General features: G+C 36.3%; 1 protein-coding gene across 5 annotated transcripts; it reads left to right on the forward strand.

Annotated features, from left to right (window-relative positions):
• The first annotated feature begins 32,550 nt into the window (after nt 1–32,550).
• On the forward strand, nt 32,551–203,798 carry KCNC2 (potassium voltage-gated channel subfamily C member 2). Of its 5 annotated transcripts, none has more exons than XM_081127688.1 (5): nt 32,711–33,210; nt 34,312–35,017; nt 192,540–193,467; nt 201,506–201,600; nt 202,426–203,798. In XM_081127688.1, exons 2-4 carry the CDS (start codon nt 34,331–34,333, stop codon nt 201,565–201,567), a joined length of 1,677 nt encoding a protein of 558 aa, XP_080983814.1. In that variant the 5' UTR covers nt 32,711–33,210; nt 34,312–34,330; the 3' UTR covers nt 201,568–201,600; nt 202,426–203,798. The 5 variants fall into 5 exon arrangements, with proteins under 5 accessions (XP_080983815.1, XP_080983816.1, XP_080983814.1 ...); XM_081127686.1 differs by adding an exon at nt 195,549–195,713 and having other exon boundaries at nt 200,653–203,794; XM_081127689.1 differs by having other exon boundaries at nt 32,551–33,210; nt 201,506–203,790.
• The last annotated feature ends 84,560 nt before the right edge of the window (nt 203,799–288,358 follow it).

A 288,358-nucleotide genomic window follows, 5' to 3' on the forward strand; every position in this document is an offset into this window, starting at 1 on the left:
AGGGGAAGCTCCCGCCACAGCCTCCTATCTTTATGGTTATACAAACGTCTAAGAAAAACGTATTTATTGGATGGCTTCATATATGAAGAATAAGCGCCCACATTAGGCCCGCTGCTCATCTGATTATTCGTTCCTCTTCCTAGGTCATTCATGCTGCGCAGCTCTGCCCGCCCGTGGCCCGGGCTCGGAGACTGGGATTGTCTCAGGCTCACAAGGCCCACTCACTCTCAAGGCCTTTGACTTATTTCTTTCGAATCGGCCCCCTTCACTGTTCTCACGTTTCCGCCTCTGCCCAAGCTCTCAGCACCTCTCCGGAGTGTCAACCCCTCACCCGCGGCCTCCCCAGCCCTGCTCCAGCCCCTTCACACGTGGCTCTCGCAGTCATCTTTCCAAAACATATGCTACTTCCACGACTAAAATTCTCCTGCGGTTTCTCTTATCTTTCAGAAAAGTTTAAACTCCTTACGTTAACACACAAAGTCTAGATGATCTCACTTCCCTGAGTTTATCTTGCTGGACTCAGGTAAACTTTTCAGGCACAGGGGTGGCTGGAAGGCCCAAGGACACGCTGCTGGGGCTCCACCGAGCCTGCAGAGCAGGGTGCCTAACCTCTGCCTCCCTGCTGACACGCTCTCGGTTAATGTAAACCTCTGCCTCCCTGCTGACACGCTCTCGGTTAATGTAAACCTCTGCCTCCCTGCTAACACGCTCGTGGTTAATAAACCTCGAAATGTGTGGGGGAGCGTGGTCTGAAATTTATATAATTGGATAGTGAGGTTAGGAGAAGCAGCGAGCTCTCACCTACCTTAAAGATTTTAGTGGGGGATCACAATTAATCACCATAAAGAACCTATTACTTTTGCACAATTAAATTACTCCTACTTTAGTTGTCAGTTCAAGCTGCAGTTCCCTGTCAGACACTGCAGTCGTCCTCACAGACGCCAAAACGGTATGGTACCGTGCCTAAAGGAGATTAAAAAATTCAGACACCCCTAGTCCTTGATGGGTATAACGCAGGCATAAACGAGGCGCAGTGGGACATGGAAGGACTGTATCATCCCAGGGGAATAATAACTCACCATTCTGAAAACATATGATTTATTAAAGTATTATTGGGATGGCAGTTAAAGTGTTCTACATAAAAACTGAAAATAGCAAAGATTTTGGAGATTCAATTGTATAGATTGTAGGAATGTACTAATTGAAACACATTTTCAGATTCCTCTCTTTAATGACACATATATGAGCTGATTTGTATCATTTTTGGATATCCAAATAAAGTAAAGTTATTTGGAAGGATTTGAGTCACAAAATTACCTATCTGGCGACAAATTTTATTCAAGGAGGAAACAAGGTCCCTGTTGTGTTAAGCATTCTTTTTATCAAGTTAGAATGGCATTTCTGAGCCATGGCTGAATGAGTATAGATATAAATGAAAAGATTCCCACCTCTGCAATTGTGTTGAGTTTCCTGAGATTTTCTGATGATGAGAAAACCAATGTGAAACAAATGACTGCAATTCAAGACTCACTGTGTGTCGCTTATGAAAGCTGCATACTTATCTAGTATTTGAAAAGACTCTTATTGAAGATATTTTAAGAAAATGGATGTTGTCCAGGAAAAGTAATTTTGAGAAAGTATTCAGATGACTACTCCAGCAAGAAAAAGTATGTACTTATAGTAATATTTTAATATAAATGATGTTGTGGAAAGAGCATAAGCTTTAAAGTCACTGAATACTGATTCCAGTCTTGACCTCTGCTACAAATTAGCTCTATGACTTTGGAAAACTACTTAATGCCATTGAGTCTCTACTTCATCCGAAGATTGATATGAGGACTGAATATAGATATGGATACTTTTAGAGATGGAGATGTAGGCATACATCTAGATATATAGTACGTATCACAGTCTAACAGACAAATGTAACTCAGTAAACATTTATCTCCTTTGTATTAATGAAAAGTTTTAAAGAAATTAATAAAAAGATTAATGAAAACTTTTTCTTATTTTTTTCTTGATTAATCTCGAATGGCAACAGGAAGAGTCATTCTTTTAAAGAGATAGAATTTAATGGGTAGGAATAATTTGTATGTCACTATTTTCTCCTGAATCTAATAAACTTATTATTAACAATTCTCTTCCTTCATCAGAACCCATGAAGGAAAATCAAAATCTTGTGTTAAGGCTAGCATCTCTCTTCTCCTTCAAAGCATATAGTAAAGTGACGGGCGAAAAAGGTGGCTGGTGATAAAATTTATTGTTACCGAAATTAATCGGAAGATGATACATGTGGAAGACTAATTTTATATCTGTAGAGACTTTAGGCAATGTTCCTAATATTTTTGGTGTATACACCAAAACAATGGATGCCTTGAATCCTGCATGATATTTTGCAAAGATGGTTGCAACAGTAGCTCTCATCCCAAATAGTAATGTCCTTACTTAGTCAACTTGACTTCACATGGAGAGGTGGGGGTCCATGTGCCCTCTGCTTGGATTGGGTGCCTTGTTACTTGTTTGTAACAACAGATTGTGGCTGCAGCAATGCTGTGTTACATCTCAGACTAGGCCACAAAAAGGCTCCTCTGCCTTGTTTGTTGGAATACTTGAACCATCAAGTTAAAGGTCAGACTACTGTATGTGGGACTTGCAAACTGGAAATGCTCTGTGCAGGTGCTCTGGTTAATAGCAGACAGGAGCTCTGGCTGATAGCTACTATCATTTATCGACTGGGTGAGTGAGTCATCTTGGGTTGATTGCAGCCCCAGCCAACATCTCAGTATAGTCACATGACCACATGACGGGATGCAAGTGAGAAGCACCCAGCTGAGTCCTTTCATATTTAAATATATATATATATATTTTTATTGATTTCAGAGAGAGGAAGGTAGAGGAGAGACAGAAACATCAATGATGAGAGAAAACTATTGATCGGCTGCCTTCTGCATGCCCTCTACCGGGGATCAAGCCCACAACCGGGGCATGTGCCCTGACCTGGAACTAACTGTGACCTCCTGGTTCATTGATCTATGCTCAACCACTGAGCAACACCAGCTCGCTCTTTTTTGTTTTAATTTCAGATTTATTAAGGTATAATTGACCCATAACTTTGTGAGCAAAATTAAATGGTTGCTTTAAGCTGCTAAGTTTGGGGGTTATTTTTTATACAAAAATAGTAAGTAGAACAATTCCTTAATTAGAATTCTAATAAAGCAAGGATATTACAAATATTTTGTTAAATATTCAGGGTATTAAATTAATATAGCCCACAATTATGAGATTTTTTGACACATTTTGAGAGAAAATAGGCAGATAAATCTATGGAATCTCAGGTGTGTGGAGAAAAACAATCTGATGCCACGTGTGATACACAGAGTCCAAAAGGTCATACTTTAATAGAAGTGCACTGAATTGAACTGTGACATCAAGGTGAAGTTTTGCAGAACCTATGTTTACCACTGCAACAGTTACTCATTACATTGTATTAATTCTGGCAATTGGTGAGTGTATTTATTACTGTGTTAGGTTAAGTATTATATAATTTTCTTCCTGTTGAAAAATTTGCCCGTACTACATATGGCAAGATAATTCATAGAGGTAATAATTTGTTTGGTTCTTATTGCTATAAGTCACAGAAAAGAGTAAAAGAGATCCCTTCAAACCCATTTCAAGAACACAAGCAAGTTTTTGTTTTTATTGGCCCAGGGTTGGAAACAGAAATGCCAAGAACTCAATTCAGGATCTGAACTTCCCTTTATCTTTGAGTGTGTGTGTGTGTGTGTGTGTGTGTGTGTGTGTGTTAGATGAGTTTGCATTATAGATTATAATGGATATTGGCCCACCTGCAATGGAAGAGGGAACTTTGAGAGTTTCTGCTGAGACAGAGAGGAAAGAGTTTTCCTGGTGGTGCAAAGTAGAACAGACATGCTTTCTGTTCTCAAGAAGCTTTATGGGTCCTGGAGACTGCAGATCGAGAAATCAGTGACTCATAAGTGAGATAAGCCTTGGGCAGCATGGATAGATGTCTCAATGATCACAATGAGTGTGTATATTTGTACCTGTGTCATGAAAATAAGGGAAGAGACAGGGAAAGTGATACTTCAGCAAGTTTGAATGGAGTTATCTAAGGCAAGGAAGGCTCGAAGGCAGAGTATTAGTCAGAATATAAGTATTCTATTTCTAAAATTTCTTGTAAACAACCTAAAACATAATTTCAGGTCTCATCTGTAATGCCAGAAACATTAAGACTCCTTATACCCTCCTTAGCCTCTGTGAGTCCTTTATATCGCTTTGCCATTTACATTTGTATCAATTCTTACTTGAGAGGCAGTTGGTGTTTCTTCATCACTGTATTCTCTGTGTCTAGTGCAGATCCTGGCTTTGTGTCTGGCACATAAATATACAATAAATATTTGTTGACTGATATAATACATAAAATTGTGTCTGCCTCAACAATCCCAATGCTTTTAAATTATTTTTATATCAGATATTTTATGTTTTTTAATCTTTTATGTTTCTATCCTGTCACATTCTTTATGATTTCTGTATGAAGAGCTGACACTTAAAGTATTATTTTGTTCCAAAAATTATTGGAATTATTTAAAATCCACACCAACGTCTCCTTCTGGGTGTTTGTATTTTACCCTTTTAATGATCATTCTTTTATCTTTTCTGCCTTTATATTATTTATGTATGACTAGAGTGAATGGTTTGTTCATAAAACACTTGAAGATTTTATCTTGAGTTTTCCTATAGTCCTTTAGTTATTGATGTTCTCAGTACAATACTCTATTGTTCTCTGAAGAAAAAGACATAAGTAGAAATAATGTTTCGAGCTGGCCTATCTTAGAATAATCCTGTGGCCTCCAGGCAATAGGACCACTGAGAACATAGCCAGCTTGAGTCACATGCTTTCTCTTTAAGTAAGACTTTTGAAGATGTCACTGCACTGTCTTTGGCACTCTGAAGCACTGCTCTGAAATTTGGTTTCCTGATAGAAATCTGTTTACTTTCCTTCCACTTTTGAAATTTGGAGATTCTTTACATTTTTTCTTTTTTTAAAAATATATATATATCTTTATTGACTTCAGAGAGAGGAAGGGAAAGGGAGCGAGAGAGATAAAAACATCGATCTCCTGGTTCCTGGTTCCTAGATCAACGCTCAATTGCTGAGCCACACCCGGCCCAGCTACATTTTTTCTTGAACTTTACATCTACTATCATGACATATCACAGTATTGACTTCAGCTTGTTCATTTGATATCAGACATTTTCTACCTTTTCTGTTTCTCATCTTTGCTATTTTTGATTTCAGAATTTTCAATTAACCTTGATTATCAATTTTGCTCTATTAATCAGATGTTTATTCCATATAGTTTAGGATCCTATTTCCGTGGAATAACAGCCATATCTAATTCTGTGTTCTCCTATATAACATTTTTGCTGTTCTCCATATATATATATTTTAAATATATATTTTTATTGATTTCAGAGAGAGGGATAGAAACATCAACGATGAGTCATTGATAAGCCGCCTCCTGCACACCCCCCACTGGCCATCAAGCCCGCAACCCAGGCCTGTGCCCTGACCGGGAATCAAACCGCCATCTCCTGGACCCTAGGTCGATGCTCAACCGCTGAGCCACGGCCGGCCGGGCTTTCTTGAATCTCTATCTTCTATTTTATGAATGGCATGCTTATGTATCATTATATTCTTTTATTACATTAAAGATCTTTCTTTCTCATTGAAGTCAGATAAATGTTTCCCCGTTTTCTTCTGTTACTTGCAAGCCCTCCTCTCTCAACTTCAAGTTAGGACCCAACAATTGCATCTCCCGACCAGCTTTTCCTCAGAGCCCAGTGGGAAGTCAGTGTCTTTCAGAGACACAGAGCCCTGGCCGGGTGGCCCAGACGGCCGGGCATCGCCCTGTGCACTGAAACGCTGCCAGCTGATCCCCGATCGTGGGCATGCAGGAGGCAGCCAATTGATGTTTCACTCTCGTAGTGATGTTTCGCTGTCTCTCGCCCTCTCTCTCCCTCTCTTAAAATAAAAATCAGTAAGAAAAGAAAAACGGGACCTAAGAATATGTGTGTCTGTGTATGCATGCACACAACATTTATTTTGTACAGTCCCTGCTTCAGCGTTATTTTCCAATTAAATTACTGAATTTTAGTTTCTTCATTAAGAGCCTCAATGGTATTCCTTACGGTTGGATCATTCTGAAGCTACATATAAACACTAATTTTAATTGAGAGCATTTAGCCTAATTGCTTTTTACCCTTAAACGAGCTCATGGTTCTACTCCTTTGTCCTTTCCTTCAACAAATATATGTTGAGTACTTACTACATGTCAGGCGCTGCTAGACATTGAGAATACAAGCACGAACCCCATCGTCTCTACACCCATGCGACCATTTGCCTAATGTGGGAAACAGCCATAATATAAAAATATAAGCCAAAGTTTAAAATATAGAGGACTGTTCATGTGTGCCATGGGAAGAAGCCTGGGTTTTATGCCGAAGGAGAGTGGTCCCTAATCTTTTGCCAATGCCCCACTTGAAAGTGTACTTCACAGGCTCCCTGAGCCCATTCTACCAGCTGCATGAGCTGTGCTTGTGTTTGGGTGGCAAGGGATAGGGTCCTAATCTTAGTACTGAGTCAGCTCCCTACTCTTAGGACCACGCAATTCACACTTTTCTTTATGGGTTTGTTGAAAGCAAAACTAGGAACCATAGCTACACAATAAACAGGAGGCGACTGATTACTCAGTGAAAAGTTCCTGCAGTTATTTTGACAAAACTACAAAACATCAGCCAAGATGGTTCCTGGCAGTGGGGCTCACGAGGCTTTCCTCCGGTGCATTCTGCACCCTCTTCTTGGCACAGATACAGGGGCGTCCGCGGCCTAGACCCCTTCTACTGAAGGCACACAGGGAAGGAAGTTAAGAGGCTGGTGAGCACATATGAAGGTGGCAAATGAATGTTAGGTCAAATTTAAATCTAGGGAAAGCTGAAAGTCTGTTACTTAAAATGACAGCCAGGTGTTTGCTCACTGAATGGTATAGACAGGAGATGGGACTCCTCCAAATGCCGGGCGTGGGACTGAAGTCAGCTCTTGGGCACATTTCAGGCATCAGCATAAATCCATGTTAGTTTCTGTCATTTGCTACATTCGTTTCAATTCACCTGGCAGACTGCAGTGTCCTGGTCTAGGATGATATCACTGGATTAGAAGGATAGCCACTAGGGGATTTAAATTCTTATTATACCTTGAAGGTTGAGCAAAAGGATAGTCTAATGCTACAAATGATACGTGGCATTACACATTGCTCTCAGATCGTATGTACGCTTATGATGTTGTCCAGTGTTTTAGAAGTGTCAACACCTAGCTACTGAGCCCTTCCAGTTAAACTTGACAGATTGACCATCCTGGTCCATCAGCTCTTCCTCCAAAAAGTTTATTAAAATATCAGTGAAGAATTAAAAAGCTATTAACCATGAGGACAAAAAGAACATTAGAGACAATAGTGGATGAAAAATTGCAAAAAAATGTTTACACAATAAACTGATGGAGAGTTAATCCAGTACCTGTGCGAAATGGGATACCTATAAAAACTGATCTAATTTCCTTTACAGAATGTCCATAACATAGGGTGAGGTAGGATTGGAAACATGATCGGTTGAAAATCTATATACCAGTTGGTCGAAATTGCCAGGTCTCCTGCATTTCCCTGAGCGTTCAGGAAACTGCCCTACCCACATCCATCTAGGTAGCAATTGACTCAGGCTGGAGAAACTGAGCCAAGGAGCCTCAGGGTTCAGAGACAAAGATACAGGATAAGGTAGGGGTAAGTATAGGAGCTAAGAATAGTAGGATTATGAAAAAATCTGCATATTGAAGTGCAGGACCAGCAAGCAGGCGGCTTTTCCTGCCCTGGTCGTAGAATCCTGAGAGCCAGGTTCATAAACTTCAATGCGCTTCTTCCAGTAAGCTGCTGATTTTAACATATTAAGAGACAGTGGGCAATCGCTAGACATTTGAGAAAAGATAACATAGGAGACAGACAGGAACAAACAGGAAAAAAACGGAACAAAAACAATCAATGGAATAGAAGAAACAAAAAGAAGTCAGTATCATCAAGGATATAAGAAAAGGTAAAATGCCTATAAAACAGACTTGTTCATACGAAAAAATAAAAATCAGAACAATTTTTAATTTGGGAAATTCAAAATATGATGAACAAAATGAGGTTTCAGCCTCTGCTGGTGGCGTGGCATGGCCCCAGAGCGACTGAGAGGCCAGCAGTCCGCTGGACGAGGTGCTGCCAGCAGGAGGCGCGGGCCCGGGCGTGGGCCGTGGCAGGAAGCTGGGCCAGGGGGCTGAGGGGGGTGGCAGTGGCGGTGGAGGGCTGGATGACTGCTGGGGGCACTGCTGAGCTGGCGGGCTCCCGAGCCGTGAAAGAGTCCATCATGTTCCTCTATGCTCAGCTCTCTCTAGGGAGCCCCTGCATCTCCCGCCTAGTGAAGGATCTGGGAGCGTAGGTCTTGGCAGCCTGGAGTGAGTGCACCTATTCGAGTTGTTGAAACCTTATCTGAAATATGAACAGAAATTCTAATCCCAATTTTAAAACGGCTCAGTTTGATGAAGGCTACCTTTGAGAACAAGAATATTTTGTGTTAAGACAGAGAAATGTCAAAATCTAAGGGATTTAACCAACTTTTTTGTCTGGGGGAGCTTGCACGTAAACTTTTATCCCAGAATATTTAATCCTAAAATATTTTATCTAAATATTTTAGACAGGGCCTTGACTTTTATGAAGGTGAAACCTAAAATTCTTCTTGCATTGGAGTCTGTTGTTTTTGCTGGCTTCCAGAATAGTTGAAGAATGCAATGTTTCATCCACTCATGAAATAATCCAGGTTCTTCAATGTAAATGCACTGACCCTGACAGAAAAACAGAAAGAAAAAATTCTTCAGGAAAAAAATCCAAACTATGAATGAAACACGCTGTCTCATAATTTTTTTTTTTGCTTATGTAAGGCATTAATTTTATATTTAAAAAAGAGAAGAAATATTGAACCCTGATAAACTGGAAGGTTAGCTGAAAGCCTAAAATTTTCTACAGTCTTTTCAAAAGCAAAGCCATCTGTGTTAGCTTTGTGCTTTCTCAATTAGGAAATAGAAACCTAATTCATTGAACTATTGCGAGTTCTCCTGCTTGTTAAAAATGTTCACAGATTAACCACACTTGTGTTCTTTTACTGGAGGGAGGTAGTTCCTAAATGACTGGCTGAATATTTTCTCTTGAATGTTGCAAAAAGTTGGTTCGGATTGTTTCTAGGTGCAGAACCCAACTCTCCAAGACGGCAACTATACAGCATTCCTGAGTTGTCAGTAATAAACACGTGTAGCCATCTCCATGAAAGTGAGGGCTGGAAGATGCGAGCTCTAGAGAATGAAGTCTCAGCAGCTCTCTCTCTGACACCGTGATCAAAGATGCACTGCCAACTTGAAAGTGGCACAGTCTTTGTACTTTCCATTTTAGAAATGCCATTGTACTGTGTCAGAATTTAAAGCATGGGTATAATTTATAAACAATAAATGAGGGAGTAGGTAGTATTTTTGTCCAACTCCCATTTAGGCAGGAATACATAGGCTGGAACACCTGTTGTCTATAATTATTCAGACCAGGTTGGGTCTATTTCTATATTCTAAGCTACCAAATGAGTGAGGGCTCTCTAATGATTGAAAAGAGTTTAAATATCGGCACTTTGTTTTTCTCTGGATAAAAATGTTTTCAGCTGCTTATTCATATAGATAATAGATTTTTATGGGTGTGGCTGTAGGAAGTTGAAGGAGAGAAGCTTTGTTTTTTGGATGAATATGAAGTAAAAGATTAAAATTTGCAGAGAATAAAAGAGTAGAGTGATTTGAGGGGAGTGGTGCAGGTTCTGCATGGGTTTTGAGGGAAATTTTGGAAGAAACTAATCAAGGACAGGTAAGGGCACTGAGGTCCTAGCCAGGGTTGGAAACCATAAATTTATAGTGGTGCAAATCAAAGAATTAGGGGCTTTTTAGCCAATATTCTCAGAGAATTAAAGAGTAGAGTCTGAGTGGAGATTTGGGGGGAGTGGTGCAGGTTCTGCATGGGTTTTTGAGGGAAATTTTGGAGGAAACTAATCAAGGACAAGTAAGGGCACTGAGGTCCTAGCAAGGGTTGGAAACCATAAATTTATAGCAGTGCAAAATCAAAGAATTAGGGGCTTTTTAGCCAATATTCTCAACTACCAAAATGTAGAAACAAAAAAAGGTTATTTGTTACTGCTCAGACATTTGTGTTTTGCAGATTGCTGGTGATGTTGAACTTCAGATGAACAATCTTGAATTCCAAGCTAAGTAAGGAAGGAAGGTAACCTAAGAACAGAACTAATAAATTCAAAGAAAATAGGGAATCCAGGGATTGTAGGGTTGGTTGAAATTGTTATACAAATTTGGTGGGAAGGAAAGTATGAGAGAGGTGGGGGAAAAAAAGAATTTGTTTACAAAGTTTTGAATATGGAAATCTGAAATTTCTGAACGACCTGTTAAAGGTGTGTTCCTTGGAGGAGGGCTGTAGTGCAGAGAAGGAAAGGTTAATGTGAGAGCAATCTGGGGAATTTGAAATTAGGATGTGATCTTTTGTCTACACAAACACTGAAATCTCCTAGAATTATGGCAGAAAAAGACTGTGAGCCAGGTCTGAAAGTCTACATTGAATGAAGTGAGCGCAACAAGGATGACACAAGATAAAAAGCCTTCAATGAGAGTGGACTTTTACAGCCATATGGAAGAGTAAAGATCTGGAAGCAGAACTGGAGGAGCAGTGGAATATCACCTCCACTGTCTCTCAATAAACACACTTTCTTGTGGATGTGGGTTAAAGAATAGCTTCCAGTAGAGAGGCTTATGGGAGTAGTGAAAGCCATAATTAATCAAGGTGTATCTTTCCCTAGCACCCGTTTCCATACATGCTAAACGATTTCATACATCTTAGATTAATACAAACTCAGGTATTTTGAAGTAGGGTAAAAAATGCACGTACATGTTAATGATAAAAAAACAAATGCCAAACAAAATTTACAGTTATGAAATGCTCCTTTGGCCTAATTCTCTGATTCCTTCAGAAGACTGCCTTTCCACTGTTCTCCGTATGAAAATACTTTAAAATTATCTAAGAGGTAAGAGGAGGTGAAGAGGCCCTGAAAGGAAGGTTGGGACATAGGGCAGCTCATTTATCCACAGAAAGGGGACTTGCCTGGTGATAGATAAGAGGAGCTGGGGTGGTTGAGTGGTTCAGTAGAGAGAAAAGTCAGGAAGAGAAGTCTGAGAATAGTAATGGTACAGGTGCCCTAAAAAAGAAAAGAGAGTGGACTCTGATGGATGTTGACATTTTTCAGTGATTAGGAAAAATGGGAATGAGGATTGTTCACAGGTGAGAACCCTGAGAAAGCAGACACCTACCAAAAGGGCTCCTGGTGGCTAACTGGGCTCAAATTAAAAACAAACAAAAACCAGAACGTAGTAGCCATTTCTACACAAGGGCCTCGCATGCAAACTGCACTTTAGGGAGCACATGCACTGAACTGCTCCCCCACACTGCTTCTGCCATCTGAGCCACCCTTACAGAGGAGCTCCTGGAGTCCTGTTCCATCCAGCAGGACTGCCCCTTTCCTCATCTAAGGGAGCTGCACAGCTCCAACAGACCAGAGTGGCTCTATTCTGACCAATCAGGACAGTGACTTTTGGACCAATCAAACTTCGAGGATTTGGAGTCCTCATTTGCATGAGAACAGGCCAACCAGGGTCCAGGGGCAGGGACTTCTGTTCATATAAGCCAGCTCTTCTCCTGCTTTGAGAGTCACTTTCCCTTTTCACTGAAGGTCGGAGGTTGTATCTCCCAGGTTGAGCTGAAACAGGGTCAATGTCTCCAGGGAGTGGATCAGACCAGGGCAGGCCAGTGCAGGCCAGTGCAGGCCAGGGCAGACTGGCACAGATCCAAGCAACCAAAGCACAGTGGGGCAGAGCAGGGCAGCCTGGAGCAGAGCTGTCTAGCAGGGGAGGGGTCTGGCCCCAGGGCCTCCTGGCCCAAGGCTGCCTCATAGTTGTCCTGTATCACAATTGAACTGCTTTGTACTGAATAGCTTCCTTCACCGCACCCCAAGTTGGGGACTCCTATTGGTGTTGAATGGGTGCCAAGGAGCATGGGTTGGCCCTGGTGATTGTCCTCAGGTATCTCCCATTCTAAGTTTCGCATGAGTCATTGTTTTGTGCTGGAAGTACTGTTCCTTGCTGTCTGAGGGAGATGGTAAGACTGTGTGAGGAAAAGTTTTCCTGCGAATATCAAACATTCTGATACATTCAGGGCTTTTTCACATTGTGAGAGGCAGTGATGAGTCATTACTTTAAGTCCCTTGGTGCAGCCCTCCCTGTGTCTTATAATTCATTCAGGTGGTGACAGGATGACTTGCTCAACAGCTCTTTCCTGCCAGGTGAGAGACAACCAATGAAGACTGAGAAACGGGATTTTACTTATTTATTTATTAGGTTTCTACGATGCTTGTCTCTTCAACCTCTTTCAAACAGTTAAGTATGTGCAAACTGATGAACAACACTGAGTTCCTCAGTAAACTTAATTTTAAGTTCCCAAATACCATATATTTTGGCATTCCACTTAGTGTCTTAATCCTGGTTCTTGGGACTATTTACTTTTATCAACAATTACTGCAACACTGGTTTTCCTCCCATAAAGGCTGTTTCTTCCTCATAAGAGATCTCTAAAAATGCATCAGATTAAAGATATGTTTCAGAACCCTTGAAGCTCTTTTCCTCCATTTATATTGAAATATAAAAGTATAATGAAATAAAATATAACAAAAATATAATAAAAACCACATTTAGAGGATGAAAATTATGTCATTATGATTTAAAGTTGCATTCCTATGATTACTAAAGTAATTTACCATTTTTTTATGTATTTCTATTTTAATTTATTATTTGAAAAATAGGTTTTTTCTTAATTTTTTACTAGGGTAGTGTCTTTTCCATATTAATTCCCTAAATTTCATTAGATAGTTAACATTTTGACTCTGTTTTACCTGTTGCAATTTTGTTTTGTTTGTTTTAAAACTATTTATTTTTAGTGCAGATAATTTTCATAACGTTTAAAATGAGCTATAACTTACCTACAGTGAAATGTACAGATATTAAGATACTATGATGAATTGGCAAATAATAAATCCATGTGACCAACATCCAGTTATTGTGTAGTTCAATTCTGTCACCAGAGAAAGTTCCTTTTACTCTCATCCAGCTGATTACCTCTCCCTTGCTTCCTGCTTACCACTATTTTCCTGATTTCTAGCAATGTAGGTAGTTTTCTGTGTTCTAGAAATGCATATAAAGTCATACTGTGTCTACTCTGACTATACAGTATCTACTCTGAACTTTGTCTGACTCCATGAACTCAACATGGTATCTATGAAATTCTTCCATGTTTTTGTGTATATCAAGAGTCTGATTCCTTTTATTGCTGAATAGCATTTTAATGAATAAATTTATCATAATTTGATTATCCATTTGGATTGTCTTATGGTTTTGGGCTACTGTGAATAATTGTTTTTGATAATTTTTTGTTAAAGATTTTTAGTCCCATCCTGAAACTGAATTTTTTAAATGTAAAGAGAATTTTAATTAATCAATTGACCAACTCAGAAATTGCAGATGAAGGAATTAGCAGATAAAGACATTAAAATAGCTATTTTAATTATGATCCATATGGACAAGAAGGTAGAGAAAAACATGATCATAAAAGGGAGATACTTGGAAGATATTAAAAAAAAAGACTTAGATTAAACTTTTTGAGACAAAAATATAATGTTTAAGTGAAAAATAAAATAGATGATACAAATATACTGAATGTCTATGTTCCTCTCTCCCAAATTCATATATTAAAACCTAATCCCCAGTTGTTCTGGACAGTGCAGCTCCATTGATTGGGCATCTTTGGGTGCAACAAAAGGTTGCTGGTTCAATTCCAGATCAGGGCACATGCCCTGGTCCTTGGTAGGGGGTGTGCAGGAGGCAGCAGATCTATGTTCTGCTCTCACATGGATGCTTCTCTCTCTCCCTCTCCCTTCCTCTCTATCTAAAAATAATAATAAAAGAAAATCTATACCTCCCCACCTCCCCAAAAAACCTAATCCCCAAATTAACAGCATTTGGAGGTGGGGCCATTAGGAGGTGATTAGATCACGAGGGTGGGGCCCTCATGAGTGAAATTAGCAACCGTATGAAAGGGCCCCTGAGAGCTCCCTCCCCTCTTCCACCGTGAGAAGACAGAGTGAGTATTATGAATCAGGAAGTGAGCCCTCAGTAGACTTTGAATTCATCAATATGTTGATCTTGGACTTCCTAGCCTCCAGAACTGTGAAAAATAAATATCTTTTTCTTAGGCCAATAAGGCTATGGTGTTTTTGTTATAGCAGCTTGAACAGACTGAGACAACATTCATGTTAAATTAGACACAGTAGGAAAAAAGGAGAGAAGAGAGAGAAACTGTGAGAGAGAGAAAATTTGAATAAATAAAAGCTGGCAATTTCCAAGTTTGAGAAAAACTATAAACTTATAGATCCAAGAATCGCAACAAACTCCAAGCAGAGTAAAGCTTATGAAAACTACACTAAAGTATATCTTAATCAAATTACTGAAAACCAGAGGTAAAGAGAATATATTAAAAGCAGTCAGGGAAAATAAAGACAGGAGACTTTACTGTGGTATAATTTAGATGAATACAATATTTCTAGCTTGGTAGTATTTAATTGACTTAACACTTTAAACACAGATTATAATAAAAGTATAAAATATTCATTATCACTTTTTAAGCCTATACCATTCATCTATCATAAAATCTTCATTACATTACCAAGGGATGTAATAATAGTGAAAAAAAATTAACAATGAAAGTTTGAAAAGAGTGTGGTTCTGTTTCAAAGATTTGAGGAATCTACCAGCTATAGCGGAGGTGAGACTGTGTTGGGAAGCCATGTCATCCCATAACTCACTGAATATAAAACTGTAGCCCATTTGAGAAAGAATCAAACAACCACTACCCAATTTAATTTATTTTTTACCTCAAACTTTTTTTTTAATTGATCTTTATTGTTGAAAGTATTACAGGGAATCCCTGAAAATTATGTGATATCTCTGCAGAAATCTTGTGGGCAAGGAGATTGAGTGATCCCATAATGGGATATGTGTATATACATGGAGTATTGCAAGCATTATATACACATATTTTCTAATTCTGTCAGCTGAGGAAGGCTAGGAGCAATGATATCCAAGTAGCAATGAGCACACCCACCATGGTTTCAAATATTATTCTCCAATAAAAGAAACCAGGCCACCGTGAAGGGAATAACTCATTTTCTAGGGCAGAAAATATTTAAGATAGCCTGGGGCATCTTGTAGAACCAGAAAAACTATAGAAAGTTAGGATTTCAGAAGTGCTCAAACACTAAACAAAAGAACCCCTACAATGATGCCAAAGCCAGAACAAGTTGAGCAACAAAATAAATATTAGGTTATAACCCAAACTATGAAATAAATATCCATGAGTCCATACAGATATAAATAAATGATTGAATAAATACATAAATGGGAGAATAAACCACTCTTTCAAGCAGAAGAACTCCTGGTGGCTTTTGTAGATACTCTGCCCTCAAAGAGTTGGGATGTAATTCCCCACTTCTTAACAGTGAGCTTCACATAGTGACTTCCAAAGAATACAGTATGGAAATGTGAGGAAAAGAGTAACTGTAGCCCTGGCCGGTGTTCTCAGTGGTTAGAACATCACCCTGCACATTGAAGGGTCTCGGGTTTGATCCCTGGGATCGCTGGTCCTGGTCTGGGCTTGTGTCGGAGGCAACCAATTGAAGTGTCTCTCTCACATCAATGTTTCTCTCTCTCTCTCCCCCCTCCCCTCTCCCCTCCGTTCTGCTGTCTCTTAAAAAAAAATTCAATGGAAAAAAATATCCTCAGGTGAGGATTAACAACAAAAAAGAGTAACTTTACAATGAAAATAATCTGACAAATACTACCTCTGCCAAGTGTAATCAACAGCAATAAGACATGTTGATCATATGTACCACTGATATGATGGAATGAGACTAGGACGATATCTCTGTGGTCTCTCTCCCCAAACCCATAACTTCCACCTATTCAGAAAAAAATCAGAGGAACTCAAATTGAGGGACATTTTACAAAATATTTGATCAACACTTCTTGGAACTGGCAAGGTCACCAAAAATAAGAAAAGCCTGAAAAAATGTCTCCGTCAAGAGCAATCTAAGTGGACATGAGTTAAATATAATGTGGTATCCTGGAGATCCTGCAACAGAAAAAAAGTGATGTTAGGCTAAAAACTAAGAAAACATGGACTTTGGTTAACAATGGTGGTCAATATTGGTTCATTAATTGTGACAATTATACCATAACTATGTATGGTGTTTAAGGGCTGTGGGTATATAAAAACTCTCTTTACTACCTTCTCAATTTTTTTTGTGTATTTAAAACTGTTCCAAACTAAAATATTCACTTAAAAAATTTGTTGTGGGAGTAAATTTTTTTGTTTTTTTTCTCGTGATAAAATGGTTTCTTTGATCTGTAATTCTATCATGCATGTCATTTAGATAGTCGCCTAAAATAGAAAAACCACTAAGACAGACTCTTACTAATGTAGTCTGTAACTGAGTATGCCTGAAAGAAAAAGATCAATGGGAGAAAGCGTGTCCTTGTGATATTATGGTCAGAGATCCTGCAGAAAACCACAAAATTCTTGAGAAGTTGCCCCATAGAGAGAGCACAGAGAATCTCATTACCCTGAATAGCTGGGAATGGGGCCTTAAGTTCACCTTTTTGGTGAAGTGCAAAAGCGCTGTCCATAAACTCTCTTTCATCTCTATCTCTCCTGTACAGTCTTTTAGTGAAAGGCTGCTGTACAATCTAACTGAACCATAATCAACTCTTAATTCTCCATCTTGTCTTAGAGGTTTCTTTAATAGACCTTGCCTAGATCCACAAACTATATTCCCCTGACCTGGATGCTCGGGGTGTAGGAATGACTACGGCATACACGCTTTTCATCCTGATAGAGCTTTCCGTGTGGCGAGAAAGAAATACGAAACACGTAATTTTCAAGGCAAGTAACCAACTGTAAAGGCGCTAAGTGCAATGAAAGAAGCACTAAGGATATAGCAGGGGGATCTGTGCGGAGAAGGGGTGCCAGGGAAGGATTCCATAAGGAAGTAATGTTGACTCTGAGACATTAAGGATGAATTGAGTTAGCTAGATTAAAGTTGGGGGCTTCAAGAGAGTGTCAATCGAGAGTAAGAGGTTTATAGGCAGAGGGAAGAGCACTGCGGAGTTCTGTGCGGGAAAACCCAATGGAGGCTATCATAGTGGACAGAATGAAAGTTGAGGATTGAGTTATCCATTCAGCAAAAATTGACTGGGTTTCTTTATGTGCCAGGTTTTTGTGGAGAGGGAGCCCTCTATGGTTGGAACGTAGAGCACAACGAGAGAAGGAAAAATATGTCAGTGTTAAGTCACTTGTCACTAGTAAACATACTATTTCTTAAAAATTGCAATTTTATTTCATAAAGTTCATAAATTTCATTATAACCTGTTCCAGGACTGTTATTCAGAGAGAATAGTCTTCAGGATTTTTCACTTTGTTTCTACCTTTTTGGATATTAGAGAGACACTGGATTCTCTCTAGGCTTCTGGTACTCTTGTCTCCACTGGAATTTCTCTCAAGGGTTAATGCCCATCATACATCCTTCAGCAAAACCCTGTGCGAATCATTTTTTCACTCGTGGGATAATTCGCCTGGCTTAAGAGAACTGACCTTATTTTGAGATGTTATTGTGTTTCTTTAAGTGTTTTATGCTCTGGCTTTTGACTTTTCTCTTCGTAGTGTGTTTATTCTGTTCTTCAACTACAGTCATCCACCTTGCAGCATGGAAATGCAAAATGTTTCATTTTCTTCTTGAACATTTACTCAAGCTGCCCCTTCTTTGGTTGTCTCTTTGCTCCAAAAGGGAGAGAAAGGTTGCTTTGGCTGTCTTTAATGTTTTTGTAATTTTAAATGCACTGTGAACAAAACTTCCTGAAAACATTCTTAAGTGCCAGTATTTTATCACTGTAACTACTTTCTCTTTTTAAATTGAGTGTATCAGAAAGCTCTCTCTGTGGAAATATCAGCCTTATTGTTTTTGCCCCCAATTTTTTCTCATCAGTACCTTTTCCATGATCATGTAGGCGGAATTACATTTTGTGGAGCATTTTGATGTCTTCCTCTTAGGTTCTTTTTTTTTTAAAAAATATATCTTTATTGATTTCAGAGAGAGGAAAGGAGAGGGAGAGAGAGATTGAAACATCAATGATGAGAGAGTCATTGATCGAGCCCACACCCCGGGCATGTGCCCTGACAGGGAATCGAACCCGGATCGCCTGGATCCTAGGTCAATGCTCAACCGCTGAGCCACACCCGGCTAGGCTCACTATGTTCTTAAATGAACTAATTAATACTTCCTTCAAAACTTAGAGAATATTGTCTGAATGGACCCCACATTTTCTTTTGTTGCTATTTTAAAACCTTAAGGTAGCATTGCTTCCTGTCTCCAAGGTTCATGTCACTTCTGCTTTACCAACTCATTTTTCCTCTTCGGTCATGAATAAGTTCAGAGTAGCGATTTTCCAAGTTGCTTCACCACCTTTTAAGAGTCAGAAATGTCAATAGAAACAATTTAGTTACTAACTGTTTTGACAGTGCAGGGCACTCCTAGCAGTTTAGTGGCTTGACAACATTTTTTTGTAGTAGAAATATTATGACAGTTAACTTAGCTATAGTATAGCACCATAACTCGTATTGTATGCTATTTTTAAAAAGTTACAGAATAAAGATGAGTTGTTCTTACTATAGCCCACAAGGATCTGCTTGATCCAGACTCTGTGTTTCTCTCTAACTTTAGCTCATACTAATCTCCTGCGCACACATCTAGGCCATGATCTGCTAACACGGTAAGATTTTTCCTTCCTTCAGTCATTTGTTTATTTACTCCCGCTGCCTGGGCACTGTTTTCCCAGTACTCTGCACAGGCAGTTTGTTTTTAATTTTTAGGCTGCAGCTTAACATTTACTTTTCTATAACAACCTGCTGTTTATTCCCATCAGACCACTTATTATAATCTGAACTTGTTATACTTATGTATGTGTTTGCTTATTATATTACACCCATGAGAAAGTAAATGCGGTAGGAAATTTTTGTGTCTTTTCATTATTGTATAGTAAACCCTCAATAAATTAGATAGGTGAATAAAAGTTATTCTGAAACATATTCTTTCAAAAAATGAATTAAATAAAATTATTGATTAATCCTTTGTTGTACATAATTACTAAGTCAGAATAGCAAATACTCAATGCTTCTATTGAGTAACTTTTAGGAAAGGTCACAGAGAAGTGACTGGTAATAGGAGGCAAAAATATGCAGGTTATCTAGAATATCCAGAAAAAAATGGACAGAATATAGAAATAAAATTGCTTCAAGGCATAAAAATTAACAAGGTAGTAAAGAATTATGAGGCAAAGATTCAAGAATAGAAACAAACTCAGAAAAGTGATCCTAACATTTGGGACAGCACTCACTGGGGATAACCAAAGAGAAAGGGGTGTCTGGGTGTGAGATGAGCAGAGCTTTAAATAGTCTTATAGAACAATAGGGGAAAATTGGTATCCAGAATATACCAAGAAGAAATAGCATTGGCAAATCTCCCACCTTTAGGTTACAATTTGAAAAATCACACCCTAGAAAGAGATTGAAGTATGAGTAGAAAACCCTTTAAGAACCTGGGTGTTGTCCAGCACAGGACAGACTTTTATAAAAATATACATATAACAAAATGTGGATGTTCCTTTGGACTTGCATAATTTTATATTTTCATAATTTCTGGATTGCAAAAATTCAGGTAAAAAGCAAAGTATTTAAAAATATAGACCTTATTAGTGATGAATATTTATTGGTAAGTTTGTTTGCAACCCTAGGACTTTCCCAGGTGAAATCTGAAACTGCCTCACCCCCTGCCTCCTGACCTCCAAACACAGAGGGCAAGGAGAGACAGAACAAAAAAGTAGGTCACTCTAGATGGGTAGGTGACAGGTTTACCAAGCAAGGGAATTTGCACACAAGGCTTGTCTTGGGCAGCAGACGCAATAGGAAGAGATCTTTGCACCCTTTGACCCCCCAGAAACTTAAAAGTTTATATGGAGGCCTTCATTGGGTTCAGACATATATCCATAGTCCAGATGGCCTCCAGAACACATTGCTGTCTCAAGGCTCCGGCATTTAAAAAGGCTCCCACTTTAGGAATGATGGACAGAACATACATTTCAAGGACAGGGAGAAGGGTGAGAGGCCTCCCATCGTCTGGGTCAACCAGTGGTAATGTTTTATCCAAGACCTCCTCCAACATGGTAACAATCTCTATGCCCATATTTTATTTCTTTTATATTTCATTTATTGTTTACAAAAACACCACGAGTGCCCGGGCAGGCTTGGCTTAGTTGGTTGGGGATCCTCTCATGCGCCAAAAGGGTACTGATTTGATTCCCTCCCCCTCAGGGTACAAGCCTGGGTTTGGGCTGGGTCCCCTGTAGGGGGCCTGCAGGAGGCAGCCAATCGATGCCGTCCTCTCACATAGAAGTTTCTCTTTCTCCCTCTCCCTTCTTCTCTCTCTAAAAATCAATAAAAATATTTTTAAAAATTAAAAAACCCCACCACCAGCAAGTACTAATATTATCCTGGCTTAATAGGTGGAGAGATTAATAATTAGAGTGGTCAAGTAACTTTTTCAAGACTATACAATTAAAGAATAAAAAGGACGGGATTGAAACAAGTATACCACATATGAACCAAGAACATGTTCTAATCACTAGGCTACATTTTCTTTAATACTTTTTAAAATTGTTTTTTATTTGTTTGTTTGTTTTTACCTCTTGTTTGTTCTTTTATCCCTGGCTTCATTAATCGAGTATTTAAGAAAATATTTTTCCATTTTTCTTTCTATTAACATTTATTTAAAAATCCCTATTATTATCTAGGGTTACTTAGAAGAGATTACAATATGCAACTTTAATTTATATATAAATTAGCACTTCTTGTCATATGTGAAACATCTAAAAGACATTAGAACATATAAATTCCATATATTCCCCATATTTCATGGTATTTTTGTTTTTAATTCTATATACATTTTAGACAATATACAATGTTATTAGTTTATAAAATCAACATCCAATTAGATTTAGTTACATATTTAGCTGTCTCATTGTCCCATATTTATTTTTCTATTCCCATGTTTCCATCTGGGACCACTTTACTTATTCCCAAATGACTTTCATTATTTCTTTCAGGTGGACCTGCTATTAACAAATTCTCTCAGGTGTGTGTGTACATGTGTGTGAAAACATATTTCTTCCATCTTCATTTTTGGAGGATACTTTTGTTGTACATATTAATTCTAGGTTGGCAATTATTTTCTTTTAATTTTGGAATTTGTTCTATTTTATTTTTATAGCATCTGTTGCTTCTTTTTGTAATTTAGCTTTCAATATTATTATTGGTCATTTTAAGAGACTGTCTTTTTTGGGCTACATTTAGCTATTTTCTTTGTCTCTTCTCTTTAGCAATTTTACCTCGATGTGCCAAGATATATTTATTATTTTACTAATCCTGCTTGAGGTATATGAGTACTTCTAGAATCTCTGGCTTAGTTGTTTTTTTGTTTGTTTGTTTTTTAGTTTTGGATTATTGTCAAACCACTATATATTCCAATATTGCTTCTGCCCATTATTTTTCTCATTTGTGTCAACGATTTTAACATTCATATTAGGCCTTACATAGTGTCTCATATATTTCCTATATTCTTCATTTTTCCTGTATGTGTTTTAACTTTGATATTTTCTCTTAGCTAATCTGCCTCACTAGTCATTCATCAACTGTATCTAATGTCCCATTATACTGTAATAATTTCTTAATTTCAGTAATTATGTATTTGATTTCTAGAATTTCTCATGTTGCAGCAACTAATACAATAATTAATTCAGACAAAGATTATCAAGGAAATGTTGGAGAAAAGAATTTTCATGTGAGCTTAAAGAGTCATCCCACAGATTACGTACTAATTACAATAGTTAAAATGTACCTTCACTTGATTACCAAGTGACCAACTTAGCATCATCAACTGAACTGCCTCTGCATGTCTTCAGATGTGATGCGGTAAAAAAATACGTATATGATCTATGTAGTATTCTTTCCACAAATCTTCAATGGAATCTAATAATGAGAGAACAAAAGGACAAATTCAGAATATGGGACACCCTGCAAGACAAATGTCCTGGACTTTTCGAAAAAATCCTGACAAAGGAAGGGCACCGCACTCAAGATGAAAAGAGATAAAAGAGCCGTAATGAACACATGCAAAGGTGTGAACGTTCGTTAGCTACTGGGTTGGGAAAAATTCAATATGGAATGTTTATTAGACAGTATTGAATCATTGTTAATTTTCTTAGGTATTATAGATATATAGGAGGGTGTCTTTATTTATAGAAAATGCATACTAAATTATTCAGAGATGAAGTGTCAGGTCTTCTATGGCTTACTGTCAATTGATTCAGCAATATTCACACATATGTCCACATGTGTGTATATATGTATAACATAATGTTAATGTGTATGCATATAAATGTAGTTAAATATATACATATTTAATGAGTGAGTTAAGTTCACCAGTAATGAAACAAATGTACAATAATCAAGTAATAATAAAGCATTTTACCCTTATCTCAATACAGAGGATAAATTATGCTTCTTACACACCATTTACTAAGGCAGAAAACATGGAATACATGCTAGGTATCTTTCCTTAAAATATTAAAAAGTTAATGTTTGAAATCTAAAGGAATAACTGCTACCTACCTTGACAATGTGAAGAACCAGAACATTTACCAGCTATCCTAGATATCAGAAACAAAATCTTAAGGTTTTTATATGTTAAGTGAGAGCTGCTTCTTTTTTCCTGGAAGTAAAGTGTCTGACGCTGTGGGATCTCAACTCTTCCAGGGTAGGATATGTGTAGTGGACGTTATAGTATCATTTAGAAACATATTTCCAGTTGCAAGTATTTTTGCTCCAACAAAGTAATTTTGTCTTTTTAAAAAATATATACCTTTATTGATTTCAAAGAGAGGAAGGGAGAGGGAGAGAGAGATAGAAACATCAATGATGAGAGATTTGTCACTGATCAGCTGCCTCCTTCATGCCCCCTACTGGGGATCGAGCCCCCAACCCGGGCATGTGCCCTGAGCGGGATTGGAACCGCAGTCTCCTGGCTCCGAGGTTGATGCTCAACCGCTGAGCCTCGCCCGGCAGGGCAGTAATTTCGTCTTTACAGGAAGAGCTTCAAGACTTTCGTTTTGCTAGCCTGAGAATGGGGCTGCCGGGTACTCTTTCTTGATAGGTTGTGCAAGCTACCAGCCTTGCCTGTTGTTGTTGTTGTTTTCAGTTCAGCAATGGTACGAAGATATTTCTGTATTGCTTTTTTTTTTCAGTGTGTAATAGATTCTAGTATGATTCCCATGAGTTAGTAGAATCTGTGGAAACAGTTTTCTTTGTAAGAAAAATGCTTGTGAAATCAACCTGCTTCTAAATCCTGGTGGATGTGATGAAACTGGATGTTTAATGATGCTCCATTGTGATTTGGAGTGCACATTTCTAAGACTGGGACAAGACTACAATTAAATTTATAGTTTCTTTTATTGCTTGGGGGGAGAGTTCATCCAAGCTGATCCAGGTGTTGCTTTCTAATAATTTCTTTCGCATCTGCTGTCACGACACAACACATTTTATTCTCTTACAACCATCAACGTCAGAACTTTCTCCCTATGTCTAACATAAATTCCTAAGCTTGCAATTTCATTTTGGTGTTTTATTGTTCAGATGAGAAATGATTACAGTTTAAGAGATATATTTGAAAGAATAAAAATGCATAAGCATTTGTTTTATACTGAACACTTTCTCTGTTTTCTATATATTGTTGGTGTTGCTCAGGTGTTGGGAGTAAAATATAAGGAAGATGGTGATTGATAGACTTGGATGGGAGCAAAGTTGAGGAGTTTTAGGGCTGAAGATTCTGCTCTATAGTCTCCACTTTTTAAAGCCTGGATTCTCACTTATTTCTTCTATTTATATTTACACCTTTCCCAAACTTACAGGCAAAGGACAAGAAAAACAAGACGTATATGATTAGATTGTGTATAACTTTGCTTTCAAAAAGCCATAGAGATTCAAGGATGGAAAAAATAAAGTTGTAAGTATTTGCAGTATCTCACCATCTGCAGAAGAGGGTCCCTTTTTTCCTTTTGACCTCTCCACTGCACACCTCCATCTCCTTAAGAAAAGTGACGTGCCTTCCAGGACTCTGGGTGGCTGATGCAAGAGGTAACTATGTCAAGACAATTGCTATGCAACAATGACTCTGAGCAGGGACTTGAATGATGTAAAGGGCAATCCAGGAAAAAAATCCATGCTTATAGCAATTCAGGGAAAAGAAACAGTAAGGTAGGAACTAGTTCAGCACATTAGTGAATAGAAATGAGACTACAGGGACTGGAGGTTGAAGTTAGGTTTTCAATATCACAGGGTTCTTTGTAGTGACCACCACGATCTATTGGATTTCTTGTCTTTGAAGCCTTGAGCTTCAATGTATAGTGTCCGACTCCCCTGGTATCCCTTGGGCTGACTGCTGGAGAAGTGCCGTGGAGACGTCCTGTAGGAAGATCCTGAGACTATACGGATGGCAAATCCTCCGACTCAGCTGGCCCAGTCCACAGGTTTTTCTTTGTGAAGCCACAGATAGAAGAAAGAAATGACCCAGATGAGATGGACAGAGATATATTGAGGAACTTGGATTTACCCTGAGTGCAAGAGATAGGCACTGACAGGTAATAAGAAGGTCAGGGGCACCTTGAGTATCTTTATCATCTGAAAGACCGTTTTGATGGCAGTACATAGAAGATATTTTTGTATCAGTATTGAAGGCAGAGAGCTCTGTCAGGGAGCTGTGGGTGTCACGGAGGTAAAAGATGTTGACTGCTTGGGGAGTTAAGAATGGAAAGAAGTGAACAGACTTGAAAGATACTTAGGGGAGAGGATTTTCTGTACTTGGTTAAGAGAGTTGATCTTGGATTTGGGATAGAAGAAGGACTGAGTCTTGAATGTTTTCCAAGTTTTTAGTTTGCGCATATCGATACCAGCCTTAAATCCAGAAGGTTGTTGGAAAGGCTGAATTGGAGATTGAAGATAATGGATTATGAGTTTGGTTCTAGGTATTCTGTTTGCTATGCCTTTGGGACAATTTATTTTTTTAGTTATAGTCCTTGATTATGCTTTCTAACTCAGTTCTATGGTCCAATATTTTTTGTGTGGTCATTGCCTAAAGGGGAACAAAATAATTGAAATAATTAGTAGTAAAAGCAGGAAGTACTGTCTTTAGGATTAGGGAAGAGTGTGTATTATTGTGAGTACTGTTCTTATATTACATTATTAAATTGTGCCACCCATCACAGTAATGAAATAAAATCAAGGAAAGTTGCTCTTAAATCTGTTTAACAAAATGTACAAATTTAAGTATGCCAATAAAAAGATTCAGGATATCCAAGGAATACTGGACTTTTAGAGATTATGTATCTAAATATGGAATTGAAATAGATTTTTTTTTTCCTGACAGAAATTCAAAAAGTGTTTTATGTCTCTTGGAAACAATTAACTGTGTTTTGGCATGTGGCTTAACATTTTCTTTAATTCATACTGAGTTTTAAATTATTTTTCATTTCTGTCCCATAAATTGCATGGTAGTCTAATCTATCTCATAGTTTTATTTCTTTCTTATTCTTTTAATCTTCACAGGAGGATATGTTTATTGATTTGAGAGAGAGGGTAAGGGGGGAGAGAGAGAGAGAGAGAGAGAAACATTGATGTGAGAGAGAACACTGATTGGTTGTCCTCTGTACCTGTCCTGACTGGGGATGGAACCTGTAACCTGGGTACGTGCCTTGACTCGGAATTGAACCCAAAACCTTGTGGTATACAGGATGATGCTCCAACCAACTGAACCACACTGGCCAGGGCTCCATAGTTTTTAAAAAAAATAAATTGAAAAGCAGGTTTCCGTGGTCTGGTTAAAGGAGGAGAATTTCAATAATGTTTGCCTCTGTCTGGTTCCTCTTTAGAACTGCTTCTTTGCTCTGACATTATTTTTACTTCCCTCAATTCTGTTTGAAACCTGCATATAGTAGCTTTACAGAAGCCTGCTTTTCCACCTGTCTAGATGTCTTTCTAAATAATGAAGCTAAACTGGTGTGCTTATATCTGCTTTACTTTTATTACAGGTCTCTTTCAACTTTCTCATTCCTTGTGCTCTTACTTTTATTTCCTGGGGAAACCAACCTGATTATTTTCAACCTTTTGCAGAAAAATCCTTGTGACTCATGGTTTCCATCTTTTTTTCTCTCTGTATTAAAGAAATCGAAACATGGTCCTTTTAAAAAACCTGCTTTACTTACCTACTTTGATTAGTGCTTTTATCATATGCCGTTTACTAAACAGGAGAAGATCTAGCTCTGAGATATTTTGATAGTTGGCTTTCCATTCACTAAACAATTGGTATACTTCAAGTATGGTATTTATCTTTTTGTCACGTTATTATCTTCTATTTTCTGTTCAAATCATGGTTCTATATATATTCAAAGAATAGTTCTTCCATTTACTCTCTGACTAGGACGCAGGCCTTGGAATTAAACACTTGTGGGTGTGAATGTTACCAGCTGTCCCTTACTAGATGTGTGATATTGGGCAAGTTATTTTAAAATTTCAATGTCTCAGTCTCCTCACCAGTAAAATACTGGTAAAATCATAGTTTGAACATCAAATGAGTTAAATCTAAACCTCTTGGTATTTTATTTTGTACTGAAGTCCTTAAAAAGGTTTTGACTACTGGAATTACTAATAATTCTTTTTCCTTAATCACTCTGACAATCCCTTGCCTAATATGAAGAAAGTGAGAATCTCAGTACTTGCTTGTTCTGCTGCTTGTCATGAACAATAAAGTAATATATATAAATATGGAGCCTAAAGCTTGTCCTTAATAAATATTAGGTCTCTTCCTGCCCCACTCCTTTAATATGGTCTGTAGATGCAAAGTTCAGCTAATTTCTTGTCATAGTTTTATAAACATTCACTTCTTATGAATGTTTCATAAAGTGTAAGATGCTTTTTAAAAACATAGATTTCAAATTGCAGAAATTGGTGCACACCAAATCAACTGAATCAGAAACTCAGGGTGGGGCCTTTTGCATTTTAAAAAGCTTCACTGGAGAGTCTAATGCACCTCTAAGCATAGAACTCTGTATAGCTGAGAGGTCATAAAAACAATGTAAAGAGAAGGAATCTATAAACATATATAATGTAATATAGTAAGTCATACACGTATGGAATCATTAGCTGTAGAAGACAGGAAAGTACTAACAATACAGATTATAAAATTTTAATGAAATGTTTTATCTAGCATCCATGATCTATTATGGAACAAGAACACTAGAGAGTAAAGTACACTTTATTGATATCTGTCAATAATTTACCCTTAGAGATAGAGAAGTTACCTTGGAAGAACTCCTGCAGATGCCCCCTTTTCAAGTAATAATGACTTCAAGTAATATGATAGATAACCATTTACTATCTATCTATCATCTATCATCTATCTATCTATCTATCTATCTATCTATCTATCTATCTATCTATCTATCATCTATCTATCATCTATCTATATCTATCTATCTATCTATCATCTATCTATCTATCTATCATTTATCTATCTATCTATCATCTATCATCTATCTATCTATCATCTATCTATCTATCTATCTATCATCTATCTATCATCTATCTATCATCTATCTATCTATCTATCTATCTATCTATCATCATCTATCTAATCTATCATCTATCATCATCATCTATCTATCTATCTATCTATCTATCTATCTATCTATCTATCTATCATCTATCTATCTATCATCTATCATCTATCTATCTATCTATCTATCTATCTATCTATCTATCTATCTATCGATCTATCGATCTATCGATCTATCGATCTATCTATCTATCATCTATCATCATCATCATCATCATCTACCACCTATCATCTATTTAACTGAATGACTGGTGAAGAAGGCTGTGACCCAGACTTTTTCATAAAGAGGTTATTTTCAACTCTTGCTTTTAATGCTCATCAGTCAACATCATCCTATATTCATCGAGAAATGTCCTCTTCCTTCAACCTAGAATGCCTTTCCTCAGCACATTAATTTTCTAAGTATATAGTAAGCTCAAATTGGCTAAATGTCTGTTATTATGTTGAATATTTAAGCAAAACCTCTGGCTCTTGGCAACCAAGGCAAATTATGTATTTCTTACAAACTAAATGACCAAGTTGTAAAATTAGTAATCCATGAATTTTTCATATGTAGATCTATCTTATAATTGTCACAAATAAATATGTTGGGTAGTAAGAAAAGCACATTCCATAAAATAGGTCATTAAAAGATGGTTAATACATATATTTTTAAATTTAAAAAGTTTGGGACTTATTGCAAGGATTCTAGAGTTTTGATTTCATTATATCTCTATGGCATATCCAATATTTGAGCTAGTGTTGACTTCTGTACAAGGCAGTATGGAATAACAGATAGGATTCAAGATTGCCTTCAAAGGGTATGGGTTATGGCCTGCTTCTGCCAAGTATTAACTGTGATTTTGGGCTGAAAGTTTTTCTTCATTTGGCAATACAAGTTACTATGAGTAGATGCCTAAAATGCGCCATTAATGTCAAGTGTTCTATTGGCCTATGTCACCGAATCCTCATAGTAACTATACTGTCATCATCCCCATTCTATAGCTGAGAAAATTGAAGCTCAAGGAGTTGTGCAATTTTTTACTGGTCAGACACCTCTTGAATGATACTTAGAAGATGAACTCCATTTTATCTCCCTCCAAGGCCTGTGGAATTTGCAATTAACTACTGTAAAATACTCCCTCTCAAAAATTTATGAAAGTAGAAAATATATATCATATGTTAATTTTCTTTTAGGATTCACAATACATAATATAAATGTTAGTTTTTGTTAAGAAGGCAGGTAACTAGGCTCATATTTTTTACTTTTCAGATGAAGGAAACAGAGGATGAACCAATTTGTATAAACGATTCCAAAGCATAACCTAAATATATATATTTTTTATTTAGCTCATGATTCTGTGGCTCAGTGCATGTGGACTAGGTTCAGCTGGACAGTTCTTCTGGATCATGCACGAGATCAAGACAATTCCACATTTGGGGATTATCTGGCTATCGGAGAAGAGATGAGAAGTATTAGCTGTTGGGAAACATTTTCTTTTTTAAAATCGTTGTTCTATTGTGCTGACTTGTTTCCTAATCCTTTTCTCTTTGTACCAAAGAGGTATGTGTGTGTGTATGAGAGAGAAATGAGAGAGAGAGAAGAGAGAGCTAAGGCTTGTTCTCGTAGGACCAGGGCCGGTTTCCAAGAAAAAATGAGAGAGCGGAAGCCTGCAGGACGTTCTAATGTTGAGGTTTTGAACTGTACAACATCACTTCACTTCATTTTATTGGCCAGAGTAAGTTATACAGCTGGTACAGATTCGAGGGCTGGAGAAACAGACTTGATGGGAGAAGGTGCAGAGTCACATTGTAAAGGGTCATACCTACAGGGAAGGACAGGAAATTGTGGCCATTTTTAAGTCTACTGCAGAGAAATTTTGTCTATAAATAGTGTTTTGCTTTTTGAGGGTGAAGAATATTTTAAAAATCCTCATACTGGACTTTAAAAGAGTTAAATTGTTCAAATGCTAAACTTACAAGTATGTCATTCTGACATTCACAATGTGGCTGCATGAGACCAAGCCACACTTCTGGTGGGGATGTGGTGCTAGGTTTCCGTAGCCTTCTATGGTGCCCACTCAAGGATGGAAAGGAAGCAGCATTTCAGCATTTCTCTGCAAGGGGTAATGTCTGTATGGTCTTTTAAATCCGTGCTCCATACAGACCAACAAAGGAAATCACAACTGTTTTTCCCCCCTCAGCTTTCCATTGCCATTGTTTAAAGATTTGCTTTTTTTTTTCACTTTTGTCTTTTACAGCAAGATCAGTGGAGTTAGCTGGAGGGGTTTTCTGTACTCTCCTGTCTTATATAATAAAGCCTGGATATTTGTCTTAGAATCTCCCCCTCTTATATTGATCAGAAAACCTCCCACCAAAACAAAGATGATTTCATTCATTGCTTTATCAATTCTCCAGTGAAATGCACTCTCATCCTTTTATTTCTCACATTCTTATTTTCAAACTTATCTGACATGTTCTCTAATTTCACATCTAATCTTTTATGAATCTCAAGAAAAGTTCCGACTTCTTCTAAAAGATGATCTCCTTGTCAATGTGATTATTTCTAGATAGCTTAAATAAGCTTAGACTCAAATTGATTCATTACATCTTTTTCTCATTTTCCCCCATGAGTCCTTTGTATCCCACCTCCCTTTGGTTTCTCTATAGATTCCTCATACTACAAAGGTGATATTATCAAACTGAAAGTTTTCATTATTGGTTCCTGCCATCTATATGGCTTATCTTTCTAGAAGTCTTGTAATTTAATGTGAGTATTTCCTCCATTTACATTAAAAAGGAGTAATTTATGTAAAGCATTTTACACATAGTAAGATCTCAGTAAATGTTATCTATTATTATAAATGCTTCTGTTACTGCATTTACTATTGCTAGTTTATTTTAAAGCAAACCATATGCCTTTTTCTCCCTACTGCACTTACAACATTAAGCTATATAAGGAACCATCTAGATACTATGAAGAAGCATGTTAGAATTTGAATATAATTTTCCTTTGTAAAATTTCTGGCAATTGAAACGACCTATTACTGTTATTTTTAGAAATTCCTCAGTGATTGATAACACTGCAAAAATAGAATCACTCCCTCAGTATTTAAGCTTTACACATTTTTGCATGTGTTAGTAGAGGAAATTTGTATGTTCACAAAGCTGTTCCTTAGGTTATTACTACAGACATTTACTGTCATATTGTTAGTAAATTTTTTATAAATGTATACATACCATATTTTCTTACATTAGTTTCTTAGACATCAATGACCCTTTAAAGACCTTTCAGTTCTTCACCTTGTTTAATCATTTACTGTCATAACAGATAGGTATTTCCTTTAGTAAACTGTTTATCTTTTACTGCTCACCTTGCAGTCCTCTATAATACTAAAACTTTATTAGTAATTCACAACTCTTGCGCTTTTCAGGTGATAGTGTCAATATCAACAACTGTTTTTCAAAGAGATTTCCTCCTAGGTACAACCTGGTGTTTTACCTACTCTGTGGACTTCAATCCTATCAAAACATACCTGTGGAATCGACACTCGCCTCCTCCTTTATCCCTCCCCTTCCCTTCCTAGAAATAGACACACAGACTCAGAAACACACACTCTTTTTGGTGGTGAGGTGAGTTAAGGGTTGAATTATCTTCCAGCCCTCACCCCCTACCTCCAAAGAGAGATGTTGAAGCCCTAACCTCCAGCACCCCAGAATATGACCTTATTTGGAGACAGGGTCATTACAGATGTTAAAGTGATGTTAAAGATCAAGCTAAAATGAAGTCATTAAAGTGGCTCCTAATCATTAGGCCTAGTGTTTTTACATAATGGGGAAATTTGGACACAGACACAGTCTGCATAAAGAGGATATGAAGAGGCACAGGGAGAAGATGGCCATCTATAAGCCAAGAAGAGAGGCCTGGAATAGATCCATTTCGCACAGCCCTCAGAAGGAACCAACCCCCACAACACCTTAATTTCAACCTTTAGCCTCCAGAACGGTGAGATAATACATTTCTGCTGTAAACAATGCAGTTTGTCATACTTCATTCTGGCAACCCTAGCAAACTAATACAGGGCACAATGCAAAGTTAAGAAGGGGAGAAGTAGGCTAATTAGATACTTGCTTTGGTACTTGGATATCTGTAGTTTGTCTTTTCCATTTCTGATAAAGAAACCTGAATTTTTACTTGCTAGAGCATTATGTTTCTGGGATAAACTTTCAAAACTTCTTTTGTTTTATATAACCATGATGTGGTGCCTGGAGACCTACATTTGACTGAAAGGAGCAAGCCAGAGCCATGAATAAGACACTAGAAACAAGACTCACTTGTCACCTGTAAGTAGACCTCTCCCCCCCATCAGCAGTCATTAAGGAAAATAAAAAGGCAATTGGTCTTAGCTGCTCTCTCACTTGTTGGGAGGGGTGGGGCAGCGGGAAGGGAAAGGGTGTGGAGAGCTGGGTGTAAATAAGGCTGGCAGAAGCTCCAGAGAGGGTGGGGAGAGAGTTTCCTTAAAGAAAAATAGGTGGACCTGGTTGGTACAACATAGCTTCCCCAGGCCCCCCCTCCCCCAGCCTTCCCTGAGCTCTGGGCTCCGGCGGCGCGGTTATGGCGAGTGGTGCGGAAGGGGCAGTTGCAGCAGCTGCTGCTTTCGGGGGAGAAACCAAATCTGCAGGTCGAAATGGGAGCAGGGTGACTGCACCTTGCAGGGGGTGAGCTCCCTGACCTCCCGGCTAGCTCCGCTCAGCCCCGGCCGGCCGCCTGCCCGCGCGCCGCGGGGTCGCGGAGCGCCGGCTGGACCCGCCCCGAGCTCCATGGTTTGCCCAGCCCCGCGCGATGGTGACTCGGGGCGCGGAGGCTGGCGCGGGGCGAGCCCGCCGCTCGCACAATGAAGGCGGGGAGCGCGGCCGCCGGCCGCCGGGGGCTGTCTCCGCGACCCCAGCGCCCAGATTAGCGGCCCAGCCGCCTGAACCCGGAAAACGCCAACAAGTAGTTTCTGGTTGGAGAAGGGCTGGGTGTCGGGACTCAGTCCGGCTGCCCCGAGAAGCTCGTCCACGCGGGAATCAAAGCAGAACCACTTTTATCTCGGTCTCGTTAAGGTATCTGGGGACGTGGTGGGGAAGGGGGAGATTTGCCGGGAAGGGCACGCTGACCCCGCAGGCAGGCACCCCCTCCCGTTCCGCAATGGGAATGGGTGGGTGAAGCCCTGGGGAGAGGCGGCTGGGAGCCGGGAGACCGGGACGCAGCCCGGACGCCCCGCGCAGGGGGTGTGCCTCCGGCGGCTTCTCCCGGGGCCTCGCCCCTCCTAGGAAGCCGCCCTCAACCCCCATCCCCGAGGCGTTTGTTTTTCCTGGGAAGGGGGGATGGGGTGGGATGCATTGATCACAGCTGTTCGCAGAAATGGATCCTAGTTAGTCTTGTCCTTTCCCAAGTCATAATCTTAGTAACAACAACAATAAGGTGAGAAGGAAATTGGATCAGGAAATTGGTGAGAGGGCTCCTTGGTGAAAGGCAACATCAGGGAGATTTGGGGCTCTGACTTCTGCGCCCCGCCTTTGTGCCTGGTCCGCGGGGGAGAGCGGAGGTGAGCCGAGAACAGGTCGCTCAAAGGGCGCGCCCTGGGCGCGGGCGAGCGAGGGCAAGCGCGCCGGGGGCTGCGGCCGCTCCGGGGGGTCTCAGCCCGCGCCGCCGAGTTGCAACAGCCGAGGGAACTCCCCGCCCGAGGGAATGGCCTCAGGCTTGGGGAGGGGGAGACACTAGGAGAGCGGAAGAGAGGGACCTGGGCGGGGGGAGAGGAAAGGGCAAGACGGGGGAGAAAGGAGGGGGAGAGCCTGGCGGGGGCGGGAGGAACGGGGGCTGGGAGCGGGTCAGGCTTGGGAGGGGACGGAGGGGAGGAAGGGGACGGGCGAAAAGATGAAGGTGCAAAGGGAGAAAGGCGTGAAGCGGGGGAAAGGGTGTCATGGAAGGTCAAGGAAGACTCGCACGGCTCCCTCCTTGAGTCTCTGGACACCTGGGAAGGGTGTGAGGCTTGAGTGGGGAACAGACTGGGCGCGGATGCTCCAGGGAGGGTGGTTCGCCGTTTGCTCATCCCCGAGCCGTGCGTCTCGGGACTCGGGGTGGGAGTGCGAGTGGGGGTCACGGTGCAGCTCTGACCGCCGAGATCTTTAACTTGGCGCTGTGTTCGCCTCCCCCCCCCCCAGTCATGTCTGAGCCACAGAGATGGGCAAGATCGAGAACAACGAGAGGGTGATCCTCAACGTCGGGGGCACCCGGCATGAAACCTACCGCAGCACCCTCAAGACCCTGCCCGGTACGCGCCTGGCCCTCCTCGCCTCCTCCGAACCCCAGGGCGACTGCCTGACGGCGGCGGGCGACCAGCTGCAGCCGTCGCCCCCTCCGCGCTCGCCGCCGCCGCCGCCGCGACCCCCCCCACTGTCCCCCGGGCCCGGCGGCTGCTTCGAGGGCGGCGCGGGCAACTGCAGTTCCCGGGGCGGCGGCGACCACCCCGGGGGCGGCTGCGAGTTCTTCTTCGACCGGCACCCGGGCGTCTTTGCCTACGTGCTCAACTACTACCGCACGGGCAAGCTGCACTGCCCCGCCGACGTGTGCGGGCCGCTCTTCGAGGAGGAGCTGGCCTTCTGGGGCATCGACGAGACGGACGTGGAGCCCTGCTGCTGGATGACCTACCGGCAGCACCGCGACGCCGAGGAGGCGCTCGACATCTTCGAGACCCCCGACCTCATGGGCGGCGACCCTGGCGACGACGAGGACCTGGCGGCCAAGAGGTTGGGCATCGAGGACGCCGCGGGCCTGGGGGGCCCCGACGGCAAGTCCGGCCGCTGGAGGAGGCTGCAGCCCCGCATGTGGGCCCTCTTCGAGGACCCCTACTCGTCCAGAGCCGCCAGGGTAAGGCCCGAACCTTCCCCTTCCTGCTGCTCCAGCTTCTCCCGACTCCCTCCCCGACTTGCTGTTCTGGGGCCTCTGGGATGGGGAGTGGGGGAGGGGAGAAGGGCGCAGAGTTCCCTCGGGTGAGATGAAAGGCCCACCTGTGGACAGGTAAACTCGGGGGCCCTGGCCCCCCCCTCCTCTTCCCCTCCATCTCTGTCCTGTCCTCAACTCACACGGAGATTGACTTTAGCAGGTGGGACCTAGCGGACGTATGTGGACTGCTCTGTGCAAGTCTGTCTGGAACCTTGTCTTGAAACCAGGATCATGTTTCATCTTGAGTTTGTTTTGTTTGTTTGTTTTTTCTTGACTCTTTTGTCCCAACTTTTCCTTTAGCTCGGATGTCTCTTCGGGCCTCTGGTCATCACGATTTGACATTGTCAGTGAGGCGGGACACTCCTTCACATCTGACTCACCCAGAGCAGTGGCTGCAATTAGGCATCTAATCTGAGGACAGAGGAAGGGGAAATGGAATCTGTGTTGGAGCCTGGTGTGGGGGAGGGTGTGCCAGGAGGTTCATTTTGGGAAAAGAATCTCTTTCCAAGGCACAAGAGTGCTGGGATTGCTTGTCCCAGTGCGTTGACCAGAGAGCCCCCCTGCACACTGAATTTTGGAGGCTGGTGTCTCCCTTTGGGCTGTATCTATGATTTTTACAGGCCGAACATGAATTAGTCTCTTTGGTGATCCAAGTTTCATTCGATTTTCTAAGTCTGGGTAATTTAGATTGTAGCGAACTTTATTTTACTCTTTAGATTGAGATCCCATCCTTAATTTTTCTTTTCAGTTTCTAGCTTGAGTGACAGCTTAAATTTGGTTCTTGACATTCCCAATTAACTCTTCAAAATCTCGTGAAGGGACTATAAAAGTAACCAATAATAGTTTCTCCAGTTTAAAGGAAACAAAAGAAATATAAATAACCAAAAATTATATAGTATGTGAATGGTTTTTAATTATATGTGAGAACAGAGTACTGTATTTTGTTAAATCTTTGCAACTGCAAGTGTCTGGTTTGCTTCTGACACCCAGAAAAGATACCCCCTGGGCAGAGTGGGAATTCTCCCAGATTCACTTTGGCTCCATTCTCATTGTTGCCTTTGCATGTCAGAACTCTTTGCCTCTGAGATTGTGCATCTGTCTCTCAAACAACTTGTCAGAAGATGTGCTTCTGATACCACTTTAGAAGTCTGAAGATACGTTTTGTTTTCAGTGTGAAATAGCATATAAAAGAGATAATTTAAAGCATTGCTACTCTATTGGATCTGGAATTTAAATGCATACATAAATCGTAGTAGTTTTGCATTTTCATATTTGAATATCAAATTCAAAACTTCAACTCTGAAATCTTACTTTTAAGACCATTCTATAAATTTAACAAAAGTTGACATTCAGAAAAAAAAGTACATATTTATTTAAATTAAATCACTCACTCATGACCATAGCATTCCCCCTCCCCCCCATGGAGTGCCATAATGTTCTTTCCACTTGGTAGCTAAAATGATAACCTGAATTTGTTTTCAGACATATCATGTGATATTTTTTCCAGATCGTGTGCTATAAAAAAAGAAAGAATATGTTTCTTTTCTTTTCCTCATGATCATATAATACGTTTTATTGTAGGACAGATTACATAGCAAAAACTGAATAAGAACGTGTTCAATTTTTATTATTGTTATGGAAATTGATTCAATTGATTATTGGTTAAAGTGTAGACTATTAAACTGAAAATAGTTTTTTAAAAACTTTACTAAGGTTTCATTATGTTATTAAGAATTAGGCTTGCATCCATTTTAGGTGAGGAAAGAACACAGATTAGAGATTAACACAAAGTCAGAGAGCCATTAGAAACGGAATCGTACGCATGGGAAATTTCTTTGAGATCACATTGTGAAGACCTTTTATTTTGTAGATGTGGAAAATGAAGACTGCAGATGCTAAGTGATGGCCAAGGTCATACAGCAAGTTAACAGAGGCAGAGCCAAAATTATCTGGAGGTCTCATGACATCCTCCCCAGGCCCTTTCCACCACAACCACTGATTATAACTGACTGGTTTGTGAAATCTCCGCAGATCATGTTGCTCTTGAGAGTTAATGCAGCATAAGACATTCACTAGCATTCTAACTCTGAAAGGCCATCTGTGGCTTTTTAAAATATATGTATTCCTGGACTTTGGCTGGTAGAGATTTTGCCCTGCACCACCCAGCATTTGAGTAAAAATACGGGATTGAAATTAACTTCTTTAAATGAGCCCTGTTTGAACTTCCATTTTTATTCACCAGTTGATAGGTAACTTTTTGCTTTCTTTCAGATTGGCTAACATTTGTTAGACTTGTCTTTAAGAAAATCCCTTTTCAAATTACTAGGGTTGCCTAAAAAAGAGTAATCAGAAGTCACCCACCATTCTATTTAAATGAGTTATGAACACTTTTAGTTCAGGTGATGGACTGACTTAATGTTATCTGACTAGATTGATAAATAGAATTACATTGGAAGACCACTGGATGAAATTACATTTTTTACGGACATGATTCTAGGAGACATATATCAATTATCAGGTGATTTGTTTCAGCTGTGTTCTTACTGCCACAAGTCTCATTTTTAATAGAAGTTAAGTATTTAACTTTTGTGAACGCTCATTTTTTTAAAATATTAGTTCATTTTTTATTGATATATTTGAGATGAACAATTTAACTGTCTGAATTCTTTTTTCAATTTGTCATACCTGTTTCATCATTTTTTTATCCTTTCCAATATTGAAGAGATTAGCTCAGTTATATAATAGATGTGTTTTATTTCTAACTGTTTTGATTGAACTGGCCGACTGAAACAATACTAATAAGAACTGGATAATTAATTGAATTTTACAGCATTGTATTTTTTTTTGGTTGGCATTTCCTCTGTATTGCTTTTAATTTATGATTTAAGTACATATTTAAGAGGTCTAAATTGTTCAAGATAATTTGGTAAATGAGTTTATATTTTATGCTTATGAAGTCTTATCCTTAAGAATAGTATTCAAAAATAGAAATTTATAAAAAATCAAAAATAAGTTGTCATGGAGATCTTTTGTGGAGAAAATGAGATTGAGAGAGATTATTCTATTGCTGCTATTGAGCAATATTTACAAATAGTGAAAAGCTAGGATGCATAGTTGCACTTGTGAAAATGTTATGTACTGTGTATTTTCAATGTAATATCTAAGCTTTTAGAAGGAAACAAAGCTTTATGTACTTTCCTCTGAAGACATTATATCATAGGTAAGTGGAAAGAAACCAGGAAGAAATTCTTTGATAGAATGTCTAGATTGTTACAGGTTTTAAAAAGATAATACATAGGCAGAATACTAGAATCAAAAATATTTTACACAATTTGTTCCCTGTATTAAAGAGCTGAGAGCAGCTGCAAGTTTCTCCTTCTTCCTCTTTTCACTTTTTTTGTGGGGGGAGGTGGAAGGTGATTATCAAATTGGGTTCTGTTTTAGAGTGTGGCTCTCCTTTGGCAACATGATCTTTGATTACTTGATAGGCCACTTTTTACTTTGAAAGGACATTTTAGAAAAAACACACACAAATGAACTGCTGTGGGATTGCATTAAGATGTTGGTTTTTTGGTGGGGGTCTAGATCATCTCATGCTTGTTCTCCAGACCTTGGGTAATAACCATTATGTGCAGATCATCCTGAACTATAGACATGGATTAGGATAGTGAACGTAATTTTTTTGATTGTGAAAATACTCACTTTATTAGCATTTTAAATTATTTTATTTCCACAATTTTAGTCCTTAAAACCACTAAGATTAATTTTCAAGCTCTGGAATTGGATTCAGAATTGCATGTATTTCATTTACTTTTTACGGGCCCTTTTTCCCCCTCTTCCTCAAACCACAACAGAGCAAAACAAAAAAACAGAAGGGAAATGACCTACATACTGTAAATATTTGTGACCTCTAAATGTAACATTTAATTAAAAATATAATAAGGTAGGGAAAATTTGAGTCAAAAATTAAGATTAAAGAAGGAAAATATATTATTTCTTGTTTCGTAAACATTCCCCCAGTTAAAAGAATTAATGGCTAAATATGCCTTGTTCATAAAATATTGTCAGTTATTAAAATTTTTAGAACATTTATTTATTCAGTGAGTATTGGTTATACAGTCACTCTAGACCAAAAGCTATGCAAGGTGCTGGGAATGCATGGAGAAGATATAGTCCTTGGCCCTCAATAAGCTCAGCACTATATTTATAATAAAACATTTCCTAAAGACATTATCTATTGAATTTAAAAAAATACAACAAAATAACAGTGAATAAAATCCTGGAGATATTAAAAAGTTTTCCTCAAAAAAGCTCACATGAAAATATTGCCTGACACATCTATTTAGAAATGATGGTTTTAAGGTATTGTTACTCTTTATTTTATTATGAAAATGTTAGGCTGTTTTAATCTCGATTGTTCTGCCTTCAAAGTGACTTATAAACTGCCTCTTCATAATATTATTAGAGAAGATGATGAAGGCTGTACTAATGGCAAACAACTGGATTTTTGGGGGTGTGGTTCAAGTGTCTTCATCCCTTGCATATTAATGAAAAGTCATGGCCAACCATATAACAATGCAAACCCAACCTTCAGAACCCTGAAAAGAATCTGCTGTAACAGTCTGGTGTGTTTACATTTGCCATGTAAGCATCTAAGTGTCTTTTGACCTTTTCCAGGCCACTGTTTTAAAGTTCACAGAATATATACTTATATTGTCAGCATTGGATAGCACCAGAGATTACCTAATTCAATACATCGTTAAAAGAACCAAGTAACTTCAATAGTCAATTGTATTTTCAGGAGTATTTTTGATCACAAACTAGATGATCTGAGCATTAGGTTGGGCTTTAGGCATGCCAAGGTGAATGTAGTTGGACAGATTAGGTATGATTTTTTGGGTAATATTTTTCTAAGAGCTCATTTATAGGCTTGAGCTGACAAAACTAAGTAAGAGTCAAGGAAATTTCTCTGTCAAGAAGCACATTCTCAGAGCAACTGAAAACAAGATGTGTGGGTTTATATAAAAATGCAGGCTGGCCTTTCCCATTTGAAAATGTATGTCATCAACATTTATATTTACTACTCCAAAGAAAGTAAATGTAGTTTTCAGGTCTCATATTTTTTGAACTTCTGAGTCATATATCCTTTTTATTATGGTAACCTTTAAAAAGATGTCTAAGTGAAATAGTAAAGGGCATTAAAGGACTGAAAAATCAACACCCGTCTCCAGAGGGAAATATATAGTGGCAACGTAGTCTAAACAGTAATCATCAATATATTATAGAAACTTAATTCAATTCTGCTTGAAGTATGAAGGGCTTTCTTTCTTTCTAAAATCTTTAGTCAAGATTTTTTAAAAAAAATTATTGATTTGAGAGAGAGAGAGGAAGAGAGAGGGAGGGAAGGAGACAGAGAGAGATCAGTAGTTTGTTGTTCCACTTACTGATACATTCCTTGGTGGTTTCTTGTATGTGCCCTGACTGGGGATCAAACCCACATCATTGGTGTATCAGGACAGTGCTTTAATCAACTGAGCTACCGGGCCAGGTCCAAGATTTTTTTTTAAATGAGAATAGCACTGCTTTTTACTTCTTTTATAGGTGAAAAAAGTGGTAATTAATTGTAATACCCTGCAGTCAATATTTTTACAGAAAGTGACTAAAGTGTGGGTATTGGAAGTAGAAGAGATCAGGAGTAGAGAATATATGGAAACAGCACTGGAAAAATGCCTGGACTGGGATTTATGAGACCTCTGCATTAACCCTGATTTTACCACTGGATGTGTAGACTTTGGAGAATTCACTTCATCTTTCTGAGTCTTGATTTTCTTTGCTTTATCCTGAAAAAAATAATGGGGATGACACATTGGACCAGACAGTAGCTAAACTTCTTTCCAGCTCCAACATTTTGAGGTTTGGTAGAAAAAGATCCCTGGGGTTGGTGGTGCAGACACAACACGTCTGCACCAATTTTGATTGTGCTGTAAGGAACAGCACACTGATAAGATAAACCAGCATCAGTCTTGTTTGTTCATTATTTGCATTTATAACTTTCTGCCCTTTTTTCCCCCTACAGCTGTTGGGTAGCTGCTGCTCTGGTTACCATAGAAACAGGTTAGCTCCTAGCTTCCTGTTTCCATTGAAAACTGCTTTCTCTCAACCCATATTTGATCTCAGGAAATCTTTTGCTGTGGCTCGGTCATGAAACCCATAAAGATGATCGGCTCTGTCATTTCCTAAGTCTAAGATTCAGTGCAGGTGTAAATCCATTTACGCACAAGGATAACTGATTAGAAAATTTCAGTTTATTTCCATTTGAAAAGTGCCTTGTCGAAGACACCATTCTTTCCCCCTTCCTGTATCTTATATAGATGGGAAAATCTTACTCACTTGAAGATTTACAGATATGCCTGACACATTTAAGTGTTTACAAAATAGTGTCAAACTACTCAGTTCTAGCTCTTTCATAACCCACTCTGTCAGAATAAACATGGAGAATATAATGCTGTCTAGCACAGTTCATATTTTAATATACTCAATGCATAATATTTCAAGATAAATATACATATATATTATGTAGTGCTCCATGTTTCTCTTGAGAAAATCATTTTTCTGTTTCAAGATATACATATTTACATAAAAAGAAGATATATTCACTGTCATAACATAGAGAGATACTCAAGGGATATATTTATAAAATTTTTATATGGGTAAAAAAATGGAAGAGACGTAGGGATATGGTTTAAAGTTTTGATCGAGAACATTTGTGTGTGTAGACATGAATGTGCATTACATGTATTCAAAATATATATTATTTTAATAGGATTGGTGACTGATACATACGACAGACTTCTGGTGTTCAGGAGACATAGAGTTGGAAGGAAACTGACCATCATCTGGCACAATGGCCTCAATTCACAAATTGAAGTTTGGTCGAAAAAGGCAGCTGCGTTTTTTATAGCTATGGCTAGTTAGTGACAGCGGCAGGACTAGAATTTAGATCTGATTTTTGATGCTCTTCCCGTTCAATCTTGATAGCCTAGACTGGACTGTTTTTAACATTAGATGCACAAATTGTAGCCCTGGGAAGCAGCGAGGATGTCAGGGATAGTTAGAGTAAGGCCTGCCCCCTTCCATGCTCTGTTGTTCAACAGCAGCAGGGGATTGTCACTGTTTCGGGGATTCGCTTTATTTCCAGGTCCCTCTGCAGACGCAGCCTTCCATTGCTGCCTTCTCTGCCGGTTCCACATCTTACTGCCCTGCTACCTTTAAAACCTCAAAGCTAACCTGCCTGTGCACTTACCTCCTATTTTTTCCTTCGGTTCACAATCTCCATGAGAAGATTTACAGAAGCCTTAGCTGCCGAACTGAGCCATGTATGATGGGCTTCAGGAAGAGATTTAGATAATTAAGAAATAATATCTATATTCCCCTTTATCCCGTTGTGTGTGTGTGTGTGTGTGTGTGTCTTTTGTAATATGTTTTTCGACTCTTGTTTGATTTACAGTGTTTGGAATTTGTAAATGCAACTCTGGTTCAACCTACTGATGATGGTCGATGTGTTTTATAGAGCATTTTTTTCTCACATCTGTTAACGTGATCAGGGCGGGTTTACACAGGGATAACTAGTGAATTAGAGGAGTGAAAGATGTTTAGAACTGTTGATAAGATCTGCAAATGAGATGGGATGCTGTTGTGAGGTCAGAAATACAGGGCAGAAAAACTTTTCCTTGAACCTTTCTTTAATGGATGGTTGGCCAAAGTTTGTGTTTACTGCACTGTGATGCAATGCAAAGCGACATTATAATTTAGGGATGTTTGAGAGAATGCATTTTATAGGAATCAAACAGAAGAACTTGGGCCAAAGTGTTGCTGGCAATATCGGAAGAAAAAGAACTCCATAATTGCTACAGTCCCTCGACTGCTCTTTTCTTCTGACAGTTGGTAATAATGACATCTGTGTATTCTGACATTTCCTCAGTGTTCCATCTATTAAGAAAATCCTATGCAGACAATCCAGTAGTGTCTTTTTCATTTTCTGTTTGAAGACCCAGGTGGGTTTGCTGTCAGATCTTAGAGCTTTGCCATCCTTTGTGTATCTGACAACATTGTTGACATGTTTAAAAACGGGAGCAAAGGTCAAGATATAGTCATTCTTGGCAGTTGTTCTCTGATTTAGTCTCATCCGTGAAAGATATATATATTTTTTGGTTTAATTTTATTAATTTTATTTTATTTCTTAAATATATCTTTATTGATTTCAGAGAGAGGAAGGGAGAGGGAGAGAGAGAGGTAGAAACATCAATGATGAGAGAGTCATTGATCGGCTGCAGCCCGCAACTGGGGCATGTGGTCTGACCGGGAATTGAACCCCGATCTCCTGGATGCTCAACCACTGAGCCACGCCCGGCTGGGCTTAATTTTATTTTTTAAATTTATCTTTATTGTTGAAAGTCTTACAAATGTCCCCCTTTTCCCTCATTGATCTCTTCCCCTTCCCCAGGCCTTCACCACACTATTGTCTGTGTCCATGGCTTTTGCATATATGCGTATGTTTTTGGGTTATTCTCTCCCCACCCACCCTCCCACCCCTGGCTTCCCTCTGAGATTCGTCAGTCTTTCCATGCTGGAAGGTATTTTCTTTTGAGTTTTTCCATGGAGAGAGTGTGAGAGATGAAATTATGCCACTATTGGCCAGCGACTTTCTCTTGTACTTTGCCCATAATTTTTAAGTTGTTCACTAAATGATAAAATGCAGAAGATTTTCTAAGTATAAAATTAGGTGATTTAAAATAATATTTTCACTATATCCAAACCGTATTGTTAATTCTAAATTTTATACACGATTATGAGTTTTTTAAGCAAAAACTATTTGGACCAACATAAAGTTATCTGTTGAGTAGTTTGTTAGATTGGGTTTGATGAAAGAGCCAGACATTGTTCAGAATTTAAGTAAAATTTGTGTCTGTGTTTGCAAGTTGTACAACAGAAATTCAGATATGAGGTTGCTTACTTTGGTTTATATATGTTTATTGATTTAGGATAAAATGCTATTTGCTAAAACTGATTACTGTATAATAATTAAATTGGAAACAATAACAAAGTAATCATAGAAAAAATAAGCATTCTCACTATTTTGACATTAATTTGGGTAAAATTAATACTTAGGGAAATAGAACAATACAGTTATTATAGTTTGATTTATTTTTAAATTGTCTTGTTTCTCTCTTGGGCTGGGCAATGAGAAGGCAATTATGAAAGTTAATTAAAATATTCTTAATGAAACCTGCCTTTCATGTAAATTGGGTAAGAAATGGACAGAATAGAGCCTTAACTGGTACTTTTCTATGCAAACAGAATCTAAAGTAGCAGGTAGTCTTTTTCTTTTTTAAGCCATTGAAAATTTATTATCTACCAGGCCTGAACACACCTTTCTCAGTCCTATAAAATGATTAGTGGGTGCATCAAGTTGAACAATTATCATGTTTGTATCATCATGGGTAAACATTTGTGAGCTGACGCTTAATTCCTAGGTTCTTAATGGTGTTGACCATGCTTTGATATTTAGAGTACAATGTTAGAAATACAGAATTCAAGCAAATAAATGAAATCGAACATTTTAATGCACCAATAGGCTACAATGACATTCAAAATTGATTCATCTTAGTGTCAAAATAGGGCTATTGAATTATTTCAATTTCTCCTATGAGTCCATTGCACAATTTTTAGTTGTGCATGCTATTAGCTCTTTAGTTTTTTTAAATTTAGTGATCGTTTTAAAAATCTGTTTTTATTTGTTAATCATTGATTTAACTCACCTCTAATTTTCCTGTCTTAGGTGGCTTCTTGGTAACAGTTGTTTTCTAGAATTAAGTGTAGTCATCAGAGTACTTGACTTTGTGCTTCAGCGCTAGGCTTATCAACAGCCTTGTGTGTTTCCTCCACTGTGGCTTGCATTGATGGGTTGCTATGTGTTGTCACCAGGCATTAGTGTATTTCTTTCTTAGCTAAAGAAGCTGGAAGATAACCAAGCATCAAACATAAAGGCTTTTAAATGGCTTGGAATCCCTCAACTAATAGTTATTGAGCTTCAACTATTGACCAGGACTACATTAGTATTGAGCAGGCAAGAAGGATTAAAATTTGGCATTTACCATCAAGACACTTGAATTCTGTTGGAAAAGAACTGTACATCCATAGTTATAGTAGAATGCATTAAACGCTATGGTGAGATATTGGTACAGAGCGGACACACAGACTAGGGAGGAACCCACTCTCCTATACAGAGAAGATGACATTTGAGTCAACTCCCAAAAGATAAGTGTTTTCCAGCAATCAAGGGGAAGGCCAACCGAGAAGTGTGCAAACATAGAAGACTGACAGAGAAAACCATGCCATGCAATACGGGCTAATAAAAGGATCAGAAGGCAGAAGAACAGACTTGAGAGGTAGGGAGGACTGAAGCTGAGAATGAAGAAACCTCTGGGTTTATAAGTGAGATTCCCTAATGAGATGTAGGATGCTCAGCCCAGGGCAGGACTGAACACTATTATTTCAGTTTATTCAAAAATAGTGGCTCTGAAACTCAGATGTGCCTAGGAATAACAGTATGATGACTAAAAATTTCAATTCCCAGGTCTCTCACTCCAAAGAGTCTAATTCACTAGGATTTGATTAAGATTCAGATCAAGTGAACATCTTTGGGGTTGTAGTTGGTTACTGCGCCAGTACATGTTAGTGCTGAGATGTGGCTGCTCCAAAAGCAAATACTATTTAACGATGACGAACTAGGAGAATAATCACGTTTAGATCAGCATTTCCCAAAATGCATTTTATAGATCTACAGTTCTTCACGGTGCAAATAGGTATCGCCCCTTAAAGGAGTTCCATGGAGAGATGAACTTGGGAACCATTTAAAACAAAGTTAACTAGGTTTTTAGTTTTAAAATTTATTTATTATTATTTTTTAGCTCCAAATATTTTTAGGGTCTAAGAAATGAAAGACTGGCTGCCTGCCTAACAGTTGGCTTGGAGGTGGAAGTGAAGTAATGCTAAGGGCTGCACTGAGTTGGCCGGGTTTTAATTCTGTTCCACCACTTGCTTGTTGTATAACTTTCACCAAGTTGCTTCTCTATACCTCCTTCTTTTCATCTGGACTGGGGAGGTATTAATAGTATCTGATTCAAAGAATTGTTATGAGAGTGGACTGAGCATATTCATGTGAAGAATCCAGCGTAGTGCCTGGTTCTGTAATGTCTCATCATCATCATCATCATCATCCCCCCTTAGGGCAAGCATTAGTTATTTCAGAAGATGGTGTAGTTACACTAGGCTACCTTAAGGAAGCTTTCTAGCATTTAGAAGGTTCATGAAAAAGTAAAGTCTCTCCCTGAGGTTTTTCCTGTGACTACTGGGTAACTGTTGGAAAATTTGTAAAAGTAATTCTACACCGCATGAATAAATAATGATTAATTAGAACAATTTCTAATATGCACGTATTATATACCAGGCATTTTGCAAGTGGCAAGGTCAAGGCATAACTCCTGCCTTTAAGAAGTTTGTGATCTCCTGGAAGAGAGGAATAAGAGGGAAACAGTGCAGTGTCATGAGATCTCCAGTAGAAGTAAGCACAGGGTGCTTTGGAGGTTAACATAGTCTTTCCAAAGTCAGAAAAAACTACCTGGGGGAAATATGTCACTGCTGGTACCAGAGGATGAAGAGGAAATAGCCAGACTTTTGAGATGGAGGGAAAAGCCTAAACACAGTCCTAAAAGGGAAGGAAAGCATGGCCCGTGCAACATACTGCAAGTAATCGAGTACAGCTGCAGCACTGGGAGGGATGGGGAGATGTGGAGCTAAGATGTGGAGACAGAAGCTAAGACTGGATTGAGAGCTTTTGAAGGATTTTAATCAGAACAATGGCACTCAGATTTATAATTGGGAATATTCTGAGTCTTTTTTTACTTAAAGCGAGGATTGGGCTGGGAGAATGAGTACAAGTTTGTCAGGAGGACTACAGTTTAGCATGTGTTGACCTTAAAAATAAAAGTCAGTTATTTTACCAACAGAAAACGGGTTTATTCGGGAATAGCAAAGGATTGCAACTCAGGATAAGCAAGCCATAGGTAAGTTCAACAAAAGAGAAGAAGGTTATTTTATGGAGTAAAAGGAGGAAGTTGGGGGAGAAAAGCAAGAGATCAGGGAGATGCCGGTTTCTCATTGGCTGAGTTGCTGGGTCCTCGATTTCTTGTAGGAGATGCAATGTACATCTTTTCCTGTTGGGGCCTGTCGCTGATGATTCTTTGCTGTCAAGGAGTGATCTTTCTGTTGTGGTCTGTAATTGACAATTCCTCCTGTATTTGACATTGAGTGTGAGAGCTTTCCCCTCTAGCCTCCCTGTTCCATTTTAGTGAAGTTTCCCTTTATTAATTTTCACACATGTTAGAGATTCTGGTGACCTGCATTAAGACAGTGGCCAGAGGGATGAAGTAAAATGGACATAGTTACATAAAATGGAATTGTTGATTGATTAGGTGCAGTGAAAGAAGCAGAAAGAAAAGTCAAGAATATTCCCCTGGTTTCTGTTTGCTCAATGGGACAGGAAAACCTTTATACCTTTTTTTCTAATTCAAGATTCAGCGATTATATGATTTGAGAACCTGGTTTATTAGTAGTTATTTCTCATGGGATTTAACAGTGTAATATTTTGTATTATGTTTTGTGATTTTTCTTTTATATTTCTAGTTCATAGATAGCAATTTCATAAATTTTATCATTATAAAATTAGATGCAAAATATACCCCCTAAATTTCTTGGTTACAGTAATTCACCACCATGAAAAGGTGGTGAGGGATAAGAAGTCTTCTCCACAAGAAACGCCAGCTTTGCATTGTTATTGTTTTCATTTAAAGCCCAAGGAAATAATATTAATTTTTGTATAACTTCTGTGGAACGGACTATTCGATGTAGTAGCTCATGTGGACTCCAAAGCTAGACGCTTAAATTGAATGGATCTTTCAATTTAAATTGAAAAAATTCTAAGAGTCTATGGCTCTAAACACTCTTTAGAAAATTCCTTTAAATCAATACATATTTCCTGTAGATAAAAGTTCAGGCAAGAGCAAAGGTAGTGGGGGAGGAATAAAACATGAAAACAGGCATCCCAGGAGTTAAACCGGGAAGAAGATGATGACTTCAGATCCACGGCGATTTAATTCCTTCTAAAGCATAAATGTACCATGTCGTTTTCTTCCTTGAAATCTCATCTCTTTCCGTCTGGCTGCTACACATTAAGATACTTTTCCCTAGCCTGGTTCCCCCAAACCTGCCCACCACCTATGCTCCTAACAGTACCTCTTAAACTCCACTAGTAAAAATGCTGCCGAAGTCAGGCCACGTTTCAGCCGTTCCTGAATATGAATGGTGTGTTCACATAGTTGTACATTTACATGCACTGTTATCACAGCATGGGACACACCTCTCCTGGATTTAACAGGTTGATTCAGTCATCTTTCAATACTGTATATAATTATCAAGTCTTACTTGACACCTTCGATGTTCTCTCAAAAGCAGTTAGTTTCCTTCTCTGAGTTTCCGTATCACTTTGTAGACAGTAATATAGCACTTACCTGACTGTAGTAGTTCCCCAGAGCTGCTGGAACAAATTACCTTACCCTGGATGTCTTGAAACAACAGAAATTTATTCTCTTACAGTCCCGGAGGCTAAAAGTGTGATATCCAGGTGTCAGGGTTGGTTTCCTTTGGAGGTTCTGAGGGAGAATCTGTTCTGTGGCTTTCTCCCAGCTTCTGGTGGTTGCTGGCCATCTTCGGTGTTTCTTGGCTTGTAGATGCGTCACCCCAATCTCTGCCTCGGTTTTCACATGCTAATCTTCCCTGTGTGTCATTGTGTCTCAGTTTTCTCTTCTTATAAAGACACCAGTGGTTGGGTTATAGCCCATAATAATCTAGTGTAACAACATCTTTTTAAATTTTTTTTATTCAAAATATTACAGATGTTCCCCTTTATACCCATTGACCCCCCTCCACCCCGCACCCACTCCCTGCCCCGGGCCTCCACCACACAATTGTCTGTGTCCATGAGTTTGGTTAATCTCTCCCCACCCACCCACCTACCCCCAGCTTCCCTCTGAGATTCATCAGTCTGTTCCATGCTTCTATGTTACTGAATCTATTTTGTTCATCAATTTATTATGTTCCTTAGATTCCACATATGAGTGAGATCATGTGATATTTGTCTTTCTCTGCCTGGCTTATTTCACTTAGCATAATAATATTCTTGAGGTCCATCCATACTGTCCCAAAGGGTATGAGATCCTTCTTTACAGCTGCGTAGTATTCCATGGTGTAAATGTCCCACAGCTGTTTTACCCACTCATCTACTGATGGGCACTTGGGCTGTTTCCAGATCTTAGCGATTATAAACTGCACTGCTATGAACACAGGGGTGCATATATTCTTTCTGATTAGAGTTTCAGGATTCTTAGGATATATTTAGCTAATTACCTCTGCAAGGACTCTAGTTCAAAATAGGTCACATTTTGAAGTTTGAGGTTGTCATGGAGTTTGGGGGAGGTACTGTTCAACCTAGCACGTTGACTTTTCCCTTTTGGCAACATGTTAGTAATATCCAATACATTTTTTATTTTCTGATTTCTCCTTTTTGATATCAGTGTTCTCATTTAATGGATGCAGCGTCTTCATGTGTCTTTCTGAAGATACTAGTTAGGCAATTTTTAAAGTTCTTTTTCATTTCTGGTATTAACTCTGGTTCCTTTATGGATATTTTTTCTATTTTTACTACTGATTTTCTTCAGATATCTTTTCCTTTGAAAGATGATGGGCGTGATTGCAATGTTATGTAGGTAGATAGTCAGGATCATGCAGAAAGACAGGATTCCCTTCAGGGTGGGTGGGTAGCTGCAGGTGGGCAAACCGGGAACACTCTTGATGTCCAAGAAAGGAAGCTTCATTTGGAGACAGGACCTCAGTGTATTTCAGTTAATGACCAGCAACCTTTCCCTCATCTTTTTCTTTTTTTCTTTTTAGTGCCCTTTGAGGAGATCTGAGGTGGTAAGAAGCTCATTTCACTTTCCTCTGTCACACCAACACATCTATTTAGGAACTGCCTTCCTTTTGATTCTCTACTTAATTTAGAAAGCTGATCTTACTGGCTGTATCCTGGGGGCAAATTCTGTAGGAAGTAGGGGAACCCCAGGAAGTTGCACCATGGCCTGCTGCCTCTGAGTTTGGCTGTTCTGGATTCTGGATCACTTTGGGAAGCATTGGACCAGTTCCAAAAAATGCCGTCTCCTGTGGTTCTTCCCTACAAAGCCCATGTTTCTTCCTACTTTCTTTGAGCCCTTCTTTACCTTTTTATCTATTCTGAGCCCCATTATATAATTCTATTGGAGAAATTCAAAGCCTATATATAGTGTGTGATTTTATCATTATTATAAGATGCTTGTTAGACTAACATTAATACAGAATGCTAGGAAATTATCACTTGAAGAACAGTGATACTTTAATTTGTCAACTGCCCACTGAGAATACATTTGTAAGAACATGAACTTTGATAGTTTAACAGATGTTTGTGGTACTTAAAGTCCCCAAATAAAGTAACAGCATTAAGTTGAAATAATGTTTACATATTAATGTGCCTTAATTTTTTATGTAGAGACATTGCCAGTGGGACCAAATGCCTAGTCCCTATTATGTAGCGAAGCATCTGGCTGACGATAATAGATGGCGCTGATTGTCTTGTTAATTACATGGAAACAAGGCCTTCACTGAAGGATGCTGTGTCCTAAGAAAAGATGCTGAAGAATGAGTGTTGCAGCAGCAAGGAAATTAGACAAGGAGAGCAGGGAAAGAAAAGATTCCTATTCATCACAGTATTGTTATCTCATTTCACTTTATAAAATATAAATACCCCAAGGTGAATTTCCCCCCATGCTATCTAGAATGCACTTTATCAAACCAATGCAGCAATAAGATCAGCACATTTAAAACCTAATTATGTCCAGATATTCCCTCTGAGAGGTGACTAATAGAATGACTGAGAAAGACATTTAATGAAATATGTATACAAATAAAAGGAATGAGAAAAGCCTTCATTTATACAAACATATTACATACATTGTAGAGATCATGTGAAACTGTATTATTTTAGAAAAAAAATTGGAGATAAAATAAAAATTATAAAATATTGTAATATTAGAACAAGTTGATATATTTAAGATGGTCATTATAGTTTATTTGTTTTTAAAATAAAAAGTGTTCTTAAATAATAAAAGTAAATGTTTATATTATGATAAATTGGGGAGGTATAGAATGTATCAAAGAAGAAAACAGCCTTATTCATTTATTTATTTTTCTTTATTTTTATTGTTGACACTATTACAGATGTCCCCATTTCCTCCCACCCCTTGCCTCCTGCCACCCAGCCCCCAACCGCCTTCCCTCTGGCCATCACCTCACCATTGTCTGTGTCTATGGGTGATGCATATATGTTCTTTGGCTAATCCCTTCACCTTCTTTCATCCAGTCCCCTCTCCTCTCCCCCCCACAGCTGTGAAACTGTTCCATGTATCCATGCCTCTGTTTCTATTTTGTTTGTCAGTTTATTTTGTTCTTTAGATTCCATTTTATCTCCCAAAGACTTAAAAATTGAGTATAATTATTTCATTTTTATTTTCTCTAAGATAATTCTAATCATAAGGTATAGAGAATTTTTTTAATCTAATATTTAATCTTTGTAATCAGGAACACTGTATCATTCATTTCACTCAAATCTGGTTTAGATCTCAAAAAAATAATTTCACTGTTTACTTCTTATATATGTCCTACATGTTTCTTTCAAATGTTATTACTACTTATTTTATATTTAGTTGGCATTGTGAATAGTATCTGTCTTGCTCTCCATTATATTTTAACTAGTTACTGATGATGTATGAAAAAGCTACAGCTTTTAGTGTATTAATTAATCACGTATGGTTATCTTATTGAATCTTTTTTTTTTTTTTTAATATACCTTTATTGATTTCAGAGAGAGGAAAGGAGAGGGAGAGCGAGATAGAAACATCAATGATGAGAGAGTAATTGATCGAGCCCACAACCCAGGCATGTGCCCTGACCGGGAATCGAACCCCGATCACTTGGATCCCAGGTCGATGCTCAACCACTGAGCCACGCCCGGCCGGGCTCTTATTGAATCTTTATTGATGGAAATAGTACTTCAGTATATTGTTTTAGGTTTTGTGGATATGCCCTTTGGTAAATGATAATTCACTTTATAAGTTTTTTTAAAAAAATATATCTTTATTGATTTCAGAGAGAGGAAAGGAGAGGGAGAGAGAGAGAGAAACATCAATGATGAGAGAGTCATTGATCAGCTGCCTCCTGCACGCCCCCTACTGGGGATCGAGCCTGCAACCAGGGCATGTGCCCTGACCCGGAATCAAACCTTGATCACCTGGATCCTAGGTCGATGCTCAACCACTGAGCCACGCCCGACCGAACTCACTTTATAATTTCTGATAGTTATGACTAGTATACATCTTATCTCTTTTACTTTTGTTATATGTATATAATTTACAACCATATTTATGGTCATAATTTAAAGACATATTTGTACCTGTTTAACAAATTACCATTATCCCTTTCCTGTCATTACTTTCTTACTCTTGAGTTAATCTGGAAAAACATCTTTCAGATATGCTGTATATTTTAAAATGTATTTTTCAGGAATGACTTGAGTATGATTTATTTTTGTGGGTCTTCATATATCTGAGGATATCTTTCAGTTGCATTCACATACAATAGTTCTCTTGGCTCAGTATAGAATTTTTTGATACATGATCTTGTTTACTAAAGTTTGCAGTTTTCTGTCTGATATTTAGAAATAATAAAATGTAGAAGAAAAAGAGGATAGGGAAAGTCCTATGTGTTGTAAACTCAGGCAGGAAACCTAAGCAGATCTTAGCCCCAAGAAAGACATGAGCTAAAATATAAAGAAAGATTGTGATTTAGCCAAAAGAGAGAAACAAGTATTTAAGAAATAGAAACTTAACAGGATGAAAGGCCTACTAGAGATAAGGGAGCAAATGGAAAGGAAGAACTGAAAGAAGATGTGTGTGACAAGGGGGTGGAGGGCCAGGGAGGAGCGATGGAAAGAGGGAGCAATCAAGGAGGACGTCATGAGCCATATGAAGCTTCTGTTTTCACATTTTTTTTTCTTTTTAAACAAATCTACCTATATTTATAGGTTCACTCTCCCTTTCTCTATTTTATTTGTTATATTTCATCACTTTTGTGTTTTCCCTTATTTTGCATTCTTGAAAAATTCCTAAGGTAGTTTACAGTTATGGTTATCTCAATTTTTTGCAGTATATTCAAAAGAATATATTTTAATTTTAATATATTTAATATATTTTACATATTTTAATTTTCTACCATGTTCCTTATCTTTGTATATTCTTTCATTAAATTGCCTGGTTCTTTTCTCATTTAGATCAGTTCTCATTTTTTCTGTTTTTAAAAAAATTTTTCATTCTCTTTTTTGCTTTTGTTTTGTTGAATCAGTAGCTATGTTTTAAGGCAAACTTGAAGGAGGTAGTTTACAGGAAGAATGTCACTCTCAGACATCAGAATGATTTTTCACTTGTCTCTTGTTGCAGATTCTACTTCTCTTTCCAACCTTACCCTTCAGTGCTCTCGTTACTCTCCCACTCCCAAGATTCCCCATCCCACCTACAGAGATGGATCTGTACCTAGTGTTGGAATGCAGCCAAGACAGAATTGTCCTGAATTTCCTCATGATCCACTTGTATTCTAGCATAATCTCCCTTTCAGAGGCAACATGCTGTGATGGCTAGGACTAAACACCTAGGCATCAGACAGATCTGGATTTGGATTGACTTCTTTAAGTTTCTATTTCATTATGTGTAAAAGAACCTCCTCAAAAAATGGCTATTATGGGGATTAAATGATGTGAAAACTAAATGAGATAATGCATTTAATGTATGCAACAGAATACCTAACAAAGTAAGCTGTCTACAAATTTTGATATTATTATTATTATTATTATTATTATTATTATTATTTGAAACTTAAGGCAGGCTGATGTGCAGGATCTTTAATAATTGGTGGCATCTATCAAATGATTATTGTATGTCAGTATCTGGGGACAGGAGAGTGTCTTTTCATTGGATCATAGGTATAAAACCCAGGAAGCTGTGGTAGAGAGTTTTAAAGATTACTTGTATTTTTGTCAGGAGATTGTGGAGTATAGCAGACAACTTTCTGTCTTGCCTTGACCATAACTGCACTGTTTTTGTACTCTGCAGTGAAATGAAGTAAAATAACATTTCTGCTACTATTGCCTAGTTCTCTGAATTAGGTGAAGGTGGTGAATGATCAGGAGGCACAGGGAAGCCCTGGTCTGTGTGGCTCTGTTGGTGGGAGTAAGGGCTCGTGCACCAAAAGTTCTTGGGTTCGACACCTGTACCCAGGTTGTGGGTTTGATCCCCAGGGGATGTGGTCCAGACCCATGTGGAAGTCAACCCATTGATGTTTCTCTCATTGATGTTTCTCTCTCTCTCTCTTTCTAAGAAAAAAAAAGATGCACAAGGGAGACAGATCCCTTTTGTTTAATGAATGATCATTGCCTAGGACATACTGGTCTGGGACACAGTAGGTACTTAAAGATGTGTTTCCTGACAGACTGGCCAACTGACTATTTCTTAAGCGGAGAGGTGTACCTCCTAGCATGCCACACTCCAAAGGTTTCCATTGCTTTGACCTACAGATGCATTCTTGAAGGAAACAACTCTAAGCCTCCTTCTTCCCTTAGCTCAGTGGCTCCTTGAAATGGTTGTCAGACAATGAGGAACAAGGCGCAGGAGTACCCCTGACGACTGTTCTATTGCTGGTATGGAGAACACGACCACACTGGCAACTCTCTCCACGTCCTGAATGAAAAGAGTAACAGCTAAGGACAAATATTGTTGCAGAACTAGACTTCTTCTCTCTTATTAAGTAGTTTCCATTCCTCAAAAGATTATTGGTGGGCTGATTCTTCGGTAATGTGGTTTTCCTAGTTAGAGGTAAAGCCTTCCCCAGCTATAACTTTTAAATTCAGTAGAGTTTTCAGATTTCTCTAATCCTGGTCTACAGTTCCTCCCCACCTTTTCAAGAGTTTGAGTACAAGTTGCTATGAACATTGATTCTTAACTATTCTCACCAATACATATTTCATTTTTTTCTTTCCCTTTCTTTCTGTTTTTTGTTTCACCACCCACCAAGATGTATTTCAATTTACGAACTCTTCATGTATTCCAGCACGTTGTTAATTTCTGTCCTTAATTTTCTGGGCTATTGTAATGTGTTATCATTATTATATGTTTTTATGGCTGTAGGGTTGCCAGATAAAATTCAACACCTACTTAACATTCAGTTACAGAGAAACAACAAATGCTTTTTTTTTGCTTGTTTGTTTTGTTTTTAATATTTTTATTGATTTCAGAGAGAGGCAGGGAGAGAGAGAGAGAAACATCAATGATGAGAGAGAGTTGTTGATCAGATGCCTCCTGCATGCCCCCTGCTGGGGATCAAGCTCACAATCGGGCATGTTCTCTGATGGGGAATCAAACCTCAATCTCCTGGATCATAGGTCAATGCTCAACCTCTGAGCTACACCGCCTGGGCAAAATGCATGATTTTAGTATAAATATGTGAACTAAATTATGACTCAGACTTATCCTAAAAATCTGATGTTCAAAGTTAAGTAATTCTTGTGTTTTTATATGCTAAATCTGGCAACCCTCCATTGGTTTTTAACAAGAAATCAGAAGGAAATTTTTGGTGCTCTCATTTTGCAGTCTTCCTCCCTGTTTTAGCATTAGTGCTTACCCAGATTTTCTGACTGAGCATATTCATGGTGTGCTATACAGTGTCAACTGTAGCTCTAGTGCTAATATTTGAAACCGTTAATGCTCAAATATAGGTAGATAACTCTTCAAGCCGCCCAGTGACAGCACTGCCAGAACAACAACAAAGATGCTGGTGTCCTTATCAGAGGGGATTTCTGTGGCCCTAGAGCTGGAGAAGGGGTAAAATTTAATATAATTTTCATTCAAATGTTATTGGACCAACATACTTTAAATTACCTTGTATTTTTTTCCCTCTTATTGTTGGCTTTAATGCAAATTCGGTCTGTGCATTAATAACCTCTTCTTAGACTATTTTACTCAAAAAAGGTGTGACTGCTGCAGAAAAGAGGGCTTTTAATTTTTACTCAATAATTGTACACAAAGGCAGTGTTATTTGAGGAAAACTCAGTAAGTACCATATAGAAATTCATCTTTTTAAAAGATGTGGGTATATGCATTCTTAACTTCTGACAATATGAGTTCTCATAATTTTCATTTGTAGTCCTCAGGTTCTTATATTTATATTATTAATTGTGGCATTTTCAGACAGGGAATATTCAGTGGGCAATTAAATGAAGCAGTCTGCTCCGTGATATACTCTTGGCAAGGTCGCTTTTTGCCTCTGCCTTCAGTTTGGTTCCACAGCCATTCCCTTTGGCTTCATTGCGTGTCTTCTGCAAACAGCTGTCCTCCCAGCAGTGCCCGCACACCTCACCGTGAAGCCCCGTAATTCAGTGAGAAGCGAGCAGGTGAAGGGTGCAGCTGAGGATGTGAGGACAAAGGAGGAGGTCGGGACAAAAGAGCGCGTCCTATGACTCTCATTCAGTCCGACTGATTTCCCAGCGTTGCATAAACGGTCTGTTGAAATCAGTTCCAACAGAGGACCTCTAAAAATGTTTAAGCAAACACAATGTCATGCTAAGGGCAAAAGCTCCCCAAGCAAAAGTGTGTTCTTTGGTGTACACAAGTCCTTTGAGACGCTGCATCATAAAAAACAAAGTCTATTTGAGAAATGAGTCACACGCTACCTCCACGTATTGATTCACAGCGCACATGGTGTATTAAGCCTCTGAGAAATCCCATTGAAAACAAAAAGGAAAATTGCTATCATCCAATTCTTTTTACAACAGCAACCAGTTTTATGGAATATTTTTTGTAAAATACCGTCCTTAGCACACTTTTTAAAAGGAGGAGATCGTATTATTGCTTATCTGCATTTTCATTTGTGTGTTTTTGAAGTCATTGCTGTGGAGTCATGAATTATAGTAAAGGTGTTAAAATGGCTCATGAGAGGAAAATGACACTGGTGATTCATGTACCTAAATGAAACCACAGGACTGGGTGGGAAGACACCAATTTCGTGAAATGAGGATTTAGCTCAGGTCTGTGTGTCTTTGAGTTTGGCCACCATTCAAGACAGCATTTGAGGGTTTTGATCCTGTGATTCCGTAATAGAGTAAGGAATCAAGAACTAAAAAATGAAAGTAAAATGTTAAGAGTCTCTTGATGCAAATTAACAGCATCTCTTCTATCAATCATGGAAATGACTGGTGAAATGCTGCTAGCTTCATAAAGAGGCAAAATTGTTTCTCAATCTAGTAGTCTTGCTTTTAGGAATTAGTTATGAGAAAGTGTATTAGGTATGAGGAAACTAATTTTTGCACAAAAGTATTTCTTGAATAATTGTTTTATAGTAGTGAAATTTTGAAGTATCTTTATCTAACAAAAGGAGATAGGAGATATATGTAAATTATAGTAATCCACAATATGGAACATTATTCTACTGTGAAAAATAATTTTATGAAAAAGAATCTTAACAATATGGAAAAATATTCTAAAATATTACCATAGCAGGTTTAAATTTTACTTATTTGGTATATTATTAATAACTTAAATGAATATGTGCTGAATAAATGCTGAGAACTAGTAAAAAGTTATAACATAGAATTGAATTATAGCCTTGGCTGATGTGGCTCAGTTGGTTGAGCTTCATCCCATGTGCCAAGAGGTCTCCTGTTTGATTCCTGGTCAGGGCATGTGCAGGGGTTGCAGGCTTGAACCCCAGTAGGGTTCCTTCAGGAGGAGGCAGCCAATCGTTTCTCTCTCTTCAGTGTTTCTGTGTCTCGCTCTCCCTTCCTCTCTTTCTAAAATCAATAAAAAATTAAAATTTAAAAAATAAAAAGTAAAATTGAATTATAGATATTTGAGATCATTTACTTTTTTATCCTAAAAATATGTATAACTTTTGTTCAGTGTTCACTTATCAACTTTCTAAAAATATGAATGTAACAGCTTTAAAAAGCATGTTTGTAAGGTGTAGCAGCATAACAAATGAAGCTCGTAGCGCTGAAGATGGAGCAGATTGGGAATTCCATAAGTCTTTTTGCTTTAAAGGGGTTAGTGAAATGAAAAAAAAAAAAAAAATCTCACCTCTATAATGTTTCAACTCTAGTAAGAGCACACCACAGAGAGAAATTATCAGTGAGAAAAATTAAGTAGCCAAATCAATTTTCATTTATTTATTCATCATATTTACTGAGCTTCATGCCCACTTATTGCTATCACTTTGGAGATTATATCTAGCCTGAAGAATCATACAGTATAGCTGGGGTTTGGGAGTGCAGCAAACAAGTAACCAGACAATTACACAGTTTGATAAATTCATAAGAACAGAATGTCTTAAGAACCCATGGAACGAGTATCTAACCCAGATTTAGCAGTCCAGACAATTTCCTTGAGGAGGCAATACATGAGGCTTAAATGATAGGATCAATGCAGATAGGTCAGGAGTAAGAAGAAAGATGTTCCTGGGAGAGGGAAAGCCTCAGGTTTGAGGGCAGCCACCAGTCAGTCATTTTGGTGTGAGTAGTGTGCAGAGGCACAGAAGGAGTGGTGACGAAGGACCCAAGTTTTTCTTCAAAATGCACTAGATGGTTCTGGAATTCTAAGAAGTGTTAAAGAGGCCTAAAGAAATTTTCAGAAACACAGAATGTGTAGACTCTTTTGTACTGTAGACTCTTTTGGCCTCCACTGAAAGTACATCCTTTATTTTCTTGTTTGGCATTACAACAAAATTGAAATCAGTAAATAAAAGTAACATTTATAGGACACTATGATAGTACATTTATTTATTAGACTGCAAATTTTATAGTATTGTTTTCAGAAATACACAGAAATTGAATAAGTATGCAAACTATTAAGTCACATAAACTTAGTTTTTCATAATTCCATTCTCTATTATCTGAGTAGATACGGCAGGTGCTACCATTCTTCTTTTTTTTTAATTCTCATCCAAGGATATGTTCATTGAGTTTTTTAGAGAGAAAGGGAGAGATAGAGATAGAGGTAGCGAGAGAGAGAAAGAGAAAGAGAGAGAGAAAGAGAGAGAGAGAGAGAGAGAAACATCAAAACATCAATGTGAGAAACATCGACCTGTTGTCTCCTGCACACGTCCCAACTAGGATTGAACCTGCAACCTAGGTATGGTGACCTGACCCGGATTCAAACCCACAACCTTTGGGTGTTTGGGATGATGCTCCAACCAACTGAGCCACCCTGCCAGGGCTGTTACCATTCCCATTAAGGTTGCCTGTTATCCTTTTTGTAACTTTTCATTACTCCATTTCTGTGAAAAAATTCAATGGATCTTAAATCATTTCAGATGTAGAACCTGCTCTTACTGATCCAGGTTTGTTCTTTGTATCCTTCCGGCTCTACACACCTCTGCTCCTTTAGGACAGAGCCTGCATTCACATGCCCACTATTGAACATTTACATACGAAAATTTCTCATGAGAATATTGCCTGTCACAGCCATGTTCAGCCCTGGTTCTGAATACTGAGGATGTGGCATGTAACCATCACAAGCATTTAAATCTCTGTGGATGCACGTATTATTTCACAAACAGGCACTTAGTTAGATACATGACTGACTCTTCAATCAATGCATCCTATAGGACTGGGTGAATAATTTTAATATAATCTTTCCCAGGTGCAACGAAATAACTAAAAGGGATCACTGTGCCTGGTGACCAACACATTTAATATTCAGGAAAGAAATCGTGTGTGGCAGCACATTATCTGAGGTGCAGTGTAAGGCAGTGAAAAGAAGACATGCCTGATGGAATTAGACCTGGGTTCACATCCCAGCTCTGCCAGTTAAGTTGTTGACTTCCAGGAAATGACCTCCCTTTCCTTGCTGAAAAGGGAGCTGTAGTAAGGGTTAAGTGATAAAAATATATAAATTTGCATAGAAGGCACTCATCTAATAGTTGATACCCTTATTAATGTTTAAAACCAGTGGTAGTAATCCAGGTTTTCTTAGCCTGGCCCATCAATACCTATGGAGACTCTTAAACTAGATAATTAAGTTGGCACTATAAATATCTGCTCTTGAGTAGTATGAAGACTGTCCAGATCCTACAAAGGCATGCATGGTTGGTAAAATTATTCATTCTCTGTGTTTCTGCACAGTGGAATACTGTGTCAGTTAAAGGGGCTATAGAAGATACTTCACAAATCTTTATAGAATTTCCATCTAAAAAAGCTGAGCTAATTATTACAATCCAATATAATGCCTTATAATAGGAGGTATACAAGGAACATAGAAAGTGGATCTAACAAAGCCCAGGTGATCAGAAAAAAACCTAGAGGAATTGACATTTATGTAGATTCTTGAAGGAAGAGTGTGGATTTGGAGAAGTGGGTGTGAACGGGTGTGTGTGAGCTGTGAGATGAAGGGTGTCAGGTGGACAAGTGGTGAGTGTGATACTCTTGAGGAAGATAATGACAGTGAATAAGGCTGGAGCTCTGAGAACCTGAGGGAGGAACGGACAGAGGGTGGTGAGGTTGCAAAGGTGGATGGGAATTGTGGAGAGCCTGTAAGCCAGCTAAAGGAGTTCAGGCTTATCCTAAGAGCCACTAGAAGCTGGTGAGGGATTTGCAGCAAGTGAGTGACAAAATCCACTTTCAGTTTTAGAAACATCATCACTACAGTTGGAGAATGGACAGAAGAACAAGAATGGAATGAGAGCAACCAGTTAAAGAGGCATCACACGAATCTAGGCAAGATTTTTTTCTGTTTGAACATCTTAGCATACCTTCCTTCATGTCTGATTGTCATACAGTTTTTACCTGCATCAAAGTGAACACAAGGGGATAGAAAACTTGAATAACTGCAGGTCTCTTAAAAACAAAAATGATGTTTTACAGGACAATCTGGACTTGATATATTTTTTTTAACTGGGAAAAATAGTAGCAACTTCACTTCTTTTGATCAATAAAATATTTTAAGGCAAGAACATTATTTAATTTACTTTAAAATTCCAGGGTAAAACATTTCTGTAATTAAGGTTGTGGGAGCATCTTGGGGGAGACGATATTTCATACTCTTACATCCCTTTTATGGTAAGAAGACGAGATATCACTCAGTTGGACTTGAAAAAAAGCATGTGATTCTGCTAAAATTCCTAACATATATAGATATTATTTCAAAGACATGATAAAGCCTTACAGAAATTTCAAATGTAGTATGCTTTTATCTTTAGGGTCTTGCCATATTTGGGTCTTTCCAGTAACTGGTTATTTCATTCCTAAATATGACTGATAATTTTGGTGCATTAAGCAGTGGGTTTTGTATTTTTTTATTCTTTGGATTGAGCACTGAAAAGGAAGCTTAAGATTTTTATTATAGTGGATATCTTCTGTAACAGACTACAGTTTGTTTTAGAAATTATCATGGTTATAGAAGCTCCTTCTTGCTTCCCACGAAGGGTTTGTCAAATTCAGATTTTGTGCAGTATGAGTAGGTCGTCTGTTTGTAGGTAGCTGAGAGGGAGCAAAATCTCTGCACCGTGTTACTTTGCTAGAATGCCAAAAGAACTTCCTTTCAATTAATGCACTGTGATTTCTGAATGTCCCTGTTAATGTGTAAATGTTTTCTGAGAGGAGTAACCAACCCACTGGGTTCTTCTCAGCCACAAACACTGCCATGAATTAATGATCCAATTGCTAAATGAGCCATCAGTGAGGATCTGGAGGATGCAAGGAGGCGAGAACAATGTTTTGGGATGGAAGGTGGGGATAATAATGTATTCATTCTGCCTGTACTGCTCTGTTGTTAGGTCTCCTGTTCCTAGCACCCAGTAGAGTGCTTGGTATGAAATAGCCCACAATCTCTTGTCCTCAATTCCAAAATCCAAAAAGCTCTGGAAGCAGAACATTTTTTAGTAACCGATTGACAGTAAAGCTTGTCCTGAAGTGAGTGAGGCTATGTATAGTCTTCTTTATTTATCCCACTTAGTGTGAATGTTTTGATTGCTGCAGAAATATTAATGTGCTTGATTATGGGGGTGCTGCCCCAGAACCTGCTGGAGGTGTTATAGAACACCTGTTAAAGGTACTATAAATTGAAAATATAAAAATTTGGAATTCTGAAGCACATGGATTTTAAGTAAGAGATTTTAAGTGAGAGACTGAAGATCTTAGAGAGTACCACGTATTCATTGCTTCCCATGAGTCAGGCAGGGTGCTCTGCACTTACACACATCGCCTTGTTAGTGTGTGTGAGAAGCAGCCTTTGCAGAGTGGAAGGAAGGAGCAGACGACCTGGGTTGGGATTGCAGCTTTATCGTTTAACCACCTGTGTGCCTCTGGGTAGGATGCTTTTCCTTCCTTTCACTTCCATTTTCTCATCTAAAATAGAGAAAATAACATTTCCCTTATAGACTTATAATGGGGATTAAATGACTTAAGAGATGCAAGGCACTTTGAACTCTGCCTTCACAGAATTATTATTATTAATCATTTTGCTAAAACTGTGATATTGGCACAATGATCCCCATTTTATAGATGGAAAAACTGAGCTTTGAGGAGGTTAACTAACCTGCCTGTGTTCACGGAGCTGGAAAGTCATTGAGAAGGGTTTGAATCTGAGAGGTCACCAAATCGCTACTTTTTGCCATTGGACTCTACTGTTCTCTGCAAAAGGAGGAGCTTTCATAAACTGAATTGAAAAGGCTGAGAGAATGAGAGGTTGTTTGGGGAAGGTAGGTGGTAGGCCCTCTATTGGGGAGCCCTCAGCAGCTGTGAAGAGTGGGAGGAGGAGGAAACCTAGGGCTGAGATAGAAGTATTCAATATAACTTAGTTACTCTACAGTATTATTTAGGATTGGCCACATCTGTGTTGCTGTAGATGTGCAGCTATGACTTTTCACATAGAACTTGTAATATTAGAAGGAAAAAATGAGTGTGATACTAGATATATGTAATATTGTTTAAAAATAGGGTAAATATGTGCCAAAATATTAATATACAAAATTTTGAGTAACATTTTTATACATCTGTATTTAAAAATTTCTTTATTGATAATAGAGAAAAAGTAAGAAAAATGTAATAAGATTTTGGAGGTATTAAGTTAATGTCTTAAATATCGTTTTCTATTTTTGTGAGCAGAAAATCTGCAAATAGATAATATTCCAAAAATGCTTTTTGTGGATGATGATTAAGAGACAATGCAGTTAGTGGCTTTAGAGTTCTTATGGAAATGCTACATTAAAGAAACTGTGTTATGGAAATAGTAGTAGAAATATGCTTTGAAAAAGCAACAGTTCATGTATTTTTCAATGACAATTTTAATAAAAACTATTGTTTATATAATACATATGGACACCTTTAGTCTATAGCTTTGCTTCTATGAAAACATGGATACTTATATGTGTAAACTAGCCAAAATATATCAGTAGGTCTAGGGGGAAAAAACATGTGGACTTTAAATCTTTTTTTTTTCCATACAATTGGAATTGATATCCAGTTGTGGGTTTTTTTTAAGATTTTGCAAGTTTCTTCTTGTTCTCTGATTTAAAATGTGTTTAGGACGTAATCTTAACATGATGTTGAAGTGATTGTATGCAGAGGGTGAAAGAGAGTCACAGGACTCCCCGGTTTTGTTCTGAGTGACAGGTGTGTTTAAATGAGATCCAGATTATGAGAGAAAGATGATAAATACAGTTTAGGCATGTTGAATTTGAGGTGTTTGTGGGACATGCATCTGGACGTGTTCATCAGGCATTTGAATTTATGCCTGAAGTGCAGATGAGATGAAGGGTTGGTGTGTGTTAGGTGGCCTAAGGCAAGCATGTAGAGTGATGAGAATAGTGTACCCCAAGTATAGAACTCTAGGAAATAGCAAAATGTAAAGAGCTTCAGAGAAGGAGCCACAAAGTCACTTGAGAAATAATGTAGGTAAGAAATAATCATAGACGATATGGCCAACCATAAAACTATGGTAGCAAAACATTTATAAAGGGTCCAAACAAAGGCCAAAGTGCCATGTATAGTCTAGAAGTCCAATAATATAAGCCTGAAAAGTACTTATCCAATTTGTCAGCATGGTAATTATTGACAGCTTTTGGATGAGCAGTTTCTGTGTGGGAAGTTTCCATATTCCAGTGAGCTGAAGTGTCAGTGGGACAAGAGGAAATAGAAAAAATATTATTTTAAGAAATTTGCCTAAGAAGGGAAAGTGAAAAGGAGGGCTCTAGTATCAAGGTGTTGCAGGTTTAAAGAATTGTGGATTTGAATTCAAGGGAGGATATTGTTTGAGTTTGGATATGACTTGAACATATTCAGAACCAGGAGAGAGCAAGAAATTGAAAAAAAAAAAAAAGGAAATAGTTTTTGAAATGGGTCAAGGAAAGGGCAGAAAATGAAATGATTCATACTAGACTCTCAATTAGTATTTCCTAAATGAATGAATGAGTGCATATAGGTGAAAGGATTAATGAACAGCACAAGAGTTGCCCATCCTCTGAGCATAAAGATAATTAGATAGTGTTAGGTTTACATGTCAGGTAAAATTCTAAATGGGCCAAGAGATGAGCCATTTCATGTCTGAGTTCTTGGTTTTTATGATGAAGTAGGAAATGAGAAGTTGAATAGGATGTTTGAGAAGCTATGAAAGGCTTATAACATTAAATTACAGAGAAAAAGAGAACTTATCAGGAGAAAAGATTGCTACACAATTATTATAATATTGTCTGCGCTTGAAGAGTTTTGTCAATGAAGAGAGATGAGTGAGGACAAGGGTGGAGAAGGAGAGCAGGGAAAGCTTTCGATACTTACCTTTCTCACCAAGATGACAGCTAATGGAATTTGCTATGGTATATAGGATGTTGTATTCTTTTTCTTTAGTATATAGAATTGTTACCAATTTTTGTGTTTTTTGGGGGGAGGGGAGAGAAAGAGAGAGAGAAACATTGATGCGAGAGAGAACATCTATTGGATGCCTTCCACGTGTGCGTCGACCGGGGCTCGAACCCGAAACCTAGGTTATGTGCCCTGACTGGGAACTGAACCTGAAATCTTTTGGTGTACGGGATGGCGCTCCAACCAACTGAGCCACCCAACCGGGGCTTAAATGAGGGTATTTTAATTGGAAGCTGCAAAGAGTGTGAATTAGTTTATCTTTTTTTTTTTTTTTTTATTGTGGTAAAGTATACATAATGTAAAATTTACCATTTTAATAATTTTTAAGTGTAGAGTTTTATGGCTTTAAGTACAGTTACATTGTTGTGCGACTATCACCGCCATCCATCTCCAGAACATTTCCATCTTCCCCAACTGAAACTCTGTACCCATTAAACACTAACATCTCATTTCCCTTTTCCCTAGCCCCTGGTAACCATCATTTTACTTTCTGTCTCTATGAATTTGGCTACTCTAGGAATCTCATATAAGAGGAGTAATAAAACATTTGTCCTCTTGTGACTGGCTTAGTTCACTTAGCGTAAAATCCTGAAGTTTCATTCATGTTCTTGAACATGTCAAAATTTTCTTCCTGTTTTAGGCAGAATAATATTCATTAGGTGCATGCACCACATATTATTTATCCATTCATCTGTGATGGGCACTTGGGTTGCTTCCGTATTTTTCTACTGTGAATAATGCTGCTATAAACATAAGTGTACAGATATCTGTTAAAATCCTTGCTCTCAGTTCTTTTGGTTCTATACCCAGAAGTGGAATCTCTGGATCCTGTGGTAATTCTGTGTTTACTTTTTCGAAGAATCACCATAACATCTTCCACAGCAGGTGCACCGTTTAACTTTCCCACCAGTAATGCACATGATTTCCAATTTTTCTACATTCTTGCCAACACTTACTTATTTTTCTTTCAAGGGCCATTTTAAATGCCGGTGAAGTCATGTCTCATTGTAGTTCTGATCTGCACTTCTCCAGTGTCTATAGTGATGTGGAGCATCTTTTCATGTGATTTTTGGCCATTTGTATTTCTTCCTTAGAGAAATATCTATTCAAGTCTTTTGCTGATTTTTTTGATTAGTTTTTTTATTGCTGACTTGTGGGAGTACTTTATATATTCCGGATATCATTCCCATGTCAGATATATGATTGAAAGTGTTTTCCTTCATTGTGTGGGTGGGTTTTTCACTCTGTTGACAGTGTCCTTTCATGCACAAAAGGTTTTAATTTTGATGAAGTCCAACTTATCTATTTTTTTCTTTTGTTTCCTTTGCTTTTTGCTGTCATATCAAAGAAATCATTGCCATATTCAACATCATGAAGATTTTTTCTATATTTTTTTCTTAATGATAAACCATCACAAGGATTACTTTTTAACATTCCTGTGGTCACTATGTTGAAACACATTATAGGGAGCAAGGGCTGAATAAGAGTGGGTGGCTATGTAAGGGTATAGTCACGAGATGGTGGCTCTCACCAGGGAGACGACCATGGCAGTGACTTACAGCCCGAGCCAGCCGTCTGGCCCCACTCCAGCGCATGTGAGAGAGGGGCCTGGAGCGGATGAAAACGCTCAGGGCCGACAGAGAACCAGGAGAGTAGTACCAAGTGGGAAAGCCTGCGAAATATGAATGTAAGGGCACCTGCCATTCCAGGTACACGGTGCTCTGATCTTTGAACATTTTTCTGTACCTGTGGCCTTTGGCCCTTTGCTTGAGCATTTGCTAATTTTTTCTACACGTCAAAATTTTATTAATCATTAAACTTTGTGTCAGATACCACCGTCAAATTTAGCAAGTAAAAACATAGGAGGTCCAATTAAATTTGTATTTCAGATAAACAGTGAGTACTTTTTAGTATAAGTATGTCCCAAACACTGCAGGGAACATAGTTGTACTAATTCTTGTATTGTTTATTGAAATTCAGCTTCAACTGGGAGTTACGAATTTTATCTGGCAATGCTGCTCTTAAACTGTTCTTGAGCACTTAAGGTTGATGCCGTTTTAGTCAGAATAGGTTATGTTATGCCACAATAAAATGAAATCTCAGATTCTTAGAGACTTTAGACAACAAAGTTTTATTTCTTGCTCATACTACATGTATTTTGCGGGGCCGCAGGAAAGGCCTATTAATTGTAGCTCTTCAAGATTACCATTTCAAAGTTGTTCCTCACTATGCCAGAGGGGAAGAAAGAGAGCTGTGCAGTCTCACATTAGCAATTAAATGCTGTGGCCTGGAAGTAGCAAACATCACTCCCACTTGCTACTTACTGGCCAGAAACAGTCCCTTGGGCCCATCAGCAAAAGAGGAACAGGACATTCAATCCTACCATGTCCAGGGAAAGACTGGAACTGGGTAGAGTTTATATCAATGAACTGTGTACAGTTTCTCAGAGGTGGAATCTCTTTCTTGAGTCCCATAGGAATTTATTTGTAATTCTCTAATGATATGCATCTTATTTTAACTTACAGTTTAATAATTTTTTACTCATTTAATCCTTTTGGGATAGGCAGTTATTTGAGAGGCAGATATTAGAATTATGTTGACAGAGAGTAGACCTTCAATGCATGTATGCTGAATTGATTTTATATTTTGTGCTTGAGGTGAGTCCCTCGCTTCACTAGGCCCAGCCCTCTGTAAAGGTGTGATTTGCTACAGGGCTCCTGTTGAGATGTCCAGTGTTGTCTTCATTGGCCTTCCGGTACACAGGCTTTCCTCTGCTTCCCATTTGCCTGGGTGTCCCCTCTCGCTGTTTTCCTGGAGGTTCTATCTGACAGACGGGAGCAGAGGAATCTATAGCTTCTCTGCTTTTTGTACCTCTTTGTTACACCTGTTTCCAGCTTGGAGTTAGCCTGGTGTTAATTTGTTTTTCTTAACCTTTTACTTTTCTGCTATCCTTTCAGCCAGGTCAGATAAATAGATGATCACACAGATAAGCACCTGTGTAGAAAACCACAGTTAATTCAAAAGAACGTATAGTGAAATATGTTGACTGTTTAAATGACAGACTTCTTTTTTAATCCATTTAGATAAATAATCAAAATTTGGTGGGTTTCTATCAGGAATAGACTTCATTTTCTAACAACTGAGAAGATACATTCCATAAATATCAAGACTTGGGGAATGGAAGGAATTTGAGGGATTTAAACTCCAAGTGAAGACTGGCTTTAAAGGATCTCTTTATTTACATTTACTAGGGGAATTCATATGTCATAGCATCAAGAGTGATTAATATGATCATCCAATTATTATATTGAAGAACATTTGAAAAATTAGTTTTATATGTTAGTACCCATTTTATGACAATTTAGCCATGTGTTTATAATATTTAAAAATTATAATCAAGTTTAATTGATCTAGAATATTTAAGTTTGCTGTTGTTTGGTAACTTGATTAAATTAAGGAAACTGGTTGGAGAAATGTTAGCACTATGAGGGAGAAGAATATTTAACCACAATAGTGCAATGAAGACCTGGAGTGGGGGGTACAGGGTGGAGGGGGGTCAATGAAGGAAAAAAGGGACATCTGTAAAACTTTCAACAATAAAGATAAATTTAAAAAATTAGTAAGAATATTAACCAAAACTTCATCAAAATCTATATTAAATAAATCACTCCCTTTACATTTTTTTGGGGGGGAAAGATTAAGTATATACTAAAGATTAATAAAATGAAACTCAGAAGATGAAGAAATGAAAGTACTCTGAAACTGACTCTATTGGTTAAAATTCATTCCAAGTTTTTTACCTTGATGTTCCATGAAGAGAAAGTACAAATGAAGTTTGATTGGTTAAAACAGAATTATATATATATTTCTTGATTTCATGAATTTTAAAAGAATTTATTTTGCACCCTAAATGTTATTATCTTATTGCTAATAACAGAACATTATTGAAGATCTTGTTATAAATTTTAAATAAGTTTTGCTGCTTTATTAATTATTATTAATTCAACCAGTTTTTCAGAGTTGTTGCAGCTTATATCTATTTTGTGATAGTCAATGATTCATCTATTTATTCAAAACTATTTTGTTCAGTGCTCATTATGTGTCAGGCACTGTGCTATGGGTTAGGACAGAGATTTACCTGAGAAAGACTATCAAGCCCTCAAAGTTCCAACTAGCTTTATGATTGAAAGAGGTTTTTAATTATTATGATTTATTTATGACTGCATTGATCTCTGGGTTTCAAAAAAGGAAGCTACATGTAGTAAATTAATTACCCGGTAGAGAGAGAACTTTGACAAAAATGTTTGCTCTTTCCTTTTTGGCATCTATCTCAAGGGAAGATTGATTAAAAATATCATCTACTTGACTTTTGCAAAGGGAAGTCTCTCTGTCAGTCTTATTATTTAAATTGTATTTGTGAGAAAGTCTTTACAAATAGTTATAGCTATGACCTAATGCAAATTAAGAAAAACTGTAAATGAAGATTGTGTAAACTTTGCTTCCAAAATACTGAAACAGATTTTTGATATTTATTTTGGCTGAATTAGATTTTTGATATTTATTTTGGCTGAATTAAATACATTTGAACAGATTCCAGTTTCTAGCCAATCATAAACTGATACATTATTTACAGCCTCTACTGATTAGAAAATTACTTTGGGATAAGTTTGATGAGGGGATGAATTTTATTTTTTATAATATTTGAGCAATTATCTTCCTTCTGACAATATGATTTTAGTTAGAAACAGAAAATACAATTGTCAAAAGAAAAGAAAATCAAAAGATTATATTTATCATTTGTGATTCTGAAAACAGTTGTATTTTGTTTCATTTTTACTTAACTTATTTTCTTAATAAGTTTATATGAAATTTATTGGTGTATGGAAACCATGTAATTGATAATTATAGGGCAGAACAGTTAGACTAACTCTCTGGGTCTGCAGCCTGGCATCACCACTTTTGAGCTGCTGCTGCTTCTTTTTTTAATACTCACCCAAAGTTATGTGTTTTTTTAAAATTGATTTTAGAGAGAGAGGAAGGTAGTGAGAGAGAAACATTGATCATGAAGGAGAAACATTGATCGTTGCCTCCCATCTGGTGCCCCTAGCTCGGGTTGACCCTGAAGCCTAGGTATGTGGCCTGACGGGGAATCGAACCTCAACCTTTTGGTGTACAACCCATTGAGCCACCTGGCCAGGGCACTTTAGCTTCTTTATGATGTTGGGCCATCGGCTTCTCTGATGTAGTTCTGTATTTTGCAAAACAGGGCTGGTGATACGTGTTCACTTCTATTTTGCTTTAGTAAAGGACTGAACACAATACCTGGCAAATAGACAATGCTTGATTGATAATGCATTATTATTATGTTCTTCTAGAATATATTTACTATGTACATCTACTAGATTGACAAACAGGACATACTCAGATTTAAAAGTCACTATAGAATTTTTTTTCTCCAATGCTTGATTGCTTTACTCAAACTATTTACTATTAAAAGAAAAAGCTGTATTCATTTTTGTCAGTTACAGAAGGGTGAATGATGAACAGCAAGGAGAGATTAGATTTTTGGAGAGAGTAATTCCAGATTATGTGTATATGGAGCTCACTTTGGCCTTTTTCAATCTCATATTATACATTTTTAACAAAGAGTTGTCATTCTAATATGGGAGATAAAATGCAGAGATTAAAGTAAAATTGGAAATGATAATTGAGGATTTAACATAACCTTTTTATGTATTATAGATTAAAGGCCATCAGGGAGTCAGAAAATCTTGAGATACTGTCATATATACAACCATGATTAAATTCTATTATAAAATAAGAGATACATGAAAAGAGGATTTTAATGAAAATAATTAAAAATTTATTCAATAGACTGAATGATTTAATACCTCACTTTTTCTCAGCTGTACTTTTTAGAGAGCCAAAGGCATAAAGTCATTTAAATACAATATTTCAGTTACAACTCAGATTGGTGGAAGAAAGACCACTCTGCTAAAGCAACTCTAGTTATCAACCTTTATTATTTATTTTAAAATTCATGCATCTTTACATATCTTAACCTCTAGGTTATTTTCTTTGTGCAGTTTCCTCAGTGTGTCAGTTTGCATTTACCTATGATTTTTAATGCATTCTATTTATGAATAATTCCTAGCTTGCAATTATTATATATAAAGAGAAAAGTGTGACCCATAAGGAACTTTTATATTTTTGAGAAAAGTGACAGATTATTTTTAATAAATCAATTTACTTTTTGTGGTATTTATTAAGTGAATTTTATTTTACGGCAGAAAAACAAGTATTTCATGTTTGTTGTTAAGGAGAAACAAAAGGAGAAAATAAAAATACAGATAATAGAGTAAAAATTCACCTATAACCTTATGCCTGCTGATAACCACCATTACTATTTGGATATACACTTTTATATTTTTCATGTGTTCACACATCTTTGTCACACATATACATGAATGTACATACCACAGCATTTTTATTTACAAAAATTAAATTAAATTATAATGCGGTCTTGTTCTTTTTTACTTAACCATATACACATACTGTCATTTTATATGCCTGAATAACAATCTACATGGTACTCATGATGGTAACATAATACATACTATTCCATCATTTATTTAACCAGTTCCCCTTTTGAACACTTAGAATATGTATGAAAGGCAGCACTGGATGTGTAATGCGTAAGAGCATGGTTCCTAGATCTAGATTTTTTGATTTCTGTGGTTCAGATATCAGCTCCGCCACTAATTGATGAGTGATTTGAGGAACTTTTCTTTTAAAAAAAGTAAAAAAAAAAACCTTTTTAAAGAGAGATTAATCAAAAAACTTACATGTTTATAAGCGTAACCCGTGGACACAGACATTGGTCTGGGGAAAGCCTGGGGGTGGGATGGATGCGGGGTGGGGGGGATCAATTCAATGGGGGTAAAAAGGGGACATCTGTAATATTTTCAACAGTAAAGATAAAGAAACGTAAAAAAATAAAAAAATAAAAGCAGTGCCCCAGTTGAAAAAAAATTTAAAAAAAATAATATAATTATTGAATTACGAAAGAATAAGCCAAAAACGCAACAAGAATGTCTAATGTTGAAAATAAGGCACACTTTGTTGTCTCTCTTGGACTTCAGTGGTGATCTTGTACCACAGAAAGTCAAAGACTTCCACAGTTTTTCAGATATAGACAGATTGAGATGAGAAACTTTCTCTCCAAATAGTGGGCGCTGTGGAGAGCCCAGTCCTTCACCTGCTTGTGCTAAGTATGGCTGTATTTTATAGACCCTGTTTTGTCATTGCTCTTTAAAAGATACTGCCACATACAGGCCCTCCAGCTCCATGCAGCGTGCACCGGAAAATTGAGGCTATTATTTCTCCAACTAGTAAGCGATAATTATGATTGCTTTGGGAAGGTCTATAGCCTTCTTATTTCTCTTGTACTGCTTATGTGTGTACAATTTCCCCATTCTTTAAAAAGAAAAAAAGCTTAAATAACACATAATGGGTGATAGAGGGCATCGTTCGGATCCCCCTTCAGTCCTGAGCTGCTGAGCTGCTGGAAATGCTGCTTCTGACAGACTTCGCTGAGTTATTTTGAAACTGAAGAGAGCAGCTACTGGCAAAGGAGCAGAAATCCGACTGGTTTGTAGGAACTGGCATTTTCCAGTTAGTGTACCCTGTGATATGTATTAGATATGTGTGGGGCTGAGGGTACAGTTTGACATGCGACACCTCATGATTTTTATATGATAATATAACCAGAGTTGTTGTCCTCAGAATGGATTCCCTTTTATTGTGAACAAAATGAAGAGAGTTAAATTCAGTTTTATGATGGTGGTGTGTCGGGCTGGGCTGAGTGAACATAGGGCCAGCACATACACTTGAAAGTCACATCAACTCCAAGCCATTTCCGCCACTGAAAGCATACAGGAAAAAATACAACAGCAGCATAAATATGAGCCTAACGATGTTCAGATGCTGGGTCTGCATTTTCCTCAAAGGAGAAGCTAGTCATATAACAGGGAGTTTAAGTCATGAGTTAAAGGTCATCCTTTAAAGAGAGTTTTCAGAGTTCCTGAGTCCAGATACCATTCTCTTTCCCTTCTTTCATTTTGTTCTTGCTAATTCCAAAAAGGGAATGTGATTTTCCTCACTTCACACACACTTTAAGATACCATAGTAATATACCATGAAGAGAAGAGTAAGACCATTCCTAGTAAGAAAATTTAGAATAAAAATGTTTCCCTAGTTAGAAAGTGTTGCAGAACTCCAGGTGGCTGCAATTCATATTCACGCCCATGTTAATGACATTCTCCAGAATTGGGCAGTGGCCAATCTGAGGAACTGTATGTGGGCAATTTAGATTCTTAAACTCACCAGACCATAAGTTTTACCAACTCAATTAGAAGTAATAATTTTTTTTCTTTACATTGCTGGAGGAGAATATGGCAATAGCCCCCTTCACTCAGTAGAAACTGGAACACCTCAGCTCCATGCTGTTAAATTCCTCAGAACTTTACTATATAAAAGACCCTGATGTTGGATGAAGCAGATTTTTTGTTTAAAAGACATCAGAGTGCTCCATTTGACAGACTGTTTCCATGTCTTTGAACTCTGCATGTTTGTACTACTGCTTGAAAGTAGGTTCCCATTTAGCTTTGGGTAAAATTAGTTTCTACATGAGTAGATGTCATTTACATTTTTAAAGTGTATTTGTATAAAATAAATTCATAGATGTCTACAAAAATATTTTAGATTTTATACTTTGACTTAATTCTGAAGATATAAAGTTCTACATAATATTTATTTTTGTTGCCATTGTGACTCTTTTTGGAAGCAAAAGCAATCCTGAGTTTATACTTCAGGATATCTAAGTGTCCATTGATCTCTGTAAGAGGAGACCTAACTTATGGAAGTGCCTACCACCTTCAATGATAGGGGTTCATTAATACCCAAACATACAGGTTTGCTACCTCGCATACCCAGTAATGAATGGGAATGAAACTTACTTGGTTTTAGTTTATTCTTATTTTATTGTAATTTCTGTTTAAGAAATAGACACAAAACGCATATCTTGTTAAATTTGTTTTCGTCTCACTTGCTTTTCAAGGTAGATGCAAAATTTTCAAATCTGTAATACACTTGAAAATTGTGTTACATGTTTTAAAACTCTCTCTTCTGGTTATTATGGCCCACCATGCCTATCACTTTGAAACTGTGATAATGCATTTAACTGAGATGTTAACTGCTTGCTTCCTTTTAGATCTTAATAAAGCTTTTAGTATTTTTATCTCATGATGAGAAAATGGGGCTCTGAATACAGAAGATATCAATGTACATTTAACAGTGTTATCAGAAAAAATGCTGTTTCTAAACAAGTAATCTTTATCTTTTTATGGATTGGATTCTGTTTTAGAAGCAAGTTATAATTCTAAGTTTATTACTAGAAGGGGCACTTTCCAGTGTTATGGTATAGTGGGTAAATTATTTGAGTTATAATTACAAAGCCTGTTGAACCTGTATTCAAACCCTGCCTAGAACCGAACTTGGATTCCTGGCAATGTGGTCTTGGGTGAGGCATTACATTCTTTGGCTCATGTTGTAATAATTATCATAATAAGTGTAAAACATTCTTTGTCAGTTTATAGCAAATTGTAATATGGCTTTGGTTTTTTTCTTGGTAAATTTATTAGTTTGCTAGGGTTTCCATAACAAAATGCCACAGACTGGGTGGCTTAAAGGACAGAAATTTACTTTTTTTCAGTTTTGGAAGCCAGAAGTCCAAGATCAAGGTGTCAGTAGGTGTGGTTTCTTCTGAGGCCTCTCTCCTTGGCTTGCACACAGTTACCTTCTTGCTGTGTTTTTTCTTATGTGTGGGCACATCTCTGGTATCTCACTGTGTGTCCTAATTTCCTCCTTATATAAGAACACCAGTCATGGACTAGAGTCCACTCTAACAATTTTATTTTGACTTAATTACTTCTTTAAAGGCTTTATCTTCAAATATAATCACATTCTGAGGTACTGGAGCATTGAGGGTTCAACATGTGAATTTGGGTGGAGGGGGCACAATTAAGCCCATAACAATAACTAAGAATGTTTTTATCATCTGTTCATTCATCTACATATTTTTTATTTAACATTCACGTATAAAGAATCTATTCTGGGGCAGGTACCTGTGCTAGGCACAAGGGATTCAAAAATGCTTCATCACTGTCCCTGCCCTCAATTAACTCATAGTAAAGTTGCAGTGGTTTGCAAACTTGGCTGCACAACACTGTAACCTGAAGGACTTTAAAATATTCAGACTTCTGAGTAGGTGGGGATCTCCCGGAGTGGCCTGTGAATATGTTGTTGTAAAAAACTCTCTGGGACATGTAAGGGTTTGGCTACCACAAATCAATCGGGAAATAATTAGTATGTATATAAACTGCTTTGTAGGTGGTGGAGCCTTTTTGTGATCCTCCATAGTCCAGTGAGGTTAGAAATTGAGTTTAAGAAAATCTCAAGTGCTTTGCCCAAGATTACACATCTGGTTTGAGTAAGAGGTTGGGCTGAGCCTCCTTCATTTCCCCAACACAAATATATAATTATTTCATGAGATAATCATAAACCCAACCTTAGGGTTTTGTGTGCAACTCCAGTTATACTATTATTCCTAAGGCCATCAGTGGAATGTCTCTTACATTTTACTAGAACTTAAGGAAGTGTTATTGGGAGAAAAACAAAAACTGAAAACAAGACCCACATTGTTTTGCAACTTAAGAGTTCAGATATTTCTTAAGTGTGTTGCCCAAATCTTTAGCTCTCCCTCAGCCCTTACCAGGGTCACATTTTCACCCCATACCTCAAGTCTTTCAAGAACAAAATGATTGCCCTTCCTGTTGTATCTCTTAGTTCTGATTAGACAAGACCAAATTAAATTTTGCTCAGTGTTGACTCTATAACTTGATTAAATTAAAAGTCTCAAGGGACTAAAATTAAATCTGTAGAGGAAGATAAAACTGCTGGTAATGAAAAGCCTCTTAGATGGCCTTGCCTTTGACTTTTTCAGGTAAAACTTGTCAGAAGGGTTTTGGGCCCAAAAAATCAAAGTAACTTTGTTGACTAAAGGCTCGTTATGGTTTCCTCATTTCACAAGACCTTCCAGTGCTTGAAAAGACAGATTGATTTTTTTTTTGAGTAAATTTCATGGGAAATGTCATAACCATGAAAATCCTTGTTTTGGATTTTAAAGTACCAGGCCCTCTTGGTAGGAAATAACCAAAATTATAGCCAATGTACAGATAAGAGGATACAGGCTGTTACTTTGTTTTCATTATTAACTAAAAATGTGTGACTGCTTCCTTTCTTCTCTTTGAAGCATCTAAAAACATAATCTTCACTGATTTAATGAATGATTTCCAAATATATGTATGCTTTTGTTCTTATTAAAGGTGGTCAGCAAAGTTGTTCGGAAAAGTGTTTTCCCATTTTCAATTAAGGTTAGGAGTTAGATTCCATTAGTTCAGAAAATTAAAACTACAGTTTTTGGTTTACAAAGCAATGTTATTTATTTTGTTACTGTTCTATTTCACAGCTTGAGTTTTGGATAATAAATTAATAACCTGTAAGATTGGTAAAATTTATGTATCCATTACTAAACACTGAGAAAATGTAAATAAGTCTCCTACTGACTTGTATTGACTTCAAGTGTAAATTGTGTAAATAATGTCCAAGGGAATCGATTTATGACAAAAACTGGGCAAATTCAAATGTTACTTGAACCAGTGACTGGCCTGAGAGAGGTGTGACTTAAATGACTTTGACATCAGTAAAGCCTCTCTGTTATTTAATCTGGTCTTTGTAAAAGAGAAAGTTCCCAGAGAGTGGGTGAACCAAAGGTTTATGAAGTTTGAAGTTTCCAATTAAAAATGTCTTTAAGTGATAATGTAATTGTAGTGCTGATTTGCAGCACAGAATTCAAGCTCCCAAATCAGAGATTCTGTCAGTTAAGATTGTCATTATCAGTAGTCAGCTGGCAAGAAATCTTATTCAAAGTTCAGCATTTCAAATTCCTTTTCTCCAAGGAATGACACACCCTATTTCTTTATCTTTTTTCATCACTTTTGATGATTGGTGCTCATTGATTACTTGGGCATGAATGATAAGAAACATAGTACTGAAAGCCTTAGCCACAGCGATCAGACACGAAGAAGAAATAAAGTCACCCAAATTTGAAAAGAAGAAGTAAAACTGTCCTTATTTGCAGATGACATGATATTGTGTATAGAAAACCCTAAAGACTCCACCAAAAAACTATTAGAACTGAGAAATGAATTCAGTAAAGTAGCAGGATACAAAATATATATCTAGAAATCAGTTGTATTTTTATACACCAATTATGAATTATCAGAAAGGGAAACTAAAAAAACATCCCATTTACAATTGCATCAAAAAAATAAAATACCTAGGAGTAAATTTAACCAAGGATGTAAAAGACCTGTACTCAGAAAATTATATAATTTTATTAACCAGTGAATGTCTCCCCAATAAAATCAATAAAAATAAAAAAAGAAACTGATTAAAATTTCTAAATATAGTCTTGATGTTTGGGTACTTGGGCCCAAAGAAGCATTTGGATCAAATAACTTTTTGATGGTAGATATGCTAGTTAAGATTGGATCTGGCTACAAGAAACAGAAACCAAAAGACAAATTAAAGTCTTTTATTTTTCTGATTTATAAGAATTCTTGTGGTAAATCATTGCTGGTTCATTAGTCAAAGCTAGGTTTCGGTACTTCTTTAATCCTTTCCCTCATAACCACAAAATGACTGCCAGAGCTCCAGCCTAGAAATGCACAGTTCAGGGAGGAAGAAGGGCAAAGACTAAGAACAAAGAGCAGAAGGGGCAGCGCAGCCCCAGTTGGAAGCCTCTTTTCCAGCAATTCCACTTCTCATTACCACAGTCATCCCCACCTTCAAGGTAAGTAGGAAAATGCAGTGTTTAGTGTTAGTTGGGCACTTTGCTACTCCTAACAAAAGTGAAGTTCTGTCATTAAGAAAGAAGGGAAAATACAGCCATCAGGTTCTGCGCAGGGAGGAACCAGAGCAGCACCTAAGATTTTTTCTAGACCAAAGTGGACTCTCAATAAACATTTCTTGAATTAATTTGATTTAGATGATGTAGTTGATATCTTACAGAGCTGTAGTTTTAGCTGAGCTTCCCTCTCCGGCTTATAAACACATCAGCCATTTCACTGGAAAAATGGTAACATGATGCACTTCCTTGGTTATGATAATTATACTGAAAAATTCTAAATGGGCTTATGGAACCCATGACATATTATAAAAATACTAGGCTATAAAGTTACATAGAGAGTTAGAGTTATTGGACTGAAGGAACTGTGGCTATAAATATTTGAGTTTTTATTATGTTGAAGACACTAAGTTAAGTGCTTTCGTATATCATTTTGTCTCACAGTAAACCTTCAAGGTGGGTATCATTTAAAGATGAGTACACCAAAGTTCTAAGAAGTTGAGTGACTTTCTTAAGATCACATAGATAGGTAATAATCAAGATTTGAATTTAAAACACAATGACTCTAGAGCACGGTCAGCAGACTTTTTCTGTAAAGGGTCAGATGATAATTAATTTAGTCTGTAGGAGCCATGGCTTTCACATGTGTATGAAAAACTGTAATTTTTATATTTTTTAACCATTTAAAATATATAAACCATTTTTAGCTTGTGGACAGTACAAAAAATGGGCACAGAGTCAGATTTGGCCCATGGGTCGTGGTTTGCTGACCACTGTTCTAAATCCTGTACATTTGACCTTGGTGCTAGATCTACTATATACGATAGCTACTTTGTGCCAACTGTGGATATGTCAAGCTGGCATTTCCTAGATGTCTGCACTCTCTGTGACATCTCCACCTTCAGAAACTACGAGGAAGAAATATATAACCTTATTCCTTGGAGACCTGAAATCAGACCTTTAGAAAGTTCTAAACATGAAAGGCCAACTCTATTTCCTTTAAATAAATAGTGCTGCATCATAGGTACTTATTTTTTTCTTAATTTTATTTATTGATTTTTAGAGAGAGGGAGGAATGGAGAGAGAGAGAGAGAGAGAGAGAGAGAGGGAGGGACTTGTTCTACTTATTTATGCATTCATTGATTGATTCATGTATGTGCCCTACCAGGGATTGATTGAACCCGCAACCTTGGCATATTAGGATGACACACTAACTGAGTTACCCGGCCAGGGCTGGCACTTATTTTTTATTTACGCTCCCCGATGACAATATTTCCTCCTTTTTCAGATGTAAGTGGTCCCATTTCTTTGGGATTTCACATCATCCTCATGTGTAGATAATACCTGCCTCCAGGCCTTATTATGAGAGACAATGATCAACTCTATCTACAGGCCCAGCCCAGTGCCGTGAGCCCGCCTAACCTCGCTGCACCCGGCCTCTCTCCACGGCTTTGGCGGCCCTGGCCGGTGTGCCCAGCGTCTGAGCATCGGCCTGTGCGCTTAAGCGTCTCGGGTTCATTCCTGGTCAAGGGCACAAACCAGGGTTTCACGTTCCCTCCCTCCTGGTGGGGCGCGTGTGGGAAGCTACTGATCGATGTGTCTCTCTCACATTGATGTTTCTCTCTCTCTCTGTCTCCCCCCTTCCACTTTCTCTGAAAAGCAATGGAAAAATATTCTTAGGTGAGGATAAAAAAAACCCAAAACCAAAAAACACACAACTTCTTCTGCAGTGTCTAACTTATTAATTCATCGCCTGTCCTTTCCCTTGCTAAATACCCTCTCAAGTTAGGGTCATGTTTTGTCATCATTGGGTAAATACAGCACATGAACTCACACATCAGGGTTAGATAAAAAGCCTTGCCAACCTAAAGACAGTTTATCTTTATTTTCTCCCAATTTCTCAGCCACGAAATTTAACTTGGAAGGAAACGCACATTGATTTGTTGGGACCCCGCCTTTGAGTTCTCATTCTGGTACTGACTTTATCCACTTGAGTGACTGTGAGTTTACTCTTCTTTGTCTTACTTGTCCCTGACATTTTTAAAACTACTAAATCTGAGACTAGCTTTTGGGGAAAAAATACTGCTATTCTTAGTTTTTCTTTGTTTCCACGTTGTTCTGCTGCCTCCAAATCAGCTGTTAAGTGTAAGAGCGCATGAGAGAACCTGACTTCAGTACAGGCACCATAGAATATAATTTCCTCAGTTTACTTAACCAGCCCCTATTCCAGCTGGGGCATTGGTCATTGTTACTGCAATATTTGGGCCTGAGGTTTGTGCAGACATGATAAAGAGGGGTGATTTTCTTGGGAGAGGGAGTTGGAAGACAGGATTGATTCTAGCACCTTTCGATTTCCCTGAACTTGTGTGAGCTCCAAACTCATGGTAGTTACGAAACGTTCTTCATGCTTAGCACACAGCACAGCATCAGTGGAAAAGTGTGTTGAAACTTGAAAGGCACCTCTTGGTGTAGAGTCAATAAAGACAGGAAAATTGTCAGAAACATTTTAGTTTTTCAAATGTCAGTTTTTGCAAATACTTAAAATGTGAAAGTAAATTCACATAGCGGTTGCCGTGTTCAACTATTATAGAATGCCTGTGGCTTTTCTATTACCTATTTATACACTGTGTATTTGCTTTCATAGCACCAGTACCATATGATTTATGAAGTGACATCGAATGAAAACAGCTCAGAATTATAAGAGATTTAAGTGATTTTTCTTTCTCCTACTTATTTGGGTGACCAGCTCACACATTTTGTGACTCAAGACACACCATTGCCAGTCAGATTTCTTTTTTAAAACATGATGGCATCTGTCTATGAGGCAGAAGCACCAGATGGGATTGGGGAATGTAGTCAGTCTGATTTATTGTAGCTTATCTTCCACGTGCCACAAATGCCAGAGATGAGTCCTCCATGCCTGACATTTGCCAAAGTGTAAAGACTGTGTAAAACTGATAGTCACTGAACCTCCATGAGAGCATGGGGGTGGGAGTGTGGAAATAGGCAACTCTGAAGACAGATGTGATGATCCTTGGCCAGCAGAGCTCAACTAAGGCTTCCCGATCTCAGCTGCTCCTCCTGTAGCAGCCGGTTTTATCTAAAGAATATGGCTTGTTTGGGATGCCTGTCTTCCAGATGCTCTTATTTAAATCTTCCACAATTATTTCTCCTGGTACAACAAATGTAGTAGTTGGATGTTTTGCTAAATAATTAAATATCAGGGAGAGGAGGGGTCTTAAGGAGTCATCTACTTCAGCATGCTCCAAGCAGTTCTAACATGAAACTGCTCAATGGAATTAAAGTAAGCTTTCTTTATAAAGAGCCCTGATAGTAAAATGCTTTTATTATGACATATATCATACTAATCAGTGCATAAAATTATATGCATATTTTAAGAAAAATGACAAACATAACTGCTATATCACAGAGACTAAGAAATGGAATGTTACTTATATGTTAGGAACTCTCCATGTCCACCTCTCCCACCCATACCACCACTTATCCATCCAGATATCTATTATTCCAAATAAGTTCCTTTAAATGCATCCCTAAATAGTATATGGTTTGGCATTCAAAGAAGAATTAACACCTATTCTCAAATTATTCTAGAAAATTCAGGAGGAAGGAAAGCTCCCACACTCTTTTTATGAGGCCAGCATCATCCTAATCCTAAACAGTATATGGTTTGGTGTTGACCTTTTGTGAATTTTATTTTTTTTATTATTTTTAAAAAATATATCTTTATTGATTTCAGAGAGGAAGGGAGAGGGGGAGAGAGAGATAGAAACATCAATGCTGAGAGAGTCATGGATCGGCTGCCTCCTGCACGCCCCCAACTGTGAATCGAGCCCGCAACCTGGGCATGTGCCCTGACTGGGAATCGAACCGCGATCTCCTGGATCCTAGGCCGACGCTCAACCGCTGAGCCACGCCGGCCAGGCATGGGAACTTTGAATATATGAAATCATACAGTATTTATTTTTCTCTGACTTCACATCAACATAATCTTTTGAAACTCATGTTTCTGGTTGCTTTTTCCACCCCATCCTTTCCTCCTCCTCAGCCCCGCCTTGCCCCCACCCCAGTCCTTTGAGTTCTTAAACTTGTTTTTCTTTTTATATATTTTGCTTGTGATTTTTGAGTTATATGGTTTGTGATTGTTTTTTAAGTTAGCACATTTAACATGCATATTTTACTTGAGACCCTTGAAGTAGTAAGCCATATCTGCACTGTCCTCTGCAACAAATCAGATTCCTTAGACTCCCTTAACTTCATCACTCCAATAACTTCTATATCCCCATTGCTCAGTAGTGTAATCCTAGCTGTTTAGCCCTACCACATACAAACACACGGGTTTTATTGCTAATGAATACAATCAGTGTTTATTTAGATTTGCCCACATATTTACTAGTATGTTATCTTTTTTATATCTCAAATCTTATATCTGGCAAAATTTTCCTTTAGCTTAAAGGATATAAATAAAAATTTCTTTTTTTTAGTGTCTTTTGGTAATATACTTTCTCAATTATTTTTTGTTTGAAAATGACTTGAAATCTATAATACTGGAAATAGACTATGTTAACAATTATTCGCTCTCAGTAAACCGTGGGATCCATTCTTTTCTGGCTTGTATTGTTCAAAAACCAGCAATTATTTTAATAACCATTCTTCTAAGGTTATATTTTTCTCTCTGGTTGATATTAAGATCTTCCCATTCATTTGGTAATTTTTGTTTTCTGTGATATGCTCGTATGTTTTTGTTTTTATTTTTCTGCTGAGGATTCATTGAGCTTCCTAGACCTGAGAACTGAGGTTTTAACCGTTGTCGTGACACTGCCTTCAGCATTATTGTTTTAATATCATTTGCTCCCCTTTCTCTTTACTGGCTACTTTTTTAAACCTATGATTATACATGCTTTAGACTTTGCCTCACTACCTCCGTGTCTCATATTCTCTTTTTTACGTTTCTGTAAGTTCCATTTAGTTCTTTTTCAAATCTGCTTGATTTTTGGTGATATTATCAAACATCGTTTACTTAGGGATTTAATTGCTTTAAATGTGTTAAGTAAGTATACGAAAATTCCAGAATATAAATTTTTATTTTTATTTATTTATTTTTCTAAATATATCTTTATTGATTTCAGAGAGAGGAAAGAAGAGGGAGAGACAGAGATAGAAACATCAATGATGAGAGAGTCATTGATCGAGCCCGCAACCCGGGCATGTGCCCTGACCGGGAATCGAACCCTGATCGCCTGGATCCTAGGTCGATGCTCAACCACTGAGCCATGCCCAGCCGGGCCAGAATATAAATTTTTAAATTATCTATCTATCACCTATCATCCATCTATCTATCTATCTATCTATCTATCTATCTATCTATCTATCTATCTATCTGTCTATCTGTCTATCTGTCTATCTGTCTATCTGTCTATCTGTCTATCTGTCTATCTGTCTATCTGTCTATCTGTCTATCTTCTATCATCTATCATCTATCTATCTATCATCTATCATCTATCATCTATCTCTATCATCTATAGATCAATCATGTATCTAATTGTTCTCTCTCTCCCTTCCTTCCTCATCTGTCTATATATTACATTCTGCTGTTTCTTACAGATTGTGGCTCAGTTTTTGTGCAGGTTGTGACGTTTGACTGTGAGCAGTTCATTTCTCTGGAATGTTTATGTGTGGAAATTCTTTAGGGTCTGGTTTGAAGTTGAGCTCTTCCTGAGAGGATTTATATTTGTTTCTGCCAGTCATCTAGCAGGGCATCAGCCTAGGACACCTTTCAGTTCTCCACCTGAGCACTTTGGGACTGAACAGATAGTGTGGATGCCAACTGCAAACCTGGGCAGAGCTAGTCAGTGGAATATCTAAGAGAAAATATGTCACATTCAATGACTGTTTTTGCTTATGCATGGCTTTTTAAAAGACTGACAAAGAAAACAGTCTTGTACATATGAAGGTTCTGGCTGAACCTGAAACTTTATTAACATTTACAGTGGTGTACATTTTTTTTTCTTTCTCCATGTTACTGAACATTTTTTTTTTTTTTTTGAGAAGAGGCTAATATGTGATCTTCAGAAGATTAATGAGAAATAGGTAATACACAGCCTTGATTTGTGAGTGGACATTTGTGGATACAGAGTCACTTATTTTTGCACATTAATATTACTAATTATAAGGAGTAGAGTAATTGGGAACACCATAAAATAAAATGTATACTTGCCACACACACACACACACACACACACACACACACGCACACGCAGAGTTCCTCCAACTTTCCCACATCATTACCTTTTAAAATGACTGGTTAAAGGTTTTCTTAAATTATATCCTTGATGCACTGAGTTACCAGAAATTGGGCCATTCATCGCTTGCACTTAACATTCTAATATTCTGGTAGACAGTTATAAGAGGATATCACTTTTCAATTTCCATTAAGAATCTTTTTGTTTTAGTGCATCAGTCATCAAAATGATGTTTACGCTCATTTACATCCTGAAATGCAATGTGACATATCACGTGTTGTAAGAAATAATACCATTTAAAAAATGTTCGCATTGGCAGACAGGGAAAATCCTCAAACTGTTGAGTTGGAATTGAGGGAAAAAATGTATTAGGAATGATGACTCATTCTTTCTTCCCTAGATAGATATTAAGGAGAATTAAGCAATGAAAGGATTTCACTATTCTTTAAAGAACTTGGGCCAAAGTTTGATGAGAATCTATAAAACTACAGCAATATTTGCCAATAAACTTGCATTATTTTAGGTAAAAACAAATAATGCAACTTTATTTTACCTATAAGATGCCACATAAAACGATAAATCTTTTTCTTTTAATCTGTCAAATGGAAATATTGAAGTCATACTCACCAATTTAGTTTTTTGATTCAATTAACTAATTACTTTTAACACTAGAAAGACATATAAAAAACCCCACAAAAAAACAGACAAAACAAAACACTTGTTCTGTTTAGGGCCAGACAGACCTCCTGACCTAAGCATGTAAAGTTTAAAAGCAAATCAAGGGAGAAAAATATCCCCTGGCTGCTCATTTTATTTTATTACTATTTTTGTTAATCCTCACCTGAGGATATTTTTTCCCTTGCTTTTCAGAGAGAGTAAGAGGGAGGGGAAGAGAGAGAGAAAGAGAGAAAGAGAAGTGAGAGGAGAGGAGAGAGGAAAGGGAAACATCGATGTAAACAAGACACAACAACTGGTTGCTACTGGCTGCCTCCCGAATGCTCCCTGACTGGGGGAGGGGGGGTGGGGGGTGAACCCGAAACCCAGGTCCGTGCCCTTGACAGGGTGGAGGCTCTAACCACTGAACTCACCCGCCAGGGCCTGGCTGCTCATTTTAAATAAACATTTGTTACAGTTTGGATTTTAGCCATAGAAAAGCTGTAAAGTTTTGTCAGTTTGGATGCAGTTTATCTCATTTACTCTTTTATTAGTCATGTGAAGAATGAAATTGGAATTTTGTTAAGTTTACACTTGACAATAAAGCATAGATTTGTATCTTTTGGAGGATATTGTGCTGGTTTTCATTTACAATTAGAATGTTATAGATTCTTAATCAATATAGTATGTTCTTTACCAAGTTTTTATGCAACAGATAAAGTTTTACTAATTTTTGCTTCAAGTCCAAACTCCTAGTCCTGGAATTTAAGGACCTTTATAGTTTGGATGAAATATTTTCCATCTTTACTTTCTGTCTTTCAGACCCAAAACTTTGGATGTTTGCCCCAGAAGTACCTTTCACCCCACAAATGCTGTGCACTTTGGTTATCTCAAAGCTGGGTCACTTTGGTCTTTTCAAGGGCAGAGTTTGGAAACTGCAGTGGATAAATGTGGTGAAATAAGCCCAGGGCTTTAACTCTGCCTTTTCCCTTCAGTTTTGTATTTGTGGTCTTGGCCAAGACACTCACCATGTCTGTGCTCTGTTTAGGCCATGTTACCTTTTAGGAATGACTCTTTCTTTCCTTTCCCATTTAATCAAATTTTATCCAAAATTGCAGGTCCAATTTTAATCTAAGTAAACATACTTTCTGACCACCTTAGATGCAAGTTCTTTCGTAGGATGGCTGTAGCTTTCATTTTGTGTACTATTCTTTTAAAACTGATTGCTCCTTGAATTGTTAGGAATTTATTTTCATGTGCAAATCACTTCAAATCAATTAGAACCATAAGTTGGTTTAGTATAAGACCTTAATCTTCCATATAAATTTGCTGGTAAAACAGTACAATTTTGTGAAAATCCTGTTTGGATAGTGATTAAAGCAGTATTAAAAATTTAGATTAATGTGAGGAGGACTATCTTTCCCATGAAAATAGGTATATCTTCTCATTTATTTAGTTATAACTTTTATAAAGTTTTATGTTTCTCTTCATAAATATGTTGTACACATTTTGATTATCCTTAGGTGTCCTACGACTTTTATTGCTATTGTTAACAAAATTGAGTTATTTAATTTTTATAGAGCTGCTAATAACTTTCACATATTGATTACCTAGTCAGCAAACTTGCCAGACTGTCTTATGACATGTAAAATTGTGTAAATTCTCCTGGATTTTGTAAGTGTAGAGTCTTATGATCTGCAGATATATTTCTTTCCAATCCTTGGTAGCTTTTGTTTTGCTTTTATTTATTTTCTTATTTCTCTATTTAACGCATCAGTACTATGTTAAATAGACTAAGTGTAAAGTGTTTCCTGGGGAAATGCAAATTAAACTAATGAATGGTATTTCGTACCCATAAAAAGTGAGTAATATGTTTATTGACAGTGACAGATGGCAAGATGTGAGGAAATGGAAACTTACACATTGGTGGTGGAAGAGCAAGTTGTTATAATTGCTGTACAGATCAATTTATCAGTATTTTTGAGCCTGAAGAAGAAGCATATGCTCCATGACTTAGCAGTTCTATTTTTAGCCACTTATCCTAGAGAAACACACACCTGAGCAAGTATGGTGATTGCTGAACTGTGTTTAGTAGAGAAAATGTTTAGTAGTAATACGTTTCAGTAGCAGATTAGATAAATGAACTATGGTTTATCCATATAATGGACTATTACATAGTAGTTAGCATTAATAAACAAGACCTACTTTTAATAACATGTGTAACTCTCAGAAATAAAATGTTGCATAAAATGCAAGATTCAAATAAATAGAGTAGAAGTCATTTATATAAATTCTTAAAATCACACAGAACTAATGTATTTCTTTTTTTCTATGGGTATATCTATATGTTTAAAATTCCTACATAGGAATGAAATACATTAACTCTAGAAAAGTGATTATTTTTGGTAAAGAAAGAAAACGAATGTGGTTGTGAGACTTCAGCTGTAGCTATAACACTTTATTTTTTAAGTGAAATAAGCAATAACAAAAGACTTAGAACAAATATATAACACAATATTAATATACATTAATTCTGGATGGGCACATAAGTGTTCCTTATAATGTATTCAGTTTTAAAAAATATTTTTGATCCCGGCCGGGTGTGGCTCAGCAGTTGAGCATCAGCCTAGGGTCCAGGAGATCTCGGTTCGATTCCCGGTCAGGCCACATGCCCAGTTGCAGGCTGATCCCCAGTCGAGGGCGTGCAGGAGGCAGCTGGTCAATGGCCCTCTCATCATTGATGTTTCTCTCTCTCTCTCTCTCTCTCCCTCTTCCTTCCTCTCTCTGAAGTCAGTAAAGATATGTTTAAAAAAAAATTTATTTTGAAATATTTCACAATTACAAAAAACCCCTTAGAACGCATATATTGCACTATTTACCAGAATATACGGCAACAGGACCCTAAAAATTATCTTTCTACTATTCTCGACACTACTTAAATTCTTTAAATTATTATATTCAGCTTTGGTCTCATATTTCACCAATAAAAAATGATGATGATCATCAGGAAATATCACAACTGTATATTACTTTGGCCTTATGAAGTAAGATTAATGATTTAGAAAAGACTTAAGATGTGATCATTATCTTATACAACTCTTATAAGGATGATACTTGTCACATTTCATTTTTCTACAAGAGAAAAAAAATAGGATATGAACTTAATGAAACTAACTTAGACTCACTATGTAAATAAGCAGTAGCCAACGTAAAATTTATGGAACCTGTACATAGCATGTTAGAAATCATTGGGCCGGGCATTTTAAAGTGGTATTTGTGAATATTCTAAAGAGAACAAGGGAAGGTTCTAAGAAGCAGTTGCATATCCTGAAATGTCATCCATTAATGGTTTTAGGTACATTTTACTGTGGAGAGGGTCCAGAGTTTTTACTAAGTTAACGGACAGATCAACTTCTGCAATTTGGAAATGAGAAAACCGAGGTGGCCAGGTCAGAGACTTGGTTACGAATTTACACTGACACAGAGCCCTTGCAAGACTTCAGCCTTCTGGTTATATATATATTCTCCCCCCCCACCCCCCCAGTAAAAACACTATAGAAGATCAGAGGAGGTCTAAAAACCCTTCAATAGATTTGTGAGAAGCACGTTGCTGAATACTGTAAACAATATTCTCTTCCTTGATTGCTCATTCACTTTAGATAAAGCTTACTGGGACTGGGAGCTGGTGAAGAACTCTGAGCATTTCGATTACAGTGAGGTTCTTTGCTTCCTGAGTCTCGGTCATGAATGATTGTGTCAAAAGGAAGAAGCACTCACTGGAGACAATTCACATTTTGAACAGCAACTAGAGTGTTGAGGGTCTAATGGTGTCTATAAAGTGTTAACAAGATTAGGCCATAATTAAGGACAAATCAAAACAGTGAGGGAACTCTGGAATGTATTCTCAGTGTGTTGTACAAGCATATTTTGAAGTTCTAGTAGTGCAATTTGGTATAATAACCAACTGTTGAATTAATAAAAACATTAAGATAATAGTAGAAAACCACTCTACCAACTCACTGATTGCATCTGCTCTTGCACATGGGAATGCATGATGGGCCTGTCATGTTCCATTTTAAAGATACTTGGGGATAATACCCATATCTTTCAATAACTGTGGATACTTATGACATACTAATTTAAAAAACAGATGATAATTTAAATAAATAATGCGTGCACTCATCAGACAATATGTTTGTTGAATCTGTCTTTGTACAATAAAACTAGTATTCTTTTTTTTGTCTTGCAGTGACAAGTAAAAGTTATAATTATCCACACAATGTCAGTCATATAAAAATGGGTATTCATCATGAATGGCAGTGTTTTCTTAGGCAACCTTTTATTAGCATGCAATAACTCTTTGCCTTCTTATTTTTATTATATGATGAAAAGTATGTCTACATACATAAAATATTGCTAGCACTTAAATTAGTTTTATATGTCTAACTAAAACTCCCCTAAAACATATCATACTTAATAGGAGTTTTCAAGCTGACTTATGGAAGATTTTGGGAAAAGGTTTTGCTATTATTTTTGCAAAAATAATCCAAAATCAAGGTGAAAAATACAAGACTCACTGGGTTCCTTTGTTAAAGTTAGTTATGGAAAGAGAAAGGCGTCTAAAATAAACATAAGAACCTGGGATCAGATGTCAGTGGGGAATTAATTCTAAACCAGAAAACCTATTAGAACCTTCTTGATCAGATGAAGGTCAAGGAAAGCAGGGGATCTTGGACAGGGTCTACCATTCTAGGAAAAGACACGCAGGGTAAGTCTGAGGGTAAGTCTCTCACATGTCAGTCAACAGAAGGGGCCGGTGGCTAGATCAGTTACCAAAACTTATCAGTTACCAAAACTAGTATCTACTTTCTAATCAGGTGAGGCAGCTGACTGACAGGGGTACACATGATAGAAATCTCGGAAGGTAGGTTGTCCTTGAGAGGGTTGTAGAAACAGGTATTACTAGGAGCCTAATCACCGAGGCAGGTTTTCAGAGGTAGATAAATTTTGTATTTGGATGGGCACTAGAATATGAGGTATGAGATATAAGTGCAGGAGAATAGATAGGTAAAGAGTTATTTTGATCACTAATCTCAGAGGCCTTGGAGATCACCTAGGCCAGCGATTTTCAACCTTTTTCATCTCATGGCACACATAAACTAATTACTAAAATGCTGCAGCACACCAAAAAATGTATTTTCTGCCAATCTGACAAAAAAACTAGGTATAATTTTGACTCATTCGCATTGGACGGCTATTGTTGTGTTGGCTGTTGTCATTTTTTAAATTTGGCAATATAAGGGAAAAGAGGTCAGTGCCTCTGACTAAATAATCAGGTATTGCATGTTTTAAAAATTTTTGCGGCCCACCAGTGTTCCGTGGCACACTGCGTGAAAATTGCTGACCTAGACCAAGAACCTCATTTTATAGATGAGAGAATTGAGGACTATAGAGGCTTCTGTCATACATGTTATGAAACCTCTTGGAATTAGAGCATGGATCTCCTGCCTTCTAAGATGCGTGTTCTTTGAACAGCATTATTATATCTATATTCCTGCAAGAATGACTCATCACGAAGCAGCTGAACTGCTTGAACAGGGCTTTGTACACTCCTCTTTGCTAGGGTCAGAGTTAATTTGAGAATGGGGAATGGGACTAAAGTTATTAATTTGGGTTAAAGGATTGCAGCTTTTAAAGTTAAAGGAGTGTAAGGGTATAATTACCACTTCAACACTCCTCCCATCCGTGTTCTTTCTTTCAATATGGGCAGGTGATTTGTAGGCAGGTGACTCGTGACTACAGCAAGGTGTCACTATGTGAGTTCTCAGGCTAGATCATAAGAGATAATACAGCTTCTAGGTAGTTTTCCTGGGATGCTCACTTTTGGAGTCCAGCTACCACACCATAAGAGAGCCCAAGCAGTTAGTGAAGGGGCTCGACATCCCTGGTTGAGGTCCCAGCTGGCAGTCTGCACTTATCTTCAATGTGTAGAACCGTCTTGAAAATGGACTCTCTAGACCCCATTCAAACGGCCAACAGCTGATGCTGCATGGAGTAGAAGTGGCCTGTTCATCTATGAGAAAAATAAATGACTTGTTTCAAGCTGCTAAGTTTTGGGGGTGGTTTGGCAGGTCAGAAGCATTGTGCTTGCTTACTTGGTGATGCTATCAGTGAGACCATGTATTCAAGAGGCCTTCAAAAACTGTTTAGCTTACAGGTTTCATTGTTTATTTTTTTTAATTTTTTCAAAACTTAATTTTGGACCTTTGAATGACAAGTCTATATAAGTAGCTTAAAAAGAAATGTACATTTGCAGCTTTGTGCTTTCTGGGACCCCAGTAATCTTACTACTTGTTTGTTTCATCCAAATGTCAGGCTGTCTTGGGCTGCTATTTACATGGGATCTTGGACAAGATATTTAATCTTGCCTTGCCTCTGTTTCCTCACCTATGAGCTAGATCCAATAACTCTCACACAATATTATTTTGTGGCAGTTGTATAGAAGAATTACTCAAGAATTAGGCACCCAGGATTTAGAGTCTGGCCTGGATTTGAATTCAGGCATTGACACTTACAAGGTGCAAAGCATTAAGCAAGTCACTCAACCTAAGACTGAACTTCCTCATTTGTAAAATAAAACAGTACGAGTACCTAGTTCAGCATTGTAATTTTGTGAGGACAAAATAAATAATTCACGTAAATTGTATAGCATAGTATGGTACATAGTAAGTGATCAATACATGTCAGCTATTATTTATTATTACTATTGGAATTAAATCATATGATCCTTCAAAGTGCACAACTATTTCCTACCCTGGTACCTAGTAATGCCCACTAAAGAGTATTGTCCTAATCCCAGCTCCTCAGGACCTCATGGTCCACTTAGTCGACTCTAATAAATTTGTATTAGTTGCAACCTTACTCAAACATAAAAAAAAAATTGCTTTGAAAGTCAGAAGATAGACTTAAGTTCTGAATGACTTTATTGAATGAATTTTTAAAAAGTGGAATGCTCAAATGGGAAATCATTGATTTTGCCTGAATAAAGGTGAGGCGAGGCATTAGTAGCCAAAGTAGCTGAGAAGCCCATAGCAGTCAAAAATACAGCACTGTTAGTAAAAATGCCAGTACATGGGAATGCTTAACATTAATGTGCCCAACAACCACTATTACTGCTACTATAACAACTACTTGCTAACTGTATTTTATACTAGTTACTATTTTAATCTAATTCTAAGAACACTTATCAATCTATTTTATCCTTAAAGCAATCTGATGTTGGAGAGTTAACTGCATTATAGTTGTGTCTGGTTAATCACAACCTAGGATGGAGCCTCACTCTTTAGAGATGAGTGTTGAACTGTTTGAAAAGATTTGGAAGAGTGAATTGAAAGTCATTTAAGGGTTTGAAAATAAAACATTTTGAGAAACAGTCTAGAAACTGCAATTTAGTCAAAGAAGAAAAACATTAGAAATGTCATAAGACCAGCTCTCAAGTGTATGGAAGATTATGTGACTGTGAAGGAGGTAACCAGTTTCATTCAGTTGCCCAAGGACAGGAGTGAAGATAGGTTAAGTTTTAGCCTGAATAGCAGAAGTTAGACACAAGAAATGTCTTTCCCTCACTGAGAGTATTAACGATTGAGTGAAGTTAATGGAAGGGATGGGTGAATTTTTTTCCCTTCACTTTTCTTAAAGCATAGGTTTAGTTTTTATTTTTGGAATGACATTAAATGGTGTTTTGGAGGAGATAGACAGTCAATGTTTTCATCTTTCTGGGTCTATGACATTAATCATTCCACTTTTAAACAATGATAAATTATATATCTGTTTCTAACCTTTATTTCACTGAGTTTGTGATTATTCATTTGTCTAACCTTTTTCTTTTTTGGCCTACTAAGAATCAACTATCCTTTTCTGTCTGTTTGTCTTCTGGTCCTTCCATTTATTCTTGAATAGATATGTATCTCTCGTGTCTCCATTGACGTATACTTCAAAGGACATATTTAAAAAGTGATAAATTTAAATCAAACAAGGTCAAGGGGGAAGGCATTGATAGAGTTAGTCCAAGTTTACTTTTATAATATTTTTATTACTCTACTATTTTACTACTTTTAATATTACAGTTCTTATATACGTGAGTCTTTACAGTTTACTAAATAATTGTAATACAATTTTGGCAGATTGCGATAATAATGGTCCCTGATGAATCAACATATGGGAATATCAACCTTATATCTAGGTTTGGCCATGTGACTTGCTTTGGCCAATTGGATATTAGTAAATGTGATTCAAGCAGAAGCTTGATAGATGTTTGGACATTGTGACTTGTCCACTTGGAAGATGCTGAAGTTATGTGAAGACCACAAGTGCCAGAACAAAAGTCCCAGAGAGCCACCAGCCATGAATGAAACCACTGTAGTCTCTCCAGACCCAATAGATCCCTTTCATAGGCGCACATACGGAAGACCATTAGAAGACCCTCAGCTAAACCCCTCCTAAAGCAGAATATTAAGTTAATATATGGTTTTTACTTAGATTCCTAAGTTTTAGGGTGATTTGTTATACAACAATAGGTAGCTGATACACATATTGCTATTTGAAACATATGGGGATAGCAACCCTATGCACTAGGGAAGGTGGTGTTTCAGTTTTACATATGAGGGCTCTACAGCTCTAATATGAGATTGCTATTAGTTTTCTTCTACTATACTTTATTAATTTCCTCAGCAGCTTTAAAAGAAAAACAAAATCTAGTAAGTGTGTCATAAGGTTCTTGCAGAAATTTAAAAAATTCTGAGACAAAATATGAATTATATTTCCAAAGTCAAAATCATTTTATTTTATATTTGAAAAGATATCTTGTTCATATTTCTGCCAAGACATCTCCTTTATAATAGCTACCACTAGAAAATGTACTTAGAGAGAAAGCCTGAGTGAGGGTAGTAATTATGGATGTGGAATAGCAGTGAGAGTTGAACTAAATTTACACAAAAATTCTTATACATATAAGAACATTTTCTCCTCAATCGTGATCTCTTTTTAAAGAGAATTTTGTGCTTTTCTCCTGGTTGACAAATTGTACTTCACTTGCTGCTGTTTTTAAGGCAGAGCATCGCTTGCAGTGTTAGCAGCTTTTTCTCTAAATGTAATTCACAGCCTCCTTTGAGGACAAGGTAAAATTTTGGTTCATGTTTTATTCTTTTTAATTTTCTTTTAAAGGCACGGCCTTATTATATCTGGGCCATCTTAGAAGCTTGAAGCGACTGCTTTTTGTGTATCAGGATGGCTATTTTACCTCTAAGGAGAGCACAGGCAGTTAAGCTGATCTTAAGGATGTAGATGGTAAGTAATGTGATTTATTCGGTCCCTGGGGTCTCTAGGAAGTCATGCTAGATTGCCTTCATTGCTCTGTCACTTTTTCAGGTGAGTAGCAATCACTGACACATCTCCTTAATGAGATCCCCTCCCCACCCTTTTTTTTCAGTAAAACATTTTGACAACCTCTCTGCTTTCAGTCTTGCTTTCTGGTATCTTGTTCAAATTCAACTCATTAAAAGTAATAAAAATGTGTCTTGTACTCAACTGTAGTGTGCATAGAATTACCTGGATGTCTATTAAAAAATAGACTATTGTTTCACTGAAAATATTCTGAGTTAATAGATTTTCCTGGGGGCTCCAAGAATCTGTTTTGTTTGTTAGTTTGTTTTGTTTTGAAACAAGCATCTGGATGATTCTGAAGCAGTTGGCCTAGAACCCAGGTTTCATAACCTCATGTACATTTATGTTGTTATTTGCTTCCTCCAACTGATATTGGTAATTCACACATATGTCTAAAAGTATATTTTAAGGACTGTGATAAAGAGAGTGGGAATAATCCGTAGTTCCCACTACAGAGATTTTGTAGTGGATACGAGACATGCAAATGACTAAAAAGTAGGTTTTTTTCCCCTTGGCAAAAACAAAATGCAACAGTAAAAAATTCAGATGGTTGCTGTGCTCTCATATCAAGGAACATTCCAGATATGCAATTCTCCTAAATTAAGCCTTGCTTTTAAAATGGAATTTCCAGAATTCTGTTCGTGTACCTATCAGTGAGTGAGTTCGAGGGCGGTACAGCATGGGTGACTGTTGATTAATGACAGCGTGTTCCACGCAGCCACTACATGCCCACCGTGGGCTTTCAGGAGTGCTCCTAATCTTGATGAATTAGATTTTTCTCTTTAGGGAAATGAACTCAAACTGTGTTTTCATTTTGGTACCTATTAAAATAAATGTGACTGCTCACAGCCACGCTTTTGTGTATCAAGGTTAAATCAGTGTTATGGATGCTCTGCTGCTTCCTAGGCTGGAAAGTTGAGAATATTAGATGCTGATTAATATTTGTTAATGGAATGTGAACGGAAGAGAGGAATTTAAGCTGACTTTATGTCTTATTTATATCCTTCATTTTGTTGGTTTTAAAGGTCGCATTGATTGTAAAGCTTTCTTTATGCAGAAATAGAAATGATCTGTACAGAAATGTTTCAGCATGAAGATACATGTACTAACAGTGAGTGCACTGAGAGAAAATATTAATTGTAATCTTATTTTTAATGACTATGATTGTGTCATTTCTCTTATTTATCCCATTTTTTTCAAAAATATTAGTCCATTTTCCTTGGCCTGATGAAGAATTTAGTTATGAATATATTTGTTTATGTATGTGTGTATATATATACATATATATACACACATACATACATATGCAGCTGTAAATAGGATAGGATCCTGGGATTTTGGGGAAGAAGCCAGGAACACAGATGCAGTTATAAAAAGCCTTTGTTATATAGATGGTAGATAAAACCAGTAGATAATGAGATTTTCTAGGAAGTTTTGTGGAGTGTGAGAAGAGTTGAGGATGGGATTCTTGAGAAATTAACATTTATAAGACAAAAGGGGAAAACACCTACTGCTCTAGACTTAAAAGGAATAGTCAGTGAGATGAGAGAGCTAGGTGAGACAGCATCTTGAAGACCAAAGAGAAGAGAGAAGAAAAGCCTAAAATTGTTCATTAGATTTAGCAATTAGATGGTCATTGGTGACCTTGGCAAAGGCATTTCAGGAGAAACTGTCATGAGTTGGAAGAAAAGAAGGAAGACAGCTAGAGTAGGCTACTGTTGCCGGTTTGACTGAGAAGGGAAGAGAAAGTTGCAGTGGGCCGGGAATCTGCAGTGGGGCATACCCATAGAAACTTCTCTGTTGGCTAAAAAGAAAGCTATAGTGAGAAGAAAAGTTAAATATATAAAGGAGAGAAAGGATAATAGATGGAACCAAGTCCTAAAAGATCTGGAGAAACCTGAGTGTTTAAATTGACAGATTAGTCTTAACTGAAGGGGCACCTTTCCTCTGAGGTTCGAGAAAAGGAGCCAAAGGTAAATTTGATGTATAGAATAAAAAATGCTTAGCTCCTTCTCAATTTATTACAAACTTGTCAAAGGAAGGAGCCGTGTTAAATTAGAATGTCATCGTGCTCAGAGTGCATGTAGAGTGCTGTTTTACACGGTACACAATTAATGATCAAAAGTAGGGATTATAACGATCCTCTGTTATTTTAAAGAGCTAAGATAGATCATTAATATGAGGAAATGAGTGGGCAGAGATCACATCCGTTGTGCTAACCACAGTTCTGTTATGAGTGGAGGGGGAAGCCATTTGTCACAGAATCAATGTAGAATGTCCTTGCATTTTCTCCATTTGATTTTCAGTAAGCTCTCATTTAACATCCTGCACATTCCCTTTTGGACTAAAAGTATTTATTTTCAGAATGGTGTCCCAAGTTTGGGTATAAGCATTTATTTATTCACTTAGCTATTTATTTCTCTTAGTTTCTCTAGAAAGAATTGAAGGACATTAATAGCAGGAAAGTTGAACATTGAGTCTGTGTGCAGTAATAGTTTGAATGTATGATTGAAATAACACAAACCTGTCATATAGCAAAGAGGGACACAATAATTTAATTACCATCATTATCACAGTCACACAAAGCTGTGAGTGCATAATCGTCAGGGATTCAGTGGCATTTATTTTCCTTCTATTTTTGCCAGAAACAAACACTTGGAACGTTGCCTAATGATCCCAGCTATTCTCCATCTGTTTTGTCCTGGACTTATTCCCATTTGCTATGTAACTGTGAATAGGGATTCTAAGGAGAACAGTTATTAGTATCCTCAGGTCATAAGAATTAATAAAATATTTGCTTCGTGACTTGGACTATGTAACATTTGAGAGTGCAAATAGGAAAATATTTTGGATTTGTTTAGAGAAAAAATGATCTGATATTGGTTATGAGTTAACTAAAAGCCATTTCTTTTTGTGCATATAATAATTATACAAAACCTGGTTAATCAGACTAACTAGAAGGAACTCTAGTTTGAATCTGAATTTTAGAATGTGTAAAGCAAATGTAATTTTATTACTTGCAAATGCACATTGCATTTAATATTAGACTGAAAGTGTTTTCAAAGAGTAGAGTTTTAGAAACTTACTCTATTATTAGATGATTATAATCATATCAATTAAGTATCTGTGAATAGATGTTCCTAGAAAGAATGATATTGCTTTAAAGGAGTTTATAATCTTAGTGACTTAGCAAATCTATTGTGAGTTTAACCCCATATATTTAATTGATCTATGAAAAGAGATTAATAGTGGCTTCTACTCTATGGATATTTTGGGACTAGCAGCGTTATTATAAATATGTGCAGTGGTATATCTTCCAACACTGAACTTAGACCTTTAATCACTTTTAAGCCATCACAAAGATAATCATGTCTATTTTTCTACAGTTACAACATCATGTTTAAAATAATTTATGTTCAATAGAACCGTATTATTCTCGTTTCAGAGAACACATGTCCTATGTTCTGTGTTGTAAAGAAGAATGAGTGTGTGAATCATGTGCTTTCATGGTATGAGCAGAAACACACTGTAATTATTTTTGGAGTATCACAATACTTTTTTCAGCAGGTAACCACTTGATGTGTATTATAAGCAGTTCATTAGGCTTTAATTTGAACTATACCAATTTAAGTGGATAATGACTACCCTGTCAACTGACTCTGACAACTGCCCAGGCACATTTTAGTCACCAATGGAGATAATAACAGACTGAGCTTTATTTGTATGACAAGTTTTATTTGTTTCACGCTTTCATTCATATTGCATATCACAGTACACTTTTGAAGAAAGTAGGATAAATACTAATCAGTACCCACTGTTTTATAATCTTGTAATACTCATAGCCTTTTGCTTCTGCCACCTTTTTTTCTTTTCTTCGTGTTTTAAAAAAATTGTCATTGTTATTATTTTTAGTTGTTTATCCTTACTATGTTTTTTAAGGCAAGAACCCTATTTGGTCCGTTTTTCACTCTCTCACTACTGCCTAGTCCAGTTTTTTGCACGTGGTATATTCTCTATAATACTTAATAGATGAGTGAGTTTCCATTTTATTAGAGAATGAATTACAGAGAAATCAAAATGTGTGCTCAAGTCTAACTAGAAGGAGAATCAGAATATATTTCCTTTATTTCTGGGTATTATTTCTCCTCTCTCCCACTGGATCATTTCCATACTGTTTAACCTTCTATCGGAGTGCCCAAAATGGTAACCAAATTTACACATGAAGCTTAGTGACTGGTGTTCAATTGTTGAAGAACTCTCACAGAGAAAATAATATTAGTCATCTCAGCCGTAAACTTTGGGATTGGTTTGAGTGGATTCTTGTAAACTTTCATTTTATGAAAATTACAACAAAGGCAGTGGGTGTTCATCTGTCCTAAATGATGGCAAGTAATGACCTTGAGTCTCTGAGCTTAGCTGCAAGCTCCCCTTCATAAACAGTGCTCAATTAATATCAGATATTTGGTTTACAATTTATTCCTTTACATATTTCCTAATTTATATGATACCTGATAGCCAGATCTTAAAACTTTATTTAAACATGAAAGATAATTACTAAACAAGAAATTTTTCCTCTTCTATAAACTTGTATAGGCTGTTTGATTTGAAGTTATTGAGTCTTGCATATCCTTTAAACCTGAAAATAGTAATTTAATAATTTTTATTACTCAAGGCAAACCCAAATAGATATTTCTTCAGTGATGGATAAAGTCAGGAAGTCATTTATAACTTTGAGTAAATTTTCATTCTTCTCCAGCTAGCAGGAGTTCTTGGGGTAATAAAAGCCAGTCAAATAAAAAAACAAAAAAACTCACTGTTGAAAGTCAGTAGTGTAGTGTTGCCGAAATTCTCATCATATGTTTAAAAGATCATAATTTGTAGATGTATGTCTCCGTGGGCATTAGACATGTTGAAAAACTTGAAAGGAGCCTGGAAGCAGAAATGAACAATTGATTAATCAGAAAAACTTCTGAATATAGTCTAAATGTAAGTTGAACTCATTATCCTTTGATACGGGACAAAAACTGTTAGCAATACGGAAAAGATTTTATTTTAAAGTTCTGGCTCAACTTTTCTCTAAGTACCTGCTTAAGTGAGAGTCATCTTTTAATTTAGTTTGTTCAAAGTATTCAACATTGTCTTTATGCATTCTGACTCCTGCCAAAACTTCACAAATGGACTCAAGGGAGATGAAAGAACTTGATCTGTGCTGGTTTCAAGGCAGATTTTTTGGTATAATTCCAACTTCTTTCCACTATGCAAATATATGGTAACTAACTACAATATAGTGTCTACAAATGTCAAAGAGAAACAGTTTTGGGTCTTAATGCATTTAGCTCTATATCATATAGAATGCCTAATGTAACATATATCCTAATTTTAACTATCTTCTAAAAAAAATACTACTCTTTCCTTTGCATTTCTTAGTTTTTCCCCTAGAATAATTGTCATCAGTTTTCTTAAGCTAAAAAACTTAGCATCATTGTGAATTCTTAAATTTGTGTTACTCTCTAGATTCAATGGTATACCCATCAGAACTAATTTATTTCTAGAGTGAGTGTTAAATACAACCCCTTCACCATTTCAGCAATTTCCATCTCATTTCAGGCCCCCATCGTAACTTTTGCCTTGTAATCTGTCTTTGTCACAACCACTTTGTGATTCTTCAGATAACATAACTAATTCATTATGTCCCTTTTTGGTGAAAAACACTGCAAAAACAATTTAAAAAAATAGTAGAGAGATAAATTTCTGAGCATGGTATTTATGATTTCTGGCTTTCCAAACTTATTTTCCAAACTCTTGATTTGTTTCTATCTTAACTATCTCTAAGCCAAAGGGTAGTGATCCTTGAGAGAAAGAAAACAAATGAGGTGAGTTCTGCCACTGCCCCAGATGGTTCCCTGGAGATACTTTCCAGGCCACAGGGCAGAGAGAATCTAAAAAGAGCCTAATAATCTATTTTAGCAGAAACAGAGTCCAGTGTGTAGAGAGGCCAGGGCTGCTGTAATTTGCAGAGCAAAATATGAAAGAGGATGGGACTGCACAGATTGTTTCAGATGTATGCAAAAGAGCCCCTTTCATCTTTTGGTTGAGTACTCATCTGCATATGCAAGGAAAGAACTACTGGAGAGTGAAAGGTGGAACAATCCCAAAGGTCACATAAGACTGGGGAAAATTCATGCTCCAACAAATAAGAGTGGAAAGATTTAACACACAAGGAATCTAGTAAAATCATCAAAAGTCATGCAAAGAAGCAGGAAAACATAGACCAATAATCAGGAGAAAAATCAAGGAAACACAAAGTAAATATAGTGAAAACTAAGTCATAACATTAATAAGAAAGTGAAAGGACAGCCTACTTGTTGAAATTGCACATCTAAAAAGGAACTGTACATCTAAACTGTACATCTAAAAAGGAACGGGTATCCATGATACATAAAGAACAATTGCAGCTCAACAATGAAAAGAAAAATAACTCAATTTAAAAATGAACAAAGGGAAGGTTCCAAGATGGCAGCAGATTGAGTGGAAGTTAGACTGACGCTCTTTTGGGACCAAACTGGAAAAACCATCCTGAATAATCAACTGCAACTGAAGACTAGCTGGAGAGCACCCTCAACCAAGGAGGAAAGTGGAGACCACACAGAGGCTGGTAGGAAGTGTGGAGGCCCGAGAGGGCTGGCTGGGCTCCCACAGGCAGCAGCTGAAGGTCCAGAGGGATATCTCAGCTGTGGGGATTCCCACTGAGAGCTCTGGGGCCTAAACCCCAAGCTAGGCTCCCAGCCAAGAGGATCAGAACTGAGAAAGGTGCCCATGTAACATCTGGCTGTGAAAAGCAGCCAGGTTTCTGTCTGCCAGGGAGAGATGGCTGGAAATGCAGGCACCCTCTGAAAGGGCCAACACACAAAGTTTCGTGTGCAGCCACTCACCTTGGGCTCTGGCAGAGGGAGGGCAGAGTGGACTAGAGCTGTGTCAAGACAATCAAGGGATGCTGGTTAGGGGAATAGATCTCAGAGGGCAGCCATCTGGATTCCTGTGCTGAGTCATTCCCCCATAGGGCAGAGGACATATTTTTCAGGCAGATATTTACCTTCCAAGCAGCTTTTACCTGGAGGAGAAGCAATTGCCCCACCCTGTGGAGTTTCTATAGCTTGAGGCTCATTAGAAGACTAAATAGCAGCCTCTGGGTGTTTTGAGTCTTTGCCTGATTTACTTCTGGACCCAGAGCTTGGAAAAGCAGACCTTGGTGCACATCTTGGTCCTATCCAAACACACCCAGCCCCAACAGAGGAAACCGGAAGCTGTGCAGTGTGGAAAACTTCAAACAGGGCACTCAAGGCCAGTCACAAACAGCCTCTAACATTGGCCTGCACCAGAGACCATCCAAAAGACTGGGAGTCCTAGTAGATAGACCTAATACATAGAAACAAATCCAAACAGGCAGCCAAAATGGGGAGACAAAACCCCAAATGAAAGAACAAAAAATTCTCCAGAAGAAGAGTGAAATGAAATGGAGGTAAGGAGTCTATCAGATATAGAGTTCAGAAGAGGTAGAGACAGATTAGAGAACCTGTTTGAAGAGATAATGGCAGAAAACTCCCCTAACCTGGTCAAGGGAAAAGTCACACAAGTTCAGGAGGGTCCCAAGCAAGAAGAACCCACAGAGGCCTGTGCCCAGATACAACATAATTAAAATGCCAAAAATCCAGGACAAAGAGAATCTTAAAAGCAGCAAGAGAAAAGCAATCTGTTATCTACAAAGGAGCTCCTATAAGATTGTCAGCTGATTTCTCATCAGAAACTACAGACCGGAAGAGAATGGCATGAAGTATTCAAGGTAATGCAAAACAAGGATCTGAAACCAAGAATGCTCTATCCAGCAAGGCTATCATTCAAAATAGATGGTGAAATAAAGAGCTTTCCAGACAAAAAAGGCTAAAAGAGTTTTATCACACCAAACCAGTATTGCAAGAAATATTAAAGGAACTGCTGTAATAAGAAGTTGAAATAGAGAGGATGAGAAACATAGGCATAAAGAAATAAAATGGCAATAGATAAGTACCTACCAATAAAAACCTTAAATATACATGGATTAAATGTCCCAATCGAAAGAAATAGGGTAGCTGAATGGATAAGAAAACAAGATCCAAATATATGTTGTCTACCAGAGATACACAGGCTGGAAAAAAATTAAAGAACTTCTGGAGGACTTTAAAAGAGAGATTGACAGCAATACAGTCATAGTAGGGAACTTTACTGGATAGATCTTCCAGACAAAAAATTAACAAGGGAACTGACTGAATGACTCACTAGATCAGATGGATTTATTTACAGTTACAGAACATTCCACTCCAAAGCGCACATGGGACATTCCCAAAGATAGAGCACATGTTAGGACACAAAACAAGTCTCTACAAGTTCAAGAAGATGGAAATCATATCAAACATCTTCTTGGACATTTACACAATGGAATACTATGCAGCTGTAAAGACAAAGGATCCCTTACCCTTTGAGACAGCATGGTGGAGCCTGGAGAGTATTATGCTAAGTGAAATAAGCCAGTTAGAGAAAGACAAGTGTCACATGATCTTACTCATGTGGAATCTAATGAACAAAATAGATCCAGAGACATAGAAGCATGGAATAGACTGACGAATCTCAGAGGGGAGGTGCTGTAACATGGATGAGCTATAATCACATTCTGCTAAGTGAAAGCAGGCATTTGTAATACTTTTAAAAATAAAGATAAATAAAAAAATTAAAATGAGCAAAGGATCTGAATAGACATTTCTCCAAAGAAGATATATCAGTGACCAATAAGCACATCAAAAGATGGTCAACATCATCAGTCATTAAGGAAATGTGAATTAAAACCACAATGAGATGCCACTCTACATATAATGACATCTGTCATTAAAAAGACAGACAATAACAAGTATTCGGGAAGATATGGAGAAATTGTAACCCTTACACGTTTTTGGTAAGAATGTAAAATGTAGCAACTTTCTAAAATAGTTTGGTACTTCCTTAACTGGTTAAACACAGAGTTGCTATATAACCTACTAATTTTGCTCCTAGCTCTATACCCAAGAGAACTGAAAACATGTCCATACAAAAAACTTGTACATGAATGTTCATAGCAGTGTTATTTATAATAAACAAAGAGTGGAAACAACCCAGTGTCCATCAGCTGATAAGTGGATAAATGAAATGTGGTATATTCACACCACAGTGTATGATTTAGTCACAAAATGAATGAAGTACTGACATATGCTATAACATGGATGAGCCATAATTACATTATGCTAAATGAAAGAAGCCAAACATAAGAGAGCGTACATTGTATGATTACATTTATACAAAATGTCCAGAATACATAAGTCCATAGAGACAAAAAGTAAATTAGCAGTTGCCGTGGACTGGGGGGAGGAATGGGAAGTGACTGCTAGTGGGTATGGAATATCTTTCTGGAGTGATAAAAATGTCATAAAATTAGACAGTGGTTATGGTTGTTGCATGGTCTGTAAATATACTAAAAGCTACTGAATTGACTCTTTAAAATGTTGAATTGTATGATATGCAAATTATCTCAATAAAATTTTTATTAAAAATAAATTGATAGGAGACTGGTAAGAGACTGGAAAGCAAAGACCAGAAGTTTCTATAATTATTTGCCCATCTCCCTCCATGCTGTACCTTAAACTGGCAATAGCTGCATTACTTGACCAAATGCTTCCCCCCTAAAGCTGCAGGTGTCCCGGATACTGTCCCCTCATTTGTCTCTTGAGACCCAGGGATGGTAACCACTTTGTGCTGTTGCCAGCTCCAGGGCGATCCATACTGTAGCACTCATGTTGTAGTGAGTGTTAAAATTAAGAGTATTAAGGAAGATAGAGGAGACAGACCTAATTGAGGCTAAAGACCTGAGAGATATAAATATTTATACCTGGGAGATATAAATATTTGTGTGTGAGTGTACACCTTCTTAAAGAAGGTGTACTAAGACTGAAAATATATTATAAGCAATTATATTTCTACTTGCCTGGGGCAATTTTTATATATAGATATGTTTAATGATATATATCTATATGTTTCTGTACATTACATATTTTAGAGTGGTGTGTAGAACCTGTTTTGGGATAACACCTCAGAACTGACTAGAACAGTCCCCATACTTAAAAAAAATTAATGCTACTTACATCACAGACACTACACAAAATTTAAATAATGTTTATATAGACTTAATGATTTTAGGAAACTATGAGATTTATTTCTGCATGTCTTTAGATTATTTACCCTGTGAAGCAAATACATAATCAAATTATTCCACCATTAATTTTTCAGTCTTTTTAAAGGAATTAAAGTACAGTGAGCTCTTAGGCATCATACCAATCTATAAACATCTTGTTAGTCTACTGATTGTCATGACCTTTCAGATTGCTGTCTCTAGCAAACACTTCCCATCCCTTTTTTCCGTATGATTCCCACATCATGGTACAGATTTTAGAGAATCATTTTATTCCACCAGTCCTGCTTTCTCTTCTGAGTTTCTTCTGTTTCAAGGCATTTATTTGGAACAATTCTTGTGTGTCAAGCACTGTGGAAAGGGAACCTCTGGTTAGCGTAAGGACACAGTCTTGCCCTTAAGGAAATTAGAATGTAAGCAAGAGAAAAATTATAAACACCAATGAAAGTACAATGCTCTCTGCTCTTTAATACTTAGCATTTGGTCAACTGAGCAGTAGGGAACATCAAGTTCAATATAGCCACTTTATTCATGAAAAATATCACTGGATATTTAGCCTGACTTACGACCCAGGCTAACTGGCAACCATGGCAGAGCTGTAGGGAGGGTCGGAGACTGTTTCAGAGTGTTCCTGCCCTGACTTTGTGACTGGAACATGGGCTTGAGGACTTGTTCAGCCAGTGGTGCCAGTGTGCTTGTTTGTGCTGATCTGCACCATTTGTCCACTTCCCCTTGAGATCCATGGCCTGCCATGGGGTCATTTGTTACAACAATAGTTTGACAGGAGTTAGGGGTGAAGCATACAACCATGGTCTAGAGAGCCCAAGTGTAACTAGCTCATGAGGATTTCAAGTTGCCACCTTGACAACCGCAGTGTGATCCACACTTTAAATGACTTTTCAGCCTGCTTCTCTTACCTGGCTTGTAAGAGTCAGTGAAGAGGGATTTCATATTTGGTGGCAATCTGACCTTAATGCTGTGAATCAATATCAATTGAAATGCTGAGAGGCATGAAGCCATGCGACTGATTAACAGGTGAGAGGCTAATTGCATCTTCTCTAGAGAAAACAAGGAAATAAATAAAGCATGAATCAATAGATAATGGTACTCGCCACTGGTGTAATCTGATTATATGCATTTCCCGATGCCTCCTATATAAAATAAATTAGTTTAAAGCTTAACAGTCTGTTTGAATAATATCAGGTACAGGAAGCCCTCTTGAGGCTTGAATATCTGTTTTTTTTTCTTTTGTAGGATTTGAAGGACAATACCTTAGATGTGATTTTCTTTTCTTCTTGTGAACAATGGAGATTGGCATTGGGCATGCATAAATGTAAAAGTCTAAAATTCTTGATGTGCAAACATGAACTACTCTTAGTAACAAAGCATTTTTCTTTGAGTCTCTAAATGGGGAGAGTAGGTGCTTATCCTTAAAATTACAAGTCACTTTCATTCTTTAAGTATTCTGTTGTCATTGGTGGAGTTTGTTGATAATTCGTTTTGTAAGTTAGGTATTGGAATCATAGAATTATGAGGACTTTGAGAGGTCCACCTACACCAATCTAACCTCCTCGCTCTACCCTGGGATGCCCTAAAGCTTACTGGGTCTGAAGCTGGCTTGAGAATTTATAGCTTTCAATCCTACAACTGCTTTGGTCTTTGAAAAATTTTTACATAAATAAAGCTTATTTAGATATCTTTTTATGTTGAATATATTTCTACTTCTGAATGAATATATTAGAGAGAATTGATTTCTATTGTGGGCCATAGAGAATTAAACATAATTTGAATATTATTCTCCATTGGTTAACTTTGTGGTTATTATATGGCAGATTTTCCTGTATTTAAAATCTATATTGTAAATATTTTCAAGTTAAAAACATTATGATTAGAAAAGATTATTTAGGAGAGAAAGTGATAGAAATAGATTGTAGAGGGTAGTATGTAATAAGAATTTTCCATGGAGTTTTGCTTGACACTGGGACATTCAGTTACATTACTAAGTGTTTTTATCACTATACCACTTTAATATTAAAATATGTTCATCATTATGACCTTTATTAATGGTTTTGGCTTGATATGTTATGTTTTTAGTTTGGAGAAAAGTCATATCCATATATTTTTAGATGGTTGTAGTCTTTGTTCTTCTACAGGTAAAAACCATGAAAAATCTTTAATATTTTACTTAAAAATGAGAGAAGAATTCCATTAGCAATTTCATAATTGATAACTTAATTGAAAAGGTAATTGAGTTTTGAAATGGAAATGCCGCCTTACAGTGTCTTTTCATGGGCCCAACCCTCTTTTCATTCCATTTATCTTCCAAACATGCTCACATCTGCATCTGTTTAAAAATGTTAAATTATGTCTTTTTCACTTGCCTCATCACTTTAGAGAAATACTGTTTGCTGTCCCTTTTCTACTTCTCCGTCATTTCTAGACTTTATTATTTTAATTTCCAAAGACAATGTGTTTATTTGCTTCACCATCCTCTTTAAAGCTTGGCAGTTTGGGAATGAGAGCCTGCGTGTCTTGATTACCCAGTAAAGGACTAGTTTCTTTTCCATCCCTTTTCTTTATGTTTTCCAATTGACATGTTCAATTATTACTTCCAAAGCTTCCCCAGAATGAAATAAAACAGGCCACTGAGACTGCCAGTTTGCTCCATTGTTTCATAAAGCCATAGGCAATTTTCCTCAAATATCAAGCTCCTTTTTTCTTCTTGCCAACAGTTGGAGAACTGACCTTTTTCTATGAAAGCAAGTGAGAGATCCTTTAATTTTCAGGATTGCTTGAATTTAATTTGCGCTACATTTCAAACTAGTGTTGTCACATAACCACTAATTCTCACTTTGTTAAAACATGGCTTTTGCCAGAACACAGATTGTTACTACCTGTCTTCTATGATTTCCACAGTGAGTTCTCATTCATAAATCTTTGAAGGAAAATGCCAAGCCAAAACATTAACCCAGACAAACTAGAAAGCAGAATTCCTTAACAAGATACATTACATTAACTAGAATAGGCAATGTTTAGCACAGTGTTTTAGTAGGCATGCTGGAAAGTTTTTTGAAATGTTTGGTTATTATACATTAACCAGTATTCTTTGGTTTTATTTTGTCTTTAAATATGTCAGTGTCATTTGGAAGAGTTGGCTCTCTACCATGTGGTTTTAAAAGCATTGGGAAATCTATCCTGCCCCAAATGTTTGTCCCAAGCATGTTTCTAATTCTCCTTACTGCTTTTGTAACAAAAAATGTTTTCCTTATAATCTTTTGATGGCTCCCCTTAGGACTCAAGATAAAGTTCAGAGTCCTCAGCTTAGCCCATGACCCTTCATTGTGAGCCTCCTCTCTATACCTTGCATGTTGTTCAGAACGATCCTTAATGATTTGTGGCTCCTTCCTCCCCTGAGGCTGTTTCATGCCTGTGTCTTCTTCATGCAGTCCTAAGAGTCTGGAACGTCCTTCCTCTCTTATCACCGACTTTCTCATACTACAAAACTCAACTCACTTGTCACATTACACATAGAGCCTTCAAAAACCTCTCCCCCAAATTCCTTTGTGTCCCTAGTTTCCTGTGTAAACCTCTCTTGTATTATTTATCACTCTACTGTAATTAATGGCATTTAGTTGTCTATCTCTGCTGATGTTAGACATTTAAAAATACCTCATTCACATTATATCCTTAGCACCTCATACAGTGCCTGGCACATTGTAGGTGTTCAGTAAGGCTTTTTGGAGTGAATGTGTGAATGAATAAATTAATGCTGAATATTTCAACATTGGAAATTTATTTTCTTGTTTTAAAGACTTAATTTACCAAGTTATTCCTTTTAAAATGCATATATTATAAATGAGGTGATACATCAACTCATTGTTAGTTTTACCCCTTTCAGTGCAACAATTACCATTTAAAACTAGTTCACGTAGCACTGGGCTAGGTTATAAAAATTAATTTCTTTACTATTTTGTGTAACAGATCATGAGATTGGGAAAGAGGGACTTGCCTTTTAGTCTTGGCTGCACACCTCACCAGATTTCCATCTCAGCCTTAGTCCCTTATCTCTTAAAAGGAAGAAAATGATATTCATGCTATGGAGTTATTATAAGGAGCAAATTCAGTTACACATATGTGCTTATATATGTATGCTTTATAAATCCAAGGTTACTATTCAAATGAAAAAATATATTTTAACACTTGATTTCCCAATGGATGAGTCCAGGAAAGGCAGAGCTGAGAATTCTGATCAGGAATGAGAAAAAAAGATGAATTTAGCCTGAAACTCCTGGTCAGGAGCCTGAGCCTGGGTGGATTTGATAGTAGTGCATGTAAAAGGGTAAAAGGAGATCAAAAAAGGTGTTTGTCACATAAAATAGCAGTAACATAAAATGTACCTGCTTCACAATTATTCTCATAACTGACCCTACACATTGTAATAATCTTGGCTAAATACCTTATAAAAGGTAATAGTAAAGCAGAAGTCATAGAGCCATGGCACATGTTCAGAATGATTATCTTCTGAAGTAGAAAGATCCAAACATGAAAGATTCCACATTCTGTACGCATATGCAGATAGTGCAGGTAAGAGCCCACCTGTTCCTCTGTGTCTTCTCTTGGTTTAGATTTTTTACTGAGAAAAACACAGTTGATTGCTTTTTAATTGTGAGTATATTGAAAAGTCTTTATTGAGAAGAATAACCCTGTCTTCATGTGGCCCTGAACTCTTGGTCAATTGGCTAAGATAGGTTGTTCTGATTTTGGCTCGAGTCTAAGACTTAGAGAATATTTTTCAAAATCCTCAATTTAGATATGCACTTTTGTATGCTTTGTCAATCCATTTATCACCCACACTGTGAACAAATTGCTCAGGAGAATGGTACCCTCATGAGTCTGCCAGCTGGCAGAGTTATTCCCCGCCATGGCAGCAGATGCACCAATCACACGAACCACTTTGATGCTCTTTGCCAGCTTAGTTATCGTTTTCACCTTAAACCTTTGGTGAATTTTGATTAAGATCTTCTCGATAGGAATAGTTATAAAGATATTAAGGTTGGTAAATTTCAGTGAGAGGATTATAAAACTTTTTTGAAGAATGCTGTAGTCACTATTGAGAAAGCAAATTGTTTTTAATTTTGAAAGTTTTATGAACCCGATAAGAAATAGAGATTTAATCACAATATATGTAAATTCTACATCTTTAATCCTTCTTTGACATTGAAAACATCTTTATCTTCAAAGATTTACCTGTGTCATGACCCATTTCTACAGACTCTTAGGTCTGCAAGGGATCCCCAGAGCTCTTTTTGTTTTTTTTTGTTGCTGTGCATGATTAAGTATTTAAACCATCTCAGACAGCTAATCCTTAATAACATGTTAAAGCATCTCCCATCTCTACCAACAATTCCTATTTGCATCTCATACAAATCCCTCTTGTTGCAATCTAAAGCCTTGTTCTGGCCTCAGTGAAAGTATAAAAACACCTGGTTTCCTTCTCGGTAGCAAATCTTCATAGAGCTGAAAATTGTAATCAAGAAACCTGCAGCCTTTTAACTTAAGTTTTCTGTAAAGGCATTTTAGGATGTATAAATAACCTAGATATGTTTTGTAAAATGGGAATAATCATATCTCTGTTTTTGTGAAGCATAAAAATTGATCAGTAGAGGCCAGATTGTTTTTTCTTCTGGAGTTATATACAATGGGAAAATTGATTTGGAGAAATGAGGATGATTTAAGTTGATACAGAACCAAACCTTGTATACAGCAGATAATAAAACTTCATGTAGCAAGATTTGAAAGGTTTGGGCTCTTTTATGGAATTTTCTCTTATCTTCCTTTAGCAATCTTAGGTGAAATTTTATTCCCTTGACTAGATGAATGGGGAATATATAAGGCTTTAGAAAATGTAGTGTTTATTGAAGGATGGCTTCATTGTGTTGTGAAAGTGGTGTTCAATTTTGGTTTTTGACAACCTTTGGAACTTCCATGGGCCAGCTTCCTCTGTAACCAATGTGCCAAGGGCTGGCTGATTTTGAAGTTTCTTGTGCTTTCTTTGTGATCCTGAGAGATACTCACTGATTTCTGGGTCCCTACGAGATTCAGGTCCTTAAGAGTTGCACGATGGTAGGAAAGAATCTAAGGGAAAGGAAGACTTGAGTGGTGCATAACCCAGAGGCAGAATTATAATCCGATTGTGTTGGGCTGACATCAGGTCAGGGAACATGGTACCTTTTAACTCTGAACTCCAGTTGCCTAGATTAGAACAGCGATTTTTAACCAGTGTGCCGTGGCAGTGTTGCAGAATTTTATTTTTTATGTTTTTATTGATTTTTTTAGAGAGAGGAAGGGAGAGGTAAAGAGAGTAACATCCACGCACTGCCTTCTGCACGCCCCCTACTGGTGATCAAGCCAAAATTGGGGCATGTGCCCTGACTGGGAATTGAACCGATGACCTTTTGGTGCATGGGGCAATGATCAACCAACGGGGCCACACTGGTCAGGGCACCGCAAGAATTTTTAAAACATGCAGTACTTGACTATTCAGGGGCACTGACCTCTTTCCCTTAGATTGTCAAATAAAAAAATGACAATAGTCAACACAAGAATAGCTGTCGGGTGTGAATGAATCAAAATTATATTTTTTTTTTGGTCAGATTGGCAAAAAATATATTTTTTGTGTGCCTGAGAATTTTACTAATTAGTTTTTGTGTGCCATGAGATGAAAAAGGTTGAAAATCGCTGGTCTAGACTCAAGACCTTAAAGTTTATCAGATACAATTGGGATGTTCCCACATGAAAAAGAGGATGGGATGTTGTTATAGCATTTTCCTTTGCAGAATGAATGATTAGGGAAGGGAACCTCAGGCAGAAGTAAGATTACCACCTCAGCCCTAAAAGAGCCATTTGGGAGAGGTATTTGGTTAGGATGGTGAGTGAATATCAAGTTATTTGTTTTGCTCTTCTTAAATATGTTTTTAAGACATTTAATTAGAAGAGAAGTGTTGCATTGTATATATTTTTGTACAATTAGGAATAGAATTGGTTTCAAGTGATACTCTACTAAGATTTACATATCACTGATTCTAAGCCAGTAAAATAAGCTTAGTGTTTAGGCTTAATCTATGCAGTGAAAATTGCTTTGAAAAACCTAATGTGTGTCTCTTTTATACCCAAATTTGAAGCCAAATCTTATAAAATTGTTGTTATTTTTGTCCTAACATGGTACCTTAAATTCATATAATGATGCTACAGAAACATTCTTTAAAATGAGTAAGGTTTATATACCAGTCTTCAAGTTTTTAATAAAATTTGTACTTGATATTTTAAATTGAATTTAATTTTTAATTTATTGATTGATTTTGAGAGAAAGGGAGAGAGAGAGAAACATTAACTTGTTTCAGTTATTTATGCATTCATTGGTTGACTCTTGTATGTACCCTAACTGAGGGTCAAAGCGCAGTCTTGGCATATCAGGACAATTCTCTAACCAACTATTACCCCGCAGGACTGTACTTACTTTTAAAGGAATATATTTAATTTAATGCAATTATTTGATCTCATTAGATAGGGATTTTATTTCATCTAGAATTTGTTACCACTCAATTAAAAAATATAATACTTGAACCTAGCCAGCATGGCTCAGTGGTTGAGCATGGACCTATGATCCAGGAGATCAAGGTTTGATTCCCAGTCAAGGCCAGTGCCCAGGTTTGCAAGCTCAGTCCCCAACAGAGGGCGTGCAGAAGACAGCCGATCAGTGACTCTCTCATCATTGATGTTTCTGTCTCTCTCTCCCTCTCCCTTCCTCTCTCTGAAATCAATAAAAATATTTTTTAAAAACATTTAAAAAAATATATAATACTTGATAAAATATCTTTATAAATTATCAAGGTAGATTGGCCTAAGACCTGAATTAAAATATTCTCTGATTTAAAAAATCTCAGTTCCAAAAAATAAATTTATTTTAGTAAAACTTTGACCTACAACAGTACTTGATATTTTTCCAGCTTTCTGATATTCATTATACAACCTTAGAAAATGTTAGAAGATAATGAATATTCCATAGTTGAAAAGAAAAGTTTGTACTTGCTGATTTGCTTTGATTTCTTTTAGTTTTGGTTCCTTTAAATTATATTAGTGCTTACTTACCCTAACAGACCAAATCTGAAAATTCTACCCTTGACATTTTCTGTTTTACTTACTAAAAAATGTACTTAGTAGATTTTCACATTTTTACTTGTGCACTTTGATACTTAAGCCGTGTGGAGCAGGTGAATCCTATTTTTCTTATCTTAAATATAGGACTACTGATCGGTTTGTGAGGGTTAAATGAATGTCTAAGATCACATAGTTACAGATGGGAAGAACTGGGACTTGAACCTTCATCTTTAGATCCTGAATTCTGTGGTCCTTTCATACATGGCATGTCTTATGTTTTGCTTTAAGAATGTATCAGCTAGGTTTTCGAGAAGGTTGAGATTTAAGCAATGGAATAAAAGTTTAAAGACCCTTATGATATGTACTATAAAACTCAGCTTTTATTAAGAATGTGTCGTGTGTACTCATTCAGTTAGCTTTTTCAAAGTCACACAATTTTAAGAAACAGTTTCATTCATGTGAATATAGATTAAAAAAAATAGCTACCATTTCCTGAGTATGTGCCAGGCATTGAGTTAAGCAATAAGCCTGCATTATTCAATACAGTACTTGAAAAATTCTTAATGGGGAGGTACTGTTATTGACCCAATTTTACTGGTGATAAAAGTTCAGGGAGGTAGTAAAGTGAGTGAGCAGCAGAGTTAGGATAAAACCCAAGTATCGGCAAGGGAAACAAAGGAGAAAATAAACAAATGGAACTACATCAAAATAAAAAGCTTTTGCACAGCAGAAGAAACCACCAACAAAACGAAAAGGGAGCCCACTGTATGGGAGAACATATTTGCCAACAACACATCTGATAAAGGGTTAATATCCAAAAAATATAAGGAACTCATACAACTTAACAAAAGGAAGACAAATAATCCAATTAAAAATGGGCAAAGGACCTGAATAGATACTTCTCCAAAGTGGACATACATATGACCAAGAGACATATAAAAAAATGCTCACAGTCACTAATCATCAGAGAGATGCAAATTAAAATGACAATGAAGTATCACCTCACCCCTGTCAGAATGGCTCCTATCAACAAATGACAAGTGCTGGCGAGGGTGTGGAGAAAAGGGCACCCTGGTACACTGCTGGTAGGAATGCAGACTGGGGCAGCCACTGTGGAAAACAGTATGGAAGTTCCTCAAAAAATTAAATATGGAACTGCTGTTTGACCCAGTGATCCCACTTCTAGGAATGTATCCTAAGGAACCCCAAACACCAATCGCAAAGAACTTATGCACCCCTATGTTCATAGCAGCAAAATTTACAATAGCTAAGGTCTGGAAACAGCCCAAGTGCCCATCAGTGGATGAGTGGATAAAAAAGCTGTGGGACATTTACACCATGGAATACTATGCAGCTGTAAAAAAGAAGGATCTTTTATCCTTTGGAGCAGCATGGATGGGACTGGAGAGGATTATGCCAAGCGAAATAAGCCAGTCAGAGAAAGACAAGTACCACATGATCTCACTCATATGTGGAATCTAATGAACAAAATAAACTGATGAACAAAATAGATCCAGAGACATAGAAGCATGGAACAGACTGAGGAATATCAGAGGGAAGGTGGAGGGGGGTGGGAGTGGGTGGGGAGAGAAAAACATAAACACACACAAAAAAACAAAAACCAAATATGTTGGACTTTAGAGCCTTCAGCTTTGAACTAGTTTCCCTGATCTTACTTTTTAAAAATAAAAACTTCCTGCTGATAAATCAATATATAAAATGGGCATTCATCAAGAAAACTTAATGGGAAATATTACATATGTTAGAACAGAGTTAATTTTTAATTCATATGCTGTTTTCCCCCAACACTGGGTGTATATATAATGGGAAGTTTGGTTCTAAAATGAGCTCCATCTCTTTACATTGTGTTAATGGCCCTGGGACTCAATTTCTGCATCTGTAAAACAAGATCCTATGCTTACCCTTTAGGATTGTTGCACAGTTTGGATGACAAGTTTTGTATGGTGCCCCTGTTCATGACCGTATAAAGCAAGCCCCATTTCCCTTTCTTCCTTCACACTAACAAAACAAATGAGCTCTGTTGTCCATGAATCTATAGGAGGTTAGAGATGGCTGGCTACATTTTTCTGGCAAGAAGACTAATGTTCTTGCCTTGGTGGTGGTGGAACATGGCTTTTGATTTCTCCAAATGGTCTTTCTCGTTCAGTGCGCCATCCATTGTTCTAAGCACTTTGGCTGGGTCACCGCAGGTGTAACCTTGAGCAATGTCATTAGCAATCTCCATGTGAGGATTCCGTTCACTCACTCTAAACACTGAGTCAGTGTTCAAGAAGCTAATGACCCAGAGCTCCGTGTTCTGACCTTTTCTCTGTCACGAGCTTGCAGAGGCCCTTGGATGAGATCACTGAAGCACAAAGGACCTCACTTTTCTCCTCCATAAAGTGGAGGTAGCTAAGGGTCATAGTGAATATCAGAAACGGAATGGAGAATTTTATTCTGACATTAAAACTGAGCTGAAAACGAGTAGCTCTTATTTTAATTCATAAAATGTGTTCATTCTGAAAGAAACAGGACCAAGCTCTGCAGACACAGCTGCAGAGTATCTGAGACACATGCTGAATATTAACCAAACTAATACAACATTCTGATTTCAGCTGCTAATCAAAAGCACAATAAAACAAAGAGGAGTGATTACGGTCCTATGACAAAGGGAATTACTTCCTCAGGGACCCTCCCAGACTCCCTCCCACCCCCTATATGTTTTCCAAGTACATATTTCAACTTTCATTTCCTAGTTAGATGTGTGATTACTTGCTTAGCGTTCTCTCTTTCCTAAGGGCTGGAATCAAGTCCATTTTTCACTGCCATGTCTTCAATGTCTCATGCTATGCCTGGCCCTGTGCTCAGTAACTAATCATAGAATGAAGAAGGCTTGTTAGCAAATTGTCCTAAAGCAGCTGACTTGGTAGAGTGAATGCTTGGCTTCTCTGTGAGTCTGGAATAGGAGAATTTTGGAAACAAAGCAGGTGTAACGACTAGGAAATCCATTGAAGTCAGATTTATATTTAAGGGTCAAATGGTCAAGTCAATAGCTCTGGTCATAGAAGTTTATAGTATTAGGAGCTAAGGGTGAGATGAATTAAGAACAAGAAACATTATAAGGGCTAGGAATGGAAAAGCAGAAGATGTCAAGGCCACTCTTAGCATCGTAGATCATGTGGTCCAGGGAGGCGTGTACACAGAGGACTCGAGTGGACCGAAGGTAGACACTGTCCAGAGGCCGGCTGTTGGGGAGTTGCCCATATTAACTCATTAGCTGCAGAGAAGGGGGTAAAATACAGTACCACCTCTTGTTAAAAAATGTATAGGGTTTGTCTTTTGTGAATTTAACTTGGAGCTAGTGTTTAAGGAAAAAATGTTGCAATGATTAAAAGTAGGTGAAAAGTTGTGTGCACAATCTCAAAGCCTTCTGAAGATACATGGAGCTCCTCTTAAGTAATTCCCACATATCCTCTTAAGGAAGCACTTTCTAAGGACCAGCAACTGCCTTTTCTGGCAGGATAATTAATAGCCATGTGCTAAGAAATGCTGTGTAAGAGATTCTCCTTGTTGTTAGAGTCTTTCATCAAATGTAGAACTTTTGTGTTAGGGTCAAGACATTCCTTTGATGGCTTTGGCCTCATTTCTGGCCTCAGTCCATTCATCTTCAGAATCTCAAAAGTATGTCATTCCCTAGGACTTAGAGATAGCATACAGTAGATTAGTTCCAGTTGTGAAAAGAACTGGCCGGGCTCAAGGCATTATAAAGAAGTGCTGTTACATGCAATCCCAGCTGTACATCTGCTTGATTTAGAATATGGGGTCAGAGGAGGCCAGTAGGGGGAAGTTGCAGCTCCTGGTGGAAAGCCAGGGTAAGATGCTGTGTCTGCCAAGCCTCACTGCCAGGATGCCCAGGAACCTGTGGTCTGTGCACCAACATAAATCAATCCTAGACATCGGCGGGACACTGCTGCCAAACAGTGAAATCTCAACAACTACTAAACGATAGCGAATTTGAGATTAATGGGAAGCGAGATGCTCTGAACACTCCTTAAATACAAATGGCTAGAAATACTAAACTGAAGCTCATATGAAACTTAACTTTCTGTTTTATTTACTTTGTATTTATTACATTTACATCCCCAGCCTTCTATTAGCTATAAGTGAGGTGTAGAGAATGGGTTGGAAACTGTCTGTGAAAGCTTTCGGCAGAGTATAGTAACTGCCTGAGGCACCTCATCCATGATTTGTTTTTACAGTTGTGTCCTGAAGACTATTAGGATATATTCTTTATTTAGTTGCGAGGGTCATCTATTTCTTAAACTATCATTTATTGAACTATTGTTGTTGGTTAAGACATTGTGTTAAACTTTTTCATTGCTTTAATCCTCAAAAAAATCTTTTGAGGTGGAGTTTGTTATTCTATCTTACATATAAGAAAACTGAAAACTTTCAGTTACAGAGATTGCCAATGAAGCAGCAGAGTTGGCGCACAGATCGATAGAACTATATGGGACCCCAAACCTGTGTTCTTAACCTCAGCACTACACAGCTTTCTGGGGGCCAGAGATGTTTACTAAATGCAACAGTGTAGAGCAATGGAACTAGCATGACTTTGAAGTGGTTTCAAGTTCTCCCCAATTGGTCAGTTACTGGCTGAGTTCTCTTGGTTTAGTCATTAACTTCCCTGAACATGTTTATTTATCTCTATACTGTATATAATAATAATAATAATAATTATTATTATTATCCTACATCACAGTGTCAGTTTGAGAATCTTATGGGGCATTGTATGGGAAAGTTCTTTGCAAATGCTAAAGTGGTATATAATCTTAGTTACCTTTAACCAAATCCTTTTCACTGTCCCCATTAGAGCTAGAGAGAATGCCTGTCTTCCTAGCTGCGATTGGGTCAAAGTCACTTTTTAAACATGTTTTTATTGTTTTAGAGAGGAAGGGAGATGATAGAGAGACATCGATCGGCTGCCTCCTGCATGCTCCCTACTGGGGGTTGAGCCTGGGCATAAACCAGTGACCTCTTGTTTCATGGGTGGAGACTCAACCACTGAGCAACACCAGCCGGCAGGTCAAAGCCACTTTTAAAAGAAAATCTAAAATTTGAAGTTATGAGTGGAATGGCTCCTTTGGCAGTCTCTCCATGAGTTTTGGTTGCATTCCTGAAAACAGCAGTGAATAGCCTTAGAGCCCAGCCTTGCAGTTACCAAGTTGTGCATTTAGTATTAATCTATTTAACCGGGCTATTGAGTGAAAAGGAAGTGCCTGAAAGGAGAGATGTAATAGGAGGGGATATCCAACAAATAACATTCCGCATAACCTTTCAATGTAATTGACTATTTTATTCTTTGTATTTTCTCTGTTTCCCTATGATTTTGATGGACTGTCACTAAGTTTGGTAACCTACAGTGAAGTTGATCAAAAGTAAGGTGGGGGTAATCACATTTGGCTTGTAAGCAAACTCCCTTTTCCTGTGCCTATAAGTCATAAAACCATAAAATTCAGGATATTAGATTCAATCAGTGCCATGTTCTGTTCAGTTATATGTTCTTTCTCTGACGGTGGCAGAAAGGGATGTAATGCCAAAAATAATCTCTTTCCTGGATTATTGCACTGGGTCCTTAACTGACCTTTCTGCGCTTATTTTCTGCAGATTAACTGGAGTAAATTTTGTAAAGTTTAAATGAAATCCCACTGCTTCTCTGCTTAAAGCCATCTGGTGGATTTCCAATGTAACCAGAATAAAGTCTTTCCTCTTGACCATGACTTGTAATGCCCCGCCTGTCCTTCTGACTTCTTCCTATAGTCTCCTGCTTCCTTACAGCATTCCAGCCATCGTGGGCTTCTTTTTGCTCTTTGCCAGCTTGTTTCAGGTCTTGATCCTTGACAGCCTTCTGCTTGGGTGCTCCACTCCTGATTCTGACATGGCCGTGTTCTCAGCATTGAGGTTGAAACTCAAAGGTCACCTTTTGGACAGGCTTTCCCCAAGAACATTATATAAATCTGCCACCCAAGCCACGCTAGACCCTAACACCCTACCTGTAGTTCTCCTTTTGCTCATCAGTAGTATCTGAAGTTATTTTTTGTTTGCTTACTTGTTATCACCTCTTTCTCCCCATTAGAATATCAGCTATCCACAGTAATGGTTATGCATTGTACCCTGCAGTCTGTCACATCACAGGTACTTAGTAATGGTGCTCAGAAAATGACCAATAATTATTTAACTGAAAGTTCTTGATTAAGTCACTTACTGTCTGTGATTTGGTTTCTTCATTTGTCTGAAGGGGATAATATCTGCTTTTCCTAATTCCTAGGGATTTTGTGAAACTCTGAAGATGTTAGCAGTTTCCTTTTAAGGCCTTGTTAACAGACCATACGAGGGATAGGTCCTGTTTTCAGAAGAGCACAGTGCAGTGAGGTAGGCAAGTACTTAGACAAATAACTTTGACACGTTGATTACAATGCAGAATTGCAGAGTTGAACAGCTCTGGAGGTGCCATTCAACTTGTGGTATGTAGTACCTAGCATTATAGCCCTAAATTATTTTATGAGTTGTTTTAAACACTTTAAAAATATTAACTCAAGCAAATACTTATAAGAAACTGATGAGGAGGGAACTTTAATTTTCTTATTTATAGTTCCTTAAAATGTGAAAGAATGTATATATGCTATCATTATTTATATATTGCATAAATTTAAAATTTAACTATTGCCTTATTTTTTCAAAACTAGGAGCTCTAATTTTTAGTTTATTCTCAAATATTGCTGATTTTTTTTTCCTTTTTAAAGAAAAAAAATCCCTGAATACTCTTTAGAGTACCTTTGTTAAAGACTTCTGATTAAAACTGTAGTGAAGTGCTTGGAGATATAGAAAAAATAGTGTTTAATCATAAAAGTCATTTGGATATTTCAAGCTATCCATGTTCCTAACAATGCCACAAAAGAAAATCAGCATTACAGCATTTTTGGGGGACAGTGTTTTGGGTAATTGATGTAAATTGTCTGCTGTCCTATTGGTGGCTGCAGTCAAAGCAATGCAGGGCCAGCCTGTTGACTGCGCAGCTTGTATCTTCCCCAGATTTTCTCCTTTGTATATTTTGAAAGGAGCAGACAAAAGGAATTCAAAACAAAACCTTCTCAGAGCATCAGAAAGCACAAAAAACATTCTGCCTTTAAATGCAGAAACTTCTCAATGTATGGAGACAAATGTGTAATTAAATCTGGAAGTTATTTCTTTCTTTTTGTCTTCCTTTTTTTTTTTTTTTACCAGTTATTATGAGAGTCAGGGAGTAACTATACCCAAAACAGAAGAAAAAATGTTTTGCTATGTGAATGGAATCTTAGAGAGAACAATTGTGCTGGGCTGGAAATTGTAGCTAGAAAAAGTGAGATGCCACCCTTTCAAGTTAGCTGATAAAGCCAAACCTGTTTTCTTTGGAGGTGGTGGGTGGCAGGGAATGAGTGTATCAACTCATGCCACATGTTGGAGATGTGTGAGTGAGGGGTCTACTAAGGAGGGTGGGTCCAAGGTATGGGCTGAGATTGCCAGGACCGAGAAATGTTAGAAATGGGGCCATCTTGCAGCCCAACCTTTCCCACATTACCATTTTGTCCCACTTTTATATAACCTTGGGTTATTTAGTGATCTAAATTTCAGGATTAAATAAATAAAACTGTATTTTGCCTTTTATTCCTACTGTTCCTGTTTGGTTATTTTTAAATGTTTTCCTTTTACACTGTTTTACTCTGTTGGAATGTTCATATGCATATTTCAGTTCCCTCTGGATGTTCATTTTATTTGAATCTGAATAAGAAAGTGATATTATGGAAGAATTGGAAGTACTCATAAGGTGATTTTTTAGTAGCTGCTTTTATAGTCTTTTTCAAAATTTAATAATTCCTTTCACTTTATTATTATTATTATTATTTTATAATGAGCAATTCCAATAATATCACTAGGAGGAAATATTCTTCTGATATTCGCGAGGAGGGAGTATGAAGTCCCAATTGAGCTCAGCTGTCCCTAAAGTTCCCTTCAGACACTCATGTAAATCCAGATTCTGCAGCCAGCTTCAAAATTTATAGCTCAATGACCTCGAAGCAATGGGGTTGAACAATATTGTGTTCCCTTTTAAAAGTTATAATCCCCTGATTTTGGGGGTTTGCAAAATGGAACCAACGTTTCATTTATTTATTTAGCAAAATGGCCTTCGATGAGTTTATGCTGAAAACCTATCACTTTTCATCATCTAAAGCACAGGTTTTTCGACAGGCTAGCCATTTAGTATTTGCTCAGCACTGTGCCAGGCACTACAGGGAACTGAAGAGAAAATAAATGATAGTTCTCAATTTTCCTGGGTAGTTTAAATAAATCCATTTAAAGCAGAGAATACAGGGATGAGTTTCCAGTATGCATAATATTGTAATTATATTCATTCTTTTTCTGGGGAGGGTATCGGAGCTCTCATTAGATTCTTATGTAATTTTGTTTAGAAAAAAGGATTAAGAATCACATAAGTAGAGAAACAAATGGTACCAGTCTGTGCAATTCTGATTCCAAATGGACTAGGAGTTCGGAGAAGAGACATCAGTGTGGCCTTAACTAATTTGGAAAAACATTGTAGTATGCAGGGCCTGGATAATTTGATATGCAGAAGAGAAGCTGAACAGAATTCCAGGAAAAGGTACTGAAAATCATCTACCTCCTTATCTTGGAAACAAGAGATGGGACAAACTATATTTTTGATATGGGAGCATCAATAAATAAACATAATGAAATATATGAAGTTATATGAAACTGGGTATAGATTTTGGCTTTGCCGTTTTCTAGCTGTGTGGTCAGAATACCTCAAAAGGTCAGTTCCCTCATCTATAAAATTGAATAGTAATACCTATCTCAGAAATATCATGAATATTAAATGAGAAATATGTAAAGGCTACTGGCAGAGATCCTGGTTCACATTAAAAGTCCTTTAAGTATCATTTGTCTTTTAGATTCCAAGGGCAATGACATTTGGTACGAATCACAATAAGTGGGATAGTTAGTCATGAAAGAAGTTGAGTGCTATCTGGACTTTTTGGAGAAAGGCTCCTGGAAGCATGCAAAGAACTGATTGGGTTCCAAAGGCTGCATGGTTACAATTAACTCAAAAATAATGCTCTTAAGATTTTTATCAGACTCTTGGTTTCTTTATGCTGAATTACACGAGTGATATGTATTTTGATGGCTCGTTACATTTTGTGATACTTGCGGTATGCCTACTTCTGGGCAGTATTGCCTTTTAAAGTTCAGGCTTGCATTTATCAATTCAGCTACATTCTGATCATACAAGTAAATGGAGAAAATAGGTAGGAACTTGCAGCTGAAGAGTAAAGAAAGGAAATACTGGATCAAAGATAAATAAGCATAAGGAGAAAATGGGGGAAAATGTGGAACGTAGTTGAATTTTTAGATGAGATAGAATAAAACATAGAATGGCCAAACTTGAGACAGTAATAAAACACAGTCAACAGGGCAATTGTAGGAAGGGTTAACAAATAAATCGCACAATTTAAAAAATATGTTTAAAACAATCTTCTGGTACTTACAAATCTTATTAAGTTAAATGTAATCTTCAGCAATTGTTGCTATCAAGGGAGAATTATCTTAATATTAATTCAGAGAACTCTACTTCAGTTGAAAAATATTTTTCCTTAATATTTGATTGTTGGAAATTCATTTGTGAATTATTAATAATATTTTATAAACATGGATTAGAATTGGATACTCTTCTTTAATATATTAGTAAACTTTTGGTAGTTTTATTTTTCTTCACATTACTTAAAGTGATGAATAAAGTAAACTTAATGAAAAAGAAATTATAATAGATATTTTTTATTTTAATAGCAAAAGTTTCTAAAAACTATTATTATTATTTTTTAAAGTGTTTCTTTTCTTTTTTTAAAAAACATATGTCTTTATTGATTTCAGAGAGAGGAAAGGAGAGGGAGAGAGAGAGATAGAAACATCAATGATGAGAGAGTCATTGATCGAGCCCGCAACCCGGGCATGTGCCCTGACCGGGAATCGAACCCCGATCTCCTGGATCCTAGGTCGACGCTCAACCGCTGAGCCACGCCCAGCCGGGCCTCTAAAAATTATTTAATAATAAATAATCTAGTGTAAATTGGATGGAGTATTCAACATTTGCATAATTTTCTTCATGTTGTTGCTTCATGTTGCTTATTTTTTAAACAACAATATTTTAAAATCGTATAATTTTTCATACAACACAACTTGTTGAAGGAACTTTAAAAATTAAATCACTGTTTGCTGCTTATATGTTTGCTGTAATAGTCTTTAGAACATTTGATTTGGGGGATATGGAAGAGGGTGACAACAAGTAGCTCATGGACCAAGTTGCCGTAGATCTGGCCCACTAGTTTCAGTTCATAGAGTTCATGTAAATCTCTCACTATTCTGAAATTTTTCAGTTAGTTGGCAAGTAAGTTTCACATAAAAGTAAAACAAAACAGAACAAAAAATGAATTAATAGGCTCTTTTGAAGAGTTGGAAGAGGTGGCTGCGCCGGGTGCCTGAGCAGGCGGAGGGCGCGAGATCAGCCTGTGCCCCGGCCCCTGGCGGCGCCCATCCTTCCCTGTGCACCCTCACTTGTGGGCCGCACCTGTTCAGCTCACTGAGCTGATCTCTTTAGGCATTTGAGTATGTGACCCATTTTAATGAGCTAAAGTAACAACGAAGAATTAATGATGACCATCTTTCTAAAAACTCCAAACCTTTGTTATTATGAACGTGTTATGGCAGTTAATTATTAAATGCAGTTGATGCACACTGTCACAATAAAGGCAGGTAGAATGAAATATTAAAATCTGTTTTGTAAAGTTCATTTTTATTTTATATTTCTTTAGTTTTAGTATTTGCCTGTATTAATCACATCTTACTTTCCTTGTTTATTCATTCATTTTAAAAAAAGCTTACAGTTCCTTAAAATGAGTATGAGGTCATTTTTTTCAGTTCTTCTTTATTACTAATGATGCTACTCAAGTCCACAAGATTTTCTCTGAGTAGATCTTTAGGTATTTCTAAAGGAAATATTTTTATTTTTAAAATTTTATTTTATTTATTTATTTTTTATTTTATTTTTTAAAAATATATTTTTATTGATTTCAGAGAGAGATAGAAACATCAATGATGAGAGAGTCACTGATCAGTGCAGCCCGCAACCCGGGCATGTGCCCTGACCGGGAATCGAACCCTGATCGCCTGGATCTTAGGTTGACACTCTACCGCTGAGCCATATTTTTAAAATTTTATAAATTTACTTTTCATTACTTCTTTGACCCAGGGATTAAGAAAAAATTTAGAAAATTCCACCGTAGTTAGCTTTTCCGCTTTTAATCATTTCTAAGTTTATTGGTTAATTGCCTGTACAATTTCTTCTTTTTAAAAAATATTGAATATTTTCTATTGCTAATCACATGATGCATTTTAATAAAGATTCCTTGGTCATAAGTTATAAATAGAAATTTAGTGCTTACAGTGTAAATCTCAGTAAGGAAGATAAAGAAACAGATGGAAAATACAGATGAAGCACCTGAGTTTTTGACTTGTATTCTTCAAACCCCTCACTCCTTAGCAAAATAATTTTGTGCTATTCAGAGAGATGTAATTTAGCATCTCATTCTATAATTATATGTTTATCTAGGCCACCCTGTACTTTTAGTAAGTTTGAGTTTTTATAGTTAGCTGCAAAGTTTATGGATTTTTATAAATTGTCTTTTATGAATTCATCATATCCCTCTTGTCCTATTGATGCTTTGACTTTAACTTCTGTTCTACTGATGTTACTATTCTGCTTTGTTTTCGTTTTCATTCATCTAGTAGCTGAACATTATTTTAACTTAAACCTCTGTTTTTTATGTGTTCTATTAAAGAAAAGAAAGAAGGTAGAGCAGGGTTTTGTTTTAGTGCTTTTTTTTCCTTTGTTGTTGTTTTTTTCTTAGTGACCTTTCTTCTGCAATGGGGGAAGTCATCCAAGTCAGTCACATTTAGTGTAACTAATGATAGCTTTATTACATGATTTTTATTTCTGCTTTCTGAAATGATTTATTTTTATTCTTATTTTTTCTCATATAAAGTGAAAAGGGATTTCTTCCCTCTAAACAGATAAATTTAGAGCTTTTAGTCCATCTTTCTATTATGCTGCTGCTTACCTTCCTATTCACATTTTTAGTTTTCAAGTTTATATTGTGTGATTTATTATCTTAAAAATGAAACAAGTGTAATGTTCCTCTGTTCACAAAGGAAGAGAACTTTTTAAAATGCAGACATTTCTTACTTTTCCCTAACACACTTCCAGACCATAGATTTTGAGGAGATCACGTAATATTCTGAATTCCAGACTAATTAAGCTCTCTCTTTTCACTTTAGATTTTAAAACTTAGTGTTTATGCCAAATTTTGACAACTTTCAATGAAAACTCATACACTACTAGTGACAGTGAAAAATTAATGTTACCTTGTAGACTGGACATTTATTAGTATATAATAAATAGATATATTTACCTCTGTATATTGTCTAGAGAAGCTATTGTACCAGGACATATGAATAAAATTGTTCATAGCAATATTGTTGTAAGTGCTACACTTACAACAATAGAATTCTCCAACAGGAGAATGGACACTGTGCAATGGGGTCATGCAGTGGATTGTGATCCTGCAGTGAAAGCAGATTATCTGCAGAAAAACGTGTGAATTTAAGGAGCATATTATTGCATAAAAAGTAAGTTCCCGAAAATTGCATACAGTGTAATACAAGTTTTTATAAATCTTAAAAACAAGAAAAGAAAAGAATATATCATATAAAGATATACATATATATTTTAAAAATTAGAAGTTCAGAAAAAGCCAGAAAAGGATAGTGGTACCATGAGGCGGGGGTATTGTAGCCTAGAGTCAAGGTGTTGGGATAGTCAGGTGGTTGGTTAATGGATATTCATTCTTATTGTACTTTATAACTTTTACATATCTAACATATTTTATAAATAAAAATATTGCATTAAAAAGGTGTGCAGAAAAGAATGTATATTTAGAATGTAGCATATCAATTGTCAGCCTCTCCATGGAGATTACTCATATAGATAGATCTTTGTACTGTGCACGGCTCATGCCTCACCCACCACTCTCTCCTCTCTTCACCTTTTCTTATCCCAAGCTTTCTGGTCTTCTCAGCTGCTGTTTGGTACATTCTCATGTATTTTTCTCAGATGGGAATGCATGGCTGACATATTCTCAGAGTCTGCATACGTCTTTTATTTTCCCAGGTGACAAGTGTCTTGACTGGGTATGGGTTCTTGATTCCGGTCTTTTTCTCTTGTGGTCTGTGAATATGAGTTTTTTCTGTCTTTTGGGATTTCAGGTAAGTTCCAATGCTAGTCTAATTCTTTTTATTATGAAAATTACTTACTTTGTATAGAAGCTTACAAGAGTTTATCTCATTTTAGGAATTCAGAGTAATTTACCAGAATCCATATAAAAAAAGGTGTATTTTTCCCCATTCATCACATGGGGTGTGATGAGTCTTTCCAATCCGCAGCTCAGATGTTTCCTTAGTTCAGAAACATTTTGTCTATTGTTGGCTTGATTACTTTCTCTCCTCCATCTGTTCCCTGTCCTTCATCTGAAAATCTTACTATTTGCATATCAAGTCTCCTGTATTTTTCCTTCAGACTCTTTTCTCCCATGAGTTTTTTATACTCTTGTATTTTTTCTGTTTTGTTATGTTTTGGTTTATTGATATTTGCAAATTTTTAGATTACAGTTTACATTCAATATTATTTTGTATTAGTTTCTGATGTACAGCATAGTGGTTAGACAGTTATATTCTTTACAGGTGTTCCTCCCGATTGCCCCACCCCTGATATTTCTAGTACCCACCTGGCACCATACATTGTTGTTAACAGTGTTATTGACTATATTCCCTATGCTGTGCTTTACATCCCAGTGACTATTTGGTAACTCCTAATTTGTACTTCTTAATCCCTTCACCCTCAACTCTGCTCCCCTCTGGCAACCATCAGTCTGTTTCAATTTTGAGTCTGTTTCAGTTTTGTTTGTTTATTTTGTTATTTAGATTCCACATATAAGTGAAATCATATGGTACTTGTCTTTCTCTGGTTGACTTATTTCACTTAGCATAATACTCTCTAGGTCCTTCCATGCTGCTGTGTTCTTTGAAGATTCTTAAATGTTGTCACCATCTCTTCCATTTTCTTTACTGACTTAAAAAAATCAATATTAAATCAGTATCGGATTATTTTTTAAGTCCTAAAGTGTGTCATTATGTGGTCTTATTGCTTTTTTATTGGTTTCAAGTTATCATCAGACACTTCTTAGTGAACTACTTAAAATAAAAGCCTTCAGTTTGGGATCTTCTGCTTGAAAGTCCTCCTGTAGGTGTCTGGGATCCATTGCCCATTGATAGCCATTAGGTCAGGTTATTAGGGTCTCATAATTGCTGGTGAACGAAGGAAGGATATAAGCTCAATAGTTTTTTGTTCTTTTGGGCCTTCAGTGAATAGACAGGGGACTTAAAATATGATGAGGCAACACAAAGGAGCTTTTCGGTTGCTCCCAGACCTGCTGGGGTGCAATGCAAACCTTAAATACTCAACTTCAAAGATTGTTAGCAATGTGGCCCCAATTATGGCTCCCTGTAGGCTATCAGACCCTACATAAGCATGATCTGCCTAAAATAACACAGATCTTCAAAAATGAAGTTATCTCTGGGTGCATCAAGGCCCAAATCACCACTCCTGGTTTCTGGACTCCCATCAAGACACAGTACTGCCCGGCTGGGCGTGGCTCAGTGGTTGAGCGTCGATCTAGGATCCAGGCGATCGGGGTTCGATTCCCGGTCAGGGCACATGCCCGGGTTGCGGGCTCGATCAGTGACTCTCTCATCATTGATGTTTCTATCTCTCTCTCTCCCTCTCCTTTCCTCTCTCTGAAATCAATAAAGATATATTAAAAAAAAAAAAAAAGACACAGAACTGAGTGAACAGCTTGTCTTCAGTCACTGCTGTCTTGAACCACAGAGCATGAGGAAGTGTGGTGGGAACACTAATGTTTAACTTCAGGAGATTTTGTCTTTCTACAATTTGCCAGTTCTTTCTAGAAGACTGGTCAGTTATACATAAAAGTTTACTGTTTGACAAGCAGTATCTACTTTTAAATTATCACATCAGTTTCTCTAAATATATAATAATTGCTTCATTTTTATATGTTTCTATTGATTTTTTAGAGAAAGGAAAGGAAAGGGAGAAAGAGAGAAATATGGTGTGAGAGAGAAACATCAATTGGCTGCCTCCCGTGTGCACCCCAACCAGGGATCAAACCCATAACCTGGGTATGTGTCCTGACAGGGAATCAAACATTGACCTTAAGTGCACCGGACGACACTCCAACCAACCAAGCCAGACTAGCCAGGGTAATTGCTCCATTTTAAGTGAGGAAACTGAGGCTTAGATGAATAAGTAACCTGCCCGCAGTTGCATTTGAAAGTGGCTAAGATTTTGACTCCAATTTTTCTGGATTCTAAACTTGCCCTTCTCTCAGTAGGTAAGTGTCTTACTTTCCAGTTAGCCTGAACTTGATTGCTGAGAAACTTAATGTTGCTATAATATTCCCCTTTTCCTTCTAGCACATATATGAAAATACTACTTTCGGATGATAGCTACTTTACAGTTATATGGCTATATCTGATAGTTTGAATTTCAGCTGAACTCCTTAGGGAAAAAAGTGCTTAAGTATCCATGCCCAACAAAACTACCTCAGCCTTGAAATTAGCTCACTGGATTCATGAAAACATCATTTCCTATTTGGTTTAGAATAGATTTAAGCAAGACATCCGTTTACAAGAAGCTGTGAGGCTTGGGCAGGCAAGTTGTAATTGTTGGATTTATGAAATTCAGCAGCTGTTTTGGAGTGGATAAGGGCAGTCAAAGGCTTGGTCGTGGTAAATGGAATCCCAATTCTGAACTTATTTTTAAAATAATTGCTTCTGAGGTGGTTAAACAGCAATATTAGAGAAATTGTTCTAGAAGCTGTGAAGGATTAAAAGCAAGAAGAGGGCAGGCTTTCCTTCTCTTGCCCATGAACAGTAGTCAGTTCAATAAACATGGAAAAGACAAGATAAACACAAATATGCAAATATAAGCAATTTTTTTAAAATATGATTTTATTGATTTCAGAGAGAGGGAAAGAGAGACAGAAACATCAATGGTAGGAGAGTCATTGATCGCTGCCTTCTGCATGCCCCCACTGGGGATCAAGCCCGAAACCGGGGCATGTGCCCTGACCCAGAATCAGCTGTGACCTCCTGGTTCATAGGTCGACGCTCAACCACTGAACCACACCGGCTGGGCATAAGTAATTTTTTTATATAGCTCTGATTGGAACCTAATTTTAGCCATTCTAATCTTTCCTCCTCTAATTTTTAATAAGATTTGCTCTCAAACTCGCTGCCATAAGATAATATAAGGAACTAAGTTGTTGAGGAGATGGGATGGCTAAAGAATGGCCATGGGTGTTTCCAAACCTATTTAAAAATAAGGAGCAGGAGGTAGGACTAATGTCATCACAGTGAGGTCAGGGAAGACTATCCCAGGTAAAGGTATAATTATGACAACAGATATCTTATTCTGTGTGGTTCCAGACCTCTTCTTAAATGCTTTAATTGTATTATCTTGTTATACTATAACAACTCATTAAATAAATTTTTTCCCCCTATTTGGAGGATGTGGAAACTAAAGATTAGAGAGGGTAAGTAGCTGCATGCCCAAGGTCACATTAGTCTATTGCATATTTATTTTGTAAAACACGCCATTCTGAGTTAAACACAAACTGTTAATTTTTTTGGATGTATTCATTAGCTTCTGAGAGGTCATTTTATAAAGAGGTAGGTGGAAAATAACTCAAAATATTGTACCAAATATTTGCTTGGTATTTATTTGATTTGTTCAGCAAACATCTTTCTTACTATGAAAGTAATGTGTCAGCTGCCTGAGGTCATAGGCCTAAGAACAGTTCTGGTGACTTTATTTTCTATTCTGCAATCGTTTCCTTTCTCTTCCCTGTTTTTTTGTTTTGTTTTGTTTTGCTTTGTTTTAATCTTTTGTGATGTGAATGCAGAATTTAAAAGTAAGTCAGGTTTATATACAGATTTCTGTTTGCTGCTTTCAGAAAAGAAGCATGTCTGGAGAGCTCTATGCTTTAATGTGTATCAAGTAAAAGTGATTCTCTTGCTGCTTTTCCTGAATATTTTAGGAAAGGTAAAAAATCAGTGACTCAGGCCTTATTGTTCTCCGTTTGTTCTCTTAGAGCTTACTCTAAAATTCACCTCCTTCATGGCCACCATCATCACATTCCTTTTACTATTCTAACTTTTACACTTAAACATTATAGCTGTCATATGAAAGGTACGTGCAAAAAACACATTCAAATAAATGGATGCATGTTATGTTTCCCTCTGCTTCTCAGTTGAAACCATAAACCTGGCAGATTTGAGAAGATTGACTAGCCATGTCATTAATTGGAGATTATCTTAGAGAAATCTCTTCTTTTTCCTGAGAGAGAAGTTACTAAAATAGACTAAACATTTCAGACAATACATAGAAAATGGAAAATATTATTTTACTTCTATGTGTATTTGACTTTATAATAAACTTTATAATAAAAGCTTTTTATGAGTGATGAGCCCCACTCTTTCAAATCCATTCATATTCCTGTGTTATATTATTTTTTGGTTTATCTTCTTATAAAATAAAAAACACAAGAATTAACTTTAAATTTGCTGAAAGAAAATGGACTTGATCTAAAACCTATTATTTATTAGTATTTATAGATGCTTGATTAATATTAACTTTTCCTAACTATTAACATGCAATGAGTTGAAAATGCATTTTTGAAATGAAATATGAGTTGTTTTGTTACTATTAGGCTTCTCCATAGTAATGCAAGAATAAGTCAGTCAGAAAAAGCTAAGAACCATAGGATTTCACTCATATGTAAGATATAAAACTGAAACTCATAGACAAAGACAGACAAAAGTATGGTGGTTACCAGAGGGAAGGGGGTAGGGTTGGGAAAGGGTAAAGGGGGCTAAACATATGATGATGGAAGACGATTTGACTTTGGGTGGTGGCCACACAATGCAGTGTACAGATCATGTATCATAGAAATGTACACTTGAAACCTATATGACCCTACTAACCAATGTCACCTCAACACATTTAATAAAAAAAAGTATCTAAATTATAAGAAGTATTAAATGACATAATGCACCCAGCCCTGTGCCTGCTATATAGTTGATGCTCGATCAGTGTTAGTGCTAATGTTTTTTATTCACTTCATATTTCATTGAAAACAATAGCACCAATCTGAAGAAGCCTAAGTGTGCTTGTACCCACTTATTTGCACCTACTACTCATGTCCTCACCCTTTGCTTTCTCTCCAGTTTCTGTGAATGAACAATTCCTTCTCTTATCAGATAACAGTCTCTCTCCTTGTTCAGTAATCCCATCCATCTCATCTCCTCAGTAACACATCTCCAGCAATTCTCTCTCCTCCCTTAGGTATCATTACTTTCTCTTTTACTACTGTAATCATTCTCATCAGCACAGAAACATACTGTGATGTCTTTCAGCCACCACCTTATTTCTCTGCTCTCTTTTACAGAAAAATTTCTGCAGAAAGTGCTCCATATTTCTTTTCTACGTTCCCTGTCCTACCAGTTTTGTTTGAACCTACTACTCTCAGGTTTTCAATCCTCAATTTCAGAGACTTCTCTTTTCAAGGTCACCAGTGACCTCCAGTTGCTAAAACTAAGGTGAAATCATTGATTCTGACAACAGTAATATTTATCAGCAGCATTTGGCACAATTGATCATTCCATCTTGCTTGAAACATTTGTTTTACAGACCATCTGGTTGCCCTTTTACCTTCTGTCTGCTCTTTTTCAGTCTCTTTTGCTGTTTTTCCCTCTGTTTAATGTCTGAAGAATTGAGTTCTCTCAGCCTCTCTGTTTTTATAACTTTACTCTCTGGATTTCCCTGTGTAGGTGATCTCTTCCAGTCTTAGAAATTTAAATTCCATCTATACGGTGATACATATTGTCCTCTTCTCTGAATTCTGGATTCTTGCATTCAGTTACTTTAATTGACATCTCTTCCTAGTTGCCTTATAGCCACCATTGGACTTAACGTGCTTCCAAATGAAATTCTGGTAAACTTTAAATCAGCTTCTGTGAACGTCTTCTCCATCTCAAGACCTGGCAACTTTGATCCTGTAATTTGTGTGGGCCAAAACATTGCAGTTAAGTTTAACCTCTCATTTTTTGCTCCCTATATTCTATTCCTTAGGAAATTCTACTTGCTCTGCCTTCAAAATATATCTAGAATTTGACACTTATCTCTGTCTCCACCACCACTACCCAAGTCAACCAGCATCATCTCGTCTGTATTGCACAATAACCTTCTAACAGACCTCCCTGCTTGACCTTTTCCTGCTTAGTTTATTCTTGACCACCCGTCGGCTCAAAATCCAACAATGGCATGTCATTACTCTCAAGGTAAAAGCCAAAGTCCTTCCAAGGCTCTGTAAAACCAGGTACCTCTAACTTCACTTGTTAAAGTCTATCTGTTTGTTCATACTGCTCCTGCCGCACTGCTCTTCTTGTTGTTACTCATAGAGTTATGTTTTCTTTGGCCTCAGGGTCCTTGCACTTGCTGTTCCCTTTGATAGAATGCTCTTCCCCCAGATAGTTACACGTTTCACACACTCACCTCCTTTAGCTTTCTCCTTACATGTCATCTTTACAGTAAGGAGATTTAAAATAGTAAATATTTACTCCCTATACACCTAGATTTTCTCATTCCACTTATTTGCTTTATTTTTATGCACAGGAATGACATGCTGTAGATTTTACTTGTTGATCACGCCTGTTTTCTGACTTCCCCACTAGAGGACGGGGGCAGGGGCTTTGATATGTTTTGATCCTAGCTTCATCTTAAGCACCTAGATCAGGGCCTGATATAAGGTCTGCATTAAAAATATTTGTTGAATACATGGATTATGATAATTACCATGAATATTAAGAGCATGCTTCTGTTACTTAAACACAGTATAACCTAGTGGAGCCATATCGCCTAGGTTTGAATCCTGGCTCTACCATTTACTTTCTGTGACCTTCAGTGGGTTGCTTAACTATGTGTGTCAGTTTTCTTTATTTATAAAGATAAATAAACATATTTGGAAATCATTAGAATAGGGCCTGGCACATATAAATCCTAAGTAAACGTTTATTATTATTATTGTTATTAAATTCACATCTGAACTAGAATATTTCAAAACTATGCTCAGAAGTAAAATACACTGAAATGCTGGTGGTTACAGGACTACAGTGCAATTATACTCAATATACAGGTTATATATATATGTGTGTGTGTGTGTGTGTGTGTGTGTGTATATTTAAATATGTCTTTATTGATTTCAGAGAGAGGAAGGGAGAGGGAGAGAGAGGGATAGAAACATCAATGATGAGAGAGTCATTGACCGGCTGCCTCCTGCACGCCCCCGACTGGGGATCGAGGCCACAACCCAGGCATGTGCCCTGACCGGGAATCTTAACTGCTCGCAATCTCCTGGATCCCAGGTCTATGCTCAACCGCTGAGCCGCGCCTGGCCAGGCACAGGTTATATTTATTATATATAAGTTACAGTTACAGTTTAATTATACTCAATCATTATTCTACTATTTCTGAAGTTCCGTTTTGGGAGGGAACACTCTGTACTATCTGTATTATCCCTGTATAATAGTATCATATTATACAATGAGTGTGGGTTTTTGGAATAAGTTTGTGGTCCCAGTTCTCCCACTAGCTGTGTGGCTTCAGGCTACTAATATTAACTTTATTCACCTTATTTCAACACGGGGTATTTATGCACCATAAAGGTCTGGTATAGTAAGCCAGCGAGGGAACAGATACAGAGTGCCCGGCAGAGGGGGCGATACTAAATAAACCAGTAACTCAGTGACTGTGGCAGTGAAGAATAAAGACCAGCCCCCAGTGTATATAACTATTGCTCTTGTTTTACTATCTTACGGAAAGTTACTGGTGGAGCTTTATGAACGGCTATGTTTTCAAGTTTCAGGACAAGGGATACGGACAAACCACAGGCTTTCCTTAACAATTCTACTTAACAACAATAAGGGAAGAACAAACCTCCACACACTTGGGAATCATAATAGTGGATATAGAACCCAGATACTTAGTGCGCCTCACGGTTGGAAATTTCCAGTTACATTCATTGGCCTGTTTCTTTTCCATGGAGTTAGACTTTAACCCTTTTAATCGTCTTCATTTAGAGAGCTTATGACTTGTCTTTGGAGATTATTTTTTAAGCAATTCAGTACCCTCTTAGGGAAAGCTGGAAAGTGTCTTCAACATTCTAATCTCCCTCCTGGCATCCTGGCTCCGTTTGTGGTGCTTGAACTTATTTGAGGCATCTCATGTCCCAGGGCCCTTCATCCAACCATGAAGACCTGTTCTGAGGAAAGAATAGTTACAATATTTTATATCACATAGGAAGTTCAAATCAAAACATTTCATTCCATATATTGCTATATTGCTATTTGAAACAAATTATCTTATAAGATTGAAGACACTGTTCTCTGTTAACGTGTAAACATGTACAGGAGGGGCTGTATGACAGGGGCAGTGGCACTTTCTAAAGACTTTTGAAAACTCAGCATGTCAGTGAGAACGTAATCTTGTTGGTAATGCCTCTAATTAGTTCTACTAAGATATAGATCTTTGACCTTACAAACATACGACATATATATGTACATATATTATAGAAATATATAATAATATAATTAGAAATACATATGTGTGTATACTTTAAAATGTATGTAAATATAATTAGAATGATGTGGATGCATATACATATGCATACATAATTAGAAATCTTACTTTTCTTTGGCCAGTGGTAGTAAATATTATGAAAGGACTTCTAAAAAATACAGACCTTGAAGAAATGTCCAGACAACATTTGCATGCTATGGCTCTTCCCGAGGACTGTTTTGGCTGCTGGCGTTTTCTTCCTGGTCTCGCTACTGGGCCTTTCCAAAATTAGAGGTAAGTAAGCAGTGCAGATGTCACCTTAGTCATCCAATTTGCATCTAATGATTATATTTGAAAAACTATTTTATGATGGAATTTTTCTCTGGAAAAGAAGAGTCACTACGTAATTCTCTCCTTTGAGCTCACTTTTGGAAAGTAGCTCTTTTTCCTTCTTCCTCAACTTCTACCCATACAAAGAAATATGGCTGTTTAGAAAAAGCTTCGACCACTACTCTTGAGAGTAGAGCTGCTTGTTTCAGGAAGATAACCTGATTCCTTCTTCCCGTGTGAGGAAGCGGGGTGAGAACAAAGATCCAGTCTTGTTGCCTGAGAGCTTCATACGCTCTCCATTGATGAAATCACCCCCTGACGAAGCACAGCATGAGAGCAATGCATGCGAAGAAATTCTTCTTGACATACCCCTTGGGCAGTGACTTTCTTATGCTGGGCAATCCATCGAGATATGCAGTGATTATTTCCCATTTGATTATGTGTATGCACATGCTGTCAGTTTGCATAGCTGGGAGAAGTCTGAATATGATGATTTGTCTTAAATGCCATCTCTTCCTCTTAAGGGAAATCTCGTTTTCTAGCAATTTCAAGGCTTGTTAAATTAGGCCACAGAGGAAGATATGGTGCCGAGGATAGAGAAGGACTCCACAGAATTTCTAGTCTTACACACCTAAAGCTTTGGGAAATCTGTATTAAACTGGCCAGTACAGAACTGTTATTTTTAGTCCTTTTAATTTCCCAAGGAAGAAGCATGTTTACATTAGTTAATTCTTACAAAGAAAAGGTGACGTTAGGGGCTAGTCAAGTTTTCTCTTTTTTAGAGTTTTTTTTTTTTTTTTTTTTTTTTTTTGGTGTGTGTGGAAATCAAGGCTTCTTTTTGCTCACATGGTGAGTCAACTAATTCTTTTTTATTGCCCTGTTCAATTCAGAGCTGCAGTCTCAATGGGTGTAACAGACAAAATGGCCAACTCTGAGACAAGGTGTGTCTTTTTGGCCAATTACATCAAGACTTCTCTTAGGTATTCCCAAAATAGTTCCAACTTGTGAAATAGCCCCAGAATCAATTAGCCTGTCTCTGAACACTGTGTGACCCGAAGGTTAACCATTCTCATCAAAGTGAAAACATTTACATTGTAATAATCATGTTTTTATCAAGTAAAACTTGATAACACTGCCCTCTTATGCTGAGCCAGATTGAATTTCTCGGTAGGAATATGGAGTATAGGTTATAAAATCATCTTAATGTAAGTGTATCTTATTAATTTTGTGTATATATGTGGGCTTTGCAATTCCAGCACAAGGAGTGTAAATTATGTGAAAAACATTGGGTTCAAAATAGTAAATAAGTCTGCCATTAAATAAGAATTCACAGTTGAAACATTAATTTAAAATTATCTATCTACTTGTAACAGAGAAAAGGAAACATCTTCCTCTTAAATGTAGTTTCTTTCCTAAAAGCAAATTATCTTGCATAGTTCAGTGTTCTAATTAACTAACAGAATGGGATTGAAGATATCTCTCAACCAGCTCTACTTTGGATTTTCTTTTTCAATGCAATAAAAAATTATTTAGTATACATGTAGGTGAATCTGGCAAAATATTCTTTCAGTACAGCTGCAGTTGTCCAGAAAAATCAGGAATTGTTGACAATCATACTATATTGACAACACAGAGGGTACTTTTACTTTTCTTTAACCTATTAACTATCAAGTTCTCACTAATAAATTACATTGATAATTTTTTGAGAAATATATTTTGATATATATATACACACACTTATCTATGATAAATATAAATCTATACTTATATATAAATCTTTATTACTTAGCACTAGAAAGCTACATTGATAAATAGAGGAATCAAAAACAATTCTAAAATATATATCAAACAATAACTTTGTGCACTAAAAATGAAGTGATGTATGTGAAGTCATTTTGAAAATTTAAAGATTTTAAAAATTTTATTAATATAATTTAAATTTGATGTCATGACATAAGTGGATTGCAAAATTACATTTTCTGTAATACATCAGACAAAATGAAGGACAAAAGTCATATGATCATATCAATAGTCGCAGAAAAAGCATTTGACAAAATCGAACACCCGTTTTTGATAAAAATTCTCAGCAAAGTTGCCTGGCCAGGCATGGCTCAGCAGTTGAGCGTAGACCTAGGATCCAGGCGATCAGGGTTCGATTCCGGGCCTGGGCACATGCCCAGGTTGCGGGCTCAATTCCCGGTCAGGAGTGTGCAGGAGGCAGCTGATCAATGACTCTCTCATCATTGATATTTCTATCTCGCTATCCCTCTCCTTTGCTCTCTCTGAAATCAATAAAGATATATTTAAAAAAAAATTTTTCAGCAAAGTGAGAATAAAGGGAGCATACCTCAACATAATAAAGGCCATATATGACAAACCTACAGCCAACATCATACTCAATGGGCAAAAACTAAAACCATTTCCCTTAAAAATAAGAACAAGACAGGGTTGTCTGCTTTCACAACTCTTATTCAACATAGTTCTAGAAGTCCTTGCCACAGCCATCAGACAAGAAGATAACATAAATGGTATCCAAATTGTAAAGGAGGAAGTAAAACTGTCATTCTCAAGTGACATGATATTGTACATAGAAAAGCCTACAGACTCCACCAAAGTACTACTAGATTTGATAAGTGAATTTGGCAAGGTAGTTGGATCCTAAAATCAATGGCATTTTTATACACCAACAATGAACTCTCAGAAAGAGAAACTAATAGATTGGAAGAATTAATATGCCCATTAAATTAAAGAATTAAAATGTCCATACTACCCAAACGAATCTATAGATTCATTGCAATTCCTGTTAAAATACCAACAGCATATTTCACAGAGCTAGAATAAATATTCCAAAAATTTATATGGAACCAAAAAAGACCCTGAATAGCTGTAGCCATCTTGAGAAAGAAGAACAGAGTGGGAGGGATCACTTTACCTGATATCAAGCTATACTACAAAGCCATTATAATCGAAACAGCCTGGTATTGGTACAACAACAGACATACAGATCAATGGAACAGAACAGAGAACCCAGAAACGGACCTATACCGTTTTGGTCACTTAATATTTGACAAAGGAGGCAAGAGCATATAATGGAGTAAAGACAGTCTCTTCAATAGATGGTGTTGGGAAAATTGGACAGGTACATGCAAAAAAATGAAACTTGATCATCAACTTACTCCATACACAAGAATCAATTCAAAATGGATAAAAGACTTAAATGTAAGTCACAGAACTATAAAAATCCTGGAAGAAAACATAGGCTGTCAAGTCACAGACATCCCAAGTAGTGGAATTTTAACTGATACATCTCCTAGGGCAAGAGAAACTAAAGAAAAAGTAAACAAATGAGACTACATCAAACTAAAAAGCTTCTGCACAGCCAAAGAAATCATCATCAAAATACAAAGGAGACCCACAGTACAGGGGAACATATTTGCCAAGGATGCATCTGATAAGGGGCTAATTTCCAAAGTGGACAAAGAACTCATACAACTCAACAAAAGGAAGACAGACAATCCAATGAAAAAAATGGGCAAAGGACCTGAAGAGACACTTCTCCAAAATGGAAATACACATGGCCAAGAGACATGAAAAAATGCTCGACATCGCTAATCATCAGAGAAATGCAAATTAAAGCCACAATGAGGTATCACTTCACACCTGTCAGAATGGCTACCATCAGCAAATCAATGACTAACAAATGCTGGTGAGGGTGTAGAGAAAAGGGAACCCTAGTACACTGCTGGTGGGAATGCAGACTGGTGCAGCCACTATGGAAAGCAGTATGGAGGTTCCTCAAAAAATTAGAAATTGACCTGCCTTTTGACCCAATGTTCCCACTTCTAGGAATTTATCCTAAGGAACCCGAAACACCAATCCCAAAGAACTTATGCACCCCTATGTTCATAGCAATGCAATTTACGATAGCTAAGATCTGGAAACAATCCAAGTGCCCATCAGTAGATGAGTGGATAAAAAAGCTGTGGGACATTTACACTGTGGAATGCTATGCAGCCGTAAAAAAAAGAATGCTCTTTTATCCTTTGGTACAGCATGGAGGGAAACTAGAAAGTATTATGCTAAGTGAAGTAAGCCAGTCAGAGAAAGACAAGTACCACAGGATCTCACTTATATGTGGAATGTAATAAACACAATAAACTGATGAACAAAATAGATCCAGAGACATAGAACCATGGAACAGACTGAGGGATCTCAGAGGGAAGGTGGGGGTGGGGGAGTGGGCAGGGAGAAATTATAAGCATAACCCATGGACACAGACATTGGTCTGGGGAAGGCCTTGGCGGAGAGGGAGTGGGGGAAGGGGTCAATGAGGGGAAAAGGGGACAATTTGTAATACTTTCAACAATAAAGATAAATTTTAAAAAATATACATTTTCTTCCTCTTCAGTTGCCACCCAAGAGAATTAGATATTTTAACATTTAAAGAGACCTTAAAAAGAAAATGTGTACTTTTGTGAATTTGATTTGATCAGATTTACAAAGATAATAAGTACTTAGGTCTCCTAACCCCCACTTAGTAATGTAGACTAGAGAAATTACCTCTTTACCTAAAGTATAAAATAGGAAATATTTTTATTAATCTAAATTTTATCATGAACCCCAAGAATAGGAAAGATAAGTAAAAAGTGGTTCTAGTGGAAGGGAGAGTGAAAACCCTACCCATTTGAACTTTTTTCCCCCTTTTCTTCCACCTTAGCCTTCTCTAAAATAACTTCATAGAACCCAGGGGTTCTGGAACACAATTTGAAAATCATTCCTCTAGTCCATTCCCCTCAATTTTTATGTGTAGACAGACCCAGATATTTGCCCAGGGTCACATCATCCTTTTGTGTCAGAGAAAGCTCTTCTGACTCTGTCTATTGCTCCATTCATCCACAGCTCACAGTTATTCTGTTCATTTTGACAAATGGTAAGCCTTAGAAGTGTGACATTATTTCATGTGATATGTTTTGTTTGTTTATTAATTTGAAGTTATTAAAAAAAGACATGCGATTGAAATGTAAATAATAGAAATCTAGTATTTGAGCCAAAGCTGAGTTCTTTATCTGGAGATGGTGGACCATTCAACAGCTGTCTAATGAAGCCATAAAAATTCAATCAGGGTTGAATTCTTATAAATGCCATATGTTTATATAAGAATCTCTAAGTAATGGCTTTTTGTAATCTTCATGTTCATAGAGTCAGAAGCTTTTTTGTGTGACCATCAAACGAAGAAAATATATGTCTACCGGTTTTAGTTCCAAAGGAAATTGCAGGAGTACATAATCCTACAAATAATGCTATGATCAAGTATGACTGATAGACAGCTGAGCAAGCAGCTGGGCCTTTCATGGACAAAACAAAGCAGAAGTGTGTGAAAACTGAACTTGATTTAAGTGTCAACTAAATTCAACTCCAAAATTCCCAAAAGCACTGTACAGCTGTGGGTTTCTGTGTGCAATATTCAAGTTCTTTCTTTCATTTGAGTCTTAGAAAAAATGGCATCTTGCATTTGTGCCAGCCCTCTACTCATAATTTTTTCAAATTAATACATTCTAGTTTTCCCATTACATTTTGGGTAAATAATAGTGATGCTTGCATTTCTTAGCAGTGGCTTTTTAAGATTTGTATCTTAAGATAAGGTTGTTAATTCCTAAGCTGTCATTAAAGAATGTAGAGGAAATTGACACCTTTTGCTCATTTGCTACATTCAGTGAGAAAGAGACCTTGAGCAAGGTCAAACAATCAATCAGCAAGAGTCTGGAAACAGAACCTTTCCAAGTTGTCTGAGGGCAAAGCCCCACTCTGTGAACCTGCTCTCTAAGCCTTTCTCAGACCACACATGGCTTATGATTTTGTACAGCTTCAGAATTCTAGAATGATTTCTGAGAAATAATTTCTGGTACCAGACCAACACAATTTAAGAATTCCACAGAGAAAAGGGAATTAAGTTAGATTTAGAATGTTTGAAAAGCTTCTCTGCAGTTCTTCGTGGAAATAAAACCTGAACCTACCAACCAGAGTAGTGTGAAATAAATATTTTACAAATAGCAACAGACTGTACACTAATACAAGTGCTCAGTAAGACATGTGAATGCTTAAAGGGCTGCTCCTGGTTCTTATTAGTAAGAACAGAAGCAACCTTCTCTTCTATTAAATGTTGATAATGTGTTTTAACATAAAATATTCAACAAGATGGTCATGTCCTTAAGCTGCCCTTATCTAGAAGGGAACAGCATCTACTTAGGAAGTTCAGATTGGAGCGTTACTGCTGTAAATTTCCCATCTCTTTAAGGCTTAAAAATGAGCAAGACATCTTAATTGTACATATTCGTAATTATGTAAATTAAAAACTTTCTTATTATAGAACTCCAGTAGGCAGGAGACTGGAAATTTATACCAATGTTTCAAACTGACCTGTATCATAACAATACTATTCTAATTTCCACAAGAACAAATATACTTTATTTGTTCTTTGAATATTACATATTGATAAAAACAAACAGATATCTGTCCAGATGTCTCTATTTTGTAAATGATGAAACTTGGATTTTGACAGGTTAAAATTTTTTTCTAAGATCAGTTAGATGGTAATTAGCAAAGCTTAAACTGAAATGCTGGTCTAGTTGTCTACAAAGTCCTTGTTGTTAAAAAACATGCTATATGGTTTCTAATGCTTCTTTTATTTTTGAAATTTTTCTTTATTGTTGAGAGTATTACAGGTGTCCCATTTTCCCCCCCAATTGACTTCCTCCACTTCACTCCCACCCCTTCCCCAGGCTTTCACCCCGTTATTGACTGTGTCCATGGGTTATGCATATATGCATATAACTTCTTTGGTTAACCTCTTCCCACCCTCCACCCCCCTTCTCTCTTTCCTCTGAAATGTGATCTCCTGTTGCATGTGTCAGTGTCTCTGGATCTATTTAGTTTATCAGATTCTTTTGTTCATTAGCTTCTTCTTAAAGAAGACCCTTCAACATTTCCTGTAGTGCTGGTCTGGTGATGAACTCCTTTAGCTTTTTCTTATCTGTGAAGCTCTTTATCTGACCTTCAATTCTAAATGATAGCTTTGCTGGGTAGAGCAATCTTGGTGGTAGTTCCATGTTTTTCATCACTTTGAATATTTCTTGCCACTCCCTTCTGGCCTGCAAGGTTTCTGTTGAGAAATCAGCTGACAGTCATATGGGTGCTCCCTTGTAGGTAACTAATTGCTTTTCTCTTGCTGCTTTTAAGATTCTTTCTTTGTCTTTAACCTTTGGCATTTTAATTATGATGTGTGTTGCTGTGGGCCTCTTTGGGTTCCTCTTGTTTGGGACCCTCTGTGCTTCCTGGACTTGTAAGTCAATTTCTTCCCTCAGGTAGGGGAAGTTTTCTGTAATTATTTTTTCAAATAGGTTTTCAATTCCTTGGTCTTTTTCTTCCCCTCTGGCATCCCAATAATATGAATGTTGGGCCTCTTGAAGTTGTCCCAGAGGCTCCTTATGCTATCTTCATATTTCTGGATTCTTTTTTGTTTTTGCTCTTCTGGTTGGGTGTTTTTTGTTTCCTCATGTTCCAAATTGCTGATTGGATTCTCAGCATCCTCTACTGTTGATTCCCTGTAAATTCTTCTTCATTTCAGTTCATGTAGTCTTCATTTCAAATTGGTACTTTATTGTTTTGGATTTTCTCAGTTATTTTCTTAATAGTATGCTTAAATATCCTTATAAGCAAAATTCTGAACTCTGTATCTGTTAGCTTGCTTGGATCTATTTCATTTAGTTCCCCTTCTAGAGATTTCTTCTGTTCTTTCCTTTGTGACATGTTTCTTTGCCTCCACATTTTGGCTGCTTTCTGGTGTTTGTTTATACGTATTAGGTAGAGCTGCTATGTCCCCTGGAATTTGTAGAGTGGCTTTGTGTAGTAGGTGTCCTGTAGGGTCCAGTGGCTCAGCCTCGCCAGCCACCTGAGCTGGGCCCTCTAGGTGCTCCCCTGTGTGGGCTATGTGCACTGTCCTATTGTAGTTGAGCCTTGGTTGCTGTTGGTGTCACTGGGAGGAATTGACCTCCCGGCCAATCAACTGTGAGGACCAGCTGCAACTACAGCCAAAGAGCTACTGTGCTGGAGACACCCCAATGGAGCAGGATTTACTTCAGTGGAGCTTTGATGTTCACCAAGTGCGCCCCTTAAGTGCGTCACTCGTGGATGTGGTAGGGTTGTAATCCAGCGTGGTTGAGTGTGGCCATCAGGTGCACTGTCTCTGGGGCCTCCTGGGAGGTGCAAAGTCAGCCTGTGCCAGTGCCTTGCCCAGGGCCACCCAGCATGAGCTACACAGCAAACCGTAGCTGGCTGCTACTTCTGCTGGGCTTGGCGTTGTCCAGGAGAGGCCAAGCTATGAGCCAATGCAGCTGCTGCTAGTGCCAGGCCTGGGGCCACTTATCAAGCTGTATGGGGCCCGCTGCTGCTTGTTTGAGAGATTTTAGGAAAGTCCTAAGTATGAGGCTAGGGAGGCCTCTTTCACAGAAAAGCCCCTGGAAATGGCCTGGATGAGCTGCAGGTGGGGAGGGGCGGGGCCTCCGGGAATCACGGGGTGGGGCCAAAGGTGTGAGTCAGGTGCTGGTGATTCATTTAGGCGCCTGCCTGCCGGCTGTGTGCAGGGAGGACTCGCCAAAGGAGCAATGGCCTCTGCCAGCCCTTCCGCCTGGGAGGAAGCTGCCCTCCACTTCTCGCCCGGATTTCAGGCAGGTTAGTTCTTCCCCGAGTGTCCCAGGTCCTTTCAAGCTGCTGCCCAGCGCTGGGCTCAGAGGGAGCGTCCGAGTGAGTCCGTGTGCGGGCCCTTTAAAAGGTGCTGTTGGGGCTCCCACAGCCTCCGCCACCCACAGGGACAGTCCTCACTGGTTTCATAGCCCGGAGTTGTGGGGACGTCTCTTCCCATCCTGGAACCCTGGGCTGGGGGCATGCTGTGGGGCTGGGACCTCTCACTCCTCCGGGAAACCTCCGCTGCCGAGATTCCCTCCCAGGTTTCAACTGCGGCACTGGGTGTGGGCCCGTGGCCGTGTCTCCGCTATTCAACCCTGATCCCCCCGCGTCTGCTCCCCTCCTGTTGCTCTGGATGCTTCTTCAGCTCCCTGGTTGTGGGGCTTCTGTGCAGCCAGATCTCAGGAGGCTCTGAGTGATGGTGGTTCTGTATTTTAGTTGTAATTTTGATGTGGTTGCAGGAGGCGGTGGGTGCAGCTGTTACCTACGCCTCCAGCTTGTTTCTCCTCCTCTAATGCTTTTTTATAAGGTAGAATTACTTCACTAGTATACTTTTGTTCTTTTCTTTTTAATGGACCTTAAAAATACACATTTTTTTGAGCAGTCAGGGTCACAGAAAAATTGAGCAGAAAATACAGAGTTTCCATGTCTGCTGTCCCTCCCGTCCTCCCATTTCTTCTGTTATTACTACCCTTGCATCAGTGTGGTACATTTGTTATAACTGATGCGCTTATAGTGATATATATAATTGTAAAGCCCTTAGTTCACATTAGAGTTTGCTCTTTGGGTTGTATAGTCTATCTGTTTTGACACATGTGTGACGACATATACCTACCATTGTAGTATCGTACCGAATAATGTTACTGTGCTAGAAATCCCCCTATGCTCCCCCTAGTCATCCTCTCCTTCCCCCAGGCTCCTGCTAACCACTGATCGTTTTACTCTCCCCATAGTTTTGCCTTTTTGCAATATGCATTTAAAGTTTTTCCATATCTTTTCATGATTTGATAGTTCATTTCTTGTTATCACTGAATAATATTTGATTGTATGGATGTACCAAGTTTGTTCATCCATTCACTTATTGAAGGATATCTTGGTTTCTTCCAAGGTTTGGCAATAAAATAAAAGATGATATATGTGCTTATGCACAGTTTTTTGCATTAACATATTTTATTGTTTCTTAAAATTACATTTCTATAAATTAAATTATTCCCTGCAATTTTAAAGTGGGAATTTCTTAAGGGCTTGAAAATAATGATATTATTTATTTACTAAACACAGGAGTTATACTTGATTTTAAATTATTTTTTAATCAATGAATTCCAAAATTTTTTCATATTCTTAAATCTGGGTAAGCTAATTTCCTAAGTGCTTGAGGGTACTAGTATAATGATAGTAGTGGTGGATATGTGCTTTCTGCTATTTTTTCTTACTTCTCTGTCATTTGTAACTCCTTTTTATCCTGTAACCACCTAAAATCACTTCACTTTTACTGTCACTCAGTCTTTCTTCTGAGGAAACACCCTTTCTTTCTTTGATATAGATTTTTTGAGTAACAAATTTACTATATGATTTTCCTATACTCAACAAAATATTTTATTTAAGCTTTTGGAACTGTAAGGGAACTTAGGCGATTTTTAGCAGAAGAATATCTTAAACATTCCTTAATGAATAAGGAAGATAAATGCCGCTTTGCTTTGGTAGAAAGTAGGGATTACACTGGGATTCCTTCCTACCATCTCCACTTTCCCAAGACTGTTCCTAAAATATTTTTATGAAGCCAACACAATTAGAAAACATTCATCTAGTTCATTTGTCTCAGTTTTCACTTGCAAATCAATCTCCTATAGGCACAGGGAAATTGAACAGTATCTATTTCTAAAGAGAAATAAGATTGAGCTGAGCGGTTGCTCTCGACTTGGTTGGAAGTGGCGTAATGGAAGAGCAAATTGTGGGATTTGTTCATTGTGGTATATGAGGAAAATTAAGGACTTCAGCCAAGCTATAGATGGCCTGTGGTAGGGAGAGGGCAAAGCCGGAATTCTGTAGAGTTGTACATAGCTTTACCATTTTACCAAAGGACATTATAAATTACTTTTTTAAGTGAACTGCGTCTTTGGCTACGATCATATTACTTGAAATACATTTTTTTTTAACCCTTACCAGAGGATATTTTTTCCATTGCTTTTCAGAGAGAGTGGAAGAGAGGGAACGAAGGGGAGGAAGAGAGAGAGAGAGAAACATCGATGTGAGAGAGATACATCAACTGGTTGCCTTCTGCACGCACCCTGACCAGGGGTAAGGAGCGAACCTGCAACCCAGGTACATGCCCTTGATCGGGAATTAAACCTGTGACCCTTCGGTGTGTGGGCCGACATTCTAACCATAGAGCCCCACAGGCCAAGGCTGAAATACATTTTTATAGTATAGCTGGTGGAATCACAAAGAACCTACCCACATTACTCCTTAATGGAATAAGAATAAGATGTCATAATTATGGTAGCAAAGTCAAGATTAGGAAATCTTAGAAACTTAAGGGTAATTGGCAGATTATGTAAATACAAGTTTAAAAACATTATTAACCTCATTCATTCCCTCAACAAATATTTATTAAGTATTTGCTATTGAGGCCTTTGAGAGACTCCTATAAATAGTATTTTTTTCCCTGAAAAATAATACAAAGAATGAACAGATAGAGCTCTAGAAATATTACCTCTAGTTCTAATATGGTGGAAATGGGAAATGTGGTTTAGCTGCAAGGGCAAAATGGGTTTCTTAATACTATATTCCAGAATTAGGCAGATTTATTGACATGTCATGGAATTGAGTAGACCAGACATTGAGTAGAACTCATGTTCCCTTTGGGTTAGATGGCCTTAGATAAAAGGAAGAAACATTCATCCCATTTAATAAGAGGAGATCCAAGATTATATGGGTTCAGATGTAGATTTGTTGTTGAATATGGTTGTAGGAGGAGGTGGAAATTCGCTTTTGATTGTTTTCATTTTCTCTGTAGTAAAACAATATACACAAACCATCAAACTGAGAGCAAGAAAGAGAAAGAAGACACTGGAGGAATAAAAGAAAACAATGTATGAAATAGTCATTTGGGAGAGTTGAAGAGCGTAAGAGTGGTTTGTGTAGGCATAGCACCTGTAATATAATTTACAGGGCCTGAGAAAAGTGCAAAATGTCAGAATTCTGCTACTAAATTATTAGAAATCAGAGAGAATTGACAGCTAAGCATTAAACCAAAAATGGGGCCCCCTTCTTGTGGGCCCTGTGCAACTACACCCATGCATCCTAACCTAAGAGAATATAGTGAAATTGCTTTCGAGCACTGAGGGACCACTTAAAGATTAAGATCATATGTTGCATATGAGAACAGTCAATCAGTATGGTTGTGTAATTTTCCTTATTAATGATCAGCTGTGAACCATTTTCCATTCTTATACTTCTGTTATCTGTAAAACAGATGAGTAAATACGCATAGGTCTTTTGCCTCAGTACTTGAATGTGCTGACAATGTATATTCCACTCTAAGTGAAGCATGATGCCTTACGTGTTTGTTTTTTTTAATCTAGGGGACTTTGGGTGTTGTGAATTTCTGTTTTTACCCATTGTTACTTTAAAAAGAGCTAGATGTTCCTAGACTACATTGGTCTGTCTCCAAGCACAGTGGGTCATATATCCTCTAGCTCATTATAACATCATTTTCCGTAATGTCTTTGCAGTGGGAATTTGAGTTTGAAAAAGAGATGCATTAAGTATTTATCACTGCCAATTTCTGTTGACAGAACTTTTATCTGATTATTAGTCCCACATCAAGACTGTCAGGAGGACAGATGTAGTTAATTAATCCTTATGAGTTCTAATTCCATTAAAACATTTCCGGAAACTTCTCATTGTCTTCTTGATTTGTCCTATGGAAACCTTGCTGTTAGGAAGGTGAAACATCTTGTTAAATTGAAACAAGGTCTTTACAAGTCAGACATTTCCTGGGGGGAGGGGTTATATTTTCCCATTGATTTAGAAAAGGTGAAATATTACTGAGTATAATATTGAAGGGGTAGAGGAGAATTTTGCTATTCAGGTTTGGCTTTTAAGCTAGCAGAATATGAGAATTGGTGCATTTACTTATGAGCATATAAGAGCAGAATAATTTTGCTATATTGCTCTATTACCTTTAACAAATCAGGCTACTACTTGCTCAACTTGAGAATGACAACTCATTCAACTATGTATTGTCTTGGCAGAGTAATGTTTTATGGTGGTCCATTTATAAAATACTGGCTGATGGAATATTTGATGTTAGTATAGGGGGAGCAGATAACTTTTTGGTTTTGATAAATGTACTTTGTGCATGTTTAAATTTTATGTAATTGAAAAATTGAAAGACAACTTTAAAAATTATATTTAACTTTACTTTTTTTGTTAATCCTCACCCAAGGATATTTTTTCCATTGTTTTTGTTTGTTTGTTTTTTTAGAGGGAGTAGAAGGGAGGGAGAGAGGGAAAGAATGAGAGAGAGAGAATGAGTGAGGGGGGGAACATCGATGTCAATGTGAGAGAGACTTATCCATTGGTTGCCTCCTGCACTTGCCTTGACCTGGTCCAAGATGGAACCTGCAACTCAGGTACATGCTCTTGACTGGGAATTGAACCACTGACTTTTAGGCTTGGGGGCCTATGCTCTACCACTGAGCCACATCAGCCAGGGCTAAGTTTACTTTTAACAAGCAGAAAGTTGTACCTACCTGAACCGTGAACCAGTAATAAATGTGCAGCACTGACATTCTAAACCTCAAATCAAAAGGGAGGAAAGAGTCCCCTTTCCAGTTAACAGAAAAATAATAAATTCAAAAAAAAGACCTAATAAAGCACTACACTCAGCCTATGCATTGTTATAATTCAAAATGTATTAAACTGAATCCTTTAAATGTAACCTTCCAGTGAAGCAGTCTCACATTACCTCAGTTTTCTTGCTAGTCTGTAGATATATATTTATTAATTAGAAATAATTATGATTCTAAACTTAATTCTTCTGAAAATCTTGAATGTTTTATGGGTAACCCTGAGTCTTAGTTGTTATTGGTCATTTAAATTGAAGCAAAATTAGTGCAATAAGCTCCCGTCAATGCCAGGTTCTGCTAGGATTCCATACTGACATACAGACCGGGCTGTAAAGTAAGCATCTTAGACAACTTTATTAACCCTTTCGATTGAAGAATAATTTAGTTTTTAGTATGTTGTTGTTTATACTTGTAGATGAAACTAGTGCTTCCATCCCCAGTAAAGAGGACTTCAAGTCTTTTAATAACCCACTAGTCCATGGGTGACCAAGCTGTGGTAAACAGATCTGTTTTTCAACAAGAATGAATTTTGCATCTGGAGAAATGAGGTTTGCTGGGCCATTAGTTCATTACAGAGATTGCTTTTCCACAATCCCATGAGGAAAGAAACATATTTTAACGTAATTTGTTCTTTTTATGGACATAAACTTATATTGTAACATATGCAGAGTTGACACTACTACTGAGGCCATTGATGTGAAAAAAGAGAATAGATTTTAAAAGACTTTTCTGAATTTCATTCAACTTGTGAATTGCTGCCATTCCATCTGAATATGCACATTCCTAATGGTTATAGTTGCCAGAGTATTTTGGTCCTATGAATTCATGAAATGATGAAAAGGAACAATTGCAAGTGCTGCATTGGTTTTTTTCCTACCATCCACCCTCATTTCCTTGAGTTTTTAAATACAGGGGACGGAAAAGATAGCTATGCAACCAGTTTTTTAAAAATCTGAAGGTCAAGTTACAATCACACGCCGGATTTGTGACCTTTCAAAGTTATAGTCGTTCCTGTGATAAAAATGTGTGATCAACAGACTGAACATTATATGCAAGAATAACTTCTACTGAAATATGACAAGCTTACCCACCTATTAGGTTTAATTTTGAGCAAAGCTGTTAACTTGTATCTTTTATTGAAAGAATGTCTTCAGGACTAATGTAATATTGATATGTGTTTCCTTTAGAGATTTTGACAGAAATATGAAGAGGTAGGGGAAGGGAAGATTGACAATTATTCATTTATTTTTCTTAACTATGAAATTTTATTTTTTATTGTTTAGAGTTTTGTACAACTGATTGTCATAATCATCACTTACCCAAGGGAGAGTCTCATTTTTCAGGATAGATGTCTTTGTTTAATTTGCCTTGAGGATACTTATACTGATAAGGGAAAACAGTCTACAGTGGCTGACAGTCCCATCCTGTCCAGTCTCCCCCCTTCCCTTTCCTGCACCCCGCCACTTTCCCTCGCCCCAAGCTAGGTGAGCCCCGCCCTCCGACCGCAAACGGCTGAAGCACGTCTGGTATATAACTCCTTGCCCGATGGTGTTCTGGGCTCAGACTTTAAACTTGGACTCCTCTGGGCCCACTGGCGTAAAATAAACCTCCTGAACCCTGAGCCTCTGAGTGCTGCTTGGTCTTTCCATAAGGTGAACGGCTTTGGTTCTGCAACAATACAAGTTGTCATCAATGAATTTTAATGCAAACTCGAGTAAAGTATATTTGAATATGTTTGCAAGGAAATGAAAAATAATTTTTCCCATAGAGAAGTCTTACACTGATTAAAATAATTTTACAAATAAATTTATGTTGGGTAAATAAACCTTAGTCTCTTTTACTATTTAAATGATCAAAGTTTTATCAAGAAAATGTGAAGATGTTATGCTAATAGATAACATTATTTATAGGAACTAAAGTAAGGCCTTTCATCTGTTTTTGGCTTTGTTATTCAATTGATTTCATTCTACATAAAGTAGTGCATTGTTCTTAAATTTTTGAGTACTTAGATGTTATCTGGGGTGATTGTTAAAATGCAGATCAGGCCCACCTCCAAAGTTCAGTTTCTTCTAGGAATCTGCATTTCAAATAAGCATTTTAGGTGGATCTGATACTGTTGATTCAGGGAGCACATTCTGAGAGTTATGGTTATGATGGAATGATTCTGGTATTTGAGGGAAGTTATATAGAAGTGCCGCATGTATATTATCCCTTTAAGTCAACAAGTTACCATAATTCAGTTGCTGAACACTTACCATATATGATGAAATAACTGAGGTCTTATAAGTTCTATCCTTCAGCCAAAATGGGTAGTATTTGCAGATGTATCTTAAAGGACACAATTATATATTTCCTGCAGTTCTTATGGCATTCTTTTTTTTCTATATACAATATATTTTTTATACTTGAGCAGTCTATAGGGACTCACTCGTAGGTTATTTTTGAGAACCATAAATATTTTTACATCAGTGACAATTTTTCATATACTCTCACAGCTTCTAAACTCTGTTTAAAAACAAAGAAGACATAATTTGCTTCTTAGAAACTGAAGATCTTCTATTTAGAGCAACTTAAAACCTAACTTACCCCCCATTTTCCATGAGGATCAAAGTACTAATTTTTAAAGACATCTTATTTTTTAACTTGCTTTTCAAGCATTATTTTTTTGTTCCTCAAAACAGGACTTTATATGAGGAAAGCTGAGACTTACGAAGATTAACTTGCTCAGACAGTTTCACACAGATGTTATGGTCATTCTGCAAATTCTGTGCATTTGCTAGTAAGTTGCCCTTATTAAATAAAAAAGCAGCTACTTTCATTGAGGACTATTCTTAAATTGTTGGTACAAGAAGAGCTGAAAAAAATAATGTTGAAGAATTAAAAAGCTCAAATGAAGGTTATGAAAATGAAAGAATGAAAATTGAGATAAACCTTTTAGTAACAGTATTCAAATAACTTTTGTTTAGTGGTAATGGAATAACATTCCTAACTAGATAGACTTGGTATTGTAATACATCTGAGCGATAAAGCATGCAGACTACAGATGTGATCTTTGTATCAGGAGGTAGAAATACAATGGAAATCTTTGCACTAAATTCAGAAATCTTATAAAAACAATTTAAGGTCATTCATAGCATTGGGTTTCAACAACCTTTGAGTAACTAACTTTCAGTGACAGTGAGGTCACTGTTATCCTGAGGCTACCCCTCTGTGATATGATTAGTCATGGCAAGTGGATGGTGCTTTGTCTGACCCATTTTCCTTCCCCAGTGAAATGAAATTTGGGGTCTTTTCCAATTTGTCTATGCAGACTTTTTTGAGAATGAAACTAGAAACTTGGAGGCTAGAGTTAAATTAATGATGATGTAGAAGATAATGATGATGATGTTACCAGACTAAAAGAGTCTGTTTGCTAACACACATTAGAGCCCAATATGACACAAACTGGAGTTTGCGGCAGAGAAGGCTTTATTTTTAGAAAGTGGCCTTCTCCCAGAGACACAGGTGAGCTAATGCTCAAAGACTTGGCTCCCCCATGGCTTCCAGGGAATGGGTTGCATAGGGAAAAAAATAATTAGTTACAGTGACTAAGGGAATTAGGGTCATGTTCAAGGCCTCGATCTTTCCTGATTGGTTGGCTCCAGGGAAGGAGGTCATTGGTCACTGCATCTGGTCCTGATGTCAGCCATAGCATTGTTTTGTCTGGTGTTGCTGCTTTTCTGGACCTGGAGCTGAAACACAACTGAGGCCTAGATGTTATCTCCAGTTTGACCCAAACTCTGTCACAGTTACAACAATAATATTAACAGCAACAATTTATTACATGCTTTAATTTTAATCTCTAAATTAACCTGAACATTAATATTCTTTCCTCCACTTTATGATGAAGAAACTGAGGGTCACAAAGATTAAAAATATCACATTTAGCCCTGTTGGGCGTGGCTCAGCAGTTGAGCATTGACCTAGGATCCAGGCGATCAGGGTTTGATTCCCAGTCAGGGCACATGCCTGAGTTGTGGGCTGCAGCCAATCAATGACTCTCTCATCATTGATGTTTCTCTCTCTCTCTCCCTCTCCTTTCCTCTCTGTGAAATCAATAAAAATATATTTAAAAAAAATAAATAAATAAAATAATTAAAAATAAATAAATAAATAAAAATATCACATTTCTTTTCAGGTATTTGGGAAGTCTTAAAAAATCCCAATAGTAGTTACCAAGGCTTTGTGAGGTGAGTTGGTAGCACATGTAGGGATTTTTGAAGCCTCAGTGCTATACTAAGTAGTTTGCACTTCATTTGGTAGTTGGATCTGTCATCTAATATGTGTTCTAAGAAGACTGCTATGGCTTTTGTTTGTTAGATGGATTAAAGTGAGAGAAAGATGGGTGACAGTGGCAGTGAGGGTGGAGAGGAAGAAAGGACAAAAAAATATAGAGGAAGAAACAGGGCATGGTGGCCAATTCAGATATATGAGGAGATGAAGAGAAAAACCAAAGACATGATTTTGAAGATTTGTGTTTAGGTGACTGTGGAGATGGTAGTACTGTAAACATAAAAAGAAGCAGTGAAACAGAACTTTTGGAGAACAGTAAGGAAAGATGAGTAGAGTTTTTGAAAGTAATAAGTTTGAGAGTACATAGAAACTTCTGGTAGAGATATCACTTAGGCTGTTGAGATGAGGATTTGGAGCTCCTTATAAGGTAGCATCCAAAACTCAACTGGCTTATTAATAATAATAGCAATATATTTAAAAAAAAATATTTCATTCTAGCTTCTTGGAAAGTCTTAAACTGGACCATATTCATAGAAAAAAATCACAGCTAAAAATAGTTGGTACTAAATCCTAGTTCAGGGCTATCCTGTACAACTTTCTGAGATGATGGGACTGTCCCATGTGTGTACTGCCCAGTATGGCAGCCACTAGCCACCTGTGTTTATTAAGTGCTTGAAATTTGGTTAGTGAAATTGAGGAACTGAATTTCACATTTTATTTAACTTTCATCACTTTAAAATTATATAGATATGGTTAGTGGCTACCAAGATAGTGGCACAGGTCTAGATATTTTAACTTGAAACAGTACATTGTTGACAATTTGGAGACCAAACTTTATTTGTAATAATTCTACCAAATTCTTCACTGATAAAGAAAAGAGAAAAAAATGATCCAATTAAGTGTAACATTATTACATGTTGCTTAATCTTTTAGCTGCTCATCTCCCATTGATGTTAATGAAACATGTAGGTAAAACAATGTTCCATATTTAAAAATTCATAAATCATATTTTAAATCTAACTAGGTGGCATTTTTATTTTCTTGGTTTCAATATAATTAAGATAATCTTTCAAAGCACAGCCCCATTCAATTACTGATGATACTGGAGTCTATTTTATAGTTATACTGCACAGTGTTCTAATAGAAGGTTTCAATTTAGGAGTATTACATAGTGAATGCTGAGGATGCAATGACAGTTTCTTATTCAACGTAAAAGTTTATGCGTTGATTTGACACTTAATTCCAGTTGAATATTAACAGATAAAATAAATTACCAGGATGTACCCAAACTCTGTTCACTTTTTTCTTCTGTAATTTACATATACAGGGTGTCCCCCTAAAATGTATATACACTTTGAATAATTACTAATTCCACTGGGTTAAATCTGAAAAGAAACATTGGAATTAATAATTATTCAAAGTGTGTATACGTTTTTTGGGATACCCTATATATATAGAATGCTGACATAGAAAATAATGATTTATCCTTAATTTGTGATGCTCTTTTCTTACAAAAATTTGTAGTCAGTCCTCTAGAATTAACAAAGTACATTCTGACGGTGATATTATATCTTGTTGCTCACTCCGACCTTTACATATTGTCTCTTCATTATGGGAGCAGGAGAGGCTATTATCTAGCAACTGAAAGCAGGAACTTCTTTTTAAGACATATTTGAGTTTGTAATTCAGCACTTGTTTATTAGATGAGTGGACTTGGGCACATTATTTCCTTGCAAGATTATTTTGAGGTTTAATGGTAATGTGTGTATGTCAGTAGGAATCCACTGACAAATTTCACTTTTTTTTTTTTTTTTTTGGCATTCTTTACAGTTTTTACTTTAACTTTCTCTGAATTAGAGGAAGAAAGAAACTTGGGAAGTAATGAGTGCAGATATTTCTATGTTTTCAAAATCTCTCCATCCCTGCCTCCTGATCTTTTAAAGTTTTTTCTCTCATGTCCAATGCCATAGAAGTTTTCATTGGTTTATCTACATAAATTGATTTTAATTGAATTATGAAATCACTATAATAGGTTAAACTTGCAAAAAAGAGCATGGGGAATTGATGCAGGGAGCACTTGGTGAGCATACATGTTTTCTGGCAGGGATGGAGGCCATGGGTGTACTCATAGGGTGATCATGTAGTTTATCATCCAAGCTAGATGCTTTGGGGAGTAAAAGATGATATAAACTATATTGGCCTGGACTAACTGAGGCCTGTGGTTACTCTAGTGAGAGATTATATTGTTAGCCATGGTGTTCGGTTACTTTGGATATTAGTTCATGTGTTTTACAAAAAATAAAATTTTTAGTTTATCTGGGTAGTGAATTAATTGGACGTTAAGAGAACTTCCACTATAACTTTATGCTTGTACACACATAAAGAGTTCACATGTATTGTGTTCATATTATAGGCCTGACACTAAGCTGAATACTTACATGCATTACCTTATTAAATTTTTAATGTTTATGGAATAGATTATTATTTTATTTTACTTATTTTTTATTTTTATATTTTGTTAATTCTCACTGGAGGATATTTTTTCCATTGCTTTTTTAGAGAGAGTGGAAATCGGGGTGGGGGGGAGAGACATCATTGTGAGAGAGACACATCAATTGGTTGTCTCCAGAATACACCCCAACTAGGCTGGGAATCAAACCTACAACCTAGGTAAGTGCCCTTGACCAGTAATCGAACCCACGATCCTTCAGTGCATGGGTGAACGCTCTAATCACTGAGCCATACTAGCCAGAGCAATGGGATAGATTATTTCTGTTTTCATTTCACAGATGTGGAAACAAAAACTTAGAATTTCATCTTTGTACAATTTGGTAAATCCCATTGATTTCACAGTGTGCCAGATTCCGTGCGGCCTAATTCATTGCTTAATTTAATCTTCATAATTACCCTATTGGATTAATAGTCTTTTCATCTCCAGTTCACAAATGAGGGATAAAAATGTTGTCCAATGTTATATAGCTGATAAGTGTCATAGACTGGATGTTAACCTAGATCTGTCAGATAAAAAGTCCGTCTTTTAATTATTAACCATATTTCTTTCCAAATTGATTTCTGTAGTAATGAAATTTATGATTATGTCACTTGGGGCAATCAAAGGCATAAGGGAAAAGGGAAGAGATGGTACTGATAGCCAAAGGGTTTCATTTGAAACACATTGGCCCATGTCATAGGAATATCTTTCTCCCTGAAGATGCTTTTTGGAAAGATTCTTTGAATCTGGTTCCAGGTCAGTGGGGGAGAAAGCAGCTTCCTTCCTGTACTCAGGCTTTGATTTTTTAGACTCCAATGTGCACCTGCAGGTGGAGATCTATAAATTAACCAGCAGTGCTGGCCTCGGTTTCCCCAAGATTTAGTTTGAAAGAGTTTAATGTGTACAAGTGGAACTAAGGTCATGGGCATTAAAAAGAAAAGCCAAATGGTGATTTCCTTAAGTGATAATGTCATGAACCTCAAAATAATGAAAGCATTATGGAAGATTAGTTTATTTAAAAATTATGTATTTACATGATTCTTAGAGGGCTAAACATTACTGAAATGGCCAATCATAGAAACAGTTGCTTATAAGATGATGCTAAGACAACCAACAGATACTACTATGCTTACTTAAAATAAAGCCAAAGTGTTTATAAATTTAAATCTGTAGAATATTTTATTATTAATTAATTAATATTTATTTATTTATATTTAAATATATCTTTATTGATTTCAGAGAGAGGAAAGGAGAGGGAGAGAGATAGAAACATCAATGATGAGAGAGTCATTGATCGGCTGCCTCCTGCACGCCCCCAACTGGGGAATCAAACCCGCAACCGGGCATGTGCCCTGACGGGGAATTGAACCGCAGTCTTCTGGATCCTAGGTCGATGCTCAACTGCTGAGCCACGCCCAGCCAGGCTAGAATATTTTATTAACTAATTGGAGGGGGTGGCGTGTATTAACGTTATGGTGAATGATTAGAGATGAGCATTCTCAATTCTGCTTTCAATGAGCTCTTACGCCTTACAAAAATCATGCCATATCTCCAAAGTCCTATGACGCCTTTAATATAGAAATCAAGTATTAACCTTGTTTAGCTCATAAGGTTATTGTGAAAATAAAAGGTTCAGGATTTTGAACCTTTTCCTTTTCTGCATTTATCACGTAGAGTTATAATAATTTCTTTATATGACTTCCTTCTCAGTCTCCAAGTTCTGTAAATACAAGGGCTAACAAAGTACTTGGCACATAGAAAGTCCTTTGATGATTTCTTTTTTGTTGAATACATGAATTTAATGAAATGAGGCAAAAAGTACTTTTGAACATTAAAAAGCATTGCAAAAATATACTTTATAGTCATTCAACTACTTTAATTTACTAGTTGAGCCAATTACTAAATAAACCTACTTCACTTAGAATGTAACATAAATAATTTATATGTCTAATGTCTTGCCTAGTGTGGGAAATTTCAAATGTTCAGTTTTTCCTTCGTTTCTTGAACTATGCCTTAATCATTTATCTTAAATTTTTTTTCTCTGAATGAATCTGATTTTTAAGGGACTGTATTTTTAGTCTGAAGGTGAACTAAAAATACCTCTTAGCCTTGAAGCCTGGTGCTGACTCACTGAGCTTGTCTACTACACGACCAAATGTAGGCTGACAACAAATTAGAGATATCTGACCTATTCATATGCATTTCAGTATTTCAAGAGAGAGTGGCAAAGTGGTAAAATATACCAAGTGAATTGAGGTAGAAAAATGCATCTTATTTCTCATCTCAGCTAAATTCTTATTCTCTCATTATGCATGCCTTTCCAAATTACCTACACTGCACAACTGACAGGTGACAGGGACTGCAGGTGGCTCAACAACCATGAGCAATTTGTGGCTGAACACATTTGGCACAAGTTCTTATCTTCTAATGACCAGATTTCTCACTCATTTCCCCCTCCCCTTTTTCCACCCCACCCAACACACACACCAAGGAAAACCTTTCCATGTGGTTTTAGAGCAAAATGATGGCTTCTTGAATTTGGAGGGAGAGAAATTTTAGAGTCACTATTGATATTTCTTGCATCCTAAATCTTTCCTAGACTATGATTGGAATATACTAAAAGGGGGAAATATATTTATCTGTAATAGCTGAATTATATTAAAATGACAAATTTTAGAACTGGTTTGAGCATGGGCCAGGCTCCTAACTTCAGTGGAAAAGAAATCTCATCAAGAAATGTTTAGAAAGTGGGAAATTAGGTCTGTTGAACCTTTTTTTAAGTTTATTTTTAGTTTCAGTTGACATACAATATTATATTAGTTTCAGGTGTAAAGCATAATGATTAAATATTTATATAACTTATGAAGCGATCACTCCATAAATCTAGTACCCATCTGACGCCATACATAGTTATTACAATATTATTAACTATATTCCCTATGTTGTACTTTACATCCCCATGACTGCTTTTATGATTGGCAATTTGTACTTCATAATCCTTTCACCTTTTTCACCCATCTAGCCAATCCCTCTCCTGTATGGCAACCATCAATTTGTTCTCTGTATCTATGCATTTGTTTCTGTTTGTTTATTTTCATTTCTTAGATTCCACATATAGGGGAAATCATATAATATTTGTCTTTCTCTGTATGACTAATTTCACCTAGCATAATACCCTCTAGGTCAGCAATTTTCAACCTTTTTTATCTCATGGCACAATAAATTATATACTAAAATTCTGGGGCACACCAAAAAATATATTTTTTTGCCAGTCAGACAAAAAATAGGTATAATTTTGATTCATTCACACTGAATAGCTATTGTTGTGTTGACTTATCATTTTTTAAATTTGACAATGTAAGGGGAAAGAGGTCAATGCCCCTGACTAAATAGTCAGGTATTATATGTATGCCAAGGCACACTGGTTGAAAATTACAGCTCTAGGTTCACCTATGTTGTCACAAATGGTATACTAAAAAGCTGTTGCACAGTGAAGGAAACCATTAGCAAACCTTAAAGACAAGCTACTGAAATGAGAGAAGATATTTGCCAATGATACATTCTATAAGGAGCTAATATTCAAAATGTATAAGGAACTCATACAATATAACACCAAAAGCAAACAAACAATACAATTTAAAAATGGGTTGATGACCTGAATAGACATTCCTCCAAAGAGGGCATACAGATGGCCAATAAACATGAAAACATGCTTAATGTCACTATCATTAGAGAAATGCAAATTAAAACCACAATCAGATATCACCTTGCACCTGTCAGAATGGCTGTCATTAACAAATCTACAAACAAGTGTGGAATCTTAATGTAATCTTTTTCCATCACAACCATTACATTAATGACACAGTTCTGAAGTTAACTTTAATTTTCTAATTTTCTTGTTCTTTAAATTTTAAGATATGAGTTTATTTGGAAAGTTACTACAGAAGTGATCATAATCAGTTTAATGGAATGTGTTTTGGGGAGTACTTGTTGTGAGAGGCTGGTAATAAAGACAAAGCTTTTATCAGGCTAACAGACTGCCAAGAGACACATATACCATTTGAGAAATGACTACTTAGGAACACTAACCTACAGGTTGGGCAAAAGTAGGTTTACAGTTGTGAGTACATGAAACACAGAGGTGACTCTTGTATTATTATTTATTAATTGTATTATTTTCCAGATGAACAACTATCAACTATCAACTTAGTTTTGCCCCACCCTGCATATGCGACCTAAGGCAGTTAATGGAGTTTTAAATATGTCAGTTATCTGTAGTAGTTAAGGACATAGGCTTGAATTCAAATGACAAAAATTTGAATCTTAGATCTGCCACTTACTAATTGTAGGAGCCTAAGAATAGTACTTAATCGTTTAAAAAAATACTAGAACTGCGATGATGTCCTATTTTTGTGGATTCCTATGGTGTTTATAAAGATCCTTTACTGTTTTGCATTTTTAACTGATATTATGTAGTGTATATAGAGCAAACACTTAGAAGTGGTTATCTATAGGTAGTGAAGAGTAGAATTTTTTGCTTCTGTTTATGTCTTATTTTGTTTAGAAACTGAGAAACTAGAAATTTTCCAAAATAAATATTTAATATTTGTTAAAAAAGAAGGGAACTTTCAGTTTATTTTGTTCATTAGATTCCACATAAAAGTGAGATCATGTGATATTTGTCTTTTTCCTGCCTGGAGACCCAGAGACAACAGACTGACATAGAGCAGAGGGAAAGGGGCTGGGGGGTGGGGCGGGAAGAGATTAACCAAAGAATTTATATGCATATATGCATAACCCATGGACACAGACAATGGTATGGTGAAGGCCTGGGGACGGGGAGGGGAAGAAGAAGGGTAGAAGGGGTCAATAGGGGGGGAACATCTGTAAAACTTTCAACAATAAAGACAAACTTTAAGAAAATAGACTTTTCTCAAAAAAATCAGGGAATTTGTAAAGAAAAAGGCCAGCATTATCTTACCAAGAACAGTATCACTGCTGTTTTCTGTTAGCAGTTTTAATTCATAAAGAATTAAAAGTAAAAAGACAAAATCAAGACCCTTTTAGTCTTCTCCAAAATCACAATTTAATTTGTCTGTTAATTATATGGTAATTAATTGGCATCACATTTGAAATTTTTTAGGTTTAAAGTAAAATCCTTAAAGACAAGATACTAGGTGCATTTACTTGGTCAGTGTGTGAAGAACACAGTTATTTAGTAGCTAATTTGATAAAATCACTGAGGGTACATGTAAAAGCTGAAAGAAAATAATAAATTAGAAGTGGTGAAAATAAGAACTCCAATCCTGGTTCTGCTATTTATGATACATGAAACCTTAAAATGTTTCCTAAAAATTTCCATGTCTCCTTTTCTCCATTTATAAAATTGGGCTCAAAAAAATCTGTCCTTTTACCTTAAGAGAGATATGTGAGTACAGACTTTGATAATATACATAAAATCTATGAAGGTTTATATAAGCATTATAATCAGTGTGATTATTGTTATTTAAAAGATAAATCAGGAAATTGACAACTTGAATGATCACATTTGTACAAAATATTTAAATCTAACATTTTTAAGCCTTTAAGAAGATGCTTTACTGTAACAAATATATGGTATTCTAAGATTTCTTACTCCTTTTTATAGACTAGAAATAAACTGTACTATGATTAGTAAAAATTCAGAAATACCAAGATATATAAAATAAAATAATATTTAGTTAAACTCAAAGTATAAATATATTCATTTTTATTCATTCCCTACTATATTTTTGAACCTAGTGGAATATGTATAATCCCTGGTGCTCCTCTATAGAGGCATCCTTTTAATTAGAATCCTATTTAATTTTTGATTTGAGAGCCCATACTTCTCTTGAAGTATCCTAGAATTAAACCACTTCAGTTGTGTTCACAGAGAAAGTTGCAAAATGTGGATGTCAAAGAAAGTAACTGACCCAAAATAATCTAAGGAGCATCTCCTCTGTCAAATACAATATACAGTGGAAACCTTGCTGTCCAGGGGCTCATGATCTAGTTGATTACATGTATATATGTATGTGTTCTATATATATTACAGGTGAATATACTTATACATATACATATACTATATACACACATGGTGGGGCAAAAGTAGGTTTACAGTTGTGAGTAAGCAAAAGTTTATTCTTGTATTATGTATTAATTATTGTATTATTTTCCATATGAACAACTGTAAACCTACTTTTGCCCCACCCTGTATTTATAGATATGTTTCTATTACTCCACATAGATGTCTCTATCTCTATTTTTATCTCCAAGTCTATCTCCTTGGGTATATCTGTCTTTGTCTCTATTTATGTTTAGTTCTACTCTAGCTGTACAGATCCATTTCTGTCTCTCTATGTAGATATTCCTATTTCTGGATTTGAAAATGAAATATATGCTATCTTTACATAAACAAAAATAGGATCATCTTTAGTATTTTTTGTAACCTGATTTTTTCATCTAATTTGTGAACATTTTCCATATCATTAAGAATTTTTCCAGAATATCATTTTAATTGGTTACAAAGTAGTTCAATATATAGATGCACCATCATTTACTTAAATTATTCTTTATTACATGGATATTGGGTTATTTCCATATTCTTACCTTGAAAAACAGCACTGCAATGAATATTCTTATCACTAATTTTTAAAAACACATCAATGTTTAATTACTTTAGGAGATTTTCTACAAGAATTTCTGGATAAGAGAGAATTTATGTTTTCAAGATTTGGGGTTCATATTACTAAATTAATCTTCTGAAAGGTTTTACCAGTTAACACTCCAACAAGAAGAATAAACTTCCTTGAATTTCATCAACACTGGTTCAAATACACATTTGATTGACAGCAAATATATTGTTGCTTATAACTAATGCAGTCTGTCCTTCCTTCATATGCGTGTCAAGAGCACTATTACTGTATTTTTCTAGTGATGGTTGTCTATGGAACACTTGCCTTTTACTACAAAAGGTGGTTGTTGGTGGTGGTAGCAGTGTTAGATGTAGAAATCTCACTTCCATTGTCATTCTATAATTTTAAGTAAAATAAGAATAATTATATTATTTAACATTATTATACTTATAATGATATAATTGTTTATGATCTTATAATAAGTATAGTTTTATGGATTTTACAGGTGATTCCTCTCGTGGTGCATCTTGAATTTCCAGGCTTTAAAACTTCCCTGAGATAACTTCTTATTCCTCAAAATTACAATACCTTGTGTTTATATAGCACTTTTCAAAGTTGTCAGCCAGCAGTGCTTTAATGGACCTTCACACCATCCCTGTGAGATAATAGTAAGAAATAAGTATTACTGTGCCACTTTTACACATTCTGCAAATACTTAGCAGAAAGACCACTTGTTCAAGCCTAAACAGAAATTAAGTGGTCCTCAAGAGATTATATGAAAATGTGCACTTCTAGGAAACTGGAATCATCTTTTTGTATTATGAACATAAAATTCCAAAGATGTTTGGGATGAGAGGAAACCAGTAGAAAGGTTCATATAGGATTGGTTTTGGGTCCAGCACAGTCTTCTAGGCAGCAATCAGTTACATCAGAGGAAGGCGGATAATATGGATTTTGTTTATATCCTAAATTTAACAGATGTGCATCATAATTTTTTGCATTGAAGCACTTATGCTTCTCTTTTGTGAAGTATAAGTAAGTTCTTATATTCTTCTTATATTTTCAAACTATTATATAGGCATAACTCCATTACCTGCAATGGAAATTTTTATTGCTAACCTTTTCCAGGGTAGCTAGGTAAATTTATTACAAGAAGTGAATCAGCTGTTTGTAGATAAAATATTTAGCAAACTATCCCTAGCAACCAAATTATTATGTTAAGAAAGAACTGTAAATCTCTAGAACAAGGGCATTTTGAGGTTGGTCCATTCAGTCTTAGGTCTTATTATATTTTATTGTCTCTATAAAGCTAGTCTTCAACTAAAGGGGATTCTAAGGTCAAAATAAATGTTTTAAAAGTAGCAGTTTGGAAAAAGAAAAAAGAATGGGAAGTGTTAGATTATACTTTGCTCTATTTCAATAAGAGCATATTGATACAAACAAAATATAAGATGCCCAGGAAATAAATGTGACAAAATACAGTGATTATTAAAATCTGTTGATATGCCAGTTCCCTGAAGTTAAAAAAATTTTTCTAGGATGAGATTTGGTTCAATCTGAATGCTATTCCAAAAAATTTAAAGATTACTGGGGAAAAGTTGTTAAACATATACTCATTTCTAATAGAATGGTGAGGATATAGTTAGTGTGTAGAGTTATAAAAGGCTATCAAATGTAATTACAGAAAATTGGAAGGCATTCTGAAAATTGCCAATTTTACCCTACTCTAGCATATACTATTTCCAGAAGTAATTTGCCATGAGATTAAGAAACCATCAATCTCTGTCAATTAATAGATATGATTTCTGGTACATGCTTCGTCCTGCACTGTGTGCAGAGAGAGAGAGAGAGAACACAAGGTGACTAACACACTGCTTAGAATAGAAAAAGATTCTGTGTGCTAAAGGGACCAGAGAAGGTTTCAGTGGAGAACTGCTCCTTGATTTAATCCTTGACGGATAATTGAGTCTTGAAAATGGGTCTGTTATGTGTCATTTGGTACATTTCTAGCCCAATTCAACATCTCTATTATAGAGAAGTTACACATATTCAATAATGCCTTGTTGTTTTTATTGTAAAGCTAAATCTCTAGTGTTAGATTGAACTCTGTGTTCTCTTTTTGCATGACCAGTTGGTTTATATCAAAAGATGACTTGAGCGGTTTCTTAGAGTTTTATTTTTTTCTTCTAAAGCACTGCCACTCCAGGAGGCGCTTATGCAGGATCATGAACACACATTCATTCTCTCACATATTCAAAATAAAACAGTTTCTAATCTGGATTCTTGGTGTACAAATGCCCCCCAAAAAGGATTATTTACATGGCACATTTGCATCTGTTTTAGGAAGTTAGTTAATTACTTTTTCTACATTTTTTAAAATTTTAAGAATCATTTTCAATGAAATCCTTAAGTTATTTTTGAAGAATAATTTATTCCCAACAGACCTCATGAGACTGAGTAAGAAAATAGAAAGAGCAACATATTTTGAAGTTACCAAGCAGTTTTCTGTAAAATTAAACGTGGTGAAAGAGAGTTTTCACTGAAGGATCATTGTAATCATAGACCAGACCAAGCTCCTTCTCCTGCTATCACGGCCAAATCTAACATCTCATTTATTTCTTTTTATTCTCACTGCTAATGAGATGTGAAAAAGTGTTAGAGACAAGGGCATTGTCTTCTTCGAAAAAGTTGCATCCACGAAGGAAATGCTTTATATCATACAGAGATGCTACATTTTTTTGTTTGTTTGTTTCTCAAATGCTAAAAACTACATCTCAGAGAACTATCTTATCGATTATCTTTGACTATTTGGTTATTATATATTACGAGCTGTAAACTTCAGTCAGTCATTTGGGTGCTTAAATATATTCAGTTTTGGTATCCAGCAGTAACTGAGTTTTTGTTTTATTTCCGGTTAGAATTCCAGCCTAGTGTAGAGACCGCTTACTTTGCCATGTATGATAAGATTTAACTTCAGGTGGCTGTGATGACCAGGCAGTACATAAGCAAATTCAGGGGTGGGCAAAAGCAAGTTTACAGTTGTTTGAATGGAAAAAGACATGCAGGTTATGATGATTACAATGACTTTATTAACTCAAAAGAATGTCACAGTGGCACAGTGCGCTTACTTTCCCCCACCCCTGTATACTCACATACAAATATGTAGGGTGTCCTCAAAAATGTATACACACACTTTGAATAATTATAAAGGCAGTGTTTATTAAAATACATTTCATTTTCAAAATTGAGCTATCAGCTGTTCAAGTATGTATACATTTTTTAAGACACCCTGTATATGCAGTTTAAACACACAAATATACTAGAAAAAGGGTTCAGTATGTATTTATTCATTCATTCATTTGGTTAACAAAGTATTTCTTAAATGCCAATTTCAAAAAAATATAGTATTTTTAAGAGCTTGAGTGTTAAATGCCAATTTCAAAAAAATATAGTATTTTTAAGAGCTTGAGACCTTAGTCCCCCCCCCCCCCCAAAGTTGAACTTTTTTTTGAAATTGAAATTTTACATATAGCCCTTCCATTGGGGGTGAAGAGAACTTCGTCCCTGTGATAGGCCACTGGAGCATTTCTGGGGAATCCTGGGGAGATTGTAGCTCTAGGGCATTGGGAATCTGTCATGTGAAAAACCAACGGTTTGATCTTGAAAGTGTAACAGGTTTCCTCATTGGAAAAGGCACAGCCATAAATGCCATTTAACATATTCCCATGTTCTCTTATTCACACCAAAAAAATTTCTCTAGATTGCAAACACTATTTGATGTCATATCCTAGAATCTATGTTAAAACAAATAATTCAATTTTCTCTCCCCTCCTAGTCTAATTTCAACTTTTCATGGTAAAATTTGAAGCTTTTGTGTTTTAGTACAAATTTATCTTAGCAAAGTGAGAAAAAAAGTACACTTTAATAAAATTCCCTATGCCTTTATGTAGAACTTGGGTATAGATAGAACCTAGAGGAAGTTACCATCCCATTACTTATTCTCTAACCATCCCCAAGTAAACTAACTTGTGGAGTTCAAAGACCATTTTAAGTGAGAGACCTGGAAAATTTAATTTAGCAGGACTGGAAAATATGTTAAAAGTATCCTCACTACATGGTCTAGTCATTCCTTTTGCTTCCTACGTCCACTCTCGTGGTACAGAAGCAGACCGACAGGTTCGGAATCCCGGCTCTTCCACTTGCTGTTCTGTGCACTCGCACAAGTTAATGTCTGTTGCTTCACTTTCTTCATTTGTAAAATGAAGAAAGAGTAATATGTCCCCTCATAATGTTTCCCTGAGGATTACAGGAGTTGACACATGTACAGAACTTAGAACAGGGCTGGTTTTGTAATAAGGGCTCCCTATAAGTGTTGACTGTTATGATGGTGAAGACTGACCATGCTGAAGGAAATTGCTGTTGCACTTCAACAACTCTTCCTGTATTCTTCTGACCACATTGTTTTGAAAATCATTACAACGATCAAAGATAGGTTTATATGAAAATATTGAACTGAATATTCAAATACAGAAGTTAGAGCAGAGGTGGGAGTTAAATTCCTTTATACTGATGTATCCTGAAAACCTGAGTTACCTCGCCTGCCAGGCTTGCCCTCCTACCAGGTTTGGCCTTTTGTCCCCCTGAAGACGCACACCCAGCGTTCTCCAGTCTTCGTTTAGACTACTTTCTCCTAGCACTTATTCAGAGTTTATGGTTTCCTACTCTTGCCCACTCTCCCTAATGAACATTATATACAAGATACCTAAAATGGCTGACTTCATTATCTTTTATTTATTAAACATAATCACACAAAAATAGAAGTGTAATTGTAACAACACAGACTATGGAAACAAATGATAAAAACACTGTAGCCAGAGAGCTTGTGTCCTGAAGTAGAAAGGGGGATGTGATGATAATGATAACTCAGAGAATAACTGCATATGTGATACTTAGTTTTCTCCAACATCAGTCTCCTATTGGGATGCTTGTGTATTATGTATTTCTGCTCCTAGATGTTTCATTCTCCCTCCTCTTTTCCTGTCAGGATTACCAGAGGAAGTAGGGATTCAACTCACTTGTCCCGTATTTGTATTTTTGTATAATATACTTTAAAGGTCTTATTCTCTGACTATTTAGCTATTCTAACAAAGGACATTCTAACAAAGGAAAATATTTCCAACCACAATACCTTACTCCTAAGATTCTAATGATACCATGTTCATTTTAAGATAGTCAGCAGATCCATAGTTAAGAATTGAAATACATCTTGTAATCCTTTAGAAAAGTGGAAATTTTAGGTATCATGGACTAAACAATAAAAGAACAGATGAGTAACGCCAAGAAGTTGATTTGCATCGGAAACCTTTCTTTGTTTTCTCATTATGGTTACGAGAGCCATGGAATATCCCATTAAGGAAACAAACTTAAATTTGCTCAGACAGCATGGGATGAAATATTATCAAAATGGCCATGTGTGGAAAGTAATTATTGTATGAGTCATTCAGATCCATAAAAACAGGAGTATATTAAGTCCTAGAAAACTAACTGCATTTAATGAGGTTTGTCATATAGAAATGGTTGCATTCCTTCTTAAATAATGAAGCCTAAGGTGACTTTATTTTTCCTGCAGCAAAATACTAATGAAATTAGCACCGGCAATAACAAGGTATATTACTGATATAATAAATCTATTAATAAAAGTTGGTGAAACTAAAATTTTTATAAATTGACTCTTGTTTTTTCACTGACTAGATTAAATTTGAAAGTATTTCCAACTACACAATACCTTATTCTTAATCTTTATTAAAACCAAATTAATAATGCTTTTAAGTATTTTTATGCATAAAGAAAATAGATATATTTAACTGGAAGACAAAATTTTAAAATAAACACTTAGAAAGTAAAGAAGATCCCTGCTGAAACTATGGTAATATGCATTTATTTTTAAAATATGCTTTTATTGATTTCAGAGAGAGGAAGTGAGAGGGAGAGAGAGAGACAGGCATCAATGATGAGAGAGTCATGATCGGCTGCCTCCTGCTAATTACAGAAGAATGAATTCCTTTTACCATTGTGTCTTTTAATTTCCTTTAATATCAGCTTGAATCACCTGTATTGGATCCACTTACCAGAGATTACCATACTTTAAAAGCCTCCTAATTGAATCAAATTAGATATATTTGTCTTGCCACAGAGCTCACAAATGTGAAGGTCATTTTAATTCTTACACTTCTTGATTACATGATGTTTAGTAACAGCTACAAACACAGAAGTCAACAGACATGAAGAGAGTTATATGTAACTTCACAACTAGCTCCATGACATATGAATTCTATATCAGCAAAATTATACATATCAAGTTGATATTATATTAAAGAATAACCCCATTTGAGTTTTTATATCAAGAGATTTAATTAAACAAAATGTCTGGGTGCTCTATTATCCGACACCTTAGCTAACTCTCATTTGGATGGCTGGTTAATTATTCTGCATAATGACAGTGCTGAGCAATTAGAGTATTTTGAAGTGTCTGTTGACTCACAAGAGAGATTTATTGGGTCGGGTACAGTTTTAGTAGGAAGCATAGTTCACTGTTTTCTAATTTTTTGAAAGCTTATATAATATGCCTAAGGTACACTGGATAATTCTCAGTGAGCTATGAACCTAACCATTTAAGTTAAGGAATGTGAAATCTGAACTGTATATATAATATAAATTTATGAAAAATTATAAAAAATTATAAATTTATGGAAAAATGTATACCAACATTTTTAGAATACTCTTTTATTCATAAACCTGGTACATCAAAGAAGACGGGTAGTAGGTGAAACATAGTTACTGAGTACAGTAGCTCCACAATCAATGTGCAGGGCTGTGTACAGATTTTGTAGGTTGTGCCCTATGCAGTAGCTTTTGTTCTGGGGTATAAGTGGGGATCTGAAATCCCCTCTCCATTCCTTAAACCATGAGACTTGAGGGCATTCTTACAAATTAGTCTATTCAAAGCAAAAGTTTATTTAAATTGCTGCAAAGGCATCTTTTATGCTAAAAGAGACCTTGACATTATGCAATGCCTTTTACATAGGTCTGATAATTTTGAGGAACAAATAGTAATTACATAAAGAGTTTTATTATCTCTGTCCTTAAAATAGGACACATCCTAAGTAAACTGCTGAAGTTACACAGATTGTAAATGGTGAAATGATCCAACGTCAATCCTGTAAAATTTACTTTCTACTAAACTATAAAAAACGTAATTAGGGATGGGAAGATGAAAATAAGAAACTGAGCAAAATAAAGATAAGAATTAATGTGAAAAATATGTCTGCTAAGAAGTGGACTGTTAATTTTAAGGCATGTATTTTTAATATGTAATTTTCTGTCTCAGCATGTATATGTCCTATGGCTATATTTTAGCACCTTAGTCTGAGAATGTTTTTCAAAATATTTGTATACTTCATTCCCCACAAATGCTGTCTTAATCAACATTTACAATTTATGAAATGATTTTCTTTTAAACTAAATAAATAGAAATCTTTTAAAGTGTGCATATAAATTAAGTGTATTATAAGTGCACCTACACATTTGTATATTATCATTTATAGTACTGTTTTTAAGAATATTTAAAGGTTTTCTTTTTAAAGTTCTATTTGTGAGCATCTCACCTTAAGGATAGAGACGAAATGGCAATGTAGGTATCAGACTATGGAAATATTCATCTGAAAATATTTAATCCTCTCTTTTTTTTTAATCCTCACCTGAGGATATTTTTTTATTGCTTTTCAGAGAGAGTAGAAGGGAAAGAGAGAGAGAGAAACATCGATGTGAAAGAGACACATCGGTTTATTGCTTCCCACATACACCTGACCAGGCTGGTGATGGAGCCTGCAACCGAGGTATGTGCCCTTGACCAGAATCAAACCCGAGACCCTTCACGATGAGGGCCGACACTCTAACCACTGACCCAAACAGGCTAGGGCTGAAAATATTTAATTCTCTTGGAAAGAATTTGCCTTTGCAATTTTTAATATTTTAATATTATGCAACTCAAATATTAAAATATGCATACTCAAAATATATTTTGCTTAAAAATATATCATAAACATATTTTTGTATTAACCAGAAGAATATTCTTATTAAGTGCATTTTCTTAAGTTAGCTCGTATAGTTTAGCTAATGATTGTTAACAGCCACATTTCTATGCGCGAATAAAGGCATCAGAGAGCGAAATCTCCCACTTCTCGTAACATTTGTTGCAGAGGAATCCATTAGATCCTGTTTATTGCTTTCTTGATGTATAGATGGGGCTACTAAAGTTTTACAGCCTCTAAAATTGATCCTCTGAGACACAACCTTACTATCCTGGGTCTCCCTGAATAGGAGAGACGCAGACATTGTAGCTGAGGCATAGAAGAGATATTAACTCCTCATTGGCTTGAAGCTTCATTTTTCCCAAAGGAATGTACACTTAGATTTGCAAGAAGCTCTACCCAGAGGCAGAAGGTGTGGGAAGGCATGCTTTCCTTTTCTTGATATACCCAGTTAAGGGACTTCCTTTCCTCCCTAAAGTGTTCGGTTAAAAAAAAAAAAAAAAAAAAAGTTAATTGAGCCCAACTGTGATTAGGTAGGAAGAAGTGAAATAAGATCTCTGTAAACCACCAAAATTTGTCCACAGAAGTCATTCTGCAACAACCATATTGTATAGTGAAATCTTAGTCCATTGGAATCATTCAATGGGAAAAAATACAGCGAGCATTTGATGAAAATTGTTTTGATTTTTAGATCACATAAAATTGAAGCTATGTTTTAGTTCTTTTGACATGTTTCAACAGTTCTTTAATTTTAATTCTCTATTAAGATATGTCCACAGATATGTTTGTTTGCTGCTGTATATTGAAGCTTTCTTTTCACTGATTTCTTTTCTTCTGCCTGTGAACATACTCAAAATATCTTCGAAAAGAAGAGCAAACACTAAGCAAAGACAAAGAGACCTTTATCTAACTGCTCCTGTCCTTCAAGGCTTTGCTTTGAATATCTCTTTTGTGTTATAGGGAGGTTTTTTAAATCAGTTTTTAAAAATATGTTATTATTGATTTTAGTGAGAAGGGAGAGAGAGAGAGAGAAAAGCATCATTAATGAGAGTTATTCATTGGCTGCCTTCTGTAAGCCCCCTACTGGGGGTCAAGCCCCTAATATGGATATGTGCCCTCACCAGGAATTGAGCCGTGACCTCTAGGTTTATGGGTCAACACTCAACCACTGAGCCACACTAGCTGAGCCTAGGGAGTTTTGTAAAGAAGAGTTGGCTCTTCTTTCCTCTACCCCAGTCATTCTTGAACCCATTACAATTTGCTTCTGGGATCAACAATCCTATAAAAGAATTTTTGTTCTAGTCATTGATTATTTCCCGTTATCTAAATCCAAAGGTTAATTTTAAGTTCTCTATGATTTCTTCCAGATAATTGTAACTGTTAATTATATTTTACTCCTCAAATTTCTTTCCTCCTTTGTCCTTTTGGAAATCAAGCTTCTTATCAGTACAGATATAATTTTTTTTGTTAGTAGACAATGCCTACTGAATTAAGGTACCTACCCTTCGTGTGTCTATATGGCTTCACTTGTCATTTGTGATTCTGCTTTCTACAAATAGTTGACCTCATTAAGTAATTGTTAACAAAATATACCCACACTTTTTTTTCTGTCTTACCTCAGAAATATATCTTGGACCTGTTTCCTTTCTTCATGGTTTTACTCCTTGCCCTCATCTATTGCTTAGTTGATTGAGACATACTTCTATTTAGTCTTTTCTCCCCAAATTCTTTCTTCTCATTAATGAACATTATATAAAAATAAAGACTGATTATGTCACTACCATTTTTAAAACATCCTTTGGGTACCTGTGTTGAACAGAAAAACATACAGTGGTTATTACGGCATCCAAGGCCATTCCCAGTTTAGTTCCAACACATCACCCGTCATTCACTCTACAAGCAGTTGCTCCTGCTTTCCATACCATGGTCTCCCCTCCAGAGGTGCACACTTTGCTAAACTGTACCCCAGGCTCATGAATATTTTTAAACTCTGTACCTTTCACATTTATTTTCTTCTTTGGGAAGTTATTTTCCCAGCTGCTTTGCTTAAGGAATAAACCCCATGATCATTTGATTAGATCCCGTTTACATTAGGGGGCCCTCTCTGTGTGTAAAACAGAGAACATAAAAAAAAAATCATTTTCTTTGCTCTGAAAGAGCTCACAGTCTATAGGGAGTAGAGGCAGGGAGGATTGTCCAATCGGTTGGATATCATGGGAACTCAGAAAGGGGGCAGCTAGTCATGGACATAGGAAGTTACAGAGAGAGTAGCTACTGCTCTTGAACACATTCTCCATATTGACGACTTTTCAGATCTTTTTATAAACTTCTAGTAAATAGTTACTTTGGAATCTGTATTTAATGCTGCTTTAGTAGATTTTAGATATGATTCTTCTTCTAACATAACCAGCCATGCAGAAGAGAATCAGGGAAGTCTTTTTACAGGAATAGGTGGAATACAGTATCTCCTCCCCAGTGAAGCCTTTGCATATTCCCCCAAGAAGATCACGCTCTTCTGTCTCCATTTCTATAGGACTGTTTATATCTGTCGCATTTGCTGGTCTATTTTGGGTCTTTTATACTGCAGGTGTTCAATAAGTGTTGGCTGAATGCACATGTAATGAATTTCTGGACTAGGACTTAATGTACTGTAACCTTGTGTGATTTATTTGTGTGTAAACTTTTAATTAGAACTCTATCTAAATACCATGTGGGTTAGAGACCTTGCCACAAACTATCTAGGTGACTCTGGACATGTGATCTAACTTCTTAGATTTATTTTGTCATCCATAAATTGTAGAAATTTAGACAAAATAATTTGAAATTCTTTACAGGTTTTAAATTTCCTTTTCTATTTATTTGCTATAGATAAAAAAGAATTGGAATACATTTATTTGGCATATTTAAGGTAAAAATATCACTTAAATGACACCCTATTAAATTTGAAAGCCTTTATTTGCAATTAATAGTAAGAACAAGATACATAGATCAATTCCAGGTCCCAAATATATTGGATTTATTAAAATTAATATTTTAATGTCATTTATTATATGATACATGACTACTTAAGGAGAAAGAACACATGGCTGAAAGTCAGATATATGTATTGTAACTATGTCATTCTAGTACTAATAAGATACTATTCATTTCAGTAAATGAATTGAAGTTAAGTAAGTTGTTGGATTTAGTTACTATCCAAATCTTTAATTTTTTTGCAAATGAATTGTTTCAACTGAGCACCAGTTATAACCCAAAAGCTTAAATTATCTAGAGAACTTTAATTTAGTCATGAGTTTTGACATCCATATAATCCAAATTTATAAGTGAAACTGCTGTATTAAAAAAAACACTATTACTCCCGATGGTGTAAGGAACACATTATAGTTCAGCCTTTGTCTTTGTAGAAAAATATTAATTGTAACTATATTAGAAATTATGTAACAGCACAATTTGTAGTGAAATTTAACAATGCAGAGAATAAATTTTATTGTGACACCTTAATATTGGCTAACCATAAAAAATAGTGCTGTGTTGAAGAAGTCAGAAAATGATGAAGAAGTCTGAAAAGAAAATATTACTATCATAAAGTTAGGTCTTCTTGAGTTACTCTCATATTTTTTTTATAAAAGAAGAACAATATCTTACTTTTAATAGTCATATATTTAATATTATTTCAAGATAAATTTTTGATGATAAATTTCACATTGTTTTAATTGGTGCAGAAGGCATGTGCAGCAAATTGAAACATGAATATAATCTTACTTTAAAAGGTCAAGGGAAGCCTGACCATATCGAATGCTGTTTTTGAATATTTATAAAGTTAAAATTGTAGAGAAAACTAATGATAGCTGGTAATATCGTAAATATATGTCATATATTTATAATATTTATAAAACTGTCAATATTTAACTTTAAGTAAAAAAATCACGTTCATTAATTTCAAAAGTGTCATTAGAATTAGATCTAACTGGGACTTAACCAGAGGCACAACAATACTTTGAATCACTATGTTCTCACTGCTGTTAGGTTCTTTTGAAGAAACTGAGCCAGTAATTGTCAACTGTTACTGTTCAAATCTCTAGTAGGGATTCATTGACTCCCAGTGGTTCCATCTTATGATACCATTGAAATTCATTTTTTCAAGGTCTGATCATTATATTTAATTTTGTATTTCTGTTTTTGTCATATAATTCTAGCTAATAAGAAAACTAAATTAGTGAATAAAGATTATTAGATGCTCATATAATAAATTCACTGATTTTAGTTTTTCTTTCCCACCTATCTAGTTGCCTATATAATTTGGAAAAATATACTCACAGTTTCATAAGTTTATAAAACCTTCATATAATATTTGTTGGAGCTATGCTATACACACACCAATATAAAGTGAAGTGTATATGCTCACAATCTAAATAATGCATACTAGGAAATTTCGCTTTGAGTAAAGTGGTAAATTGTATATTTTCATGGAGCGTTATTCCACAAATTCAAGCATGAAACTTCAAAATTAAAAAGAGAAAGAGAACATTTTCTTGTCAGTCACATTCAAAGTTAAAAGGTGATATACCCTGTCAGGAGAAATAAACTTGGAAATGATATTATTGAGCGTAAGTTCTATTGTCATTTTAAAGTCCACTTTTGAGAGCATCAGTGTGGTTGAAAACACTTGTCACTGCTGATAATACCAGAGCAAAAATTCAGTGGAAGAAATTTAAACCTGTCTTCTGGTAACAGTAACAAAAAATTGGGCGTGCCATGTCTGTATCTTCTCTATAATCCATATGATTTAGAGAAATATTTATTCAGTCTTTCTACTACAGTTACATGGAACACTTAATATACTTCTTGATCAGCGAAATTTAGTATATTTTCCCCAAAAGTAAAAAGTTATTATTTCAAGAGTAATTGGATCACTTCATTAAAATAGTCACATTTATAACATGGAGCTGCATGATGAAAGATAAAAGGTGTTATGGGGAAGTGATATTGGTTATCTAATGTGGCTTCTAGCTTTAGAATCTTTTAGAATCTAATAGGAGAGATTGCAATTAAGAGCACTTTAGTAATGAAATAAAGGAATAAAGGAGCTAATGAGAGGTTATTTCAAAAAAGAATTTAATAGCGATTAAGTGACACATATTTCAATCTTTGCTTCTAAGAATTTATCTATCTTGGAATCAGTCCAGTTTTAGAAATATAAATAAAATTTTTAAACATGACGCAAAGTTTTTTTTTATTATATTCCTGTTTTAGGCCCTAAAAGTTATGAAATCATTTTTTAACAGCAAGAAGTGAAAATTATGAAATGGTTTGTTGTAAAGTTTCAAAATTCATCCAAATTGCTGTGAATCATTTGTTGGAGAAAAATAATAATTGTATGTGGAAATTAACACCTTGGTGAGGAAGTGTGGACTGGAGGAGTCTTGCCTTTGCACCTGATTACCCTCACTGCTTCTCATCAGGAAAAACAAGTGAAAGGATGTGTTCTGTCTCGTCCACATGCATCTTCTGCTTCCAAAATATATAATAAGAAACTTAAGGATTTCAAATATTTTATTGAATTTACATTGTTAATTATTGTATACTGAATGAAATATTTGAGGCGACTTAGTTCACAAAGTTTATGAAATGACAGCCTACCGCCTGTTCAGCTCTGCACCCTGAGCCTGTTGCCAGCACACACCTAGCATTGTCCTATGCCTCCCGTTCTTGATGTTGAAAATCATTTTTTATGTTGAATAACTGCCCACCCAGGATCAGACAAGGCAGACAGATACTCTGGGAAGGCTAATCATTTGGTACCAATTCAAATAAAATTTATTAATATGTGAGTTGAACATTTAATGACTTCTGATTTCCAACTTCTCATAATACTCATGCAACAAGGGAGTTTCTCCATCTCATCTTACTGCTGGCAATTTTTTTTTGCTTGTAGACCAGCATCCCACTGTTCCTGAGCTACTGTATTCCTGAATCTGAATCTGTGCCCTCCTTTCCAGATGTTCCCACCCTCTTAACATCTATTCTAATTCCTTGCTGTGCCTACAACAACCTGGGCCAAGATACTCTTCTCTTCTTCTACGTGGTCCCATGAAACCTGCCATCCATTCTTAAAACAAATTAATTCAGTGGTATGGACTGAATTTTTTCTCCCTCTTGCCCCCAAAATTCATATGTTGAAGCCCCAACTGCCAATGTGACTATATTTGAAGACAGAGTTTAAAAGGGTAACTAAGTTTAAATGAGGCTATAATGATGGGACCCTAATCTAATAGGTCTGTTCTTATAAGAAAAGAGATTCCAGGAATGAACACACACAGAACCGCCATGTGAGGACACAGGGATAAGGTATTGATCTGCAAGTCAGGAGGAGTGGTCTTACTAGAAATGCACCCTGGCAACACCTCAAACTTAGACTTCCAGCCTCCAGAACTATGAGAGACTAAGTTTCTGCTGTTTTAAGTCACTTAGCCTTTGGTATTTTGTTATAACTGCTTGAGCAGACTAATATATCCAGATAATAGTTCACTTTCCTGTCATTCTCCTTCCTTGCCTAAATGAAACCTAAATTTTCCTGAAGTTGCTTTCAATTACTGATCCCTCCTAAGTTTATACGACGGTCTGAAGGTTTCCTCATTTGAAGTAAAGTTCGCAGCTGTGTTTTTTCCATTTAGGCTGTCCATTCTCATTCAAATTACCCACAGAATTTCTGAATCTCCTCCAGTCTTTCTTGTTAACATCAGGCTTTCCCCCCTAGACTTTTAATGCTATTCTCTCCATCAATATTCACACAAATTCACAATTCTGGAACTTACTCATCTGCTTAAACTTTTTGTTCCACTTGACTGCATGTCACAATGGTCTTGGAGTTATTTTATGTAAAGGCCCTGAACTCTGGGCAAAGCAAGGCTCTGGTGGTTTTAAAATATTTCTCTAACTTTTGATATTCTGTTTTTTGCCCCAAGAGGTGGAATTTAATTTTCCCCGTTTGGATGTTGGACTTAGTGATGAGTTTCTAACAAATAGAATTTAGAGAAAGTGATGGTGTATAAAGTAACTTCTGAGACTAGGTCATAAAGGTACCACATTCTCCGCCTTGTGCTCTCTCTCTTTTGGATCCCTCACTCTGGGGAAGGCACTGACATGTCATATTGTGAAGACACTCAAGGAGCCTTATAGAGAGGCCCCGTGGTAAGAAACTGAGGTCTTCTCTCAATAGATAGTGAGGCACTGAGATCTGCCAACTACCTTGGAAGCAGATCTTCCAGCCCCAGTTAAACCTTCAGATGACCACAACTGCTGACCAGAATCTTGACTGCAAATCACGAGAGGCCCCGAGCCAGACCCACACACACCCCCTGGCTGATAAGAAATTGGGATAATGAACATTTGTTGTTTGAAGTTGCTGTGTTTTCGGAGTGATATTTATAAGCAATAGATGACTACGACCATGTAGAAGCATGGGAACAAAGAGACTAATTAGGTGAGTATGGTAATTTCTCAGAGGTGATTGTCGCTTGGACTCTGGTGAGTTAGTGGATTAGGCAGTGAAGTGAGGAGGAAAAGGGAGGCACCAAGGTGACCTCTCAGTTTTGACCTGAGTGACAGTGTTCCATTTACTGTGGTAAATAGGATGCAGGGGAAGAACAGATTTGAGAGGAAAGAAAGAAAGAAAGAAAATGTGCTTAACCTATTTGACATCATGCCCTCTGGCAATGACAAGAAAGCAACTGAGTAAGAAAGCAGCCTAAATAAAGCTCAGTGGAGTCGGGGCTGGAGATATAAATTTGGAATCACAAGCAAACGAATGTAGGTTTTAATAATTGCACCATACCACAGCACCTAAACATAGAAAGAGGTCTGGAGCCAAACTCTATGTCTCTCACATTTGGGGATCAGGTGGAGGAGAGTACCAAGCCAAGAAAACTGGAAGGTATTTTCCAGAGAAGTGGGAAGAAAATAGTATGCTGGAATTCATTTAGTGAGAGTGTCTCAAAGGGAGAGCACCTTTAGTTTTTACTGCTTTTGAGATAGTGTACAAAATATATCCATTGAAATTGGAAATGGACTTAGAGCTGATGACCTCCACAAGAACTAGCTATTCCAACTGGAGAAATATGACTGGAAGGCAGACTGAGGTGGGTTGATGGCTGACTTTTAAGCATTTTGTTTCTTATTGAATGAGCTATATTTTACCTTTATTTGAGGTATTTATTTTTTTATATCATTCCCACAAAATAGATTACATGCTCCTTGTGCACAATAACTTATCTTGGTTTCACCATAACTCACCGCAGAGAGCCTTCAACTTAATAGTTGGACAAGAAATATTTATTGAATTGAATTATAGAGTCTTGCATGACCTATAAAGAAATTGCAGAACAGAGAAAAACAAAACTGTAGGGCATTAAAAAAAAATCCCATGAAGGACTATAACCAATTTAAAGGGACTTTCAATGAGAGAGGGATTCCTTCCCCAGTCTTACTTCCTTCAAAAGCTTACCTGTTTAAAGGAATTTTCACATTCTTTTCAACATTGATCAGCTGCCTTCTGCATGCTCCCTACTGAGGATCAAGCCTGCAACCTGGGATGTGTCCTGACCAGGAATCAAACCAGTGACCTCTTGGTGCATGGGTTGACACTCAACCATTAAGCCACACTGGCCAGGCAGGGTATTTGCATTCTTAAAATCGACAAAGCATACTGGATGTGCAAAAACTGTTAAGTGATATTAGATAGCTGACTTGCTTAGTATTCCTAAAATTTTCCTTTACTCAAACAAAACAAAAATGACAAAGCAGAACAAAATAAACAAAGCCTAGATAAAATTCTGGCTATTGCCATATTGTTGAAATTTTAAAAAGAAACAATAAAGTGATAAATATAGAACATGAACAAAACTGTAAAGCACAGTTCAGTTATGTTTTCCCAATTCACTAAGCTTTCAAACATATTTTAAAAGAATCATTTTACCTTTAGGAATGTAACATTCCAGTTGTGGGTGTCATGTTAGAGAATGCTTTCCTGACTGCATTTTTGAGATTCTACGTGTAGAAAAGAGACACTTTAGGTTTCCTTCTAAGTCAGCACTGTGCGAGCTCAAGAGAATATTAAATGTAGTATTTTCTAGCTCTATTAAATATTCAGAAGCTTTCCCTCTGATGTCTCTTTATCAAGGGCAAGTCCTGTAAACCATGCTCTGAAAGCTCTGAAATTAGCTAAATAAGCTATGAAAACAACCATTTCTTTCTCTAGCTAGAAAATAGAGATTAAAAGAGAAGCATGTAAAGGAAAAAGAACCCAACCCACAGATGTCCATTCATGCAAGTTTCAGAGTTCCTTGGATACTGCAGGCTCAAAATGTACAGTTAACTTTGTTCAAATGATGGCAATATAATTACTTTTTATCCTGAAACTCATTTGCTTAGTTATCTTCCCTTATTTAGAATCAGCATTTGGCTACTAAACCATTTATTTTATAAAGACCTTGAAAAAGTGCTATATATAAAGATCCTTCACACAAATCAGGAATAAAGCCTAGGAATTTCACTTTCCTGGCTTTATTGTTTTTGCATTATTGATGACCAAAATTTAGCATGTGCTGTGTGTGTGTTTACATGCATATATGTGCAGAAAACACTTTATAATACTTGTTTTCTAAATATCTGTGTTTCGTAGAGTTGAAAATTCTTGTAGGAAAAAAGATAATCAGAGAAGCAATATGTTAACAAAACGGAGAGCTTTGACCTTTGTCTTTCTGCCTCAGTTTGCTTCTCTGTAAAATGGAATAATAGAATCTACTGTGCAATATGTTTGCAGGATTAAATGAGATGAAAAAAAGTTTTTTAGGACAAATGTGCTGACTGAATATTACCTATTAGTATTAGTAGTGCTGTTATTTTTAGAAGAAAAATCACATACATTTTATTCATTAGGGTTGTGATCTTTTAAATGGCAAAGGCAGCATTGCTTCCAGGATCTTAAAGCTATTACTGGTTTTTCTTTTTTTTATTATTATTATTTTTTCATATATATATTTTATCTTTATTGATTTCAGCGAGAGGAAAGGAGAGGGAGAAAGAGAGATAGAAACATCAATGATGAGAGAGTCATTGATTGAGCCTACAACCCGGGCATGTGCCCTGACCGGGAATCGAACCCTGATTGCCTGGCTCCTAGGTTGACGCTCAACCGCTGAGCCACACCCGGTAGGGCTACTACTAAGTTTTCTATTATTACTTATTAATCCTGTAGAACTCTTATCAGTGACATGCCTCTGAATTTCTTACTTTCCTGATGCCTCTTAGGACAATGGCGACACAGCTAGATTTTGGGGGGGGGGGTAGAATTAGCTAAAAACAATACAAAACAATCAGGTAGCTTGCCAATGCATTGTGCGTAGAAAATATCTATTTAAACAATTTTGGTAATAGTATTCAGAGATATTTGATATTAGCTTTCATTACTAAGTTCTTTACATTTTCAAAAATATGGTCCTGTGCTGTATTACCTTTTTATATTTTCTAGAATTAGCCCATTTTCTTTATTCTTAGAGAAGAGCCAGAAAAATGTTTAAATTTGTAATGGTCTCTATGGACAAAACTGTGTGTGTGTGTGTGTGTGTGTGTATGTGTGTGTGTGTGTCTTTACTTGCCACTCATACTTCTCAACACTCACTAACTTGTTAATCCCGAAATATGGATTGTCTCCTCTTTTTTCCCTAAAACTGTTCACCAAGAGAAACTAATGATGGCCTAATCCTCTCATCCAATAGGCCTTTCTCTATTTTTATCTTCTTTGAACTCTGCAGAAATTGCCACGATGTTAATCCCCCCTCCTTGAAGCACTCTCTTTTCATCTCTGACATCGCCCTGCTCCTGTCACTCAGACTGCCAATCGATTTCTTTATTACTCTTCTACTAGTCTTATACTATAGTTTTATTACTATAAGTAAAAGTTTATATTTTTCTTCCTATGCTGTTGTCTTCATAAGCTTCTTAAAAAATCAATCGGGGAAGTATGGGTGTAAATAAATGAATTAAAATGGTATTAAGCCTTATGCTTGGTGTGACCATAGTCTTTGCTATTACTTCTTGTCAATATTTATTAAGCACCAACTCAGCCTCCCTTGACATAAAATACAAATAAAAATTCCTGCTGACACAAGCTTGTATTCTATCAAAGGATCAGCAAATAAAATGTTACAGAAATGAGGTAAGTGCTACAGTAGAGATATGAATAAGTAACTACAAGAAAGTGCTTAATTTTGCTCAGATTCCAGGGATTTTTTTTTAAAGATCAATTGATTTCTGAGCTGAGTCTTGAATACTAAGTAGTTCTTTGCTTGTCATTCATACAAAGGACAGAGGTGTATTTCCGAGAGAAGTGCATGTGCAGAGGCATGAGGATTGGAGCACCTGTACATCACAGAGGAAGGTAAAATTCACAGTAGAAAGGTAGGCAAGGTTCACAGAAAGACATTTCTTGAATAACATATTAAGAGCACTGTGGGTTACCCTGTAATTGGGAGCCATTAAACTATTTTAAGCAGATGAATGGCAAAATCACATTTGTTCCCTCAAAGGAGTGCTTATTCCTAGTACTCCAGGAAAAGCGAATTAAAGGCAAATTAAAAGTTAACCCACTGGCACTGGGAATGGAGAGATGAGGGAAAAATACTAGAGATATTTCAAGTCTGAGACTGCAGGATTCAGTGATTCAACAGACGGAGGTGTTGGGGAAGAAAAAGGAGTCTAAGTACTAAGTTGGTTAATTGGTAATTGATGGTTCAAAATAACAGACTTATATAATGGAATAAGAAGATTAGATTTGAGCAATATATTGGGCAAGTAGAGTTTGAAGTTCCTTTGAAACCATCAAAAATAAAATGTGTAATCATCACTGTGATGGTTAATTTTGTGTGTCAACTTGACTAAACTAAGGGATGCCCAGGTAGCTGATAATACATTATTTCTAAGTGTGTCTGTGAGGGGGTTTTCTAGAGGAGATTAACATTTGAGAGTGAGAAAACACACATTTCATGAAAAATAATTTTTGAAAAATCTCTAAAAGGAAAATATAAAGTGAGAATGTGACATTGTATTATCTTTTTGTAAATCTCATGTCTGGCTTGATAGAAGATGGGCTTGAATCTCTTATCTACTTGAGCATTCACTCTGTTGTGAGATCACATGTTGTATAAACTCCCTTGTAAACTAGTGATACAAGGAGAGGAAAAAGGCAAAAAAAAATTGTATTATTGTAAAACTAATTTTGATTTTATGAGTCCCTAGAAAGGTCTCAGATTCGCTAGAAATCCCCAGATCATACTTTGATAGCTGTTGATACAGTTAAATTGCTAAGGCAAGCAACGTTAATGTCCACTTCTACTGGATTTCCAATTACATAGCCAATCACTCCTCTCCAGTTTTTAAAAATGACTTTTCTACTTCTTGTAAAAAAAATTACAAGTTACACAGGAACTTCTGTTTTGTGGAATACAGAAATTTGCCTCTGCCCTCTGGGAAGAATTTGAAACTATTTGCAAGTGTGCTCAAGACCTTCAGGCCAAGGAAGAACCACTGAGACTTCAGTTTTCTGAGGCCACATAGGGACATCTGCTGAAGTAGGCTAGAGTGGACTGGAGGTTCTTGATCTAGGCTGTGTAGCCAGGAAAAGCAAATATCCACTCAACAAAATGAACTTGAGAAAGAAAGAGTACTGAAGTCCAAACTTAAATATGTAAATATGTGTGGAGGAAGGACCAGCCTCTTGGGAGCTGTGGTGGGGAAGACTCTCAGTATTTGACTATGTGGGCATAATGGCATGCTTTTAGAAAGGATTACTGAGCAAGTATACTGTATAGGAAAAATAGAGCAATAATATTTGAGACTGAAGCTTGGGACACCCTTTGGTGTCCCTGGACCAGCAGAAGTGGTACTGCACGTGTGAGTGTCAGAAACGTCCAAATCTGTAGAGAATTTTTATGAGTTGATTTGAACCTCCTTTGTCTGACTGCAATTGCCGGAAACAAAATCTCAATGGGTTGCAATTTTGCCCCAGAGAATGGCAGTTTTCAGTTTATTTTATACATCAGAATCAAAGGAGGAGACGTAAGGGGAGGGGAGGTTACATGAGATCCATTTGCGGTAAATTAGGGAGGTGGGAGAAAGCAAAGCAGGGAAATCTCTGGGATTGGAGAAAGTGAAACAGACACACACTTCTTTTACACTGGTGGGTATAGGATAGGTAACAATTTTCAGCACATAGAGATAAAAATGAGGGGTTCTGTGGTCTCCTGCTTTGCTGGGAGGTTGTACCCTGAGGGGTACAGAAAAAAGATCTCCAAAGGTATATTATAAAAATTATATTATCTTAGATGCAGAAAGACAATAAACTGGCTCACTTAAAGATTGACCTTTGTCAAGGAAGCTACTGGCTTAGGAGGTGACTACTCACCATGACTCACTTAATTAGGAACTTTCATGTTCAAACCATCTTATGTGGTTACTTCTGGTCTCTGAGTTTGTAAGGCCACCATGCAGGGCTCCCCTGAGCTTGTCAGGTTTTTTTATGTGGCCCCTACATAGGGTAGACAGGCATACATGGCACTGTCTAGGGTATGTTATAACCACAGTGCCATAGTGTTGAAAGAAATTGTTATATATAAATCAGCAAATCTCTGGCAGGTGTTTGTAAGCTAGTCACTTCCTTTCACCAGCAACTTTATCATTACTTCACCACCCTCACTTTCAACTAAATAAAACCAAAGATTCTTGAATAATTCCTTTTGGAAAGTGATTGTTAGCCTCATGAAAGATATATGGGGATTGTAGATAGGACTAAAATTGTGGCCCTCTAAGTAATCCTAGATCATGGTAGTGTAAGTCACATCATTCAAAGGCAAATTGAACCATTTAAAAAATACATTTAGAATGAATTAATATATATTAAAGATAGACACTTTTGGGGGGAACTTTCAGTAATGGAAATTTAGAAATTACAATTCATGTTTATATTGTCAAATAATTATTTGTAATCTGTTATAATTTTTATGACTGAAAAGTGTTGAATTTATCTTGTCTAATGAAGCAAATATAAAAAATTATTTTTATGAAATGTATTAATTACACAAACGCTTTAAATTTTATTGCAAGACTTAGAGAAGAAAAACGATACTGCATATTCATATTTGATGACTTTTAATTCCAGTTACCTAACTTTGAACACCATAATTCATTGCGATAATATTAATATATGTATAGGCCCCCTTTCCTGTATCCTGGAAAATTACAATTGGGTGTGAGTGGATAGGCCTTAACTGTCCAAAATTTCAATGAGATCATTCTGTAGCCTAGAAAAAACAATATAGAAGGAATGGGGTGTATTTATATTGGACAAGGATACCAGAAAACATACATGGACATATTTATCAGAGGCCACATAAATCTCAGAGGTCAAAAGTAATATTTGGGTATGTTTTCTTGACTTGAAGAATCTAAATGTTATATTTCTAACATCTATTTTTATACCTATATATAATTTATACTACACATTTAATACATACCCATCCATACACTAAACATATTTTACATGCAGATGTAGATATAAACATATAATGTGTTATAAACACAGGTGATTATATACACATACCTGAAGGGTAATCTTCATCTTCACTGACTTCTGAAATTGGCAATCATGTATGTGTGTGCCCCATTGAAGAAAGATCAGCCTTCTCCGATATAATTCAGTACCGTAAATGCAGCCGAGTTTGTGGAACTCCTTTAAATGGTAAAACTTGGATGAAGAAAAATTCATTTTACCAGCCTAAGGAGAATCTGAAGTAATTTTCAACTCTGCATGGAAAGAGGAGATACGGGCACTAGTTGTCCCCATTTGGCTGGCCCTTGAGGACAGACTTACTAATGAAAGAGCCTTTTTCTCTCTCTAGAGACCGTAGTTCTGTGAACAGCACCTCACTTGTTAATTACGGCAAAGCTAGTGTGTGGGACTTGAACACATACATAATTAAGAGCTTCCGCCACGCTTGAGATGCTGTAGAAAACGAGAAAAAGCGCAAACTGCCAATGTGTAACTTCTACAGGCTAGTAAAAGCAGCTAAATGGTCCCTAAGAATAAAGATCTAGGTTTAATCCTGTCTGGGTTGTTATTTTCTTTGAATTTTGTTTTAAAGTTAAACATACAATACGTGATTAAAACTTTTGTAAAAAATTAAACTTTTGTGGAATCAGAATTGCCCATTAATGAGGCACTCACCCAATGTCACTCTTACACCCAGACATTACCAGTGCTGAGGATATAGTGTTTCTATTTATTTGTAGGCATTAGCTATACATAAAGAAATGGGGTCAGACTGCATATGTTGTGCTACAGCCTGTTTTTTTAGTTTGTTTAATATTTCATTGGAGATTATTCCTTATCAGTGTGTATTGAGCTATGTCACTCTTTGTAATGCTGAATTATGAACAGACCATCAACTTATGGATACTTACATTTTGTTTTGTTTTGTTTTGTACAAAGAATAATTCAGTGAATGTTCTTCTGCACATATTCTTGTACTTTTACCAGAGTAAATTTCCCAAAGTGGAGATTTTGGATCAGGAAGCCCTATGAGCTCAGATACTTCAATATTTGAAGTCCCTGCTTTTTTCATTTCATTATTTAAGAGAGAAAAGCAGAATAGGCAAACTAAGAATGAAGCATTCCCATTTGGAAAACATAGTGTCCTTAGAATACAAACTAAAAATAGATGTACTTTGTGTGGAATTTTAAAACAACCCAAGTGCCCATCAGTAGATGAGTGGATAAAAAAGCTGTGGGACATTCACACCATGGAATACTATGGAGCTATAAAAAAGAAAGATCTCTTATCCTTTGGGACAGCATGGAGGGAACTAGAAAGTATTATGCTAAGTGAAATAACCCAGTCAGAGAAAGACAAGTACCACATGATCTCATTCTTATGTGGAATCTAATAAACAAAATAAACTGATGAACAAAATTGATCCAGGGACATAGAAGCCTGGAACAGACCGAGGGATCTCAGAGGGAAGGTGGGGAGGGAGGAGTGGGCGGGGAGAGATAAATCAAATAACTTACATATTTATAAGCATAACCCATGGACACAGACATTGTATGGGGAAGACCTGGGGGTGGGGTGGATGCCAGGTGGAGGGGATCAATGAGAAAAAACGAGACATCTGTAATACTTACAACAATAAAGATAAAATAAAAATAAATATACTTCATGAGGAATTTTAAAAACTGAAATTCCAGCCCGGCTGGTGTGGCTCAGTAGTTGATCAACCTGTGGTCCGGAGATCATGGTCAAGACACACGCCTGGGTTGGAGGCTTGAACCCCAGTAGGGAGCATGCAGGAGGCAGCTGATCAGTGACTCTTATCATTAATGTTTCTGTCTCCCTTGCCCTTTCCCTCTCTGAAATCAATAAAAATATATTTTAAAAAAAAAATTAAAAAATAAAAACTGAAATTCCTTAGCTTGTATTTTAAGTATCTGGTCTTACAAATCTCCCTGTAATGCTAACCTCCAAATATTAAATGATCTCACTGCCTTTCATTTAAAAAATAGAGGTGCGTTTAATTTTTCTTTAGTTGCTTTAAGTTTCCAAAATATGTCGAGGTTTCTAATTGTGAATTAAGAGGAAAAATGACTTTTAAAGGACAGATTCTGTCTGAAGGACAAAGGAATTTTTACATACCAAATAAACATATTTTAAAAATGTGTTCCTTTACTAACGCCACAAGCACTGAGCATCTACTTCTTGCCTTTGGTCAAACCCTGTCCTTTGCTCTGGGGACAGATGTTTCAGTCCCCCTCTTTGAACAACCTCTATGGATGTGTGGAATCATTAACAAAAATGTGTGGAAATTGCTACAGTATCTTTGATCCTGGGCTCGGGGATCAGAGAGTAGGGTCACTTAATGGATCTGGTCTTCCTTTCATGTTGAGAGTTCTGGTATTTTCTAATTAGTTATCAAATCCAGTTATATTTAATACTACCAGGAAAAAGAAAATGATGAAACATAAAAATATACCTCACTCTCCCCTCCCACCCCCGCTTTCTGTCAGCCTATTACACATACCTGGAGACCTACTTGAATGCTTGCACTGAGGTAGATTGACATAACCTTCCTGTGTAGAACTTGGACTCAGAGCTTCCTCTTCATAGTTGCTAATTGGACAAAGGGTATTGGGCACTCTGAGTCTCTAAGCATGGACACTGGGCTTGTGGAGGAAAGGTGGCTACTCATTGCACTCACAGGCAAATACTTTCAGCAGGATCTTTCCATTCGAAAATGCCTGGAATGATATATCAGTTCTGTGAATTCGGTCAACATGACATACCTTGTTTGGAAAACTTTCTAAGTTGTGATTATTTAACACCGCTCACTTTATTTTCATTTAATGCCCGTGGAAGCTTGTGGCCTTATCACAGGGGAATATAAAGAGAGATGACAATGGGATTTTGTTTTCCAACTCCCTGCTAAGATACAAGCTCCGTTAACAGAATGAATGGAAGCTCCTATTGGCAACATTTGGAAAAATAAACCCGTTAAAATTGCTCCTGCTATAAATTTGGCATTTTTGCTTCAATATTTATACTTTCTTGTTTCAACGTGTTACTTCTTTTTTACATCATTTTTGTTTCCATTAGAATGCGCTCTACCTTATTTTGTTCATTTATTCTTTCTTTCTTTAATTCTCCCATCCTTCTAATCAGCCAGCCAGCCATGCTAAATACTAACAACTGTGCCAGGAGCAAGAGTTACAAAAATGAACATGACATCACTGTAGTTTTTAAGAGTTCCCAGCTCACCGGAGGAAGAAAACAAATGAATAAAATCTTTTCCCCCCTAATTTCTTTTCTTTTTAATTTTTTTCTTAATATTATTCAGTCTAACCTCATATTTTCCCATTTCAGCTCAACACAGCAAGTCAGAAACAAAAGAAGACATTTCTCTATCCATGAATTAAGTTCAGATAAAGTGCACAAATCCCTTGCTAATGCAATCAAGTGTTGCCTCCAGGTAATTCGATGTCTTCGAGGCTTCTGGGGTCACCCTTTCATTTGACAGTCAAAACCAGTTCTTAATAAACTGAGCTCCTACTCTTCCTTTCATGGAAAGCTCTGTCTCTCCCCATATCTCCAAGGACTTTCATGCAGGCTAAATGTCTCCTGAGTACCTTTCACTCTTATTTGTTACCATCCCATGTTTTCGAACCTCACTGTGTATCTTGCCTCCCACGGTTGACTGCTCCCCTCTGTCCTCTCGAGGCCCAATACCTTCAGTACTCAAAGCACCGTTAACACTGAGCTGCTTTGTACAGCCTCCTTTTGCTGAAGGTATAAAAGACTATCATCTTAAAATTTAATATTCTCATTAGTACCCCGATGTTCTGTAGCTATACCATGGAGGGATCTCTCCCTTTCTTCCGTTCCTAATATGGGCTTTTCCTCCTTGTCGTTAGAGACCTTTTCCATTTTCTTTCCTTCAGAATTCAACTATTTTCAAACCTCCACACTGTGAAACACACTTCCAATTTCCTACCATGTAATTATTATAAAGCGTATTTGGCTCCCTGTTACAACTCTCCCATTCTAGATGATACCTAGTGTCCTTAGTCTTTACAACTAGAAAAATAGCTATCTAGCTGGGTTTCTAAAGCAAAATACTCACCTACTTCTGAGATGAGTATTGTCTCCCAGATGCAAAGTCTGTGTGTGTGTGTTTTTATACTCTTTACTTTCCTATTATAGTATTGTCACACTCCAGCAGATTTAGAACATATTTAAAAGCTAAAGATATACTGAGCTATAAAAATTACAACAAAGAATGATACAAATATAAAGTTGTGATGTTGTACTTTAAGTAACGCTAATAAAAATATTGATAAATGCAAGTTGCAAATGATTTGTAAAAACAGACAACTTTTGGATTCCAAAGTTTTGTGTCTTAGAACTGTATCTATTTAGAGGCTGTTCAGTTGCTTCATTTGCTCACAGGTATTTGTGTTAAAGCCAGAATGATGTCACAACATACGCACATAGGCATAAGCATCCCATTCTGTTGGAGGTAGTAAACGATTCTTACTAAGGGTCTTTTAAAATTTCACAAATACTTGTACTTAAAAATTCTCCAATTCATTTAATAATGATTTGTTATTCCTGTGTTATCAATCTGCTGCAAAAATCACTGCAGCTGTGGTTTTCAAACTGTTATGTATAGCAATCACCTGGGAAGCCTGCTAAGTGCAGATTTCTTCTTCCCACAAGTCTGACATCTGATATGGAGGTAGGGAATTTGCTTTGTGTAAATTCCCCAAGTACATTTTAATGAATGTGATGTTTAGGCCACACTCCTTTTCTAGGAATATGGGCGGGCAATTAAATGATTTTCAAGTACAAGATGATTCATGTTACTTAAGAGTCTTAAGTACAACATAGTCTTAAGACTCTGTTGACTTTTTCCTGCCAACATAATAATTCTTTTTAAAAAAAAAAAAAAAAATGTTTTTCATTGATTTTTAGAGAGGAAGGAAGACGGAGAGAGACATGGAAACATGGATGAGAGAGAAACATCCATTGGCTGCCTCCCACACTCCTCCCACAGGGGACTGAGCCCATAACTCGAGCCCTGACTGAGAATTGAACCCAGTGACCTCTTGGTGCATGGGTCTCTTCTCAACCACTGAGCAACTCTGGCTGAGCATAATAATTCCTTTAATAAACATAAACAAGTTCTGCTAGTGCTTGTAGAGGTAATAATTATACTTTGTATGTATACTAAAATGTGTATAATGATGATTTCTAATATTTGCATAGTGCTTTAAATTAAAAATACTTTAATATATATCTTTTATTTTCACGAATAAACTGTATTTGTTGTATGGAAGGTGGGCTGGTGAACTTGGATTGATTTTGAAAGGGCAATGTTGGGATGTCCCATTAAATTTACTACATGAATGTAGGTGGAGAGAATTTGAGACTACAGTTAGTGAAAAAATGCTGATTGAGGAACACTGGAAGCATGAAATAAAATTGCAGCCTACTTTAACTGCCATATTTCTCTAAGTGCCTCAGTGATAGAATTACTGTACTAAAACATTTGACACATAGCCTGAGAAGCTTGAGACTAGGTGGGGATGGTGGAGGGTGAGGGGAGTGGCTGGGGGTCAGTATGTAAACACCCCAGCAGGGTTCTAATGACAAAAGATTTCTGGGGGAGTTGGAAGCAAACATGACTATCAAATCTATAGATAATATTTTGAATTAAGAAGTAATGTATGAATCAAATGAAATTGATTTTTCCTCCAGAGATGTTATCTTTTAAAGTATCTAGGGGGTCTTAGTGATATTGTTTTAAAAAGTAGTTGAATAATTAAAAAAAAAGAACTGTATTTATTTGTACAAAGGGAGAGATGAGTGAAAAAACAACAAGGTAATATCTCATAATATGTCTGGGAAAGAAAAGTCAAATCATAGTGTCAAAACCAAGGGAAGCAGGAAGATGTGCATGGGAAAATAAGTCACAGCCATGAAAATTACCTGCCTTATAATGCTGTATGATGCTGAACTAACTGGCACACTGCAGGGAGACAGTTCCATAATCTGAGTGTTTTTTTAAGGCAGATAGCCCAAGTCCTAAGATTTGTTTAGTCGTTTTGTATATCTCTTACACATTTGGTGAGATTTGTATCCCTCACATTGAGAATCAGCTTTAAAAAAAAAATTGGTTCCAATCTCTTCTTGAAACTTAGATCGTCTCAATGGCATGGTCGAGGGGCAGGTATTAGGGAGCAGCTTTGGGTTTTGGATGTACCCTATTGTTTCCAAATAAGAACCCCTTTCCCCTTTGACTGCTGACCCCTTGCTCCTGAATAATTTATTTGTTTAGACATTGAAGGAACAGTTTCCTGGTGCTCATAAACTTGCTAAATCAAAGAGCACTAGAAACCTGCCAGCGACTTTGAAAGCCTCTGGTACTGACGGCAACAGTGCCATTCATTCAGACAACTGCGTTTCAACTTTTTTTGATCTTTAATATTAAGAGGTACACGATCCCTAGATAGATGTTTCAACATATTTGTATTCTACATTTGAGGGTTTGGCAGTTAATGGAATAGAATCTGGGGTGAAACTTGTCAGGTTAGTGTCTCAGGTACTATCACTTTGTATCTTATGACTTTGTTAAAGTGACTTAATATTCCAGAACTGTAAAATGCAGTAGGAATAGTGTTGTCGTAAGAATTGATGTGAGTTAATTATGTAAATTGCTTTTAAGAGTGTCTGGTACAAGTAAGAACTATATAAGTGAGAACTTTTATGATTATTCTGTATTGGTAGCTGTGTGTACTCATATACTATTGAGTGAAGAAATGAAAGAGTTGAATAAAAAAAAAACACACTTGCAACTTTATAATGTGATCCTTAAACATTTGGAGTTTTTTTTCAGGAGAGGAAGAAAATTGTCTTTTAATTTGTTTCTTAACTCTTTCTTTAGTCTTGTTGCCTATCTTCTCCCTTAGATTTGCTCTTCTGGATAAGCCTCTACCTTAAATTGATATACTTTAAATAGTAACATAACTCAATGATTTTTTTTTCATATTCATTCTTCATGATAACCAGAATATTTTATTTATAGGTAGAAACCTACAGTGAAATTTGGGTGGCTTCCAAGTTTCCATCAGTGTGGACTGCACCTTATAGATGTAAAACTCGATCTAATACATGAAGACTTCTAGGATCATATACAGTCTCTGGAACCATCATCTACATTTATTATTTTTTTCAGTCTGTTGCCCTTTAACATTCTTTGGGAATAATATTTTTGCTCTCTCCACAGGTATACAAAACAGTCAAGAAATTGTTCTCCAACATAAGTCAAAAGTTTTTACCTCTATCAGCTGATAACAGAACTTGAGACACATTATACGTGCAACTCTAATTGATGTTACCTGTACATCTCTTCTCTCACCTGAGCAGCATTCGAAGTGAAATCTTCAAATATGCTTTTACTGTTTTTCCTCTACAGGGTTTGATGCTCTTAGGTTTGGGTCAAAGTATATGACGGTTTAGGTCACTCTCTCTTTTTTTATTTCTTTTTCCCTCCCTGCAGTTTATTGCTTTTGCTTCTTTATTCTTCATTCTGGTTTCAATCACGACCTTTTGCCTGGAGACCCATGAAGCTTTCAATATTGTCAAAAACAAGACAGAACCGGTCATCAATGGTACAAGTGTCGTTCTACAATATGAAATCGAAACGGATCCTGCCTTGACGTACGTAGAAGGAGTGTGTGTGGTGTGGTTTACTTTTGAATTTTTAGTCCGTATTGTTTTTTCCCCCAATAAACTTGAATTCGTCAAAAATCTCTTGAATATCATTGACTTCGTGGCCATCCTGCCCTTCTACTTAGAGGTGGGACTCAGTGGGCTCTCCTCCAAAGCTGCTAAAGATGTACTTGGCTTCCTCAGGGTGGTAAGATTTGTGAGGATCCTGAGAATCTTCAAGCTCACTCGCCATTTTGTAGGTCTGAGGGTGCTTGGACATACCCTTCGAGCTAGTACTAATGAATTTTTGCTGCTGATAATCTTCCTGGCTCTGGGAGTTTTGATATTTGCTACTATGATCTACTATGCCGAAAGAGTAGGCGCTCAACCTAACGACCCTTCAGCTAGTGAGCACACGCAGTTCAAAAACATTCCTATTGGGTTCTGGTGGGCTGTGGTGACCATGACTACATTGGGCTATGGGGATATGTACCCCCAAACTTGGTCAGGGATGCTGGTAGGAGCCCTGTGTGCTCTGGCTGGAGTGCTGACAATAGCCATGCCGGTGCCTGTCATTGTCAACAACTTTGGAATGTACTACTCCTTGGCAATGGCGAAGCAGAAACTTCCACGAAAAAGAAAGAAGCACATCCCTCCTGCCCCTCAGGCAAGCTCACCTACTTTTTGCAAGACCGAATTAAATATGGCCTGCAATAGCACACAGAGTGACACATGTCTGGGCAAAGACAATCGACTTCTGGAACATAACAGATCAGGTAAGGCACAGTTTCGAATGCATGCCATTAAATACTTTATAGACCAGTATGTCCCGTAGGTAGCAGGCAATCATTTTCATTTTCTGCAAATGTTCATGAGTTTTCAGTTCTACCCCTTCACAAAACATGTGTTTGTGTCAGGCTTATAGATAGTTAGATTGTAGCTTTTCTAAATAAATTCCAAGTAGATGTCTGCATAGCTGGTCTATAGAGTTTTCCTGCTTTAGTGGGAATGCCCTTTGCTGATGGTGCCAATATTTTCTTTTGCCTGTGTGTTGCTTTTGTGCCAATGTTTCTTTGTTTCCCTGCATGGTGTGATGGTATGGTATTGGCCATTTTCCATCCTTCATCCTCAAAATGTGGATCTCCAAATCATTTGGCTTGGTGTGTTTGTCTCAGTTTTATCTCTGCCACATGGGACCATGCATCTCAACCTAATTCACAAGAAGCAGTTACTTAAGAGGAATAGATGCTTACATTTCAAAGGCCTAAACATCAAAGAGGTGATATGGAAAGTAGCCCTTTTGATAACAAAGGTCTTCCCTAATAATATTCTGGAGAATTGATTAACTTTTCATTATTCTTAAATTAGATAGGATGTTCAACATAATCCCGTTGGACTGGGCAAGGTGCTGTTTCACCAACTCACCATTATTCTGGGGATAGATGATCTGTTTTGGCTTGTCAATGGCAACGTTGAATTTCCTTGTGGATTTCCTTTTTTATGCACTATGCATTGGGATCTCTTCCTTCCCACAACTGAAATTTAGATGATTGACTGCCTGACACCAGCTGAGTCCCCGCTCCTCTCCATTGCCATAGATAATCTAGAGTAGACAGACTAGATTGACTGTCAGTTGATATTCAGTTTGCTAAAGTAATCATCAGTAGTATAATCTCTAATCCATTATGGCTGGTACAAATAAAATATTTTGTAGATGAAACTACTTAATTACCTTTTAGCCCACTATGAAAATTTAAGATATATATGCATTCACGATAACTTGGGTATATGTAATCTTTTTCATGTAGAAAAGTTATTTATGATCATCCCATGAGAACAATTTTGCATAATTTAGAAATAGCACCCGTTAAACAAAGCAAGCAAGCAAGCATGCAAACAAACAAGAGGCAGGTGACATTTTCGTAGGTTTCTTTCTTAGCTTCCAGAAGTTTTCATGGAGTAAGTAGAGGGATAGATGTGTCTGAAACTGAACTGCTTTTTAAAGATTTTATTCACAGTCATTACATATTTTTAGTAGATTGTTCTACTAATTCTGTCAATATATATCTGAAAACTGTAAGGCTAAAAATATTTTTATGGAAGGTGGAGTTTAGTGGGTGTTGCTGGCCTCGTCAGACTGTTCTCAGAACACCCGTGCCTTATGGAGGGCATGGAGAAAGGCCACGCTCAGCCGGGGTAAACACTTATAACAAGCTGGTATCCAGGCTGATAGCTTAGGACCATCTTTGGCAAACATACAGAAGTAAAGTGTTTTTCAAGGGCATTTGGAGAAGTTGATCTTGTTCCATTATGTTCAAAACTATTTTGTCACTTCAAACTGGACACCAAGTTCATCAGCTTTGGGACTATTTTTATTAAGATTTCTGGGAAAAATTACTTTCAGAAAATAATAAAAGCGTGTGTCTTAAAGAGCTGCAAAGGTAGATATTTACTTAGGAGTTTTTCCTTAAATGGGATCCACTTTTTTAAAAATTCCTTTTCACAGCAACTAGATAGCATGTCAAAAATTGTAAGGTATTCATTTGTACGCTACTTCATGAATCACACTTACTTTGAATTCATTATTAGTTTTGTGAGAGTAAATTTCTTATTAGATAGGCTCCAAAGGGGAATTAAAACTTCCCAAAGAACATTCCCCTCCCTTTCAGCACATTTCCATTTTGCTCCATGAAGATATTTGTGGTGAGTGACGGAAATCTTTTTCTTATCATGATGTGATTATCCTATTTTGTATATGGAGTGACTGCACTATGGACATTTGGTGTAAACTCTCTGTACTGTCTGTCTCGTTCCCTCATCCATCACTGTCTGTCAATGGGCATGGCGCTGTGACCAGTGCTATCAGGTGATGACAGTTCGGGACGTCAGTCGCCATTATCACCCCCAGAAAGGCTCCCCATCAGACGCTCTAGTACCAGAGACAAAAACAGAAGAGGGGAAACATGTTTCCTACTGACAACAGGGGATTACACGTGCGCCTCTGATGGAGGGATGAGGAAAGGTAGGCCTGCCTCTCAGATCCTCACAGGTGACAGGACTGAAGCGCTGCGGGTACATGGAGTCATGCACAATTCTCTCCCATCGTTTTCTGGGAAATACTAGTCATGGTGCTTTTTTCCATCCCTCATCACATCTTTTCTCATTCCAAATATTTTAAAATATAATCACAACAGTCTACTTGGCTGTCATATCTGAGAGGCATTTCACCCTTGTTTATTTTTTATTTTTTGTTTTCCTTGTGTCTGGGAAGAAATGTAATGGAGTATTTAAAAATGAAGTCACTCAGCTCATTATTTTAATATAACGTACTCAGCAGTCTTTAACAGTTCGTTTTTCCTACAATTAATAAAACTCACTAGTTGGCTCTAGGCATATATTTGATAAGTAATTTATGATTAGAAAACAATAATAAGGCTTTTTCTCCAAGAAAAACATTAATTATACTCTAAATCTTGTAGCTAATGTTTGGACATTTTTTGCTGTCATTTATCCGAGTGTTAGAAGATTGAAAAGGTGCAAGATCCTGGGCCATTTGGGAAAGGTTTACCAATCACTTGAAAGGCTTTTTATGTATTTATAAAATAGGGTTACATAATTTCGCTTCAGGGCAATGATTTAAAATGTATTACTAGTTTTCAACCCACACTGAACTGTGCCTGGCACATATGTGATATGTTGAATGGATAAATTTTGTTGGGCAGGCTTCTTGGTTAAGGAATATAACAGAATATTCCTTATTCTGTTACTCCATCACGTGGTTCAGTTTTTCTAGATTGGGCCACTTGGACCATTTCTTAGGTGCTGATTTTGGTTTTTGTTTTGAGTAAACTTTACAGATATCAGACAATTGAACCTTTCTCCTCCTTGAGAACTAGTTTCGAGACATTACCCACCCTTGTCCAAGTGACCATATGCTCCTTGTTACCTCCTACCTTGATGGTTCCAGGTGTTTTATTGCCATAGCTCCTTTCTTCTGTTTATTGACAGAATGGGGAAAAAATTATAATAATTTCTTATGCAGTGAACTAAATTTAAATGAAAATCCACTCCCAAACTCTCATATTAGTGCAACTGAATTTTTAAAATATTTTGCTCTTCACTATTCATTGCAGTTTCTCCCTATTGAATATGTTACCATTTTAAGCCTCAGATATTTATTTTGTGATTCCCTCTCTCTTTGAAATATCTCATTACCCATGTTGTACTTCTCTTTCATTTCTTCTGAATGCCCTGTGTTGCGCTATCTGTCTCCATGCCTTTGAGTCTCAGAAGACAAAGGGCTGCCTTTGTCTCTTCAGTATGCAGAATTTCAAATCTTTCTTCATTTCAATTACTTCCATTCTCTGCTTCTATTCCTTTCACCAAAATGTATTTCAGTTATCAGAATATGTTTATTTGCTATTTTACATGTAAATATTATATTAGAACAATTTTTAAATATTTTATAAATATAGTTAATATCCTATTATAGTACTTGAGCAAAATATATGTACATATATTAAATAATCATCATAATAATATCTAATGATATCTTATTAGAACATAATATTTTAAGTGCATTACATATCTTAACTCACTATTAAGCTATATACATGTATATATGGGTATATATGTATATCTGTATTTATATGTAATTTGTGGTTAAATTTACATACATTTTGAGCATTTTCTATAAAGTTCACAGGCAGTGTTTATGCTAAGCTTACATGTTTAAGAACGTAGAATTTTTTTCTTCATGTTAAACAGTATTTTGAATTTTAAACAAAGATCACATATAAAAAAAACTTTGCAAATTATAAAGCACTACGTAAACAGAGTTTTTTCATAAAATGGCAAAGTTTCATGAGCAAAGCAATTAATAAGATATTTAATGTGTATGGAAAAGTTATACATACAATGTTATTTCACAAATTTTCTTTATCAATGAGAACATTTTTAAAAATTCATTATGAGCTTTTTATTCTTTGTCGTTTCTCACCATAATCAACTTTTTTCATTCTTGGCTAATTCTTTTGGAGCTGTGTGTTTTTCACTAGGTCTGGTAACACTTCTGGCTCACTTCACTTAATCATCTCTTAGTGTGCTGTCTTGTCATATCTATCAGGAATTCATTCCTCTCTTCTGTTTCCTTTTATGTAAATTATAGATTTCCTTTTATGTAGATTATAGATTTCACCTATTACTTATACTCAGACATCTATCTCCTGTATGATTCTTTTTTTTTTTTTTTTTTTTACCTTTTAAGTTGGTCTCTCTACTGATTTGATTTTAGAGTTCTGAAAATTCTTCCCTATATAGATGGAAAAAAGATTATTGGATTAGCATTGAATTATTTTTCTATCAACAAACATGAATATAGTTGGGCGTATATTAAGAAAACTTATGGATTCCCTAAAAGAGTAAACTTCCAGTACTTGGAGCTTATGATTTTATTTATGCAGTAATTTTTAAGAAATCACATTTCATAAACAAAAATATACCCATTGATAGTACATGAGTAAGGAGTTTTAATATTGCCCCAAATAAACACATTCTCTTAAGAACTATATAAAATGCACACCACTGTAACCACCATCTAAATATAACTTACATTCATTATTATATTTTTAAACATTCCATTGAATAAAAGTTTGATGGGAAAATTTTTTATCAGATTTCCTAATCAGCAATTAACCTGCAGAATAAAGAAAAATACATTTATATGAATACCTATAATTTTACCAATGAGATACTTGTGACTAAATTAGAAGGGAAGTCTTTTCAAATGAACTCAGAAATGATAGTTATTAAAAAGAAAAGGATTTATAAACAAAACAGTATTTATGTTAAAAACTATAATTCAGAAAAATAACTGAACATTTAGAATGACGGCCAAGATTTACATATAACTAACGTGATTAATATAAAACTGTCATACAGATTTTTGCACTTTTGGATTCCTGTAGGGCATGTGGAGATTTGGGGAATGAGATGTAAACTTCTATATGGGTGATTTATAGGTATTAACAACCCTTTTGGCTCACTCATATTCACAGGCTTGCTTTTAATCAAACCCAATCAATGTGTATGGTGAAGTTGCCATTTTCAGGTGACACAGTCAACCAGGAGAAATTATTCTTTCTGCAATTTCCAAAGTTATATTTCCAATCATTTTACCAAAGGGTAGTAATTACTAGCCCTCCAGGCACAAGAAGTTTCCTATGTAAGGATGAATTACCTGGAATCCCTTTTTAATCGTTTAGGACGTCTTCCCATGAACTATTCCATCATTCACCAGAGTAGAATGAAATATATACCACCTCCCGTGTTTTATAGCTCAGAATACTAACGACATATATTGGCAGACAATTCTTTCATTAGCAGAACTCATTTCCTGGAGAACTTTACCATAGTTAATTAATGACACAAATTTCCATCTACAAAATATCAAAGAAGACATCTGTTCTGCTGAGAGTTGAGATGTGTAGGCGAGGAAGGGGCTCGCCTCCAGTGCAGCCTCGCCGGGCACGGAGCTGCTCTTGCCTCCCACCCGTGTCTGTCTCGGGCCTTGTAAATCAGATAATCACTAAGGCACTTCAGTCACCTCCCTTCTCCCAGTGAAAAGGCCAGAGGGAGCAGTGGCTTCTTCCCCAGAAGTCCCATGAGTTAAGGAGACAAGTAGCTGAGAGGAATAGAAGGAAAGGAAAGGAAACGGGCCCAGTTTCTTGGTCACCAAGCACCCTGAGGCTAATCAGGGCCCAAGGAGTGAACCGTAAGTCCGCGGGAGACAAGAATCTTGTTCACTGGGATTGGATTTATTTGCTCAGCTTTGGCTGTCCAGCAGAAATTTTTTTTTCCTGCTATACAACACTTGTTCAATGGAGCTGTCAGAACATTTCTTTCCTAAGGGGTATAATAAGACATTTTTCAGTCAATAGTTGTTCTTTTAAGACGTTTCACTTCTACCTGTACACTAGGTATTTCCTACCTCACTTGACTACCTAGAATCTTTTCTAATAAAAAGTACTACAATATATGAATTCTTCCAAAGGTCACCTTGATGGGGTGTTTCTTTTTCAAAAATTATATTTTATTTTTATTTATTTATTTATTTTTTGATGGGGTGTTTCTTGCGTAGCTAAGGTGAACCACTGGGTTAAAGCTTATGAGAAGGACCTTTTATTCTGGAAGTCCATGACTATCATGAATGAAAGGTTAAAATGCAAAATAATAGAAAGAAAAAGTGAGTTAAATTTAAATTGTTCTCAATTCGTGGTGGGGGAGTCAGCTGAAAACATCATATAATAAAATTCAGACTTTTATTCACTGAAATTATGATTCAATTTGTATTTTATCCATTTTCTTTTTTTCTTTACTTTTTTATTGAAAAGATTAGATATGGGCATTCATTCTACATCATCTAGATAATGGCATCAAATGTCATTATTTGAGAATCATTCTTTTATCTCCATAAAGCTGGAAGATTAAATATGCTATAAAAAAAAGTTAGGCATTTAGAGTTAAGCATGCTTTAATAGCTAAGTAAATACTAAAAAATCAAAGGAGAAAATATAGCCCATTAAAAATTTTTTTTTTCAGGAATTTGTTCTGAAATTTAATAATATTAGCCATATGTATATCTTACTTAAGTTGCTTTGCCTAGTTGTAAGAGTGTTCTGGTATTGTATATGCCCAAATTGCATCAATACAAACTATAATATAGAAAAGATAGATTTTTGAAGTATTGCAACTGTAATTTGTGATAGCTGGTCTACTCTTTTGGGAACGACAGCTATAGTGAACTTCAGTATTTTTAGAGTTAAAAATTGTCTCAATATTGAATTCTTTGTAAACAAATTCTTTTTTGAGTTCAAAAATAGCTTTTGATTATTCTGCATGGTATTATTTGTGTCTATTTTCTGGTTGAATTCAACTGATATCTGTGCCTTTTTTTATAAAAGGATATGAAAAATCCCGAAGCCTAAACAACATAGCAGGCTTGGCAGGCAATGCTCTGAGACTCTCTCCAGTAACATCACCCTACAACTCTCCTTGTCCTCTGAGGCGTTCTCGGTCTCCCATCCCATCTATCTTGTAAACCAAACTGCCATCAGTCGGCTAATTCGTATTAATTCAAGCACTGTCTACCCTGTAACGGAAATAATTAAACATAGAGTTACTCCAACCTCCATTAATACAGTACAAATCTGCATGATGTTATTTGAAGTCAGAAATGCCATTTGGGTAGCTAATGAATCTTATCCTGGCTTTAAAGATTATCTAAAATGGTGGTACTACTTCTCCATATTAATTGCCCTGATCTCCTCTGGCAATAAAATAACAGAAAGTATCAGATACGGGCCAGTACACTAATACATAAACATATTTTCAGGGAGATATACTTAAAACAGTGTGCTTCCAAATGCCAATCACTTCATTGGACCTTCATTTCTGTGACTCTCTAAGCCATTCTGAAGATGTCTGGGATCCTATCTTGCTTGCATATAACGTGACTTTGGTCAGCTCATTTGCATGGACCATCTTGTCTCTGTCACCTGAAAGCAATGCCACAGAGTTCAGGGACCATGGATGGCTCGGAATATGTGTACTTGCATCAAAAACCATCCTGCTGATATGAAACTGGTCGACTGTTCCTGCATGTTGAATGGTGGGGCAGGGAGGGCAAGTTTCTCTTTGACATTTTTTTTTATTCTTTGAAAGATTTGTTTTAAATAGCTTAATTTCATGATTGATTTACCTTTCTTCAAAAATGCTGTATTGGAGTTCTGAATGTCTCTGGTTGTTTGCACACAGATAACTACAAAGAGGTTGTCATTACTGGTTACACGCAAGCCGAGGCCAGATCCCTGACTTAATGGCTTGGGGAAGGCACAAAACATGAGCGACAGGTAACTGCCAGCCAGGCTTGCATTGTTTAAACAAGAATTGCTGCTTGATCTGAGAGTCATTTTTATTTCAAATCCCACGATTTGTTATTATTTTCAGAGGCAGAGTGCCAAATATTTCCCAAAGCTCTCATGCCTTTTTTTTACCTCCTTCCTTTATTTTTATTTATTAATTTATGTGCAAACATCAAAGAGCATTGTTGTTCACAGGAGGCTTTCTTGACCAGCCTTAAGTTTCTGACTCACAAGAATAATGAGATTTTCAGTCAATGTTTAATCAGGTGCTTTGTCCTGATTGTTGTTCTGTCTGTCCGTCTTAGCTCCCTGTCTTAACTGTATATGCCATCTGTCTCCATAAAGCACAAAAATGCCTTGATAAGGTGTTCATGATTTTAGTATTGGGTCTTCTCCCCTGCCCCTTGCCTTTTTTGCTACTTGAAACAGCTTCCCTGCTTCGTGTATAAATTAAGGATGCCCGGTAGGCTGAGTTAATCAGTACTATGAACCTCTTGATAAACAGGATTTAGCCAGCAGCAATGTCACCATTGCTTTTGGTTGCCTGCTGCAGTGTCAATTTCTGCTCCCTACCAACCAGCATTCATCTCTACACTCCAATGAAACCCCTAGGGAGTCTTATTCAGTCCAAGTGAAGGAAATTCTGTTTCCACATCCCCATGAATGCAATAGCAATAGTGTATCTGGTGTATTGGGTATGTGAGGGAAGAAAAATGCCATCATATATATTGAGGGATAAACGATATTTCTAAGGCATTCGGGATCATTGAGATTGTTGATTAACTTCTAATTCTTATGTTTATTTTTTGTTAGGAGGACAATTATCACTTTTATTCTTGGCCACGTAACTTGTATTACTCTATATCCCCAAGTCCTAGAGCATGACCTGCATGTCAGAAATCTTGTACAGCAATGTATTTACCCAGACGTACACATGTGATATTTAGAGATTCAGTGATCCTCTTGATAACACCACACATAGAAAGCTATAATTGCACACCACTTTATGGTAAAGGAATTAATATACTGTCTGGTGCTGCTGTTATTGACTGCAGTGTTGTACAGAATTTATCATGGATTTTTGACTGCTGAAAAAGGGACAGTGGAATTTAGCCATACCAAGGACTGTACTGGAAACAGACTTCTGCTGCTGAATGTGCCCTGATGTGACCAGGTTGCACTTGGAAGATGTCCCCAGGTCTTCATGAAGCATTTAAAGCTCGTAAAAGAACTGTGGCTGGAACTCATTTGGTGCTCCCCATATGAGTGGTCTGCTTGTGGACTGGCCAGTGTCAGTGAAACAACTGTAAATACCAACATGTGTGCATGGGTCAGTGGTTTTGGCCAACTCACATCAAAGGAAGCCAAATTCATGATCCACATCTCTGAAGCTTCAAGTATGGCCCATAACTCTGTGAATTACCCCTCATGGGCCCGCAGTAGATTGTGCTGTGAATCATCCAAGGCAGTGATTTTGGTGTAGTATTGGTCTGTCTTAATTTCCCTTATTTCTTCTTTGTTGGTTGGATCCATGAACATTGACTGTATCATTTTCTTATAAACCACTTATGCTATCAGCCTGTCATATTATGTTGTGAAATTTTCAGTGCCTATTTATCAAAACTAACTTATTTTTAGTCACATATTTTTTAGTTCTGGAAAATCTCTATGACAAAAACACACACACTCGACATTATTCATAGTTTGTCTTTTGTCATTGTTACCTCAATTATAAATATTATAGAAAAAATTCTGGCAATGAGAGTATTTTTTTACTAAATGATCAAGGAGCAATGTTAGTATATAGAAGAATATTAATCAAATTATATCCTCAAATGTATATTTTGCATAAAAGAGATATTCTTCAATCAATTACTTTTTTGTGAGTTTTGTGGTAAATGAAGCTTGTACTTGTCTTTAAAACTGTTGTAGTTGAAACTGTATAAGTATTCCTCATCTTGCTTAATCAGTATTTCTGAAATCTACTAGTTCCCCTGGGATTCTGAATATAACATATAACATACTTATGAACCCCTGTGTCGTGGACCTCTTGTGAGCATTTCGAGTGCATGCACAACCTTGGTGATAACCACGAAAATGTAACTAACTGAAATGCAGAATAAAAGGCAAATAAGCTGGGGATCAGCTGGAATCCTATCTGATTAAATTATTCATATTCTTTTCTGAGCTCTTCTCTTTGTTTTGGAGTCTTCAACAGGTTTTACTATTTTTATGTTTCATGGTACCAAACCAGACACTCATACATAAAGAAATTGGGATGAAAGGACTTATGACTATGTACAACTCTCACTTTCATTCAACTCTCAAGCATGTAGCCAGTGTTTTTCTCTTCTAAGTGTTTTGTTTCTCTAAATTTTCTTATAATTTGAGATGGCCAAATTATTAACTATTATGGCATTGATATTTATATGGCACTTTATGACTAATACCGAATTTTCACTTACAGTTTTCAACTTAATCAGCATGGAAATTCTGAAACTAAATATTTTTGGCTTTTATTTTATTGGTGATTAAGTTAAAGATCAGAGAGACAGAACTGTTCACTTATATTTTTGCCACAGTTAACTTTCCCTGGCATAATTTCTCATAGTTTAAGTATTTACAGAGCGTCTAGTTGTAAACACCTTATCTTCTAAAGATAGCAGCTGTCTCACTTTGGGATATGGCCTTCTGTTTCAGCAGCACACCACAGATAGCTGGCTTTCCATTTATATTGTGGGGTTACATGTAAATTTACCGCGTAGCATTCTATGGAACCATAGGATTAAGGGAAGGTAAAATGAAAAAGAGAAATAAGGTTGGCAAATTCAACATTTCCTCATCACACGTCAGCAGAATCTTTTCTGTATCTGAAAGTGCTCAGTGTTGATTTTTAAGAGACTGTTAAGAAACTGAGCTCAGAAAGGGGTTATCTGTCTAAATATAATTACCAATGATATGTTTTTATTGTTGGTATCAGAATGTAGGATTTACTATAAAAAGAAAAAATATGTCTAAAGGGAAAATGATACATTTTAATAGATGATAATTGCCATCAGGTTTTGATTTAAAATAAATTAACTATAAATGAAAAGGGAAGATATTCATTTTATCTTTGAAATAAATCATAAGACAGACTAATGAAATAGCAATAGTGAACTTGACTTGGAAAGAGACAATGAATATGTTAAATGCTGTATTGCAGAGCAGGAACTTTAAAGAATTTATAACGTACTTGAAGACATTTAGAGCTAAATGAATCTATTAAAATATTAAAATCCCTAGTAGTTTATAATGTTATAATGATTAAAATAGGTGGCTTAAAATTTTTTCTTATTGAAAAAGATTTAATTCCTTCCAATTTCCCCTACCAAAATTTAATTAATTGTTTAAATGCTTCAATATTATTAAACTATAGATATATATTAATTTTCTCTAAGATTGGTTCAATATTATTAATACTGATCCTAAATTTTATAATTTCTTGTTCTCCTTTTAACTCTGCTTTGAGGTTATAATATTTTTACTATTGTCTAAAAATTAAATAATTTAATTGAATTAGTATTACAATATTTTAAAAAAATTATTACATTGTCATGTCAAAGTGAAGGACAAGTAAGATCTTTAATTCTATTGTAATCTCCGTCTAGAATCTCAGGTAACCTAATACTCATTTTTTTTCTTAAATAAACTTTATTTTTTAGAGCAGTTTTAAGTTCACAGCAAAATTCAGCAGAAAGTACAGAGTTCCCATCTACCCCCTAACCCCCCTCCCCAAAATAAATCCTCCCCCGCTATCAGCATCCCACACCAGGGTGATATATTTGTTGCATCCATGAAGTTACAAAGGCATAGCATTATCACCCAAAGTCCTTGCCTTACATCAGGGATCACTCTTGGTGTCCTACGTTCTATAATGAAACGTATCCAACATTGTAGTATCATACGAATAGTGGCACTGCCCTAAAAATTGTCTGAGCTTCACTTACTCATCCCTCTCTTCCCCTTAACCCTTGGCAGCCATTGATCTTTTTACTGTTTCCATAGTTTTATCTTTTCCAGAATGTTATATAGTTGGAATCATACAGTATGTGGTGTTTTTTGAATTGACTTATTTCACTTAGTAACGTGCATTTAAGATTTCTTCGTGTCTTTTTGTGGCCTGATTGCTCATTTCTTTTTAGTGCTGAATAATATTCCATTGTCTGGATGTACCACAGTTTATACAGTCACCTACTGAAAGACAACTTGATTGCTTCCAAGTTTTGACAATCATGAATAAAGTTGGTTAAACATTTGTGTGCAGACTTTATGCATATGATTAAATATCATATTAATATCATGTATTTTGGCAATGATCATTTATTAATGGTCTGTTATTAAGTTCAAAATATAGAAATTAGCATGAATTGAACATTATAGATTTTATAAATATCATGGCCTTATTTACCTTTCATGTTAGCTAATTACTAACTAGCAGGCCAGTCAAGTATCTTTATTAGATATATCTTTTTAAAAAAATTGTAATCAAATTTGAAGTATCATTGTTTTTAAAACTGTGAATATATTGTAAGCCATAGACCTTAATATCTTTATTTTTAGTGTACTTCTCACAATAAAAAAAAAAAAAGAGACAAGGACATTCCATGTAATTCAAAATCAAGTAATTTACTTTGGGGGGGTAATGAACTTTTTTTATCTTTGTTAAATTTGGAAAACATTAAGAAATTTTCCTTATAAGCCAGAAAGAGATATTATCACACCAAAATGATTAAAATACTTTGGCATTAGTAAAAATTTTACATTTCTCTTAGGAGTAGTGAAGTGACATAAAACAGCTAAAAATGCTACCATATGTAAAGGATTCTTAATATGATTTGAATGAAGTAGTTTCCAAAGCCTTTCCTTAATCAGTGGCCTCAGTGATTTTATTATTTTCTTTTGAGATCCCTTAGCACTTATCTAAAATGTTATGTAAAGACTATTCTTTCTTAATGGCCAAGAGAGAGCTATGTTAAAGATAAGTTTAACTTGCTGATCAAAAACAAAACAAAACAAACCTGAAACTTTATTGCACAAAGCCAGCACCTAAGAACTAACCTTGAGAGCTCACATTTTAACAATAACTCAATCTCTCTGGAAACCAAAGGCACTAGTTTAAATGCTCTACACGCTGTTCTCCACTGTTGTAGTAGCTGTGTCTTATGCCACTGGATGCTGGCAGGAAGCCTAAATCTGCGGGAATTCTGGATGGCTGCCTGGTAGAAAGCTCCAGAATCTAAGATAATTATGATTAAAATACACACTCATACACACAGCTGGATATACAGAGATAAAGGAAAGATACACAAGAGAAGACTTAAGATAAAGCCGCAAAAACTAAATATTGCCTGAAGCAAGGCCATGTTGTGTGAAATAAACAAAAAGACAAGGCTGTGGTAAAGAAGTAATTCTATAATTCTGCTTCATAAACCATATTAGAATAAAATTTTGCACAAAAGGACCAAACATTCTTTTCATTAGAGATCTTGAGAAATTTGCATTGCATAACACAGGCAAGAGAAGGGACCACCAATTTTCACATTCCCTAGTGAAGGATGAATTTACACAACTTTATCTTAGATGTTCTTTTAAATTTAATTTTGTTATTTCAGTTTTGACAAAGAAATATCCTTTAAAAAAATTTTTAAAAATATATCTTCATTGATTTCAGAGAGAGGAATAGAGAGAGGTAGAAACATCAATGATGAGAGAGTCATTGATCTGCGCCTCCTGCACGCCCCCCACAGGGATTGAGCCCGCAACCTGGGCATGTGCCCTGACCGGGAATCGAACCGGGCTCTCCTGGATCCTAGGTCGATGCTCAACTGCTGAGCCACGCCAGCCGGGCTATCCTTTCTTTATGTTTATATTAATTTTATGATCACATGCTTTCAGAATAAAGTACTGACTATTAAAATACAAAATGTCGCTGACTTTGATTTGTAAAAAATGTATTTGCACAAGTTTTTGCTCCCTTATTTGTTACAAGAGCACAACTAATGATAGAGACTACTGAGACCATACTGCCTCTCGATGTAAAACTTCATAATGGTACCAATGAGAGTTGTAGGAAAAATATTATTATAAAATTTATTTTCTAAAACTAATTTTTGTGGTTTACCTCTATCTACTTACGTTTTTGGATCTGATAATTTTATGCATAACAACCGTAACACTGAGTGTCAACATATTAAAGTAGAAGAAGACTGTTTGCCTTTAACAGCAGCTTTTCTTGGCATTAAATGTTCATGTACTGACTTGTGGTTGGTTGGACACGTGGAAAAAAGAGAATTAATACTTAGAAGGCATTCGCTGAAATATGTGGTCCACTAGAGAGCTACAAGCAGAAATTTCTGTAGCCTCACACCATCAAATAACCCGCATCTAATCATACCACGTTAAATATGAGACTGTTTCTTATATTAAATACGAGGTTAAATATTAAGAGACACTGAATTACCAATCAATAGTTATGACCAAGATGCCTTAACATTCCCCTCAGCTTGATTAAATTTATACATGTTTGTTCCTGACTATAGGGTCCTGACCTCCCTTGTCTTTAGAGCACTTACTTTAGAAAACTGCTACTGTAAATTCTTTCTCTGCCCCTTGGAAATGTAAATCTCCCAGCTCTGGCTAATTGTACAACCCAGGAGTGTCTTTATCTAGGGCCAGGGAGCCATTCCTTTGAATTGAAAAATTATGAAAGATAGGACCTTTACCTACCAGTTTGTGGGAGGGGAGGTGCCTAACTTCGATTGTCAATTAGCAAAGGCAAATGGCCTAATCACATTGACCACCCTCCCCCGTAATGTCCTCCAGTGCTTTTCCACTAGTCACCCCATCACTTACGAATTCTCCTGCTTTTGTTTCAGCGGAGTTGAGTTCAGTCTCTCTCCCTTATTGCAACAGTCTTGAATAAAATCTTATTTGGCCAATTTGCTCTGGTGCAATCTGTCTCTGACATTTCCTTGGGAGATACTATAATTGTGGCAAATCACAAAAAACAGCTTTGAGGACTTACAAGGATTGGGGTGAGGTGGATTCTAACTGCTGTGTTAGTTACTTTAATTTTGAAATAGATCGTTAGAAGATTTTAATACTATCCGAAATATTTTTTTGAAAATCATTAAAAATCTGTGGTTTGCTTTCCTTTTTGAAACTTAAATTTCTTCTAAGATGATTGCATTGACTCAGAGCTGTAAGTGAACTCATAAGTTGCTGCCACTCATCTCTTCACATTCCACTGCTAAGGAACTTAATGAAGTGATTTAGGTAGGCCTGGCCTTTTTCTGGGCACTGTCCCTTAGAGTCCCCAGCAGACATTCATCACTCCATGTCCATTGCCTGGCACACTACCAAGCTCATGGAAGAGTCTTAATGTACATTTGTTAAACTGAATTTTTCTGAAATTCATATCTCACTATGTTTTTTCCTAGTTGTTCACCTTTCAACAGCAGAATAAAATACAAACTTTTAATCTTGTTATCTCACCATTCAAGATATTTTATCATTTGTCTCCTTCTTACTTGTCTAGGGTCAGCTTATATATTCTTTTATTGGTTCTTTTGCTCAGTGTCTCCAGGGCCCCACTAAGTGGAATACTAGACAGTGTTCACCACTGTCCCTGCGTCCCTTGCTGTCCTACCTCACCCATAGGACTGAACCTTCTAAAACACTAATTCCAGTCTAAATTAAACTTTAGATTCTACTATAATTTAAACTCTCTTATATATTTCTTTAATCTTTTTTAACAGCCGTGCCAGAGTTCATTGCCGGGACCAGAAACTCACTTTACAGATCTCTCCGGGTTTCCTCCATCCCTGTGCCACCAATTAGCACAAGTAGTTAGGTCTTATTGTGCCTTGTAAATAAACCTACCTAACTTATGGTCAAGAAAATGACATTTAGAGTCATAGTAAATTTGGGTTGGAATCTTGTTCTCATTCTTAACCAGCTATATGACTTCTAGCAAGTAATTTAAACTAAGTTTTATAGAAACTTGCAGTGAGAATCAAAATACCTACATTACAATTTTGTCATGAGTTTTGAATGAAAAGACACATATACTGTATACTTAGCACAGTTTTGTGTCCATGCTGCTATTCTGTAAACTGCCAGTATTATAATTACATCATTATTGATTTTTTTACAAAGAAATTTTATAATGTAGAAACCTGTAATTTTTTCTCTAATATTGATTTCTTTTGTGGTAGATACTATTAAACAACATTTTGGCAACAGTTTCTAAACCTATTTCCAATTACCTTTAAAGATAATGAAATCTTCCTTTCAAATCCATCTTAACAGCAATATGAACATACTTTCAAGGGATTTTTTTCTTATAGTTTACAGACTAAATCTCCAGAGATGGAGTATTTTTTTAAAACAATATATAGAAATTAGCAGAATATCTTTGGCAATTTAAAGATTTAATATGATGAAAGTCTTAGCATAATTCTTGAAGAATATGAAAATATAATATGTACATACATATAATTTCTATGTAATTCTATTTTATTTTATTCAAGATTCTATTTTAATCTTGAAGAGATTTCAAGATTACCCTAGGATCACATTAAGATCACCCAATATTAAACACAATCTTTGGTGTGGTATTGGTACATCCATAGTCTATTGAAGATTCTTTAGGAAATTATCAAATTTACAAAAGTACTTTGTCTGGTTCATTCACATTAGAAAGAGTTCTATTTTGAACCAGTTAAAATAATGATTATAATCATGTAGTTATTTGCTTACTTATTTCTTAAAATCTTCTGGGAATGGAAAACATGCCCTCATTTAGCTTGAGAAAAAGGAAGCAGAGGCCTCTGTTATTAACAATAGCAGTAATACAAGAATTTAGGATTAGTCTTTTTTGTGATTAAAATGAACAAACATGGGATAACTCATTTTTAAGAATGTAACTTGGCATATTTTTCTTTGAATTGAGAATAAAATTGGGAAAAGAGAAAACTGTAATGCTCTAAAACACATTGTTTACTAATTTAGAAATTATGTTTTAGAAAATCTATAGCATTGTCTAAAATTTGCATATTAATCTGTGAAAGACTTGATTATTAAAGTAGCTCGCTAGTTACAATAAGTGGATATTTATGTATTTGTAGATTTCTTTTTTTTTTTAATTTAATTTTTATTTTTGTTTAAAGTGTTACAGATGTCCCTTTTTCTCCCCAATGCCCTGTTCCCCACCCCGTTCTTTCCCCCTCCCCAGTCACTCTCCCCACCATTGTCCGTGTCCTTGGGTTGTGCATATTTGCATATAAATTCTTTGGTTACTCTCTCCCCCTCCACCCCCCCCCCATCCCTCTGACATTTCATGAGTCTCAACTATGCTTCCATGTCATTGAATCTATTCTGCTCATCAGTTTATTAAGTTCTTTAGATTCTGTAGATTTCTTTCTTAAAATAAATTAACTTTTTTTATTCTTAAGAAAAAATTTTTTAATTCTTTTAGTTCTATATTAATAAATATATTTCTATTGGATACTCAGGGGACATTTCAAGTAGGTTGGTAGATATTTAAGCCTGGATATTAGGTAAGAGGTCTGGGCTAGAGATTTACATTTGGGAGTTGTTAGTATAAGGATGGCATTTAAAGCCACAATAATGGGCCTGTAGAGACAAGGCACTGATTCCTAGAACACTGTCACATTGATAGGTAAGGAGAGATGGTCAGGACCAACTAATGAGACTGATAATATTTACCCTTAGAGAGGATCAGTTATAATAGTGTAACTGAGCAAATTAATAGGGGAAAAGTATCTAGCATCTCACCCTTAAAAGAAGATCCCAACTTAGGGGTGTAAAGGCTGGAACTGCTCGCCCTGGGGAAAGGAGAAATTCATCAATACTGGGAAGGGGGCAGACTTTTGACGTGTTTCCAGGATTAACAGACAACTGTACCATTTTATCCTAATAAGCCGAGGAGGCAGCACTCACTATGGAAAACGACAGCATAACCTAGAACGGGGGGACCCAAGGCGGAAGGGCTAGACAAAGATCCCCTTCACCAAGGTGGAAGTTCAGTTAGAGATGTGTTCAGCTACAGGAAACAGGATTAAAACGTATCTTAAACAAATAGATGTTTATTTTTCAGACATAAATTGAGTCCCTCGGTACTCTGGTTTTGGCATCGTCTCATCTGTCCAGCAACGTCCGTGACAGGCACTTGCTGTCTCTCTTCTGCCAATCTTAGCATGCTGGTTTTTATCCCTTAGCTTTTTGTTGGGCATCTGGATGTACCTCCAGCTTCATGTTGCCTTTTCTGGAAGCAGAATGGTGGAGGAACCATGGCAAATGCAATACAGTGAGCTTCTGCTTTTAGCTCATTGTCCAGACTGTATCAGTGCTAACCCAACCTGCCATAAAGGCTGGTAAATCGAGCCTTTAGTGTTTGTAGTTCCTTATGTTCGAGGAAGGTAAAAGAAGGTAAGTTGGAGGTGGAGGGTGAGTCAGGCAGCACCTATAGCTTTTATTGCATGTGACAGGTTACTTCCCCCAAGAGAAAATGTCAACTTGAAATGCAAGTCCATCTTCAGGCGTCAGTGAGAACAAAAGACCAGGGACCCTTCATTTTCTGGACTGCACAAGACCCTTAACTCTTCATATAATCCTAGGTTCAAAGAAGGAGAAATGGCCCAATAAGGACTGTAGTTTAATTTCTTGCCACAATGGCAAAGAAGGGCAAAGAGACATTTAATCCTACTGCGAGATATAGTGATGTGATCCTTTTTGTGTCTGATTTACATGGTGGAATTAAAACATCATCTGCTATTCAGTTTTATGATATTGTTCCAATACTGACTCCAATAACCTGAAATCTCAATCACAAAGCATAATTACTGATCTTTCAATTGAAAGTATAGAAATAAAGAACTATCTAAAAACTTTCACATAGGTACTTAGATTTTTATTGATGTTAATCGGCATGATTTTATCTCCAAATATTTTCAATTAAATAAGATTTAGATAATTAAAAACTCAGTCCTCCATAAGTGTTGACTGTTAAAAGCAATATTTAAAAATTATAAAAACTATCAGAAGACAGAAAAACTTTAACAGTATTTTTTATGTAAATACATCATTATGTACTCTAAGGCATTTGTAGAACCTTTATGCCATTTTCATTGATAAGATATTGCGTCAGAATTATGGTTCCTATTGTAACAGATTGAAATGGCCTAGAGAATTCCAACCCTACCTCCCACCCCCAAATAGAGAAGAAAAAACCTACTAGAAACTTCTAAAGAAGATCAGATCATCTACAAATGAAAAATAATGAAAATGACTTTGGATATTTCATCAGCATGTATCAATGTGAGAAAATAATGGAGTTATGTTTTGAAGGAAAGAAGCTTAGAATCAACGTTAAATATCCAGCTACTATATTATTTAAATGTGAGAGTGAAATTACATATGTCCTTAGGCATAAGTCCTCAAAGAATTCTTAATCCAAAGACTCCCTTTCATAACATTCTTGGAGAAAATACTCAAACAAATACCAGAAAATGAATTCAGGGCTATTGCCTATTGAAGGTAACATTGAGTAAATTATATTTACTTTTGTCCAAAAATATAAGAATTAAATATATCTTATCTATCAATATATTGATTTCTTTCTCTTTACCTACCTACCTAATTTTCTCCATAAAACAATCCAGGACTATATTTAAAGAAAATAATGATATGATGGGCAGGTGGAGTGCTAAGGGATGCAAGGAGACTAGGGACAATTATTAATGTGCTAAGGCATCTCTGTTCTGGAAGAAGATAAAGATATTATTAAGCTGAAGGTATTTATAAAAAAAATAAATATGTATAAACCTGAGTGATAGAAAGTTAAGACTAAACACTAGATAAATAAAATTAGCATGTTTAGCTTTCAAATAAGGAGAAGATTATGTAGTTGATGGTAAGCATAAAGGAAGATAAAAGAACTAAAAGGAGTGACAGAATATAAAATAAGATGACAGAAAGAAATAGTGATATAGCAATAATCAACAGAAGAGAAAATTCTTTATACAACAATCAAAAGTCTGAGACTCACTTGAAACAAAAACAACAGAAGTTTTAATATAGTGATATAAAAAAAGACATCTCAAGAAAGTGGGATTAGCAATTTTAATAACAGACAAATGAATGTAAGAGGACTTTAAAAACTTCATAAGAGGAAAATTGATATTTTTTAAAAGAAACAATGGACTTAAAACACAAGAACTGGAATGAATATAAAACTTCATACATTCTTTTCAATCCCAGTTATAAAAATCAACCTTGTTTTACGCATCAAAGGAAGCTTCATAAATTCAAAGAGCCAACATCTAAAAACTATGTTCTTTGATCATAACACAATAAAATAAAATCAGTAACAAGAGAATAGCTTAAAATCTAATACATCTGAAAACTAAAAATATACTACTAAATATTGCATGAGCAAAGATCTCATAAGACAAATTAGAAAATACTTTTATAACTGCATGACAATGAAAACAGCATGTCAAAATCTATGGGACACAGAAAAATTCTGCTTGAAGATTTATAGCTTTACATACATTTATAACAGAGTAAGAAAGATTTAAAAAAATTGAGACAAGCATTCACTTCAAGAAGATAGTAAAACACCGACAAAGCAATAGGAAAGCAAATCCAGCCAAGTAAGAAGAAGGTAAGGAAGAGATCAACGAAATAGAGAACAATGAAATCAAAGAAATTTAACCGATCAAAACACGGTTCATTGAAAATATTAATAAACATGCAATCGTCAGGTAACAGGTCAAGAAAAAATGGAAATAAATTTAAATATAGATAAAATCCAGAAATGAAAAATGAAAAAGAAATGTGTAAGTAGAGATACAACAGTGATTGCAAGATAACAAAGGCATATCATGAATTATTATATGATAATAAATTTTAAATATTTTACAGAAATGTTTAAATTTTTGGAAAATATATAAAATGCCAAAATTGGTACAGGACAAAATAGAAAACTTGAATAGACCATTACCCCTAAAGAAATCCAAGTGATGATTAGAGTCCATCTCTCATCCTCAGTGAGAAGTCACAGACCATATGACTTTTACTGATGAGTTCTTAAAAACATTCAAGGAACAGGTTATGTTTATATATATTATTGTAGGATATAAAAGTTAAGAGGAGTTTTCCACTTAGTTTTATGATGTTAATGTAAGTTTGATTTCAGACTGGAAAATGAAATAACAACAAAAAAAGAATGATAGATTCTTTTAAGTTATAACACATGCCAACATTAAAAGGTATTAAAAATATTTTATAATGAGCAAGTAGAACTTAGTCTAAGAATGCAAGGATTATTCCACATCAGATAATTTGTCAGATTAACACATTAATTGAAGGAAAACAATTATCTCAATAGACCCAGAAAAAATAAGTTGATAAAATTAATCCTTAGTTATAATTTAAAAAATTCTTTCCAGAAGCTATAGATAGAGATAATCTTCTATAAGTTACAAAGAGCTGCAATACAAAATACTTGCAGAAAATTCAGACAAGTATTCACTTTCTGCTTAAGATCAACATGACAAGGATATATATACCTTAGCACTGTCACTTTAAAACATTTTACTACATGTCCTGACCAATTTTATAAGAAACAAATAAAATGTATAAGGGTTAGAGGAAGAAAAGTACTGTCATTTTGTGAAGATTTTTTGATCAACCCTCCAGAATCCTTGGAAGAACCATGGAACTACAAAATAGTTTGTAAAACTAATAGACAAAAATTAATTTGGCATAATTAACTCATAAAACTTAATAATAGCTTTTTATACCACAAATAATCAAGTAGATATTATAGTAGAAATATCTATCATACAGATACCAAAATTAAAAATGATTTAGGAATTAAACAAAAGATGCAGATGTAGAAAAGCTTTCTAGAAAAAATTAGCTCTATTACAAGACATAACACAACACAAAAATATATCTGGATAAATATAGATCTACATAAATATAGATCTCTCTATTTTCAAAGACAGAATCTCACCATGGACAAAATAACTTACTATAAACATGTTAATTATCCACAAATTAGTTATAAATTAAATTTAATCACAGGATTTTTAAAAAAATTAATTAGTATATGCTAAAATTTATATAAAAGCATGAAATGTCCTTGAATAGCGATGTCAATTTTGAAAAAGAAGAGCAAAGTAGAAGGGGCACTCAGTCTATAAAAGTTAGAATATAGTTCAAAGATGCAGTGTGGTACTTATGAAATAACAGACACATAGACCAAGAAGTAAAATGAAGAATCCAGAAATTGACCCTGTATACAGGAAACATGGATTGTTTAATAGAAAACAATACTGGAAAAATTGATCCACTACATGGATAAAGTAGTTGGACCACTGTTCAATTCCAACTGAATTAAAAACATAGTTTGAAAAAGATAATTCTAAACAAATAAAAATGTAGTTGACAATCATGATGCAAACACATGATGGATTTTACATTAAAATGAAAGAATTTCACTACAAGAAATGACACCTTATCCAAAAACCGAACAGCTAGATTCATTTTGAAATGACATTTTAAATTCTAAAACGTAGTTTTCAAGGAAATTTGCTAATGCATGCGCACACATACACACCCCAGGAACTTGTATCAAAATATAAGCAAAAGAGGTAATGCATAGAAAGAAACAATAATGCCTAAAAAGCACATATAGAAATGCTCATAACCTCATCGGGAAAGTACAAATTAAAATGACAGTGCAATTCTATTTTATTCTGATTAGTTGGTAAATTTAACAAGTCAGATTATTTGCAAGCATCGGTGAAGTGTGGAAAGCCTGCGTTTCTAGGAGTGTAAGTGGTCGCAATTGTCTTGCTCTATTTAAGGGCAGTGAGTGTGCACATACTCCGCAGTCACAGCCAGTCAGGCATCACAGAGAATGTCACACAGGCACGTCAGTGTACAAGTATGAAGACTTCCATTGTAACGCTAATCTGGTGGCAGGAAAAGGAAAGAAACCCAGGTTTGTAGTTTTGGGGTAACGGAAAGCAAAATATGGATCACTATGAAGCAGCTGAAGCTGTAACAGGAAACCGTACAACATGAATGGATCTTAAAAACGTGATGTCAAGGGGAAAATGTAAGAGAATCAAATCTGCAACGCAACTTACATACAAGAAGAGGTCATGTGTTTTCTATGTATACAGTATTTTCACGTCACAGATGAGATGTTGGACAACGGTTGTCTATGTGGGAGAGTGAATGGTTATAGATGTTAATAGACATACAAAATAAAATAAAATATTATAAAATAAACAAAACTAAAAAGAGAGCCTTGAACTGTTGAGTGACTAATTTTTATCTTCCGAGGACCAAAAGAGGAGAAATGAATTCAGATGCTAGTTACTTTCAAAATAATTACCAAAAATACCTTCCCCCCCCCCCCCCCAGGAATAATAAACTGGAAAAAACTGAGGTTATGAAATTAGGAGGACAGTATTTGTTTACAAGGTAATATCAATTGCAGTTGTCCTGAGATATTGTCCCACCACAGATGCAAATAGTGATCATATCCTACAAAGAAACCACATACTAGATAAGTGAAAATTTACATTTATGACTAAATAAAAATACACACAATACAATTCCTTAGCATTTTATTACAACATATTCATGCATATACACTATAAAAAACCTCAAAAGTATTGAAAAATTTTGTTACTGGAGGAATGAAATGTTCTGCAGATGGAATAATTATGGAGCTTCTCTCTTCACATATCTTATTAGTAATAAAATATACACCAACTCTCTTTTACCTAAAATTCTGCTGTGGCATTGGGATTATTTTATAATTACTAATGTGAATAAACTTTGGGTTTACATAGTACAATATAGAGTTTCTGTATTAAATATTGATGAAAAAAGAGGTATAATTTTTAAGCATGCATCTTTCAAAGTATCACTAACTTTCAAATTGAAGTTTATTTGCAAATTCTAACCTCTTCATTCTGAAATAGAACAAAATATAAAGAAACCAGATGCCTTAGATTAAATGTCATGATCAAGTGGGATTCATTTCTTTGGAAAAGTCATATCACTAATAAACGAGAGCTCTCACTTTCCTGACATTAGGGGGGAAGAGGCAGGTACGAACCTAAGCCTATATTCAGTGTGCTAAATAAAAAGGTCATGCATGTTGTTATTATAAATGGAAGTACCCTCAAAAGCAGAATCTAAAGGCCTTTGTATTTCAACTTTAGAAAACTCTTGATGTGAACTGATGAAAAAATTACGTCTATTGTTCTTGAAGACATGTAGCTTAAATTTAAAATAGAATTGACCAGTGATTTGAATATATTAAATGCATACTGCAATATTGTATTTTGAATCTCTGCTATATCACATCAAAAAAAGAAAAAAGTTAGAACAATTAAAAATAATTAGAATTTTTTCAAAATCTCTATCACATTTTCAGTAAATAAAACATTTTATTTACTTAAACGAATAGAATGAATAAACATTGGTAGATTGATTCCAAAGATCAGAGAGATGAATGACTATTCTCTGCATATTTTTTTCTAAGTATGTGGTGGCTTTAGTTCGGAGAATGATAAAAATACGTGTTGATTGTTTACTCTTTTACAGGCATTCTTAGTGCTTTGGGTACATCAGTAAACAAAGACTGTTTCCTTTGTGAAGCTGATGCTCTGGATTTCTTAACTATTTAAAAACTTTAATAACTTTAATAAAATTTAAGTAAGACTTTAATATAATTTTTAAATAATTTAAAATTTTTCAAATTGGTTCTGTTAAAAAGTCAACAACTAGATCTTTCCTAAACACTGATTTTTGTTATGATTAATTGACAAAACAATCAAAATAACAGCTCATGTTCTAACCTGTTCAGAAGAATATAACATAGACCTTTCATTACATATATTTCTAAAACTACATTTTTATTGATTTTAGAGAAAGGGAGAGGGAGAAAGAGAGAGAAACATCACATGGATTGGCTCCCTCCTGCACGCCCCCTGCTGAGGATGGAGCCTGCAACCTGGGAATGTGCCCTGAGGGAACCAATGACCTCTTGACCTCTGGGGCATGAGATAATGCTCAACCAGGGCTCAAAAAATATTTAAAGATCATATTCTAGACCATTTTTTACTATAAGTAGGTTTCTTATTGGAGCATAATTGAATAAAAGCAGGACCTTTTTATTTCATTTTTTATTTTATTTTATTATTTTATTTATTTTTTAAATATATCTTTATTGATCTCAGAGAGAGGAAAGGAGAGGGAGAGAGAGAGAGAAATATCAATGATGAGAGAGTCATTGATGGGCTGCCTCCTGCACGCCCCTGACCGGGGATCGAGCCTGCAACCCGGGCATGTGCCCTGACCGGGAATCAAACCCCGATCGCCTGGATCCTAGGTCGACGCTCAACCGCAGAGCCATGCCCGGCCGGGCTTTATTTCATTAATTAGTGATGAGATTTTTAGATCCAAATTACTCCTGTTTTTCTTATATTTCCTTAAATCTTTCTCTGGTTTGGAAACTATGGAAATATATGGCAGTATACAGAAAGGAAATTTCCCCCAATTTATAGCTGATTATGTAACCCAGAAGCAAACTTGTTTTATAATCCTGTGAGCAATATACTATATTTGGCACCAGTAGTCTTTTTCTTCAAGGTATGAGTTCTCAAAGATGAAATTAATATTCTAGCTTTTGAAGTTATTTAAACTTCAAAGGCTTTGAATGCCATTTAATTCTATTAATGAAAATGTAAGAAGTTGCATTTGTCTTTACGGTGGATACTCATGATTTTTTTTCTAGGACAAATTAAATTGCAATGGGAAACTTTGGATAATAATGAAACATTGCTTACATTGTGTGGTATGCATGAAGCTTCATGAAAAAAGGAAGGAATCTTGACTATTGAAACAACGTGGTATAAAGACAGGTTATGTGCTTCTTTTCAAAAATTCTTTCTCTCCAGTGCTGTAGATCGTTTGATGACTCAGAATGGCAAAATGGTGAGCCTTACATGAGCTCTATTTTTATGAACAGAATAAAAAGGATATTATTTTATGTGGCAATTCAGATGAGGTAATTGAACACCAAGTATTCCCATTGAAAAGTTTAATGGCACAATGGGGATATCTATATATAGGTAAAAAGGCCTGACTTTTGGACATTTCCATTTTAATCATCAAACTCTGCAACAACCCACTTATTTTCAGCCTCAGTATTCATATATCTCTCTCTCCCTCTCTCTCTCTCTCTCTCTCTCTCTCTCTCTCTCTCTCTCTCTCTCTCTCTCTCTCTCCTCTCCCTCTCCCTCTCTTCCTCCCTCCCTCCCTCCCTCCCTCTCTCTCTCTCTCTCTCTCTCTCTCTCTCTCTCTCTCTCTCTCTCTCTCTCTCTCTCTCTCTCTCTCTGTCTTTCTTCCTTTCTTAGGTTTGTCCATAGTGTTACAGCTATTAGTAAAATAGTACAATGTTTACTTAAGGTTATTAAAAGCAAATATTTTTTCCAATACTTTTTAACATCTAACTATTAAAAGTGAATAGCTGCTTTCCACAAATAGAATAAAGCTAAGATTATTTGTTTGAACTTTCCAGAAGAAAGGGTAAGAAAAGGAAATTCAGAATATTTTTCCTAAGCTTTGTTGTTTTTCTATTTGATCTGAGTTTTTTTCATGCTGACTTGCCCACATGCTAGATTTTTTTCAAAAGCTACCAGCTCAGAAGAAAATGTCCCTTAAAATATTGTGGTATGGTGTTTCTTTGGGAAGACCTTTTGTTGTTGTTTTTTAACCTTTTTGATTCAGTATCAATCTAAGGACTATATTCCATCGCTGGTGGCAGGAATGAATTGATTTGTTATTATTATTTTGGTGTTAGTTTCTTCATTGCCCATGTTTGTTGTAAACTGTAGCAGGGCATTTATTTTTCACAGAAAGGACGTTCCAAGAGTATTTGTTTTCTAACTGAATCATCAATATATTAATCCTTCCAAATAGATTTTGAAATTATTCTCTGAAGTACACAGTCAGGGTAGTGGTTTTCATGATAGTCCTTCAAGATAATGTATTCATTATAGCCTGTTTTCTAGTTAAAACATTCTTCCTGAGAATTTAGGGCTTGTGAGTTCAAGATGAAAAAATTGATAACTATGATCACTACAACTGCTAATTTAAAAAGGGAGCATCTAGCACACTTTTATTCCTGTTCCGTAATACAGGGGTTCTGCCTGTAGATGCCACAGCCTAGCATAAAAACTATAGGTGTAGACAAATATGCATGCTTCATAAATAATAACCCAATCAATTATTTGCTCATTAACATAGAAATTACCATCCTGGGTAAAAACACTTAGTTTTCTACTTTCTCAGAAAGAAAAAAAAAAAGAGAGAAAATTGAATAACTTTCTAGACGGGTATATACATTTTTTTTTTTTTTATTAGGACAACCTGTTTTCTCACACTCTGAAAGTATCTTTAAGCATACAAACATTGATAGGCTACTCATAACCATGACATTATTTTAAGGAAAATAGCTCAATACTTGACAACTGTAAAAAATTGTATTACGTCAAATGATATCAATTTAAAACTTTATGCTTTATCTGTATCTTACAATTCATATGTCCTCTGCTACAGACTTGTCTTTTTCATCTTTTTAGCACTTAATACAAATTACGAAGGTTTTATGACAAATAATTCAGATTATTATTATTATTAGACTTTATTAGAAGTTAATGCATTAAAAATTGTTATTTATTTGGGTCAATTAGATGATCAACATGTCTCTTCCAATTAGGCTGGAGTCCATAGGCAGAAGAGGCAGTCCACGAGCTGCTTGAATACCTTAGGATGTGCCTGGGATACATGCCGATGGGGTTGACCTGGGCCTGGCAAACGATGAGAGAGGAGCGTTCGGGACTGGGCTGAGCAGCCCGGTGACCCACAGCAACAGGCAGGGAGGAAGGAAGGCGACCCTTCTCTGCGGGGTCACCCTAAGCCTCCATCGTCTCCAATGCTGGCTTTTCCAATGTGTTTTTTATTAAAACGCTTTCATTTCTTCAAAGTTATATTTCCGCTGAGCAATGGAAAGCCTTAACTCTAGTGCCTGCAGTAAACTGACCCAAGTGGACTTGATGACAATGCCAGTTGCTGACGTGAATAGAGAATCGGGGGAAGTTGTCGATGAAGGTAAGAATTCAGAGCAGAAAATTGCTCATAGGCACAGGAGTAAAAGCTTCTGTATTAGGTTTCTGTTACGCTGTAACAAATTTTTTTTTATGAACGTAGTGGCTTAAAACAATACAATTTTACGTTACAGTGCTTGAAGTCAGAAGTTTAAAGTGAGTCTGGCAGGGATAAAATCAAGGTGTGGCTCTGTTCCTCCCAGGGAGTCTAGGAGACAATCTCTTCCTTCCTTTGTTTAGCTTCTAGACTAGAATCTACTTGTATTTCTTGGCTCAAAACCCCTTCCTCCGTCCTCAAAGCAAGCATTGTAGCATCATCAGATACCTCTGACTCTGACCCCTTTTCTGTCTCCTTCCCCTTTTAAGGCCTCTCGCAATTACATTGGGACAACCCAGAATAATCTCTCTATTTTAAGGTCAGCTGATAAGCAGTGTAATTTCATTTGCAACCTTAATTCCCCTTTGCCATGTAACATAACACATTTATAGGTTCCTGAGGTAATCACATAGATATCTTTGGGGAAGCATTATTCTGCCTGCTGCAGCTTGGAAATCAATGGTGGGAGGAGATCAATCATTGTATTTTACTTCACTTGGGGAAGAAAATCATTTGCAAAATTGAGGAGGCACTTTGTAGAATATTATGAGGTAAAGATTGAATGGGGACAATGATATAGCCAGGAGACCAACAGAGACAAAACTGAAGATGCAAACAATCTGGGATTGCATGAGGATTATGTTTTTTGTGGTTTTTTTTTTACTTTATTGTTGAAAATATTACAGATGTTCCCTTTTCCCCCCTTGACCCTTTCCACCCCGCACCCACTCCCTACCCCAGGCCTTTACCACACTATTGTCTGTGTCCATGGGTTATGCATATATGCGTGTAAATTCTTTGGCTAATGTCTCCCCACCCACCCCCACCTTCCCTCTGAGGTTCATCAATATGTTCCATGCTTCTATGTCACTGAATCTATTTTGTTCATCAGTTTATTATGCTCTTTAGATTCCACATATAAGTGAGATCATGTAAAAATGGGCAAAGGGACTGAATAGACACTTTTCCAAAAGGGAAATACAGATGGCCAAGAGCCATGTGAAAAAAATGCTCAACATCGCTAATCGTCAGAGAGGTGCAAATTAAAAACACAATGAGGTATCATTTCACACTGTCAGAATGGCTCCATCAACAAATCAACAAAGGACATGTGCTGTCAAGGATGTGGAGAAAGGGGAACCCTGGTACACTGCTGATGGGAATGCAGACTGGGGCAGCCACTGTGGAAAACAGTATGGAGGTTCCTCAAAAAATTAAAAATGCAATTGCCTTTTATATATATATATATATATATATATATATCTTTATTGATTTCAGAGAGAGGAAAGGAGAGGGAGAGAGATAGAAACATCAATGATGAGAGTCATTGATCGAGCCCGCAACTCGGGCATGTGCCCTGACAGGGAATCGAACCCCGATTGCCTGGATCCTAGGTCGATGCTCAACCGGTGAGCCACGCCCGGCCGGACTGGAATTGCCTTTTGACCCAGTGATCCCACTTCTAGGACTATATCCTAAGAATCCTGAAACATTAATCAGAAAAGAATATATGCACCCCTATGACCATAGCAGCACAGTTTACAATAGCTAAGATCTGGAAACAGCCCAAATGCCCATCAGTAGATGAGTGGATAAAAACACTATGGGACATTTGCACCCTGGAATACTACGCAGCTGTAAAGAAGAAGATCTTTTACCCTTTGGGACAGTATGGATGGACCTGGAGAGTATTATACTAAGTGAAATAAGCTAGTCAGAGAAAGAGGATTATATTTTAAAGCCAGGGGCAAAGATGAAAGTGTGTATATAGTATTAGGTAAAAATGATAGAATTTGGCAAATAAATTTATTGAAAAAACACTAAAGGCATATGGAAAATTAATCAATAGAACTCTTCAAATTAGAGTTTTGAGTGCAAAAGTTTTGCTTCCCACTTATTTTCTAGTTACATTATTTCAGATGCCACCAATAGTTCCTGTTATGATGACATAGTCTTTATTAGAGGCTCTTACCTAGATTTTCTGGTGCATCTAACCAGTGCAATACATCTGGGACCTGAAAATTCAGCATTGGAGTTTTCACAGGAAAAGTCTGTGTAACCAATGCCTTTAAAAAAAAAAATCTATTTCATTATTATTCTGAAGCATTTCCCTTGATTTGCCCTCCATAATTCTTGAAAGCAGTTGACAGAGCAGCTCTAGTTCTTTCAAGTGAGTTTCAGGTGGAGGGAAAAGCCCTAGTTTCCATTTTAGAGCTCGGTCTCTGAGAATGATTAAGGTTTCAAGTGAACACCTCAACTCAAAAAAATTGCTGGCTGGAAAATAAGATCTGGAAATAGCAGCAGCAGGAAAAGTTGATATGCTCTGGAGAATGTACATCATTAAATTATTCAACGTCTTAATTACATTTCCTTTCTCTGTCCAAGAGCCTACTAGGAAATATCTTGTGACTGTCTTCACTGTTTCCTAATGATCACAACTGTCAAAATATGTTTTTCTGGACTATATTTTATGTTTTGTGTGTGACAATAAGACACATAAGTGTAACATCAGCTGGAATATGAAATATCCAAAGGCACTAGGTTCTGACATACAAATATTTGGCACTGAAATTCAAAACTGAGAGACCCCAAAGTGTTTGTTGTGGTAACTTCTTTAAAGTTCCTGGAACAGCGTATACTCTTGTTTCTTTGATATTCTTAAGCAAGGAAATAGTATGTGGGCCTTCGTGATTTTATTTCCATCACTCTTCTTCTTCATCATTGCTTTGTGGTTATGAAATATTCAACATGCAGCTCCTCAGCTCCTTGGTCTCACTGCCAAAGGTTTCTTCTCCACTCAACCACCACATTTCTCCTAAGTATGATGCTGCCACCTGTAACTATTTCATCTTCAATCAGAATTAGAACACTCTCCACTCTGATCTCAGACTTCTCCCGTTCTAGCTGCCTATGACTTCATTGGCATCTCACCTCCACTGACCACCTTTCTTCCTTCCCTGCCTTCAAATATCTCTAATTTTATTATTGTCTACAATCCAAATTTCAATACATTCTCAATAATACTCTCAGTTCCCTGGCTTCTCTTCATATTTTATCACATCCTTCCAGCAAAACCCCAGCTATAATTAAGGTCAACCGCCTACTGTTTCTGTGAATGCACTTGACCAGCCATGCACTGTTGAGAAAATTCTCATAATACAGCAAAGTGATTGCCAAATTAAAATAGGTCTGGATGCTGTTCAACAATTCTATTACCAAACATATGAAAATCACTCACAAATTTATATTTGTAGTCCTGAAATTTCTGGACTCCAGAAATGTTTTGCCAACTAGGTTTCCAATATTCTTATTTGGATGTCTTAAAGGCACCTTCCTACAAGTCAACGTCTGTGAACTCGTTATTGCCCCCAAAACAGGATCTCTTCCAGTGTTTCCAGAATCAGCATCCATTGCCCTCTCCTTTCCTCTAACACAGAGTTCAGCACTGTGAATAGATTTTACATCCCAAATATTTCTCAAATGAATCTTTCCACCTCCACTGTCTATGCCCCAGTCCATACAATATTGTCCCCTTTCTACTGCAATAGGCCCCAACCATTCTGCCCATATCCAGTGTTGTACCATTAAATCCCTTCCTCTCATTGAAGCCACAGTTTTCATGGACCTGTTACTTCAAAGTTTCCATTACTTATAGGGCCAAAATATTTGGCAAGGCCTGCAGAGAAGGCCCTCAATACCTTACATTCCTTACTTTCAAAGCTTCATTTTTCTCCCTTCTCCCCTTCGCTCTCAGTACTCTAGCCTCACTTTCCTTTGAATGGGGTTATATATTATACACTCTTCTGCTGCCTGAATGTTTTCCTCCCATTTCGTCTTCCTCGCCATTTGACTTCTTTCTTCCTCATATTTCAATTCAATTAATAGTTTCTCAGGGTAATTTCCCTGGCATACACAAGTAAGTAAATGCTCAATTTAGAAGCTTAATAGTTTCACCAGCTTTTTAATTTGTGACAGTTTTAATTTTTTCAGCCTTGTGTGCTTCTTAGATTAATTTCTCAATTAATACATGGTAAAATTGTTAAAGACATGAAATACAGTGGAGCTGAAAGAAATCTTCTAACACTAGTAGGTTAGCCTATTAATGCCATCTTTAGTCTCATCCTGAAATACATGCAAGTACCAGGTTAAATTTTGGGAGTGTGGCTGATAAGACTAAAATGATTATGCACATTGCTACATGACCACATGTCAAATCTGTCTTGTTGTTCATGCAACAGAGGTTTTGGTTATTTTAGCCACTCTACTTTATTTCTTTAAAAAAAAACAAAATAAAACAAAAAAACACTTCTTTTTATTTTTTTCCTATTGATTAGCTAATCATTCTAATAATTAGACTTTTCAGTCAATTCTCATTGTTTTTGTTATTTCTAATTGTAATGTTATGACAAGGTTGAAATTTTACTGAGAGTGTCCATGAATTCGGCTGTCAATCTGCTTGCCTTAAATGCTACCAATTCATAGCTCTTAGCTCTTTGCCCATTACTTGCTCCATTTCTACTTAGAGACACTCTCTGAATTTTGGAAACATTGTGTTATCTGTCACTGCTTATTTGTCAATTTAATTCACCAAGATTTCACTGGGAGAAGGTCTGGAAACAAGAGAGTGTAAGATCCAATTCCTGCTCTCAAAGCATAAACAATGAGGTTTGGAAAGATGAAGTAGCTAAAGAAGTGTTTTCATATGTGGTAACAGTCCCAAGTTCATGGCATAAACATTAGGAATGTTATAGAAATTCAGAAAAGGGAGCAATTAATGAAGACTGGAATAGCTTAGTGGTGGAGATCTCAATTACTTTGTTGAGTCTAAGAGCAGTACAGGCCTCAAAAGGATGTAAGAGAAGGGTACTCTATATGGCAGGACTGCATTTTGGAAAAATTATAATGAAATATGGCAAATCCAATAAATATTTAAAAATATGCATGGTATACAGGAAAAGTGCAAAAAATAAAAAAAGCTTTTGGGACAAATATATAAATATGAATTGATGATCTGAATGTTATTCCAACAGCTTGCATGGCGACAAAAATGCTTGAAAGTAGCCTTAAAGGCAAATTGTAACATCAATAAGGCATATATACTGCAGTATTCGTTTGGATGAGAAAAGAAGTACCTATAATGCATGGCCTTTGGGAGACAAGTACATGTACCATGTTTGATTTAAGTGCATTAATATAAGAAGAAAGGGAGAGGTTGAGCATGTGGTTAACTAGAGAGAATAGCAAAAGGCTTTCTAATTCAAAGTTTAAATAAACTATGCTTGCCATACACACACACACACACACACACACACACACACACATATAATGTTGAGCTGAGTCTACAACCCTTTCTGGACTATGCATATCTTGAAATTAGGGGATGTGTTTTATGTATGTCAGTGACCCCCACCGTGGTACAATATTTGAAACGTATCAGTGGGTTGGATGAATGAATGAATCTCAGTTAATAATCAGCCCCTTTTCCAAGCATTAGCACTAAAGCAATTCACTGTTTATGAGAGATTCTTGGCTTCTACTCATATATACAGGCCATTCCTAATTTATATAATAGCTAATTTTTATATATTTAATTTACTTTTTCATAACCCTATGATATAATCAGGCTTGGGATTATTCTTTCTATTTTATAGAAGAAAAAAGAATGAAATTCAGAGGAGTTAAGTGAGATGGCCAAGGTTATATAATCTTGAAAATGAAAATCTTAAGTAGCAAAGATGAAATTCAAAATTTTGTGTATTTATATGTATGCTTGCTGACTTTTGGCAATAAACTAATTATAAATTTTAGTGAAACCTAAACTGTGTCTTTAGTGCCTTATCATACATCAACATAATGTAATATTCAGCACTGGAATTTTCAGAAATTACTAAATGTTTTACTGAAATATTTCCACTAGCCCCTAACACAGAAATAGCTCTATGGAGAAAATAGAATGGCTTTTGGTTTGAGGCTGAATGGCACTATTGTACGTCATGTGATTTTTGAGATCTGTGAAGATTTTCTTCAGCAAACTATTTTACAGATGGGATAATTAATACTCAGGGTGACTTGCTTGCTTTGAGTGATTTGTTTAAATGCAATACATTTTTAAGAGGCGAGGCTCATTTTCAAACCTAAATCCACTGATGCTACATCCAATGAAAACCCCACTGCTTAGCTCCTTAAAGATATAACTTTCTCAGAGGATAGTCTAGAAATCTCAAGAATTCAGAAATCTGTCAAGAATGAAGGTGAGAGGGTTTTAGGGTAAAGAAACCTCTTTTGTGCCCCATTTATTTCAAGGAGCATTTTAGGGACTCATACACTATCCATTTGCAGAAATGCACTGCCTTTCTCCTTCAAAAGTAGGATGCATGTCTTCAAGAATTCAGATCAATATGATGAAAGAGTGATTTGTCTTCTTATGTCTCACTCACTTATAACTGTCACTTTGCAAAATATTTACCTCATTCTACCTTCCGGATATATCCTGGTCATCCTGTTGTCCAAATACTGCTAAAAACTCTTAAAAATATCTTTATACAGGATAGTATAAACCTAAAGGCCAGTCTATTTGATTTTCCAAATACCAGGTTGTTTTAATCTTTATAAAAATAAAAATTTATAATAAGAAAACAAAGTAAACACAGCTCTAGAAACTGAAGGAAATTTTTAAAAATCACCTGTGTGTTGCCTATTATGATTTTTGTGAGAAAGTTCCTTTAAACATCACTTAAACATCACCTAGTTTTCAGAATTCATCAACTACTACTAGAGTTTTTAGGTGGTCATGGTTTGATTGACTCGGAAATCGGAGAGGCATGAATAGTCAAAGCAGAGCCAAGTTCAATGGAGAATGACAAAAATCTTGCCTTTGTTGTATGTATTTGATCAATGGATACTGTGTAACTGATAAAAAGAGCAACAATGAAAGCAATCATATAGAAACAAAATTAAGAAAAATATTTTAATGAAGAATAGATTGTATATTTCATTATAAGTAAAAGCATTTAAAAACACTATTTGAGAAGTGGATAAAGACCTTGGATTAGAGACATTTTCATATTAAATTTATTTGGAACAATTTGTATTGATTTAGAATAAGAGAATTCATATGAGAATTACTCCAAAACTTTTCTTCTTTAAGTGATAATTTTCTTATAGATCATGAAAATCATATATAAGTACTGCCATATTTTTTCTACTTAAGAGATGTTTTAAAAAAAAAGAAAGAAATGAAATAAGAAAGCAACAAATATCACAGTAAACAGCTTTTCACCTAACTTCTCTTGCCCAACACATCTAAGATTTTCTTTAACACATTCATTTTAATACTCATGGGGAAATAGAATGCCTGGTACTAGATCGCACAGTCGTGGTTTTAATTTCCTTTTTTTTAAGGTCCCTTCTCAGCTTGCAACATTGGAGAACCTATTTATAAAGATCAATATGAAAGAATCACGACACTGAGAGCTGTAGATGAATTAAGCAGCATCACTTAAAATGTGCCCAGAAACCGTAAACTGTTTACCTGTTTGTAGACAGGAAAGTGTTTTGAAGCCAATCAAGGAGCGGTGGCATTATGCACACTGATTGCAGCTGAGGAAGATGCCAGATTGAGCATCTGCATCTGATATAAAATGAAAAGGGCAGTTGGCACATGAAATGATACCAATAAATCTCAATGAAAAGATGATGACAGGGGGTGTCTCTGAGGAACTTCAGGAAAGGTAGGAATGGACTCTCATTGTAAGTAGAGATTTAAGGTGTCAAATAATAAAACTGGATCTCTAGGATATTTACTGAATTTCTGTGCCTTTAAGAATAAGATAAATAATACTTGTGCTGGAATTTTTAGCAGTAAGGAGGTAAAGTTTAAGTCATAAAATTAAAAAAGGGGAGCAGCTAGAATCCAGTGGAGAGATGACTGCATTGTTGTTAATAGCCTGGGAGTGGAGTCTTGATTCAGCCAGTTACCCAAAGCCTGTGCTCTGGGAGGGCCACGCTGTTTATCGTAGGTGCTCTTTTTCCCCTCTCTTACCTTTGATGTTTCAGGCCTGGGATACACTTTTTTGATAAGAGACAGAAAGTACTCATGACTATGACAAGCAGGTATGAAATGTCTCAAAATACAAAGAACTTCTATTCCTGGATGCTAAGTATTTATTAAAATAAAGAATCTTTTATCGAACACCCATTGGGTAGCAGGCAATGTATCATTCCGGAAAGATATTTAAAAGCAAAACTGTATTCTCAATAGCACAATGTACAGTAGGAGGAAAAGACAAACAGGCAATAGGCAAATACTGGAAAACTGTTAGAGGAATGTGCTTCCTAGTCAGAAGCACACAGGTGGAGCTTAGAAATAAGCCTTGGGGTCAGCTAAAGAGATAACTCAGCAGAAGACAGGGATACCTAAGTTGAATCTTAGAGGACAGGCAGGCATTGGTCAGAGGGACAAGATGGAAAGGGCCAGAAAAAGGGAACAATATTTACGAAGAAACAAAGAGGAAGAGTGTCCCATCTTAGAAATGGCAAATAGTTCAGTACGGCTGAGTGGACTATTTGCTATTGTGTTTTAAAAATAAATGTAGAGGTCCGTCATCATAGATTCAGTATTTTTTCTTGTGGACTGTGATTTTATTCTATAAGGCAGGTAACATATATAACTGAACAGGGGTTGTGAATTGCAGTTGCTCTTCATTTCACCTCCGTCCAGCGGTACCCCGGTTAATGTTTAACACTAGTATTTGAGGTTGGATCGAGAACCCAACTGAGAACATTTGCAGATTTCTCTTTTGTAGATATTCCCACCAAATTCAAGCTACCAGCAAGGTGCCACAGAACTCGAAACTGGAAAGAGCCGTGCATTCATTTCTCTTGAACCAGTAGCAGCCGGCTCCAGCACTACGCTGCCTCAATCCCACCACGACCTTTCGTATTCATGAAGAGTCCTGGCATGACAGTCATTTCATCATTTAGGAGTGACAGAAATTGCAGTAATTGCAAACTATCTCCTTTGTTTAAAAGAAGTGGCTACTAGGAAGCCCCATCTATCATCACCCAGTGTTGTCAAAACTTCCAATTTTGCAAGAAGTATAGCATTACACATTTTGTTTGTGAAGTATCTCAAATTGTGATTGTTGATAAATCAACTTTTAAAAAATCATGGGGCCAAGAGTTACTAGAACTAAGAAAACATGTCAGTCAGATATATCCAGTCTGACAGTCATGAGTTGGTACACAACACAGCCTTCTCCAGATTTTAAGCTGAGAAGTGAGGAATACAATTAGTTACACTGGGTACAATTAGCTCCCAGAATCATCAGGAGTGGGCATCTTTGCTCCAAGTGGCTTTTCCCCATACCTTAACCTAGCTCCAGACACGCAGGGTCTTTGGCCCCCTGTTTTCATAAGCTTTTCTGTTCACCCCTTCATTGAGAAAGCTGACTCACTTTATCTCTTCAGCACTGAGTGTGGCAGAGAGAAATCCACAGGTTTGATTGAATATCGCTTGCTCCCTTCTCCTAGGAGGCACGTCAAGTGTTCTATAGCTAGTCATAAACCATATCATGAAATTGAATTAAATAACCAAGAACTAACTGCACCCGAGCTAGTAAATAAATTCCATGCTGCAGTGCTTTAGGATCCTTTCTCTGGGTCTGTCTCCAAGACCTTTCCCTATTAGTGGTAAGCAGTTGCTAGGCAACCATCCCAAGTCTATGCCCCTACATACAAGCTTCCTACATACAAGCTAGAGAGATGAATTACTTTTCACTTTAAAAAACAAGATTTTATCTTCTTCATCAAGGTATTTGAGCCTGTTGGCTTAAGCTCATGTAAGTACTGTTTTATTTACTTTTTCTGTCTTGGAAGTAGATAGCATTGATTGATCGCTGCAATAAACATGTATTTACTAAGTGCCTGTTCTATGTCAGGTTCTAGAACACAAAGATATTAAAAATATATATCCCTGCCCTGGCAGGTGTGGCTCAGTTGGTTGGAGTGTCATCCCATACACCAAAAGGTTCATGGGTTTGATTCCCAGTCAGGGCACCTACCCAGGTTGAGGGTTTGATCCCTAGTAGGGGTGCTTACAGGAGGCAACTGATCGCTGTTTCTCTCTCATATTGATGTTTCTCTTTCTCTCTCTCCCTCTCCCTTTCTCTGTCTCTAAAACCAATAAAAACATTAAAAAAGAATCTTAAGAAAAATTAAAAAAAATATATATATCCCTACCCTAAGGAAACTCACAATGTAGTGGAACAATGTTAAGAAACACACACACACACACATACACACATGCATACAGTATAACAGATGAATGGAAGAGACAAGAGCAGATGCATCTATATTATGTCTGCCCTCAATTCTATGGTCATGTTAGGGTCTTTTCTAAGTGCTCTGATGATGATAAATGAGATCATTCTAGTAATTTAGATGGGTAGCTATACCAATTTCACTCCAGAAATTACACAGATGAGTCCAAGCTTAATCTATGGTTTTCAAGTATTCTTTATCTAAAAACAACCCATATATCCTGCCAACCTATTTACTATTCTGATTTCTGATATTTCAAAGCCTGAGTCCTTTCTTTTAAGTAGCTGAAAAACTCCTCCTTTCCCTGCCCTGAGTTAAGGTAGGGAATTTTTAAATGCACGGTGATGTCATATGCAGGGGGTCATTATTTCCTCAGTCCAAATCTAGGACACACACACCAACATGACTGAAAATTTTAATTTGGCACTGACTCAGAAAATCCAGGATTATGTGATGGCTCTAATCATGTCTCAATAGCTGGGATTATATGTATTAAGTAACTCAAAGGATAGAACAAGGAAACTGTCTGACTTTTGGGAAGGTTATTCTCTTTATTCAAAGACTTAACATACCCAGAGGATCTGAAATCATACTTGGAACCTTTGACAACAGGCTGTGTCTCCTGTAATTGGAGATGGTGACACCTTGGTTGTTTACTCTTCCCTGGCCAGATCTGAGGAGCCTAAACTGTTCCCTCTTGGTTTGCTTTCTTTAATCGTTCTTTCTTTCCATTAATTCAGCTGTGTTCTTTTTACTATTTCCTTATTCAGAGGGAGAAGCAGACAAGATTCTACACATAACCCTGATATTTCCAGTTCAGGCATAGAAAATCAGAAAGCCAGCTGAAGTCTATCCCAGTAATTTTATTTCACATGACCTGGAATACTGATTTAAAAACAATCCCAAGGAGTTTTATGTATGTCCAGGATAATATTTTTATTTTAATTTATTGATTCAATCCTGACACCTACTATACAAATTGTAGCACATCACATGTAATTGAACTCTTAAAAAATACTAAGGAATTTTGAAGTTTTAGAACCAACTTCCACAGTCACATTAATCCTGGGCTTTCCCACTTTTTTTTTTTTTTTTTACACATACGAGTTGGAGCTAGCTAGTTACAATATACCAAATCAAAAATGTTTCCTTTATATTTTTATTTTATTCCAGTGTCTCCTCGTGCATCTGTGGTTATCCCTTTTCTTAGCCCCCCCATTAACTTCCCATCCTAGGTAATGAAATGTATACACTTACTTATTCTAAATTCAGTCTATTTCTCTCTCTCTCTCTCTTTTTTGGAACAGATCCTCCTTTCTAAGACATTTTTATACTCATTTTATACTCATAAGAATACTTTTAATTACACAATCATTGACAGTGTTCATCGCTTATTTATCATGTTCAAGGAGCTGGTAGCACTGACAACTAATTTCTCATGAAAGCTTGAGCATACATATTAGAGCTGGGGCTGGGGACAGAAAGGAACTGTTTTAGTATAAGAACTCTATGGACTGTAGTAAGAAGGGATTTATGATAGTGGAAAGAGTGTACCCATTCCGAAGACCGTAAGAATGATGTGGAAGAGGCTCCTACCCTCCTACCACCCTCTGCAACACAAGCCTCTTTAACGGGTTGAACAGCTTTGCTTTTGAATTGCTCTGTTGATTCAGAATTTTTAATTTTGTAACAAGAATTCCCAAGATGTCTATGCCATAAATGAGAACAAAACCTAAGGTTACAAATAGTTAGACTAGAGTCTGAATTACTGTTTTTATTTGTTTTCCTGGAGCCTATGAAACTGTACTCTTTGGTGCCAGTGAAACATCCAAAGGAACACTTCGACCCAAATGTTAAGCTTTCCAGTTCCCTTTGGGTCACATGCTGTTCAATAAAATGATGCAGAAATAAAAAAGTTATTAGCAATTTAGTGATCTTTTTTTCCCCTTTTACCTTAGAAAATGTCCTTGGAACACATTAGATTATATTTGTGACATGATGCGAACTGTATCAATTAGCATTATGATTCATAATTCAACATTGCACTTATATCTCTTATCTATTTACCTGATTGAAGTAAGTTTCTACAAGTATTTATCAGTATCTGCGATGCTTAGAAATGTTTTTTCAATTATTTTGAAAGGTGTTCTGCCTATTTATTTTAGCTAATATACTTGTTTGCTTTGTGAATTGATTTGCAACTGACAATATTCATTAACCAGGTTGCCATAAAATAAGCATTATTTGTAGGGAAATTGTTCCTTTGATTACCACCAGTATTCCATCCCTATAATTTTGTCATTGTTATTAGCTGCTTGAAGTTATCTTCCACAGATTATTACCACAATAATTGCTTCCTATTATTGAAGATCATCGTTATTTTCAATTTTAATTATTGTTATTATGAATCACTTTTGAATGTAATTGAGGAGAGAGCCTTAGTAAATACATTTTAAAAAAAAAGAATCAATATCCTAAAATTGAATATTAGAAAAATTCCTTTAATGTTTTTCAGAAATATATTTAAATGTGAATTTTCAAAAGATGTATACATCTTTTAGATATTAAATCCATATGCTTCAACATTTATCACATGATTTTCACAAAGCATTGGTGGTGGTCACAGTGCACACTGGTGACTTACAGTGACCAAATGGAAGTTAGTGATGTCTGCCCTTTCTACTTTTTGAAATAAGTTAATAAATTATGTCACTCTTTTTATTTGGCCATTTATATACATCAGAATAACATATATCAACATATATGTAGGTATAATCCCTAATATTTTTTATTATACTGTCACAAGATAGAAATATTGTGATTAGATTTATTTTACATTTATATTTATGTGTTTGTCTGTATATATACACACACACACACACACAAATAAACATATATATGTATTTATATACATAAGATACTTGTGACTATTTTAACAACTTATGTGACACTAGCTCGAAATCATATGCTTAAAGAAACAGGTAGAGGTTGTGGCCTTTTTATACCAAGAGTCCCTTTCATTGAGGAAAACTGCCCAATATTCTTTGAGGCTTCATAGCACAAAAGCATTCCTGACACTTTTGGAACAGCTGAGGCATTAATTAATGAGATTCCTGACTTTGATATACAAAATAAAAGCTGTCTTATAATCATCATTTTTAATTATTTACATATAGATCTTTTTATATACGTATGTAACGTGTGTTGAAAAACATGGTCTACTTGAAAAAAATATGGTTTCTTGTTCAGGCATTCACAGGACTGCTTCTGGAGTTGCCCATAGCATTTTAAGGCATGTTTTATTCAGATGGCTCCCTGTAACTCTAAGAAATCGAAATCAATTGCGATTTTGTCCCGTTAAAACAATCATTTTAAGTAGTATTTGTGCTTTTTTTCTTAAGTGATAGCTGTATTGAGCTGAAAGCTACTTTGATTTATCCTTTTGTACTTGCTTGGGTGTTCCGTTAAAATGTCCTAAACCAAAGTGCTTGAAATTTCTGCTTCAAACACTTGTTAGCATCTTCCTCCCCTTCTACCATCTTCCTCCTTCCTTCCTTCCTTCCTTCCTTCCTTCCTTCCTTCCTTCCTTCCTTCCTTCCTTCCTTCCTTCCTTCCTCCCTCCCTCCCTCCCTCCCTCCCTCCCTCCCTCCCTCCCTCCCTCCCTCCCTCCCTCCCTCCCTCCCTCCCTTCCTTCCTTCCTTCCTTCCTTCCTTCCTTCCTTCCTTCCTTCCTTCCTTCCTTCCTTCCTTCCTTCCTTTTTTGAGGGAACTCCAGACTGTTAATTTGTAAGCATTTTTTTCTCTATGTTTGAGTTTAGTCATTCATTTTTCCTGAGGTATCTAATCTGATATAATGATAAAGCCTTTTTCTTCCTTCTCTCTTACAAACAGAATATAGATAGTGAAGAACATTTCCATTTAGAATCTAAAGATTACTAAATCAATATACACTATGCAACAAAGAGTGACATTAGGGTCACAACTCTTTGGGGTGAGATTTTGTTAAATGAGATTGTGCCAGGACTTTAGAATTAAGGTTGGTTAAATGTTAAAGAAAAGCACCACATAATATAACATGGTTTTCTATTAATAGTGACAGTTTTAGGTTTGTTGGAAAATAAAATAAAACTGATTCATAAAAAAATCGAAGACTAGTACTGCTTTTAGCATTTTGTTTTTGGAGGAATTGCTTTTTGCATTCTGTGTTAGGTAATTTCATTTTTATTTTTGTAGGAATGTTTGGAAGGTTGGCCTGAGTTAAGAGCCATTGCTAGGTTCCAGCACAGCCATAATTTATAGGACACTTGCCAAGCTTTGTGTCTGTGGCCTGGATCTGTCATAAACTGAGTGCCTGACAAAATCTGACTACTTCTGATATGTCCAGCATACATTTTAAGCAAACAATTTTTCTCAGTTTGTTCTGAATAGAGATCAACCATGCTTAAATAACATAATGGGACATTGCATTGTGAGAGGCAGGGATGGGCAGAAGGACCTGGGCTCTGATCCAAGTATATTTAAGATTTGTCGTAGGAGAATTCCCATGATACAGAGGTCCCTTGATTATGACCTTTCATAAATACATACTTCATTGGCCTCTCTATGTTTTACCCAGCATGGAATTCAGCCTAAAATCCTGTACTACTTAGCAAAAATTATTTTAGTATGGAGTTCTTAATGAGAACTTTGATCTTAAAGCAAACAAAGGTAATTAATATTTTATGAATATTAATATTAGTTACTCTACATTCGCCTTTAGAAAATATGTTCTGCTTCATTGTACTGGAGAGTAAGTCTCTTGAGGAAAAGAATAATTTCTTGTTTGTTTTATAATTCTAGTACTCAGTAGTATCTGTTAAATGCTTCCAGGATTTTATATAAATAGTTTATGAAGAAAAGCCTGAATCCTTTTGGTACTAAGAACCGTGATTGTTTTCACCAGGAGATGAGATTCCTGGGATCATTATAAAATAATATTTGCTTTTGTGCTTTACCTGATGATGTTGGAATCTGATCAAAGATAATTACATCCTATTCTCATAATCTCATTTTTATAACTCTTGAACTTCCTCTATTACTCTCACCCATCCTGAGAACTTTTAAAGTGCCTCAGGCACCTCTCTTCCTAGTGAAATGTTTTCCCTTCATTTTTCAGTCTCATGACAGAACATACCACAGCTCTTGCTGTAAATGAAATGTGCTGGTTCCCAAAATGCATGACCCCTTCAGCCATATCAAGTCGAGGCTGCTCATTCTACTAACGTCCACTTACTAAAGAAATGGCAGGTAACGAGGTATTCTCCTAGCTAAGACTTTATATTTCCGATGACCCCTTACCTATCTTCAGCATCACTTAATGAACCCTTATTCTAATTATCTATGGCACACTTTATCACCCCCTTTGATTACTTTGCTATTATTACATTACTCACACTTACATCCACACTTTCTCCCCTCCTAGGCACAGTAGCATATCTTACTTCAATGTCATTTCATATGGCCCATCAAAGTTCCTTTCCCTCCTCAAATACAATAAATTCTACCTTGACTTTAAATAACTACCCTGGGTACATTGTAAATATATTACTTGTCAAGGTATTTACCATAACCTTATATCTTAAACTTTATGTACTTATTTTGTTCATCAGATTTGCTACTTCATCAAGGTTTCTAATCACTTTACTACATTTTCTAACAATTTATCAGCTCCTTTGTTATTATTTCCCTACTTAGAATTGTCCAATAACTTCCTCTAATATTTAAAATAAAAATCTAATTTCTTACATTGGCCCACAGAACCTGTATGATCTGGTCACTTCCTGACGTGCTGATTTCATTTCCACAACCACGCCCCCCCATTCATGGTCTTGTTCTTCATACTCTAGACTCAATGGTTGTGTTTCTAACCCTCCAATACAGAAAATTCATTTCACTCCTGTCTCAGGATCTTCTGTAGTTGTTTCCCCATCAAGCTAGAAGACCCTCCAGTTAGATTTTAACATGACCACCTTCCTTTTATCTCTGAGGTCTCAAATGATACTTCATCAGACCCCTTTAAAGGAAGTCCTTTAAAACCTCACTTTTCCTGATTGTGCTCCACCACATTAATCTAATTTCTCCCTAGAATTAATATTTAAAAAGTATATGTTAACTCTGTCTTTAATACCTTTCTCTTCTCAAGGCAAATACCTTATCTCTCGTGTTCATTGCTATATACTCAGTACTTTGAAGACCTTAAGTAAAGATTTATTAAGCCATCGACAGACATACAAACCACAAGTTAAGCTCCTAGAGGATAGCAATTTTGTTTCTCTGGGCCTGCTGATGTTTCCAGCAAAGGGGACAATGATAGATATTGTTTGGAAGAAAAAATCTTCAAACAAAGAATGCAAATGGCAAATAAACATGTGAAATCTAAACTCTTAATCAAGTAAATATAAGTTCAAAATAACATTGAATTACTATTATTGCATTTCAAAATGGCAAAGTTAAAACAAAAATATCTCATACTAATTCAAAGTTGCGTAGAAAGAACATCAAAATATTAGTCTATTGTGTTCTACTTCTAGGAATTATTCTTAGTATTTAAAGATTTGTTTCCAAACATTATTTGGTATAATAAGTAATTGGAAATGACCTTTGTGTCAATAGCAGAAAATTGGTTCATATATTTCTGAGATGGAATAAGAGTCATTTCAAATGGAAAAAAAAAAGTATATACATCAAGATATTTTCTCCTGTCGAGAAGTAAGAGAAAGATTCTTCTTTATCTTGTTAAATATATTTATTCAATGAGATCTTATATTTAGTTCAAATAAAAATCCTACCTGTTCACACTGAGAAACCCTTTACTAAGTTCCTGGTAGCCTGTGGTTCTGTTAGGAAGCACAGAAGGAGATATGATAGATTCTCACAACAAAGAATCTAGGATAAGGGAGTTTTGAAGATTTTTTTGGCATCATTAAGCATTTAAATTATAAAAACTGAATCAACCTCCTAAAATATAATACACCTATCATGGGATTTTGATAAAGCAACAATGATATATACAATATATGTCATCATTGGATAAAGATGAATATGTAGTGTAAAGAGAAGAGAGAACTAAATTAAGATCTATTGTCCTCACAGAAAATAACCAGCAATTCCACTGATTACTGGTCCACAGTATTCTACGCAGCTGTGTTTTTCTTCCTCCGTGTTTTCTCATTGTGAGACTCAAGTTTCAAAATAGGTTTCTGCAGACTTAGTCAAACATTTACTTCTAAAAAGGGAGTCATTTTTTTCATATGTCTCTTGGCCATCTGTCTGTCCTCTTTGGCGAAGTGTCTGTTTAGGTCCTTTGCCCATTTTTAAATTGAGTTGTTTGCCTTCCTGGTGTTAAGTTTTATAAATTCTTTACATATTTTGGAAATTAACCCCTTATCAGATGTTTCATTGGCAAATATTTTCTCCCATTCAGTGGGTTCCCTTTTAATTTTGTTGATGGTATATTTTGCTTCGCAGAAGATTTTTAGTTTGATATAGTCCCAATTGTTTATTTTTTCCTTTGTTTCCCTTGCCAGAGGCGATATACTGACAAAAATATTGCTTCCAGAGATGTCTGAGATTTTTTTGCCTATGTTTTCTTCTAGGATTTTTATGGTTTTACATTTAAGTCTTTAATCCATTTTGAGTTTATTTTTGTGTATGGTGAAAGTTGGTGGTCTAGCTTCAGTGTTTTGCATGTACCTGTTCAATTTTCCCAGCACCATTTATTGAAGAGACTGCCTTTACTCCATTGTATGCTTTTGCCTCCTTTGTTAAATATTAATTGACCATAAGGATGTGTGTTTATTTCTGAGCTGTCCATTCTGTTAACATATATACATAACACATAGACACAGATAATGATGTGGTGATAGCCAGAGAGAAAGGTGGGTGGAAGCTAAGTGGGGGTGGGTTAAGGAGGGTAAGATGGAGAAAAAGATTTTGCTTGGGGTGATGGGAGCACAGTGTAGATTGCAGATGACGTTTTATTGAGTTGTACACTTGAAACCTGTATGGTTTTGAGAGCCAATGTCATCCAATAAATCCAATAATTAATTAGTTAATTAATGAAATTTAAAAAAAAGAGAGTCATATACCCTTGAGTATATGGAATACCCTTGAGTCAGGGATACCCTTGAGGCCTTGATATGCAAGCATTTGAAGGTAACACCTTCCCTCCTAAGTGAAACTTCAGGAATTTTGCAGATGGCATTTTTTAAACTATGGAGCTGAAGATCCATTATTTTGTATACAAAACACGTTTAACTACTCACTTAGAGCTGGTGAACTAAGGTGAACTAAGGCCTGTGGGCCAGATCCATCTGGCTTGCCATTACTTTGTAAATATGGTTTTATTATAACATTGCTACACCCATTCTTCTATGTATTCTCTACAGTTAGCTATGGTTGAACTCAGTAGTTGCAACAGAGACCATATGGCCTACAAAGCCTAAAATATTTACCATCTGGACTTGTAAAAAAAAGTTCATAGACCCCCTAGCCTAAAGTACTCTTTTCATATATATTTCAAATTAATTTAGCAAAAGTATTGCTTAAGATATTTTCCATGGTGTATTATTATAGTTGATCAGTTGACCGTAATATCACATAATAATTTATATTAGCAAAATTTTTCTCTTTTGTAAGTAGAAAACAGTGAACTAAGTCTTCATGTCTCCTAAATGCAGTATCTTCTCTTTGTATTGATGTTTTAGTATTCTACTGAATGTGATAATCACATTAGACACATTCTCAGTGAATTCCTTACTGACACGGACTTCTGCAATTCTGACTAAAGTCATGTTTTATTTGGAAGCTGGTTATAACTACGTTATATGGGTGTCATATAAAACTTGAACCCTATGGACTATGTTCATTAAAACAAATACTAATATTTGGTGTCTTAGATTTTTCCATAAAGATATATATGAAATATAGTCATTAATTCAATTTAATTATTGTACTTAGTTGAGAAGAGTTCATTATATTTGGACATTTTTAAGCAGATAATGATTTTTTCTTAGACTAGTCTCTAAATAGAACTAAAAAAACATTTTAAACATTATGAATATAAATCTGAATAAAAGTTAGAGGGGAAATTTAGCTAGTGCTTAGTCAGAACTGAATCATTTTCCTCTCAAGAGGTAGGCTTGATCCCATTCAGACAATCAATATTTCTTATTGACCACCTAACCACTTTTCCTCCAACACACACACACACACACACACACACACACACACACACACAGTTCAGCAAGGTAAATGCTACAAGTTTCTGAGGCAGTTTGTAATAATAAAAATCATTGTGTTGTCACTAGTCCAGAGCTTAAGGATGATTTCTATTCTTAGAAACCTCAGGCTGATCCATAACCGAGCTCTACTAACTGAAGAATGTAAGAGGAAAGGCAGAGCTGGGGGAGATTAATCAATCCAACCTTCACACACACCTATTTAATAAGTAGCCAATAGCTTCTGTCACTTGAAGTAACAGAAAACATATTTATTTTTTTAGTTACTAGTGTATGTGACAATGAGTTAACACTGGTTGCTCATATTAAACTTGTTCTTAACTGAAAAATTCTTTTTAAGCCAGTTGTTTTATAAAGTTCTTAGACTTAAATGTCTCAGGCATAATATTAATATTCTGCAAATACTGTCGCCTTAAATTTTTATAACGATGTAATAAAATTATTATTTGATTGATAAGAGTACCAAAGCATTTAACATATGAAGAAATTAGTTACCTTCTTTCTTTTTTTCTCTCATAGACTCTTTCCATCCAGATGTATTAAAAAAAATCTCTTACTATCTTTTCCTTGCCAAACCCAGTCATCCCTTAAGACTCAGAGTTTAAGCCTCTGCAGTCGTGAAAAATAGAGTCCAGGTGATTTTGAAAGTACATTTATTAAAGCTTGGGGACAGTGAAACAAAGGAAAGACTTAGGGTAGAAGAAGCATCGGGAGAGGGAGCCTAGGCAGTGCTCTGCTTTGCTTCCTTAGCAATGTTATGAGAAAGTGATGAGCCAAGGCTGGTCAGCTGTCAGCTTACTGGGAAGTCAGAGAAAAGGGGCCTTGGAGATAGGATCAGGGGATAAGCCCTGGTCTAGCTGCTGCTGCCCATTGCTCCCCTGGTTGCAAGTCTCCTGGGAACCCCTAGAGTTTAGGAACAAATAAAAAGTTCATACCCAGAAGGGGCATGGGCATGCCTTAGAGCCATCCCTCATTGAGTTTTTGTCCTGAGGGCTTTTCATCTTTTTTTTTACCCCCAAAGGTAAGAATCTTAGGGCAGGATTTAGCTGGCACAAATAGCATTAATTGGGTCTTTGTTCTCTATTTTCCAGACCAGGGTGATTTAAGCTATGTATGCTCTGGTTAGGGAGAGGAGGTATAAACCATTGGCTTTCAAGTGTCCTTGGTTGTAAATTGTTCAAATTGTTTGGTCTTGTTTAATTTTCTTGTCTCAGTTTCCCTCTTCCACTTGCCCAGGAATTTTCCTAGCTTCTTACTATCCTGCCACACTTGTACTAATAAATGGAGTTGGTATTTAATAATTAATCACCGTATTATCCTTGTGACCTCTCTTGGCCACAGAAAATATTTCATATATTATTCTTGAGGTTACAACTTGTTGTTGCTTAGCATCACTGACATTCAGAGGAAAGCAATCAAAACCACAACAAGATATTCCCTCACATTTATTCTTGGAAACACAAAAGATAACAAGTATTGGTGAGGATGTAGAGAAATTGGAACCCTTGCACACGCACTGCTTGTGGGAATGTACGATAGTGCAGCCACTATGGAATGCAATATAGAGCTTCCTCAAAATAATTAAAATTAGAATTTCCATATGATCTAGCAATGTCATTTATGGGTATTTGTCCAAAAGGATTGCTATCAGGGTCTTAAAGAGCTATCTTCACTCTCTTCATTGCAGCATTATTCACATTAGGTAAGATACGGAAGCAACCTAAGGTGAATGGAAAAAGAAAATGTGGTATATGCATGAAACAGAACATTATTCAGCTTTAAAAAAGAAGCACATTCTATAATTTGTGACAACATGAATGGACCTGTAAGGCATTATGTCAGTGACATGTCAGTCACAGAAGAGCAACACTGCATGGTTTGACTTATATGAGGTATATAAAATAATCGAACTCAGCGAAATTGAGAGGTGAATAGTGGTTGCCAGTGGTTGGGTCAAGGGGAAAATAGGGAGCTGTTTTTTAATGTGAAGTTATGGTTATACAAGATGATTAAGTTTTAGATATCTGCTTCAAAGCAGTGTCTATAGTTAAGAATTCAATGGTGTGCGTGCTAAAACTTAAGGGGGTAAATTTTATGCTCAGTGTTCTTAATCCTTTAGAGGTGATGGATGTATTTACTACCTTGATTTTGGTGATGGTATAACAGGTGTATGCATATGTCCAAACTCACCAAAATGTATATATTAAATATGTGCAATTTTTGTATATTTGGAATACCTCAGCAAAGCTAGAAGACTTCATTGTAGATGAATTCATTGTTTAGGATTACAGATATTTCTGTTTTAAAATTCTCAATCTTAGTAGCTCTGGCGGTACTTGAATAGTGAACAGCAGGAATGAGGGGACCATTAAAGGCACCGTTTTTACTTATGGAAACCAACAATGACAGACTCCACTAAAATAAGTCCCTTTAGACTCAACAGAAAAGCTTCAAGGTACAGTTGACCTGGTTTCTAAAAATTTGGCTTCAAATAGAAAACACTTGGATTACGTGCAATTTTATTTATATTTTAGACTCAATAACATTTCTATAATTGTAACCTCCATTTTAGGGCTCCTAGAAATTTTATGCACATCAGCCATCTTATTCCTGACACTAAGTTTAGTTAAATAAAATAATTATTTTTCATATAATTTATTTTAGATATTTAATAGACAGGAACTATATTTAAATTCCATAGTATTCAGCACTTGGTGCATTGTGAATCTTAGAGGAAACAGTTGTCTAGAAATGGAAGGCATTCCCTTGTACTATTCCTAACATGTTTTCATTTGACCTTTATGTGACAGTGCCCATGTTTATTCTCTATTTTTTCTTTTAAAGAAAATTTTTATTATATAACAAACTTTTAAAATAAAAATTTAAAAGATTACATTGATATTACTAATTATCAGTAGGAGCAAGAATTCTAATTTACAGATACTACAAATGAAAAAGTATCTAAATTATAGTCCATTTTTATTGTTTAGCCTTTTATTTGTTAAATAGCAAACTCTTCTATTCCAATATCCCAATGACAGCTACATTTTTCATATACCCATATAGAACTAGACTACTTAAAAAACCCAAGACATTTTGGAGAAGAATAGTGAGTCAGAAGTTACTCATATATAAGAATATTTGATAATATAAATTTTCTTTTCATATTCTTTTTAAATTTATTTAAAATTTTCTATTTTCTGCTGCATCCTGGTATATATTTGATTATGGAAGACTAATAACATACACTAAAATATTCTTGATACATAAATAATGCACATTATTCCTATAGTCTACATCATGTAATTAAATTTTAATAACAAGAAATTGTCAAGTGAGCTCTATTGTGATGCAAAATGTATATATTAAATTTATAAAACAACTGGAATTTCATTGGAAAGTTACATTTCTTTTAGGAAAATCTCTTTAATTACAAATTATTTAAACCAAAAGGAAGCCACACTATTGAATTGCAAGTAAAAAGCAAGGAAGAAGTTTAGACTAGTTTACACATGATCAAATTGTCTGTTTATAAAGATGAATACATTTTGGAAGAAGAATATTGCAATTTTTTAATACCAATCTAGTAGTAATTGTAGCACTTTAACTTGAAACTCTATAGCTTGTCATCAATAAATATATTAGTTTCTATAGTCATACAGTGTCTGGATTAATGTTATTCATGTCTTATTTCCATTTACCAAAAAGTAAAAAGCTTTAGTTTGATAAATTGATTATTGAGCACTTGCTGTGTACAAAGTACCATAATATGTACTGTACAATATAAAATAAAATAAATTTATAGGATCTCTGTTCTTTAACTGTAGATACTAAAGTGAAAAAAAAAATCTGTTCTCAATTATATCCCTAAATCATTCTAATATAAACAAACTGCAATAAGAGAGAAAAGAACTGTGCATAAGCCAACACAGTGTATCATCCCCAAATAATTATATGTATATGAGTATTTTCACAAGTTTCTTCTCTTTTGCCCCTACTAAATGATGATAGACTTGCTAAGTCATAATGTCCCCAAATAAACCCATCCATTTCTATTTCACACTCCCTAGAAATGAAGCGTGAAGGATTCTATTTCTGTTATAATACTGGCATTGACAAAGTGAAATTTTATTTTGCCTTTTTCTCCATCCCCAAGTCACACATGTGATACCAAAACTACACACATTAACCAGTTTATCTCTAACTTAAGGAAAGGAAAGTTGACTCTTTAGAGTTTAGTATGTTTCAGATATTGTGTTAGGCAATTTGTCTGTTTTATCTTATTTAATTGTCAAAACATCCCAGTGAGATATATATATATTACAGAGGACAAAATTGGATCAGGGAAGGAGAATTGCTTAGTCAGTAGATTTGTTACACAGATCATAAGTTAGTAATGGGTAGAATCATCATTATGTATGTTATTTTATTTCCTTATCATATGAGCACAGTGAGTGGCACGTGTTACCAGAGAGCTGCCCAAGTCTGGAGAGGGCTCTTCCCTCCTCGGCTCTTGCCATACTTGCAAGAAAGTATTCAGATGAGTGAGAGAATATAGTATTGAAGCAAATCAAGCAAATTTATTAAGGAAGCAAAGCAAGAGAATTTAATAAGAATACACTTGGCATAAAACATAAGTGGACAACTCATCTAGTCTGAGCACCCTGCCTGCTGGGGGTCCAAGGGTTTTATACTCCCCTCCCCTGTAGGTTTCAAGGTTCGCTTGCAGGATAGACTAGATTTCAAGGTCCCCTTTTACATTGTTCAGAAGGCCACCGATTGATATTTCTCTCTCACATCAATGTTTCTCCCTCTCTCTCCCTCCCTTTCCCTCTCTCTCTTTCTTCTCTCTAAGCATGTCCATGGGTGAAGATTAAAGACTAACAAACATTAAAACATTTTTTAAAAAAGTTATGAGTTCTTTAACTTGTGACTGTCCATTATCCAAATGTGTTTTTCTTGTATTAGATTATGGATCTTAACTTCTTAGATGAGAATTTCTATAGATAAATAAATAAATCATCCCAGAAGAGTCTATGTGGAGCAGCGAACCATTCTCTAGATTCTTCTCAAACAATTCCTTCTTCATTTTAGTGATTATGCCTATCTGAGCCATAGCAACAATTGCAGTTCCTAGTGCCATTTGTCACTAGTGTTTCAGGGTAAAAAGTCAGTTGTGATGACTAAACAAAGCATGAAAATGGAAAATCTCTTCATGGGATGGGGAGGAAGCATGGTACAGGTGATTTGGAGCTAGACAGACTTTAGTTCAAATCCTGAAGGTGGTGTGACCTTTGGGCAAATTTCTGATGTCAGTCTTCTTATCTTTAGAGAAAGGATACTCTAAATCATGGAGATATTTTTAAAATTAAATAAAATGGCCATTGAAAAAGGCTCAGCACATAATAAAGTTACTCAATGTTAATCCATTTCTCTTTTCTTATCCTTTCATGCTAAATAAAGAAACATCCTGTGTTGGCCTTGCTGTCTACCTAAGTGAGGAACTCAGCGATCACTTTAAAATGTCTGGGGAAAAGATGTGCTGTAGGAGTCACTCACCATGATCATCAATATTGTTGTGTGGATTAGCCAGGCTGACCGCAGGGCCTTCTTCAGAGGTGATACACAGCAGTTTTGAGGAGTAAGCAGGAACCCAGTGTAAATGTGGCTCATCCATATCCATTTAAGTGGGTGTTTGTAGCAGGTTATTAGCAAGAGATGTGTTTCTTCTTCTTCTCTTTTATTAATAAGTTTGAAAACATATAATCTCAGTCTAAGTTATGGGATCTTGTCTCAGATCTTTATTATTTTAAGCATTTTTTCCCTTTTCTTAAAAAAAAAAGTATTCTCACTAAATGATTTTAGGATCTTAAAATTTATTTCTGTAGATTACAATGGAGACTGAAAACTTCTGTTATAGTTACACCCATTTGGCTGCAAGAGACAGACACATTACCTTAAATGACGGAAAATTATTTCAATGATCAATAAGGGAGGCAGGGAATTGAGGAAATGTGAGGAAACTCATAATGAGAGGGTCATAGAAAGACAGAGCTGAGACCTCTGAACCAAGACATTTTTTAATTCGTCCTTTGACTTAGCAATTTTTCCAATGCTTCTTCTCCTATCTTTCTACTATTGATACCTCACCCTCAACTCCTTTCTACACATTCTACTGACTGCCGTAGCCTATTTCCTCACAACCTGATTACTTATCTCTTCTGTTCTACCTCTTAGTCTTTCTCCAGGCAGCCTTTCTCTTCTGCTCTTACCTTTAAACAGCACTAATATGATCGACTTCCCTCATTGCTATTCTAGAGGTCATCCTGCACCGCCAGAGCAGAGGCCAGGGGTCCAGGAAATGGCGGCTCTTGGGCCATGAGCTGTAGCTTGGAGAGGTGGGCTGCAGCAGTTAATATTACAAAGTCTGTAGTTATTACAGGCACCACAATTGGCATATTTAACACAGTTTGAGGTTTTTAGGGATACTCATTTTTTTATTAACCAGAATTATAATCTGATTTTCATGTGTTATGATTCTTCTAGCTACCACATACATCAAGAAAGCTTTCCTTACCCCCCTATTCCAAGACTAGGTTTTTACTAAGTGCTGTCACAGCTCATATTAGGTAGCCTTATAACTATCTGGGTGTCTTCTCCTTTGGGCTGTAAATTAATTGAGTACACAAGTGATTATGTAACCTTCTCCTGTACACTTTTATATATTCAGAACATTTATTCTATTATTTAAAATTATAGAATGTTTTATTAATGACTGGTTCTGTCATTTTTCTTAACCAAACTTTGACAGAAAAAAAAAATGTTTCCTCAAGTTGTCATATTTTTCCCAGGTCAAAAGTGTTCCAGTGACATTTTAGGCTAATTTTGTTTTTTGCCAGTCTAAAAATTGTCTTTGCACTGAGCAAGTTGTATCGCCATGGAAGATTAACGGTGGGTGTCAAGAATAAGAAAACTTGTCAGACATTTTGCATCTTTCTGTCAATGGGTCATTCATTTACTCAGTCATTCACAAGGTTAGTTCATACATTTTTCATATATGTAAATGAAGTAATTACTGAGGGAACAGCCAGAGAATGTAAAACTCAACCTGGTGTAATAGCAAACGTGGAGGCAAAACATGACAGTTTTTCTTCCTTTAACGTGGCCTAGGTTCTTGATATGAATACCCAAGATGTACTGGAACTATTTGTGAAAAGTGGAAGTTTCTCCTGCTGCCAAAGGCAGTTAGTTGTTGCTTTAGTCTACTTGGGTAGTGCCATTTGTGGGAACTCTCTGCTGTGTCTGAAATCTCCAACCTGATTAGAATATTCATGAAAGGAAACTCTGCTCTTCAAAGTGCAGAAAATGAAGAAATAAGATATGCCAGAAAATATAAATAACATTTTAATTTCTGTCTAAATTCTTAGGAATAATATTTTTCCTTGTTGGAGCTGTTAGAGAAAATGATATCTTATTGACATTACACTAAGTGTTCTTGTCATGCTAATACTCATGTCATAAATACATGCTGTTTTCCCCGAAGGGGAAGGCCTTAATTTTAATTCTACAGACACATAACAAGGCTTTGACATCACTGAGCTGGGCTTGCTTGAGGGTGGGGGGAAGTAGCTAGTACATAGAGGTGCCAGGCTTTGACTGCCTTCTTTTAGTGTGTCATTTTCTCACTTTTACACTCCTTCTCGTAATATCTTTACATCATAGTATTAATAATTATTGCATCAACATACACTTTAAAAATACTAAAAAGGCACCTGTTCGAAGAATGAAAATTCAATATCTTACCATCTGTTTCTCAGGCATGAGAAGGGCCTGCTAAGAAGGGGTAGGTTGTCTCTTTATAACCAGTGTTATCCTAACCTTTGCTCTGAGGTCAGTTTACCTGAGTCATATTTCCATTGGATGCAGAATTCCAGGAAGGCATTACATAGAAAAATCAAGTTCTATAAAAATGATAGCAATCAATAAAAAAGTTAATTGTAATACCATAATAATGCACCTTTTATGTTCTTATTTATGTTCGGGCAGATATCATTCTCAGTTCTTTATAAGAAATAACTCATTTTTTAGATGAGAAAAATAAGCAGTATGGCTTCATAGAGCACTGTGCCTAAGGCTACACAGCCATAATTGGCAGAGCCTGGATTTAAACCCAGGTGGTCTGGCATCAGACTGTTTATTTCAACCTATAATAAACTGTCTTTCTATTGATGAGCAATGTACACACTTTGCATAAAAACACAGATTTTTATTTCACTTTCTCTTTTTTATCTTCAAATTAAGAAACCAAGGGATCCTCTGATGTTAACAGAACTACTGATTATTCAAAACTTCTTTGAAGATGTTACTTGGATATCCTTTTTGATATGTGGCAGCTTATGTAGCTTTCCTTCTCTCCTTGGATTAGTATACTCCCCAAATTTAATTTTACTAATTAAAAATTTATTTAAAGAAAAGAAAATACATAATTTTAAAATATTAAAAATGCAACTATGGTCTGGACATTTTTAATGTTTCATTCATGAAAATAATATTCAACCTCAAATAATGTAGTAATCACACTAGTATATCTATAGTAATTCCTCAGAGAAACACATCTCCATATAATATATGACATGCACTGGTTAGTACTCACTTATAAATATTAGATAAATATATATGTTAGCAATGTGTGGATACCACATGACATCAATTACGTTGATGTGACAATTCATAGTATTGTCTCTAAAACATAAAGTAGTTAGAAAATTTGTTTCTTCTAAAATTATTATATGATTTGGAGTTATTTCTATTCATGGCAGTGTTTCCTTTTTCTCTCATCTTTAATTACTGAAGGTTTACTGTATTACTGTTTTTAGTGATTTATACATATTGTTAGCATGACTTGAAAATTAAATACTGCTTCAACTGAACAAGTTCATGCAAGTGCGGTGTTATTTTTTTTCCTAATTTTTCTTGTGTTTGCAAATAAGTCCTTACCAGCAACTTTGAATTTGTACAAAATTGAGCACATATTTGCATATGTGAAATTTTTAATTTTTATTGACTGAACATTTGATAGTATATGTATTCCCAGAATTTTATTCTGGATTGTGGAGTTTCTGAGGCTTTTTTTCTTCTTCTTTTTTCCATTTGGCACCTTATTTTAAGCTGAGAACTCTTTCACATTAACTTAAGTGGCTGACAGTGTAGGGGTGGACTTCTCTGACTTTTAAGCACCCCCCTTTAATGGTTGTGGAAAGTAATTCGATCTGGAGAGCTGAGTCAGGAGTCATTGTTATGAATATGTGTGTGAGAATTTGGGCCTGGGCTTTAAATTAGTTTCATTCTGATCTGTGAAGTACTTATTGTCCCACCCAATAGAAGTTTCAGGGAAGATCTGCCTCCTTCCATTTAATTAGTTTAGAGCTGTACTTGCATTTTTGTTAATAACAATTTTATGCACTAACAACAACAACAAAAAGAACAAGAATATCACACCCTCTCTTTCTGGATGGTAAGACATTTCCCCGCATCTCTTCAACTACATTGTTTTTGGTTCATGTAAGTAATTTGCGAGAAGAATCAGTATTTGAGATTGGCAAATCTTATTTATTCAAGGGATATACAGGCCATGTTTTTAATATTGTCATTTGCAAATGAACTTTCCCAATAAATTCTCCTTCTCTAGTTCTGTTGGTACTAGATGGTTGATTGTGTGCAGAATTGATGCTATTACTCTAGACCAGCAATTTCCAACCTTTTTCATCCCATGGTACACATAAACTAATTACTAAAATTCTGCAGAACACCAAAAAAAAAAAAAAGAAAAAAAAAGAAAAAAAAAAGGACATTATATTTTTTTCTGACCTGACCAAAAAAAAGGTATAATTTTGGTTCATTCACATCTATGGCTATTGTTGTGTTGGCTGTTGTCATTTTTTTATTTGGCAATCTGAGGGAAAAGAGGTCAGTGCCCCTGACTAAATAGTCAGGTATTGTATGTCTTAAAAATTATTGTGGTGCACAGGTTGAAAATCGCTGCTCTAGAATGTTCAGTCCTTCCCTCCCTTTCTTTTCTATTTTCCACATTTACACACATTGCTTTACTCTCTGGCAAAGTACCAGGCTGTTTGCAGACCTTCTAGTCTATTTTGTTGCATCCCATCTTTTCCCTTGCTTTGCACAGAATGAAAACTTTTCATATAGGCTTACGATCCAAGGTTTTTCCAAATTCTGTTTAATCAGCTGACCTATTTCAGATGCAGCCTTTCTCTTCTCTCCACAACATTTTCTGCACTAACGTGTGTATATGTTTTCATACAGAGATATATATATATGTGATGTCCAGATATTTTTATTACCTGATTTACGGAAATAACATATTTTTGGGTTTTATTTAGTTACTTCATGTTTCAACATCTCTTGTGCTATGTTTTCTTTAAATTGGTTGGCTTGTTATTTTCCTGAATGTGGTCTGTGATTCTTTTGCACCTCTGTGATTCTTTTTTACACCAGTTCCTTCTCCTGAACATGAGATTCTTCTGGTATGCCTATCGCAATGTCCGTTACTCATTTCCCAATCCATTCTGCATCACTAGGTTCAGATGACCCCAAGATGTTACCATTAGACCCGATTTTTTTCTTCTCTGGGCTCTCTGGAGCTTTGTCGCCATCCTCTATATCCCCTAGTACATAAATATTCTCTCTCTACATGGCCTCTCTTTTTATAGGATATTCCCTAAGGAAAGATACCATGTCATCTTTGTATCACTTATAGTATGTAACACAGTTTTTATTTCACGACTCAACTTGTCCTTGTCAGGAGGAAAAGATGAAGACCATATAAGCTGTTAACCAAATGTCTAAGAAGACTGCATCTCCAAGTGTTGTAATTCAGAGGGTCAGTAAAGACAATTTCTTCCTAAACCTTAGGCTTCGAAACCGGCTGCCTTTGAGTAGTAGACATCTGATGAGAGATTCTTAAAATTGCAAGTGAACTCTTCCATTTGCTAGCCATGTTACAAATAGTTTTTCTATGAAGTGCCTGTTTTCTCTTTTATAGGATGTGTGGGACACTGTGTTAGCCAAATTTACACAAATTCTGTGATTAAAAATATCATTGCATAAGCACAAGACTTCTAAGGCTAAAGAATAGAATCCATAACTTGCTTGTTCTTACTTTATATATAAACTTAGTTTTTATTTTAAAAATATAAATTTCAGATGTGGGCCTCCTTTTGCAAATGGATTACTAATAATGTGGACAAATCTCATCTTGAATGCTTAACAATAAGAAAAAAATGTCTCTGACTCACCTATATGCATCCCATTGAATGGCAAAATTTTACCACATTGCTTAGAAAGATGATTTTGAGCCAAACACTCAAAGGGATTTTTTTTTTTTTTTTTTACATAGTAATACTAGGTCAACCTTGAGAGTTAAACTACACTGCTTCAGAAGAATCTATTAAAACCATATGAAACTTTATGAAAAATATGATTAATTCATAAAACCAGTATTACCAGTGGAATAGCCAAAGAATAAAACTGAGCAGGCACAACCTAAGGGAAAACTTGAATAAAAATTACAATTAAAAAGTGTGAGCACATGTTGATGAAAGGTTGAGCATATGAAATACCTTTAAGCTGAGTTGAGCAGTGTGGAAAATACATATATTGAATTTGAACAGCTTGTGATATCCCTGGAGTACAAGAGGCACCGTTCGATTTTTCAGCTCAGATGGGCTGTGATGAGTTCATTTCCTCAGCTAAGTGCCAGGCGCTGTTCTAGGCCCAGGGAATGCAGCCGTGGGGCGCATCTCCTTTTCCTCATGGGCCGCTGACAAGTTTTGCCTACATGGCCTAGTGCTGCTGTCGGGAGTCACATGTTCCAATGGGAAGAGCAGCACCGCAAGAAATGGAATCTGAGATGTCTGAGAAAAACAGAACTTCATTTCCACACAACTAATAAGACATTGGAAAAACTTCTTATAAACGACAGAAATTTCTGAACAAGGAAAATTAGGTTGTGATTAAAACTTTTCATTTGTACTTTTCTTCTTTCCCTTAAGTCGTGAAGCCTCTTTATGCTTAAAGACGCAAGTAGGCTCATTAACTGTAATGGTGTTTGTTCCTTCTCGTTGCATCTGTTTTAAGCATGAGGGGAATAAAAAAGTAGTGCAGGTGAAGGATCTTAGGACAGTGGGAATGGCTGCTTTGCATCATAAAGATTCTGCCACATATTTAAGGTTGGTGGGGGAACAATTCACCATTTTACTCTAAATAAATCTAACATTTATCACTTTTACATCACGTTAAGAATGTGATCTTAATTGGAAAGAACTGTTTACAAGGTGGAAAGAATGTTTACTTAGACTATTGAGTTGGTTTAAGTTTGTATAAACATCAAAGAAAATGAGAATCCAACTCTCAATCTGTCAACTGGTGGGAATCTAATAAAATACTGCTAAAAAATACTTCTGGGGAATACGGTTTACAAAGCGTAGAAACAGCATCCTAGGGATTTCGGCATCCTCAGATGCCTCCATTTAGCATAGCTTCTCTCTGCATAAGGGATTTAGATTTAGTCCCAGACCAGTAAGTGTAGAACCTGAATCAGAGCTAACACAGCTAGGGGCTATATGTATATAAACTCTGTATAATGGGATAGAGGATTAGCTCTGAAGTTTTGTGAAGCGCTGAATCAATATCAATAGACTACAATTAGATGTGGAAATCTGGCTGTTTTAGATCTGTGACTTGCTGATGGGAGCAATATCCTATTCTGTTCCTTTTTGTTCTTACACTTAGTAAAACACACTAGTTCCTGTGGGTGCAAATACATGTGACTGACCAATTAATAATTAGGGAAAGAAAAAGCATAAAATCAGAAAGCAGGAAATGTTTGCCATAGATCTAGAATATTAAAAACTTAAGTGGATATGATATTGAGACGTTATAGATATACCCAGAGTTTTCCCTAGACATTCACAAACCAATGCCTTGTTACATAATGTACCCATATTCACCTGGAGCTGAGCACGTAAACATTACACAAATGGCACAGCTGTCCTAGTCTCTACTGGTAGTACCTAGCAACGTGGTCATGGGAAATGTGATAGCTATCTTTTAAGACAACAATTTCAAAGAAATTTGAGCATATACTTCAAATTTCCAATTTTTTTCTTGCCAATCTGATGTCACATAAGAAGGTCTAAAGTGGTCTGACTTATTTTTGTTTTAAAACCATATAGCTCTGGGAGATCTTTATTTATTCACATAATCAATATAAAATGCATATAAATGCTAGAAAACACTTTTTGAAAATATACTTAGGATTTAAAAATCAAAGGAATGCATTTATACTTTATGTAGAACATATTACGCACCACTAAGGATTTAACAAAAGACTTGTTATACAAAGCTTTCTGTATTTTAACATAGCCTTTATTTTTTTTTTCTTTCAAGTATACAAACCAACCAGCAGTATGCTTAAAATCTTAATCTAAGAAAACTGAATCTAGCATAAAAACCTCAAAATAATGATTATTTCAAAACAATGTTAGGTATTTATATAGCAGTTGAACTTTCAAAGCATCTTTGCTTATGTAATCTCTTTTCATATTTCCAGAAACCATGCGAGACTGTTTCATTTCCATTCTTCAAATGAGAAATCCAAGGCTCATGAGGATTGAATACCTTTTTACATAGTCAGTGAGAACTAGAACCACAATTTGAATTAAGTCACCTGATTCGTTGTCCAGTGGACTTTGATGACCCAATTTGGCTTTCATATTAGCCATGCAAATATGCAGAAACTAGTCACTTTTTATAATTTGATTAGTTAGACAATTTTCATTATTCTTGTATAACACTATATATGAATTATAGACATTTAGAAATAGAGAAGCAAAATGAACTTAATAAAATTCTCTAGTTATATCACACCATCCAGCAATAACATGTTAATATTTAGGTGAATTTTTTCACAAATTCAGTGACACACTTATATGTGTATTATACAACAGGAATACAGAAGGAAGGGAGGGGGGACTGAATGAAAGAAGGTGAAGGGATCAGCCAAAGAACATAGATGCATAGCCCATGGTCACAGACAGCAGTGTGTGATGGCCGGAGGGAAGGGCGGGAGGCGTGGGCTGGGTGGAGGGAGGGGAAATGGGGACATCTCTAATAGTGTCAACAGTAAAAATAAAGTAAAAAACCCCACAAGATCACAGTTCTTGTACTGCTTTATAATCTGCTTATTTTTTCCATTTCATAATATATCATGACCTCCTTTCGATATTATCACGTATCCTTCGCAAGCATTTATAGAATCTTTCTTCTATTTATTTATCTCATTATGTTTAATAATGTCAGGTAAACAAAAGGATTTTTTACATTCTGTTGTGAGAAGTCATCTGTGGGGAAAACTTTCCATTGCCTAAATCAAAATTAGAACTACAGAAGGCCCTGGATTTCTACTTCTTGCTGAGTTTTCCAGGAGCCTCATGATTGAACATATTGTTTAGTTGTTTCTCACAGGAGGTGGGAGGAGGTGAACAAGATGGGAAAGCTTAGAAGGCAAAGTCAGTAGGGTTTAATGAAACTCATTTCTCAATGAGATGTGATAAATGGCAGATACATTTGTCTCAGTGCCAGCTATTCTTCTGATACCTTGTATAGATATTTTCAAGGCAGGGTACATGCACAGAGATTTTGTGAAGAAAAATTTAGATTTTCTAGGTTAGCAGGTGCAGGATTCACTGGATACTTTATGTATTTGTATAATTAGATGTTGCAGTACATCAATTTACAAAAAAAGAGCTCTAAAAATTAGATAACCTGACTTGAAAAGCGATAGAACAAGTAGGATTGATGAGTGGTGTTTTATATTCATTAAACCTTAAAATATTAGCATTAATATTTATAGAAATATTTAGTGTGATTTCTCATAGTGGGAACTATATTTTCTTAAAATATATATCATCCTACTTCAAAGATGACTAAAATCTCAGTTAGTATAAGGATGAGAATTTCTTCAAGACGTGGGACTATTAGGACTAAATTAGGGAATGTCTGCAACAAACCAGATGGTTGGTCACCTAAGCTACTTTGGTCTCATAGACCTATCAATAGGGAAATGACTATGATGTAATTGAAAGTACAAGGGTAAGGGTCTATAAGCAAATTAAAAATAGCAGAAACTATCAGGATGAGACTTACAAGCAAAGGCAGGCTACTGGTCTGTCTAGGAAATATTTTCCCCAAAGTTTTGTTGCCTAGATTTTCATTGAGGGTCATAACTGCCCAAGGGAATGTAATACTCCGCTTGGGGTTTAAAGAGATAGAACTTCATAGTTAGCCAGCTTCAGAATGCATTGTATTTGCTCTCCCCCTCCCCCACTTCAAATCACTTTTTTCTTATTTTCTTCTCTGATATGCAAACTTTTTCTAGAGGATTCTATGAGGATTCTGTTTTCATGACCTAATCATCTCCCAAAGTCTCTACCTCCTAATACCATCAATTTGAAGGTTAGGATTTCAACATACAAATTCTAGGAGGGCACATCAATGAAATTAGTGCCCGTATTAAGAAAAGGAGAGGAGGGGAGGGGAGGGAGGAGAGGGGAGAGGAGGGGAGGGGAGGAGGGGAGGGGAAGGGAAGGGAAGGGAAGGTCCCAGAAAGCTTGTTTGCCCCACTGACCAGTGAAAAGGTGCTGACCAGGAACCAGGAAGACCGCCCTCACCGCAGTGCAACTACACTGGTGCCTCGTTTGTGGACTTCCCAGCCTCTAGAACTGTAAGGAATAAATTCATGTTGTTAAAAAACCACCCAGTTTATGGTGCTTGGTTACAGCAGCCTGAATGGTCTAAGAAATCTAGGTACAAACCTAACCAAGTATAAGTAGAATAAGTGGTGGAAATGTGAAACACTGGTGAAAGAAATAAAAAATGACCCAAATAAATGGAGAGATATACTGGGCTCGTGGGTCGAAAGACTCATTGTTAAAATGCCACTTCTTTCTAAAGTAACCTATAAATTCAGTGCAAACCTAGTCAAAGTTCCACAGTATATTCTGTAAACATGGACAAGCTGATTTTTAAAAATTTTAAAGTGGTTCTGATGCAAATGGCAATGCATACTTTTGATGGGAACATTTGCATTTGTTTGATTTTTTAAATTGAATATACTGTTCAAATACACAATCAAAGAAAAACAATTTCACAAACACCATTTAAAAAATAAAGTCAATGCTATTGTAATTAGTACCCAGATTAACAAATTGTGGATTACAAGCACCACAAAAATTACCTCTGTCATAAATTATGCCCACATATGTCTGGTTTTATTTCAGGACAGTTTTGTTGTTGTTGTTGTTTCACTGGATTGTTTGTTTGTTTTTGTTTGTGTGTTTGTTTTGATCCTTCAGACAATTTGCCTGTCCTGTTACCATAGGATTCTGGTCACTAGAGCTTAATATTATCTTGATATCTGGTGAAAGTCCTCCCACACTGTTGCACTGTATTTATCTTAAATTCTACTTTAGATTCTCTCTGTCACACCTGTTCCCTGGGCCTGAGATACTTGCTCCAACTCTACTTCAGTGCAATTGCCTGAGCTGTGTGGGACACCTAGGCTCACCGCTGAGGTCAACACCTGGGGCCCCTGACTTCTCCCACTATCTAGACTCTGATGCAGGTACCGTATGGTAGGACATGGGATAATGCTTCCCCACTAGCTGCCAAATTACCAGCTGTCTCCCCACGGCACCACGTTTGACCAGTGGGAGACATGAGATGGGAGGGAGCTGAGAGACAAATTCCTTCTCCATTCCTCTGCTGGACGGGCCTCTGAGGCACGGTGTTTTCGTATAGCCTGGTCAGAGATATTCTAGGCCACCAAGTAACTAGCTGGGTCTCCTTGTGACGCTGTGGCTTCAGAACGCATTGTACTTGCTTTCCTTGCCCACCCCTTCAAATCACCTTTTTCTTATTTTCTTCTCTGATTTGCGAACTTATAATAAAGAATTACAGTACTATTTAACTTTTGTCTTCAAACTTTTTCTAGGGAAACTTGACTAAACAACTATTGAAATGATTTTTGCCTTTTGCATTTCTTATAAATTTATAAATTCACACACACACACAAACACAGCTTGTCAAGTTTCATAACAATTCTCTTGTAAGTTCAGTTGTTATAAAACAATTTGGAAAAAGTTAACATCACTTAAATTTTGAGTACTTCAATTCATTGGTAGACCAGAACTCTCCTTTTATTGATATATTCTTTAATATCAATAAGTTTGTACATTTTAATGTAAATATTTTATAACCTTCTGATAGACTTATTCCTAGGTCCGATATTTTAATGCTATTTTAAATGGTGATTTTTCTTTTATTTTTAACTCATTGAGGTTGTATATAGACATACAGCTAATTTTTAGATATTGATTTTAAATCCTATATGCTTGGTGAGCTTCTACACACACACACACACACACACACACACACACACACACACACACACTTTTTTTTTTTGGCTGTTAGACTATCTTGATTCTCCATTAACAATAAATAGAAATGGTGAAAGTAGATACCTTTGATTTATGCCCAATCTCTAAGAAAACAAATTTAATTAATAATTTTATTCTGTTTCTCCCACATACCTTTTATCAGGTTAAGAAAGTTACATGGCATTCCTAGTTTACAAAGAAATTTTATCATGCATGGATTATGAATTTTATCATATGCCTTTTCTATGTAATGTAATAATTTCATTTATTGAATTTATACTACTAAACTAACCTTGAATTCCTGTGATCAATACAGCTCAACATGAGGTAATATTGCCTTTGCTGCTGCATTTGCTTTGCTTATCTTTTGTTTAGGATTTATGGAAAAATACTGGCTCATAATTTTCTTGTATTATTCTTATATTTTGAGTCAAGATTAAACTGTGCTCATATAACAAATCACAAAATGTTCATACTTTTTCTATTCTTTGACATGTTTTTACATAGTATGTACTATACATATGTCTTCCTTGAATGTTTGGTGGAACTTACTGATAAAAGCATCTGATCACAAGGTGCATTTCTGAAGAGTTTTGTTTATTTGCTTAAACATACTAAATTTATTCAATAGTTCTGCAATTATTCAGATTTTGTATTTTTACTTGTATCAGTTTGGATAAATTATATTTTTAGTTCATTTTATTTACATTTTCAAATTTTGGGCTTAAAGTTTTTCATGAAAACCTTAGGTTAGTTGATTTGCTTAATATTTGCAACACCTCCAGCAGTATTTCCTTGTCTCTTCTGACTTTGGTTACTTGAACCTTCTCTCACATTTTTACTGCACACTAGTGCTAAAATGATCTCATTTTAATCAGAAATTACAAAAAGAAATATTGTTGATCCTTTCCATTGTATATTTTCTATTTTATTAATAAGTATAATATGTATAATTTTCTCTCTTTAACATTCTCAAGTTTACTTTGCTATTTTTCAAAATTCTGGGCTGGGATCTAAGCTCATTAATTTTCAGATTAAAATATATATATACACACATATAAAAATAGTTTTAATTCATCCCACAATGTTATATATTATTTTTATTAACATTTAATTGAAACAACTTAATTTTTAAAATTTTTATTGTTTTTCTTTTGATTTTTCAGATTAATTACATACTTTTACAATCACACCCTACGTATCCATACAATAATGTAGAAGTTACATACTGTTTTCAGTATTTTAAAAGTTTCCACAGTTATTACAACCTGCATAACCCTTCCAATATATTCCTGCACATTCTGATTGCATTTTTAGCCCACTTACATACTCTGAATTGTGCTCCAATATTTACAAATAGATCTAAAGCCACTTGTTTGATTTTAAACTTCCGATCTGGCTTTGACTTTTTCAGTTTTATCTACCACAATTTTCTTTAATACTCCATTGTTCTAAACTAAACTCCTCTTTGCTTTGTTTCTCATCCTTCATTCCATCTGGAATATTCTTCTTTAATACCTAACTACAACTAGTAATCTTACAGTCTTGGATCTCCAGTTCATATAATGTCAATTTCTCACAAACTTTCCTGGCCTTTCCAATCTAAAATTTAGTTTCCCTTTCTTTCAATTTTTAGGCACTATATGTGCAATTCAATTTCAATCTTTAATCACTTTTATTGAGTAATTGTCATTTCTACTCTCCTGGAGAGTATGCATGAGCTTAAATGACAACCTGTGCTTTTTTTAAAATCATCTTTGCATTCCCACCATGCTTGGCCAATTGCCTTGCACATAATAGGTGCAGTAGAAATGCAGAATATTGATTAAATAAATAAATAGGTGAGTAAATGAACTTGTTGGCACTGACTAATGCTACATTGTTTTTGGCTGATTGGAAATTGGCATCCATTCAGTGAGACTCTAACTTGTTTCCACAGCAAAGTAGCATGCTTCTCATGGTAGACAGACAGTGATTGATCCTATTAGATTGGAACAGCACCTGTTTCTCTTTTAATGTATTTTCGATGCATATCAAGTATGCTTGATAATGCAGGCTTTAATTGTTCTTAATTGGTTTGAGTCTATGGAAATGATATATGAGGCGATTTTGTCTTCAAAGACAATGGCCTTTAATGAGAAAATGTTTGTATCTGGCAATTTGCAGTAATTATTTATAGAAGGGCTTATGATTCATCAATACAATTTCTTTCAAATTTTGTAAGAAAAATCATCTCCGTAAGTGTCTTATTCTGGCAGCTGTTCTACACTAGCTGATATTTTCTGTAAGGTCTAAATTTAACATTAGCAGCTTTTAGCTTAATTTTTCTTTGTTTACATTTGGAATATGTTTATCTTATAAAAACAGTCTCATCATAAGAAGGCAAGGAAGATTAAAATGCAGTTGCAACAGGGCCTGTTAGCAAACTCTAGTCTTTGATCCAAGGTGAGCATGTTGATAGCAGGAATCATTCCTTCTCCATGCATGAGAATCTATAAACAGGAACTGGATCAAATTCTTTTTCTAAAAGGCTCATTGTGCTCAAACTGTTTCTCTAGAAATATTTGCTTTGTGAAGATTTAGCCACTTCCCAAAGGTTCTAAAGGATGGCATTTATTTTTTATTGTTTTTGTAAGTAATTATAACCTCTAGGTGCTGGCGAAGGGAACGGGTCCACATTATTGCAGCATTACAGTAGTATTTTTAGCCAGTTTTCATCTCTGTTTATTACTTTCATTCTCTGTGTTTCTTTTGTGACAGGTCCATCTATGAGATGGCACAGGGGCCGGGGGATGCCTAGATAAGGGCTGACTGCTTGAAATGTCATAGCTGCAAAATCCCCCGGGGAACCATGAAAGGCCCTGGCACGAGAAAAGATGAAAGAACAAGTGGCTGTTTAACTTGTACCCGCTTCTTGAAAAAAGTATTTGGCTAAAAGGATGTTCAGTATGTTCAGGTCATATAATTCCCATATCAGCTTATTTTTACATTAATTACAACACACACCTATTCGTCCCATTTGTATTGAAATGAATTCTTATAAATGCTACACAGAGAAGTCGAGACTTTCCTTAGGGTATGAGCCTGGTGTCAGATGCCCTGCAGCACTGCGCAGCATGCAGAGCAGGTGGGCTCAGTGCCGGGAAGGGGACAGCCAGACCAAAGATTTAGTTAGAATTTCAGCCTCGGGTTAAAACTATCAAACAGACGCAGAAATATGCAAACATAAGGCTTGAAGTAACCATGATTTATGGAGTGTGTGTGTCCGCCTGACCATAAACACAAAATACATGTACCTTCTTGCTTGAGAAAACGTCCTTCATAGATGAACAACCTGGAGTAGTGGGCATAAAATGTACTTTGGAGTTGGACAAGATTTTCCATTGCAGATACACTGTTTACTAATGTTGACAAATCATTTCAAAGCTCTGAACCTCAGTTTTCTCTTTTGTTAGAGTTAATAAAACCTGCATAATAAACAAAGAAAATTAAAGGAAATGATGAATAGAAAGTGCTTGTCATATAGAAGGCATTCAGTAGTAGTATTAGTGCCATCTCCTAGTTCTAATTGTTTAGTTTCCAATTAGAAAATACAGAACTCAATTGCACTGAGAAGTGCTTGAATATAGGGTAGTTTCAGTCCTCAATATGGACTGTCTTGAACTGATAAGTTTTAGGCCTTCCCACCATTGTACTACAGCCCTTCCATACAAGAAACATTTGGAGCTGTTGCTTGTCTACATGATCCGTTTTAATGATCCACTTCCTCCTTAAAAGGTGGTTTCATAATATACTTTCACCTTCCTGGCCTCGTCTTTAAAGTTCAATTTTACGTTGTGTTCTAAATGACAGTCTCCTCAACAAATGGTGTTGGAAAACTAAATATTCACATGTAAAGTTATTTCCATGTGACTAGTGACCAGTTCCATGCTGCATTGGTGGTCATTTCAAAAGGTAAAGTTACCTTGCCCGGCCGGGCGTGGCTCAGCGTCGACCTAGGATCCAGGCGATCGGGGTTCGATTCTGGGTCAGGGCACAGGCCCGGGTTGCGGGCTGCAGCCGATCAATGACTCTCTCATCACTGATGTTTCTATCTCTCTCTCTCTCTCCCTCTCCTTTCCTCTCTCTGAAATCAATAAAGATATATATATATTTTTAAAAAGGTAAAGTTACTTTAATCTGCAGATACCATCTTGGCTACGACACCAAAAGCACCAGCAACAAAAGCAAAAGTAGACAAGTGGGACAATATTGAACTAAAAACCTTCTGTGCAGCAAAGAAGGCAATTAACAGAGTGAAAAGGCAACATACAGATTGGGAGAAAAATTCTTGCAAACCACATATCTGCTTAAGGGTTTACTACCCACCAAATACAAGAAAATCCTTCAATTGACTATTTTGAAAAGACACATAATTGGATTAAAAATGGACAAAGAATTTGAATAGACATTTCTCCAAAGAAGACATACACATCTTTGTATAGCAGGAATATGAAAAGATGCTCAACATCATTAATCATCAGGGAAATGCACATCAAAAACATGAGATATCACTTCACACCAATTGAGATGGGTATTATTTTTAAAAGCCTAAAGATAACAAGGATGTGGAGAAATTGACACCTTATATACTGTTGGTGGGGATGTGAATTGGTACAATTTTCCATTGTATGATGGAAAATAATATAGGTGTTCCAGAAAAAATTGAAAATAGAACTACTACATGATTCATTAATCCCACTTTAGGGTATTTACCTAAAATAATTTATATCAGTGTAAATATCTCTTTGAGTTCCAAAAATAATCAGAACATTTCAAGTACTGATAAATTTATCTTTGATATGATAGCACTATTCTCAGACACAGGTAATTATTAGTCTTATGGTATTCATTTTCTCTTGTTATTGGCAAGCTTACTGCCTTGGGGTAAGATGTGGGGTCATGTAGAATACATAATTTGAATCATGGTCTACATGACACATTTATGACATTCAATGACCAATCACTCTTATTCCCACAACTTTACATGAAGTACAGATGAAAAACCATGAATGAAAAAAAATATTAAGATCATCTTGCCAAAATAATCAAAGTCAATGTCTCAACATTTCAGTAAATTATTAATTTCAGGCTTCTGTTTTTCTTGTCTCTCACCCCCACCCACTTCTCAATAGCATGTCTAAAAAGATGAATGACAAAATATGAGAGAGAAGAGACCTCAGTTATTTTCTCGAATGCTCTTTTTGGTTAAAGCAATTGTTTAAAATGCTAATCTGTAGTTTACATCTCGATTTAATCTATTTAGCTGCTCCTCTCCATCATTATCACTGATAACTGAGAGTTGTCAATAAAAAAATTACAGGTATAAAGTAGTTGGAAGCAGCGGGACGATTATATAACCTATCAGAAAGACAAGAACCCATGGAAATTCACGGGCTGGGATGAAAGAAAGACGGTGTTATGGGTTGAACATTACCGAGGGGAACATGAAAAATGAGATGGCAATGACTAGTCAAGTAAAATAATCTTTCCATTCAACTAAGGAAACAAGGATTATTTTGGAAAATTTGATCCTCATATGAGAACAGAATAAACATTCATTAATTCATTTGTCACGCGTTTAGTGAGCACGCACTGAGAACACAATGATGAGTCTTCATGGAGTTTGCGGTTTAGGAATAGACGGTGACTCCTGCACGTCCACATTAGTTCTCTGAACCAAACTCTTATCCTTTGAGTTGAGAGAATTTGTATCACGCTTCAGTCCATAAAAGGAATCACAAAAAAGATGAATGTTCTCTATAATTAATGACATGGAGGATTCCTTGGGGGTGGGAGCACTTATCTAGGTGTTACATTTGTAATATTTTGAAAGAGCTTTAAATTTTTCTATAATCATTTACTTATTTTATAAAAATAATTTATAAAAAGGTTTAAAAGAGGATTTAAGAAAAATCTATAAAATATTACTTTTTATTTACATATAAGTTCTGGAATTGGTGACCATGTAAATTTATATCTAGTTGAGTGGATTTGTCAACCTTGTTTTAGCAGACCAGCAATGATAAACATTGGTGGTGGAGTTAATATAGATAGTCGCCCACTTCAGCTACTACTGCTGACAGATAGGTCCCTAGAAAAGAAATTACTGCAATCAAGAGCATAGTTACCATGCCCCAGTTACCTCTAAAGGTTCAATTAAAATTGTTTGTATGTCATTTAAAAAAAAATTCTTTATTGTTGAAAATATTACAGATGTCTTCCTCTCTCTGCCCCCATTGAATTTTTAACAATTATGTTCACTATCTGAAAAGGACTGATCATGGTCTATTAAAGAGATATTTTGTTTTTAATCTTTCAAACATATAACTCTGTGTTCCAGATGCTCTTTCATTCATTTCTCAAGTATTAGCTCCTTTGATCCGCACAGAATTCCCTGTGATAGATGCTATTTTTCCCCCACTTCACAGAAGAGGATACTGAGGAACGTGTGTGGTTAAGTAATTTGTCTAAAATGATTCAGCTTAGTTGCAGATCTCAATATGCACTAAGGCTTTCTGACTCCTTAATCTATATTCCCAAATGTTACCTGCCTCGTGTCCAAGTTAAATTGCTTTATTTGTCTTTTTGCCTACACTTTTGTTATTGTGTTTAAGAAAATCATTAAATGACACAATTTTTGATAATTGGAGGAGCCACGCAATTGGCCTGCGTTAGTGTTGGGGCAGGTGAAATCACTAGTAACAATTTTCAGGCTGGAATGATCAAATGTGTTCCTTTATACTATGTCTGCCTTCTAATTCTGGAGAGATAATAACCTGTAGAATGCTCATAGGAAATTTGTCTTCCTTTAAAAATACAAGCCACAGGCCCGTGGTTCAGGATTTTGTAATGATAAGGAGCCCTGTTTCCTGTCAGTGTTTAGAGTTTGCTCTTGCTCAGCCCTGTAGCTGTGAAGTTATGTAGAGATGGAGGAATCACTGATACCATGAAATTCTAGAGCCATGCGGATGTTGGAGCAAGAAGATATAAAGCTCAAAACTTTCCAGAGCAAGCAGATCTGCAGAAAGGAAATAGTTACATTTATGAGGAAAACCCTAATAACTCCTAGGAAGTGGAAGATGACTCTTTCCACTGAAATGAGTCAAATATATCTGGATTTATTTCCTAAATTCTAAAATAATAAATGTGTGGTAGGTGGCTTCGTTCCAGGCACTAGTACCCACTGATTTATGAAAGACCTGGAAATAAATGAGCATCTGAAAAGAAGAACATAAATCAGTGAAGGACTGTGTCATAGGAGTGAAGGGAAGAGAGTGTTAAACTTGCCCATTGGATTTTATACAAATTTGTTGTGAATTTTTTATTTCTAACATTTTTCTTTCATCAAAAAACTGTTCTGACAACATAAGAACAGTTTTGAAATTGGTGAAAATGTAAAAATTCCTATAAGGAAATTGTATAACATTATTAAACCTTAATTTGAATGCCTGCTAATGGCACTCAGTCTCTACCAACACTTTGGGGTTTGTGTGGGGAAGTAATTGGTGATTATGTGCTAATTTCTTTGGGAGCCTGAGTTTGGATATTGTCAATTTTGAGCACTAGATTGTAGAGTAACTCTCTGGGAATTCCTCTGAAGAAGCGGAGAGCTCAGAGTGAGCCAAGGGAGAGTGAGCAGAAGAGAACAAATACCTGATGTCATTTTACTGCAGAGCGCTTTGTGCAAACACTGGAAGGAAGGAGTTACGCTGCAGCACCTTCTAAGGGGCTCAGCATGGCCACCATTATGAACGTGCTGTAATGTGTCACGCTGTGTCATGCCCTAGGACACTTGAATAGCTGTTTTCCTCTGCTTGATATGCTATCTCTTTTCCACTTTTCATGTTTCAGAAATCAACTAAAAATGTTTGGAAGGCTTTTCCTGATCTCACAGGCAGGATTAAGAATTTCTTTATTTTCCCATGGTATTTGTACATGATAGGATCAGACCCATTGGTTTCCAAAATAGATCATGAACTCATCTAAGACAAACATGATATTATTCATAATTTTATCCTAGTCTACAGCTGACATACATACACCACAGTAACTTGTTTAACTAAACTAACTTCCTCAAATTATATTAAAAGAACAGTGATTCCACTTCTGGAAATATATTTGAAGAAGCCCAAAACATTAATTTGAAAGAATATATGCACCCCTATTTTCACTGCAGCATTATTTATAATAACCAAGATTTGGAAGCTGCCCTAGCACCCATCAGTAGATGAGTGAATAAAAAAGCTATGGTACATTTACACAATGGAATACTACTCTGCTATAAAAAGAAGGAAATCTTATCTTTTGCAACAGCATGATGGACCTGAAGAGTATTATGCTGAGTGAAATAAATCAGTGAGAGAAAGACAAACAGCATATGTTTTCATTGATATGTGGAACCTAACGAACAAAATAAACTAGCAAACAGAATAGAAACAGATTTATAGATACAGGAAACAGATTGTCGGAGAGGAGCAGGCTGAGGGAATGGGTGAAAAAGGTAAAGGGATTAAGAAAAAATACAACCCTCATAGACAGACAATAATATGGTGATTATTAAAGGGGAAGCAGGTGGGGAGAGGTAGGAGAGGGTAGAGGGGGGATAAATGATGATGGAAGAAAACTTGACTTGGGGTGATGAACACACAATACAATATATGTGACATATTATAAAATTGTACACCTGAAACTGATATAATTTTATTAACCAATGTCACCTCAATAAATTCAATTTTTTAAAAAAGAGAATATCACTGTTGTAGGCAGCTTTGGAAAGGATTCCCAGTGACTCCCTCCTTGTCAGATTGATACCCTTGTGTGGGCTGGACCAAGTGACTTGACTCTACAGATAGAATATGGCAAAATAAATGGGATATCACTTCTGATATTAACCTCAAATTCTATGTTGTTCATACTTTCTCTTTTGCCCTCTTGTTTGCAAGCTCTGATGTTGTGTGCTGCCTCAGGGAAAGGGCCACATGGGAAGGTATTAAACAAGGATGGTCTCCAGTCACCAGCCAGTGAGGAACTGAGACCTTCAGTCTACTGGCCCATGAGAATATGAATCCTGTCACCAAGTTGTAAATGATCTTGGAAGAGTATCAACCTCAGTGCAAGCCTAAGATGACTGCAGCACACAATGACACCTTGATTACGGATTTGTGAAGAACCCATAGCCAGATGACCTAAAGATAATAAGTGCTATTTTTTTGAGCCACTACATTTTGGAGTATTTATTATATAGCAATAGGAAGTTATATAGTCATTAAGCCAAAATTATTCATCTGATTTGACAGGAGATATCAATCACCTGATGTGTTATGTGCAAGAACAGGACAGTGAAACTTTCCAGAGAGGAGACTTCACAGGCATCCAGATACAATAGTAAAGTATAGCAAAAGAGGGTCCATGTCTTTACAGAAACAAAATGTATCCCAGAGTTTGCATTTTGTGTTCTTGATAATTGATTAGAGGATTGCCATTAGAGTAAAGATGAATAATTTCTTACCAGATATGATCAAAATTTGGAATGTATTTTTTACAATAATGTATTAAGCAAGACACAGAGAGTTGAACAGCTCTAAAGTTATATTATAAATGAGTTATACAATCAAGAAATACAACATACTTCTGTATGATTCTCAAATTTAGATTCTTTCCACTGGACTAGGTTGTCTGGCCCCACATCAATTACCAGTCTTCCAAGAAAGAAAAAGTAATATGTGCTTATAGCCTAAATTTATCTATAAATAATTCAACTATAATTCTGTGGAACTAACATTAATATTGGATAGTCTATTTATTCTAGAATTGAGCAAGGGAAAAGACTGAACAAGACTTGATTGTAGAGTTGGCAAGAAAATGACATGCAGAGAAAATTGCTCTGTTGGTTATGATATAGCTGAAGTGCAACTTTGAGTTTCAGCTTGATTGTCCTTTGTATCATATTTCCTTGGTACAATGTACAGAGATAAGAGGAACACAATTCAAAACAGACCCATATCAACCCCTTAATGATAGGGAACACAGGATTGGACATGGAAAATGATGGTGACATGTCATTGAACACATTCCATGGAAAATATACTAGAAATACAGCAAATATTCAATGTTCTAAATTATGGTTGCTGAAACAGGATATATTCAGATATGTAAATAATATTATGACAAAAATTGCATTAACTTAGAACTTACTATATTTATGTATCTATAAGCTTTTTCATTGTCACAAGAACTCTCTGAGGTATATCTTGTGCTTTCTGTTGAACAGATGAGAAAGCTAAAGCTTAAAGAGTTCTCATAAATTACAAAATCATCTATGCAAAACCCAATTACATGATGTAACTAAAAAGGGTATAAGAATTTAGGGCTGGAGTGATGGATAAAAATTTGTCAAGGGAGTTGGGGCATGGTTTTGGAATTTGAAATGCAGAATTTAAAGGAACCAGGAGGTGCTTGGCGTGGAGAGAAAGGACACCAGTGATTTCTCAGCAGCAAGAATGTGTATGGATCATGTGGGAAGTGATGGAGAGCCAGTGTGACATGAGAGGAAAGTGTGCCTGGGGGTGCAGAGGCAGATACTGATTTTGTCTATTTTGCTTTGAATTCATAGAAAAGATGAAAATTTAAGGATGAAAAGATTCCACAAAATATTGATTTCCTCATCAAATTCATTGCCTCTTACTTATTATTACTTATAATAGTTTATATTCTATTTCACTCTTATCATTTTTTCAAAATTTTTATCTGGATTTCTTTATATTTCTCATTTTATCAGTGAACTTTGCATACTCCTTCCCAAAAATATTTTGAAGTTTTAATACCATTTCCTTCAAATTCCACTTTCTGATAAGCCCGTAAACCCTAATTCAATCTTTATGTTTTTGTTGCAAAGAAGCTGGTTAAGGATAAATCTTATAAGGAGAAAATAAAGAAAAGTAAATGCTTACCTTTTTAATTATTATTCTTTCCCCCTCCCAAGTTCCTAGCTGCAGTTATTTCATCAGTTTGTCCCTAGTGAATTATAGTTGGCGATGGTTTCCTGGCAAGATTAACTAAGCAAAGCCGAGACCATTAATTTATGAGTAGCTTCTATTCATTCTTCATTTACACTGCTGCATAAAAGGTCATGTTTTATGCCAAACTAAATGCAACTGTAAAAAAGCAGGAAGGCATTTATTAGCCAAACACTCATAAAACTCTTTGACTTGTGTGATCGGATACTGGGAGCAAAGCCACAACTTAAACCAAATCTTGAACTAACTTCCCAGATCAGGATGATAGAGAAACTGGGAGTCAGAGTAATTCCTGACGTTTTTCAATTTGTGTTTTTAGTTTGTTGCACCCAAACCTGATGTAAGTGTTATATCTGAATTTTTCTCCTGAGTTTATTTTTTGTTGATACCTTTGAATGTTAGTAAAGGAAAAGGAAAACAAAGGCTTTTGATAACTAAAAAATTTACATATTCGCCCTTTTTTATTTTCTATTTCCTTCATAAATGTCAACTTAAAAAACATTCTTTTGTAATGAATGTGGTTTTAGCTCTTGAAAATAAAATAAACTACTATTTGTTTATTGAAATAATGTGTCTGTTTCTGTATCTTTAGTTTAAATGAACTCATTATTTGAAAGAGAACAAGTGTTTAAAATGTAAAAAAATAGATTATTATTTTCTTTTCTTTTTTTAAATATATCTTTATTGATTTCAGAGAGAGGTAGAAACATCAATGATGAGAAAGTCATTGATCGGCTGCCTCCTGCACGCCCCCGACTGAGGACTGAGCCTGCAACCCGGGCATGTGCCCTGACCGGGAATCAAACCCCGATCGCCTGGATCCTAGGTCGACGCTCAACAGCTGAGCCACGCCCGGCGGGGCTAGATTATTATTTTCAATAATTCAGTATAAAATGTAAAATATTTAAAGCTTAATTGAAGTACATCTGATCTAATTGGGCCTCCTCCCTGCAGAACAGTGTATGTCTAACTTTGAGGTACTCTCAACACAAGTAAGAAAATGTTATAACATTTGATATTTCAGACACAAGGCATTTCCATAGGATATATAATATTTGAATTATTTCATATCATGAAACTATTTGCCATGTGTTTGATTATTCCTAAGTAATAAACCACCTTATAGGAGTTACCTTAACACTTTATCGTTTATTTTACTTACAAACCTGTGAGTTGACTGGACTGTAGGCCTTTCTCATTTAGGGTCTTTTTCATGTGGTTGCAGTCAGATGGTGGTTGGAGCTGGGTTATTTCAAAGGTTTCTTCACTCATATGCCTGACACAGACTGGAAAGACACACAAAACTGAAAAGCTAAGGGTCCTTAGGCCAATCTTTCTCTCTCATCCCATGTAGTTATACTTCTTACATGGAAGCTGAAGCTTCCCAAAGTGAATGTTCCAAGAGAAATTGTTGTATCTGCATGGCTTTTCAACCCATCCTTGGAAGTCAAACAGTAGCTCTTCCACCCCTTTCTGTTCTTGAGACAATTCCAAAGACCAGCCTAAGTTCAGGGGGAGGGAGATTGACTCCACCTTGTACTGGGGGAAGAATAAAAAATTGTAAAAACATGTTTGAAAACTACCACATCATGTATGTAAATTGTCTAATTTTCTTCTCTTTGTACAAAGAGTCTGTTTTTATTTATGAGATACTGAAAACCAGCAAGTCACTGTTTTTCATCAATTATGATCACCACATATGACTGAAAGCATGTTTTACTCTGTAGGCCAATATTTCCACAAAACAATAGAAAAAAATGTTAAATTCAATGACAATGACATTCAGTTAACCAATGTAATAAGTAGGGTAATTGATTTCAATGTTTGTTGAACAAATATTTGTTGAGTACCTAATATATACTCACTGATCATGTGGGTCAACTATCAGAGAAAGACAAGAAAAGTAAAAGTATGCCTAAAACAATAATGCTCCCCCTCCCCCCAGAAAAACAGCTAAAACTACAGGAATTGTTAACCTAATGCTAAATTTTAAAAGTCATTCATTTTAACTAAACTAAAAATATAAGGAACTATAGAAATAAATTAACACATTCACTTATTAAATAAATTGACAAGGAAAAGACAAGTATGCTTTTTGAAAAATGTGTAAAAGACATGAAAAAGCCTTTTACAAAGCAGAAATACAAATGACCAATATACAGATTTGCTGAATATGTAACCTTATCAATTATCAATAAGTTGCAGAGGAAACAACAGTGAAGTACCATTTTCCTAAAACTACCAAGGATTAACCCTGGTTTATACCCATTGTTGGCAAACATAAGGTAAATGGTAAATGGAAATGACCACTGATGGGTGAAAGTAGACACAGACTTCCTGGAGAGCAGCTCAGTATAATGTATAACAATCCTTATACTTATAAATATGCAGAAATTTCACTTCTAGGGAATTTTCAAGGATAATATCAAGAAAAGATAAAATGGAATTTTCAAATAAGGAATAAGCATATTAGGGGCCATAAATACTGAAATAGTTAAATAATGAAGTAAACAAAATAATGAACAAGAAAGAAAAAAGAAAGAAAGAAATTGGAGTTGATTTTACCATGAAGAGTGGGTGAAATGTGGATAGGCTGTGGAGATAAGAGAAATGAAAATCAGGGCAGGAAATCTAACAGAATTTCTATTGTAGCCCTTGGTTGACTCTTACAATTTCATGTTATGTCAGTCTTTCTCTTTTATGAGTTGCTAGTGCATTTTTACTAAGTCCTAAATCCTTAAGCACGGGCCTTTTCTCATTACTTCTTGATTCTTTGCTTTCCCAAATAGATGGTTAGCTCTCTAAGGACAAACACAGTATCTCCTTTGGCCTCCTCCACTGCACAATGCTGGGTGAATTGGACCCGATTAATCTATATCACCTAAAAGTTTGTTGATTGAACACACATCGGGTGAAATACAACAGATGAATTATTCACTTCTAATATAGATAGGGCAGCCACAGAGTATTTGTATCTTATAGACTACAAAATTCTACTTTTTGCTCTTATTTTTAACTTTGCTTTTGATATAGCGATCAATGTATTAAATTATAATTCATAAAAAATAGTTAATATAATAGATGTTATTACAAGTTTATAGCTCAAAACTATATTTCCAATTTTCATTGTAGAGCTGACCACATACAGTCTTAACATTCTAATATTATACATTGTAAAATACTTTAGAAATAAAAATTATTAAAACAATATTATTTTGTCTAAATAATATTTTTATAGTCAAACTTACATATAAGATGCAGAAAGAAGTAGTATTATCTGCACATTAATTTCCATGTGTATATTTAAAATGAAACTATATGATTCACTGAATTGTTAGTGTTTAGAAATAACATTTATCACAGCAGATGTAAGAAAATACAGCAAAACCTATTTTTCATTTTATAAATTGTCCCAAATAATTTATGAACAAAGAAATCACAATTATAACAAACAATTGATTGAAGTGGGTGAATCATTTATCTATGTCATTAATTCCCTGTCATATATGTGATAGTTGCCTTTTACTTTTATAGTATAGATAAGCTTATGATACAAAAGAAGGTACTCTCTGCATGAAGACAAGGATATTTACTTTACAATGGAAAGGTTAACATTTTATGGAAATAAATGCACATGAATATCCATGATATCAAAGAAGATAGAAAATAAAACACCATTTATTGCATCATCCAAAGAGCTACATATCTGTACATTTTGCTTATTTAATAATTTGCATCTCATGTCACATTAGGAAACAGTGTGCCCTTTGTGGATTCAACTCTAATCTCAGAAAGGACTTGTTCTTAATCACTTTTTGTGGGGAAAGATGAAAAATGATGAGCTCAACTAAAAGTTGGCAATAAAATGAAATTGTTTTTCTGAATGGAAAATAAGCATATTGCACACTTTGCATCCTATTTTTTGTAAGGAAATATGAAAACACTAAAATAAGATGTAAGATAAACAGGAAACCAGTTTGGAGGAACAAATCCTGTCACAATTTCACTGTGTTGCCCAATAAGCAAACATTTCCAATCATTTTTCAGAAACACATAAAGTAAAAATAACCCAAAATATTAAATTCCATCTCTTATGAAATCTTTCAACTTGAAGGAATAATTGGGCTTTCTTCTTGTACATTAACAGAAAAATAATTTTCTCTGCTGAATTCCATCTGTGAACTAAATGAGCACAGAGCAAATTAGAAAGCTTGAATCATGAAAATCAACTTTTAAAAAAAATATATATCTTTTTTGATTTCAGAGAGAAGAAAGGAGAGGGAGAGAGAGAGAGATAGAAACATTAACGACAAGAGGTCATTGATCGAGCCCGCAACCCGGGCATGTGCCCTGAGTGGGAATCGAACCCCCATCGCCTGGATCCTAGGTTGACGCTCAACCGCTGAGCCATGCCCGGCCAGGCGACCTCCTTGTTCACAGGTCAATGCTCAACACTGGCTGGGCCAAACCTTTCACTTTCTAATGAAATCTTCATAAGGCATGAGAAGGATATTGTGAAAACATAAAGTTGATCAAGTTACCTTCTTATTTAAACTTATTAGAGAGTCCTCATGGGAATGTCTATAAGGTTGAAACCCCCAAATATGATTTAAAAAATTACTGCTCTAAGTATGGCAAATGGGCCAGCAGTGTTAATTAACATTACTTAAAGCTTGTTTGATATTAGGAACCCACCCCAAACTTCCTGAATTAGAATCTAGGTTTCAACAAGATGTCAGGTGATTGCTGTGTCATGCCAATGTAACATTTGCAAAGTAAAATTCTTTTTTTATGTGTTTTTTCCTCTTGAAAATCTTTTGAGTGCTCTCTGACCCCATTCTACTGTTATATGCCTATCCCCTTTGCTTTCCTAATGCCTTGTACTTATCCCATCATAGCTCTAAAGATAATCATATTGCAAGTATTTTTTCCCAAGTACAGGAAGAATATAAGAAAAATTAATGTAAATGTCCATACTACTTTCCCCAATAATATCTTTGATGTCTAGCAGAGTGACAATACATGACAGATGATCACTAAATGCTTGATGAACCAATGAAAAATGACAAGCAAATTGAGACTTACAGTGTCTGTATAATTTATCCTATTACAGAGTTCACAACTAAATGATATTAAAGTCTAACCACATTTTCAATACCTAATTTCACTCCCTCTTGTCTCAGAATATGTTTCTACTCTTGAAATAGTAAACCTTTTAGCTTTTTCTTGATTCTAAGCCCATAAAAGTCCTCTGGACATGGATTTAATCAATTATTTATTTGATCTCTTATATTTTTAATATTTCCAGATCCAGTCAATGCTTCTTCTCATTCTATAAGTACACACATATTTCTCAGGTTTAAAAATTAAAAAATAATTTTTTTCTTAGATGAAGGTTTTTGAAAGATGCTCAGTATAATAGTTGTGACCAAATAATATCAAATTTTGGTCTAGTAGACAAAAAAGGAATCTCCAGTATCATTTATACTACAGAGTATTATAAAATAGATGACTATTATGGATATTCACAATTATTTTTTTAATACTCAGTAAACAATCTGGGACCAAGATAAGAAGCAGAGTGACCAGCTTAGAGACTTTTATTAAGGTCCTGGGAAAAGATTACTGTTACATTGTTTAAAGTCATAGCAATGGAGCTAGAGAAGTAGTCAGGTTGTGGACATTCTTTTAAGGTAGAGCTGAGGGCTTTTTGATTAGATGTAGATCTGAGGTAAGTTTGGGCTTCTTATGGTTAATGTGAATAGAGATAAAAATGTGGTTAATTCTGAATATTTCCTATAAAAATTGTTTTAATATTCTAAGTGTTAAGGTAGGGAGTACTGGGGAAAAGTATGGAGTTTGTCAGGACCATAAAATATTCACTTAAAAAGATCAATGATTGCTACAGGAAGTTTCAAAAGGTATATTTAACAATATAATAATTTATTATTTTTTACATTATAATTAAATATATATTACAAGTCACAGATATTCAACAGCTATTCAATGATCAAAACAAAAATTATACATGAGTGTAAGTAAATGGCATTTATAAGGAGGAATAAGTGAATCAGGAATCATAACACAAAAGATACAATCTTAGAAAAATCCTTTGATGCACTGATCTAGTAATTCACTCCTAGATCATTGCTTGAAAAATATCATTCATACATTTAGTACTTTTCAGACACCAGGGGAAATGTAGGTGGACACCATGGATTCTCCAGCTTTCTGAGTGATGGGGAGGGAAAAAAATACAAATAAAAGCAAAACAGAGAGATTATGTTTGACACATACTCCTACAAAAGCCTGTTAGGTAGATTTGCCATATTTGCTCACTTGTATTTAAATGTACGTGGTTTAACAAACCAGCTAGGTTATTATTTATTTATTTATTTATTTATTTATTTATTTATTTATTTATTTATTATTTATTCAATGAACTTATATCTGGTAGTTACTATGTGTCAGCAAATATGGGAGAGACTGAGGTTACAGGGACTAAGATAGGAAGGCAGAGCACCATATAAGCAGATTATGGAAATAAGGCACTGAATACATTGTTAATGAATATGACAGTGAAAACACAACAGAAACTGTGTTTAATCTTGCCTGAGGATGCTGGAAGGAGCTTTACAAAGGACAGAGCTCAGGTGTTTCTTGAAGAAAGAGATTTTCAATTCTAGGCAGGAACTGCGTTCTCTAGTTTCATCTCTGTTCAGTGGTAACAAGAGCAACCTAAAGGCCAAGATAGACTACTGAACATAGGGGTGCAGATATTCTTTCAAATTAGTGTTTCAGGTTTCTTGGGATAAATTCCAAGAATAAATGGTATCTTTTTAACTGCTCAAACCCCACATGAAACAGCAAACTCTCTATAGCCTCCCCAGTGTTGCTTTGGGTATAAAAAAAGTTAGAAAAAAAAATGGCAAGGGGAGCAGGAGGGCAGAGGTCAGGAAAGGCAAACCTAAGAGTACTTTATATATAATGGGATAGAAGTTTGTGTTTTAATCAGTTGGTAATTAGGATCCAGGAAAGTTATTTAAATAAACCATGTTTGTGATTTTGAAAGAATTCTGCCAGCTGTGTGCTTTAGAATGAGTGGGCTAACTGGTGGTCACGGGAGGCTACAGAGAGTTTGTTTCAATAATGGAACAAACAGTCAAGTAACAAGAGGGTATAAAAATGACTTTGGATTTGGCAATCAGAGCAACATTGCAAGGCTTAAGTAATGCAATTTTAGTGAAATGATGGGGCAATAGTAAGAATTCAAGCATTGTAGACTAACAAATGAGAGGGAGTTATGTAGAGAATATGATGAATTTAGTCTATATGGGGGTCATCTAGAAGTGAAAGGAAAAAGAAATAAGAGGTGGCAAGAAATTCAAAAGTAAAGTTCTTTAAATTTATTTTATTATATTTTAAATTTTAAGGTGAAAAACAAGCATATTTATAAGGATAGGGGAAAAAACTAACAGTAGAGAAAAAGACTGTCAATATACAACAAAAAGATTTATGACTGGAGAAAATTCCCAAGGCCAGTAAAGTGGTAGTGATAGAGTCTCCAGAATAGAGGTGTCATATTTTAGACGTAGATAAATTCATTTCTTCTGAGACAAGAGGAAAAGAATTATTAGTATAGGAATGTCTGTATGTTGGATAGAGGTAAGCAGCTGGTGATGGACACCTACCTGATGACACCCATTTCTCATGTGTAATAGAAAAGTTTTTATGCTAAAGGAGAAGGGTTAGAAAGCCGTAGGTGGATGTGGAAGGTGTTGATATTGTTCCGAGTTATGTGAAAGACTGTGACTGGCCATAAATGCTTGAATTATTAAGAATCATTGAAAAGTCATACCATAATTTTTTAAAGTTGCCAAACTACACAGTCGAATGATTTTGACCAGTAATTTTGTACAAAAACAAAATAAATGATGTATTCAGACAATGAACAGGAATATTTGGACAGCTGAAATAAAAGTATTTGTCTTTTAGGCCAATGAAGAGTGATTAAAAGGTCATGATCCACAGTACACACAAGCCATTTAGTCTTGTAAATTCATGAGACAACCATCAGCCAGCAACAGCTAAGATTACCCATTGGGGAGCATGTGCAGGGACGTTTGGAGGAGCATCAGTGGCTCAGGAGAAACCCTAATTTTTCTGGGGTATCTGTGTGTGTGTGTGTGTGTGTGTAGAGAAGGGCTCTCATAACTTGGATCGGATTTCTTTCCATAGATGGACAGTCAAATCCTCATCTTTTTCAAAGAGCTAATCAATTGTTTTATATAAAATATAGCTGAATACCCAATTTTTCACAATTATGCTTTTATTTTTTTCCCAATTTGTACCTCAAAAATTACTCCTATGTAAAATTGTCATTGAATTTTCACATGCAGGAAAGGAACTACAGGCATAGGCTTATATAACCAATAGAACTTATAATGCCGTGTCAAAGATTCGCAAGCATTACTGCACACATGTAGGTTAAGGCCACATAAAAAAAAGTCTAACTATGCATGAGGAGCTACCCTGTGGTTGCTGTGGAAACAGAGCTGAACTTTCAGGTTTTACACTGTGGAGAATTGAAAATTCCAAGCCGACTGCGTACTAATGTCAGCTTTTTCAGTGACTATACAGCTTTAGCTACAGGAAATGGCATGAGTGGAAGATAATTAGTTCCTCAGACTGACAACATTAAACACATACAGATGTGTTCAAACACATACATACACACCCCTAACTTTTTATAAGCACAATGAGATATGTATTTTTTTACTCTTCCACTTTTCCTTGTCTTAGTCTGTTTGAGCTGCCATAACAGAATACTATAGACGGTATGGCTTATAAACAGCAAAGATTTATTTCACACAGTTTTGGAGGCTGGGAAGTTCAAGATCAAAGTGCCAGCAGATTTGGTAGCTGGTGAGAGCCCCCTTTCTGGTTCAGAGATTGGCATTTTTTGCTGTGTCCACAAATGGCAGAAGGTGTGAGGAAACTCTCTGAGGTCTCTTTTATAAGGCCACAAATGCCGCGCATGAGGGCTCCACTCTGTGAACTAATCACCCCCAAAAGCCCCACCTCCCAATATCATCACATTGGGGGCTAGGATTTCAATATGAATTGGGGGGTGGTGGGCAGAAACATTCAGTCCATTGTATTCCTGAACTCTTTTTGTGTAAATTATTCCCAGTGGCAAACTTTCACTCTCATGACATTTATAATATTATATCATATTATTTTAAAGGTCCCTTTTAAAAAATTCTGACAACAGTGGTAATGGATGATCTCTAATATCTCTCTTACCAATGCTTCCACTGATGGATTATAAATAAATCATGGAAGCTGCACACCATGAGCATTTTAAAATTATTCTGTGACATGAGCAATACTGAACATGCATAAATTTGAATATACATAGATTATACAGACATATGCGCTAAAGAGAAAATTTAGCTAAGGAGAAAATAATGTCTTTTGTAGCCCAAATCTGTAAACAAAGTATAGAGACATTTTTTGTATCCCCAGATAAGAATGCTGCTTTATAGACAGAATATACTTCATGCAGATCATTTGCCTAGTATGTCTGATATTTCTCTATAAGAGTGTCATCCACATTTCCCAGTGTGACTCACCTAGGAAAAGGGAAAGCTGGGGGATATGGTTACAATAAAAGTGACCCACCTGCACCCCCCAATACTTTCTTATTGGAGTTACACTCCTGGTCAGCTCATGTCCCTTTTTTGTCTTATCGGAGTCTCCAAATTACAAAAACATTGTCAGCACAGCCAGTGATTCAGTGATTCTCGTCTGATTCACTGATGCTGAACTTCCCTCCTCACTTCCTTGTGGCCTTGGTGCTGCCTGCTGTCCTCTCTGTAGGTGACACTGGTTCATTGTATGCTAACCTCGAGGGTGACTTGCTTTCTAGTCAACGATCCCATTAAAACAGGGATGACACAATAACCATTGTGGAAGCCACTTTTTGTTTTAAACCATGCTGTTGCTCCTATTAACTTCTCAGTCCCTCCTCCATTTCTTTTTTTAATATATATATTTATTGATTTCAGAGAGAGAGGAAGGGAGAGGGAGAGAAAGATAGAAACATCAATGATGAAAAAGAGTCACTGATCGGCTGCCTCCTGCCAGTTGAGCTGGGGAAGCAGCCCGCAACCTGGGCATGTGCCCTGGCCAGGACTTGAACCTTGATCTCCTGGATGATAGGCTGATGCTGAACTGCTGAGCCACACCAGCCGGGCTCTCCTCCACATCTTGAATCACTGCACTGAAGATGGGTAAAGGCTTCATCTATATAGTAAACAATCCTTCAACTAAACAAGCAGGGATCATGACTTTTTTCCTATGAGGAATTCACATTTTTTGTGTGCTTTGACCTTTAATTTCTTATTTCAGCTTAATGCTTAATCATCCCTGTCTATCCCTTTTTGAAACTTTGCACAAACCCCACTAGGACATGAACTGAAAGATAATATAAATAGCCCTGGTCAGTGTGGTTGGAGCACCATCCTGTACGCTGAAGGGTTGTTGGTTCAATTCCCGGTCAGGGCACATACCCAGGTTGCCTGTTTGATCCCCAGTCAGGGTATGTGTGGGAGGCAACTGGTTGATGCTTCTATTTCCCATCAGTGTTTCTCTCTCACTTTCCCTTCCTCTCTCTCTAAGATCAATTTAAAAAAATATATAATATAAATAGCAATTCACAGCATTTAAAATTATTTTGCCTCACAAGGACCATAGACCAATGTTCATTTCCCACTCAAAGAAATGACGTTAGGAACACTTCTTATGCTGGGCACTGCTTTAGCACTTCACCTACATTAACATTTGATCTTCACAAAAATATCATTTCCTATTTTACAGATGAGAAAACTGAACCACATATAGTTTAACAACTTGTCCAAATTCTCACAGCTAACAGGGGCAGAGCTGTGATTTTATTGTAGGCAATCTAGCTCCTGAGTGTGTGATCTTTTATTATTCTGTCTCTTTATGTCTGTGATGAGAACAGTTGAATTTCCTATCAGGTACCATTTAAAGTTAAAGACAAGCCCTTGCAAATTATCTAATTCCAAGGTCTCAATCAGGGGATTGGCCATCAGCTCTAACAGTTCCTTCCAAATTATTTATAAGAGCTTAATGTGAAAAAAGTGCCTTGATGTCCATGTTGAGAAGCATGTAATTCCAAAGGCAGAATGAAAATGAAATGTCTTTCTCTGGAGACTTCACTACTGTGAAATTTGATTTAAGTACTCTTTTACAGCTCTAATTAAAATGACACTATTAAGTGCAATGATACATAGGACCTTTTGTGGTATAAATCATATTAATGTAACCACAATTAATTGGAAGATTATAATGGGGAAATCATAAACTAAAATAATTGTAGATTTTTAGAAAATATTTGCCCTTAGGAATTAAAAGCAGAATTTGTCAAAGCAAATGTATAAATATTGTGTGTGTTTCTTAAGTAGCATAGTAACTGAGATAAAGAAAAGCCATGAAAAGGAATATTCCTTTTTCCCTTAACCCAGGGCTGGGGAACCTATTTTCTGCCAAGGGCCGTTTGGATATTTATAACATTATTTGAGGACCATAAAAAATTATCAACTTAAAAAAGCTCCTAGATTTATTAAATTTTGAGTCCCACTTGCAGTTGCCTTGGCAGGGCAGGACCAAATGATTTTGCAGGCCATATACGGCCTGCGGGCTGGATGTTGCCCACCCCTGCTTAATCAATTGTCATGAATAAAGTCTTGAAATCTTTACATTATCTTTGAAAACTCTCCTTCCCTATTCTCCAAACTCATCTATTTATTCATTTTAATGTCTCTACTTGTGGGAAATTTTAAAATTTTTATCTTTATAAAAAGATATCATCTGTATGGTGTATAGCATATAAATTATATATAATCAAAATAATACATATTTACAGTTCATTTTAAACATGATTTATCATTGAAAACATCATTCTCAGTCCCATCCTTTCCTGATTCTTATCAGAAGTAATTGCTATCAAGGCTTCTGTTTTCAAGTCTTCATGTTTCTTTGCATGTTTACCTCCATATTAATAAACAACAGGATTAGACAGTTTTTATTTTTTATTTTTCAGTTTTAGGCATCATTCCATATTATGATGAGAGATTAACATTTTTTACATTTCCCTTGCCCATGTTTGTTTCCTCTTCCCTCATCCTTCCATGACAGTTTTCATATATTTATATCACCTTGTTTTGGTTCATCAGAAGTCAGTGTTTTTGCATTATTATGACTATGTAATATAAGTGACAGCAAAGGCATGTGGCATTCTATGATTACTTTTCCTTAGTTTAAAAATGTTTTGTGTTTTTTATCCCTGTGTGCATTAACTATCTCATTTTTCCCCCTTCTGCTCTATTTTCCATGTATTCTTTATGAATTTAGTTCAAAACTTTCTGAACAGAATTGTCAGATTCTTCTCAAGTTCCTCATATACATTGTATATATTATCAGCTTGCTTTGTGATCTGTATCTGCTTCTGCAGTCTTTCCAGGACAGCTGTGCAGAACTCTTCATCTTGGCGATTTGTCAACATCTTGGCGATTTTTTTAGCTCTCTCTTGTAACCCCTGTTTCCTTGTTCCCATGTTTTCTTTAACTTTATCTAAAACACCTTTATTTTGATTCATTCTTTTTTAAAAAAAATCTTTATTGTTGAAATTATTACAGATGTTCCCTTTTTTCCCCCGTTGACCTCCCTCTACCCTTTTCTCTCCTCCTCCCCCCAGGCCTTCACCACACTATTGTCTGTGTCCATTGGTTATGCATATATGCATATAAGTTCTTTAGTTACCAAGTCATTAATCATCAGAGAGATGCAAATTAAATCGACAAGGACCCATGAAACAAGAGGTCATTGATTCCATTCCATGTCAGGGCACATGCCTGGGTTTTGTGCTCCATTCCCAGTAGGGGGTGTGCAGGAAGCACCAGATAGATGTTTCTCTCTCATTGATGTTTCTAACTCTCTATCCACCTCCCTTCCCCTCTCTCTAAAAAAAAAATTAAAAATAAATAAATAAAAGAACAATGAAGTATCATGTCACACCTGCCAGAATGGCTGCCATCAGCAAATCAAATGCTGGTGAGGGTTGGGAGGAAAGAGAAACCTAGTACATTGCTGATGGGAATGTAGACTGGTGCAGCCACTATGGAAAACAGCATGGAGTTTTCCCAAAAAATTAAAAATTGACCTGCCATTTGACCCAGTGATCCCATTTCTAGGAATATATCCTAAGAATCCTGAAACACTAATCAGAAAGAATACATGCACCCCCATGTTCATAGCAGCAAAATTTACAATAGCTAAGATCTGGAAACAGCCCAAGTGCCTATCAGTAGATGATTGTATAAAAAGCTGTGGGACATTCACACCATGGAATACTATGCAGCTGTAAAAAAGAAGGATCTCTTACCCTTTGAGACAGTGTGGATGGACCTGGAGAGTATTACTCTAAGTGAAATAAGCCAGGAAGAGAAAGACAAGTATCACGTGATCTCAGTCATATGTGTGGAATCTAAGGAACAAAATACATCAATGAACAAAATAGATACAGAGACATAGAAGCATGGAACAGAGGTTATCCAATGTTTTCTTTTTCTTGATTTACTCCTTCTTAAAAAAACCCAAAAAACACACAACTAATACATCTCCAATAGTTTCCTGGAAAATGCTTGCAGGAAATAAATGTTAAGAGGCTCACATGTCTGAAAACATCTTTGTCCCACTTTCACATTAGATCTGTTATCCGTTGGGTGTTATTTACAAATCATTGTCACTTATAATTCTGAAAGTTTTGCCCATTCTTTTTTTCCTTTGGAAAACCACTTCTCTAGTCATTGGTTCTTTGGCAGTGAAATAAAAATGTGCCCCTGCTCTGGCCATAGGGGTAACCATGCCATGCAGACTTGGAGTAGTATACACCCCTGGCCATGGTGATTGATTCAGGAATGGGCGTGGAACTCTAACAGCTCAATTTAGTTATATAGGCCCAGGAGAAAGAAAACGTATCCTCCCTGCTCCATGATAATGAACATTTGGGGGGAGGTGCCAGCAGCGCCCTCCCGTGGCCACATAGAGCATGCGATGCATATCGCCATTATTTCACACAGAGACACAAACACAGAGAGCAAAGCAAAATAAGGGTTAGGAGAGGAAGTGGGAGAGAGGCCACAAGACAGTGTTTCTATTTCCAGAAGCAGTCATACTGAAGCAAATATTCTTTATTTTCGAGAGCTATTTTGAACTATACTTATTCTACTTTCAAACAAAAAGATAGCTAGTAAAACTACTTTTTTAAAACCAACGAAACAAAAACTAAATAAAACAATTGCCCGTCTCTGATCATACATGATGAATGGCAGGGCCAGGTTTTTCATGCATGCCTCTTCTCACACACTAGGGCTTCTTGCATGGCACATGTCAAGGCACAAACTCGGAATCCAGGGAAATTTGGTGCTTGTTGCCATTTATTATTTGCAGCCATTAAACAAACAAACAAGGGATAAAAAACAACCAAAAGCACAATTAGTGCCTATTAAATATCAGTCCCTGTGTCTGGCATTTTTTCTCTGGTTAGTTGCTAGGTTCAAACATAAAATAACATTGAGGGTATATAAGTATTTATGCACAAAATTACCTCATAATGCGTGCCCTATACACACATCTCATTAGTCCTGATGGGAATACTGCCGAGACAGCACCCGACAAACTGCAGGTTCCTGGCTTCCTGCGTATTTCCACTTCGCCATCCTTGCGCAAGCCGTTCTGCAAACTTCTCACATGGTTTGAGCTTTCCCATGACATCCTTCTTTAGTTTAGATTGAGAAAAGTAATTCAAAAGTTACTAATTTTATATATCTATCATAAATATAAAAATAAAAATGGCATTTTGCCAGTGCACTAAACATGTTTTCCTAAACTGAAATCATAGTGCTTGTTTTTTCATAGGATTTTGTTAAATTTTTGTAAGATATTTATTTTGTAAGATTATTAAATATTTTGATAAAATTTCTTTATTAAAAAAATGATTAAAAACAAAAAAAATACCCTTTTCACCGTGTGAAAGCACAGCTAGAAGGCACCATCTGTGAACCAGAAAGTGGCCGCACCGGACACCAAATCTGCCAGTACCTTGATTTTGGACTTCCCAGCCTCCAGAACTGTACCCAGGAGAGTGGTCTTAGAAAGGGCAAGAGAAAAAGAACATCCCAGGGCCAAGGCGGGGCCACCAGCTGGTGATCTTCACGCCGTCTCCCTGCTGTTCTATGCTCTCCTCTGCAAGGCTGGCAACCTCACTGACTTGCCCAACAGGAGAACTGGCTTCTAGCTTCTGCTTAAAGAACAAGGGCTCTACAGTGCGACCAGTTCCCTGAGCTGGAGACCCTGGGGGTGCCTCAGGTTGGCCCGGCCCTGGCCAGGCTTGGTGTGGCTGGAGCCCTGATCCCCATCCTCTTTGTCCCCTGCTTCTCCTCCTGGCCGGATGCAACAATAACAGGGAGAGTAGTAGCTGGTGTTGAGCTTCCTAGTGGCCTCCATGCTGCTAGCTGGTTGGGGTGGCCCAGGGGTTGAGCATCAGCCTAGGATCGAGGAGATGGAGGTTCGATTTTTGGGTTGCGGGCTTGATCCCCAGTCGGGGGCGTGCAGGAGGCAGCCGATCAATGACTCATCATTGACGTTTCTATCTCTGTCTCTCCCTCTCCCTTCCTCTCTCTGAAATCAATAAAGACAAAAATAAAAATAAAAATACACACACACAAAAAAGCCACACTGGATGCAGAGGCAATATGGAGAAGAAAAAATAAAAAAATACCCAATAGCAATGCTTGCTACTTGCCCACTGCCTGCAAAGATGGAAATTTGGTGTTAATGGTGTCAAAAAATATTTATTCTAATTTTTTGTGTGGGTGTTTCATCATCATCATCATAAGCATCATTATGACTTCAGCCTAAAGTTATATTAAAGCTAAGTAAAACATACCTTCCTTTGACTTATCAAGTGTATGAATATAGTTTTCCATTTTCCAATTGGAAATATTCTTATAAAATATGTAACAGTTTTTCTTATGAAATATTTTAAAGTTCTGGAGCCAAAAGTCCCTTAAGTATTTTCTGTTTTATAGTTTAATACTGTATAGTGAATATTTATAGTATCTGCAAGAACTGACCTAAATTTTAGACAGTGATAATTGGTGCATTTTAGGCATATGTTTATTTGCAAATGGGACACTTTCAGGCTATAATGGATGTACACATTACTAGAATTCAAATTTGCATAATTGTAAATTTCCTCTACAATCAGCTTCTCAGTTTCAAAAATAATTGTCTCTATAATTCAATGGAAATAGAGAGACGGCTCTCTCTCTCATTCTCTCTTTCCCTTCTTTCCCCTCCTCCTCTCCCTCCTCCCTCTTCTCTCCTCTCTTGCTCTCTCTTATCTATAAACCTGAAAGAGGGCCCTGAATCTACTGGCACCTTCAGTTTAGACCCCCCCACCTCCCAGAACTATGTGAAATGAATGATGTTGTTGAAGCCACCTTGTCTGTAGTATTCTGTGATAGCAGCCTGAACCAAGACAATAATTGGTACTGACTTTGAAGAGCCTCATAATCAGTAACATATTATCTGTGTGACCTTGGGAAAGTTATTTGACCCAGGACTCATTTTCCTTGTCTTATCTATAAAATGAGTATCATGGTAATATAATCGTAAGAATTAAATGACTTAATATTTATAAAGTGCTTTAAACAGCTGTCTTGTTAAATACGAAATCTTAGCCCTGCCTTTAGGTAACATCCCTTTTTTAAAAACATGAATCCTAGTTTTAAGTTCAGAAAATGGGGACATTGTTGTAATCAAGACACTTTTGGCTGGAAGTGATGGTAATCAGCTCACTAGGTTAATAAAATAAATAGTTTAAGATCTCTTATGACTGGGCACAGCTGAATCCAGGGTCTAAAGATTCATGGGTTTGAGGATATCATCAGTTTATATCAGTCCTCTTTTGGTTTCTCTCATTTTCAATTTTTCCTTCTTTTGTGTTGACTTTATTCCAAACAAGTGTGCTCTGCTAACCCCTTCAAGACTGCACTGGGTTTTTGTTCAGAGATCTGACTGAAAGGGAGAAAGACCATCCTTTTTCTCCCAGCACTCCTCCCTAGCAGTCCATTCAGTCCATCTTGGTATCTTGGTTCTGCCCCAGAACCGTCCTCAGACAGTAACGAGTGTTCCTCAGCCATCGCCTGCCTCTGGAGCTGAGCAAGTGGGTCTCCTTAATTGCGGCCTTGCCAGAATCCTGTGGAATAGAAGAGTTTATTATAAAAAAAATAAAGCAGCTTTAAGACAGAGGATAATGTACAGATTTGTTAATAGTCACTGTATCATCCTTGCTTTCTCCCCACTTTCCATCTCTTCTCTAACAAGCTTGGCAGCTCCCCAAAAGTCTGGGGCAAGTGTCGGAGCCTGTCCGGTTGCTTGGTTTCATTGACCCTGTGGCTGTTGCTGGCACCCCCTCTTTACTCCAGAAATATTCAGAACCCTATTGCTGCTGCCTCAGGGGTCAGTGCTCACCACTTGTATGAGTTCCGGATTCAGGTGCTCAAACTCCTGCTGTAGCATCTACTGTGTCTCCTGGTCAAATTACTTAACGTCCATTTCTACATCTGGAAAATGAGGATAATTATATGACTATCTAAAAAGTTGGTGATGCTGAAATAAGATTATATAAAGTCACATTATTTGCTAATCTTGATAAAATTGTCAGAACCTCCTAGAGACCAGTGCAGACAATTGTATCACATGATATTCCTTATGATAAAGAAAAGGTTGAGGAAAACTAAAATTTGGAGGGTGTTAGTAAGAGCAATTAATTGTGTTCACAGGAGCAAGAGTAACTACACCCTTCAAGTTTCCTCTTAGGATCTAGTCTGATTATTGCCTCTGCTCTTTGTCTTTTTATTTTTATTTTTTTTGCTATCCCTGGCAAATTCTAATATTTAATGTATTCAGAACATGTAATTCTTGTTTGATTCCAGAGTGTCAAATGAATAAATAATATGTTCGTACTTCAGGCTTCATCTGTTTTTATTCAGTGTTGCTATTTTTGCTCACTTGCTATGCCCCTTTGTGTCCTAGCCTCCTGTACCTTATTAAGGATA

Source organism: Miniopterus schreibersii (assembly GCF_964146895.1).
Source record: "Miniopterus schreibersii genome assembly, chromosome: 2".
NCBI classification, from domain to species: domain Eukaryota; kingdom Metazoa; phylum Chordata; class Mammalia; order Chiroptera; family Miniopteridae; genus Miniopterus; species Miniopterus schreibersii.

Coding starts and splice junctions, on each gene's coding strand:
- KCNC2 (XM_081127686.1), top strand. CDS start 34,331: ATGGGCAAGATCGAGAACAACGAGAGGGTGATCCTCAACGTCGGGGGC. Junction 193,468..195,548: donor TCTGGAACATAACAGATCAG/GTAAGGCACAGT, acceptor CGCTGTGACCAG/TGCTATCAGGTGATGACAGT. Junction 195,714..200,652: donor TGATGGAGGGATGAGGAAAG/GTAGGCCTGCCT, acceptor TTTTTATAAAAG/GATATGAAAAATCCCGAAGC.